This window comes from Accipiter gentilis, chromosome W (genome assembly GCF_929443795.1).
Source record: "Accipiter gentilis chromosome W, bAccGen1.1, whole genome shotgun sequence".
Lineage (NCBI taxonomy): Eukaryota > Metazoa > Chordata > Aves > Accipitriformes > Accipitridae > Astur > Astur gentilis.
This window is the reverse complement of record NC_064918.1, coordinates 21,195,094-21,474,531: the sequence shown is the minus strand read 5'-3', so window position 1 is coordinate 21,474,531 and position 279,438 is coordinate 21,195,094.

Below are 279,438 nucleotides of genomic sequence, written 5' to 3'. Positions count from 1 at the left end.
AACAGTGACAGCCGAGGGAAGAGAGAGAGTGGAGGAGTGAGAGGGAATGGGGGAAGGAGCGAGAAAATAGGGAACATTGGGACCGAAAGGAAGAGGGGAGAGAGACACAAGCGAGGGGAAAGAGACACGCCAGGGAACAGATGGGAAAGAGGGAGATGTGGGAAAGCCAGAGAAACCGTGACGGCCGAGGGAATAGAGAGAGTGGAGGAGTGAGAGGGAATGGGGGAAGGCGAGAGAAAATGGGGAAAATAGGGACCGAAAGGAAGAGGGGAGAGAGACACAAGCGAGGGGAAAGAGACACGCGAGGGAACAGATGGAAAAGAGGGATTTGTGGGAAAGCCGGAGAACAGTGACAGCCGAGGGAAGAGAGAGAGTGGAGGAGTGAGAGGGAATGGGGGAAGGAGCGAGAAAATAGGGAACATTGGGACCGAAAGGAAGAGGGGAGAGAGACACAAGCGAGGGGAAAGAGACACGCCAGGGAACAGATGGGAAAGAGGGAGATGTGGGAAAGCCAGAGAAACCGTGACGGCCGAGGGAATAGAGAGAGTGGAGGAGTGAGAGGGAATGGGGGAAGGCGAGAGAAAATGGGGAATATAGGGACCGAAAGGAAGAGGGGAGAGAGACACAGGCGAGGGGAAAGAGTAAGGCGAGGGAACAGATGGGAAAAGAGGGATTTGTGGGAAAGCCGGAGAACAGTGACAGCCGAGGGAAGAGAGAGAGTGGAGGAGTGAGAGGGAATGGGGGAAGGCGAGAGAAAATGGGGAAAATAGGGACCGAAAGGAAGAGGGGAGAGAGACACAGGCGAGGGGAAAGAGTAAGGCGAGGGAACAGATGGAAAAGAGGGATTTGTGGGAAAGCCGGAGAACAGTGACAGCCGAGGGAAGAGAGAGAGTGGAGGAGTGAGAGGGAATGGGGGAAGGAGCGAGAAAATAGGGAACATTGGGACCGAAAGGAAGAGGGGAGAGAGACACAAGCGAGGGGAAAGAGACACGCGAGGGAAAAGATGGAAAAGAGGGAAATGTGGGAAAGCCAGAGAAACCGTGACGGCAAGGGAAGAGAGAGAGTGGAGGAGTGAGAGGCAATGGGGGAAGGCGAGAGAAAATGGGGAAAATAGGGACCGAAAGGAAGAGGGGAGAGAGACACAGGCGAGGGGAAAGAGTAAGGCGAGGGAACAGATGGAAAAGAGGGAAATGTGGGAAAGCCGGAGAACAGTGACAGCCGAGGGAAGAGAGAGAGTGGAGGAGTGAGAGGGAATGGGGGAAGGAGCGAGAAAATAGGGAACATTGGGACCGAAAGGAAGAGGGGAGAGAGACACAAGCGAGGGGAAAGAGACACGCGAGGGAACAGATGGGAAAGAGGGAAATGTGGGAAAGCCAGAGAAACCGTGACGGCCGAGGGAATAGAGAGAGTGGAGGAGTGAGAGGGAATGGGGGAAGGCGAGAGAAAATGGGGAAAATAGGGACCGAAAGGAAGAGGGGAGAGAAACACAAGCGAGGGGAAAGAGACACGAGAGGGAACAGATGGAAAAGAGGGATTTGTGGGAAAGCCGGAGAACAGTGACAGCCGAGGGAAGAGAGAGAGTGGAGGAGTGAGAGGGAATGGGGGAAGGAGCGAGAAAATAGGGAACATTGGGACCGAAAGGAAGAGGGGAGAGAGACACAAGCGAGGGGAAAGAGACACGCGAGGGAACAGATGTGAAAGAGGGAGATGTGGGAAAGCCAGAGGAAACCGTGACGGCCGAGGGAATAGAGAGAGTGGAGGAGTGAGAGGGAATGGGGGAAGGCGAGAGAAAATGGGGAAAATAGGGACCGAAAGGAAGAGGGGATAGAGACACAGGCGAGGGGAAAGAGTAAGGCGAGGGAACAGATGGAAAAGAGGGATTTGTGGGAAAGCCGGAGAACAGTGACAGCCGAGGGAAGAGAGAGAGTGGAGGAGTGAGAGGGAATGGGGGAAGGCGAGAGAAAATGGGGAAAATAGGGACCGAAAGTAAGAGGGGAGAGAGACACAGGCGAGGGGAAAGAGTAAGGCGAGGGAACAGATGGAAAAGAGGGATTTGTGGGAAAGCCGGAGAACAGTGACAGCCGAGGGAAGAGAGAGAGTGGAGGAGTGAGAGGGAATGGGGGAAGGAGCGAGAAAATAGGGAACATTGGGACCGAAAGGAAGAGGGGAGAGAGACACAAGCGAGGGGAAAGAGACACGCCAGGGAACAGATGGGAAAGAGGGAGATGTGGGAAAGCCAGAGAAACCGTGACGGCCGAGGGAATAGAGAGAGTGGAGGAGTGAGAGGGAATGGGGGAAGGCGAGAGAAAATGGGGAAAATAGGGACCGAAAGGAAGAGGGGAGAGAGACACAAGCGAGGGGAAAGAGACACGAGAGGGAACAGATGGAAAAGAGGGATTTGTGGGAAAGCCGGAGAACAGTGACAGCCGAGGGAAGAGAGAGAGTGGAGGAGTGAGAGGGAATGGGGGAAGGAGCGAGAAAATAGGGAACATTGGGACCGAAAGGAAGAGGGGAGAGAGACACAAGCGAGGGGAAAGAGACACGCCAGGGAACAGATGGGAAAGAGGGAGATGTGGGAAAGCCAGAGAAACCGTGACGGCCGAGGGAATAGAGAGAGTGGAGGAGTGAGAGGGAATGGGGGAAGGCGAGAGAAAATGGGGAATATAGGGACCGAAAGGAAGAGGGGAGAGAGACACAAGCGAGGGGAAAGAGTAAGGCGAGGGAACAGATGGGAAAAGAGGGATTTGTGGGAAAGCCGGAGAACAGTGACAGCCGAGGGAAGAGAGAGAGTGGAGGAGTGAGAGGGAATGGGGGAAGGCGAGAGAAAATGGGGAAAATAGGGACCGAAAGGAAGAGGGGAGAGAGACACAGGCGAGGGGAAAGAGTAAGGCGAGGGAACAGATGGAAAAGAGGGATTTGTGGGAAAGCCGGAGAACAGTGACAGCCGAGGGAAGAGAGAGAGTGGAGGAGTGAGAGGGAATGGGGGAAGGAGCGAGAAAATAGGGAACATTGGGACCGAAAGGAAGAGGGGAGAGAGACACAAGCGAGGGGAAAGAGACACGCGAGGGAAAAGATGGAAAAGAGGGAAATGTGGGAAAGCCAGAGAAACCGTGACGGCAAGGGAAGAGAGAGAGTGGAGGAGTGAGAGGCAATGGGGGAAGGCGAGAGAAAATGGGGAAAATAGGGACCGAAAGGAAGAGGGGAGAGAGACACAGGCGAGGGGAAAGAGTAAGGCGAGGGAACAGATGGAAAAGAGGGAAATGTGGGAAAGCCGGAGAACAGTGACAGCCGAGGGAAGAGAGAGAGTGGAGGAGTGAGAGGGAATGGGGGAAGGAGCGAGAAAATAGGGAACATTGGGACCGAAAGGAAGAGGGGAGAGAGACACAAGCGAGGGGAAAGAGACACGCGAGGGAACAGATGGGAAAGAGGGAAATGTGGGAAAGCCAGAGAAACCGTGACGGCCGAGGGAATAGAGAGAGTGGAGGAGTGAGAGGGAATGGGGGAAGGCGAGAGAAAATGGGGAAAATAGGGACCGAAAGGAAGAGGGGATAGAGACACAGGCGAGGGGAAAGAGTAAGGCGAGGGAACAGATGGAAAAGAGGGATTTGTGGGAAAGCCGGAGAACAGTGACAGCCGAGGGAAGAGAGAGAGTGGAGGAGTGAGAGGGAATGGGGGAAGGCGAGAGAAAATGGGGAAAATAGGGACCGAAAGGAAGAGGGGAGAGAGACACAGGCGAGGGGAAAGAGTAAGGCAAGGGAACAGATGGAAAAGAGGGATTTGTGGGAAAGCCGGAGAACAGTGACAGCCGAGGGAAGAGAGAGAGTGGAGGAGTGAGAGGGAATGGGGGAAGGAGCGAGAAAATAGGGAACATTGGGACCGAAAGGAAGAGGGGAGAGAGACACAAGCGAGGGGAAAGAGACACGCCAGGGAACAGATGGGAAAGAGGGAGATGTGGGAAAGCCAGAGAAACCGTGACGGCCGAGGGAATAGAGAGAGTGGAGGAGTGAGAGGGAATGGGGGAAGGCGAGAGAAAATGGGGAAAATAGGGACCGAAAGGAAGAGGGGAGAGAGACACAAGCGAGGGGAAAGAGACACGAGAGGGAACAGATGGAAAAGAGGGATTTGTGGGAAAGCCGGAGAACAGTGACAGCCGAGGGAAGAGAGAGAGTGGAGGAGTGAGAGGGAATGGGGGAAGGAGCGAGAAAATAGGGAACATTGGGACCGAAAGGAAGAGGGGAGAGAGACACAAGCGAGGGGAAAGAGACACGAGAGGGAACAGATGGAAAAGAGGGATTTGTGGGAAAGCCGGAGAACAGTGACAGCCGAGGGAAGAGAGACAGTGGAGGAGTGAGAGGGAATGGGGGAAGGAGCGAGAAAATAGGGAACATTGGGACCGAAAGGAACAGGGGAGAGAGACACAAGCGAGGGGAAAGAAACACGCGAGGGAACAGATGTGAAAGAGGGAGATGTGGGAAAGCCAGAGAAACCGTGACGGCCGAGGGAAAAGAGAGAGTGGAGGAGTGAGAGGGAATGGGGTAAGGCGAGAGAGAATGGGAAAATAGGGACCGAAAGGAAGAGGGGATAGAGACACAGGCGAGGGGAAAGAGTAAGGCGAGGGAACAGATGGAAAAGAGGGATTTGTGGGAAAGCCGGAGAACAGTGACAGCCGAGGGAAGAGAGAGAGTGGAGGAGTGAGAGGGAATGGGGGAAGGCGAGAGAAAATGGGGAAAATAGGGACCGAAAGGAAGAGGGGAGAGAGACAGAAGCGAGGGGAAAGAGACACGCGAGGGAACAGATGGAAAAGAGGGATTTGTGGGAAAGCCGGAGAACAGTGATAGCCGAGGGAAGAGAGAGAGTGGAGGAGTGAGAGGGAATGGGGGAAGGAGCGAGAAAATAGAGAACATTGGGACCGGAAGGAAGAGGGGAGAGAGACACAAGCAAGGGGAAAGAGACACGCGAGGGAAAAGATGGAAAAGAGGGAAATGTGGGAAAGCCAGAGAAACCGTGACGGCAAGGGAAGAGAGAGAGTGGAGGAGTGAGAGGGAATGGGGGAAGGAGCGAGAAAATAGGGAACATTGGGACCGAAAGGAAGAGGGGAGAGAGACACAAGCGAGGGGAAAGAGACACGCGAGGGAAACGATGGAAAAGAGGGAAATGTGGGAAAGCCAGAGAAACCGTGACGGCAAGGGAAGAGAGAGAGTGGAGGAGTGAGAGGGAATGGGGGAAGGAGCGGGAAAATAGGGAAAATAGGGACCGAAAGGAAGAGGGGAGAGAGACACAGGCAAGGGGAAAGAGACACGCGAGGGAAAAGATGGAAAAGAGGGGAATGTGGGAAATGTGGAGAAACCGTGACGGCCGAGGAAAGAGAGAGAGTGGAGGAGTGAGAGGGAATGGGGGAAGGCGAGAGAAAATGGGGAAAATAGGGACCGAAAGGAAGAGGGGAGAGAGACACAAGCGAGGGGAAAGAGACACGCGAGGGAACAGATGGAAAAGAGGGATTTGTGGGAAAGCCGGAGAAGAGTGACAGCCGAGGGAAGAGAGAGAGTGGAGGAGTGAGAGGGAATGGGGGAAGGCGAGAGAAAATGGGGAAAATAGGGACCGAAAGGAAGAGGGGAGAGAGATACAAGCGAGGGGAAAGAGACACGCGAGGGAACAGATGGAAAAGAGGGATTTGTGGGAAAGCCGGAGAACAGTGACAGCCGAGGGAAGAGAGAGAGTGGAGGAGTGAGAGGGAATGGGGGAAGGCGAGAGAAAATGGGGAAAATAGGGACCGAAAGGAAGAGGGGAGAGAGACACAGGCGAGGGGAAAGAGACACGCGAGGGAACAGATGGGAAAGAGGGAGATGTGGGAAAGCCAGAGAAACCGTGAAGGCCGAGGGAATAGAGAGAGTGGAGGAGTGAGAGGGAATGGGGGAAGGCGAGAGAAAATGGGGAAAATAGGGACCGAAAGGAAGAGGGGAGAGAGACACAGGCGAGGGGAAAGAGTAAGGCGAGGGAACAGATGGGAAAGAGGGAGATGTGGGAAAGTCAGAGAAACCGTGACGGCCGAGGGAATAGAGAGAGTGGAGGAGTGAGAGGGAATGGGGGAAGGAGCGAGAAAATAGGGAACATTGGGACCGAAAGGAAGAGGGGAGAGAGACACAAGCGAGGGGAAAGAGACACGCGAGGGAAAAGATGGAAAAGAGGGAAATGTGGGAAAGCCGGAGAACAGTGACAGCCGAGGGAAGAGAGAGAGTGGAGGAGTGAGAGGGAATGGGGGAAGGCGAGAGAAAATGGGGAAAATAGGGACCGAAAGGGAGAGGGGAGAGAGACACAGGCGAGGGGAAAGAGTAAGGCGAGGGAACAGATGGAAAAGAGGGATTTGTGGGAAAGCCGGAGAACAGTGACAGCCGAGGGAAGAGAGAGAGTGGAGGAGTGAGAGGGAATGGGGGAAGGAGCGAGAAAATAGGGAACATTGGGACCGAAAGGAAGAGGGGAGAGAGACACAAGCGAGGGGAAAGAGACACGCCAGGGAACAGATGGGAAAGAGGGAGATGTGGGAAAGTCAGAGAAACCGTGACGGCCGAGGGAATAGAGAGAGTGGAGGAGTGAGAGGGAATGGGGGAAGGCGAGAGAAAATGGGGAAAATAGGGACCGAAAGGAAGAGGGGAGAGAGACACAGGCGAGGGGAAAGAGACACGCGAGGGAACAGATGGAAAAGAGGGATTTGTGGGAAAGCCGGAGAAACCGTGACGGCAAGGGAAGAGAGAGAGTGGAGGAGTGAGAGGGAATGGGGGAAGGAGCGAGAAAATAGGGAACATTGGGACCGAAAGGAAGAGGGGAGAGAGACACAAGCGAGGGGAAACAGACACGCGAGGGAAACGATGGAAAAGAGGGAAATGTGGGAAAGCCAGAGAAACCGTGACGGCAAGGGAAGAGAGAGAGTGGAGGAGTGAGAGGGAATGGGGGAAGGAGCGGGAAAATAGGGAAAATAGGGACCGAAAGGAAGAGGGGAGAGAGACACAGGCAAGGGGAAAGAGACACGCGAGGGAAAAGATGGAAAAGTGGGGAATGTGGGAAATGTGGAGAAACCGTGACGGCCGAGGAAAGAGAGAGAGTGGAGGAGTGAGAGGGAATGGGGGAAGGCGAGAGAAAATGGGGAAAATAGGGACCGAAAGGAAGAGGGGAGAGAGACACAAGCGAGGGGAAAGAGACACGCGAGGGAACAGACGGAAAAGAGGGATTTGTGGGAAAGCCGGAGAAGAGTGACAGCCGAGGGAAGAGAGAGAGTGGAGGAGTGAGAGGGAATGGGGGAAGGCGAGAGAAAATGGGGAAAATAGGGACCGAAAGGAAGAGGGGAGAGAGATACAAGCGAGGGGAAAGAGACACGCGAGGGAACAGATGGAAAAGAGGGATTTGTGGGAAAGCCGGAGAACAGTGACAGCCGAGGGAAGAGAGAGAGTGGAGGAGTGAGAGGGAATGGGGGAAGGCGAGAGAAAATGGGGAAAATAGGGACCGAAAGGAAGAGGGGAGAGAGACACAAGCGAGGGGAAAGAGACACGCGAGGGAACAGACGGAAAAGAGGGATTTGTGGGAAAGCCGGAGAAGAGTGACAGCCGAGGGAAGAGAGAGAGTGGAGGAGTGAGAGGGAATGGGGGAAGGCGAGAGAAAATGGGGAAAATAGGGACCGAAAGGAAGAGGGGAGAGAGATACAAGCGAGGGGAAAGAGACACGCGAGGGAACAGATGGAAAAGAGGGATTTGTGGGAAAGCCGGAGAACAGTGACAGCCGAGGGAAGAGAGAGAGTGGAGGAGTGAGAGGGAATGGGGGAAGGCGAGAGAAAATGGGGAAAATAGGGACCGAAAGGAAGAGGGGAGAGAGACACAGGCGAGGGGAAAGAGTAAGGCGAGGGAACAGATGGAAAAGAGGGATTTGTGGGAAAGCCGGAGAACAGTGACAGCCGAGGGAAGAGAGAGAGTGGAGGAGTGAGAGGGAATGGGGGAAGGAGCGAGAAAATAGGGAACATTGGGACCGAAAGGAAGAGGGGAGAGAGACACAAGCGAGGGGAAAGAGACACGCCGGGGAACAGATGGGAAAGAGGGAGATGTGGGAAAGTCAGAGAAACCGTGACGGCCGAGGGAAGAGAGAGAGTGGAGGAGTGAGAGGGAATGGGGGAAGGCGAGAGAAAATGGGGAAAATAGGGACCGAAAGGAAGAGGGGAGAGAGACACAAGCGAGGGGAAAGAGACACGCGAGGGAACAGATGGAAAAGAGGGATTTGTGGGAAAGCCGGAGAAGAGTGACAGCCGAGGGAAGAGAGAGAGTGGAGGAGTGAGAGGGAATGGGGGAAGGCGAGAGAAAATGGGGAAAATAGGGACCGAAAGGAAGAGGGGAGAGAGATACAAGCGAGGGGAAAGAGACACGCGAGGGAACAGATGGAAAAGAGGGATTTGTGGGAAAGCCGGAGAACAGTGACAGCCGAGGGAAGAGAGAGAGTGGAGGAGTGACAGGGAATGGGGGAAGGCGAGAGAAAATGGGGAAAATAGGGACCGAAAGGAAGAGGGGAGAGAGACACAGGCGAGGGGAAAGAGTAAGGCGAGGGAACAGATGGAAAAGAGGGATTTGTGGGAAAGCCGGAGAACAGTGACAGCCGAGGGAAGAGAGAGAGTGGAGGAGTGAGAGGGAATGGGGGAAGGAGCGAGAAAATAGGGAACATTGGGACCGAAAGGAAGAGGGGAGAGAGACACAAGCGAGGGGAAAGAGACACGCCGGGGAACAGATGGGAAAGAGGGAGATGTGGGAAAGTCAGAGAAACCGTGACGGCCGAGGGAATAGAGAGAGTGGAGGAGTGAGAGGGAATGGGGGAAGGCGAGAGAAAATTGGGAAAATAGGGACCGAAAGGAAGAGGGCAGAGAGACACAAGCGAGGGGAAAGAGACACGCGAGGGAAAAGATGGGAAAGAGGGAGATGTGGGAAATGCGGAGAAACCGTGACGGCCGAGGGAAGAGAGAGAGTGGAGGAGTGAGAGGGAATGGGGGAAGGCGAGAGAAAATGGGGAAAATAGGGACCGAAAGGAAGAGGGGAGAGAGACACAGGCGAGGGGAAAGAGTAAGGCGAGGGAACAGATGGAAAAGAGGGATTTGTGGGAAAGCCGGAGAACAGTGACAGCCGAGGGAATAGAGAGAGTGGAGGAGTGAGAGGGAATGGGGGAAGGAGCGAGAAAATAGGGAACATTGGGACCGAAAGGAAGAGGGGAGAGAGACACAAGCGAGGGGAAAGAGACACGCCAGGGAACAGATGGGAAAGAGGGAGATGTGGGAAAGTCAGAGAAACCGTGACGGCCGAGGGAATAGAGAGAGTGGAGGAGTGAGAGGGAATGGGGGAAGGCGAGAGAAAATGGGGAAAATAGGGACTGAAAGGAAGAGGGCAGAGAGACACAAGCGAGGGGAAAGAGACACGCGAGGGAACAGATGGAAAAGAGGGATTTGTGGGAAAGCCGGAGAACAGTGACAGCCGAGGGAAGAGAGAGAGTGGAGGAGTGAGAGGGAATGGGGGAAGGAGCGAGAAAATAGGGAACATTGGGACCGAAAGGAAGAGGGGAGAGAGACACAAGCGAGGGGAAAGAGACACGCCAGGGAACAGCTGGGAAAGAGGGAGATGTGGGAAAGTCAGAGAAACCGTGACGGCCGAGGGAATAGAGAGAGTGGAGGAGTGAGAGGGAATGGGGGAAGGCGAGAGAAAATGGGGAAAATAGGGACCGAAAGGAAGAGGGCAGAGAGACACAAGCGAGGGGAAAGAGACACGCGAGGGAACAGATGGAAAAGAGGGATTTGTGGGAAAGCCGGAGAAACCGTGACGGCAAGGGAAGAGAGAGAGTGGAGGAGTGAGAGGGAATGGGGGAAGGAGCGAGAAAATAGGGAACATTGGGACCGAAAGGAAGAGGGGAGAGAGACACAAGCGAGGGGAAAGAGACACGCGAGGGAAACGATGGAAAAGAGGGAAATGTGGGAAAGCCAGAGAAACCGTGACGGCAAGGGAAGAGAGAGAGTGGAGGAGTGAGAGGGAATGGGGGAAGGAGCGGGAAAATAGGGAAAATAGGGACCGAAAGGAAGAGGGGAGAGAGACACAGGCAAGGGGAAAGAGACATGCGAGGGAAAAGATGGAAAAGAGGGGAATGTGGGAAATGTGGAGAAACCGTGACGGCCGAGGAAAGAGAGAGAGTGGAGGAGTGAGAGGGAATGGGGGAAGGCGAGAGAAAATGGGGAAAATAGGGACCGAAAGGAAGAGGGGAGAGAGACACAAGCGAGGGGAAAGAGACACGCGAGGGAACAGATGGAAAAGAGGGATTTGTGGGAAAGCCGGACAAGAGTGACAGCCGAGGGAAGAGAGAGAGTGGAGGAGTGAGAGGGAATGGGGGAAGGCGAGAGAAAATGGGGAAAATAGGGACCGAAAGGAAGAGGGGAGAGAGATACAAGCGAGGGGAAAGAGACACGCGAGGGAACAGATGGAAAAGAGGGATTTGTGGGAAAGCCGGAGAACAGTGACAGCCGAGGGAAGAGAGAGAGTGGAGGAGTGAGAGGGAATGGGGGAAGGCGAGAGAAAATGGGGAAAATAGGGACCGAAAGGAAGAGGGGAGAGAGACACAGGCGAGGGGAAAGAGTAAGGCGAGGGAACAGATGGAAAAGAGGGATTTGTGGGAAAGCCGGAGAAGAGTGACAGCCGAGGGAAGAGAGAGAGTGGAGGAGTGAGAGGGAATGGGGGAAGGCGAGAGAAAATGGGGAAAATAGGGACCGAAAGGAAGAGGGGAGAGAGATACAAGCGAGGGGAAAGAGACACGCGAGGGAACAGATGGAAAAGAGGGATTTGTGGGAAAGCCGGAGAACAGTGACAGCCGAGGGAAGAGAGAGAGTGGAGGAGTGACAGGGAATGGGGGAAGGCGAGAGAAAATGGGGAAAATAGGGACCGAAAGGAAGAGGGGAGAGAGACACAGGCGAGGGGAAAGAGTAAGGCGAGGGAACAGATGGAAAAGAGGGATTTGTGGGAAAGCCGGAGAACAGTGACAGCCGAGGGAAGAGAGAGAGTGGAGGAGTGAGAGGGAATGGGGGAAGGAGCGAGAAAATAGGGAACATTGGGACCGAAAGGAAGAGGGGAGAGAGACACAAGCGAGGGGAAAGAGACACGCCGGGGAACAGATGGGAAAGAGGGAGATGTGGGAAAGTCAGAGAAACCGTGACGGCCGAGGGAATAGAGAGAGTGGAGGAGTGAGAGGGAATGGGGGAAGGCGAGAGAAAATTGGGAAAATAGGGACCGAAAGGAAGAGGGGAGAGAGACACAAGCGAGGGGAAAGAGACACGCGAGGGAACAGATGGAAAAGAGGGATTTGTGGGAAAGCCGGAGAACAGTGACAGCCGAGGGAAGAGAGAGAGTGGAGGAGTGAGAGGGAATGGGGGAAGGAGCGAGAAAATAGGGAACATTGGGACCGAAAGGAAGAGGGGAGAGAGACACAAGCGAGGGGAAAGAGACACGCCAGGGAACAGCTGGGAAAGAGGGAGATGTGGGAAAGTCAGAGAAACCGTGACGGCCGAGGGAATAGAGAGAGTGGAGGAGTGAGAGGGAATGGGGGAAGGCGAGAGAAAATGGGGAAAATAGGGACCGAAAGGAAGAGGGCAGAGAGACACAAGCGAGGGGAAAGAGACACGCGAGGGAACAGATGGAAAAGAGGGATTTGTGGGAAAGCCGGAGAAACCGTGACGGCAAGGGAAGAGAGAGAGTGGAGGAGTGAGAGGGAATGGGGGAAGGAGCGAGAAAATAGGGAACATTGGGACCGAAAGGAAGAGGGGAGAGAGACACAAGCGAGGGGAAAGAGACACGCGAGGGAAACGATGGAAAAGAGGGAAATGTGGGAAAGCCAGAGAAACCGTGACGGCAAGGGAAGAGAGAGAGTGGAGGAGTGAGAGGGAATGGGGGAAGGAGCGGGAAAATAGGGAAAATAGGGACCGAAAGGAAGAGGGGAGAGAGACACAGGCGAGGGGAAAGAGACATGCGAGGGAAAAGATGGAAAAGAGGGGAATGTGGGAAATGTGGAGAAACCGTGACGGCCGAGGAAAGAGAGAGAGTGGAGGAGTGAGAGGGAATGGGGGAAGGCGAGAGAAAATGGGGAAAATAGGGACCGAAAGGAAGAGGGGAGAGAGACACAAGCGAGGGGAAAGAGACACGCGAGGGAACAGATGGAAAAGAGGGATTTGTGGGAAAGCCGGACAAGAGTGACAGCCGAGGGAAGAGAGAGAGTGGAGGAGTGAGAGGGAATGGGGGAAGGCGAGAGAAAATGGGGAAAATAGGGACCGAAAGGAAGAGGGGAGAGAGATACAAGCGAGGGGAAAGAGACACGCGAGGGAACAGATGGAAAAGAGGGATTTGTGGGAAAGCCGGAGAAGAGTGACAGCCGAGGGAAGAGAGAGAGTGGAGGAGTGAGAGGGAATGGGGGAAGGCGAGAGAAAATGGGGAAAATAGGGACCGAAAGGAAGAGGGGAGAGAGACACAAGCGAGGGGAAAGAGACACGCGAGGGAACAGATGGGAAAGAGGGAGATGTGGGAAAGCCAGAGAAACCGTGAAGGCCGAGGGAATAGAGAGAGTGGAGGAGTGAGAGGGAATGGGGGAAGGCGAGAGAAAATGGGGAAAATAGGGACCGAAAGGAAGAGGGGAGAGAGACACAGGCGAGGGGAAAGAGTAAGGCGAGGGAACAGATGGCAAAGAGGGATTTGTGGGAAAGCCGGAGAACAGTGACAGCCGAGGGAAGAGAGAGAGTGGAGGAGTGACAGGGAATGGGGGAAGGCGAGAGAAAATGGGGAAAATAGGGACCGAAAGGAAGAGGGGAGAGAGACACAAGCGAGGGGAAAGAGACACGCGAGGGAACAGATGGAAAAGAGGGATTTGTGGGAAAGCCGGAGAACAGTGACAGCCGAGGGAAGAGAGAGAGTGGAGGAGTGAGAGGGAATGGGGGAAGGCGAGAGAAAATGGGGAAAATAGGGACCGAAAGGAAGAGGGGAGAGAGACACAGGCGAGGGGAAAGAGTAAGGCGAGGGAACAGATGGAAAAGAGGTATTTGTGGGAAAGCCGGAGAACAGTGACAGCCGAGGGAAGAGAGAGAGTGGAGGAGTGAGAGGGAATGGGGGAAGGAGCGAGAAAATAGGGAACATTGGGACCGAAAGGAAGAGGGGAGAGAGACACAAGCGAGGGGAAAGAGACACGCCAGGGAACAGATGGGAAAGAGGGAGATGTGGGAAAGTCAGAGAAACCGTGACGGCCGAGGGAATAGAGAGAGTGGAGGAGTGAGAGGGAATGGGTGAAGGCGAGAGAAAATGGGGAAAATAGGGACCGAAAGGAAGAGGGGAGAGAGACACAAGCGAGGGGAAAGAGACACGCGAGGGAACAGATGGAAAAGAGGGATTTGTGGGAAAGCCGGAGAACAGTGACAGCCGAGGGAAGAGAGAGAGTGGAGGAGTGAGAGGGAATGGGGGAAGGAGCGAGAAAATAGGGAACATTGGGACCGAAAGGAAGAGGGGAGAGAGACACAAGCGAGGGGAAAGAGACACGCCAGGGAACAGATGGGAAAGAGGGAGATGTGGGAAAGTCAGAGAAACCGTGACGGCCGAGGGAATAGAGAGAGTGGAGGAGTGAGAGGGAATGGGGGAAGGCGAGAGAAAATGGGGAAAATAGGGACCGAAAGGAAGAGGGCAGAGAGACACAAGCGAGGGGAAAGAGACACGCGAGGGAACAGATGGAAAAGAGGGATTTGTGGGAAAGCCGGAGAAACCGTGACGGCAAGGGAAGAGAGAGAGTGGAGGAGTGAGAGGGAATGGGGGAAGGAGCGAGAAAATAGGGAACATTGGGACCGAAAGGAAGAGGGGAGAGAGACACAAGCGAGGGGAAAGAGACACGCGAGGGAAACGATGGAAAAGAGGGAAATGTGGGAAAGCCAGAGAAACCGTGACGGCAAGGGAAGAGAGAGAGTGGAGGAGTGAGAGGGAATGGGGGAAGGAGCGGGAAAATAGGGAAAATAGGGACCGAAAGGAAGAGGGGAGAGAGACACAGGCAAGGGGAAAGAGACACGCGAGGGAAAAGATGGAAAAGAGGGGAATGTGGGAAATGTGGAGAAACCGTGACGGCCGAGGAAAGAGAGAGAGTGGAGGAGTGAGAGGGAATGGGGGAAGGCGAGAGAAAATGGGGAAAATAGGGACCGAAAGGAAGAGGGGAGAGAGACACAAGCGAGGGGAAAGAGACACGCGAGGGAACAGATGGAAAAGAGGGATTTGTGGGAAAGCCGGAGAAACCGTGACAGCCGAGGGAAGAGAGAGAGTGGAGGAGTGAGAGGGAATGGGGGAAGGAGCGAGAAAATAGGGAACATTGGGACCGAAAGGAAGAGGGGAGAGAGACACAAGCGAGGGGAAAGAGACACGCCAGGGAACAGCTGGGAAAGAGGGAGATGTGGGAAAGTCAGAGAAACCGTGACGGCCGAGGGAATAGAGAGAGTGGAGGAGTGAGAGGGAATGGGGGAAGGCGAGAGAAAATGGGGAAAATAGGGACCGAAAGGAAGAGGGCAGAGAGACACAAGCGAGGGGAAAGAGACACGCGAGGGAACAGATGGAAAAGAGGGATTTGTGGGAAAGCCGGAGAAACCGTGACGGCAAGGGAAGAGAGAGAGTGGAGGAGTGAGAGGGAATGGGGGAAGGAGCGAGAAAATAGGGAACATTGGGACCGAAAGGAAGAGGGGAGAGAGACACAAGCGAGGGGAAAGAGACACGCGAGGGAAACGATGGAAAAGAGGGAAATGTGGGAAAGCCAGAGAAACCGTGACGGCAAGGGAAGAGAGAGAGTGGAGGAGTGAGAGGGAATGGGGGAAGGAGCGGGAAAATAGGGAAAATAGGGACCGAAAGGAAGAGGGGAGAGAGACACAGGCAAGGGGAAAGAGACATGCGAGGGAAAAGATGGAAAAGAGGGGAATGTGGGAAATGTGGAGAAACCGTGACGGCCGAGGAAAGAGAGAGAGTGGAGGAGTGAGAGGGAATGGGGGAAGGCGAGAGAAAATGGGGAAAATAGGGACCGAAAGGAAGAGGGGAGAGAGACACAAGCGAGGGGAAAGAGACACGCGAGGGAACAGATGGAAAAGAGGGATTTGTGGGAAAGCCGGACAAGAGTGACAGCCGAGGGAAGAGAGAGAGTGGAGGAGTGAGAGGGAATGGGGGAAGGCGAGAGAAAATGGGGAAAATAGGGACCGAAAGGAAGAGGGGAGAGAGATACAAGCGAGGGGAAAGAGACACGCGAGGGAACAGATGGAAAAGAGGGATTTGTGGGAAAGCCGGAGAAGAGTGACAGCCGAGGGAAGAGAGAGAGTGGAGGAGTGAGAGGGAATGGGGGAAGGCGAGAGAAAATGGGGAAAATAGGGACCGAAAGGAAGAGGGGAGAGAGACACAAGCGAGGGGAAAGAGACACGCGAGGGAACAGATGGGAAAGAGGGAGATGTGGGAAAGCCAGAGAAACCGTGAAGGCCGAGGGAATAGAGAGAGTGGAGGAGTGAGAGGGAATGGGGGAAGGCGAGAGAAAATGGGGAAAATAGGGACCGAAAGGAAGAGGGGAGAGAGACACAGGCGAGGGGAAAGAGTAAGGCGAGGGAACAGATGGCAAAGAGGGATTTGTGGGAAAGCCGGAGAACAGTGACAGCCGAGGGAAGAGAGAGAGTGGAGGAGTGACAGGGAATGGGGGAAGGCGAGAGAAAATGGGGAAAATAGGGACCGAAAGGAAGAGGGGAGAGAGACACAAGCGAGGGGAAAGAGACACGCGAGGGAACAGATGGAAAAGAGGGATTTGTGGGAAAGCCGGAGAACAGTGACAGCCGAGGGAAGAGAGAGAGTGGAGGAGTGAGAGGGAATGGGGGAAGGCGAGAGAAAATGGGGAAAATAGGGACCGAAAGGAAGAGGGGAGAGAGACACAGGCGAGGGGAAAGAGTAAGGCGAGGGAACAGATGGAAAAGAGGTATTTGTGGGAAAGCCGGAGAACAGTGACAGCCGAGGGAAGAGAGAGAGTGGAGGAGTGAGAGGGAATGGGGGAAGGAGCGAGAAAATAGGGAACATTGGGACCGAAAGGAAGAGGGGAGAGAGACACAAGCGAGGGGAAAGAGACACGCCAGGGAACAGATGGGAAAGAGGGAGATGTGGGAAAGTCAGAGAAACCGTGACGGCCGAGGGAATAGAGAGAGTGGAGGAGTGAGAGGGAATGGGTGAAGGCGAGAGAAAATGGGGAAAATAGGGACCGAAAGGAAGAGGGCAGAGAGACACAAGCGAGGGGAAAGAGACACGCGAGGGAACAGATGGAAAAGAGGGATTTGTGGGAAAGCCGGAGAACAGTGACAGCCGAGGGAAGAGAGAGAGTGGAGGAGTGAGAGGGAATGGGGGAAGGAGCGAGAAAATAGGGAACATTGGGACCGAAAGGAAGAGGGGAGAGAGACACAAGCGAGGGGAAAGAGACACGCCAGGGAACAGATGGGAAAGAGGGAGATGTGGGAAAGTCAGAGAAACCGTGACGGCCGAGGGAATAGAGAGAGTGGAGGAGTGAGAGGGAATGGGGGAAGGCGAGAGAAAATGGGGAAAATAGGGACCGAAAGGAAGAGGGCAGAGAGACACAAGCGAGGGGAAAGAGACACGCGAGGGAACAGATGGAAAAGAGGGATTTGTGGGAAAGCCGGAGAAACCGTGACGGCAAGGGAAGAGAGAGAGTGGAGGAGTGAGAGGGAATGGGGGAAGGAGCGAGAAAATAGGGAACATTGGGACCGAAAGGAAGAGGGGAGAGAGACACAAGCGAGGGGAAAGAGACACGCGAGGGAAACGATGGAAAAGAGGGAAATGTGGGAAAGCCAGAGAAACCGTGACGGCAAGGGAAGAGAGAGAGTGGAGGAGTGAGAGGGAATGGGGGAAGGAGCGGGAAAATAGGGAAAATAGGGACCGAAAGGAAGAGGGGAGAGAGACACAGGCAAGGGGAAAGAGACACGCGAGGGAAAAGATGGAAAAGAGGGGAATGTGGGAAATGTGGAGAAACCGTGACGGCCGAGGAAAGAGAGAGAGTGGAGGAGTGAGAGGGAATGGGGGAAGGCGAGAGAAAATGGGGAAAATAGGGACCGAAAGGAAGAGGGGAGAGAGACACAAGCGAGGGGAAAGAGACACGCGAGGGAACAGATGGAAAAGAGGGATTTGTGGGAAAGCCGGAGAAACCGTGACAGCCGAGGGAAGAGAGAGAGTGGAGGAGTGAGAGGGAATGGGGGAAGGCGAGAGAAAATGGGGAAAATAGGGACCGAAAGGAAGAGGGGAGAGAGACACAAGCGAGGGGAAAGAGACACGCGAGGGAACAGATGGAAAAGAGGGATTTGTGGGAAAGCCGGAGAACAGTGACAGCCGAGGGAAGAGAGAGAGTGGAGGAGTGAGAGGGAATGGGGGAAGGCGAGAGAAAATGGGGAAAATAGGGACCGAAAGGAAGAGGGGGGAGAGACACAGGCGAGGGGAAAGAGACACGCGAGGGAAACGATGGAAAAGAGGGAAATGTGGGAAAGCCAGAGAAACCGTGATGGCAAGGGAAGAGAGAGAGTGGAGGAGTGAGAGGGAATGGGGGAAGGAGCGAGAAAATGGGGAAAATAGGGACCGAAAGGAAGAGGGGAGAGAGACACAAGCGAGGGGAAAGAGACACGCCAGGGAACAGATGGGAAAGAGGGAGATGTGGGAAAGTCAGAGAAACCGTGACGGCCGAGGGAATAGAGAGAGTGGAGGAGTGAGAGGGAATGGGGGAAGGCGAGAGAAAATGGGGAAAACAGGGACCGAAAGGAAGAGGGCAGAGAGACACAAGCGAGGGGAAAGAGGCACGCGAGGGAACAGATGGAAAAGAGGGATTTGTGGGAAAGCCGGAGAACAGTGACAGCCGAGGAAAGAGAGAGAGAGGAGGAGTGAGAGGGAATGGGGGAAGGCGAGAGAAAATGGGGAAAATAGGGACCGAAAGGAAGAGGGGAGAGAGACACAGGCGAGGGGAAAGAGTACGGCGAGGGAACAGATGGAAAAGAGGGATTTGTGGGAAAGCCGGAGAACAGTGACAGCCGAGGGAAGAGAGAGAGTGGAGGAGTGAGAGGGAATGGGGGAAGGCGAGAGAAAATGGGGAAAATAGGGACCGAAAGGAAGAGGGGAGAGAGACACAAGCGAGGGGAAAGAGTAAGGCGAGGGAAGAGATGGAAAAGAGGGAAATGTGGGAAAGCCAGAGAAACCGTGACGGCAAGGGAAGAGAGAGAGTGGAGGAGTGAGAGGGAATGGGGGAAGGCGAGAGAAAATGGGGAAAATAGGGACCGAAAGGAAGAGGGGAGAGAGACACAGGCGAGGGGAAAGAGTAAGGCGAGGGAACAGATGGCAAAGAGGGATTTGTGGGAAAGCCGGAGAACAGTGACAGCCGAGGGAAGAGAGACAGTGGAGGAGTGACAGGGAATGGGGGAAGGCGAGAGAAAATGGGGAACATTGGGACCGAAAGGAAGAGGGGAGAGAGACACAAGCGAGGGGAAAGAGACACGCGAGGGAAAAGATGGAAAAGAGGGAAATGTGGGAAAGCCGGAGAACAGTGACAGCCGAGGGAAGAGAGAGAGTGGAGGAGTGACAGGGAATGGGGGAAGGCGAGAGAAAATGGGGAAAATAGGGACCGAAAGGAAGAGGGGAGAGAGACACAGGCGAGGGGAAAGAGTAAGGCGAGGGAACAGATGGAAAAGAGGGATTTGTGGGAAAGCCGGAGAACAGTGACAGCCGAGGGAAGAGAGAGAGTGGAGGAGTGAGAGGGAATGGGGGAAGGCGAGAGAAAATGGGGAAAATAGGGACCGAAAGGAAGAGGGGAGAGAGATACAAGCGAGGGGAAAGAGACACGCGAGGGAACAGATGGAAAAGAGGGATTTGTGGGAAAGCCGGAGAAACCGTGACGGCCGAGGGAATAGAGAGAGTGGAGGAGTGAGAGGGAATGGGGGAAGGCGAGAGAAAGTGGGGAAAATAGGGACCGAAAGGAAGAGGGGAGAGAGACACAGGCGAGGGGAAAGAGTAAGGCGAGGGAACAGATGGAAAAGAGAGATTTGTGGGAAAGCCGGAGAACAGTGACAGCCGAGGGAAGAGAGAGAGTGGAGGAGTGAGAGGGAATGGGGGAAGGAGCGAGAAAATAGGGAACATTGGGACCGAAAGGAAGAGGGGAGAGGGGAAAGAGACACGCCGGGGAACAGATGGGAAAGAGGGAGATGTGGGAAAGTCAGAGAAACCGTGACGGCCGAGGGAATAGAGAGAGTGGAGGAGTGAGAGGGACTGGGGGAAGGCGAGAGAAAATTGGGAAAATAGGGTCCGAAAGGAAGAGGGCAGAGAGACACAAGCGAGGGGAAAGAGACACGCGAGGGAACAGATGGAAAAGAGGGATTTGTGGGAAAGCCGGAGAAGAGTGACAGCCGAGGGAAGAGAGAGAGTGGAGGAGTGAGAGGGAATGGGGGAAGGCGAGAGAAAATGGGGAAAATAGGGACCGAAAGGAAGAGGGGAGAGAGATACAAGCGAGGGGAAAGAGACACGCGAGGGAACAGATGGAAAAGAGGGATTTGTGGGAAAGCCGGAGAACAGTGACAGCCGAGGGAAGAGAGAGAGTGGAGGAGTGACAGGGAATGGGGGAAGGCGAGAGAAAATGGGGAAAATAGGGACCGAAAGGAAGAGGGGAGAGAGACACAGGCGAGGGGAAAGAGTAAGGCGAGGGAACAGATGGAAAAGAGAGATTTGTGGGAAAGCCGGAGAACAGTGACAGCCGAGGGAAGAGAGACAGTGGAGGAGTGAGAGGGAATGGGGGAAGGAGCGAGAAAATAGGGAAAATTGGGACCGAAAGGAAGAGGGGAGAGAGACACAAGCGAGGGGAAAGAAACACGCGAGGGAACAGATGTGAAAGAGGGAGATGTGGGAAAGCCAGAGAAACCGTGACGGCCGAGGGAATAGAGAGAGTGGAGGAGTGAGAGGGAATGGGGGAAGGCGAGAGAAAATGGGGAAAATTGGGACCGAAAGGAAGAGGGGAGAGAGACACAGGCGAGGGGAAAGAGTAAGGCGAGGGAACAGATGGAAAAGAGGGATTTGTGGGAAAGCCGGAGAACAGTGACAGCCGAGGGAAGAGAGACAGTGGAGGAGTGAGAGGGAATGGGGGAAGGAGCGAGAAAATAGGGAACATTGGGACCGAAAGGAAGAGGGGAGAGAGACACAAGCGAGGGGAAAGAGACACGCGAGGGAAAAGATGGAAAAGAGGGAAATGTGGGAAAGCCAGAGAAACCGTGACGGCAAGGGAAGTGAGAGAGTGGAGGAGTGAGAGGGAATGGGGGAAGGCGAGAGAAAATGGGGAAAATAGGGACCGAAAGGAAGAGGGGAGAGAGACACAGGCGAGGGGAAAGAGTAAGGCGAGGGAACAGATGGAAAAGAGGGATTTGTGGGAAAGCCGGAGAACAGTGACAGCCGAGGGAAGAGAGAGAGTGGAGGAGTGACAGGGAATGGGGGAAGGCGAGAGAAAATGAGGAAAATAGGGACCGAAAGGAAGAGGGGAGAGAGACACAAGCGAGGGGAAAGAGACACGCGAGGGAACAGATGGGAAAGAGGGAGATGTGGGAAAGCCAGAGACACCGTGACGGCCGAGGGAAGAGAGAGAGTGGAGGAGTGAGAGGGAATGGGGGAAGGCGAGAGAAAATGGGGAAAATAGGGACCGAAAGGAAGAGGGGAGAGAGACACAAGCGAGGGGAAAGAGACACGCGAGGGAAACGATGGAAAAGAGGGAAATGTGGGAAAGCCAGAGAAACCGTGACGGCAAGGGAAGTGAGAGAGTGGAGGAGTGAGAGGGAATGGGGGAAGGCGAGAGAAAATGGGGAAAATAGGGACCGAAAGGAAGAGGGGAGAGAGACACAAGCGAGGGGAAAGAGACACGCGAGGGAACAGATGGAAAAGAGGGATTTGTGGGAAAGCCGGAGAAGAGTGACAGCCGAGGGAAGAGAGAGAGTGGAGGAGTGAGAGGGAATGGGGGAAGGCGAGAGAAAATGGGGAAAATAGGGACCGAAAGGAAGAGGGGAGAGAGATACAAGCGAGGGGAAAGAGACACGCGAGGGAACAGATGGAAAAGAGGGATTTGTGGGAAAGCCGGAGAACAGTGACAGCCGAGGGAAGAGAGAGAGTGGAGGAGTGACAGGGAATGGGGGAAGGCGAGAGAAAATGGGGAAAATAGGGACCGAAAGGAAGAGGGGAGAGAGACACAAGCGAGGGGAAAGAGACACGAGAGGGAACAGATGGAAAAGAGGGATTTGTGGGAAAGCCGGAGAACAGTGACAGCCGAGGGAAGAGAGAGAGTGGAGGAGTGAGAGGGAATGGGGGAAGGAGCGAGAAAATAGGGAACATTGGGACCGAAAGGAAGAGGGGAGAGGGGAAAGAGACACGCCGGGGAACAGATGGGAAAGAGGGAGATGTGGGAAAGTCAGAGAAACCGTGACGGCCGAGGGAATAGAGAGAGTGGAGGAGTGAGAGGGAATGGGGGAAGGCGAGAGAAAATTGGGAAAATAGGGACCGAAAGGAAGAGGGCAGAGAGACACAAGCGAGGGGAAAGAGACACGCGAGGGAACAGATGGAAAAGAGGGATTTGTGGGAAAGCCGGAGAAGAGTGACAGCCGAGGGAAGAGAGAGAGTGGAGGAGTGACAGGGAATGGGGGAAGGCGAGAGAAAATGGGGAAAATAGGGACCGAAAGGAAGAGGGGAGAGAGATACAAGCGAGGGGAAAGAGACACGCGAGGGAACAGATGGAAAAGAGGGATTTGTGGGAAAGCCGGAGAACAGTGACAGCCGAGGGAAGAGAGAGAGTGGAGGAGTGACAGGGAATGGGGGAAGGCGAGAGAAAATGGGGAAAATAGGGACCGAAAGGAAGAGGGGAGAGAGACACAAGCGAGGGGAAAGAGACACGAGAGGGAACAGATGGAAAAGAGGGATTTGTGGGAAAGCCGGAGAACAGTGACAGCCGAGGGAAGAGAGAGAGTGGAGGAGTGAGAGGGAATGGGGGAAGGAGCGAGAAAATAGGGAACATTGGGACCGAAAGGAAGAGGGGAGAGGGGAAAGAGACACGCCGGGGAACAGATGGGAAAGAGGGAGATGTGGGAAAGTCAGAGAAACCGTGACGGCCGAGGGAAGAGAGAGAGTGGAGGAGTGAGAGGGAATGGGGGAAGGCGAGAGAAAATGGGGAAAATAGGGACCGAAAGGAAGAGGGCAGAGAGACACAAGCGAGGGGAAAGAGACACGCGAGGGAACAGATGGAAAAGAGGGATTTGTGGGAAAGCCGGAGAACAGTGACAGCCGAGGGAAGAGAGAGAGTGGAGGAGTGAGAGGGAATGGGGGAAGGCGAGAGAAAATGGGGAAAATAGGGACCGAAAGGAAGAGGGGAGAGAGATACAAGCGAGGGGAAAGAGACACGCGAGGGAACAGATGGAAAAGAGGGATTTGTGGGAAAGCCGGAGAACAGTGACAGCCGAGGGAAGAGAGAGAGTGGAGGAGTGACAGGGAATGGGGGAAGGCGAGAGAAAATGGGGAAAATAGGGACCGAAAGGAAGAGGGGAGAGAGACACAGGCGAGGGGAAAGAGTAAGGCGAGGGAACAGATGGAAAAGAGGGATTTGTGGGAAAGCCGGAGAACAGTGACAGCCGAGGGAAGAGAGACAGTGGAGGAGTGAGAGGGAATGGGGGAAGGAGCGAGAAAATAGGGAACATTGGGACCGAAAGGAAGAGGGGAGAGAGACACAAGCGAGGGGAAAGAAACACGCGAGGGAACAGATGTGAAAGAGGGACATGTGGGAAAGCCAGAGAAACCGTGACGGCCGAGGGAATAGAGAGAGTGGAGGAGTGAGAGGGAATGGGGGAAGGCGAGAGAAAATGGGGAAAATTGGGACCGAAAGGAAGAGGGGATAGAGACACAGGCGAGGGGAAAGAGTAAGGCGAGGGAACAGATGGAAAAGAGGGATTTGTGGGAAAGCCGGAGAACAGTGACAGCCGAGGGAAGAGAGAGAGTGGAGGAGTGAGAGGGAATGGGGGAAGGAGCGAGAAAATAGGGAACATTGGGACCGAAAGGAAGAGGGGAGAGAGACACAAGCAAGGGGAAAGAGACACGCGAGGGAAAAGATGGAAAAGAGGGAAATGTGGGAAAGCCAGAGAAACCGTGACGGCAAGGGAAGTGAGAGAGTGGAGGAGTGAGAGGGAATGGGGGAAGGCGAGAGAAAATGGGGAAAATAGGGACCGAAAGGAAGAGGGGAGAGAGACACAGGCGAGGGGAAAGAGTAAGGCGAGGGAACAGATGGAAAAGAGGGATTTGTGGGAAAGCCGGAGAACAGTGACAGCCGAGGGAAGAGAGAGAGTGGAGGAGTGAGAGGGAATGGGGGAAGGCGAGAGAAAATGGGGAAAATAGGGACCGAAAGGAAGAGGGGAGAGAGACACAGGCGAGGGGAAAGAGTAAGGCGAGGGAACAGATGGAAAAGAGGGATTTGTGGGAAAGCCGGAGAACAGTGACAGCCGAGGGAAGAGAGAGAGTGGAGGAGTGAGAGGGAATGGGGGAAGGAGCGAGAAAATAGGGAACATTGGGACCGAAAGGAAGAGGGGAGAGAGACACAAGCGAGGGGAAAGAGACACGCCAGGGAACAGATGGGAAAGAGGGAGATGTGGGAAAGCCAGAGAAACCGTGACGGCCGAGGGAATAGAGAGAGTGGAGGAGTGAGAGGGAATGGGGGAAGGCGAGAGAAAATGGGGAAAATAGGGACCGAAAGGAAGAGGGGAGAGAGACACAAGCGAGGGGAAAGAGACACGAGAGGGAACAGATGGAAAAGAGGGATTTGTGGGAAAGCCGGAGAACAGTGACAGCCGAGGGAAGAGAGAGAGTGGAGGAGTGAGAGGGAATGGGGGAAGGAGCGAGAAAATAGGGAACATTGGGACCGAAAGGAAGAGGGGAGAGAGACACAAGCGAGGGGAGAGAGACACGCCAGGGAACAGATGGGAAAGAGGGAGATGTGGGAAAGCCAGAGAAACCGTGACGGCCGAGGGAATAGAGAGAGTGGAGGAGTGAGAGGGAATGGGGGAAGGCGAGAGAAAATGGGGAATATAGGGACCGAAAGGAAGAGGGGAGAGAGACACAAGCGAGGGGAAAGAGACACGCGAGGGAAAAGATGGAAAAGAGGGAAATGTGGGAAAGCCGGAGAACAGTGACAGCCGAGGGAAGAGAGAGAGTGGAGGAGTGAGAGGGAATGGGGGAAGGCGAGAGAAAATGGGGAAAATAGGGACCGAAAGGGAGAGGGGAGAGAGACACAGGCGAGGGGAAAGAGTAAGGCGAGGGAACAGATGGAAAAGAGGGATTTGTGGGAAAGCCGGAGAACAGTGACAGCCGAGGGAAGAGAGAGAGTGGAGGAGTGAGAGGGAATGGGGGAAGGAGCGAGAAAATAGGGAACATTGGGACCGAAAGGAAGAGGGGAGAGAGACACAAGCGAGGGGAAAGAGACACGCCAGGGAACAGATGGGAAAGAGGGAGATGTGGGAAAGTCAGAGAAACCGTGACGGCCGAGGGAATAGAGAGAGTGGAGGAGTGAGAGGGAATGGGGGAAGGCGAGAGAAAATGGGGAAAATAGGGACCGAAAGGAAGAGGGCAGAGAGACACAAGCGAGGGGAAAGAGACACGCGAGGGAACAGATGGAAAAGAGGGATTTGTGGGAAAGCCGGAGAAACCGTGACGGCAAGGGAAGAGAGAGAGTGGAGGAGTGAGAGGGAATGGGGGAAGGAGCGAGAAAATAGGGAACATTGGGACCGAAAGGAAGAGGGGAGAGAGACACAAGCGAGGGGAAACAGACACGCGAGGGAAACGATGGAAAAGAGGGAAATGTGGGAAAGCCAGAGAAACCGTGACGGCAAGGGAAGAGAGAGAGTGGAGGAGTGAGAGGGAATGGGGGAAGGAGCGGGAAAATAGGGAAAATAGGGACCGAAAGGAAGAGGGGAGAGAGACACAGGCAAGGGGAAAGAGACACGCGAGGGAAAAGATGGAAAAGAGGGGAATGTGGGAAATGTGGAGAAACCGTGACGGCCGAGGAAAGAGAGAGAGTGGAGGAGTGAGAGGGAATGGGGGAAGGCGAGAGAAAATGGGGAAAATAGGGACCGAAAGGAAGAGGGGAGAGAGACACAAGCGAGGGGAAAGAGACACGCGAGGGAACAGACGGAAAAGAGGGATTTGTGGGAAAGCCGGAGAAGAGTGACAGCCGAGGGAAGAGAGAGAGTGGAGGAGTGAGAGGGAATGGGGGAAGGCGAGAGAAAATGGGGAAAATAGGGACCGAAAGGAAGAGGGGAGAGAGATACAAGCGAGGGGAAAGAGACACGCGAGGGAACAGATGGAAAAGAGGGATTTGTGGGAAAGCCGGAGAACAGTGACAGCCGAGGGAAGAGAGAGAGTGGAGGAGTGAGAGGGAATGGGGGAAGGCGAGAGAAAATGGGGAAAATAGGGACCGAAAGGAAGAGGGGAGAGAGACACAGGCGAGGGGAAAGAGTAAGGCGAGGGAACAGATGGAAAAGAGGGATTTGTGGGAAAGCCGGAGAACAGTGACAGCCGAGGGAAGAGAGAGAGTGGAGGAGTGAGAGGGAATGGGGGAAGGAGCGAGAAAATAGGGAACATTGGGACCGAAAGGAAGAGGGGAGAGAGACACAAGCGAGGGGAAAGAGACACGCCGGGGAACAGATGGGAAAGAGGGAGATGTGGGAAAGTCAGAGAAACCGTGACGGCCGAGGGAAGAGAGAGAGTGGAGGAGTGAGAGGGAATGGGGGAAGGCGAGAGAAAATGGGGAAAATAGGGACCGAAAGGAAGAGGGGAGAGAGACACAAGCGAGGGGAAAGAGACACGCGAGGGAACAGATGGAAAAGAGGGATTTGTGGGAAAGCCGGAGAAGAGTGACAGCCGAGGGAAGAGAGAGAGTGGAGGAGTGAGAGGGAATGGGGGAAGGCGAGAGAAAATGGGGAAAATAGGGACCGAAAGGAAGAGGGGAGAGAGATACAAGCGAGGGGAAAGAGACACGCGAGGGAACAGATGGAAAAGAGGGATTTGTGGGAAAGCCGGAGAACAGTGACAGCCGAGGGAAGAGAGAGAGTGGAGGAGTGACAGGGAATGGGGGAAGGCGAGAGAAAATGGGGAAAATAGGGACCGAAAGGAAGAGGGGAGAGAGACACAGGCGAGGGGAAAGAGTAAGGCGAGGGAACAGATGGAAAAGAGGGATTTGTGGGAAAGCCGGAGAACAGTGACAGCCGAGGGAAGAGAGAGAGTGGAGGAGTGAGAGGGAATGGGGGAAGGAGCGAGAAAATAGGGAACATTGGGACCGAAAGGAAGAGGGGAGAGAGACACAAGCGAGGGGAAAGAGACACGCCGGGGAACAGATGGGAAAGAGGGAGATGTGGGAAAGTCAGAGAAACCGTGACGGCCGAGGGAATAGAGAGAGTGGAGGAGTGACAGGGAATGGGGGAAGGCGAGAGAAAATTGGGAAAATAGGGACCGAAAGGAAGAGGGGAGAGAGACACAAGCGAGGGGAAAGAGACACGCGAGGGAAAAGATGGGAAAGAGGGAGATGTGGGAAATGCGGAGAAACCGTGACGGCCGAGGGAAGAGAGAGAGTGGAGGAGTGAGAGGGAATGGGGGAAGGCGAGAGAAAATGGGGAAAATAGGGACCGAAAGGAAGAGGGGAGAGAGACACAGGCGAGGGGAAAGAGTAAGGCGAGGGAACAGATGGAAAAGAGGGATTTGTGGGAAAGCCGGAGAACAGTGACAGCCGAGGGAAGAGAGAGAGTGGAGGAGTGAGAGGGAATGGGGGAAGGAGCGAGAAAATAGGGAACATTGGGACCGAAAGGAAGAGGGGAGAGAGACACAAGCGAGGGGAAAGAGACACGCGAGGGAACAGATGGGAAAGAGGGAGATGTGGGAAAGTCAGAGAAACCGTGACGGCCGAGGGAATAGAGAGAGTGGAGGAGTGAGAGGGAATGGGGGAAGGCGAGAGAAAATGGGGAAAATAGGGACTGAAAGGAAGAGGGCAGAGAGACACAAGCGAGGGGAAAGAGACACGCGAGGGAACAGATGGAAAAGAGGGATTTGTGGGAAAGCCGGAGAACAGTGACAGCCGAGGGAAGAGAGAGAGTGGAGGAGTGAGAGGGAATGGGGGAAGGAGCGAGAAAATAGGGAACATTGGGACCGAAAGGAAGAGGGGAGAGAGACACAAGCGAGGGGAAAGAGACACGCCAGGGAACAGCTGGGAAAGAGGGAGATGTGGGAAAGTCAGAGAAACCGTGACGGCCGAGGGAATAGAGAGAGTGGAGGAGTGAGAGGGAATGGGGGAAGGCGAGAGAAAATGGGGAAAATAGGGACCGAAAGGAAGAGGGCAGAGAGACACAAGCGAGGGGAAAGAGACACGCGAGGGAACAGATGGAAAAGAGGGATTTGTGGGAAAGCCGGAGAAACCGTGACGGCAAGGGAAGAGAGAGAGTGGAGGAGTGAGAGGGAATGGGGGAAGGAGCGAGAAAATAGGGAACATTGGGACCGAAAGGAAGAGGGGAGAGAGACACAAGCGAGGGGAAAGAGACACGCGAGGGAAACGATGGAAAAGAGGGAAATGTGGGAAAGCCAGAGAAACCGTGACGGCAAGGGAAGAGAGAGAGTGGAGGAGTGAGAGGGAATGGGGGAAGGAGCGGGAAAATAGGGAAAATAGGGACCGAAAGGAAGAGGGGAGAGAGACACAGGCAAGGGGAAAGAGACATGCGAGGGAAAAGATGGAAAAGAGGGGAATGTGGGAAATGTGGAGAAACCGTGACGGCCGAGGAAAGAGAGAGAGTGGAGGAGTGAGAGGGAATGGGGGAAGGCGAGAGAAAATGGGGAAAATAGGGACCGAAAGGAAGAGGGGAGAGAGACACAAGCGAGGGGAAAGAGACACGCGAGGGAACAGATGGAAAAGAGGGATTTGTGGGAAAGCCGGACAAGAGTGACAGCCGAGGGAAGAGAGAGAGTGGAGGAGTGAGAGGGAATGGGGGAAGGCGAGAGAAAATGGGGAAAATAGGGACCGAAAGGAAGAGGGGAGAGAGACACAAGCGAGGGGAAAGAGACACGCGAGGGAACAGATGGAAAAGAGGGATTTGTGGGAAAGCCGGAGAACAGTGACAGCCGAGGGAAGAGAGAGAGTGGAGGAGTGAGAGGGAATGGGGGAAGGCGAGAGAAAATGGGGAAAATAGGGACCGAAAGGAAGAGGGGAGAGAGACACAGGCGAGGGGAAAGAGTAAGGCGAGGGAACAGATGGAAAAGAGGGATTTGTGGGAAAGCCGGAGAAGAGTGACAGCCGAGGGAAGAGAGAGAGTGGAGGAGTGAGAGGGAATGGGGGAAGGCGAGAGAAAATGGGGAAAATAGGGACCGAAAGGAAGAGGGGAGAGAGATACAAGCGAGGGGAAAGAGACACGCGAGGGAACAGATGGAAAAGAGGGATTTGTGGGAAAGCCGGAGAACAGTGACAGCCGAGGGAAGAGAGAGAGTGGAGGAGTGACAGGGAATGGGGGAAGGCGAGAGAAAATGGGGAAAATAGGGACCGAAAGGAAGAGGGGAGAGAGACACAGGCGAGGGGAAAGAGTAAGGCGAGGGAACAGATGGAAAAGAGGGATTTGTGGGAAAGCCGGAGAACAGTGACAGCCGAGGGAAGAGAGAGAGTGGAGGAGTGAGAGGGAATGGGGGAAGGAGCGAGAAAATAGGGAACATTGGGACCGAAAGGAAGAGGGGAGAGAGACACAAGCGAGGGGAAAGAGACACGCCGGGGAACAGATGGGAAAGAGGGAGATGTGGGAAAGTCAGAGAAACCGTGACGGCCGAGGGAATAGAGAGAGTGGAGGAGTGAGAGGGAATGGGGGAAGGCGAGAGAAAATTGGGAAAATAGGGACCGAAAGGAAGAGGGCAGAGAGACACAAGCGAGGGGAAAGAGACACGCGAGGGAAAAGATGGGAAAGAGGGAGATGTGGGAAATGCGGAGAAACCGTGACGGCCGAGGGAAGAGAGAGAGTGGAGGAGTGAGAGGGAATGGGGGAAGGCGAGAGAAAATGGGGAAAATAGGGACCGAAAGGAAGAGGGGAGAGAGACACAGGCGAGGGGAAAGAGTAAGGCGAGGGAACAGATGGAAAAGAGGTATTTGTGGGAAAGCCGGAGAACAGTGACAGCCGAGGGAAGAGAGAGAGTGGAGGAGTGAGAGGGAATGGGGGAAGGAGCGAGAAAATAGGGAACATTGGGACCGAAAGGAAGAGGGGAGAGAGACACAAGCGAGGGGAAAGAGACACGCCAGGGAACAGATGGGAAAGAGGGAGATGTGGGAAAGTCAGAGAAACCGTGACGGCCGAGGGAATAGAGAGAGTGGAGGAGTGAGAGGGAATGGGTGAAGGCGAGAGAAAATGGGGAAAATAGGGACCGAAAGGAAGAGGGCAGAGAGACACAAGCGAGGGGAAAGAGACACGCGAGGGAACAGATGGAAAAGAGGGATTTGTGGGAAAGCCGGAGAACAGTGACAGCCGAGGGAAGAGAGAGAGTGGAGGAGTGAGAGGGAATGGGGGAAGGAGCGAGAAAATAGGGAACATTGGGACCGAAAGGAAGAGGGGAGAGAGACACAAGCGAGGGGAAAGAGACACGCCAGGGAACAGCTGGGAAAGAGGGAGATGTGGGAAAGTCAGAGAAACCGTGACGGCCGAGGGAATAGAGAGAGTGGAGGAGTGAGAGGGAATGGGGGAAGGCGAGAGAAAATGGGGAAAATAGGGACCGAAAGGAAGAGGGCAGAGAGACACAAGCGAGGGGAAAGAGACACGCGAGGGAACAGATGGAAAAGAGGGATTTGTGGGAAAGCCGGAGAAACCGTGACGGCTAGGGAAGAGAGAGAGTGGAGGAGTGAGAGGGAATGGGGGAAGGAGCGAGAAAATAGGGAACATTGGGACCGAAAGGAAGAGGGGAGAGAGACACAAGCGAGGGGAAAGAGACACGCGAGGGAAACGATGGAAAAGAGGGAAATGTGGGAAAGCCAGAGAAACCGTGACGGCAAGGGAAGAGAGAGAGTGGAGGAGTGAGAGGGAATGGGGGAAGGAGCGGGAAAATAGGGAAAATAGGGACCGAAAGGAAGAGGGGAGAGAGACACAGGCAAGGGGAAAGAGACACGCGAGGGAAAAGATGGAAAAGAGGGGAATGTGGGAAATGTGGAGAAACCGTGACGGCCGAGGAAAGAGAGAGAGTGGAGGAGTGAGAGGGAATGGGGGAAGGCGAGAGAAAATGGGGAAAATAGGGACCGAAAGGAAGAGGGGAGAGAGACACAAGCGAGGGGAAAGAGACACGCGAGGGAACAGATGGAAAAGAGGGATTTGTGGGAAAGCCGGAGAAACCGTGACAGCCGAGGGAAGAGAGAGAGTGGAGGAGTGAGAGGGAATGGGGGAAGGCGAGAGAAAATGGGGAAAATAGGGACCGAAAGGAAGAGGGGAGAGAGATACAAGCGAGGGGAAAGAGACACGCGAGGGAACAGATGGAAAAGAGGGATTTGTGGGAAAGCCGGAGAACAGTGACAGCCGAGGGAAGAGAGAGAGTGGAGGAGTGAGAGGGAATGGGGGAAGGCGAGAGAAAATGGGGAAAATAGGGACCGAAAGGAAGAGGGGGGAGAGACACAGGCGAGGGGAAAGAGACACGCGAGGGAAACGATGGAAAAGAGGGAAATGTGGGAAAGCCAGATAAACCGTGATGGCAAGGGAAGAGAGAGAGTGGAGGAGTGAGAGGGAATGGGGGAAGGAGCGAGAAAATGGGGAAAATAGGGACCGAAAGGAAGAGGGGAGAGAGACACAAGCGAGGGGAAAGAGACACGCCAGGGAACAGATGGGAAAGAGGGAGATGTGGGAAAGTCAGAGAAACCGTGACGGCCGAGGGAATAGAGAGAGTGGAGGAGTGAGAGGGAATGGGGGAAGGCGAGAGAAAATGGGGAAAACAGGGACCGAAAGGAAGAGGGGAGAGAGACACAAGCGAGGGGAAAGAGGCACGCGAGGGAACAGATGGAAAAGAGGGATTTGTGGGAAAGCCGGAGAACAGTGACAGCCGAGGAAAGAGAGAGAGAGGAGGAGTGAGAGGGAATGGGGGAAGGCGAGAGAAAATGGGGAAAATAGGGACCGAAAGGAAGAGGGGAGAGAGACACAGGCGAGGGGAAAGAGTACGGCGAGGGAACAGATGGAAAAGAGGGATTTGTGGGAAAGCCGGAGAACAGTGACAGCCGAGGGAAGAGAGAGAGTGGAGGAGTGAGAGGGAATGGGGGAAGGCGAGAGAAAATGGGGAAAATAGGGACCGAAAGGAAGAGGGGAGAGAGACACAAGCGAGGGGAAAGAGTAAGGCGAGGGAAGAGATGGAAAAGAGGGAAATGTGGGAAAGCCAGAGAAACCGTGACGGCAAGGGAAGAGAGAGAGTGGAGGAGTGAGAGGGAATGGGGGAAGGCGAGAGAAAATGGGGAAAATAGGGACCGAAAGGAAGAGGGGAGAGAGACACAGGCGAGGGGAAAGAGTAAGGCGAGGGAACAGATGGCAAAGAGGGATTTGTGGGAAAGCCGGAGAACAGTGACAGCCGAGGGAAGAGAGACAGTGGAGGAGTGACAGGGAATGGGGGAAGGCGAGAGAAAATGGGGAACATTGGGACCGAAAGGAAGAGGGGAGAGAGACACAAGCGAGGGGAAAGAGACACGCGAGGGAAAAGATGGAAAAGAGGGAAATGTGGGAAAGCCGGAGAACAGTGACAGCCGAGGGAAGAGAGAGAGTGGAGGAGTGACAGGGAATGGGGGAAGGCGAGAGAAAATGGGGAAAATAGGGACCGAAAGGAAGAGGGGAGAGAGACACAGGCGAGGGGAAAGAGTAAGGCGAGGGAACAGATGGAAAAGAGGGATTTGTGGGAAAGCCGGAGAACAGTGACAGCCGAGGGAAGAGAGAGAGTGGAGGAGTGAGAGGGAATGGGGGAAGGCGAGAGAAAATGGGGAAAATAGGGACCGAAAGGAAGAGGGGAGAGAGATACAAGCGAGGGGAAAGAGACACGCGAGGGAACAGATGGAAAAGAGGGATTTGTGGGAAAGCCGGAGAAACCGTGACGGCCGAGGGAATAGAGAGAGTGGAGGAGTGAGAGGGAATGGGGGAAGGCGAGAGAAAGTGGGGAAAATAGGGACCGAAAGGAAGAGGGGAGAGAGACACAGGCGAGGGGAAAGAGTAAGGCGAGGGAACAGATGGAAAAGAGAGATTTGTGGGAAAGCCGGAGAACAGTGACAGCCGAGGGAAGAGAGACAGTGGAGGAGTGAGAGGGAATGGGGGAAGGAGCGAGAAAATAGGGAACATTGGGACCGAAAGGAAGAGGGGAGAGGGGAAAGAGACACGCCGGGGAACAGATGGGAAAGAGGGAGATGTGGGAAAGTCAGAGAAACCGTGACGGCCGAGGGAATAGAGAGAGTGGAGGAGTGAGAGGGAATGGGGGAAGGCGAGAGAAAATTGGGAAAATAGGGACCGAAAGGAAGAGGGCAGAGAGACACAAGCGAGGGGAAAGAGACACGCGAGGGAACAGATGGAAAAGAGGGATTTGTGGGAAAGCCGGAGAAGAGTGACAGCCGAGGGAAGAGAGAGAGTGGAGGAGTGAGAGGGAATGGGGGAAGGCGAGAGAAAATGGGGAAAATAGGGACCGAAAGGAAGAGGGGAGAGAGATACAAGCGAGGGGAAAGAGACACGCGAGGGAACAGATGGAAAAGAGGGATTTGTGGGAAAGCCGGAGAACAGTGACAGCCGAGGGAAGAGAGAGAGTGGAGGAGTGACAGGGAATGGGGGAAGGCGAGAGAAAATGGGGAAAATAGGGACCGAAAGGAAGAGGGGAGAGAGACACAGGCGAGGGGAAAGAGTAAGGCGAGGGAACAGATGGAAAAGAGAGATTTGTGGGAAAGCCGGAGAACAGTGACAGCCGAGGGAAGAGAGACAGTGGAGGAGTGAGAGGGAATGGGGGAAGGAGCGAGAAAATAGGGAACATTGGGACCGAAAGGAAGAGGGGAGAGAGACACAAGCGAGGGGAAAGAAACACGCGAGGGAACAGATGTGAAAGAGGGAGATGTGGGAAAGCCAGAGAAACCGTGACGGCCGAGGGAATAGAGAGAGTGGAGGAGTGAGAGGGAATGGGGGAAGGCGAGAGAAAATGGGGAAAATTGGGACCGAAAGGAAGAGGGGATAGAGACACAGGCGAGGGGAAAGAGTAAGGCGAGGGAACAGATGGAAAAGAGGGATTTGTGGGAAAGCCGGAGAACAGTGACAGCCGAGGGAAGAGAGAGAGTGGAGGAGTGAGAGGGAATGGGGGAAGGAGCGAGAAAATAGGGAACATTGGGACCGAAAGGAAGAGGGGAGAGAGACACAAGCAAGGGGAAAGAGACACGCGAGGGAAAAGATGGAAAAGAGGGAAATGTGGGAAAGCCAGAGAAACCGTGACGGCAAGGGAAGTGAGAGAGTGGAGGAGTGAGAGGGAATGGGGGAAGGCGAGAGAAAATGGGGAAAATAGGGACCGAAAGGAAGAGGGGAGAGAGACACAGGCGAGGGGAAAGAGTAAGGCGAGGGAACAGATGGAAAAGAGGGATTTGTGGGAAAGCCGGAGAACAGTGACAGCCGAGGGAAGAGAGAGAGTGGAGGAGTGACAGGGAATGGGGGAAGGCGAGAGAAAATGAGGAAAATAGGGACCGAAAGGAAGAGGGGAGAGAGACACAAGCGAGGGGAAAGAGACACGCGAGGGAACAGATGGGAAAGAGGGAGATGTGGGAAAGCCAGAGACACCGTGACGGCCGAGGGAAGAGAGAGAGTGGAGGAGTGAGAGGGAATGGGGGAAGGCGAGAGAAAATGGGGAAAATAGGGACCGAAAGGAAGAGGGGAGAGAGACACAAGCGAGGGGAAAGAGACACGCGAGGGAAACGATGGAAAAGAGGGAAATGTGGGAAAGCCAGAGAAACCGTGACGGCAAGGGAAGAGAGAGAGTGGAGGAGTGAGAGGGAATGGGGGAAGGCGAGAGAAAATGGGGAAAATAGGGACCGAAAGGAAGAGGGGAGAGAGACACAAGCGAGGGGAAAGAGACACGCGAGGGAACAGATGGAAAAGAGGGATTTGTGGGAAAGCCGGAGAAGAGTGACAGCCGAGGGAAGAGAGAGAGTGGAGGAGTGAGAGGGAATGGGGGAAGGCGAGAGAAAATGGGGAAAATAGGGACCGAAAGGAAGAGGGGAGAGAGATACAAGCGAGGGGAAAGAGACACGCGAGGGAACAGATGGAAAAGAGGGATTTGTGGGAAAGCCGGAGAACAGTGACAGCCGAGGGAAGAGAGAGAGTGGAGGAGTGACAGGGAATGGGGGAAGGCGAGAGAAAATGGGGAAAATAGGGACCGAAAGGAAGAGGGGAGAGAGACACAAGCGAGGGGAAAGAGACACGAGAGGGAACAGATGGAAAAGAGGGATTTGTGGGAAAGCCGGAGAACAGTGACAGCCGAGGGAAGAGAGAGAGTGGAGGAGTGAGAGGGAATGGGGGAAGGAGCGAGAAAATAGGGAACATTGGGACCGAAAGGAAGAGGGGAGAGGGGAAAGAGACACGCCGGGGAACAGATGGGAAAGAGGGAGATGTGGGAAAGTCAGAGAAACCGTGACGGCCGAGGGAATAGAGAGAGTGGAGGAGTGAGAGGGAATGGGGGAAGGCGAGAGAAAATTGGGAAAATAGGGACCGAAAGGAAGAGGGCAGAGAGACACAAGCGAGGGGAAAGAGACACGCGAGGGAACAGATGGAAAAGAGGGATTTGTGGGAAAGCCGGAGAAGAGTGACAGCCGAGGGAAGAGAGAGAGTGGAGGAGTGACAGGGAATGGGGGAAGGCGAGAGAAAATGGGGAAAATAGGGACCGAAAGGAAGAGGGGAGAGAGATACAAGCGAGGGGAAAGAGACACGCGAGGGAACAGATGGAAAAGAGGGATTTGTGGGAAAGCCGGAGAACAGTGACAGCCGAGGGAAGAGAGAGAGTGGAGGAGTGACAGGGAATGGGGGAAGGCGAGAGAAAATGGGGAAAATAGGGACCGAAAGGAAGAGGGGAGAGAGACACAAGCGAGGGGAAAGAGACACGAGAGGGAACAGATGGAAAAGAGGGATTTGTGGGAAAGCCGGAGAACAGTGACAGCCGAGGGAAGAGAGAGAGTGGAGGAGTGAGAGGGAATGGGGGAAGGAGCGAGAAAATAGGGAACATTGGGACCGAAAGGAAGAGGGGAGAGGGGAAAGAGACACGCGAGGGAACAGATGGGAAAGAGGGAGATGTGGGAAAGTCAGAGAAACCGTGACGGCCGAGGGAATAGAGAGAGTGGAGGAGTGAGAGGGAATGGGGGAAGGCGAGAGAAAATTGGGAAAATAGGGACCGAAAGGAAGAGGGCAGAGAGACACAAGCGAGGGGAAAGAGACACGCGAGGGAACAGATGGAAAAGAGGGATTTGTGGGAAAGCCGGAGAAGAGTGACAGCCGAGGGAAGAGAGAGAGTGGAGGAGTGAGAGGGAATGGGGGAAGGCGAGAGAAAATGGGGAAAATAGGGACCGAAAGGAAGAGGGGAGAGAGATACAAGCGAGGGGAAAGAGACACGCGAGGGAACAGATGGAAAAGAGGGATTTGTGGGAAAGCCGGAGAACAGTGACAGCCGAGGGAAGAGAGAGAGTGGAGGAGTGACAGGGAATGGGGGAAGGCGAGAGAAAATGGGGAAAATAGGGACCGAAAGGAAGAGGGGAGAGAGACACAGGCGAGGGGAAAGAGTAAGGCGAGGGAACAGATGGAAAAGAGGGATTTGTGGGAAAGCCGGAGAACAGTGACAGCCGAGGGAAGAGAGACAGTGGAGGAGTGAGAGGGAATGGGGGAAGGAGCGAGAAAATAGGGAACATTGGGACCGAAAGGAAGAGGGGAGAGAGACACAAGCGAGGGGAAAGAAACACGCGAGGGAACAGATGTGAAAGAGGGACATGTGGGAAAGCCAGAGAAACCGTGACGGCCGAGGGAATAGAGAGAGTGGAGGAGTGAGAGGGAATGGGGGAAGGCGAGAGAAAATGGGGAAAATTGGGACCGAAAGGAAGAGGGGATAGAGACACAGGCGAGGGGAAAGAGTAAGGCGAGGGAACAGATGGAAAAGAGGGATTGGTGGGAAAGCCGGAGAACAGTGACAGCCGAGGGAAGAGAGAGAGTGGAGGAGTGAGAGGGAATGGGGGAAGGAGCGAGAAAATAGGGAACATTGGGACCGAAAGGAAGAGGGGAGAGAGACACAAGCAAGGGGAAAGAGACACGCGAGGGAAAAGATGGAAAAGAGGGAAATGTGGGAAAGCCAGAGAAACCGTGACGGCAAGGGAAGTGAGAGAGTGGAGGAGTGAGAGGGAATGGGGGAAGGCGAGAGAAAATGGGGAAAATAGGGACCGAAAGGAAGAGGGGAGAGAGACACAGGCGAGGGGAAAGAGTAAGGCGAGGGAACAGATGGAAAAGAGGGATTTGTGGGAAAGCCGGAGAACAGTGACAGCCGAGGGAAGAGAGAGAGTGGAGGAGTGAGAGGGAATGGGGGAAGGCGAGAGAAAATGGGGAAAATAGGGACCGAAAGTAAGAGGGGAGAGAGACACAGGCGAGGGGAAAGAGTAAGGCGAGGGAACAGATGGAAAAGAGGGATTTGTGGGAAAGCCGGAGAACAGTGACAGCCGAGGGAAGAGAGAGAGTGGAGGAGTGAGAGGGAATGGGGGAAGGAGCGAGAAAATAGGGAACATTGGGACCGAAAGGAAGAGGGGAGAGAGACACAAGCGAGGGGAAAGAGACACGCCAGGGAACAGATGGGAAAGAGGGAGATGTGGGAAAGCCAGAGAAACCGTGACGGCCGAGGGAATAGAGAGAGTGGAGGAGTGAGAGGGAATGGGGGAAGGCGAGAGAAAATGGGGAAAATAGGGACCGAAAGGAAGAGGGGAGAGAGACACAAGCGAGGGGAAAGAGACACGAGAGGGAACAGATGGAAAAGAGGGATTTGTGGGAAAGCCGGAGAACAGTGACAGCCGAGGGAAGAGAGAGAGTGGAGGAGTGAGAGGGAATGGGGGAAGGAGCGAGAAAATAGGGAACATTGGGACCGAAAGGAAGAGGGGAGAGAGACACAAGCGAGGGGAGAGAGACACGCCAGGGAACAGATGGGAAAGAGGGAGATGTGGGAAAGCCAGAGAAACCGTGACGGCCGAGGGAATAGAGAGAGTGGAGGAGTGAGAGGGAATGGGGGAAGGCGAGAGAAAATGGGGAATATAGGGACCGAAAGGAAGAGGGGAGAGAGACACAAGCGAGGGGAAAGAGACACGCGAGGGAAAAGATGGAAAAGAGGGAAATGTGGGAAAGCCGGAGAACAGTGACAGCCGAGGGAAGAGAGAGAGTGGAGGAGTGAGAGGGAATGGGGGAAGGCGAGAGAAAATGGGGAAAATAGGGACCGAAAGGGAGAGGGGAGAGAGACACAGGCGAGGGGAAAGAGTAAGGCGAGGGAACAGATGGAAAAGAGGGATTTGTGGGAAAGCCGGAGAACAGTGACAGCCGAGGGAAGAGAGAGAGTGGAGGAGTGAGAGGGAATGGGGGAAGGAGCGAGAAAATAGGGAACATTGGGACCGAAAGGAAGAGGGGAGAGAGACACAAGCGAGGGGAAAGAGACACGCCAGGGAACAGATGGGAAAGAGGGAGATGTGGGAAAGTCAGAGAAACCGTGACGGCCGAGGGAATAGAGAGAGTGGAGGAGTGAGAGGGAATGGGGGAAGGCGAGAGAAAATGGGGAAAATAGGGACCGAAAGGAAGAGGGGAGAGAGACACAAGCGAGGGGAAAGAGACACGCGAGGGAACAGATGGAAAAGAGGGATTTGTGGGAAAGCCGGAGAAACCGTGACGGCAAGGGAAGAGAGAGAGTGGAGGAGTGAGAGGGAATGGGGGAAGGAGCGAGAAAATAGGGAACATTGGGACCGAAAGGAAGAGGGGAGAGAGACACAAGCGAGGGGAAACAGACACGCGAGGGAAACGATGGAAAAGAGGGAAATGTGGGAAAGCCAGAGAAACCGTGACGGCAAGGGAAGAGAGAGAGTGGAGGAGTGAGAGGGAATGGGGGAAGGAGCGAGAAAATAGGGAAAATAGGGACCGAAAGGAAGAGGGGAGAGAGACACAGGCAAGGGGAAAGAGACACGCGAGGGAAAAGATGGAAAAGAGGGGAATGTGGGAAATGTGGAGAAACCGTGACGGCCGAGGAAAGAGAGAGAGTGGAGGAGTGAGAGGGAATGGGGGAAGGCGAGAGAAAATGGGGAAAATAGGGACCGAAAGGAAGAGGGGAGAGAGACACAAGCGAGGGGAAAGAGACACGCGAGGGAACAGACGGAAAAGAGGGATTTGTGGGAAAGCCGGAGAAGAGTGACAGCCGAGGGAAGAGAGAGAGTGGAGGAGTGAGAGGGAATGGGGGAAGGCGAGAGAAAATGGGGAAAATAGGGACCGAAAGGAAGAGGGGAGAGAGATACAAGCGAGGGGAAAGAGACACGCGAGGGAACAGATGGAAAAGAGGGATTTGTGGGAAAGCCGGAGAACAGTGACAGCCGAGGGAAGAGAGAGAGTGGAGGAGTGAGAGGGAATGGGGGAAGGCGAGAGAAAATGGGGAAAATAGGGACCGAAAGGAAGAGGGGAGAGAGACACAGGCGAGGGGAAAGAGTAAGGCGAGGGAACAGATGGAAAAGAGGGATTTGTGGGAAAGCCGGAGAACAGTGACAGCCGAGGGAAGAGAGAGAGTGGAGGAGTGAGAGGGAATGGGGGAAGGAGCGAGAAAATAGGGAACATTGGGACCGAAAGGAAGAGGGGAGAGAGACACAAGCGAGGGGAAAGAGACACGCCGGGGAACAGATGGGAGAAGAGAGAGAGTGGAGGAGTGAGAGGGAATGGGGGAAGGCGAGAGAAAATGGGGAAAATAGGGACCGAAAGGAAGAGGGGAGAGAGACACAAGCGAGGGGAAAGAGACACGCGAGGGAACAGATGGAAAAGAGGGATTTGTGGGAAAGCCGGAGAAGAGTGACAGCCGAGGGAAGAGAGAGAGTGGAGGAGTGAGAGGGAATGGGGGAAGGCGAGAGAAAATGGGGAAAATAGGGACCGAAAGGAAGAGGGGAGAGAGATACAAGCGAGGGGAAAGAGACACGCGAGGGAACAGATGGAAAAGAGGGATTTGTGGGAAAGCCGGAGAACAGTGACAGCCGAGGGAAGAGAGAGAGTGGAGGAGTGACAGGGAATGGGGGAAGGCGAGAGAAAATGGGGAAAATAGGGACCGAAAGGAAGAGGGGAGAGAGACACAGGCGAGGGGAAAGAGTAAGGCGAGGGAACAGATGGAAAAGAGGGATTTGTGGGAAAGCCGGAGAACAGTGACAGCCGAGGGAAGAGAGAGAGTGGAGGAGTGAGAGGGAATGGGGGAAGGAGCGAGAAAATAGGGAACATTGGGACCGAAAGGAAGAGGGGAGAGAGACACAAGCGAGGGGAAAGAGACACGCCGGGGAACAGATGGGAAAGAGGGAGATGTGGGAAAGTCAGAGAAACCGTGACGGCCGAGGGAATAGAGAGAGTGGAGGAGTGACAGGGAATGGGGGAAGGCGAGAGAAAATTGGGAAAATAGGGACCGAAAGGAAGAGGGGAGAGAGACACAAGCGAGGGGAAAGAGACACGCGAGGGAAAAGATGGGAAAGAGGGAGATGTGGGAAATGCGGAGAAACCGTGACGGCCGAGGGAAGAGAGAGAGTGGAGGAGTGAGAGGGAATGGGGGAAGGCGAGAGAAAATGGGGAAAATAGGGACCGAAAGGAAGAGGGGAGAGAGACACAGGCGAGGGGAAAGAGTAAGGCGAGGGAACAGATGGAAAAGAGGGATTTGTGGGAAAGCCGGAGAACAGTGACAGCCGAGGGAAGAGAGAGAGTGGAGGAGTGAGAGGGAATGGGGGAAGGAGCGAGAAAATAGGGAACATTGGGACCGAAAGGAAGAGGGGAGAGAGACACAAGCGAGGGGAAAGAGACACGCCAGGGAACAGATGGGAAAGAGGGAGATGTGGGAAAGTCAGAGAAACCGTGACGGCCGAGGGAATAGAGAGAGTGGAGGAGTGAGAGGGAATGGGGGAAGGCGAGAGAAAATGGGGAAAATAGGGACTGAAAGGAAGAGGGCAGAGAGACACAAGCGAGGGGAAAGAGACACGCGAGGGAACAGATGGAAAAGAGGGATTTGTGGGAAAGCCGGAGAACAGTGACAGCCGAGGGAAGAGAGAGAGTGGAGGAGTGAGAGGGAATGGGGGAAGGAGCGAGAAAATAGGGAACATTGGGACCGAAAGGAAGAGGGGAGAGAGACACAAGCGAGGGGAAAGAGACACGCCAGGGAACAGCTGGGAAAGAGGGAGATGTGGGAAAGTCAGAGAAACCGTGACGGCCGAGGGAATAGAGAGAGTGGAGGAGTGAGAGGGAATGGGGGAAGGCGAGAGAAAATGGGGAAAATAGGGACCGAAAGGAAGAGGGCAGAGAGACACAAGCGAGGGGAAAGAGACACGCGAGGGAACAGATGGAAAAGAGGGATTTGTGGGAAAGCCGGAGAAACCGTGACGGCAAGGGAAGAGAGAGAGTGGAGGAGTGAGAGGGAATGGGGGAAGGAGCGAGAAAATAGGGAACATTGGGACCGAAAGGAAGAGGGGAGAGAGACACAAGCGAGGGGAAAGAGACACGCGAGGGAAACGATGGAAAAGAGGGAAATGTGGGAAAGCCAGAGAAACCGTGACGGCAAGGGAAGAGAGAGAGTGGAGGAGTGAGAGGGAATGGGGGAAGGAGCGGGAAAATAGGGAAAATAGGGACCGAAAGGAAGAGGGGAGAGAGACACAAGCGAGGGGAAAGAGACATGCGAGGGAAAAGATGGAAAAGAGGGGAATGTGGGAAATGTGGAGAAACCGTGACGGCCGAGGAAAGAGAGAGAGTGGAGGAGTGAGAGGGAATGGGGGAAGGCGAGAGAAAATGGGGAAAATAGGGACCGAAAGGAAGAGGGGAGAGAGACACAAGCGAGGGGAAAGAGACACGCGAGGGAACAGATGGAAAAGAGGGATTTGTGGGAAAGCCGGACAAGAGTGACAGCCGAGGGAAGAGAGAGAGTGGAGGAGTGAGAGGGAATGGGGGAAGGCGAGAGAAAATGGGGAAAATAGGGACCGAAAGGAAGAGGGGAGAGAGATACAAGCGAGGGGAAAGAGACACGCGAGGGAACAGATGGAAAAGAGGGATTTGTGGGAAAGCCGGAGAACAGTGACAGCCGAGGGAAGAGAGAGAGTGGAGGAGTGAGAGGGAATGGGGGAAGGCGAGAGAAAATGGGGAAAATAGGGACCGAAAGGAAGAGGGGAGAGAGACACAGGCGAGGGGAAAGAGTAAGGCGAGGGAACAGATGGAAAAGAGGGATTTGTGGGAAAGCCGGAGAAGAGTGACAGCCGAGGGAAGAGAGAGAGTGGAGGAGTGAGAGGGAATGGGGGAAGGCGAGAGAAAATGGGGAAAATAGGGACCGAAAGGAAGAGGGGAGAGAGATACAAGCGAGGGGAAAGAGACACGCGAGGGAACAGATGGAAAAGAGGGATTTGTGGGAAAGCCGGAGAACAGTGACAGCCGAGGGAAGAGAGAGAGTGGAGGAGTGACAGGGAATGGGGGAAGGCGCGAGAAAATAGGGAACATAGGGACCGAAAGGAAGAGGGGAGAGAGACACAGGCGAGGGGAAAGAGTAAGGCGAGGGAACAGATGGAAAAGAGGGATTTGTGGGAAAGCCGGAGAACAGTGACAGCCGAGGGAAGAGAGAGAGTGGAGGAGTGAGAGGGAATGGGGGAAGGAGCGAGAAAATAGGGAACATTGGGACCGAAAGGAAGAGGGGAGAGAGACACAAGCGAGGGGAAAGAGACACGCCGGGGAACAGATGGGAAAGAGGGAGATGTGGGAAAGTCAGAGAAACCGTGACGGCCGAGGGAATAGAGAGAGTGGAGGAGTGAGAGGGAATGGGGGAAGGCGAGAGAAAATTGGGAAAATAGGGACCGAAAGGAAGAGGGCAGAGAGACACAAGCGAGGGGAAAGAGACACGCGAGGGAAAAGATGGGAAAGAGGGAGATGTGGGAAATGCGGAGAAACCGTGACGGCCGAGGGAAGAGAGAGAGTGGAGGAGTGAGAGGGAATGGGGGAAGGCGAGAGAAAATGGGGAAAATAGGGACCGAAAGGAAGAGGGGAGAGAGACACAGGCGAGGGGAAAGAGTAAGGCGAGGGAACAGATGGAAAAGAGGGATTTGTGGGAAAGCCGGAGAACAGTGACAGCCGAGGGAAGAGAGAGAGTGGAGGAGTGAGAGGGAATGGGGGAAGGAGCGAGAAAATAGGGAACATTGGGACCGAAAGGAAGAGGGGAGAGAGACACAAGCGAGGGGAAAGAGACACGCCAGGGAACAGATGGGAAAGAGGGAGATGTGGGAAAGTCAGAGAAACCGTGCCGGCCGAGGGAATAGAGAGAGTGGAGGAGTGAGAGGGAATGGGGGAAGGCGAGAGAAAATGGGGAAAATAGGGACTGAAAGGAAGAGGGCAGAGAGACACAAGCGAGGGGAAAGAGACACGCGAGGGAACAGATGGAAAAGAGGGATTTGTGGGAAAGCCGGAGAACAGTGACAGCCGAGGGAAGAGAGAGAGTGGAGGAGTGAGAGGGAATGGGGGAAGGAGCGAGAAAATAGGGAACATTGGGACCGAAAGGAAGAGGGGAGAGAGACACAAGCGAGGGGAAAGAGACACGCCAGGGAACAGCTGGGAAAGAGGGAGATGTGGGAAAGTCAGAGAAACCGTGACGGCCGAGGGAATAGAGAGAGTGGAGGAGTGAGAGGGAATGGGGGAAGGCGAGAGAAAATGGGGAAAATAGGGACCGAAAGGAAGAGGGCAGAGAGACACAAGCGAGGGGAAAGAGACACGCGAGGGAAAAGATGGAAAAGAGGGATTTGTGGGAAAGCCGGAGAAACCGTGACGGCAAGGGAAGAGAGAGAGTGGAGGAGTGAGAGGGAATGGGGGAAGGAGCGAGAAAATAGGGAACATTGGGACCGAAAGGAAGAGGGGAGAGAGACACAAGCGAGGGGAAAGAGACACGCGAGGGAAAAGATGGAAAAGAGGGAAATGTGGGAAAGCCAGAGAAACCGTGACGGCAAGGGAAGAGAGAGAGTGGAGGAGTGAGAGGGAATGGGGGAAGGAGCGGGAAAATAGGGAAAATAGGGACCGAAAGGAAGAGGGGAGAGAGACACAGGCAAGGGGAAAGAGACATGCGAGGGAAAAGATGGAAAAGAGGGGAATGTGGGAAATGTGGAGAAACCGTGACGGCCGAGGAAAGAGAGAGAGTGGAGGAGTGAGAGGGAATGGGGGAAGGCGAGAGAAAATGGGGAAAATAGGGACCGAAAGGAAGAGGGGAGAGAGACACAAGCGAGGGGAAAGAGACACGCGAGGGAACAGATGGAAAAGAGGGATTTGTGGGAAAGCCGGACAAGAGTGACAGCCGAGGGAAGAGAGAGAGTGGAGGAGTGAGAGGGAATGGGGGAAGGCGAGAGAAAATGGGGAAAATAGGGACCGAAAGGAAGAGGGGAGAGAGATACAAGCGAGGGGAAAGAGACACGCGAGGGAACAGATGGAAAAGAGGGATTTGTGGGAAAGCCGGAGAAGAGTGACAGCCGAGGGAAGAGAGAGAGTGGAGGAGTGAGAGGGAATGGGGGAAGGCGAGAGAAAATGGGGAAAATAGGGACCGAAAGGAAGAGGGGAGAGAGACACAAGCGAGGGGAAAGAGACACGCGAGGGAACAGATGGGAAAGAGGGAGATGTGGGAAAGCCAGAGAAACCGTGAAGGCCGAGGGAATAGAGAGAGTGGAGGAGTGAGAGGGAATGGGGGAAGGCGAGAGAAAATGGGGAAAATAGGGACCGAAAGGAAGAGGGGAGAGAGACACAGGCGAGGGGAAAGAGTAAGGCGAGGGAACAGATGGCAAAGAGGGATTTGTGGGAAAGCCGGAGAACAGTGACAGCCGAGGGAAGAGAGAGAGTGGAGGAGTGACAGGGAATGGGGGAAGGCGAGAGAAAATGGGGAAAATAGGGACCGAAAGGAAGAGGGGAGAGAGACACAAGCGAGGGGAAAGAGACACGCGAGGGAACAGATGGAAAAGAGGGATTTGTGGGAAAGCCGGAGAACAGTGACAGCCGAGGGAAGAGAGAGAGTGGAGGAGTGAGAGGGAATGGGGGAAGGCGAGAGAAAATGGGGAAAATAGGGACCGAAAGGAAGAGGGGAGAGAGACACAGGCGAGGGGAAAGAGTAAGGCGAGGGAACAGATGGAAAAGAGGGATTTGTGGGAAAGCCGGAGAACAGTGACAGCCGAGGGAAGAGAGAGAGTGGAGGAGTGAGAGGGAATGGGGGAAGGAGCGAGAAAATAGGGAACATTGGGACCGAAAGGAAGAGGGGAGAGAGACACAAGCGAGGGGAAAGAGACACGCCAGGGAACAGATGGGAAAGAGGGAGATGTGGGAAAGTCAGAGAAACCGTGACGGCCGAGGGAATAGAGAGAGTGGAGGAGTGAGAGGGAATGGGTGAAGGCGAGAGAAAATGGGGAAAATAGGGACCGAAAGGAAGAGGGCAGAGAGACACAAGCGAGGGGAAAGAGACACGCGAGGGAACAGATGGAAAAGAGGGATTTGTGGGAAAGCCGGAGAACAGTGACAGCCGAGGGAAGAGAGAGAGTGGAGGAGTGAGAGGGAATGGGGGAAGGAGCGAGAAAATAGGGAACATTGGGACCGAAAGGAAGAGGGGAGAGAGACACAAGCGAGGGGAAAGAGACACGCCAGGGAACAGATGGGAAAGAGGGAGATGTGGGAAAGTCAGAGAAACCGTGACGGCCGAGGGAATAGAGAGAGTGGAGGAGTGAGAGGGAATGGGGGAAGGCGAGAGAAAATGGGGAAAATAGGGACCGAAAGGAAGAGGGCAGAGAGACACAAGCGAGGGGAAAGAGACACGCGAGGGAACAGATGGAAAAGAGGGATTTGTGGGAAAGCCGGAGAAACCGTGACGGCAAGGGAAGAGAGAGAGTGGAGGAGTGAGAGGGAATGGGGGAAGGAGCGAGAAAATAGGGAACATTGGGACCGAAAGGAAGAGGGGAGAGAGACACAAGCGAGGGGAAAGAGACACGCGAGGGAAACGATGGAAAAGAGGGAAATGTGGGAAAGCCAGAGAAACCGTGACGGCAAGGGAAGAGAGAGAGTGGAGGAGTGAGAGGGAATGGGGGAAGGAGCGGGAAAATAGGGAAAATAGGGACCGAAAGGAAGAGGGGAGAGAGACACAGGCAAGGGGAAAGAGACACGCGAGGGAAAAGATGGAAAAGAGGGGAATGTGGGAAATGTGGAGAAACCGTGACGGCCGAGGAAAGAGAGAGAGTGGAGGAGTGAGAGGGAATGGGGGAAGGCGAGAGAAAATGGGGAAAATAGGGACCGAAAGGAAGAGGGGAGAGAGACACAAGCGAGGGGAAAGAGACACGCGAGGGAACAGATGGAAAAGAGGGATTTGTGGGAAAGCCGGAGAAACCGTGACAGCCGAGGGAAGAGAGAGAGTGGAGGAGTGAGAGGGAATGGGGGAAGGCGAGAGAAAATGGGGAAAATAGGGACCGAAAGGAAGAGGGGAGAGAGATACAAGCGAGGGGAAAGAGACACGCGAGGGAACAGATGGAAAAGAGGGATTTGTGGGAAAGCCGGAGAACAGTGACAGCCGAGGGAAGAGAGAGAGTGGAGGAGTGAGAGGGAATGGGGGAAGGCGAGAGAAAATGGGGAAAATAGGGACCGAAAGGAAGAGGGGGGAGAGACACAGGCGAGGGGAAAGAGACACGCGAGGGAAACGATGGAAAAGAGGGAAATGTGGGAAAGCCAGAGAAACCGTGATGGCAAGGGAAGAGAGAGAGTGGAGGAGTGAGAGGGAATGGGGGAAGGAGCGAGAAAATGGGGAAAATAGGGACCGAAAGGAAGAGGGGAGAGAGACACAAGCGAGGGGAAAGAGACACGCCAGGGAACAGATGGGAAAGAGGGAGATGTGGGAAAGTCAGAGAAACCGTGACGGCCGAGGGAATAGAGAGAGTGGAGGAGTGAGAGGGAATGGGGGAAGGCGAGAGAAAATGGGGAAAACAGGGACCGAAAGGAAGAGGGCAGAGAGACACAAGCGAGGGGAAAGAGGCACGCGAGGGAACAGATGGAAAAGAGGGATTTGTGGGAAAGCCGGAGAACAGTGACAGCCGAGGGAAGAGAGAGAGAGGAGGAGTGAGAGGGAATGGGGGAAGGCGAGAGAAAATGGGGAAAATAGGGACCGAAAGGAAGAGGGGAGAGAGACACAGGCGAGGGGAAAGAGTACGGCGAGGGAACAGATGGAAAAGAGGGATTTGTGGGAAAGCCGGAGAACAGTGACAGCCGAGGGAAGAGAGAGAGTGGAGGAGTGAGAGGGAATGGGGGAAGGCGAGAGAAAATGGGGAAAATAGGGACCGAAAGGAAGAGGGGAGAGAGACACAAGCGAGGGGAAAGAGTAAGGCGAGGGAAGAGATGGAAAAGAGGGAAATGTGGGAAAGCCAGAGAAACCGTGACGGCAAGGGAAGAGAGAGAGTGGAGGAGTGAGAGGGAATGGGGGAAGGCGAGAGAAAATGGGGAAAATAGGGACCGAAAGGAAGAGGGGAGAGAGACACAGGCGAGGGGAAAGAGTAAGGCGAGGGAACAGATGGCAAAGAGGGATTTGTGGGAAAGCCGGAGAACAGTGACAGCCGAGGGAAGAGAGACAGTGGAGGAGTGACAGGGAATGGGGGAAGGCGAGAGAAAATGGGGAACATTGGGACCGAAAGGAAGAGGGGAGAGAGACACAAGCGAGGGGAAAGAGACACGCGAGGGAAAAGATGGAAAAGAGGGAAATGTGGGAAAGCCGGAGAACAGTGACAGCCGAGGGAAGAGAGAGAGTGGAGGAGTGACAGGGAATGGGGGAAGGCGAGAGAAAATGGGGAAAATAGGGACCGAAAGGAAGAGGGGAGAGAGACACAGGCGAGGGGAAAGAGTAAGGCGAGGGAACAGATGGAAAAGAGGGATTTGTGGGAAAGCCGGAGAACAGTGACAGCCGAGGGAAGAGACAGAGTGGAGGAGTGAGAGGGAATGGGGGAAGGCGAGAGAAAATGGGGAAAATAGGGACCGAAAGGAAGAGGGGAGAGAGATACAAGCGAGGGGAAAGAGACACGCGAGGGAACAGATGGAAAAGAGGGATTTGTGGGAAAGCCGGAGAAACCGTGACGGCCGAGGGAATAGAGAGAGTGGAGGAGTGAGAGGGAATGGGGGAAGGCGAGAGAAAGTGGGGAAAATAGGGACCGAAAGGAAGAGGGGAGAGAGACACAGGCGAGGGGAAAGAGTAAGGCGAGGGAACAGATGGAAAAGAGAGATTTGTGGGAAAGCCGGAGAACAGTGACAGCCGAGGGAAGAGAGACAGTGGAGGAGTGAGAGGGAATGGGGGAAGGAGCGAGAAAATAGGGAACATTGGGACCGAAAGGAAGAGGGGAGAGGGGAAAGAGACACGCCGGGGAACAGATGGGAAAGAGGGAGATGTGGGAAAGTCAGAGAAACCGTGACGGCCGAGGGAATAGAGAGAGTGGAGGAGTGAGAGGGAATGGGGGAAGGCGAGAGAAAATTGGGAAAATAGGGACCGAAAGGAAGAGGGCAGAGAGACACAAGCGAGGGGAAAGAGACACGCGAGGGAACAGATGGAAAAGAGGGATTTGTGGGAAAGCCAGAGAAGAGTGACAGCCGAGGGAAGAGAGAGAGTGGAGGAGTGAGAGGGAATGGGGGAAGGCGAGAGAAAATGGGGAAAATAGGGACCGAAAGGAAGAGGGGAGAGAGATACAAGCGAGGGGAAAGAGACACGCGAGGGAACAGATGGAAAAGAGGGATTTGTGGGAAAGCCGGAGAACAGTGACAGCCGAGGGAAGAGAGAGAGTGGAGGAGTGACAGGGAATGGGGGAAGGCGAGAGAAAATGGGGAAAATAGGGACCGAAAGGAAGAGGGGAGAGAGACACAGGCGAGGGGAAAGAGTAAGGCGAGGGAACAGATGGAAAAGAGAGATTTGTGGGAAAGCCGGAGAACAGTGACAGCCGAGGGAAGAGAGAGAGTGGAGGAGTGAGAGGGAATGGGGGAAGGAGCGAGAAAATAGGGAACATTGGGACCGAAAGGAAGAGGGGAGAGAGACACAAGCGAGGGGAAAGAAACACGCGAGGGAACAGATGTGAAAGAGGGAGATGTGGGAAAGCCATAGAAACCGTGACGGCCGAGGGAATAGAGAGAGTGGAGGAGTGAGAGGGAATGGGGGAAGGCGAGAGAAAATGGGGAAAATTGGGACCGAAAGGAAGAGGGGATAGAGACACAGGCGAGGGGAAAGAGTAAGGCGAGGGAACAGATGGAAAAGAGGGATTTGTGGGAAAGCCGGAGAACAGTGACAGCCGAGGGAAGAGAGAGAGTGGAGGAGTGAGAGGGAATGGGGGAAGGAGCGAGAAAATAGGGAACATTGGGACCGAAAGGAAGAGGGGAGAGAGACACAAGCAAGGGGAAAGAGACACGCGAGGGAAAAGATGGAAAAGAGGGAAATGTGGGAAAGCCAGAGAAACCGTGACGGCAAGGGAAGTGAGAGAGTGGAGGAGTGAGAGGGAATGGGGGAAGGCGAGAGAAAATGGGGAAAATAGGGACCGAAAGGAAGAGGGGAGAGAGACACAGGCGAGGGGAAAGAGTAAGGCGAGGGAACAGATGGAAAAGAGGGATTTGTGGGAAAGCCGGAGAACAGTGACAGCCGAGGGAAGAGAGAGAGTGGAGGAGTGACAGGGAATGGGGGAAGGCGAGAGAAAATGGGGAAAATAGGGACCGAAAGGAAGAGGGGAGAGAGACACAAGCGAGGGGAAAGAGACACGCGAGGGAACAGATGGGAAAGAGGGAGATGTGGGAAAGCCAGAGAAACCGTGACGGCCGAGGGAAGAGAGAGAGTGGAGGAGTGAGAGGGAATGGGGGAAGGCGAGAGAAAATGGGGAAAATAGGGACCGAAAGGAAGAGGGGAGAGAGACACAAGCGAGGGGAAAGAGACACGCGAGGGAAACGATGGAAAAGAGGGAAATGTGGGAAAGCCAGAGAAACCGTGACGGCAAGGGAAGAGAGAGAGTGGAGGAGTGAGAGGGAATGGGGGAAGGCGAGAGAAAATGGGGAAAATAGGGACCGAAAGGAAGAGGGGAGAGAGACACAAGCGAGGGGAAAGAGACACGCGAGGGAACAGATGGAAAAGAGGGATTTGTGGGAAAGCCGGAGAAGAGTGACAGCCGAGGGAAGAGAGAGAGTGGAGGAGTGAGAGGGAATGGGGGAAGGCGAGAGAAAATGGGGAAAATAGGGACCGAAAGGAAGAGGGGAGAGAGATACAAGCGAGGGGAAAGAGACACGCGAGGGAACAGATGGAAAAGAGGGATTTGTGGGAAAGCCGGAGAACAGTGACAGCCGAGGGAAGAGAGAGAGTGGAGGAGTGACAGGGAATGGGGGAAGGCGAGAGAAAATGGGGAAAATAGGGACCGAAAGGAAGAGGGGAGAGAGACACAAGCGAGGGGAAAGAGACACGAGAGGGAACAGATGGAAAAGAGGGATTTGTGGGAAAGCCGGAGAACAGTGACAGCCGAGGGAAGAGAGAGAGTGGAGGAGTGAGAGGGAATGGGGGAAGGAGCGAGAAAATAGGGAACATTGGGACCGAAAGGAAGAGGGGAGAGGGGAAAGAGACACGCCGGGGAACAGATGGGAAAGAGGGAGATGTGGGAAAGTCAGAGAAACCGTGACGGCCGAGGGAATAGAGAGAGTGGAGGAGTGAGAGGGAATGGGGGAAGGCGAGAGAAAATTGGGAAAATAGGGACCGAAAGGAAGAGGGCAGAGAGACACAAGCGAGGGGAAAGAGACACGCGAGGGAACAGATGGAAAAGAGGGATTTGTGGGAAAGCCGGAGAAGAGTGACAGCCGAGGGAAGAGAGAGAGTGGAGGAGTGACAGGGAATGGGGGAAGGCGAGAGAAAATGGGGAAAATAGGGACCGAAAGGAAGAGGGGAGAGAGATACAAGCGAGGGGAAAGAGACACGCGAGGGAACAGATGGAAAAGAGGGATTTGTGGGAAAGCCGGAGAACAGTGACAGCCGAGGGAAGAGAGAGAGTGGAGGAGTGACAGGGAATGGGGGAAGGCGAGAGAAAATGGGGAAAATAGGGACCGAAAGGAAGAGGGGAGAGAGACACAAGCGAGGGGAAAGAGACACGCGAGGGAACAGATGGAAAAGAGGGATTTGTGGGAAAGCCGGAGAACAGTGACAGCCGAGGGAAGAGAGAGAGTGGAGGAGTGAGAGGGAATGGGGGAAGGAGCGAGAAAATAGGGAACATTGGGACCGAAAGGAAGAGGGGAGAGGGGAAAGAGACACGCCGGGGAACAGATGGGAAAGAGGGAGATGTGGGAAAGTCAGAGAAACCGTGACGGCCGAGGGAATAGAGAGAGTGGAGGAGTGAGAGGGAATGGGGGAAGGCGAGAGAAAATTGGGAAAATAGGGACCGAAAGGAAGAGGGCAGAGAGACACAAGCGAGGGGAAAGAGACACGCGAGGGAACAGATGGAAAAGAGGGATTTGTGGGAAAGCCGGAGAAGAGTGACAGCCGAGGGAAGAGAGAGAGTGGAGGAGTGAGAGGGAATGGGGGAAGGCGAGAGAAAATGGGGAAAATAGGGACCGAAAGGAAGAGGGGAGAGAGATACAAGCGAGGGGAAAGAGACACGCGAGGGAACAGTTGGAAAAGAGGGATTTGTGGGAAAGCCGGAGAACAGTGACAGCCGAGGGAAGAGAGAGAGTGGAGGAGTGACAGGGAATGGGGGAAGGCGAGAGAAAATGGGGAAAATAGGGACCGAAAGGAAGAGGGGAGAGAGACACAGGCGAGGGGAAAGAGTAAGGCGAGGGAACAGATGGAAAAGAGGGATTTGTGGGAAAGCCGGAGAACAGTGACAGCCGAGGGAAGAGAGACAGTGGAGGAGTGAGAGGGAATGGGGGAAGGAGCGAGAAAATAGGGAACATTGGGACCGAAAGGAAGAGGGGAGAGAGACACAAGCGAGGGGAAAGAAACACGCGAGGGAACAGATGTGAAAGAGGGACATGTGGGAAAGCCAGAGAAACCGTGACGGCCGAGGGAATAGAGAGAGTGGAGGAGTGAGAGGGAATGGGGGAAGGCGAGAGAAAATGGGGAAAATTGGGACCGAAAGGAAGAGGGGATAGAGACACAGGCGAGGGGAAAGAGTAAGGCGAGGGAACAGATGGAAAAGAGGGATTTGTGGGAAAGCCGGAGAACAGTGACAGCCGAGGGAAGAGAGAGAGTGGAGGAGTGAGAGGGAATGGGGGAAGGAGCGAGAAAATAGGGAACATTGGGACCGAAAGGAAGAGGGGAGAGAGACACAAGCAAGGGGAAAGAGACACGCGAGGGAAAAGATGGAAAAGAGGGAAATGTGGGAAAGCCAGAGAAACCGTGACGGCAAGGGAAGAGAGAGAGTGGAGGAGTGAGAGGGAATGGGGGAAGGCGAGAGAAAATGGGGAAAATAGGGACCGAAAGGAAGAGGGGAGAGAGACACAGGCGAGGGGAAAGAGTAAGGCGAGGGAACAGATGGAAAAGAGGGATTTGTGGGAAAGCCGGAGAACAGTGACAGCCGAGGGAAGAGAGAGAGTGGAGGAGTGAGAGGGAATGGGGGAAGGCGAGAGAAAATGGGGAAAATAGGGACCGAAAGTAAGAGGGGAGAGAGACACAGGCGAGGGGAAAGAGTAAGGCGAGGGAACAGATGGAAAAGAGGGATTTGTGGGAAAGCCGGAGAACAGTGACAGCCGAGGGAAGAGAGAGAGTGGAGGAGTGAGAGGGAATGGGGGAAGGAGCGAGAAAATAGGGAACATTGGGACCGAAAGGAAGAGGGGAGAGAGACACAAGCGAGGGGAGAGAGACACGCCAGGGAACAGATGGGAAAGAGGGAGATGTGGGAAAGCCAGAGAAACCGTGACGGCCGAGGGAATAGAGAGAGTGGAGGAGTGAGAGGGAATGGGGGAAGGCGAGAGAAAATGGGGAAAATAGGGACCGAAAGGAAGAGGGGAGAGAGACACAAGCGAGGGGAAAGAGACACGAGAGGGAACAGATGGAAAAGAGGGATTTGTGGGAAAGCCGGAGAACAGTGACAGCCGAGGGAAGAGAGAGAGTGGAGGAGTGAGAGGGAATGGGGGAAGGAGCGAGAAAATAGGGAACATTGGGACCGAAAGGAAGAGGGGAGAGAGACACAAGCGAGGGGAGAGAGACACGCCAGGGAACAGATGGGAAAGAGGGAGATGTGGGAAAGCCAGAGAAACCGTGACGGCCGAGGGAATAGAGAGAGTGGAGGAGTGAGAGGGAATGGGGGAAGGCGAGAGAAAATGGGGAATATAGGGACCGAAAGGAAGAGGGGAGAGAGACACAAGCGAGGGGAAAGAGTAAGGCGAGGGAACAGATGGGAAAAGAGGGATTTGTGGGAAAGCCGGAGAACAGTGACAGCCGAGGGAAGAGAGAGAGTGGAGGAGTGAGAGGGAATGGGGGAAGGCGAGAGAAAATGGGGAAAATAGGGACCGAAAGGAAGAGGGGAGAGAGACACAGGCGAGGGGAAAGAGTAAGGCGAGGGAACAGATGGAAAAGAGGGATTTGTGGGAAAGCCGGAGAACAGTGACAGCCGAGGGAAGAGAGAGAGTGGAGGAGTGAGAGGGAATGGGGGAAGGAGCGAGAAAATAGGGAACATTGGGACCGAAAGGAAGAGGGGAGAGAGACACAAGCGAGGGGAAAGAGACACGCGAGGGAAAAGATGGAAAAGAGGGAAATGTGGGAAAGCCAGAGAAACCGTGACGGCAAGGGAAGAGAGAGAGTGGAGGAGTGAGAGGCAATGGGGGAAGGCGAGAGAAAATGGGGAAAATAGGGACCGAAAGGAAGAGGGGAGAGAGACACAGGCGAGGGGAAAGAGTAAGGCGAGGGAACAGATGGAAAAGAGGGAAATGTGGGAAAGCCGGAGAACAGTGACAGCCGAGGGAAGAGAGAGAGTGGAGGAGTGACAGGGAATGGGGGAAGGAGCGAGAAAATAGGGAACATTGGGACCGAAAGGAAGAGGGGAGAGAGACACAAGCGAGGGGAAAGAGACACGCGAGGGAACAGATGGGAAAGAGGGAAATGTGGGAAAGCCAGAGAAACCGTGACGGCCGAGGGAATAGAGAGAGTGGAGGAGTGAGAGGGAATGGGGGAAGGCGAGAGAAAATGGGGAAAATAGGGACCGAAAGGAAGAGGGGAGAGAAACACAAGCGAGGGGAAAGAGACACGAGAGGGAACAGATGGAAAAGAGGGATTTGTGGGAAAGCCGGAGAACAGTGACAGCCGAGGGAAGAGAGACAGTGGAGGAGTGAGAGGGAATGGGGGAAGGAGCGAGAAAATAGGGAACATTGGGACCGAAAGGAAGAGGGGAGAGAGACACAAGCGAGGGGAAAGAAACACGCGAGGGAACAGATGTGAAAGAGGGAGATGTGGGAAAGCCAGAGAAACCGTGACGGCCGAGGGAAGAGAGAGAGTGGAGGAGTGAGAGGGAATGGGGGAAGGCGAGAGAAAATGGGGAAAATAGGGACCGAAAGGAAGAGGGGATAGAGACACAGGCGAGGGGAAAGAGTAAGGCGAGGGAACAGATGGAAAAGAGGGATTTGTGGGAAAGCCGGAGAACAGTGACAGCCGAGGGAAGAGAGAGAGTGGAGGAGTGAGAGGGAATGGGGGAAGGCGAGAGAAAATGGGGAAAATAGGGACCGAAAGGAAGAGGGGAGAGAGACACAGGCGAGGGGAAAGAGTAAGGCGAGGGAACAGATGGAAAAGAGGGATTTGTGGGAAAGCCGGAGAACAGTGACAGCCGAGGGAAGAGAGAGAGTGGAGGAGTGAGAGGGAATGGGGGAAGGAGCGAGAAAATGGGGAAAATAGGGACCGAAAGGAAGAGGGGAGAGAGACACAGGCGAGGGGAAAGAGTAAGGCGAGGGAACAGATGGAAAAGAGGGAAATGTGGGAAAGCCGGAGAACAGTGACAGCCGAGGGAAGAGAGAGAGTGGAGGAGTGAGAGGGAATGGGGGAAGGAGCGACAAAATAGGGAACATTGGGACCGAAAGGAAGAGGGGAGAGAGACACAAGCGAGGGGAAAGAGACACGCGAGGGAACAGATGGGAAAGAGGGAAATGTGGGAAAGCCAGAGAAACCGTGACGGCCGAGGGAATAGAGAGAGTGGAGGAGTGAGAGGGAATGGGGGAAGGCGAGAGAAAATGGGGAAAATAGGGACCGAAAGGAAGAGGGGAGAGAAACACAAGCGAGGGGAAAGAGACACGAGAGGGAACAGATGGAAAAGAGGGATTTGTGGGAAAGCCGGAGAACAGTGACAGCCGAGGGAAGAGAGAGAGTGGAGGAGTGAGAGGGAATGGGGGAAGGAGCGAGAAAATAGGGAACATTGGGACCGAAAGGAAGAGGGGAGAGAGACACAAGCGAGGGGAAAGAGTAAGGCGAGGGAACAGATGTGAAAGAGGGAGATGTGGGAAAGCCAGAGAAACCGTGACGGCCGAGGGAATAGAGAGAGTGGAGGAGTGAGAGGGAATGGGGTAAGGCGAGAGAAAATGGGAAAATAGGGACCGAAAGGAAGAGGGGATAGAGACACAGGCGAGGGGAAAGAGTAAGGCGAGGGAACAGATGGAAAAGAGGGATTTGTGGGAAAGCCGGAGAACAGTGACAGCCGAGGGAAGAGAGAGAGTGGAGGAGTGAGAGGGAATGGGGGAAGGCGAGAGAAAATGGGGAAAATAGGGACCGAAAGGAAGAGGGGAGAGAGACACAAGCGAGGGGAAAGAGACACGAGAGGGAACAGATGGAAAAGAGGGATTTGTGGGAAAGCCGGAGAACAGTGACAGCCGAGGGAAGAGAGAGAGTGGAGGAGTGAGAGGGAATGGGGGAAGGAGCGAGAAAATAGGGAACATTGGGACCGAAAGGAAGAGGGGAGAGAGACACAAGCGAGGGGAAAGAGACACGCGAGGGAACAGATGTGAAAGAGGGAGATGTGGGAAAGCCAGAGGAAACCGTGACGGCCGAGGGAATAGAGAGAGTGGAGGAGTGAGAGGGAATGGGGGAAGGCGAGAGAAAATGGGGAAAATAGGGACCGAAAGGAAGAGGGGATAGAGACACAGGCGAGGGGAAAGAGTAAGGCGAGGGAACAGATGGAAAAGAGGGATTTGTGGGAAAGCCGGAGAACAGTGACAGCCGAGGGAAGAGAGAGAGTGGAGGAGTGAGAGGGAATGGGGGAAGGCGAGAGAAAATGGGGAAAATAGGGACCGAAAGGAAGAGGGGAGAGAGACACAAGCGAGGGGAAAGAGACACGAGAGGGAACAGATGGAAAAGAGGGATTTGTGGGAAAGCCGGAGAACAGTGACAGCCGAGGGAAGAGAGAGAGTGGAGGAGTGAGAGGGAATGGGGGAAGGAGCGAGAAAATAGGGAACATTGGGACCGAAAGGAAGAGGGGAGAGAGACACAAGCGAGGGGAAAGAGACACGCGAGGGAACAGATGTGAAAGAGGGAGATGTGGGAAAGCCAGAGGAAACCGTGACGGCCGAGGGAATAGAGAGAGTGGAGGAGTGAGAGGGAATGGGGGAAGGCGAGAGAAAATGGGGAAAATAGGGACCGAAAGGAAGAGGGGATAGAGACACAGGCGAGGGGAAAGAGTAAGGCGAGGGAACAGATGGAAAAGAGGGATTTGTGGGAAAGCCGGAGAACAGTGACAGCCGAGGGAAGAGAGAGAGTGGAGGAGTGAGAGGGAATGGGGGAAGGCGAGAGAAAATGGGGAAAATAGGGACCGAAAGTAAGAGGGGAGAGAGACACAGGCGAGGGGAAAGAGTAAGGCGAGGGAACAGATGGAAAAGAGGGATTTGTGGGAAAGCCGGAGAACAGTGACAGCCGAGGGAAGAGAGAGAGTGGAGGAGTGAGAGGGAATGGGGGAAGGCGAGAGAAAATGGGGAAAATAGGGACCGAAAGGAAGAGGGGAGAGAGACACAGGCGAGGGGAAAGAGTAAGGCGAGGGAACAGATGGAAAAGAGGGATTTGTGGGAAAGCCGGAGAACAGTGACAGCCGAGGGAAGAGAGAGAGTGGAGGAGTGAGAGGGAATGGGGGAAGGCGAGAGAAAATGGGGAAAATAGGGACCGAAAGGAAGAGGGGAGAGAGATACAAGCGAGGGGAAAGAGACACGCGAGGGAACAGATGGAAAAGAGGGATTTGTGGGAAAGCCGGAGAAACCGTGACGGCCGAGGGAATAGAGAGAGTGGAGGAGTGAGAGGGAATGGGGGAAGGCGAGAGAAAGTGGGGAAAATAGGGACCGAAAGGAAGAGGGGAGAGAGACACAGGCGAGGGGAAAGAGTAAGGCGAGGGAACAGATGGAAAAGAGAGATTTGTGGGAAAGCCGGAGAACAGTGACAGCCGAGGGAAGAGAGACAGTGGAGGAGTGAGAGGGAATGGGGGAAGGAGCGAGAAAATAGGGAACATTGGGACCGAAAGGAAGAGGGGAGAGGGGAAAGAGACACGCCGGGGAACAGATGGGAAAGAGGGAGATGTGGGAAAGTCAGAGAAACCGTGACGGCCGAGGGAATAGAGAGAGTGGAGGAGTGAGAGGGAATGGGGGAAGGCGAGAGAAAATTGGGAAAATAGGGACCGAAAGGAAGAGGGCAGAGAGACACAAGCGAGGGGAAAGAGACACGCGAGGGAACAGATGGAAAAGAGGGATTTGTGGGAAAGCCGGAGAAGAGTGACAGCCGAGGGAAGAGAGAGAGTGGAGGAGTGAGAGGGAATGGGGGAAGGCGAGAGAAAATGGGGAAAATAGGGACCGAAAGGAAGAGGGGAGAGAGATACAAGCGAGGGGAAAGAGACACGCGAGGGAACAGATGGAAAAGAGGGATTTGTGGGAAAGCCGGAGAACAGTGACAGCCGAGGGAAGAGAGAGAGTGGAGGAGTGACAGGGAATGGGGGAAGGCGAGAGAAAATGGGGAAAATAGGGACCGAAAGGAAGAGGGGAGAGAGACACGCGAGGGAACAGATGGAAAAGAGAGATTTGTGGGAAAGCCGGAGAACAGTGACAGCCGAGGGAAGAGAGACAGTGGAGGAGTGAGAGGGAATGGGGGAAGGAGCGAGAAAATAGGGAACATTGGGACCGAAAGGAAGAGGGGAGAGAGACACAAGCGAGGGGAAAGAAACACGCGAGGGAACAGATGTGAAAGAGGGAGATGTGGGAAAGCCAGAGAAACCGTGACGGCCGAGGGAATAGAGAGAGTGGAGGAGTGAGAGGGAATGGGGGAAGGCGAGAGAAAATGGGGAAAATTGGGACCGAAAGGAAGAGGGGATAGAGACACAGGCGAGGGGAAAGAGTAAGGCGAGGGAACAGATGGAAAAGAGGGATTTGTGGGAAAGCCGGAGAACAGTGACAGCCGAGGGAAGAGAGAGAGTGGAGGAGTGAGAGGGAATGGGGGAAGGAGCGAGAAAATAGGGAACATTGGGACCGAAAGGAAGAGGGGAGAGAGACACAAGCAAGGGGAAAGAGACACGCGAGGGAAAAGATGGAAAAGAGGGAATTGTGGGAAAGCCAGAGAAACCGTGACGGCAAGGGAAGTGAGAGAGTGGAGGAGTGAGAGGGAATGGGGGAAGGCGAGAGAAAATGGGGAAAATAGGGACCGAAAGGAAGAGGGGAGAGAGACACAGGCGAGGGGAAAGAGTAAGGCGAGGGAACAGATGGAAAAGAGGGATTTGTGGGAAAGCCGGAGAACAGTGACAGCCGAGGGAAGAGAGAGAGTGGAGGAGTGACAGGGAATGGGGGAAGGCGAGAGAAAATGAGGAAAATAGGGACCGAAAGGAAGAGGGGAGAGAGACACAAGCGAGGGGAAAGAGACACGCGAGGGAACAGATGGGAAAGAGGGAGATGTGGGAAAGCCAGAGACACCGTGACGGCCGAGGGAAGAGAGAGAGTGGAGGAGTGAGAGGGAATGGGGGAAGGCGAGAGAAAATGGGGAAAATAGGGACCGAAAGGAAGAGGGGAGAGAGACACAAGCGAGGGGAAAGAGACACGCGAGGGAAACGATGGAAAAGAGGGAAATGTGGGAAAGCCAGAGAAACCGTGACGGCAAGGGAAGAGAGAGAGTGGAGGAGTGAGAGGGAATGGGGGAAGGCGAGAGAAAATGGGGAAAATAGGGACCGAAAGGAAGAGGGGAGAGAGACACAAGCGAGGGGAAAGAGACACGCGAGGGAACAGATGGAAAAGAGGGATTTGTGGGAAAGCCGGAGAAGAGTGACAGCCGAGGGAAGAGAGAGAGTGGAGGAGTGAGAGGGAATGGGGGAAGGCGAGAGAAAATGGGGAAAATAGGGACCGAAAGGAAGAGGGGAGAGAGATACAAGCGAGGGGAAAGAGACACGCGAGGGAACAGTTGGAAAAGAGGGATTTGTGGGAAAGCCGGAGAACAGTGACAGCCGAGGGAAGAGAGAGAGTGGAGGAGTGACAGGGAATGGGGGAAGGCGAGAGAAAATGGGGAAAATAGGGACCGAAAGGAAGAGGGGAGAGAGACACAAGCGAGGGGAAAGAGACACGAGAGGGAACAGATGGAAAAGAGGGATTTGTGGGAAAGCCGGAGAACAGTGACAGCCGAGGGAAGAGAGAGAGTGGAGGAGTGAGAGGGAATGGGGGAAGGAGCGAGAAAATAGGGAACATTGGGACCGAAAGGAAGAGGGGAGAGGGGAAAGAGACACGCCGGGGAACAGATGGGAAAGAGGGAGATGTGGGAAAGTCAGAGAAACCGTGACGGCCGAGGGAATAGAGAGAGTGGAGGAGTGAGAGGGAATGGGGGAAGGCGAGAGAAAATTGGGAAAATAGGGACCGAAAGGAAGAGGGCAGAGAGACACAAGCGAGGGGAAAGAGACACGCGAGGGAACAGATGGAAAAGAGGGATTTGTGGGAAAGCCGGAGAAGAGTGACAGCCGAGGGAAGAGAGAGAGTGGAGGAGTGACAGGGAATGGGGGAAGGCGAGAGAAAATGGGGAAAATAGGGACCGAAAGGAAGAGGGGAGAGAGACACAAGCGAGGGGAAAGAGACACGCGAGGGAACAGATGGAAAAGAGGGATTTGTGGGAAAGCCGGAGAACAGTGACAGCCGAGGGAAGAGAGAGAGTGGAGGAGTGACAGGGAATGGGGGAAGGCGAGAGAAAATGGGGAAAATAGGGACCGAAAGGAAGAGGGGAGAGAGACACAAGCGAGGGGAAAGAGACACGAGAGGGAACAGATGGAAAAGAGGGATTTGTGGGAAAGCCGGAGAACAGTGACAGCCGAGGGAAGAGAGAGAGTGGAGGAGTGAGAGGGAATGGGGGAAGGAGCGAGAAAATAGGGAACATTGGGACCGAAAGGAAGAGGGGAGAGGGGAAAGAGACACGCCGGGGAACAGATGGGAAAGAGGGAGATGTGGGAAAGTCAGAGAAACCGTGACGGCCGAGGGAATAGAGAGAGTGGAGGAGTGAGAGGGAATGGGGGAAGGCGAGAGAAAATTGGGAAAATAGGGACCGAAAGGAAGAGGGCAGAGAGACACAAGCGAGGGGAAAGAGACACGCGAGGGAACAGATGGAAAAGAGGGATTTGTGGGAAAGCCGGAGAAGAGTGACAGCCGAGGGAAGAGAGAGAGTGGAGGAGTGAGAGGGAATGGGGGAAGGCGAGAGAAAATGGGGAAAATAGGGACCGAAAGGAAGAGGGGAGAGAGATACAAGCGAGGGGAAAGAGACACGCGAGGGAACAGATGGAAAAGAGGGATTTGTGGGAAAGCCGGAGAACAGTGACAGCCGAGGGAAGAGAGAGAGTGGAGGAGTGACAGGGAATGGGGGAAGGCGAGAGAAAATGGGGAAAATAGGGACCGAAAGGAAGAGGGGAGAGAGACACAGGCGAGGGGAAAGAGTAAGGCGAGGGAACAGATGGAAAAGAGGGATTTGTGGGAAAGCCGGAGAACAGTGACAGCCGAGGGAAGAGAGACAGTGGAGGAGTGAGAGGGAATGGGGGAAGGAGCGAGAAAATAGGGAACATTGGGACCGAAAGGAAGAGGGGAGAGAGACACAAGCGAGGGGAAAGAAACACGCGAGGGAACAGATGTGAAAGAGGGACATGTGGGAAAGCCAGAGAAACCGTGACGGCCGAGGGAATAGAGAGAGTGGAGGAGTGAGAGGGAATGGGGGAAGGCGAGAGAAAATGGGGAAAATTGGGACCGAAAGGAAGAGGGGATAGAGACACAGGCGAGGGGAAAGAGTAAGGCGAGGGAACAGATGGAAAAGAGGGATTTGTGGGAAAGCCGGAGAACAGTGACAGCCGAGGGAAGAGAGAGAGTGGAGGAGTGAGAGGGAATGGGGTAAGGAGCGAGAAAATAGGGAACATTGGGACCGAAAGGAAGAGGGGAGAGAGACACAAGCAAGGGGAAAGAGACACGCGAGGGAAAAGATGGAAAAGAGGGAAATGTGGGAAAGCCAGAGAAACCGTGACGGCAAGGGAAGTGAGAGAGTGGAGGAGTGAGAGGGAATGGGGGAAGGCGAGAGAAAATGGGGAAAATAGGGACCGAAAGGAAGAGGGGAGAGAGACACAGGCGAGGGGAAAGAGTAAGGCGAGGGAACAGATGGAAAAGAGGGATTTGTGGGAAAGCCGGAGAACAGTGACAGCCGAGGGAAGAGAGAGAGTGGAGGAGTGAGAGGGAATGGGGGAAGGCGAGAGAAAATGGGGAAAATAGGGACCGAAAGTAAGAGGGGAGAGAGACACAGGCGAGGGGAAAGAGTAAGGCGAGGGAACAGATGGAAAAGAGGGATTTGTGGGAAAGCCGGAGAACAGTGACAGCCGAGGGAAGAGAGAGAGTGGAGGAGTGAGAGGGAATGGGGGAAGGAGCGAGAAAATAGGGAACATTGGGACCGAAAGGAAGAGGGGAGAGAGACACAAGCGAGGGGAAAGAGACACGCCAGGGAAAAGATGGGAAAGAGGGAGATGTGGGAAAGCCAGAGAAACCGTGACGGCCGAGGGAATAGAGAGAGTGGAGGAGTGAGAGGGAATGGGGGAAGGCGAGAGAAAATGGGGAAAATAGGGACCGAAAGGAAGAGGGGAGAGAGACACAAGCGAGGGGAAAGAGACACGAGAGGGAACAGATGGAAAAGAGGGATTTGTGGGAAAGCCGGAGAACAGTGACAGCCGAGGGAAGAGAGAGAGTGGAGGAGTGAGAGGGAATGGGGGAAGGAGCGAGAAAATAGGGAACATTGGGACCGAAAGGAAGAGGGGAGAGAGACACAAGCGAGGGGAGAGAGACACGCCAGGGAACAGATGGGAAAGAGGGAGATGTGGGAAAGCCAGAGAAACCGTGACGGCCGAGGGAATAGAGAGAGTGGAGGAGTGAGAGGGAATGGGGGAAGGCGAGAGAAAATGGGGAATATAGGGACCGAAAGGAAGAGGGGAGAGAGACACAAGCGAGGGGAAAGAGTAAGGCGAGGGAACAGATGGGAAAAGAGGGATTTGTGGGAAAGCCGGAGAACAGTGACAGCCGAGGGAAGAGAGAGAGTGGAGGAGTGAGAGGGAATGGGGGAAGGCGAGAGAAAATGGGGAAAATAGGGACCGAAAGGAAGAGGGGAGAGAGACACAGGCGAGGGGAAAGAGTAAGGCGAGGGAACAGATGGAAAAGAGGGATTTGTGGGAAAGCCGGAGAACAGTGACAGCCGAGGGAAGAGAGAGAGTGGAGGAGTGAGAGGGAATGGGGGAAGGAGCGAGAAAATAGGGAACATTGGGACCGAAAGGAAGAGGGGAGAGAGACACAAGCGAGGGGAAAGAGACACGCGAGGGAAAAGATGGAAAAGAGGGAAATGTGGGAAAGCCAGAGAAACCGTGACGGCAAGGGAAGAGAGAGAGTGGAGGAGTGAGAGGCAATGGGGGAAGGCGAGAGAAAATGGGGAAAATAGGGACCGAAAGGAAGAGGGGAGAGAGACACAGGCGAGGGGAAAGAGTAAGGCGAGGGAACAGATGGAAAAGAGGGAAATGTGGGAAAGCCGGAGAACAGTGACAGCCGAGGGAAGAGAGAGAGTGGAGGAGTGACAGGGAATGGGGGAAGGAGCGAGAAAATAGGGAACATTGGGACCGAAAGGAAGAGGGGAGAGAGACACAAGCGAGGGGAAAGAGACACGCGAGGGAACAGATGGGAAAGAGGGAAATGTGGGAAAGCCAGAGAAACCGTGACGGCCGAGGGAATAGAGAGAGTGGAGGAGTGAGAGGGAATGGGGGAAGGCGAGAGAAAATGGGGAAAATAGGGACCGAAAGGAAGAGGGGAGAGAAACACAAGCGAGGGGAAAGAGACACGAGAGGGAACAGATGGAAAAGAGGGATTTGTGGGAAAGCCGGAGAACAGTGACAGCCGAGGGAAGAGAGACAGTGGAGGAGTGAGAGGGAATGGGGGAAGGAGCGAGAAAATAGGGAACATTGGGACCGAAAGGAAGAGGGGAGAGAGACACAAGCGAGGGGAAAGAAACACGCGAGGGAACAGATGTGAAAGAGGGAGATGTGGGAAAGCCAGAGAAACCGTGACGGCCGAGGGAAGAGAGAGAGTGGAGGAGTGAGAGGGAATGGGGGAAGGCGAGAGAAAATGGGGAAAATAGGGACCGAAAGGAAGAGGGGATAGAGACACAGGCGAGGGGAAAGAGTAAGGCGAGGGAACAGATGGAAAAGAGGGATTTGTGGGAAAGCCGGAGAACAGTGACAGCCGAGGGAAGAGAGAGAGTGGAGGAGTGAGAGGGAATGGGGGAAGGCGAGAGAAAATGGGGAAAATAGGGACCGAAAGGAAGAGGGGAGAGAGACACAGGCGAGGGGAAAGAGTAAGGCGAGGGAACAGATGGAAAAGAGGGATTTGTGGGAAAGCCGGAGAACAGTGACAGCCGAGGGAAGAGAGAGAGTGGAGGAGTGAGAGGGAATGGGGGAAGGAGCGAGAAAATGGGGAAAATAGGGACCGAAAGGAAGAGGGGAGAGAGACACAGGCGAGGGGAAAGAGTAAGGCGAGGGAACAGATGGAAAAGAGGGAAATGTGGGAAAGCCGGAGAACAGTGACAGCCGAGGGAAGAGAGAGAGTGGAGGAGTGAGAGGGAATGGGGGAAGGAGCGAGAAAATAGGGAACATTGGGACCGAAAGGAAGAGGGGAGAGAGACACAAGCGAGGGGAAAGAGACACGCGAGGGAACAGATGGGAAAGAGGGAAATGTGGGAAAGCCAGAGAAACCGTGACGGCCGAGGGAATAGAGAGAGTGGAGGAGTGAGAGGGAATGGGGGAAGGCGAGAGAAAATGGGGAAAATAGGGACCGAAAGGAAGAGGGGAGAGAAACACAAGCGAGGGGAAAGAGACACGAGAGGGAACAGATGGAAAAGAGGGATTTGTGGGAAAGCCGGAGAACAGTGACAGCCGAGGGAAGAGAGAGAGTGGAGGAGTGAGAGGGAATGGGGGAAGGAGCGAGAAAATAGGGAACATTGGGACCGAAAGGAAGAGGGGAGAGAGACACAAGCGAGGGGAAAGAGTAAGGCGAGGGAACAGATGTGAAAGAGGGAGATGTGGGAAAGCCAGAGAAACCGTGACGGCCGAGGGAATAGAGAGAGTGGAGGAGTGAGAGGGAATGGGGTAAGGCGAGAGAGAATGGGAAAATAGGGACCGAAAGGAAGAGGGGATAGAGACACAGGCGAGGGGAAAGAGTAAGGCGAGGGAACAGATGGAAAAGAGGGATTTGTGGGAAAGCCGGAGAACAGTGACAGCCGAGGGAAGAGAGAGAGTGGAGGAGTGAGAGGGAATGGGGGAAGGCGAGAGAAAATGGGGAAAATAGGGACCGAAAGGAAGAGGGGAGAGAGACACAAGCGAGGGGAAAGAGACACGAGAGGGAACAGATGGAAAAGAGGGATTTGTGGGAAAGCCGGAGAACAGTGACAGCCGAGGGAAGAGAGAGAGTGGAGGAGTGAGAGGGAATGGGGGAAGGAGCGAGAAAATAGGGAACATTGGGACCGAAAGGAAGAGGGGAGAGAGACACAAGCGAGGGGAAAGAGACACGCGAGGGAACAGATGTGAAAGAGGGAGATGTGGGAAAGCCAGAGGAAACCGTGACGGCCGAGGGAATAGAGAGAGTGGAGGAGTGAGAGGGAATGGGGGAAGGCGAGAGAAAATGGGGAAAATAGGGACCGAAAGGAAGAGGGGATAGAGACACAGGCGAGGGGAAAGAGTAAGGCGAGGGAACAGATGGAAAAGAGGGATTTGTGGGAAAGCCGGAGAACAGTGACAGCCGAGGGAAGAGAGAGAGTGGAGGAGTGAGAGGGAATGGGGGAAGGCGAGAGAAAATGGGGAAAATAGGGACCGAAAGGAAGAGGGGAGAGAGACACAAGCGAGGGGAAAGAGACACGAGAGGGAACAGATGGAAAAGAGGGATTTGTGGGAAAGCCGGAGAACAGTGACAGCCGAGGGAAGAGAGAGAGTGGAGGAGTGAGAGGGAATGGGGGAAGGAGCGAGAAAATAGGGAACATTGGGACCGAAAGGAAGAGGGGAGAGAGACACAAGCGAGGGGAAAGAGACACGCGAGGGAACAGATGTGAAAGAGGGAGATGTGGGAAAGCCAGAGGAAACCGTGACGGCCGAGGGAATAGAGAGAGTGGAGGAGTGAGAGGGAATGGGGGAAGGCGAGAGAAAATGGGGAAAATAGGGACCGAAAGGAAGAGGGGATAGAGACACAGGCGAGGGGAAAGAGTAAGGCGAGGGAACAGATGGAAAAGAGGGATTTGTGGGAAAGCCGGAGAACAGTGACAGCCGAGGGAAGAGAGAGAGTGGAGGAGTGAGAGGGAATGGGGGAAGGCGAGAGAAAATGGGGAAAATAGGCACCGAAAGTAAGAGGGGAGAGAGACACAGGCGAGGGGAAAGAGTAAGGCGAGGGAACAGATGGAAAAGAGGGATTTGTGGGAAAGCCGGAGAACAGTGACAGCCGAGGGAAGAGAGAGAGTGGAGGAGTGAGAGGGAATGGGGGAAGGAGCGAGAAAATAGGGAACATTGGGACCGAAAGGAAGAGGGGAGAGAGACACAAGCGAGGGGAAAGAGACACGCCAGGGAACAGATGGGAAAGAGGGAGATGTGGGAAAGCCAGAGAAACCGTGACGGCCGAGGGAATAGAGAGAGTGGAGGAGTGAGAGGGAATGGGGGAAGGCGAGAGAAAATGGGGAAAATAGGGACCGAAAGGAAGAGGGGAGAGAGACACAAGCGAGGGGAAAGAGACACGAGAGGGAACAGATGGAAAAGAGGGATTTGTGGGAAAGCCGGAGAACAGTGACAGCCGAGGGAAGAGAGAGAGTGGAGGAGTGAGAGGGAATGGGGGAAGGAGCGAGAAAATAGGGAACATTGGGACCGAAAGGAAGAGGGGAGAGAGACACAAGCGAGGGGAAAGAGACACGCCAGGGAACAGATGGGAAAGAGGGAGATGTGGGAAAGCCAGAGAAACCGTGACGGCCGAGGGAATAGAGAGAGTGGAGGAGTGAGAGGGAATGGGGGAAGGCGAGAGAAAATGGGGAATATAGGGACCGAAAGGAAGAGGGGAGAGAGACACAAGCGAGGGGAAAGAGTAAGGCGAGGGAACAGATGGGAAAAGAGGGATTTGTGGGAAAGCCGGAGAACAGTGACAGCCGAGGGAAGAGAGAGAGTGGAGGAGTGAGAGGGAATGGGGGAAGGCGAGAGAAAATGGGGAAAATAGGGACCGAAAGGAAGAGGGGAGAGAGACACAGGCGAGGGGAAAGAGTAAGGCGAGGGAACAGATGGAAAAGAGGGATTTGTGGGAAAGCCGGAGAACAGTGACAGCCGAGGGAAGAGAGAGAGTGGAGGAGTGAGAGGGAATGGGGGAAGGAGCGAGAAAATAGGGAACATTGGGACCGAAAGGAAGAGGGGAGAGAGACACAAGCGAGGGGAAAGAGACACGCGAGGGAAAAGATGGAAAAGAGGGAAATGTGGGAAAGCCAGAGAAACCGTGACGGCAAGGGAAGAGAGAGAGTGGAGGAGTGAGAGGCAATGGGGGAAGGCGAGAGAAAATGGGGAAAATAGGGACCGAAAGGAAGAGGGGAGAGAGACACAGGCGAGGGGAAAGAGTAAGGCGAGGGAACAGATGGAAAAGAGGGAAATGTGGGAAAGCCGGAGAACAGTGACAGCCGAGGGAAGAGAGAGAGTGGAGGAGTGAGAGGGAATGGGGGAAGGAGCGAGAAAATAGGGAACATTGGGACCGAAAGGAAGAGGGGAGAGAGACACAAGCGAGGGGAAAGAGACACGCGAGGGAACAGATGGGAAAGAGGGAAATGTGGGAAAGCCAGAGAAACCGTGACGGCCGAGGGAATAGAGAGAGTGGAGGAGTGAGAGGGAATGGGGGAAGGCGAGAGAAAATGGGGAAAATAGGGACCGAAAGGAAGAGGGGATAGAGACACAGGCGAGGGGAAAGAGTAAGGCGAGGGAACAGATGGAAAAGAGGGATTTGTGGGAAAGCCGGAGAACAGTGACAGCCGAGGGAAGAGAGAGAGTGGAGGAGTGAGAGGGAATGGGGGAAGGCGAGAGAAAATGGGGAAAATAGGGACCGAAAGGAAGAGGGGAGAGAGACACAGGCGAGGGGAAAGAGTAAGGCGAGGGAACAGATGGAAAAGAGGGATTTGTGGGAAAGCCGGAGAACAGTGACAGCCGAGGGAAGAGAGAGAGTGGAGGAGTGAGAGGGAATGGGGGAAGGAGCGAGAAAATGGGGAAAATAGGGACCGAAAGGAAGAGGGGAGAGAGACACAGGCGAGGGGAAAGAGTAAGGCGAGGGAACAGATGGAAAAGAGGGAAATGTGGGAAAGCCGGAGAACAGTGACAGCCGAGGGAAGAGAGAGAGTGGAGGAGTGAGAGGGAATGGGGGAAGGAGCGAGAAAATAGGGAACATTGGGACCGAAAGGAAGAGGGGAGAGAGACACAAGCGAGGGGAAAGAGACACGCGAGGGAACAGATGGGAAAGAGGGAAATGTGGGAAAGCCAGAGAAACCGTGACGGCCGAGGGAATAGAGAGAGTGGAGGAGTGAGAGGGAATGGGGGAAGGCGAGAGAAAATGGGGAAAATAGGGACCGAAAGGAAGAGGGGAGAGAAACACAAGCGAGGGGAAAGAGACACGAGAGGGAACAGATGGAAAAGAGGGATTTGTGGGAAAGCCGGAGAACAGTGACAGCCGAGGGAAGAGAGAGAGTGGAGGAGTGAGAGGGAATGGGGGAAGGAGCGAGAAAATAGGGAACATTGGGACCGAAAGGAAGAGGGGAGAGAGACACAAGCGAGGGGAAAGAGTAAGGCGAGGGAACAGATGGAAAAGAGGGAGATGTGGGAAAGCCAGAGAAACCGTGACGGCCGAGGGAATAGAGAGAGTGGAGGAGTGAGAGGGAATGGGGTAAGGCGAGAGAGAATGGGAAAATAGGGACCGAAAGGAAGAGGGGATAGAGACACAGGCGAGGGGAAAGAGTAAGGCGAGGGAACAGATGGAAAAGAGGGATTTGTGGGAAAGCCGGAGAACAGTGACAGCCGAGGGAAGAGAGAGAGTGGAGGAGTGAGAGGGAATGGGGGAAGGCGAGAGAAAATGGGGAAAATAGGGACCGAAAGGAAGAGGGGAGAGAGACACAGGCGAGGGGAAAGAGTAAGGCGAGGGAACAGATGGAAAAGAGGGATTTGTGGGAAAGCCGGAGAACAGTGACAGCCGAGGGAAGAGAGAGAGTGGAGGAGTGAGAGGGAATGGGGGAAGGCGAGAGAAAATGGGGAAAATAGGGACCGAAAGGAAGAGGGGATAGAGACACAGGCGAGGGGAAAGAGTAAGGCGAGGGAACAGATGGAAAAGAGGGATTTGTGGGAAAGCCGGAGAACACTGACAGCCGAGGGAAGAGAGAGAGTGGAGGAGTGAGAGGGAATGGGGGAAGGCGAGAGAAAATGGGGAAAATAGGGACCGAAAGGAAGAGGGGAGAGAGACACAGGCGAGGGGAAAGAGTAAGGCAAGGGAACAGATGGAAAAGAGGGATTTGTGGGAAAGCCGGAGAACAGTGACAGCCGAGGGAAGAGAGAGAGTGGAGGAGTGAGAGGGAATGGGGGAAGGAGCGAGAAAATAGGGAACATTGGGACCGAAAGGAAGAGGGGAGAGAGACACAAGCGAGGGGAAAGAGACACGCCAGGGAACAGATGGGAAAGAGGGAGATGTGGGAAAGCCAGAGAAACCGTGACGGCCGAGGGAATAGAGAGAGTGGAGGAGTGAGAGGGAATGGGGGAAGGCGAGAGAAAATGGGGAAAATAGGGACCGAAAGGAAGAGGGGAGAGAGACACAAGCGAGGGGAAAGAGACACGAGAGGGAACAGATGGAAAAGAGGGATTTGTGGGAAAGCCGGAGAACAGTGACAGCCGAGGGAAGAGAGAGAGTGGAGGAGTGAGAGGGAATGGGGGAAGGAGCGAGAAAATAGGGAACATTGGGACCGAAAGGAAGAGGGGAGAGAGACACAAGCGAGGGGAAAGAGACACGAGAGGGAACAGATGGAAAAGAGGGATTTGTGGGAAAGCCGGAGAACAGTGACAGCCGAGGGAAGAGAGACAGTGGAGGAGTGAGAGGGAATGGGGGAAGGAGCGAGAAAATAGGGAACATTGGGACCGAAAGGAAGAGGGGAGAGAGACACAAGCGAGGGGAAAGAAACACGCGAGGGAACAGATGTGAAAGAGGGAGATGTGGGAAAGCCAGAGAAACCGTGACGGCCGAGGGAAAAGAGAGAGTGGAGGAGTGAGAGGGAATGGGGTAAGGCGAGAGAGAATGGGAAAATAGGGACCGAAAGGAAGAGGGGATAGAGACACAGGCGAGGGGAAAGAGTAAGGCGAGGGAACAGATGGAAAAGAGGGATTTGTGGGAAAGCCGGAGAACAGTGACAGCCGAGGGAAGAGAGAGAGTGGAGGAGTGAGAGGGAATGGGGGAAGGCGAGAGAAAATAGGGAACATTGGGACCGAAAGGAAGAGGGGAGAGAGACACAAGCGAGGGGAAAGAGTAAGGCGAGGGAACAGATGGAAAAGAGGGATTTGTGGGAAAGCCGGAGAACAGTGACAGACGAGGGAAGAGAGAGAGTGGAGGAGTGAGAGGGAATGGGGGAAGGCGAGAGAAAATGGGGAAAATAGGGACCGAAAGGAAGAGGGGAGAGAGACACAAGCGAGGGGAAAGAGACACGAGAGGGAACAGATGGAAAAGAGGGATTTGTGGGAAAGCCGGAGAACAGTGATAGCCGAGGGAAGAGAGAGAGTGGAGGAGTGAGAGGGAATGGGGGAAGGAGCGAGAAAATAGAGAACATTGGGACCGAAAGGAAGAGGGGAGAGAGACACAAGCAAGGGGAAAGAGACACGCGAGGGAAAAGATGGAAAAGAGGGAAATGTGGGAAAGCCAGAGAAACCGTGACGGCAAGGGAAGAGAGAGAGTGGAGGAGTGAGAGGCAATGGGGGAAGGCGAGAGAAAATGGGGAAAATAGGGACCGAAAGGAAGAGGGGAGAGAGACACAGGCGAGGGGAAAGAGTAAGGCGAGGGAACAGATGGAAAAGAGGGATTTGTGGGAAAGCCGGAGAACAGTGACAGCCGAGGGAAGAGAGAGAGTGGAGGAGTGAGAGGGAATGGGGGAAGGCGAGAGAAAATGGGGAAAATAGGGACCGAAAGGAAGAGGGGAGAGAGACAGAAGCGAGGGGAAAGAGACACGAGAGGGAACAGATGGAAAAGAGGGATTTGTGGGAAAGCCGGAGAACAGTGATAGCCGAGGGAAGAGAGAGAGTGGAGGAGTGAGAGGGAATGGGGGAAGGAGCGAGAAAATAGAGAACATTGGGACCGAAAGGAAGAGGGGAGAGAGACACAAGCAAGGGGAAAGAGACACGCGAGGGAAAAGATGGAAAAGAGGGAAATGTGGGAAAGCCAGAGAAACCGTGACGGCAAGGGAAGAGAGAGAGTGGAGGAGTGAGAGGGAATGGGGGAAGGAGCGAGAAAATAGGGAACATTGGGACCGAAAGGAAGAGGGGAGAGAGACACAAGCGAGGGGAAAGAGACACGCGAGGGAAACGATGGAAAAGAGGGAAATGTGGGAAAGCCAGAGAAACCGTGACGGCAAGGGAAGAGAGAGAGTGGAGGAGTGAGAGGGAATGGGGGAAGGAGCGAGAAAATAGGGAAAATAGGGACCGAAAGGAAGAGGGGAGAGAGACACAGGCGAGGGGAAAGAGACACGCGAGGGAAAAGATGGAAAAGAGGGGAATGTGGGAAATGTGGAGAAACCGTGACGGCCGAGGAAAGAGAGAGAGTGGAGGAGTGAGAGGGAATGGGGGAAGGCGAGAGAAAATGGGGAAAATAGGGACCGAAAGGAAGAGGGGAGAGAGACACAAGCGAGGGGAAAGAGACACGCGAGGGAACAGATGGAAAAGAGGGATTTGTGGGAAAGCCGGAGAAGAGTGACAGCCGAGGGAAGAGAGAGAGTGGAGGAGTGAGAGGGAATGGGGGAAGGCGAGAGAAAATGGGGAAAATAGGGACCGAAAGGAAGAGGGGAGAGAGATACAAGCGAGGGGAAAGAGACACGCGAGGGAACAGATGGAAAAGAGGGATTTGTGGGAAAGCCGGAGAACAGTGACAGCCGAGGGAAGAGAGAGAGTGGAGGAGTGAGAGGGAATGGGGGAAGGCGAGAGAAAATGGGGAAAATAGGGACCGAAAGGAAGAGGGGAGAGAGACACAGGCGAGGGGAAAGAGACACGCGAGGGAACAGATGGGAAAGAGGGAGATGTGGGAAAGCCAGAGAAACCGTGAAGGCCGAGGGAATAGAGAGAGTGGAGGAGTGAGAGGGAATGGGGGAAGGCGAGAGAAAATGGGGAAAATAGGGACCGAAAGGAAGAGGGGAGAGAGACACAGGCGAGGGGAAAGAGTAAGGCGAGGGAACAGATGGGAAAGAGGGAGATGTGGGAAAGTCAGAGAAACCGTGACGGCCGAGGGAATAGAGAGAGTGGAGGAGTGAGAGGGAATGGGGGAAGGAGCGAGAAAATAGGGAACATTGGGACCGAAAGGAAGAGGGGAGAGAGACACAAGCGAGGGGAAAGAGACACGCGAGGGAAAAGATGGAAAAGAGGGAAATGTGGGAAAGCCGGAGAACAGTGACAGCCGAGGGAAGAGAGAGAGTGGAGGAGTGAGAGGGAATGGGGGAAGGCGAGAGAAAATGGGGAAAATAGGGACCGAAAGGGAGAGGGGAGAGAGACACAGGCGAGGGGAAAGAGTAAGGCGAGGGAACAGATGGAAAAGAGGGATTTGTGGGAAAGCCGGAGAACAGTGACAGCCGAGGGAAGAGAGAGAGTGGAGGAGTGAGAGGGAATGGGGGAAGGAGCGAGAAAATAGGGAACATTGGGACCGAAAGGAAGAGGGGAGAGAGACACAAGCGAGGGGAAAGAGACACGCCAGGGAACAGATGGGAAAGAGGGAGATGTGGGAAAGTCAGAGAAACCGTGACGGCCGAGGGAATAGAGAGAGTGGAGGAGTGAGAGGGAATGGGGGAAGGCGAGAGAAAATGGGGAAAATAGGGACCGAAAGGAAGAGGGCAGAGAGACACAAGCGAGGGGAAAGAGACACGCGAGGGAACAGATGGAAAAGAGGGATTTGTGGGAAAGCCGGAGAAACCGTGACGGCAAGGGAAGAGAGAGAGTGGAGGAGTGAGAGGGAATGGGGGAAGGAGCGAGAAAATAGGGAACATTGGGACCGAAAGGAAGAGGGGAGAGAGACACAAGCGAGGGGAAACAGACACGCGAGGGAAACGATGGAAAAGAGGGAAATGTGGGAAAGCCAGAGAAACCGTGACGGCAAGGGAAGAGAGAGAGTGGAGGAGTGAGAGGGAATGGGGGAAGGAGCGGGAAAATAGGGAAAATAGGGACCGAAAGGAAGAGGGGAGAGAGACACAGGCGAGGGGAAAGAGACACGCGAGGGAAAAGATGGAAAAGAGGGGAATGTGGGAAATGTGGAGAAACCGTGACGGCCGAGGAAAGAGAGAGAGTGGAGGAGTGAGAGGGAATGGGGGAAGGCGAGAGAAAATGGGGAAAATAGGGACCGAAAGGAAGAGGGGAGAGAGACACAAGCGAGGGGAAAGAGACACGCGAGGGAACAGACGGAAAAGAGGGATTTGTGGGAAAGCCGGAGAAGAGTGACAGCCGAGGGAAGAGAGAGAGTGGAGGAGTGAGAGGGAATGGGGGAAGGCGAGAGAAAATGGGGAAAATAGGGACCGAAAGGAAGAGGGGAGAGAGATACAAGCGAGGGGAAAGAGACACGCGAGGGAACAGATGGAAAAGAGGGATTTGTGGGAAAGCCGGAGAACAGTGACAGCCGAGGGAAGAGAGAGAGTGGAGGAGTGAGAGGGAATGGGGGAAGGCGAGAGAAAATGGGGAAAATAGGGACCGAAAGGAAGAGGGGAGAGAGACACAGGCGAGGGGAAAGAGTAAGGCGAGGGAACAGATGGAAAAGAGGGATTTGTGGGAAAGCCGGAGAACAGTGACAGCCGAGGGAAGAGAGAGAGTGGAGGAGTGAGAGGGAATGGGGGAAGGAGCGAGAAAATACGGAACATTGGGACCGAAAGGAAGAGGGGAGAGAGACACAAGCGAGGGGAAAGAGACACGCCGGGGAACAGATGGGAAAGAGGGAGATGTGGGAAAGTCAGAGAAACCGTGACGGCCGAGGGAAGAGAGAGAGTGGAGGAGTGAGAGGGAATGGGGGAAGGCGAGAGAAAATGGGGAAAATAGGGACCGAAAGGAAGAGGGGAGAGAGACACAAGCGAGGGGAAAGAGACACGCGAGGGAACAGATGGAAAAGAGGGATTTGTGGGAAAGCCGGAGAAGAGTGACAGCCGAGGGAAGAGAGAGAGTGGAGGAGTGAGAGGGAATGGGGGAAGGCGAGAGAAAATGGGGAAAATAGGGACCGAAAGGAAGAGGGGAGAGAGATACAAGCGAGGGGAAAGAGACACGCGAGGGAACAGATGGAAAAGAGGGATTTGTGGGAAAGCCGGAGAACAGTGACAGCCGAGGGAAGAGAGAGAGTGGAGGAGTGACAGGGAATGGGGGAAGGCGAGAGAAAATGGGGAAAATAGGGACCGAAAGGAAGAGGGGAGAGAGACACAGGCGAGGGGAAAGAGACACGCGAGGGAAAAGATGGGAAAGAGGGAGATGTGGGAAAGTCAGAGAAACCGTGACGGCCGAGGGAATAGAGAGAGTGGAGGAGTGAGAGGGAATGGGGGAAGGCGAGAGAAAATTGGGAAAATAGGGACCGAAAGGAAGAGGGCAGAGAGACACAAGCGAGGGGAAAGAGACACGCGAGGGAACAGATGGAAAAGAGGGATTTGTGGGAAAGCCGGAGAACAGTGACAGCCGAGGGAAGAGAGAGAGTGGAGGAGTGAGAGGGAATGGGGGAAGGAGCGAGAAAATAGGGAACATTGGGACCGAAAGGAAGAGGGAGAGAGACACAAGCGAGGGGAAAGAGACACGCCAGGGAACAGCTGGGAAAGAGGGAGATGTGGGAAAGTCAGAGAAACCGTGACGGCCGAGGGAATAGAGAGAGTGGAGGAGTGAGAGGGAATGGGGGAAGGCGAGAGAAAATGGGGAAAATAGGGACCGAAAGGAAGAGGGCAGAGAGACACAAGCGAGGGGAAAGAGACACGCGAGGGAACAGATGGAAAAGAGGGATTTGTGGGAAAGCCGGAGAAACCGTGACGGCAAGGGAAGAGAGAGAGTGGAGGAGTGAGAGGGAATGGGGGAAGGAGCGAGAAAATAGGGAACATTGGGACCGAAAGGAAGAGGGGAGAGAGACACAAGCGAGGGGAAAGAGACACGCGAGGGAAACGATGGAAAAGAGGGAAATGTGGGAAAGCCAGAGAAACCGTGACGGCAAGGGAAGAGAGAGAGTGGAGGAGTGAGAGGGAATGGGGGAAGGAGCGGGAAAATAGGGAAAATAGGGACCGAAAGGAAGAGGGGAGAGAGACACAGGCAAGGGGAAAGAGACATGCGAGGGAAAAGATGGAAAAGAGGGGAATGTGGGAAATGTGGAGAAACCGTGACGGCCGAGGAAAGAGAGAGAGTGGAGGAGTGAGAGGGAATGGGGGAAGGCGAGAGAAAATGGGGAAAATAGGGACCGAAAGGAAGAGGGGAGAGAGACACAAGCGAGGGGAAAGAGACACGCGAGGGAACAGATGGAAAAGAGGGATTTGTGGGAAAGCCGGACAAGAGTGACAGCCGAGGGAAGAGAGAGAGTGGAGGAGTGAGAGGGAATGGGGGAAGGCGAGAGAAAATGGGGAAAATAGGGACCGAAAGGAAGAGGGGAGAGAGATACAAGCGAGGGGAAAGAGACACGCGAGGGAACAGATGGAAAAGAGGGATTTGTGGGAAAGCCGGAGAACAGTGACAGCCGAGGGAAGAGAGAGAGTGGAGGAGTGAGAGGGAATGGGGGAAGGCGAGAGAAAATGGGGAAAATAGGGACCGAAAGGAAGAGGGGAGAGAGACACAGGCGAGGGGAAAGAGTAAGGCGAGGGAACAGATGGAAAAGAGGGATTTGTGGGAAAGCCGGAGAAGAGTGACAGCCGAGGGAAGAGAGAGAGTGGAGGAGTGAGAGGGAATGGGGGAAGGCGAGAGAAAATGGGGAAAATAGGGACCGAAAGGAAGAGGGGAGAGAGATACAAGCGAGGGGAAAGAGACACGCGAGGGAACAGATGGAAAAGAGGGATTTGTGGGAAAGCCGGAGAACAGTGACAGCCGAGGGAAGAGAGAGAGTGGAGGAGTGACAGGGAATGGGGGAAGGCGAGAGAAAATGGGGAAAATAGGGACCGAAAGGAAGAGGGGAGAGAGACACAGGCGAGGGGAAAGAGTAAGGCGAGGGAACAGATGGAAAAGAGGGATTTGTGGGAAAGCCGGAGAACAGTGACAGCCGAGGGAAGAGAGAGAGTGGAGGAGTGAGAGGGAATGGGGGAAGGAGCGAGAAAATAGGGAACATTGGGACCGAAAGGAAGAGGGGAGAGAGACACAAGCGAGGGGAAAGAGACACGCCGGGGAACAGATGGGAAAGAGGGAGATGTGGGAAAGTCAGAGAAACCGTGACGGCCGAGGGAATAGAGAGAGTGGAGGAGTGAGAGGGAATGGGGGAAGGCGAGAGAAAATTGGGAAAATAGGGACCGAAAGGAAGAGGGCAGAGAGACACAAGCGAGGGGAAAGAGACACGCGAGGGAAAAGATGGGAAAGAGGGAGATGTGGGAAATGCGGAGAAACCGTGACGGCCGAGGGAAGAGAGAGAGTGGAGGAGTGAGAGGGAATGGGGGAAGGCGAGAGAAAATGGGGAAAATAGGGACCGAAAGGAAGAGGGGAGAGAGACACAGGCGAGGGGAAAGAGTAAGGCGAGGGAACAGATGGAAAAGAGGGATTTGTGGGAAAGCCGGAGAACAGTGACAGCCGAGGGAAGAGAGAGAGTGGAGGAGTGAGAGGGAATGGGGGAAGGAGCGAGAAAATAGGGAACATTGGGACCGAAAGGAAGAGGGGAGAGAGACACAAGCGAGGGGAAAGAGACACGCCAGGGAACAGATGGGAAAGAGGGAGATGTGGGAAAGTCAGAGAAACCGTGACGGCCGAGGGAATAGAGAGAGTGGAGGAGTGAGAGGGAATGGGGGAAGGCGAGAGAAAATGGGGAAAATAGGGACTGAAAGGAAGAGGGCAGAGAGACACAAGCGAGGGGAAAGAGACACGCGAGGGAACAGATGGAAAAGAGGGATTTGTGGGAAAGCCGGAGAACAGTGACAGCCGAGGGAAGAGAGAGAGTGGAGGAGTGAGAGGGAATGGGGGAAGGAGCGAGAAAATAGGGAACATTGGGACCGAAAGGAAGAGGGGAGAGAGACACAAGCGAGGGGAAAGAGACACGCCAGGGAACAGCTGGGAAAGAGGGAGATGTGGGAAAGTCAGATAAACCGTGACGGCCGAGGGAATAGAGAGAGTGGAGGAGTGAGAGGGAATGGGGGAAGGCGAGAGAAAATGGGGAAAATAGGGACCGAAAGGAAGAGGGCAGAGAGACACAAGCGAGGGGAAAGAGACACGCGAGGGAACAGATGGAAAAGAGGGATTTGTGGGAAAGCCGGAGAAACCGTGACGGCAAGGGAAGAGAGAGAGTGGAGGAGTGAGAGGGAATGGGGGAAGGAGCGAGAAAATAGGGAACATTGGGACCGAAAGGAAGAGGGGAGAGAGACACAAGCGAGGGGAAAGAGACACGCGAGGGAAACGATGGAAAAGAGGGAAATGTGGGAAAGCCAGAGAAACCGTGACGGCAAGGGAAGAGAGAGAGTGGAGGAGTGAGAGGGAATGGGGGAAGGAGCGGGAAAATAGGGAAAATAGGGACCGAAAGGAAGAGGGGAGAGAGACACAGGCAAGGGGAAAGAGACATGCGAGGGAAAAGATGGAAAAGAGGGGAATGTGGGAAATGTGGAGAAACCGTGACGGCCGAGGAAAGAGAGAGAGTGGAGGAGTGAGAGGGAATGGGGGAAGGCGAGAGAAAATGGGGAAAATAGGGACCGAAAGGAAGAGGGGAGAGAGACACAAGCGAGGGGAAAGAGACACGCGAGGGAACAGATGGAAAAGAGGGATTTGTGGGAAAGCCGGACAAGAGTGACAGCCGAGGGAAGAGAGAGAGTGGAGGAGTGAGAGGGAATGGGGGAAGGCGAGAGAAAATGGGGAAAATAGGGACCGAAAGGAAGAGGGGAGAGAGATACAAGCGAGGGGAAAGAGACACGCGAGGGAACAGATGGAAAAGAGGGATTTGTGGGAAAGCCGGAGAAGAGTGACAGCCGAGGGAAGAGAGAGAGTGGAGGAGTGAGAGGGAATGGGGGAAGGCGAGAGAAAATGGGGAAAATAGGGACCGAAAGGAAGAGGGGAGAGAGACACAAGCGAGGGGAAAGAGACACGCGAGGGAACAGATGGGAAAGAGGGAGATGTGGGAAAGCCAGAGAAACCGTGAAGGCCGAGGGAATAGAGAGAGTGGAGGAGTGAGAGGGAATGGGGGAAGGCGAGAGAAAATGGGGAAAATAGGGACCGAAAGGAAGAGGGGAGAGAGACACAGGCGAGGGGAAAGAGTAAGGCGAGGGAACAGATGGCAAAGAGGGATTTGTGGGAAAGCCGGAGAACAGTGACAGCCGAGGGAAGAGAGAGAGTGGAGGAGTGACAGGGAATGGGGGAAGGCGAGAGAAAATGGGGAAAATAGGGACCGAAAGGAAGAGGGGAGAGAGACACAAGCGAGGGGAAAGAGACACGCGAGGGAACAGATGGAAAAGAGGGATTTGTGGGAAAGCCGGAGAACAGTGACAGCCGAGGGAAGAGAGAGAGTGGAGGAGTGAGAGGGAATGGGGGAAGGCGAGAGAAAATGGGGAAAATAGGGACCGAAAGGAAGAGGGGAGAGAGACACAGGCGAGGGGAAAGAGTAAGGCGAGGGAACAGATGGAAAAGAGGGATTTGTGGGAAAGCCGGAGAACAGTGACAGCCGAGGGAAGAGAGAGAGTGGAGGAGTGAGAGGGAATGGGGGAAGGAGCGAGAAAATAGGGAACATTGGGACCGAAAGGAAGAGGGGAGAGAGACACAAGCGAGGGGAAAGAGACACGCCAGGGAACAGATGGGAAAGAGGGAGATGTGGGAAAGTCAGAGAAACCGTGACGGCCGAGGGAAGAGAGAGAGTGGAGGAGTGAGAGGGAATGGGTGAAGGCGAGAGAAAATGGGGAAAATAGGGACCGAAAGGAAGAGGGCAGAGAGACACAAGCGAGGGGAAAGAGACACGCGAGGGAACAGATGGAAAAGAGGGATTTGTGGGAAAGCCGGAGAACAGTGACAGCCGAGGGAAGAGAGAGAGTGGAGGAGTGAGAGGGAATGGGGGAAGGAGCGAGAAAATAGGGAACATTGGGACCGAAAGGAAGAGGGGAGAGAGACACAAGCGAGGGGAAAGAGACACGCCAGGGAACAGATGGGAAAGAGGGAGATGTGGGAAAGTCAGAGAAACCGTGACGGCCGAGGGAATAGAGAGAGTGGAGGAGTGAGAGGGAATGGGGGAAGGCGAGAGAAAATGGGGAAAATAGGGACCGAAAGGAAGAGGGCAGAGAGACACAAGCGAGGGGAAAGAGACACGCGAGGGAACAGATGGAAAAGAGGGATTTGTGGGAAAGCCGGAGAAACCGTGACGGCGAGGGAAGAGAGAGAGTGGAGGAGTGAGAGGGAATGGGGGAAGGAGCGAGAAAATAGGGAACATTGGGACCGAAAGGAAGAGGGGAGAGAGACACAAGCGAGGGGAAAGAGACACGCGAGGGAAAAGATGGAAAAGAGGGAAATGTGGGAAAGCCAGAGAAACCGTGACGGCAAGGGAAGAGAGAGAGTGGAGGAGTGAGAGGGAATGGGGGAAGGAGCGGGAAAATAGGGAAAATAGGGACCGAAAGGAAGAGGGGAGAGAGACACAGGCAAGGGGAAAGAGACACGCGAGGGAAAAGATGGAAAAGAGGGGAATGTGGGAAATGTGGAGAAACCGTGACGGCCGAGGAAAGAGAGAGAGTGGAGGAGTGAGAGGGAATGGGGGAAGGCGAGAGAAAATGGGGAAAATAGGGACCGAAAGGAAGAGGGGAGAGAGACACAAGCGAGGGGAAAGAGACACGCGAGGGAACAGATGGAAAAGAGGGATTTGTGGGAAAGCCGGAGAAACCGTGACAGCCGAGGGAAGAGAGAGAGTGGAGGAGTGAGAGGGAATGGGGGAAGGCGAGAGAAAATGGGGAAAATAGGGACCGAAAGGAAGAGGGGAGAGAGATACAAGCGAGGGGAAAGAGACACGCGAGGGAACAGATGGAAAAGAGGGATTTGTGGGAAAGCCGGAGAACAGTGACAGCCGAGGGAAGAGAGAGAGTGGAGGAGTGAGAGGGAATGGGGGAAGGCGAGAGAAAATGGGGAAAATAGGGACCGAAAGGAAGAGGGGGGAGAGACACAGGCGAGGGGAAAGAGACACGCGAGGGAAACGATGGAAAAGAGGGAAATGTGGGAAAGCCAGAGAAACCGTGATGGCAAGGGAAGAGAGAGAGTGGAGGAGTGAGAGGGAATGGGGGAAGGAGCGAGAAAATGGGGAAAATAGGGACCGAAAGGAAGAGGGGAGAGAGACACAAGCGAGGGGAAAGAGACACGCCAGGGAACAGATGGGAAAGAGGGAGATGTGGGAAAGTCAGAGAAACCGTGACGGCCGAGGGAATAGAGAGAGTGGAGGAGTGAGAGGGAATGGGGGAAGGCGAGAGAAAATGGGGAAAATAGGGACCGAAAGGAAGAGGGCAGAGAGACACAAGCGAGGGGAAAGAGGCACGCGAGGGAACAGATGGAAAAGAGGTATTTGTGGTAAAGCCGGAGAACAGTGACAGCCGAGGGAAGAGAGAGAGAGGAGGAGTGAGAGGGAATGGGGGAAGGCGAGAGAAAATGGGGAAAATAGGGACCGAAAGGAAGAGGGGAGAGAGACACAGGCGAGGGGAAAGAGTACGGCGAGGGAACAGATGGAAAAGAGGGATTTGTGGGAAAGCCGGAGAACAGTGACAGCCGAGGGAAGAGAGAGAGTGGAGGAGTGAGAGGGAATGGGGGAAGGCGAGAGAAAATGGGGAAAATAGGGACCGAAAGGAAGAGGGGAGAGAGACACAAGCGAGGGGAAAGAGTAAGGCGAGGGAAGAGATGGAAAAGAGGGAAATGTGGGAAAGCCAGAGAAACCGTGACGGCAAGGGAAGAGAGAGAGTGGAGGAGTGAGAGGGAATGGGGGAAGGCGAGAGAAAATGGGGAAAATAGGGACCGAAAGGAAGAGGGGAGAGAGACACAGGCGAGGGGAAAGAGTAAGGCGAGGGAACAGATGGCAAAGAGGGATTTGTGGGAAAGCCGGAGAACAGTGACAGCCGAGGGAAGAGAGACAGTGGAGGAGTGACAGGGAATGGGGGAAGGCGAGAGAAAATGGGGAACATTGGGACCGAAAGGAAGAGGGGAGAGAGACACAAGCGAGGGGAAAGAGACACGCGAGGGAAAAGATGGAAAAGAGGGAAATGTGGGAAAGCCGGAGAACAGTGACAGCCGAGGGAAGAGAGAGAGTGGAGGAGTGACAGGGAATGGGGGAAGGCGAGAGAAAATGGGGAAAATAGGGACCGAAAGGAAGAGGGGAGAGAGACACAGGCGAGGGGAAAGAGTAAGGCGAGGGAACAGATGGAAAAGAGGGATTTGTGGGAAAGCCGGAGAACAGTGACAGCCGAGGGAAGAGAGAGAGTGGAGGAGTGAGAGGGAATGGGGGAAGGCGAGAGAAAATGGGGAAAATAGGGACCGAAAGGAAGAGGGGAGAGAGATACAAGCGAGGGGAAAGAGACACGCGAGGGAACAGATGGAAAAGAGGGATTTGTGGGAAAGCCGGAGAAACCGTGACGGCCGAGGGAATAGAGAGAGTGGAGGAGTGAGAGGGAATGGGGGAAGGCGAGAGAAAGTGGGGAAAATAGGGACCGAAAGGAAGAGGGGAGAGAGACACAGGCGAGGGGAAAGAGTAAGGCGAGGGAACAGATGGAAAAGAGAGATTTGTGGGAAAGCCGGAGAACAGTGACAGCCGAGGGAAGAGAGACAGTGGAGGAGTGAGAGGGAATGGGGGAAGGAGCGAGAAAATAGGGAACATTGGGACCGAAAGGAAGAGGGGAGAGGGGAAAGAGACACGCCGGGGAACAGATGGGAAAGAGGGAGATGTGGGAAAGTCAGAGAAACCGTGACGGCCGAGGGAATAGAGAGAGTGGAGGAGTGAGAGGGAATGGGGGAAGGCGAGAGAAAATTGGGAAAATAGGGACCGAAAGGAAGAGGGCAGAGAGACACAAGCGAGGGGAAAGAGACACGCGAGGGAACAGATGGAAAAGAGGGATTTGTGGGAAAGCCGGAGAAGAGTGACAGCCGAGGGAAGAGAGAGAGTGGAGGAGTGAGAGGGAATGGGGGAAGGCGAGAGAAAATGGGGAAAATAGGGACCGAAAGGAAGAGGGGAGAGAGATACAAGCGAGGGGAAAGAGACACGCGAGGGAACAGATGGAAAAGAGGGATTTGTGGGAAAGCCGGAGAACAGTGACAGCCGAGGGAAGAGAGAGAGTGGAGGAGTGACAGGGAATGGGGGAAGGCGAGAGAAAATGGGGAAAATAGGGACCGAAAGGAAGAGGGGAGAGAGACACAGGCGAGGGGAAAGAGTAAGGCGAGGGAACAGATGGAAAAGAGGGATTTGTGGGAAAGCCGGAGAACAGTGACAGCCGAGGGAAGAGAGACAGTGGAGGAGTGAGAGGGAATGGGGGAAGGAGCGAGAAAATAGGGAACATTGGGACCGAAAGGAAGAGGGGAGAGAGACACAAGCGAGGGGAAAGAAACACGCGAGGGAACAGATGTGAAAGAGGGACATGTGGGAAAGCCAGAGAAACCGTGACTGCCGAGGGAATAGAGAGAGTGGAGGAGTGAGAGGGAATGGGGGAAGGCGAGAGAAAATGGGGAAAATTGGGACCGAAAGGAAGAGGGGATAGAGACACAGGCGAGGGGAAAGAGTAAGGCGAGGGAACAGATGGAAAAGAGGGATTTGTGGGAAAGCCGGAGAACAGTGACAGCCGAGGGAAGAGAGAGAGTGGAGGAGTGAGAGGGAATGGGGGAAGGAGCGAGAAAATAGGGAACATTGGGACCGAAAGGAAGAGGGGAGAGAGACACAAGCAAGGGGAAAGAGACACGCGAGGGAAAAGATGGAAAAGAGGGAAATGTGGGAAAGCCAGAGAAACCGTGACGGCAAGGGAAGTGAGAGAGTGGAGGAGTGAGAGGGAATGGGGGAAGGCGAGAGAAAATGGGGAAAATAGGGACCGAAAGGAAGAGGGGAGAGAGACACAGGCGAGGGGAAAGAGTAAGGCGAGGGAACAGATGGAAAAGAGGGATTTGTGGGAAAGCCGGAGAACAGTGACAGCCGAGGGAAGAGAGAGAGTGGAGGAGTGAGAGGGAATGGGGGAAGGCGAGAGAAAATGGGGAAAATAGGGACCGAAAGGAAGAGGGGAGAGAGACACAAGCGAGGGGAAAGAGTAAGGCGAGGGAACAGATGGGAAAAGAGGGATTTGTGGGAAAGCCGGAGAACAGTGACAGCCGAGGGAAGAGAGAGAGTGGAGGAGTGAGAGGGAATGGGGGAAGGAGCGAGAAAATAGGGAACATTGGGACCGAAAGGAAGAGGGGAGAGAGACACAAGCAAGGGGAAAGAGACACGCGAGGGAAAAGATGGAAAAGAGGGAAATGTGGGAAAGCCAGAGAAACCGTGACGGCAAGGGAAGTGAGAGAGTGGAGGAGTGAGAGGGAATGGGGGAAGGCGAGAGAAAATGGGGAAAATAGGGACCGAAAGGAAGAGGGGAGAGAGACACAGGCGAGGGGAAAGAGTAAGGCGAGGGAACAGATGGAAAAGAGGGATTTGTGGGAAAGCCGGAGAACAGTGACAGCCGAGGGAAGAGAGAGAGTGGAGGAGTGACAGGGAATGGGGGAAGGCGAGAGAAAATGAGGAAAATAGGGACCGAAAGGAAGAGGGGAGAGAGACACAAGCGAGGGGAAAGAGACACGCGAGGGAACAGATGGGAAAGAGGGAGATGTGGGAAAGCCAGAGACACCGTGACGGCCGAGGGAAGAGAGAGAGTGGAGGAGTGAGAGGGAATGGGGGAAGGCGAGAGAAAATGGGGAAAATAGGGACCGAAAGGAAGAGGGGAGAGAGACACAAGCGAGGGGAAAGAGACACGCGAGGGAAACGATGGAAAAGAGGGAAATGTGGGAAAGCCAGAGAAACCGTGACGGCAAGGGAAGAGAGAGAGTGGAGGAGTGAGAGGGAATGGGGGAAGGCGAGAGAAAATGGGGAAAATAGGGACCGAAAGGAAGAGGGGAGAGAGACACAAGCGAGGGGAAAGAGACACGCGAGGGAACAGATGGAAAAGAGGGATTTGTGGGAAAGCCGGAGAAGAGTGACAGCCGAGGGAAGAGAGAGAGTGGAGGAGTGAGAGGGAATGGGGGAAGGCGAGAGAAAATGGGGAAAATAGGGACCGAAAGGAAGAGGGGAGAGAGATACAAGCGAGGGGAAAGAGACACGCGAGGGAACAGATGGAAAAGAGGGATTTGTGGGAAAGCCGGAGAACAGTGACAGCCGAGGGAAGAGAGAGAGTGGAGGAGTGACAGGGAATGGGGGAAGGCGAGAGAAAATGGGGAAAATAGGGACCGAAAGGAAGAGGGGAGAGAGACACAAGCGAGGGGAAAGAGACACGAGAGGGAACAGATGGAAAAGAGGGATTTGTGGGAAAGCCGGAGAACAGTGACAGCCGAGGGAAGAGAGAGAGTGGAGGAGTGAGAGGGAATGGGGGAAGGAGCGAGAAAATAGGGAACATTGGGACCGAAAGGAAGAGGGGAGAGAGACACAAGCGAGGGGAAAGAAACACGCGAGGGAACAGATGTGAAAGAGGGACATGTGGGAAAGCCAGAGAAACCGTGACGGCCGAGGGAATAGAGAGAGTGGAGGAGTGAGAGGGAATGGGGGAAGGCGAGAGAAAATGGGGAAAATTGGGACCGAAAGGAAGAGGGGATAGAGACACAGGCGAGGGGAAAGAGTAAGGCGAGGGAACAGATGGAAAAGAGGGATTTGTGGGAAAGCCGGAGAACAGTGACAGCCGAGGGAAGAGAGAGAGTGGAGGAGTGAGAGGGAATGGGGGAAGGAGCGAGAAAATAGGGAACATTGGGACCGAAAGGAAGAGGGGAGAGAGACACAAGCAAGGGGAAAGAGACACGCGAGGGAAAAGATGGAAAAGAGGGAAATGTGGGAAAGCCAGAGAAACCGTGACGGCAAGGGAAGTGAGAGAGTGGAGGAGTGAGAGGGAATGGGGGAAGGCGAGAGAAAATGGGGAAAATAGGGACCGAAAGGAAGAGGGGAGAGAGACACAGGCGAGGGGAAAGAGTAAGGCGAGGGAACAGATGGAAAAGAGGGATTTGTGGGAAAGCCGGAGAACAGTGACAGCCGAGGGAAGAGAGAGAGTGGAGGAGTGAGAGGGAATGGGGGAAGGCGAGAGAAAATGGGGAAAATAGGGACCGAAAGGAAGAGGGGAGAGAGACACAAGCGAGGGGAAAGAGTAAGGCGAGGGAACAGATGGGAAAAGAGGGATTTGTGGGAAAGCCGGAGAACAGTGACAGCCGAGGGAAGAGAGAGAGTGGAGGAGTGAGAGGGAATGGGGGAAGGAGCGAGAAAATAGGGAACATTGGGACCGAAAGGAAGAGGGGAGAGAGACACAAGCGAGGGGAAAGAGACACGCCAGGGAACAGATGGGAAAGAGGGAGATGTGGGAAAGTCAGAGAAACCGTGACGGCCGAGGGAATAGAGAGCGTGGAGGAGTGAGAGGGAATGGGGGAAGGCGAGAGAAAGTGGGGAAAATAGGGACCGAAAGGAAGAGGGGAGAGAGACACAGGCGAGGGGAAAGAGTAAGGCGAGGGAACAGATGGAAAAGAGGGATTTGTGGGAAAGCCGGAGAACAGTGACAGCCGAGGGAAGAGAGAGAGTGGAGGAGTGAGAGGGAATGGGGGAAGGCGAGAGAAAATGGGGAAAATAGGGACCGAAAGGAAGAGGGGAGAGAGACACAAGCGAGGGGAAAGAGACACGCGAGGGAACAGATGGGAAAGAGGGAGATGTGGGAAAGCCAGAGACACCGTGACGGCCGAGGGAAGAGAGAGAGTGGAGGAGTGAGAGGGAATGGGGGAAGGCGAGAGAAAATGGGGAAAATAGGGACCGAAAGGAAGAGGGGAGAGAGACACAAGCGAGGGGAAAGAGTAAGGCGAGGGAACAGATGGGAAAAGAGGGATTTGTGGGAAAGCCGGAGAACAGTGACAGCCGAGGGAAGAGAGAGAGTGGAGGAGTGAGAGGGAATGGGGGAAGGAGCGAGAAAATAGGGAACATTGGGACCGAAAGGAAGAGGGGAGAGAGACACAAGCGAGGGGAAAGAGACACGCGAGGGAAAAGATGGAGAAGAGGGAAATGTGGGAAAGCCAGAGAAACCGTGACGGCAAGGGAAGAGAGAGAGTGGAGGAGTGAGAGGGAATGGGGGAAGGCGAGAGAAAATGGGGAAAATAGGGACCGAAAGGAAGAGGGGAGAGAGACACAGGCGAGGGGAAAGAGTAAGGCGAGGGAACAGATGGAAAAGAGGGATTTGTGGGAAAGCCGGAGAACAGTGACAGCCGAGGGAAGAGAGAGAGTGGAGGAGTGAGAGGGAATGGGGGAAGGAGCGAGAAAATAGGGAACATTGGGACCGAAAGGAAGAGGGGAGAGAGACACAAGCGAGGGGAAAGAGACACGCCAGGGAACAGATGGGAAAGAGGGAGATGTGGGAAAGTCAGAGAAACCGTGACGGCCGAGGGAATAGAGAGAGTGGAGGAGTGAGAGGGAATGGGGGAAGGCGAGAGAAAGTGGGGAAAATAGGGACCGAAAGGAAGAGGGGAGAGAGACACAAGCGAGGGGAAAGAGACACGCGAGGGAAAAGATGGAAAAGAGGGATTTGTGGGAAAGCCGGAGAAACCGTGACGGCAAGGGAAGAGAGAGAGAGGAGGAGTGAGAGGGAATGGGGGAAGGCGAGAGAAAATGGGGAAAATAGGGACCGAAAGGAAGAGGGGAGAGAGACACAGGCGAGGGGAAAGAGTAAGGCGAGGGAACAGATGGAAAAGAGGGATTTGTGGGAAAGCCGGAGAACAGTGACAGCCGAGGGAAGAGAGAGAGTGGAGGAGTGAGAGGGAATGGGGGAAGGCGAGAGAAAATGGGGAAAATAGGGACCGAAAGGAAGAGGGGGGAGAGACACAAGCGAGGGGAAAGAGACACGCGAGGGAACAGATGGAAAAGAGGGATTTGTGGGAAAGCCGGAGGAGAGTGACAGCCGAGGGAAGAGAGAGAGTGGAGGAGTGAGAGGGAATGGGGGAAGGCGAGAGAAAATGGGGAAAATAGGGACCGAAAGGAAGAGGGGAGAGAGACACAAGCGAGGGGAAAGAGTAAGGCGAGGGAAGAGATGGAAAAGAGGGAAATGTGGGAAAGCCAGAGAAACCGTGAAGGCAAGGGAAGAGAGAGAGTGGAGGAGTGAGAGGGAATGGGGGAAGGCGAGAGAAAATGGGGAAAATAGGGACCGAAAGGAAGAGGGGAGAGAGACACAAGCGAGGGGAAAGAGACACGCGAGGGAACAGATGGAAAAGAGGGATTTGTGGGAAAGCCGGAGAAGAGTGACAGCCGAGGGAAGAGAGAGAGTGGAGGAGTGAGAGGGAATGGGGGAAGGCGAGAGAAAATGGGGAAAATAGGGACCGAAAGGAAGAGGGGAGAGGGGAAAGAGACACGCCGGGGAACAGATGGGAAAGAGGGAGATGTGGGAAAGTCAGAGAAACCGTGACGGCCGAGGGAATAGAGAGAGTGGAGGAGTGAGAGGGAATGGGGGAAGGCGAGAGAAAATTGGGAAAATAGGGACCGAAAGGAAGAGGGCAGAGAGACACAAGCGAGGGGAAAGAGACACGCGAGGGAACAGATGGAAAAGAGGGATTTGTGGGAAAGCCGGAGAAGAGTGACAGCCGAGGGAAGAGAGAGAGTGGAGGAGTGAGAGGGAATGGGGGAAGGCGAGAGAAAATGGGGAAAATAGGGACCGAAAGGAAGAGGGGAGAGAGATACAAGCGAGGGGAAAGAGACACGCGAGGGAACAGATGGAAAAGAGGGATTTGTGGGAAAGCCGGAGAACAGTGACAGCCGAGGGAAGAGAGAGAGTGGAGGAGTGACAGGGAATGGGGGAAGGCGAGAGAAAATGGGGAAAATAGGGACCGAAAGGAAGAGGGGAGAGAGACACAGGCGAGGGGAAAGAGTAAGGCGAGGGAACAGATGGAAAAGAGGGATTTGTGGGAAAGCCGGAGAACAGTGACAGCCGAGGGAAGAGAGACAGTGGAGGAGTGAGAGGGAATGGGGGAAGGAGAGAGAAAATTGGGAACATTGGGACCGAAAGGAAGAGGGGAGAGAGACACAAGCGAGGGGAAAGAAACACGCGAGGGAACAGATGTGAAAGAGGGACATGTGGGAAAGCCAGAGAAACCGTGACGGCCGAGGGAATAGAGAGAGTGGAGGAGTGAGAGGGAATGGGGGAAGGCGAGAGAAAATGGGGAAAATTGGGACCGAAAGGAAGAGGGGAGAGAGACACAGGCGAGGGGAAAGAGTAAGGCGAGGGAACAGATGGAAAAGAGGGATTTGTGGGAAAGCCGGAGAACAGTGACAGCCGAGGGAAGAGAGAGAGTGGAGGAGTGAGAGGGAATGGGGGAAGGAGCGAGAAAATAGGGAACATTGGGACCGAAAGGAAGAGGGGAGAGAGACACAAGCAAGGGGAAAGAGACACGCGAGGGAAAAGATGGAAAAGAGGGAAATGTGGGAAAGCCAGAGAAACCGTGACGGCAAGGGAAGTGAGAGAGTGGAGGAGTGAGAGGGAATGGGGGAAGGCGAGAGAAAATGGGGAAAATAGGGACCGAAAGGAAGAGGGGAGAGAGACACAGGCGAGGGGAAAGAGTAAGGCGAGGGAACAGATGGAAAAGAGGGATTTGTGGGAAAGCCGGAGAACAGTGACAGCCGAGGGAAGAGAGAGAGTGGAGGAGTGAGAGGGAATGGGGGAAGGCGAGAGAAAATGGGGAAAATAGGGACCGAAAGGAAGAGGGGAGAGAGACACAAGCGAGGGGAAAGAGACACGCGAGGGAACAGATGGGAAAGAGGGAGATGTGGGAAAGCCAGAGACACCGTGACGGCCGAGGGAAGAGAGAGAGTGGAGGAGTGAGAGGGAATGGGGGAAGGCGAGAGAAAATGGGGAAAATAGGGACCGAAAGGAAGAGGGGAGAGAGACACAAGCGAGGGGAAAGAGTAAGGCGAGGGAACAGATGGGAAAAGAGGGATTTGTGGGAAAGCCGGAGAACAGTGACAGCCGAGGGAAGAGAGAGAGTGGAGGAGTGAGAGGGAATGGGGGAAGGAGCGAGAAAATAGGGAACATTGGGACCGAAAGGAAGAGGGGAGAGAGACACAAGCGAGGGGAAAGAGACACGCGAGGGAAAAGATGGAGAAGAGGGAAATGTGGGAAAGCCAGAGAAACCGTGACGGCAAGGGAAGAGAGAGAGTGGAGGAGTGAGAGGGAATGGGGGAAGGCGAGAGAAAATGGGGAAAATAGGGACCGAAAGGAAGAGGGGAGAGAGACACAGGCGAGGGGAAAGAGTAAGGCGAGGGAACAGATGGAAAAGAGGGATTTGTGGGAAAGCCGGAGAACAGTGACAGCCGAGGGAAGAGAGAGAGTGGAGGAGTGAGAGGGAATGGGGGAAGGAGCGAGAAAATAGGGAACATTGGGACCGAAAGGAAGAGGGGAGAGAGACACAAGCGAGGGGAAAGAGACACGCCAGGGAACAGATGGGAAAGAGGGAGATGTGGGAAAGTCAGAGAAACCGTGACGGCCGAGGGAATAGAGAGAGTGGAGGAGTGAGAGGGAATGGGGGAAGGCGAGAGAAAGTGGGGAAAATAGGGACCGAAAGGAAGAGGGGAGAGAGACACAAGCGAGGGGAAAGAGACACGCGAGGGAAAAGATGGAAAAGAGGGATTTGTGGGAAAGCCGGAGAAACCGTGACGGCAAGGGAAGAGAGAGAGAGGAGGAGTGAGAGGGAATGGGGGAAGGCGAGAGAAAATGGGGGAAATAGGGACCGAAAGGAAGAGGGGAGAGAGACACAGGCGAGGGGAAAGAGTAAGGCGAGGGAACAGATGGAAAAGAGGGATTTGTGGGAAAGCCGGAGAACAGTGACAGCCGAGGGAAGAGAGAGAGTGGAGGAGTGAGAGGGAATGGGGGAAGGCGAGAGAAAATGGGGAAAATAGGGACCGAAAGGAAGAGGGGGGAGAGACACAAGCGAGGGGAAAGAGACACGCGAGGGAACAGATGGAAAAGAGGGATTTGTGGGAAAGCCGGAGGAGAGTGACAGCCGAGGGAAGAGAGAGAGTGGAGGAGTGAGAGGGAATGGGGGAAGGCGAGAGAAAATGGGGAAAATAGGGACCGAAAGGAAGAGGGGAGAGAGACACAAGCGAGGGGAAAGAGTAAGGCGAGGGAAGAGATGGAAAAGAGGGAAATGTGGGAAAGCCAGAGAAACCGTGAAGGCAAGGGAAGAGAGAGAGTGGAGGAGTGAGAGGGAATGAGGGAAGGAGCGAGAAAATAGGGAACATTGGGACCGAAAGGAAGAGGGGAGAGAGACACAAGCGAGGGGAAAGAGACACGCGAGGGAAAAGATGGAAAAGAGGGAAATGTGGGAAAGCCGGAGAACAGTGACAGCCGAGGGAAGAGAGAGAGTGGAGGAGTGAGAGGGAATGGGGGAAGGCGAGAGAAAATGGGGAAAATAGGGACCGAAAGGAAGAGGGGAGAGAGACACAGGCGAGGGGAAAGAGTAAGGCGAGGGAACAGATGGAAAAGAGGGATTTGTGGGAAAGCCGGAGAAGAGTGACAGCCGAGGGAAGAGAGAGAGTGGAGGAGTGAGAGGGAATGGGGGAAGGCGAGAGAAAATGGGGAAAATAGGGACCGAAAGGAAGAGGGGAGAGAGATACAAGCGAGGGGAAAGAGACACGCGAGGGAACAGATGGAAAAGAGGGATTTGTGGGAAAGCCGGAGAACAGTGACAGCCGAGGGAAGAGAGAGAGTGGAGGAGTGACAGGGAATGGGGGAAGGCGAGAGAAAATGGGGAAAATAGGGACCGAAAGGAAGAGGGGAGAGAGACACAGGCGAGGGGAAAGAGTAAGGCGAGGGAACAGATGGAAAAGAGGGATTTGTGGGAAAGCCGGAGAACAGTGACAGCCGAGGGAAGAGAGACAGTGGAGGAGTGAGAGGGAATGGGGGAAGGAGCGAGAAAATAGGGAACATTGGGACCGAAAGGAAGAGGGGAGAGAGACACAAGCGAGGGGAAAGAAACACGCGAGGGAACAGATGTGAAAGAGGGACATGTGGGAAAGCCAGAGAAACCGTGACGGCCGAGGGAATAGAGAGAGTGGAGGAGTGAGAGGGAATGGGGGAAGGCGAGAGAAAATGGGGAAAATTGGGACCGAAAGGAAGAGGGGATAGAGACACAGGCGAGGGGAAAGAGTAAGGCGAGGGAACAGATGGAAAAGAGGGATTTGTGGGAAAGCCGGAGAACAGTGACAGCCGAGGGAAGAGAGAGAGTGGAGGAGTGAGAGGGAATGGGGGAAGGAGCGAGAAAATAGGGAACATTGGGACCGAAAGGAAGAGGGGAGAGAGACACAAGCAAGGGGAAAGAGACACGCGAGGGAAAAGATGGAAAAGAGGGAATTGTGGGAAAGCCAGAGAAACCGTGACGGCAAGGGAAGTGAGAGAGTGGAGGAGTGAGAGGGAATGGGGGAAGGCGAGAGAAAATGGGGAAAATAGGGACCGAAAGGAAGAGGGGAGAGAGACACAGGCGAGGGGAAAGAGTAAGGCGAGGGAACAGATGGAAAAGAGGGATTTGTGGGAAAGCCGGAGAACAGTGACAGCCGAGGGAAGAGAGAGAGTGGAGGAGTGAGAGGGAATGGGGGAAGGCGAGAGAAAATGGGGAAAATAGGGACCGAAAGGAAGAGGGGAGAGAGACACAAGCGAGGGGAAAGAGACACGCGAGGGAACAGATGGGAAAGAGGGAGATGTGGGAAAGCCAGAGACACCGTGACGGCCGAGGGAAGAGAGAGAGTGGAGGAGTGAGAGGGAATGGGGGAAGGCGAGAGAAAATGGGGAAAATAGGGACCGAAAGGAAGAGGGGAGAGAGACACAAGCGAGGGGAAAGAGTAAGGCGAGGGAACAGATGGGAAAAGAGGGATTTGTGGGAAAGCCGGAGAACAGTGACAGCCGAGGGAAGAGAGAGAGTGGAGGAGTGAGAGGGAATGGGGGAAGGAGCGAGAAAATAGGGAACATTGGGACCGAAAGGAAGAGGGGAGAGAGACACAAGCGAGGGGAAAGAGACACGCGAGGGAAAAGATGGAGAAGAGGGAAATGTGGGAAAGCCAGAGAAACCGTGACGGCAAGGGAAGAGAGAGAGTGGAGGAGTGAGAGGGAATGGGGGAAGGCGAGAGAAAATGGGGAAAATAGGGACCGAAAGGAAGAGGGGAGAGAGACACAGGCGAGGGGAAAGAGTAAGGCGAGGGAACAGATGGAAAAGAGGGATTTGTGGGAAAGCCGGAGAACAGTGACAGCCGAGGGAAGAGAGAGAGTGGAGGAGTGAGAGGGAATGGGGGAAGGAGCGAGAAAATAGGGAACATTGGGACCGAAAGGAAGAGGGGAGAGAGACACAAGCGAGGGGAAAGAGACACGCCAGGGAACAGATGGGAAAGAGGGAGATGTGGGAAAGTCAGAGAAACCGTGACGGCCGAGGGAATAGAGAGAGTGGAGGAGTGAGAGGGAATGGGGGAAGGCGAGAGAAAGTGGGGAAAATAGGGACCGAAAGGAAGAGGGGAGAGAGACACAAGCGAGGGGAAAGAGACACGCGAGGGAAAAGATGGAAAAGAGGGATTTGTGGGAAAGCCGGAGAAACCGTGACGGCAAGGGAAGAGAGAGAGAGGAGGAGTGAGAGGGAATGGGGGAAGGCGAGAGAAAATGGGGGAAATAGGGACCGAAAGGAAGAGGGGAGAGAGACACAGGCGAGGGGAAAGAGTAAGGCGAGGGAACAGATGGAAAAGAGGGATTTGTGGGAAAGCCGGAGAACAGTGACAGCCGAGGGAAGAGAGAGAGTGGAGGAGTGAGAGGGAATGGGGGAAGGCGAGAGAAAATGGGGAAAATAGGGACCGAAAGGAAGAGGGGGGAGAGACACAAGCGAGGGGAAAGAGACACGCGAGGGAACAGATGGAAAAGAGGGATTTGTGGGAAAGCCGGAGGAGAGTGACAGCCGAGGGAAGAGAGAGAGTGGAGGAGTGAGAGGGAATGGGGGAAGGCGAGAGAAAATGGGGAAAATAGGGACCGAAAGGAAGAGGGGAGAGAGACACAAGCGAGGGGAAAGAGTAAGGCGAGGGAAGAGATGGAAAAGAGGGAAATGTGGGAAAGCCAGAGAAACCGTGAAGGCAAGGGAAGAGAGAGAGTGGAGGAGTGAGAGGGAATGAGGGAAGGAGCGAGAAAATAGGGAACATTGGGACCGAAAGGAAGAGGGGAGAGAGACACAAGCGAGGGGAAAGAGACACGCGAGGGAAAAGATGGAAAAGAGGGAAATGTGGGAAAGCCGGAGAACAGTGACAGCCGAGGGAAGAGAGAGAGTGGAGGAGTGAGAGGGAATGGGGGAAGGCGAGAGAAAATGGGGAAAATAGGGACCGAAAGGAAGAGGGGAGAGAGACACAGGCGAGGGGAAAGAGTAAGGCGAGGGAACAGATGGAAAAGAGGGATTTGTGGGAAAGCCGGAGAACAGTGACAGCCGAGGGAAGAGAGAGAGTGGAGGAGTGAGAGGGAATGGGGGAAGGAGCGAGAAAATAGGGAACATTGGGACCGAAAGGAAGAGGGGAGAGAGACACAAGCGAGGGGAAAGAGACACGCCAGGGAACAGATGGGAAAGAGGGAGATGTGGGAAAGTCAGAGAAACCGTGACGGCCGAGGGAATAGAGAGAGTGGAGGAGTGAGAGGGAATGGGGGAAGGCGAGAGAAAATGGGGAAAACAGGGACCGAAAGGAAGAGGGCAGAGAGACACAAGCGAGGGGAAAGAGGCACGCGAGGGAACAGATGGAAAAGAGGGATTTGTGGGAAAGCCGGAGAACAGTGACAGCCGAGGAAAGAGAGAGAGAGGAGGAGTGAGAGGGAATGGGGGAAGGCGAGAGAAAATGGGGAAAATAGGGACCGAAAGGAAGAGGGGAGAGAGACACAGGCGAGGGGAAAGAGTACGGCGAGGGAACAGATGGAAAAGAGGGATTTGTGGGAAAGCCGGAGAACAGTGACAGCCGAGGGAAGAGAGAGAGTGGAGGAGTGAGAGGGAATGGGGGAAGGCGAGAGAAAATGGGGAAAATAGGGACCGAAAGGAAGAGGGGAGAGAGACACAAGCGAGGGGAAAGAGTAAGGCGAGGGAACAGATGGAAAAGAGGGAAATGTGGGAAAGCCAGAGAAACCGTGACGGCAAGGGAAGAGAGAGAGTGGAGGAGTGAGAGGGAATGGGGGAAGGCGAGAGAAAATGGGGAAAATAGGGACCGAAAGGAAGAGGGGAGAGAGACACAGGCGAGGGGAAAGAGTAAGGCGAGGGAACAGATGGCAAAGAGGGATTTGTGGGAAAGCCGGAGAACAGTGACAGCCGAGGGAAGAGAGACAGTGGAGGAGTGACAGGGAATGGGGGAAGGCGAGAGAAAATGGGGAAAATAGGGACCGAAAGGAAGAGGGGAGAGAGACACAAGCGAGGGGAAAGAGACACGCGAGGGAACAGATGGGAAAGAGGGAGATGTGGGAAAGCCAGTGAAACCGTGAAGGCCGAGGGAATAGAGAGAGTGGAGGAGTGAGAGGGAATGGGGGAAGGCGAGAGAAAATGGGGAAAATAGGGACCGAAAGGAAGAGGGGAGAGAGACACAGGCGAGGGGAAAGAGTAAGGCGAGGGAACAGATGGAAAAGAGGGATTTGTGGGAAAGCCGGAGAACAGTGACAGCCGAGGGAAGAGAGAGAGTGGAGGAGTGAGAGGGAATGGGGGAAGGAGCGAGAAAATAGGGAACATTGGGACCGAAAGGAAGAGGGGAGAGAGACACAAGCGAGGGGAAAGAGACACGCGAGGGAAAAGATGGAAAAGAGGGAAATGTGGGAAAGCCGGAGAACAGTGACAGCCGAGGGAAGAGAGAGAGTGGAGGAGTGAGAGGGAATGGGGGAAGGCGAGAGAAAATGGGGAAAATAGGGACCGAAAGGAAGAGGGGAGAGAGACACAGGCGAGGGGAAAGAGTAAGGCGAGGGAACAGATGGAAAAGAGGCATTTGTGGGAAAGCCGGAGAACAGTGACAGCCGAGGGAAGAGAGAGAGTGGAGGAGTGAGAGGGAATGGGGGAAGGAGCGAGAAAATAGGGAACATTGGGACCGAAAGGAAGAGGGGAGAGAGACACAAGCGAGGGGAAAGAGACACGCCAGGGAACAGATGGGAAAGAGGGAGATGTGGGAAAGTCAGAGAAACCGTGACGGCCGAGGGAATAGAGAGAGTGGAGGAGTGAGAGGGAATGGGGGAAGGCGAGAGAAAGTGGGGAAAATAGGGACCGAAAGGAAGAGGGGAGAGAGACACAAGCGAGGGGAAAGAGACACGCGAGGGAAAAGATGGAAAAGAGGGATTTGTGGGAAAGCCGGAGAAACCGTGACGGCAAGGGAAGAGAGAGAGTGGAGGAGTGAGAGGGAATGGGGGAAGGCGAGAGAAAATGGGGAAAATAGGGACCGAAAGGAAGAGGGCAGAGAGACACAAGCGAGGGGAAAGAGACACGCGAGGGAACAGATGGAAAAGAGGGATTTGTGGGAAAGCCGGAGAACAGTGACAGCCGAGGGAAGAGAGAGAGTGGAGGAGTGAGAGGGAATGGGGGAAGGCGAGAGAAAATGGGGAAAATAGGGACCGAAAGGAAGAGGGGAGAGAGACACAGGCGAGGGGAAAGAGTAAGGCGAGGTAACAGATGGAAAAGAGGGATTTGTGGGAAAGCCGGAGAACAGTGACAGCCGAGGGAAGAGAGAGAGTGGAGGAGTGAGAGGGAATGGGGGAAGGCGAGAGAAAATGGGGAAAATAGGGACCGAAAGGAAGAGGGGGGAGAGACACAAGCGAGGGGAAAGAGACACGCGAGGGAAACGATGGAAAAGAGGGAAATGTGGGAAAGCCAGAGAAACCGTGATGGCAAGGGAAGAGAGAGAGTGGAGGAGTGAGAGGGAATGGGGGAAGGCGAGAGAAAATGGGGAAAATAGGGACCGAAAGGAAGAGGGGAGAGAGACACAAGCGAGGGGAAAGAGTAAGGCGAGGCAACAGATGGAAAAGAGAGAAATGTGGGAAAGCCAGAGAAACCGTGACGGCAAGTGAAGAGAGAGAGTGGAGGAGTGAGAGGGAATGGGGGAAGGCGAGAGAAAATGGGGAAAATAGGGACCGAAAGGAAGAGGGGAGAGAGACACAGGCGAGGGGAAAGAGTAAGGCGAGGGAACAGATGGCAAAGAGGGATTTGTGGGAAAGCCGGAGAACAGTGACAGCCGAGGGAAGAGAGAGAGTGGAGGAGTGAGAGGGAATGGGGGAAGGCGAGAGAAAATGGGGAAAATAGGGACCGAAAGGAAGAGGGGAGAGAGACACAAGCGAGGGGAAAGAGACACGCCAGGGAACAGATGGGAAAGAGGGAGATGTGGGAAAGCCAGAGAAACCGTGAAGGCCGAGGGAATAGAGAGAGTGGAGGAGTGAGAGGGAATGGGGGAAGGCGAGAGAAAATGGGGAAAATAGGGACCGAAAGGAAGAGGGGAGAGAGACACAGGCGAGGGGAAAGAGTAAGGCGAGGGAACAGATGGAAAAGAGGGATTTGTGGGAAAGCCGGAGAACAGTGACAGCCGAGGGAAGAGAGAGAGTGGAGGAGTGAGAGGGAATGGGGGAAGGAGCGAGAAAATAGGGAACATTGGGACCGAAAGGAAGAGGGGAGAGAGACACAAGCGAGGGGAAAGAGACACGCGAGGGAAAAGATGGAAAAGAGGGAAATGTGGGAAAGCCGGAGAACAGTGACAGCCGAGGGAAGAGAGAGAGTGGAGGAGTGAGAGGGAATGGGGGAAGGCGAGAGAAAATGGGGAAAATAGGGACCGAAAGGAAGAGGGGAGAGAGACACAGACGAGGGGAAAGAGTAAGGCGAGGGAACAGATGGAAAAGAGGGATTTGTGGGAAAGCCGGAGAACAGTGACAGCCGAGGGAAGAGAGAGAGTGGAGGAGTGAGAGGGAATGGGGGAAGGAGCGAGAAAATAGGGAACATTGGGACCGAAAGGAAGAGGGGAGAGAGACACAAGCGAGGGGAAAGAGACACGCCAGGGAACAGATGGGAAAGAGGGAGATGTGGGAAAGTCAGAGAAACCGTGACGGCCGAGGGAATAGAGAGAGTGGAGGAGTGAGAGGGAATGGGGGAAGGCGAGAGAAAGTGGGGAAAATAGGGACCGAAAGGAAGAGGGGAGAGAGACACAAGCGAGGGGAAAGAGACACGCGAGGGAAAAGATGGAAAAGAGGGATTTGTGGGAAAGCCGGAGAAACCGTGACGGCAAGGGAAGAGAGAGAGAGGAGGAGTGAGAGGGAATGGGGGAAGGCGAGAGAAAATGGGGAAAATAGGGACCGAAAGGAAGAGGGGAGAGAGACACAGGCGAGGGGAAAGAGTAAGGCGAGGGAACAGATGGAAAAGAGGGATTTGTGGGAAAGCCGGAGAACAGTGACAGCCGAGGGAAGAGAGAGAGTGGAGGAGTGAGAGGGAATGGGGGAAGGCGAGAGAAAATGGGGAAAATAGGGACCGAAAGGAAGAGGGGGGAGAGACACAAGCGAGGGGAAAGAGACACGCGAGGGAACAGATGGAAAAGAGGGATTTGTGGGAAAGCCGGAGAAACCGTGACGGCAAGGGAAGAGAGAGAGTGGAGGAGTGAGAGGGAATGGGGGAAGGCGAGAGAAAATGGGGAAAATAGGGACCGAAAGGAAGAGGGGAGAGAGACACAAGCGAGGGGAAAGAGACACGCGAGGGAACAGATGGAAAAGAGGGACTTGTGGGAAAGCCGGAGGAGAGTGACAGCCGAGGGAAGAGAGAGAGTGGAGGAGTGAGAGGGAATGGGGGAAGGCGAGAGAAAATGGGGAAAATAGGGACCGAAAGGAAGAGGGGAGAGAGACACAAGCGAGGGGAAAGAGTAAGGCGAGGGAAGAGATGGAAAAGAGGGAAATGTGGGAAAGCCAGAGAAACCGTGACGGCAAGGGAAGAGAGAGAGTGGAGGAGTGAGAGGGAATGGGGGAAGGAGCGAGAAAATAGGGAACATTGGGACCGAAAGGAAGAGGGGAGAGAGACACAAGCGAGGGGAAAGAGACACGCGAGGGAAAAGATGGAAAAGAGGGAAATGTGGGAAAGCCGGAGAACAGTGATAGCCGAGGGAAGAGAGAGAGTGGAGGAGTGAGAGGGAATGGGGGAAGGCGAGAGAAAATGGGGAAAATAGGGACCGAAAGGAAGAGGGGAGAGAGACACAGGCGAGGGGAAAGAGACACGCCAGGGAACAGATGGGAAAGAGGGAGATGTGGGAAAGTCAGAGAAACCGTGACGGCCGAGGGAATAGAGAGAGTGGAGGAGTGAGAGGGAATGGGGGAAGGCGAGAGAAAATGGGGAAAACAGGGACCGAAAGGAAGAGGGCAGAGAGACACAAGCGAGGGGAAAGAGGCACGCGAGGGAACAGATGGAAAAGAGGGATTTGTGGGAAAGCCGGAGAACAGTGACAGCCGAGGGAAGAGAGAGAGTGGAGGAGTGAGAGGGAATGGGGGAAGGCGAGAGAAAATGGGGAAAATAGGGACCGAAAGGAAGAGGGGAGAGAGACACAGGCGAGGGGAAAGAGTACGGCGAGGGAACAGATGGAAAAGAGGGATTTGTGGGAAAGCCGGAGAACAGTGACAGCCGAGGGAAGAGAGAGAGTGGAGGAGTGAGAGGGAATGGGGGAAGGCGAGAGAAAATGGGGAAAATAGGGACCGAAAGGAAGAGGGGAGAGAGACACAAGCGAGGGGAAAGAGTAAGGCGAGGGAACAGATGGAAAAGAGGGAAATGTGGGAAAGCCAGAGAAACCGTGACGGCAAGGGAAGAGAGAGAGTGGAGGAGTGAGAGGGAATGGGGGAAGGCGAGAGAAAATGGGGAAAATAGGGACCGAAAGGAAGAGGGGAGAGAGACACAGGCGAGGGGAAAGAGTAAGGCGAGGGAACAGATGGCAAAGAGGGATTTGTGGGAAAGCCGGAGAACAGTGACAGCCGAGGGAAGAGAGACAGTGGAGGAGTGACAGGGAATGGGGGAAGGCGAGAGAAAATGGGGAAAATAGGGACCGAAAGGAAGAGGGGAGAGAGACACAAGCGAGGGGAAAGAGACACGCGAGGGAACAGATGGGAAAGAGGGAGATGTGGGAAAGCCAGTGAAACCGTGAAGGCCGAGGGAATAGAGAGAGTGGAGGAGTGAGAGGGAATGGGGGAAGGCGAGAGAAAATGGGGAAAATAGGGACCGAAAGGAAGAGGGGAGAGAGACACAGGCGAGGGGAAAGAGTAAGGCGAGGGAACAGATGGAAAAGAGGGATTTGTGGGAAAGCCGGAGAACAGTGACAGCCGAGGGAAGAGAGAGAGTGGAGGAGTGAGAGGGAATGGGGGAAGGAGCGAGAAAATAGGGAACATTGGGACCGAAAGGAAGAGGGGAGAGAGACACAAGCGAGGGGAAAGAGACACGCGAGGGAAAAGATGGAAAAGAGGGAAATGTGGGAAAGCCGGAGAACAGTGACAGCCGAGGGAAGAGAGAGAGTGGAGGAGTGAGAGGGAATGGGGGAAGGCGAGAGAAAATGGGGAAAATAGGGACCGAAAGGAAGAGGGGAGAGAGACACAGGCGAGGGGAAAGAGTAAGGCGAGGGAACAGATGGAAAAGAGGCATTTGTGGGAAAGCCGGAGAACAGTGACAGCCGAGGGAAGAGAGAGAGTGGAGGAGTGAGAGGGAATGGGGGAAGGAGCGAGAAAATAGGGAACATTGGGACCGAAAGGAAGAGGGGAGAGAGACACAAGCGAGGGGAAAGAGACACGCCAGGGAACAGATGGGAAAGAGGGAGATGTGGGAAAGTCAGAGAAACCGTGACGGCCGAGGGAATAGAGAGAGTGGAGGAGTGAGAGGGAATGGGGGAAGGCGAGAGAAAGTGGGGAAAATAGGGACCGAAAGGAAGAGGGGAGAGAGACACAAGCGAGGGGAAAGAGACACGCGAGGGAAAAGATGGAAAAGAGGGATTTGTGGGAAAGCCGGAGAAACCGTGACGGCAAGGGAAGAGAGAGAGTGGAGGAGTGAGAGGGAATGGGGGAAGGCGAGAGAAAATGGGGAAAATAGGGACCGAAAGGAAGAGGGCAGAGAGACACAAGCGAGGGGAAAGAGACACGCGAGGGAACAGATGGAAAAGAGGGATTTGTGGGAAAGCCGGAGAACAGTGACAGCCGAGGGAAGAGAGAGAGTGGAGGAGTGAGAGGGAATGGGGGAAGGCGAGAGAAAATGGGGAAAATAGGGACCGAAAGGAAGAGGGGAGAGAGACACAGGCGAGGGGAAAGAGTAAGGCGAGGTAACAGATGGAAAAGAGGGATTTGTGGGAAAGCCGGAGAACAGTGACAGCCGAGGGAAGAGAGAGAGTGGAGGAGTGAGAGGGAATGGGGGAAGGCGAGAGAAAATGGGGAAAATAGGGACCGAAAGGAAGAGGGGGGAGAGACACAAGCGAGGGGAAAGAGACACGCGAGGGAAACGATGGAAAAGAGGGAAATGTGGGAAAGCCAGAGAAACCGTGATGGCAAGGGAAGAGAGAGTGGAGGAGTGAGAGGGAATGGGGGAAGGCGAGAGAAAATGGGGAAAATAGGGACCGAAAGGAAGAGGGGAGAGAGACACAAGCGAGGGGAAAGAGTAAGGCGAGGGAACAGATGGAAAAGAGAGAAATGTGGGAAAGCCAGAGAAACCGTGACGGCAAGTGAAGAGAGAGAGTGGAGGAGTGAGAGGGAATGGGGGAAGGCGAGAGAAAATGGGGAAAATAGGGACCGAAAGGAAGAGGGGAGAGAGACACAGGCGAGGGGAAAGAGTAAGGCGAGGGAACAGATGGCAAAGAGGGATTTGTGGGAAAGCCGGAGAACAGTGACAGCCGAGGGAAGAGAGAGAGTGGAGGAGTGAGAGGGAATGGGGGAAGGCGAGAGAAAATGGGGAAAATAGGGACCGAAAGGAAGAGGGGAGAGAGACACAAGCGAGGGGAAAGAGACACGCCAGGGAACAGATGGGAAAGAGGGAGATGTGGGAAAGCCAGAGAAACCGTGAAGGCCGAGGGAATAGAGAGAGTGGAGGTGTGAGAGGGAATGGGGGAAGGCGAGAGAAAATGGGGAAAATAGGGACCGAAAGGAAGAGGGGAGAGAGACACAGGCGAGGGGAAAGAGTAAGGCGAGGGAACAGATGGAAAAGAGGGATTTGTGGGAAAGCCGGAGAACAGTGACAGCCGAGGGAAGAGAGAGAGTGGAGGAGTGAGAGGGAATGGGGGAAGGAGCGAGAAAATAGGGAACATTGGGACCGAAAGGAAGAGGGGAGAGAGACACAAGCGAGGGGAAAGAGACACGCGAGGGAAAAGATGGAAAAGAGGGAAATGTGGGAAAGCCGGAGAACAGTGACAGCCGAGGGAAGAGAGAGAGTGGAGGAGTGAGAGGGAATGGGGGAAGGCGAGAGAAAATGGGGAAAATAGGGACCGAAAGGAAGAGGGGAGAGAGACACAGACGAGGGGAAAGAGTAAGGCGAGGGAACAGATGGAAAAGAGGGATTTGTGGGAAAGCCGGAGAACAGTGACAGCCGAGGGAAGAGAGAGAGTGGAGGAGTGAGAGGGAATGGGGGAAGGAGCGAGAAAATAGGGAACATTGGGACCGAAAGGAAGAGGGGAGAGAGACACAAGCGAGGGGAAAGAGACACGCCAGGGAACAGATGGGAAAGAGGGAGATGTGGGAAAGTCAGAGAAACCGTGACGGCCGAGGGAATAGAGAGAGTGGAGGAGTGAGAGGGAATGGGGGAAGGCGAGAGAAAGTGGGGAAAATAGGGACCGAAAGGAAGAGGGGAGAGAGACACAAGCGAGGGGAAAGAGACACGCGAGGGAAAAGATGGAAAAGAGGGATTTGTGGGAAAGCCGGAGAAACCGTGACGGCAAGGGAAGAGAGAGAGAGGAGGAGTGAGAGGGAATGGGGGAAGGCGAGAGAAAATGGGGAAAATAGGGACCGAAAGGAAGAGGGGAGAGAGACACAGGCGAGGGGAAAGAGTAAGGCGAGGGAACAGATGGAAAAGAGGGATTTGTGGGAAAGCCGGAGAACAGTGACAGCCGAGGGAAGAGAGAGAGTGGAGGAGTGAGAGGGAATGGGGGAAGGCGAGAGAAAATGGGGAAAATAGGGACCGAAAGGAAGAGGGGGGAGAGACACAAGCGAGGGGAAAGAGACACGCGAGGGAACAGATGGAAAAGAGGGATTTGTGGGAAAGCCGGAGAAACCGTGACGGCAAGGGAAGAGAGAGAGTGGAGGAGTGAGAGGGAATGGGGGAAGGCGAGAGAAAATGGGGAAAATAGGGACCGAAAGGAAGAGGGGAGAGAGACACAAGCGAGGGGAAAGAGACACGCGAGGGAACAGATGGAAAAGAGGGACTTGTGGGAAAGCCGGAGGAGAGTGACAGCCGAGGGAAGAGAGAGAGTGGAGGAGTGAGAGGGAATGGGGGAAGGCGAGAGAAAATGGGGAAAATAGGGACCGAAAGGAAGAGGGGAGAGAGACACAAGCGAGGGGAAAGAGTAAGGCGAGGGAAGAGATGGAAAAGAGGGAAATGTGGGAAAGCCAGAGAAACCGTGACGGCAAGGGAAGAGAGAGAGTGGAGGAGTGAGAGGGAATGGGGGAAGGAGCGAGAAAATAGGGAACATTGGGACCGAAAGGAAGAGGGGAGAGAGACACAAGCGAGGGGAAAGAGACACGCGAGGGAAAAGATGGAAAAGAGGGAAATGTGGGAAAGCCGGAGAACAGTGATAGCCGAGGGAAGAGAGAGAGTGGAGGAGTGAGAGGGAATGGGGGAAGGCGAGAGAAAATGGGGAAAATAGGGACCGAAAGGAAGAGGGGAGAGAGACACAGGCGAGGGGAAAGAGACACGCCAGGGAACAGATGGGAAAGAGGGAGATGTGGGAAAGTCAGAGAAACCGTGACGGCCGAGGGAATAGAGAGAGTGGAGGAGTGAGAGGGAATGGGGGAAGGCGAGAGAAAATGGGGAAAACAGGGACCGAAAGGAAGAGGGCAGAGAGACACAAGCGAGGGGAAAGAGGCACGCGAGGGAACAGATGGAAAAGAGGGATTTGTGGGAAAGCCGGAGAACAGTGACAGCCGAGGAAAGAGAGAGAGAGGAGGAGTGAGAGGGAATGGGGGAAGGCGAGAGAAAATGGGGAAAATAGGGACCGAAAGGAAGAGGGGAGAGAGACACAGGCGAGGGGAAAGAGTAAGGCGAGGGAACAGATGGAAAAGAGGGATTTGTGGGAAAGCCGGAGAACAGTGACAGCCGAGGGAAGAGAGAGAGTGGAGGAGTGAGAGGGAATGGGGGAAGGCGAGAGAAAATGGGGAAAATAGGGACCGAAAGGAAGAGGGGAGAGAGACACAAGCGAGGGGAAAGAGACACGCGAGGGAACAGATGGAAAAGAGGGATTTGTGGGAAAGCCGGAGAAACCGTGACGGCAAGGGAAGAGAGAGAGTGGAGGAGTGAGAGGGAATGGGGGAAGGCGAGAGAAAATGGGGAAAATAGGGACCGAAAGGAAGAGGGGAGAGAGACACAAGCGAGGGGAAAGAGACACGCGAGGGAACAGATGGAAAAGAGGGATTTGTGGGAAAGCCGGAGGAGAGTGACAGCCGAGGGAAGAGAGAGAGTGGAGGAGTGAGAGGGAATGGGGGAAGGCGAGAGAAAATGGGGAAAATAGGGACCGAAAGGAAGAGGGGGGAGAGACACAGGCGAGGGGAAAGAGACACGCGAGGGAAACGATGGAAAAGAGGGAAATGTGGGAAAGCCAGAGAAACCGTGATGGCAAGGGAAGAGAGAGAGTGGAGGAGTGAGAGGGAATGGGGGAAGGCGAGAGAAAATGGGGAAAATAGGGACCGAAAGGAAGAGGGGAGAGAGACACAAGCGAGGGGAAAGAGTAAGGCGAGGGAACAGATGGAAAAGAGGGAAATGTGGGAAAGCCAGAGAAACCGTGACGGCAAGGGAAGAGAGAGAGTGGAGGAGTGAGAGGGAATGGGGGAAGGCGAGAGAAAATGGGGAAAATAGGGACCGAAAGGAAGAGGGGAGAGAGACACAGGCGAGGGGAAAGAGTAAGGCGAGGGAACAGATGGCAAAGAGGGATTTGTGGGAAAGCCGGAGAACAGTGACAGCCGAGGGAAGAGAGAGAGTGGAGGAGTGAGAGGGAATGGGGGAAGGCGAGAGAAAATGGGGAAAATAGGGACCGAAAGGAAGAGGGGAGAGAGACACAAGCGAGGGGAAAGAGACACGCGAGGGAACAGATGGGAAAGAGGGAGATGTGGGAAAGCCAGAGAAACCGTGAAGGCCGAGGGAATAGAGAGAGTGGAGGAGTGAGAGGGAATGGGGGAAGGCGAGAGAAAATGGGGAAAATAGGGACCGAAAGGAAGAGGGGAGAGAGACACAGGCGAGGGGAAAGAGTAAGGCGAGGGAACAGATGAAAAAGAGGGATTTGTGGGAAAGCCGGAGAACAGTGACAGCCGAGGGAAGAGAGAGAGTGGAGGAGTGAGAGGGAATGGGGGAAGGAGCGAGAAAATAGGGAACATTGGGACCGAAAGGAAGAGGGGAGAGAGACACAAGCGAGGGGAAAGAGACACGCGAGGGAAAAGATGGAAAAGAGGGAAATGTGGGAAAGCCGGAGAACAGTGACAGCCGAGGGAAGAGAGAGAGTGGAGGAGTGAGAGGGAATGGGGGAAGGCGAGAGAAAATGGGGAAAATAGGGACCGAAAGGAAGAGGGGAGAGAGACACAGGCGAGGGGAAAGAGTAAGGCGAGGGAACAGATGGAAAAGAGGGATTTGTGGGAAAGCCGGAGAACAGTGACAGCCGAGGGAAGAGAGAGAGTGGAGGAGTGAGAGGGAATGGGGGAAGGAGCGAGAAAATAGGGAACATTGGGACCGAAAGGAAGAGGGGAGAGAGACACAAGCGAGGGGAAAGAGACACGCCAGGGAACAGATGGGAAAGAGGGAGATGTGGGAAAGTCAGAGAAACCGTGACGGCCGAGGGAATAGAGAGAGTGGAGGAGTGAGAGGGAATGGGGGAAGGCGAGAGAAAATGGGGAAAATAGGGACCGAAAGGAAGAGGGGAGAGAGACACAAGCGAGGGGAAAGAGACACGCGAGGGAACAGATGGAAAAGAGGGATTTGTGGGAAAGCCGGAGGAGAGTGACAGCCGAGGGAAGAGAGAGAGTGGAGGAGTGAGAGGGAATGGGGGAAGGCGAGAGAAAATGGGGAAAATAGGGACCGAAAGGAAGAGGGGGGAGAGACACAGGCGAGGGGAAAGAGACACGCGAGGGAAACGATGGAAAAGAGGGAAATGTGGGAAAGCCAGAGAAACCGTGATGGCAAGGGAAGAGAGAGAGTGGAGGAGTGAGAGGGAATGGGGGAAGGCGAGAGAAAATGGGGAAAATAGGGACCGAAAGGAAGAGGGGAGAGAGACACAAGCGAGGGGAAAGAGTAAGGCGAGGGAACAGATGGAAAAGAGGGAAATGTGGGAAAGCCAGAGAAACCGTGACGGCAAGGGAAGAGAGAGAGTGGAGGAGTGAGAGGGAATGGGGGAAGGCGAGAGAAAATGGGGAAAATAGGGACCGAAAGGAAGAGGGGAGAGAGACACAGGCGAGGGGAAAGAGTAAGGCGAGGGAACAGATGGCAAAGAGGGATTTGTGGGAAAGCCGGAGAACAGTGACAGCCGAGGGAAGAGAGAGAGTGGAGGAGTGAGAGGGAATGGGGGAAGGCGAGAGAAAATGGGGAAAATAGGGACCGAAAGGAAGAGGGGAGAGAGACACAAGCGAGGGGAAAGAGACACGCGAGGGAACAGATGGGAAAGAGGGAGATGTGGGAAAGCCAGAGAAACCGTGAAGGCCGAGGGAATAGAGAGAGTGGAGGAGTGAGAGGGAATGGGGGAAGGCGAGAGAAAATGGGGAAAATAGGGACCGAAAGGAAGAGGGGAGAGAGACACAGGCGAGGGGAAAGAGTAAGGCGAGGGAACAGATGGAAAAGAGGGATTTGTGGGAAAGCCGGAGAACAGTGACAGCCGAGGGAAGAGAGAGAGTGGAGGAGTGAGAGGGAATGGGGGAAGGAGCGAGAAAATAGGGAACATTGGGACCGAAAGGAAGAGGGGAGAGAGACACAAGCGAGGGGAAAGAGACACGCGAGGGAAAAGATGGAAAACAGGGAAATGTGGGAAAGCCGGAGAACAGTGACAGCCGAGGGAAGAGAGAGAGTGGAGGAGTGAGAGGGAATGGGGGAAGGCGAGAGAAAATGGGGAAAATAGGGACCGAAAGGAAGAGGGCAGAGAGACACAAGCGAGGGGAAAGAGACACGCGAGGGAACAGATGGAAAAGAGGGATTTGTGGGAAAGCCGGAGAACAGTGACAGCCGAGGGAAGAGAGAGAGTGGAGGAGTGAGAGGGAATGGGGGAAGGAGCGAGAAAATAGGGAACATTGGGACCGAAAGGAAGAGGGGAGAGAGACACAAGCGAGGGGGAAAAGAGACACGCGAGGGAACAGATGGAAAAGAGGGATTTGTGGGAAAGCCGGAGAACAGTGACAGCCGAGGGAAGAGAGAGAGTGGAGGAGTGAGAGGGAATGGGGGAAGGCGAGAGAAAATGGGGAAAATAGGGACCGAAAGGAAGAGGGGAGAGAGACACAGGCGAGGGGAAAGAGTAAGGCGAGGGAACAGATGGAAAAGAGGGATTTGTGGGACAGCCGGAGAACAGTGACAGCCGAGGGAAGAGAGAGAGTGGAGGAGTGAGAGGGAATGGGGGAAGGCGAGAGAAAATGGGGAAAATAGGGACCGAAAGGAAGAGGGCAGAGAGACACAGGCGAGGGGAAAGAGTAAGGCGAGGGAACAGATGGAAAAGAGGGATTTGTGGGAAAGCCGGAGAAACCGTGACGGCCGAGGGAATAGAGAGAGTGGAGGAGTGAGAGGGAATGGGGGAAGGAGCGAGAAAATAGGGAACATTGGGACCGAAAGGAAGAGGGGAGAGAGACACAAGCGAGGGGAAAGAGACACGCCAGGGAACAGATGGGAAAGAGGGAGATGTGGGAAAGCCAGAGAAACCGTGACGGCCGAGAGAATAGAGAGAGTGGAGGAGTGAGAGGGAATGGGGGAAGGCGAGAGAAAATGGGGAAAATAGGGACCGAAAGGAAGAGGGGAGAGAGACACAAGCGAGGGGAAAGAGACACGCGAGGGAAACGATGGAAAAGAGGGAAATGTGGGAAAGCCAGAGAAACCGTGACGGCAAGGGAAGAGAGAGAGTGGAGGAGTGAGAGGGAATGGGGGAAGGCGAGAGAAAATGGGGAAAATAGGGACCGAAAGGAAGAGGGGAGAGAGACACAAGCGAGGGGAAAGAGACACGCGAGGGAACAGATGGAAAAGAGGGATTTGTGGGAAAGCCGGAGAAGAGTGACAGCCGAGGGAAGAGAGAGAGTGGAGGAGTGAGAGGGAATGGGGGAAGGCGAGAGAAAATGGGGAAAATAGGGACCGAAAGGAAGAGGGGAGAGAGATACAAGCGAGGGGAAAGAGACACGCGAGGGAACAGATGGAAAAGAGGGATTTGTGGGAAAGCCGGAGAACAGTGACAGCCGAGGGAAGAGAGAGAGTGGAGGAGTGACAGGGAATGGGGGAAGGCGAGAGAAAATAGGGACCGAAAGGAAGAGGGGAGAGAGACACAGGCGAGGGGAAAGAGTAAGGCGAGGGAACAGATGGAAAAGAGGGATTTGTGGGAAAGCCGGAGAACAGTGACAGCCGAGGGAAGAGAGAGAGTGGAGGAGTGAGAGGGAATGGGGGAAGGAGCGAGAAAATAGGGAACATTGGGACCGAAAGGAAGAGGGGAGAGGGGAAAGAGACACGCCGGGGAACAGATGGGAAAGAGGGAGATGTGGGAAAGCCAGAGAAACCGTGACGGCCGAGGGAATAGAGAGAGTGGAGGAGTGAGAGGGAATGGGGGAAGGCGAGAGAAAATTGGGAAAATAGGGACCGAAAGGAAGAGGGCAGAGAGACACAAGCGAGGGGAAAGAGACACGCGAGGGAACAGATGGAAAAGAGGGATTTGTGGGAAAGCCGGAGAAGAGTGACAGCCGAGGGAAGAGAGAGAGTGGAGGAGTGAGAGGGAATGGGGGAAGGCGAGAGAAAATGGGGAAAATAGGGACCGAAAGGAAGAGGGGAGAGAGATACAAGCGAGGGGAAAGAGACACGCGAGGGAACAGATGGAAAAGAGGGATTTGTGGGAAAGCCGGAGAACAGTGACAGCCGAGGGAAGAGAGACAGTGGAGGAGTGAGAGGGAATGGGGGAAGGAGCGAGAAAATAGGGAACTTTGGGACCGAAAGGAAGAGGGGAGAGAGACACAAGCGAGGGGAAAGAAACACGCGAGGGAACAGATGTGAAAGAGGGACATGTGGGAAAGCCAGAGAAACCGTGACGGCCGAGGGAATAGAGAGAGTGGAGGAGTGAGAGGGAATGGGGGAAGGCGAGAGAAAATGGGGAAAATTGGGACCGAAAGGAAGAGGGGATAGAGACACAGGCGAGGGGAAAGAGTAAGGCGAGGGAACAGATGGAAAAGAGGGATTTGTGGGAAAGCCGGAGAACAGTGACAGCCGAGGGAAGAGAGAGAGTGGAGGAGTGAGAGGGAATGGGGGAAGGAGCGAGAAAATAGGGAACATTGGGACCGAAAGGAAGAGGGGAGAGAGACACAAGCAAGGGGAAAGAGACACGCGAGGGAAAAGATGGAAAAGAGGGAAATGTGGGAAAGCCAGAGAAACCGTGACGGCAAGGGAAGAGAGAGAGTGGAGGAGTGAGAGGGAATGGGGGAAGGCGAGAGAAAATGGGGAAAATAGGGACCGAAAGGAAGAGGGGAGAGAGACACAGGCGAGGGGAAAGAGTAAGGCGAGGGAACAGATGGAAAAGAGGGATTTGTGGGAAAGCCGGAGAAGAGTGACAGCCGAGGGAAGAGAGAGAGTGGAGGAGTGAGAGGGAATGGGGGAAGGCGAGAGAAAATGGGGAAAATAGGGACCGAAAGGAAGAGGGGAGAGAGACACAAGCGAGGGGAAAGAGACACGCGAGGGAAACGATGGAAAAGAGGGAAATGTGGGAAAGCCAGAGAAACCGTGACGGCAAGGGAAGAGAGAGAGTGGAGGAGTGAGAGGGAATGGGGGAAGGCGAGAGAAAATGGGGAAAATAGGGACCGAAAGGAAGAGGGGAGAGAGACACAAGCGAGGGGAAAGAGACACGCGAGGGAACAGATGGAAAAGAGGGATTTGTGGGAAAGCCGGAGAAGAGTGACAGCCGAGGGAAGAGAGAGAGTGGAGGAGTGAGAGGGAATGGGGGAAGGCGAGAGAAAATGGGGAAAATAGGGACCGAAAGGAAGAGGGGAGAGAGATACAAGCGAGGGGAAAGAGACACGCGAGGGAACAGATGGAAAAGAGGGATTTGTGGGAAAGCCGGAGAACAGTGACAGCCGAGGGAAGAGAGAGAGTGGAGGAGTGACAGGGAATGGGGGAAGGCGAGAGAAAATGGGGAAAATAGGGACCGAAAGGAAGAGGGGAGAGAGACACAGGCGAGGGGAAAGAGTAAGGCGAGGGAACAGATGGAAAAGAGGGATTTGTGGGAAAGCCGGAGAACAGTGACAGCCGAGGGAAGAGAGAGAGTGGAGGAGTGAGAGGGAATGGGGGAAGGAGCGAGAAAATAGGGAACATTGGGACCGAAAGGAAGAGGGGAGAGGGGAAAGAGACACGCCGGGGAACAGATGGGAAAGAGGGAGATGTGGGAAAGTCAGAGAAACCGTGACGGCCGAGGGAATAGAGAGAGTGGAGGAGTGAGAGGGAATGGGGGAAGGCGAGAGAAAATTGGGAAAATAGGGACCGAAAGGAAGAGGGCAGAGAGACACAAGCGAGGGGAAAGAGACACGCGAGGGAACAGATGGAAAAGAGGGATTTGTGGGAAAGCCGGAGAAGAGTGACAGCCGAGGGAAGAGAGAGAGTGGAGGAGTGAGAGGGAATGGGGGAAGGCGAGAGAAAATGGGGAAAATAGGGACCGAAAGGAAGAGGGGAGAGAGATACAAGCGAGGGGAAAGAGACACGCGAGGGAACAGATGGAAAAGAGGGATTTGTGGGAAAGCCGGAGAAGAGTGACAGCCGAGGGAAGAGAGACAGTGGAGGAGTGAGAGGGAATGGGGGAAGGAGCGAGAAAATAGGGAACATTGGGACCGAAAGGAAGAGGGGAGAGAGACACAAGCGAGGGGAAAGAAACACGCGAGGGAACAGATGTGAAAGAGGGACATGTGGGAAAGCCAGAGAAACCGTGACGGCCGAGGGAATAGAGAGAGTGGAGGAGTGAGAGGGAATGGGGGAAGGCGAGAGAAAATGGGGAAAATTGGGACCGAAAGGAAGAGGGGATAGAGACACAGGCGAGGGGAAAGAGTAAGGCGAGGGAACAGATGGAAAAGAGGGATTTGTGGGAAAGCCGGAGAACAGTGACAGCCGAGGGAAGAGAGAGAGTGGAGGAGTGAGAGGGAATGGGGGAAGGAGCGAGAAAATAGGGAACATTGGGACCGAAAGGAAGAGGGGAGAGAGACACAAGCAAGGGGAAAGAGACACGCGAGGGAAAAGATGGAAAAGAGGGAAATGTGGGAAAGCCAGAGAAACCGTGACGGCAAGGGAAGTGAGAGAGTGGAGGAGTGAGAGGGAATGGGGGAAGGCGAGAGAAAATGGGGAAAATAGGGACCGAAAGGAAGAGGGGAGAGAGACACAGGCGAGGGGAAAGAGTAAGGCGAGGGAACAGATGGAAAAGAGGGATTTGTGGGAAAGCCGGAGAAGAGTGACAGCCGAGGGAAGAGAGAGAGTGGAGGAGTGAGAGGGAATGGGGGAAGGCGAGAGAAAATGGGGAAAATAGGGACCGAAAGGAAGAGGGGAGAGAGACACAAGCGAGGGGAAAGAGACACGCGAGGGAAACGATGGAAAAGAGGGAAATGTGGGAAAGCCAGAGAAACCGTGACGGCAAGGGAAGAGAGAGAGTGGAGGAGTGAGAGGGAATGGGGGAAGGCGAGAGAAAATGGGGAAAATAGGGACCGAAAGGAAGAGGGGAGAGAGACACAAGCGAGGGGAAAGAGACACGCGAGGGAACAGATGGAAAAGAGGGATTTGTGGGAAAGCCGGAGAAGAGTGACAGCCGAGGGAAGAGAGAGAGTGGAGGAGTGAGAGGGAATGGGGGAAGGCGAGAGAAAATGGGGAAAATAGGGACCGAAAGGAAGAGGGGAGAGAGACACAAGCGAGGGGAAAGAGACACGCGAGGGAACAGATGGAAAAGAGGGATTTGTGGGAAAGCCGGAGAACAGTGACAGCCGAGGGAAGAGAGAGAGTGGAGGAGTGACAGGGAATGGGGGAAGGCGAGAGAAAATGGGGAAAATAGGGACCGAAAGGAAGAGGGGAGAGAGACACAGGCGAGGGGAAAGAGTAAGGCGAGGGAACAGATGGAAAAGAGGGATTTGTGGGAAAGCCGGAGAACAGTGACAGCCGAGGGAAGAGAGAGAGTGGAGGAGTGAGAGGGAATGGGGGAAGGAGCGAGAAAATAGGGAACATTGGGACCGAAAGGAAGAGGGGAGAGGGGAAAGAGACACGCCGGGGAACAGATGGGAAAGAGGGAGATGTGGGAAAGTCAGAGAAACCGTGACGGCCGAGGGAATAGAGAGAGTGGAGGAGTGAGAGGGAATGGGGGAAGGAGAGAGAAAATTGGGAAAATAGGGACCGAAAGGAAGAGGGCAGAGAGACACAAGCGAGGGGAAAGAGACACGCGAGGGAACAGATGGAAAAGAGGGATTTGTGGGAAAGCCGGAGAAGAGTGACAGCCGAGGGAAGAGAGAGAGTGGAGGAGTGAGAGGGAATGGGGGAAGGCGAGAGAAAATGGGGAAAATAGGGACCGAAAGGAAGAGGGGAGAGAGATACAAGCGAGGGGAAAGAGACACGCGAGGGAACAGATGGAAAAGAGGGATTTGTGGGAAAGCCGGAGAACAGTGACAGCCGAGGGAAGAGAGAGAGTGGAGGAGTGACAGGGAATGGGGGAAGGCGAGAGAAAATGGGGAAAATAGGGACCGAAAGGAAGAGGGGAGAGAGACACAGGCGAGGGGAAAGAGTAAGGCGAGGGAACAGATGGAAAAGAGGGATTTGTGGGAAAGCCGGAGAACAGTGACAGCCGAGGGAAGAGAGACAGTGGAGGAGTGAGAGGGAATGGGGGAAGGAGCGAGAAAATAGGGAACATTGGGACCGAAAGGAAGAGGGGAGAGAGACACAAGCGAGGGGAAAGAAACACGCGAGGGAACAGATGTGAAAGAGGGACATGTGGGAAAGCCAGAGAAACCGTGACGGCCGAGGGAATAGAGAGAGTGGAGGAGTGAGAGGGAATGGGGGAAGGCGAGAGAAACTGGGGAAAATTGGGACCGAAAGGAAGAGGGGATAGAGACACAGGCGAGGGGAAAGAGTAAGGCGAGGGAACAGATGGAAAAGAGGGATTTGTGGGAAAGCCGGAGAACAGTGACAGCCGAGGGAAGAGAGAGAGTGGAGGAGTGAGAGGGAATGGGGGAAGGAGCGAGAAAATAGGGAACATTGGGACCGAAAGGAAGAGGGGAGAGAGACACAAGCAAGGGGAAAGAGACACGCGAGGGAAAAGATGGAAAAGAGGGAAATGTGGGAAAGCCAGAGAAACCGTGACGGCAAGGGAAGTGAGAGAGTGGAGGAGTGAGAGGGAATGGGGGAAGGCGAGAGAAAATGGGGAAAATAGGGACCGAAAGGAAGAGGGGAGAGAGACACAGGCGAGGGGAAAGAGTAAGGCGAGGGAACAGATGGAAAAGAGGGATTTGTGGGAAAGCCGGAGAACAGTGACAGCCGAGGGAAGAGAGAGAGTGGAGGAGTGACAGGGAATGGGGGAAGGCGAGAGAAAATGAGGAAAATAGGGACCGAAAGGAAGAGGGGAGAGAGACACAAGCGAGGGGAAAGAGACACGCGAGGGAACAGATGGGAAAGAGGGAGATGTGGGAAAGCCAGAGACACCGTGACGGCCGAGGGAAGAGAGAGAGTGGAGGAGTGAGAGGGAATGGGGGAAGGCGAGAGAAAATGGGGAAAATAGGGACCGAAAGGAAGAGGGGAGAGAGACACAAGCGAGGGGAAAGAGTAAGGCGAGGGAACAGATGGGAAAAGAGGGATTTGTGGGAAAGCCGGAGAACAGTGACAGCCGAGGGAAGAGAGAGAGTGGAGGAGTGAGAGGGAATGGGGGAAGGAGCGAGAAAATAGGGAACATTGGGACCGAAAGGAAGAGGGGAGAGAGACACAAGCGAGGGGAAAGAGACACGCGAGGGAACAGATGGAAAAGAGGGAAATGTGGGAAAGCCAGAGAAACCGTGACGGCAAGGGAAGAGAGAGAGTGGAGGAGTGAGAGGGAATGGGGGAAGGCGAGAGAAAATGGGGAAAATAGGGACCGAAAGGAAGAGGGGAGAGAGACACAAGCGAGGGGAAAGAGACACGCGAGGGAACAGATGGAAAAGAGGGATTTGTGGGAAAGCCGGAGAACAGTGACAGCCGAGGGAAGAGAGAGAGTGGAGGAGTGAGAGGGAATGGGGGAAGGCGAGAGAAAATGGGGAAAATAGGGACCGAAACGAAGAGGGGAGATAGACACAGGCGAGGGGAAAGAGTAAGGCGAGGGAACAGATGGCAAAGAGGGATTTGTGGGAAAGCCGGAGAACAGTGACAGCCGAGGGAAGAGAGAGAGTGGAGGAGTGAGAGGGAATGGGGGAAGGCGAGAGAAAATGGGGAAAATAGGGACCGAAAGGAAGAGGGGAGAGAGACACAAGCGAGGGGAAAGAGACACGCGAGGGAACAGATGGGAAAGAGGGAGATGTGGGAAAGCCAGAGAAACCGTGAAGGCCGAGGGAATAGAGAGAGTGGAGGAGTGAGAGGGAATGGGGGAAGGCGAGAGAAAATGGGGAAAATAGGGACCGAAAGGAAGAGGGGAGAGAGACACAGGCGAGGGGAAAGAGTAAGGCGAGGGAACAGATGGAAAAGAGGGATTTGTGGGAAAGCCGGAGAACAGTGACAGCCGAGGGAAGAGAGAGAGTGGAGGAGTGAGAGGGAATGGGGGAAGGAGCGAGAAAATAGGGAACATTGGGACCGAAAGGAAGAGGGGAGAGAGACACAAGCGAGGGGAAAGAGACACGCGAGGGAAAAGATGGAAAAGAGGGAAATGTGGGAAAGCCGGAGAACAGTGACAGCCGAGGGAAGAGAGAGAGTGGAGGAGTGAGAGGGAATGGGGGAAGGCGAGAGAAAATGGGGAAAATAGGGACCGAAAGGAAGAGGGGAGAGAGACACAGGCGAGGGGAAAGAGTAAGGCGAGGGAACAGATGGAAAAGAGGGATTTGTGGGAAAGCCGGAGAACAGTGACAGCCGAGGGAAGAGAGAGAGTGGAGGAGTGAGAGGGAATGGGGGAAGGAGCGAGAAAATAGGGAACATTGGGACCGAAAGGAAGAGGGGAGAGAGACACAAGCGAGGGGGAAAAGAGACACGCGAGGGAACAGATGGAAAAGAGGGATTTGTGGGAAAGCCGGAGAACAGTGACAGCCGAGGGAAGAGAGAGAGTGGAGGAGTGAGAGGGAATGGGGGAAGGCGAGAGAAAATGGGGAAAATAGGGACCGAAAGGAAGAGGGGAGAGAGACACAGGCGAGGGGAAAGAGTAAGGCGAGGGAACAGATGGAAAAGAGGGATTTGTGGGACAGCCGGAGAACAGTGACAGCCGAGGGAAGAGAGAGAGTGGAGGAGTGACAGGGAATGGGGGAAGGCGAGAGAAAATGGGGAAAATAGGGACCGAAAGGAAGAGGGCAGAGAGACACAGGCGAGGGGAAAGAGTAAGGCGAGGGAACAGATGGAAAAGAGGGATTTGTGGGAAAGCCGGAGAAACCGTGACGGCCGAGGGAATAGAGAGAGTGGAGGAGTGAGAGGGAATGGGGGAAGGAGCGAGAAAATAGGGAACATTGGGACCGAAAGGAAGAGGGGAGAGAGACACAAGCGAGGGGAAAGAGACACGCCAGGGAACAGATGGGAAAGAGGGAGATGTGGGAAAGCCAGAGAAACCGTGACGGCCGAGAGAATAGAGAGAGTGGAGGAGTGAGAGGGAATGGGGGAAGGCGAGAGAAAATGGGGAAAATAGGGACCGAAAGGAAGAGGGGAGAGAGACACAAGCGAGGGGAAAGAGACACGCGAGGGAAACGATGGAAAAGAGGGAAATGTGGGAAAGCCAGAGAAACCGTGACGGCAAGGGAAGAGAGAGAGTGGAGGAGTGAGAGGGAATGGGGGAAGGCGAGAGAAAATGGGGAAAATAGGGACCGAAAGGAAGAGGGGAGAGAGACACAAGCGAGGGGAAAGAGACACGCGAGGGAACAGATGGAAAAGAGGGATTTGTGGGAAAGCCGGAGAAGAGTGACAGCCGAGGGAAGAGAGAGAGTGGAGGAGTGAGAGGGAATGGGGGAAGGCGAGAGAAAATGGGGAAAATAGGGACCGAAAGGAAGAGGGGAGAGAGATACAAGCGAGGGGAAAGAGACACGCGAGGGAACAGATGGAAAAGAGGGATTTGTGGGAAAGCCGGAGAACAGTGACAGCCGAGGGAAGAGAGAGAGTGGAGGAGTGACAGGGAATGGGGGAAGGCGAGAGAAAATGGGGAAAATAGGGACCGAAAGGAAGAGGGGAGAGAGACACAGGCGAGGGGAAAGAGTAAGGCGAGGGAACAGATGGAAAAGAGGGATTTGTGGGAAAGCCGGAGAACAGTGACAGCCGAGGGAAGAGAGAGAGTGGAGGAGTGAGAGGGAATGGGGGAAGGAGCGAGAAAATAGGGAACATTGGGACCGAAAGGAAGAGGGGAGAGGGGAAAGAGACACGCCGGGGAACAGATGGGAAAGAGGGAGATGTGGGAAAGTCAGAGAAACCGTGACGGCCGAGGGAATAGAGAGAGTGGAGGAGTGAGAGGGAATGGGGGAAGGCGAGAGAAAATTGGGAAAATAGGGACCGAAAGGAAGAGGGCAGAGAGACACAAGCGAGGGGAAAGAGACACGCGAGGGAACAGATGGAAAAGAGGGATTTGTGGGAAAGCCGGAGAAGAGTGACAGCCGAGGGAAGAGAGAGAGTGGAGGAGTGAGAGGGAATGGGGGAAGGCGAGAGAAAATGGGGAAAATAGGGACCGAAAGGAAGAGGGGAGAGAGATACAAGCGAGGGGAAAGAGACACGCGAGGGAACAGATGGAAAAGAGGGATTTGTGGGAAAGCCGGAGAACAGTGACAGCCGAGGGAAGAGAGAGAGTGGAGGAGTGACAGGGAATGGGGGAAGGCGAGAGAAAATGGGGGAAATAGGGACCGAAAGGAAGAGGGGAGAGAGACACAGGCGAGGGGAAAGAGTAAGGCGAGGGAACAGATGGAAAAGAGGGATTTGTGGGAAAGCCGGAGAACAGTGACAGCCGAGGGAAGAGAGACAGTGGAGGAGTGAGAGGGAATGGGGGAAGGAGCGAGAAAATAGGGAACATTGGGACCGAAAGGAAGAGGGGAGAGAGACACAAGCGAGGGGAAAGAAACACGCGAGGGAACAGATGTGAAAGAGGGACATGTGGGAAAGCCAGAGAAACCGTGACGGCCGAGGGAATAGAGAGAGTGGAGGAGTGAGAGGGAATGGGGGAAGGCGAGAGAAAATGGGGAAAATTGGGACCGAAAGGAAGAGGGGATAGAGACACAGGCGAGGGGAAAGAGTAAGGCGAGGGAACAGATGGAAAAGAGGGATTTGTGGGAAAGCCGGAGAACAGTGACAGCCGAGGGAAGAGAGAGAGTGGAGGAGTGAGAGGGAATGGGGGAAGGAGCGAGAAAATAGGGAACATTGGGACCGAAAGGAAGAGGGGAGAGAGACACAAGCGAGGGGAAAGAGACACGCGAGGGAAAAGATGGAAAAGAGGGAAATGTGGGAAAGCCAGAGAAACCGTGACGGCAAGGGAAGTGAGAGAGTGGAGGAGTGAGAGGGAATGGGGGAAGGCGAGAGAAAATGGGGAAAATAGGGACCGAAAGGAAGAGGGGAGAGAGACACAGGCGAGGGGAAAGAGTAAGGCGAGGGAACAGATGGAAAAGAGGGATTTGTGGGAAAGCCGGAGAACAGTGACAGCCGAGGGAAGAGAGAGAGTGGAGGAGTGACAGGGAATGGGGGAAGGCGAGAGAAAATGAGGAAAATAGGGACCGAAAGGAAGAGGGGAGAGAGACACAAGCGAGGGGAAAGAGACACGCGAGGGAACAGATGGGAAAGAGGGAGATGTGGGAAAGCCAGAGACACCGTGACGGCAAGGGAAGAGAGAGAGTGGAGGAGTGAGAGGGAATGGGGGAAGGCGAGAGAAAATGGGGAAAATAGGGACCGAAAGGAAGAGGGGAGAGAGACACAAGCGAGGGGAAAGAGACACGCGAGGGAACAGATGGAAAAGAGGGATTTGTGGGAAAGCCGGAGAAGAGTGACAGCCGAGGGAAGAGAGAGAGTGGAGGAGTGAGAGGGAATGGGGGAAGGCGAGAGAAAATGGGGAAAATAGGGACCGAAAGGAAGAGGGGAGAGAGATACAAGCGAGGGGAAAGAGACACGCGAGGGAACAGATGGAAAAGAGGGATTTGTGGGAAAGCCGGAGAACAGTGACAGCCGAGGGAAGAGAGAGAGTGGAGGAGTGACAGGGAATGGGGGAAGGAGCGAGAAAATAGGGAACATTGGGACCGAAAGGAAGAGGGGAGAGGGGAAAGAGACACGCCGGGGAACAGATGGGAAAGAGGGAGATGTGGGAAAGTCAGAGAAACCGTGACGGCCGAGGGAATAGAGAGAGTGGAGGAGTGAGAGGGAATGGGGGAAGGCGAGAGAAAATTGGGAAAATAGGGACCGAAAGGAAGAGGGCAGAGAGACACAAGCGAGGGGAAAGAGACACGCGAGGGAACAGATGGAAAAGAGGGATTTGTGGGAAAGCCGGAGAAGAGTGACAGCCGAGGGAAGAGAGAGAGTGGAGGAGTGAGAGGGAATGGGGGAAGGCGAGAGAAAATGGGGAAAATAGGGACCGAAAGGAAGAGGGGAGAGAGATACAAGCGAGGGGAAAGAGACACGCGAGGGAACAGATGGAAAAGAGGGATTTGTGGGAAAGCCGGAGAACAGTGACAGCCGAGGGAAGAGAGAGAGTGGAGGAGTGACAGGGAATGGGGGAAGGCGAGAGAAAATGGGGAAAATAGGGACCGAAAGGAAGAGGGGAGAGAGACACAGGCGAGGGGAAAGAGTAAGGCGAGGGAACAGATGGAAAAGAGAGATTTGTGGGAAAGCCGGAGAACAGTGACAGCCGAGGGAAGAGAGACAGTGGAGGAGTGAGAGGGAATGGGGGAAGGAGCGAGAAAATAGGGAACATTGGGACCGAAAGGAAGAGGGGAGAGAGACACAAGCGAGGGGAAAGAAACACGCGAGGGAACAGATGTGAAAGAGGGACATGTGGGAAAGCCAGAGAAACCGTGACGGCCGAGGGAATAGAGAGAGTGGAGGAGTGAGAGGGAATGGGGGAAGGCGAGAGAAAATGGGGAAAATTGGGACCGAAAGGAAGAGGGGATAGAGACACAGGCGAGGGGAAAGAGTAAGGCGAGGGAACAGATGGAAAAGAGGGATTTGTGGGAAAGCCGGAGAACAGTGACAGCCGAGGGAAGAGAGAGAGTGGAGGAGTGAGAGGGAATGGGGGAAGGAGCGAGAAAATAGGGAACATTGGGACCGAAAGGAAGAGGGGAGAGAGACACAAGCAAGGGGAAAGAGACACGCGAGGGAAAAGATGGAAAAGAGGGAAATGTGGGAAAGCCAGAGAAACCGTGACGGCAAGGGAAGTGAGAGAGTGGAGGAGTGAGAGGGAATGGGGGAAGGCGAGAGAAAATGGGGAAAATAGGGACCGAAAGGAAGAGGGGAGAGAGACACAGGCGAGGGGAAAGAGTAAGGCGAGGGAACAGATGGAAAAGAGGGATTTGTGGGAAAGCCGGAGAACAGTGACAGCCGAGGGAAGAGAGAGAGTGGAGGAGTGACAGGGAATGGGGGAAGGCGAGAGAAAATGGGGAAAATAGGGACCGAAAGGAAGAGGGGAGAGAGACACAAGCGAGGGGAAAGAGACACGAGAGGGAACAGATGGAAAAGAGGGATTTGTGGGAAAGCCGGAGAACAGTGACAGCCGAGGGAAGAGAGAGAGTGGAGGAGTGAGAGGGAATGGGGGAAGGAGCGAGAAAATAGGGAACATTGGGACCGAAAGGAAGAGGGGAGAGAGACACAAGCGAGGGGAAAGAGACACGAGAGGGAACAGATGGAAAAGAGGGATTTGTGGGAAAGCCGGAGAACAGTGACAGCCGAGGGAAGAGAGACAGTGGAGGAGTGAGAGGGAATGGGGGAAGGAGCGAGAAAATAGGGAACATTGGGACCGAAAGGAAGAGGGGAGAGAGACACAAGCGAGGGGAAAGAAACACGCGAGGGAACAGATGTGAAAGAGGGAGATGTGGGAAAGCCAGAGAAACCGTGACGGCCGAGGGAATAGAGAGAGTGGAGGAGTGAGAGGGAATGGGGGAAGGCGAGAGAAAATGGGGAAAATAGGGACCGAAAGGAAGAGGGGATAGAGACACAGGCGAGGGGAAAGAGTAAGGCGAGGGAACAGATGGAAAAGAGGGATTTGTGGGAAAGCCGGAGAACAGTGACAGCCGAGGGAAGAGAGAGAGTGGAGGAGTGAGAGGGAATGGGGGAAGGCGAGAGAAAATGGGGAAAATAGGGACCGAAAGGAAGAGGGGAGAGAGACACAAGCGAGGGGAAAGAGACACGCGAGGGAAAAGATGTGAAAGAGGGAGATGTGGGAAAGCCAGAGAAACCGTGACGGCCGAGGGAATAGAGAGAGTGGAGGAGTGAGAGGGAATGGGGGAAGGCGAGAGAAAATGGGGAAAATAGGGACCGAAAGGAAGAGGGGAGAGAGACACAGGCGAGGGGAAAGAGTAAGGCGAGGGAACAGATGGAAAAGAGGGATTTGTGGGAAAGCCGGAGAACAGTGACAGCCGAGGGAAGAGAGAGAGTGGAGGAGTGAGAGGGAATGGGGGAAGGCGAGAGAAAATGGGGAAAATAGGGACCGAAAGGAAGAGGGGAGAGAGACACAAGCGAGGGGAAAGAGACACGCGAGGGAAAAGATGTGAAAGAGGGAGATGTGGGAAAGCCAGAGAAACCGTGACGGCCGAGGGAATAGAGAGAGTGGAGGAGTGAGAGGGAATGGGGGAAGGAGCGAGAAAATAGGGAACATTGGGACCGAAAGGAAGAGGGGAGAGAGACACAAGCGAGGGGAAAGAAACACGCGAGGGAACAGATGTGAAAGAGGGAGATGTGGGAAAGCCAGAGAAACCGTGACGGCCGAGGGAATAGAGAGAGTGGAGGAGTGAGAGGGAATGGGGGAAGGCGAGAGAAAATGGGGAAAATAGGGACCGAAAGGAAGAGGGGATAGAGACACAGGCGAGGGGAAAGAGTAAGGCGAGGGAACAGATGGAAAAGAGGGATTTGTGGGAAAGCCGGAGAACAGTGACAGCCGAGGGAAGAGAGAGAGTGGAGGAGTGAGAGGGAATGGGGGAAGGCGAGAGAAAATGGGGAAAATAGGGACCGAAAGGAAGAGGGGAGAGAGACACAAGCGAGGGGAAAGAGACACGCGAGGGAAAAGATGGGAAAGAGGGAGATGTGGGAAAGCCAGAGAAACCGTGACGGCCGAGGGAATAGAGAGAGTGGAGGAGTGAGAGGGAATGGGGGAAGGCGAGAGAAAATGGGGAAAATAGGGACCGAAAGGAAGAGGGGAGAGAGACACAGGCGAGGGGAAAGAGTAAGGCGAGGGAACAGATGGAAAAGAGGGATTTGTGGGAAAGCCGGAGAACAGTGACAGCCGAGGGAAGAGAGAGAGTGGAGGAGTGAGAGGGAATGGGGGAAGGCGAGAGAAAATGGGGAAAATAGGGACCGAAAGGAAGAGGGGAGAGAGACACAAGCGAGGGGAAAGAGACACGCGAGGGAAAAGATGTGAAAGAGGGAGATGTGGGAAAGCCAGAGAAACCGTGACGGCCGAGGGAATAGAGAGAGTGGAGGAGTGAGAGGGAATGGGGGAAGGCGAGAGAAAATGGGGAAAATAGGGACCGAAAGGAAGAGGGGAGAGAGACACAGGCGAGGGGAAAGAGTAAGGCGAGGGAACAGATGGAAAAGAGGGATTTGTGGGAAAGCCGGAGAACAGTGACAGCCGAGGGAAGAGAGAGAGTGGAGGAGTGAGAGGGAATGGGGGAAGGCGAGAGAAAATGGGGAAAATAGGGACCGAAAGGAAGAGGGGAGAGAGACACAAGCGAGGGGAAAGAGACACGCGAGGGAAAAGATGTGAAAGAGGGAGATGTGGGAAAGCCAGAGAAACCGTGACGGCCGAGGGAATAGAGAGAGTGGAGGAGTGAGAGGGAATGGGGGAAGGCGAGAGAAAATGGGGAAAATAGGGACCGAAAGGAAGAGGGGAGAGAGACACAGGCGAGGGGAAAGAGTAAGGCGAGGGAACAGATGGAAAAGAGGGATTTGTGGGAAAGCCGGAGAACAGTGACAGCCGAGGGAAGAGAGAGAGTGGAGGAGTGAGAGGGAATGGGGGAAGGCGAGAGAAAATGGGGAAAATAGGGACCGAAAGGAAGAGGGGAGAGAGACACAAGCGAGGGGAAAGAGACACGCGAGGGAAATAATGGGAAAGAGGGAGATGTGGGAAAGCCAGAGAAACCGTGACGGCCGAGGGAATAGAGAGAGTGGAGGAGTGAGAGGGAATGGGGGAAGGCGAGAGAAAATGGGGAAAATAGGGACCGAAAGGAAGAGGGGAGAGAGACACAGGCGAGGGGAAAGAGTAAGGCGAGGGAACAGATGGAAAAGAGGGATTTGTGGGAAAGCCGGAGAACAGTGACAGCCGAGGGAAGAGAGAGAGTGGAGGAGTGAGAGGGAATGGGGGAAGGCGAGAGAAAATGGGGAAAATAGGGACCGAAAGGAAGAGGGGAGAGAGACACAAGCGAGGGGAAAGAGACACGCGAGGGAAAAGATGGAAAAGAGGGAAATGTGGGAAAGCCAGGGAAACCGTGACGGCAAGGGAAGAGAGAGAGTGGAGGAGTGAGAGGGAATGGGGGAAGGCGAGAGAAAATGGGGAAAATAGGGACCGAAAGGAAGAGGGGAGAGAGACACAAGCGAGGGGAAAGAGACACGAGAGGGAACAGATGGAAAAGAGGGATTTGTGGGAAAGCCGGAGAACAGTGACAGCCGAGGGAAGAGAGAGAGTGGAGGAGTGAGAGGGAATGGGGGAAGGAGCGAGAAAATAGGGAACATTGGGACCGAAAGGAAGAGGGGAGAGAGACACAAGCGAGGGGAAAGAGACACGAGAGGGAACAGATGGAAAAGAGGGATTTGTGGGAAAGCCGGAGAACAGTGACAGCCGAGGGAAGAGAGACAGTGGAGGAGTGAGAGGGATTGGGGAAAGGAGCGAGAAAATAGGGAACATTGGGACCGAAAGGAAGAGGGGAGAGAGACACAAGCGAGGGGAAAGAAACACGCGAGGGAACAGATGTGAAAGAGGGAGATGTGGGAAAGCCAGAGAAACCGTGACGGCCGAGGGAATAGAGAGAGTGGAGGAGTGAGAGGGAATGGGGGAAGGCGAGAGAAAATGGGGAAAATAGGGACCGAAAGGAAGAGGGGATAGAGACACAGGCGAGGGGAAAGAGTAAGGCGAGGGAACAGATGGAAAAGAGGGATTTGTGGGAAAGCCGGAGAACAGTGACAGCCGAGGGAAGAGAGAGAGTGGAGGAGTGAGAGGGAATGGGGGAAGGAGCGAGAAAATAGGGAACATTGGGACCGAAAGGAAGAGGGGAGAGAGACACAAGCGAGGGGAAAGAGACACGAGAGGGAACAGATGGAAAAGAGGGATTTGTGGGAAAGCCGGAGAACAGTGACAGCCGAGGGAAGAGAGACAGTGGAGGAGTGAGAGGGAATGGGGGAAGGAGCGAGAAAATAGGGAACATTGGGACCGAAAGGAAGAGGGGAGAGAGACACAAGCGAGGGGAAAGAAACACGCGAGGGAACAGATGTGAAAGAGGGAGATGTGGGAAAGCCAGAGAAACCGTGACGGCCGAGGGAATAGAGAGAGTGGAGGAGTGAGAGGGAATGGGGTAAGGCGAGAGAGAATGGGAAAATAGGGACCGAAAGGAAGAGGGGATAGAGACACAGGCGAGGGGAAAGAGTAAGGCGAGGGAACAGATGGAAAAGAGGGATTTGTGGGAAAGCCGGAGAACAGTGACAGCCGAGGGAAGAGAGAGAGTGGAGGAGTGAGAGGGAATGGGGGAAGGCGAGAGAAAATGGGGAAAATAGGGACCGAAAGGAAGAGGGGAGAGAGACACAGGCGAGGGGAAAGAGTAAGGCGAGGGAACAGATGGAAAAGAGGGATTTGTGGGAAAGCCGGAGAACAGTGACAGCCGAGGGAAGAGAGAGAGTGGAGGAGTGACAGGGAATGGGGGAAGGAGCGAGAAAATAGGGAACATTGGGACCGAAAGGAAGAGGGGAGAGAGACACAAGCGAGGGGAAAGAGTAAGGCGAGGGAACAGATGGAAAAGAGGGATTTGTGGGAAAGCCGGAGAACAGTGACAGCCGAGGGAAGAGAGAGAGTGGAGGAGTGAGAGGGAATGGGGGAAGGCGAGAGAAAATGGGGAAAATAGGGACCGAAAGGAAGAGGGGAGAGAGACACAAGCGAGGGGAAAGAGACACGAGAGGGAACAGATGGAAAAGAGGGATTTGTGGGAAAGCCGGAGAACAGTGACAGCCGAGGGAAGAGAGAGAGTGGAGGAGTGAGAGGGAATGGGGGAAGGAGCGAGAAAATAGGGAACATTGGGACCGAAAGGAAGAGGGGAGAGAGACACAAGCGAGGGGAAAGAGACACGCGAGGGAACAGATGTGAAAGAGGGAGATGTGGGAAAGCCAGAGGAAACCGTGACGGCCGAGGGAATAGAGAGAGTGGAGGAGTGAGAGGGAATGGGGGAAGGCGAGAGAAAATGGGGAAAATAGGGACCGAAAGGAAGAGGGGATAGAGACACAGGCGAGGGGAAAGAGTAAGGCGAGGGAACAGATGGAAAAGAGGGATTTGTGGGAAAGCCGGAGAACAGTGACAGCCGAGGGAAGAGAGAGAGTGGAGGAGTGAGAGGGAATGGGGGAAGGCGAGAGAAAATGGGGAAAATAGGGACCGAAAGTAAGAGGGGAGAGAGACACAGGCGAGGGGAAAGAGTAAGGCGAGGGAACAGATGGAAAAGAGGGATTTGTGGGAAAGCCGGAGAACAGTGACAGCCGAGGGAAGAGAGAGAGTGGAGGAGTGAGAGGGAATGGGGGAAGGAGCGAGAAAATAGGGAACATTGGGACCGAAAGGAAGAGGGGAGAGAGACACAAGCGAGGGGAAAGAGACACGCCAGGGAACAGATGGGAAAGAGGGAGATGTGGGAAAGCCAGAGAAACCGTGACGGCCGAGGGAATAGAGAGAGTGGAGGAGTGAGAGGGAATGGGGGAAGGCGAGAGAAAATGGGGAAAATAGGGACCGAAAGGAAGAGGGGAGAGAGACACAAGCGAGGGGAAAGAGACACGAGAGGGAACAGATGGAAAAGAGGGATTTGTGGGAAAGCCGGAGAACAGTGACAGCCGAGGGAAGAGAGAGAGTGGAGGAGTGAGAGGGAATGGGGGAAGGAGCGAGAAAATAGGGAACATTGGGACCGAAAGGAAGAGGGGAGAGAGACACAAGCGAGGGGAAAGAGACACGAGAGGGAACAGATGGAAAAGAGGGATTTGTGGGAAAGCCGGAGAACAGTGACAGCCGAGGGAAGAGAGACAGTGGAGGAGTGAGAGGGAATGGGGGAAGGAGCGAGAAAATAGGGAACATTGGGACCGAAAGGAAGAGGGGAGAGAGACACAAGCGAGGGGAAAGAAACACGCGAGGGAACAGATGTGAAAGAGGGAGATGTGGGAAAGCCAGAGAAACCGTGACGGCCGAGGGAAAAGAGAGAGTGGAGGAGTGAGAGGGAATGGGGTAAGGCGAGAGAGAATGGGAAAATAGGGACCGAAAGGAAGAGGGGATAGAGACACAGGCGAGGGGAAAGAGTAAGGCGAGGGAACAGATGGAAAAGAGGGATTTGTGGGAAAGCCGGAGAACAGTGACAGCCGAGGGAAGAGAGAGAGTGGAGGAGTGAGAGGGAATGGGGGAAGGCGAGAGAAAATAGGGAACATTGGGACCGAAAGGAAGAGGGGAGAGAGACACAAGCGAGGGGAAAGAGTAAGGCGAGGGAACAGATGGAAAAGAGGGATTTGTGGGAAAGCCGGAGAACAGTGACAGCCGAGGGAAGAGAGAGAGTGGAGGAGTGAGAGGGAATGGGGGAAGGCGAGAGAAAATGGGGAAAATAGGGACCGAAAGGAAGAGGGGAGAGAGACACAAGCGAGGGGAAAGAGACACGAGAGGGAACAGATGGAAAAGAGGGATTTGTGGGAAAGCCGGAGAACAGTGATAGCCGAGGGAAGAGAGAGAGTGGAGGAGTGAGAGGGAATGGGGGAAGGAGCGAGAAAATAGAGAACATTGGGACCGAAAGGAAGAGGGGAGAGAGACACAAGCAAGGGGAAAGAGACACGCGAGGGAAAAGATGGAAAAGAGGGAAATGTGGGAAAGCCAGAGAAACCGTGACGGCAAGGGAAGAGAGAGAGTGGAGGAGTGAGAGGCAATGGGGGAAGGCGAGAGAAAATGGGGAAAATAGGGACCGAAAGGAAGAGGGGAGAGAGACACAGGCGAGGGGAAAGAGTAAGGCGAGGGAACAGATGGAAAAGAGGGATTTGTGGGAAAGCCGGAGAACAGTGACAGCCGAGGGAAGAGAGAGAGTGGAGGAGTGAGAGGGAATGGGGGAAGGCGAGAGAAAATGGGGAAAATAGGGACCGAAAGGAAGAGGGGAGAGAGACAGAGGCGAGGGGAAAGAGACACGCGAGGGAACAGATGGAAAAGAGGGATTTGTGGGAAAGCCGGAGAACAGTGATAGCCGAGGGAAGAGAGAGAGTGGAGGAGTGAGAGGGAATGGGGGAAGGAGCGAGAAAATAGAGAACATTGGGACCGGAAGGAAGAGGGGAGAGAGACACAAGCAAGGGGAAAGAGACACGCGAGGGAAAAGATGGAAAAGAGGGAAATGTGGGAAAGCCAGAGAAACCGTGACGGCAAGGGAAGAGAGAGAGTGGAGGAGTGAGAGGGAATGGGGGAAGGAGCGAGAAAATAGGGAACATTGGGACCGAAAGGAAGAGGGGAGAGAGACACAAGCGAGGGGAAAGAGACACGCGAGGGAAACGATGGAAAAGAGGGAAATGTGGGAAAGCCAGAGAAACCGTGACGGCAAGGGAAGAGAGAGAGTGGAGGAGTGAGAGGGAATGGGGGAAGGAGCGGGAAAATAGGGAAAATAGGGACCGAAAGGAAGAGGGGAGAGAGACACAGGCAAGGGGAAAGAGACACGCGAGGGAAAAGATGGAAAAGAGGGGAATGTGGGAAATGTGGAGAAACCGTGACGGCCGAGGAAAGAGAGAGAGTGGAGGAGTGAGAGGGAATGGGGGAAGGCGAGAGAAAATGGGGAAAATAGGGACCGAAAGGAAGAGGGGAGAGAGACACAAGCGAGGGGAAAGAGACACGCGAGGGAACAGATGGAAAAGAGGGATTTGTGGGAAAGCCGGAGAAGAGTGACAGCCGAGGGAAGAGAGAGAGTGGAGGAGTGAGAGGGAATGGGGGAAGGCGAGAGAAAATGGGGAAAATAGGGACCGAAAGGAAGAGGGGAGAGAGATACAAGCGAGGGGAAAGAGACACGCGAGGGAACAGATGGAAAAGAGGGATTTGTGGGAAAGCCGGAGAACAGTGACAGCCGAGGGAAGAGAGAGAGTGGAGGAGTGAGAGGGAATGGGGGAAGGCGAGAGAAAATGGGGAAAATAGGGACCGAAAGGAAGAGGGGAGAGAGACACAGGCGAGGGGAAAGAGACACGCGAGGGAACAGATGGGAAAGAGGGAGATGTGGGAAAGCCAGAGAAACCGTGAAGGCCGAGGGAATAGAGAGAGTGGAGGAGTGAGAGGGAATGGGGGAAGGCGAGAGAAAATGGGGAAAATAGGGACCGAAAGGAAGAGGGGAGAGAGACACAGGCGAGGGGAAAGAGTAAGGCGAGGGAACAGATGGGAAAGAGGGAGATGTGGGAAAGTCAGAGAAACCGTGACGGCCGAGGGAATAGAGAGAGTGGAGGAGTGAGAGGGAATGGGGGAAGGAGAGAGAAAATAGGGAACATTGGGACCGAAAGGAAGAGGGGAGAGAGACACAAGCGAGGGGAAAGAGACACGCGAGGGAAAAGATGGAAAAGAGGGAAATGTGGGAAAGCCGGAGAACAGTGACAGCCGAGGGAAGAGAGAGAGTGGAGGAGTGAGAGGGAATGGGGGAAGGCGAGAGAAAATGGGGAAAATAGGGACCGAAAGGGAGAGGGGAGAGAGACACAGGCGAGGGGAAAGAGTAAGGCGAGGGAACAGATGGAAAAGAGGGATTTGTGGGAAAGCCGGAGAACAGTGACAGCCGAGGGAAGAGAGAGAGTGGAGGAGTGAGAGGGAATGGGGGAAGGAGCGAGAAAATAGGGAACATTGGGACCGAAAGGAAGAGGGGAGAGAGACACAAGCGAGGGGAAAGAGACACGCCAGGGAACAGATGGGAAAGAGGGAGATGTGGGAAAGTCAGAGAAACCGTGACGGCCGAGGGAATAGAGAGAGTGGAGGAGTGAGAGGGAATGGGGGAAGGCGAGAGAAAATGGGGAAAATAGGGACCGAAAGGAAGAGGGCAGAGAGACACAAGCGAGGGGAAAGAGACACGCGAGGGAAACGATGGAAAAGAGGGAAATGTGGGAAAGCCAGAGAAACCGTGACGGCAAGGGAAGAGAGAGAGTGGAGGAGTGAGAGGGAATGGGGGAAGGAGCGGGAAAATAGGGAAAATAGGGACCGAAAGGAAGAGGGGAGAGAGACACAGGCAAGGGGAAAGAGACACGCGAGGGAAAAGATGGAAAAGAGGGGAATGTGGGAAATGTGGAGAAACCGTGACGGCCGAGGAAAGAGAGAGAGTGGAGGAGTGAGAGGGAATGGGGGAAGGCGAGAGAAAATGGGGAAAATAGGGACCGAAAGGAAGAGGGGAGAGAGACACAAGCGAGGGGAAAGAGACACGCGAGGGAACAGATGGAAAAGAGGGATTTGTGGGAAAGCCGGAGAAGAGTGACAGCCGAGGGAAGAGAGAGAGTGGAGGAGTGAGAGGGAATGGGGGAAGGCGAGAGAAAATGGGGAAAATAGGGACCGAAAGGAAGAGGGGAGAGAGATACAAGCGAGGGGAAAGAGACACGCGAGGGAACAGATGGAAAAGAGGGATTTGTGGGAAAGCCGGAGAACAGTGACAGCCGAGGGAAGAGAGAGAGTGGAGGAGTGAGAGGGAATGGGGGAAGGCGAGAGAAAATGGGGAAAATAGGGACCGAAAGGAAGAGGGGAGAGAGACACAGGCGAGGGGAAAGAGACACGCGAGGGAACAGATGGGAAAGAGGGAGATGTGGGAAAGCCAGAGAAACCGTGAAGGCCGAGGGAATAGAGAGAGTGGAGGAGTGAGAGGGAATGGGGGAAGGCGAGAGAAAATGGGGAAAATAGGGACCGAAAGGAAGAGGGGAGAGAGACACAGGCGAGGGGAAAGAGTAAGGCGAGGGAACAGATGGGAAAGAGGGAGATGTGGGAAAGTCAGAGAAACCGTGACGGCCGAGGGAATAGAGAGAGTGGAGGAGTGAGAGGGAATGGGGGAAGGAGCGAGAAAATAGGGAACATTGGGACCGAAAGGAAGAGGGGAGAGAGACACAAGCGAGGGGAAAGAGACACGCGAGGGAAAAGATGGAAAAGAGGGAAATGTGGGAAATGTGGAGAAACCGTGACGGCCGAGGAAAGAGAGAGAGTGGAGGAGTGAGAGGGAATGGGGGAAGGCGAGAGAAAATGGGGGAAATAGGGACCGAAAGGAAGAGGGGAGAGAGACACAAGCGAGGGGAAAGAGACACGCGAGGGAACAGACGGAAAAGAGGGATTTGTGGGAAAGCCGGAGAAGAGTGACAGCCGAGGGAAGAGAGAGAGTGGAGGAGTGAGAGGGAATGGGGGAAGGCGAGAGAAAATGGGGAAAATAGGGACCGAAAGGAAGAGGGGAGAGAGATACAAGCGAGGGGAAAGAGTAAGGCGAGGGAACAGATGGAAAAGAGGGATTTGTGGGAAAGCCGGAGAACAGTGACAGCCGAGGGAAGAGAGAGAGTGGAGGAGTGAGAGGGAATGGGGGAAGGAGCGAGAAAATAGGGAACATTGGGACCGAAAGGAAGAGGGGAGAGAGACACAAGCGAGGGGAAAGAGACACGCCGGGGAACAGATGGGAAAGAGGGAGATGTGGGAAAGTCAGAGAAACCGTGACGGCCGAGGGAATAGAGAGAGTGGAGGAGTGAGAGGGAATGGGGGAAGGCGAGAGAAAATGGGGAAAATAGGGACCGAAAGGAAGAGGGCAGAGAGACACAAGCGAGGGGAAAGAGACACGCGAGGGAACAGATGGAAAAGAGGGATTTGTGGGAAAGCCGGAGAACAGTGACAGCCGAGGGAAGAGAGAGAGTGGAGGAGTGAGAGGGAATGGGGGAAGGCGAGAGAAAATGGGGAAAATAGGGACCGAAAGGAAGAGGGGAGAGAGACACAGGCGAGGGGAAAGAGTAAGGCGAGGGAACAGATGGAAAAGAGGGATTTGTGGGAAAGCCGGAGAAGAGTGACAGCCGAGGGAAGAGAGAGAGTGGAGGAGTGAGAGGGAATGGGGGAAGGCGAGAGAAAATGGGGAAAATAGGGACCGAAAGGAAGAGGGGAGAGAGATACAAGCGAGGGGAAAGAGACACGCGAGGGAACAGATGGAAAAGAGGGATTTGTGGGAAAGCCGGAGAACAGTGACAGCCGAGGGAAGAGAGAGAGTGGAGGAGTGACAGGGAATGGGGGAAGGCGAGAGAAAATGGGGAAAATAGGGACCGAAAGGAAGAGGGGAGAGAGACACAGGCGAGGGGAAAGAGTAAGGCGAGGGAACAGATGGAAAAGAGGGATTTGTGGGAAAGCCGGAGAACAGTGACAGCCGAGGGAAGAGAGAGAGTGGAGGAGTGAGAGGGAATGGGGGAAGGAGCGAGAAAATAGGGAACATTGGGACCGAAAGGAAGAGGGGAGAGAGACACAAGCGAGGGGAAAGAGACACGCCAGGGAACAGATGGGAAAGAGGGAGATGTGGGAAAGTCAGAGAAACAGTGACGGCCGAGGGAATAGAGAGAGTGGAGGAGTGAGAGGGAATGGGGGAAGGCGAGAGAAAATGGGGAAAATAGGGACTGAAAGGAAGAGGGCAGAGAGACACAAGCGAGGGGAAAGAGACACGCGAGGGAACAGATGGAAAAGAGGGATTTGTGGGAAAGCCGGAGAACAGTGACAGCCGAGGGAAGAGAGAGAGTGGAGGAGTGAGAGGGAATGGGGGAAGGAGCGAGAAAATAGGGAACATTGGGACCGAAAGGAAGAGGGGAGAGAGACACAAGCGAGGGGAAAGAGACACGCCAGGGAACAGATGGGAAAGAGGGAGATGTGGGAAAGTCAGAGAAACCGTGACGGCCGAGGGAATAGAGAGAGTGGAGGAGTGAGAGGGAATGGGGGAAGGCGAGAGAAAATGGGGAAAATAGGGACCGAAAGGAAGAGGGCAGAGAGACACAAGCGAGGGGAAAGAGACACGCGAGGGAAACGATGGAAAAGAGGGAAATGTGGGAAAGCCAGAGAAACCGTGACGGCAAGGGAAGAGAGAGAGTGGAGGAGTGAGAGGGAATGGGGGAAGGAGCGGGAAAATAGGGAAAATAGGGACCGAAAGGAAGAGGGGAGAGAGACACAAGCGAGGGGAAAGAGACACGCGAGGGAAAAGATGGAAAAGAGGGGAATGTGGGAAATGTGGAGAAACCGTGACGGCCGAGGAAAGAGAGAGAGTGGAGGAGTGAGAGGGAATGGGGGAAGGCGAGAGAAAATGGGGAAAATAGGGACCGAAAGGAAGAGGGGAGAGAGACACAAGCGAGGGGAAAGAGACACGCGAGGGAACAGATGGAAAAGAGGGATTTGTGGGAAAGCCGGACAAGAGTGACAGCCGAGGGAAGAGAGAGAGTGGAGGAGTGAGAGGGAATGGGGGAAGGCGAGAGAAAATGGGGAAAATAGGGACCGAAAGGAAGAGGGGAGAGAGATACAAGCGAGGGGAAAGAGACACGCGAGGGAACAGATGGAAAAGAGGGATTTGTGGGAAAGCCGGAGAACAGTGACAGCCGAGGGAAGAGAGAGAGTGGAGGAGTGAGAGGGAATGGGGGAAGGCGAGAGAAAATGGGGAAAATAGGGACCGAAAGGAAGAGGGGAGAGAGACACAAGCGAGGGGAAAGAGACACGCGAGGGAACAGATGGGAAAGAGGGAGATGTGGGAAAGCCAGAGAAACCGTGAAGGCCGAGGGAATAGAGAGAGTGGAGGAGTGAGAGGGAATGGGGGAAGGCGAGAGAAAATGGGGAAAATAGGGACCGAAAGGAAGAGGGGAGAGAGACACAGGCGAGGGGAAAGAGTAAGGCGAGGGAACAGATGGCAAAGAGGGATTTGTGGGAAAGCCGGAGAACAGTGACAGCCGAGGGAAGAGAGAGAGTGGAGGAGTGAGAGGGAATGGGGGAAGGCGAGAGAAAATGGGGAAAATAGGGACCGAAAGGAAGAGGGGAGAGAGACACAAGCGAGGGGAAAGAGACACGCGAGGGAACAGATGGAAAAGAGGGATTTGTGGGAAAGCCGGAGAACAGTGACAGCCGAGGGAAGAGAGAGAGTGGAGGAGTGAGAGGGAATGGGGGAAGGAGCGAGAAAATAGGGAACATTGGGACCGAAAGGAAGAGGGGAGAGAGACACAAGCGAGGGGAAAGAGACACGCGAGGGAACAGATGGGAAAGAGGGAGATGTGGGAAAGTCAGAGAAACCGTGACGGCCGAGGGAATAGAGAGAGTGGAGGAGTGAGAGGGAATGGGGGAAGGCGAGAGAAAATGGGGAAAATAGGGACCGAAAGGAAGAGGGCAGAGAGACACAAGCGAGGGGAAAGAGACACGCGAGGGAACAGATGGAAAAGAGGGATTTGTGGGAAAGCCGGAGAACAGTGACAGCCGAGGGAAGAGAGAGAGTGGAGGAGTGAGAGGGAATGGGGGAAGGAGCGAGAAAATAGGGAACATTGGGACCGAAAGGAAGAGGGGAGAGAGACACAAGCGAGGGGAAAGAGACACGCCAGGGAACAGATGGGAAAGAGGGAGATGTGGGAAAGTCAGAGAAACCGTGACGGCCGAGGGAATAGAGAGAGTGGAGGAGTGAGAGGGAATGGGGGAAGGCGAGAGAAAATGGGGAAAATAGGGACCGAAAGGAAGAGGGCAGAGAGACACAAGCGAGGGGAAAGAGACACGCGAGGGAACAGATGGAAAAGAGGGATTTGTGGGAAAGCCGGAGAAACCGTGACGGCAAGGGAAGAGAGAGAGTGGAGGAGTGAGAGGGAATGGGGGAAGGAGCGAGAAAATAGGGAACATTGGGACCGAAAGGAAGAGGGGAGAGAGACACAAGCGAGGGGAAAGAGACACGCGAGGGAAACGATGGAAAAGAGGGAAATGTGGGAAAGCCAGAGAAACCGTGACGGCAAGGGAAGAGAGAGAGTGGAGGAGTGAGAGGGAATGGGGGAAGGAGCGGGAAAATAGGGAAAATAGGGACCGAAAGGAAGAGGGGAGAGAGACACAGGCAAGGGGAAAGAGACACGCGAGGGAAAAGATGGAAAAGAGGGGAATGTGGGAAATGTGGAGAAACCGTGACGGCCGAGGAAAGAGAGAGAGTGGAGGAGTGAGAGGGAATGGGGGAAGGCGAGAGAAAATGGGGAAAATAGGGACCGAAAGGAAGAGGGGAGAGAGACACAAGCGAGGGGAAAGAGACACGCGAGGGAACAGATGGAAAAGAGGGATTTGTGGGAAAGCCGGACAAGAGTGACAGCCGAGGGAAGAGAGAGAGTGGAGGAGTGAGAGGGAATGGGGGAAGGCGAGAGAAAATGGGGAAAATAGGGACCGAAAGGAAGAGGGGAGAGAGATACAAGCGAGGGGAAAGAGACACGCGAGGGAACAGATGGAAAAGAGGGATTTGTGGGAAAGCCGGAGAACAGTGACAGCCGAGGGAAGAGAGAGAGTGGAGGAGTGAGAGGGAATGGGGGAAGGCGAGAGAAAATGGGGAAAATAGGGACCGAAAGGAAGAGGGGAGAGAGACACAGGCGAGGGGAAAGAGTAAGGCGAGGGAACAGATGGAAAAGAGGGATTTGTGGGAAAGCCGGAGAACAGTGACAGCCGAGGGAAGAGAGAGAGTGGAGGAGTGAGAGGGAATGGGGGAAGGAGCGAGAAAATAGGGAACATTGGGACCGAAAGGAAGAGGGGAGAGAGACACAAGCGAGGGGAAAGAGACACGCCGGGGAACAGATGGCAAAGAGGGAGATGTGGGAAAGTCAGAGAAACCGTGACGGCCGAGGGAATAGAGAGAGTGGAGGAGTGAGAGGGAATGGGGGAAGGCGAGAGAAAATGGGGAAAATAGGGACCGAAAGGAAGAGGGGAGAGAGACACAGGCGAGGGGAAAGAGTAAGGCGAGGGAACAGATGGAAAAGAGGGATTTGTGGGAAAGCCGGAGAACAGTGACAGCCGAGGGAAGAGAGAGAGTGGAGGAGTGACAGGGAATGGGGGAAGGCGAGAGAAAATGGGGAAAATAGGGACCGAAAGGAAGAGGGGAGAGAGACACAAGCGAGGGGAAAGAGACACGCGAGGGAACAGATGGGAAAGAGGGAGATGTGGGAAAGCCAGAGAAACCGTGAAGGCCGAGGGAATAGAGAGAGTGGAGGAGTGAGAGGGAATGGGGGAAGGCGAGAGAAAATGGGGAAAATAGGGACCGAAAGGAAGAGGGGAGAGAGACACAGGCGAGGGGAAAGAGTAAGGCGAGGGAACAGATGGCAAAGAGGGATTTGTGGGAAAGCCGGAGAACAGTGACAGCCGAGGGAAGAGAGAGAGTGGAGGAGTGACAGGGAATGGGGGAAGGCGAGAGAAAATGGGGAAAATAGGGACCGAAAGGAAGAGGGGAGAGAGACACAAGCGAGGGGAAAGAGACACGCGAGGGAACAGATGGAAAAGAGGGATTTGTGGGAAAGCCGGAGAACAGTGACAGCCGAGGGAAGAGAGAGAGTGGAGGAGTGAGAGGGAATGGGGGAAGGCGAGAGAAAATGGGGAAAATAGGGACCGAAAGGAAGAGGGGAGAGAGACACAGGCGAGGGGAAAGAGTAAGGCGAGGGAACAGATGGAAAAGAGGGATTTGTGGGAAAGCCGGAGAACAGTGACAGCCGAGGGAAGAGAGAGAGTGGAGGAGTGACAGGGAATGGGGGAAGGAGCGAGAAAATAGGGAACATTGGGACCGAAAGGAAGAGGGGAGAGAGACACAAGCGAGGGGAAAGAGACACGCCAGGGAACAGATGGGAAAGAGGGAGATGTGGGAAAGCCAGAGAAACCGTGACGGCCGAGGGAATAGAGAGAGTGGAGGAGTGAGAGGGAATGGGGGAAGGCGAGAGAAAATGGGGAAAATAGGGACCGAAAGGAAGAGGGGAGAGAGACACAAGCGAGGGGATAGAGACACGCGAGGGAAACGATGGAAAAGAGGGAAATGTGGGAAAGCCAGAGAAACCGTGACGGCAAGGGAAGAGAGAGAGTGGAGGAGTGAGAGGGAATGGGGGAAGGCGAGAGGAAATGGGGAAAATAGGGACCGAAAGGAAGAGGGGAGAGAGACACAGGCGAGGGGAAAGAGTAAGGCGAGGGAACAGATGGAAAAGAGGGATTTGTGGGAAAGCCGGAGAACAGTGACAGCCGAGGGAAGAGAGAGAGTGGAGGAGTGAGAGGGAATGGGGGAAGGCGAGAGAAAATGGGGAAAATAGGGACCGAAAGGAAGAGGGGGGAGAGACACAAGCGAGGGGAAAGAGACACGCGAGGGAAACGATGGAAAAGAGGGAAATGTGGGAAAGCCAGAGAAACCGTGACGGCAAGGGAATAGAGAGAGTGGAGGAGTGAGAGGGAATGGGGGAAGGCGAGAGAAAATGGGGAAAATAGGGACCGAAAGGAAGAGGGGGGAGAGACACAAGCGAGGGGAAAGAGACACGCGAGGGAAACGATGGAAAAGAGGGAAATGTGGGAAAGCCAGAGAAACCGTGACGGCAAGGGAATAGAGAGAGTGGAGGAGTGAGAGGGAATGGGGGAAGGCGAGAGAAAATGGGGAAAATAGGGACCGAAAGGAAGAGGGGAGAGAGACACAAGCGAGGGGAAAGAGACACGCGAGGGAAACGATGGAAAAGAGGGAAATGTGGGAAAGCCAGAGAAACCGTGACGGCAAGGGAAGAGAGAGAGTGGAGGAGTGAGAGGGAATGGGGGAAGGCGAGAGAAAATGGGGAAAATAGGGACCGAAAGGAAGAGGGGAGAGAGACACAAGCGAGGGGAAAGAGACACGCGAGGGAAACGATGGAAAAGAGGGAAATGTGGGAAAGCCAGAGAAACCGTGACGGCAAGGGAAGAGAGAGAGTGGAGGAGTGAGAGGGAATGGGGGAAGGCGAGAGAAAATGGGGAAAATAGGGACCGAAAGGAAGAGGGGAGAGAGACACAGGCGAGGGGAAAGAGTAAGGCGAGGGAACAGATGGAAAAGAGGGATTTGTGGGAAAGCCGGAGAACAGTGACAGCCGAGGGAAGAGAGAGAGTGGAGGAGTGAGAGGGAATGGGGGAAGGCGAGAGAAAATGGGGAAAATAGGGACCGAAAGGAAGAGGGGGGAGAGACACAAGCGAGGGGAAAGAGACACGCGAGGGAAACGATGGAAAAGAGGGAAATGTGGGAAAGCCAGAGAAACCGTGACGGCAAGGGAAGAGAGAGAGTGGAGGAGTGAGAGGGAATGGGGGAAGGCGAGAGAAAATGGGGAAAATAGGGACCGAAAGGAAGAGGGGAGAGAGACACAGGCGAGGGGAAAGAGTAAGGCGAGGGAACAGATGGAAAAGAGGGATTTGTGGGAAAGCCGGAGAACAGTGACAGCCGAGGGAAGAGAGAGAGTGGAGGAGTGACAGGGAATGGGGGAAGGAGCGAGAAAATAGGGAACATTGGGACCGAAAGGAAGAGGGGAGAGAGACACAAGCGAGGGGAAAGAGACACGCCAGGGAACAGATGGGAAAGAGGGAGATGTGGGAAAGCCAGAGAAACCGTGACGGCCGAGGGAATAGAGAGAGTGGAGGAGTGAGAGGGAATGGGGGAAGGCGAGAGAAAATGGGGAAAATAGGGACCGAAAGGAAGAGGGCAGAGAGACACAAGCGAGGGGAAAGAGACACGCGAGGGAACAGATGGAAAAGAGGGATTTGTGGGAAAGCCGGAGAAACCGTGACGGCAAGGGAAGAGAGAGAGTGGAGGAGTGAGAGGGAATGGGGGAAGGAGCGAGAAAATAGGGAACATTGGGACCGAAAGGAAGAGGGGAGAGAGACACAAGCGAGGGGAAAGAGACACGCGAGGGAAACGATGGAAAAGAGGGAAATGTGGGAAAGCCAGAGAAACCGTGACGGCAAGGGAAGAGAGAGAGTGGAGGAGTGAGAGGGAATGGGGGAAGGAGCGGGAAAATAGGGAAAATAGGGACCGAAAGGAAGAGGGGAGAGAGACACAGGCAAGGGGAAAGAGACACGCGAGGGAAAAGATGGAAAAGAGGGGAATGTGGGAAATGTGGAGAAACCGTGACGGCCGAGGAAAGAGAGAGAGTGGAGGAGTGAGAGGGAATGGGGGAAGGCGAGAGAAAATGGGGAAAATAGGGACCGAAAGGAAGAGGGGAGAGAGACACAAGCGAGGGGAAAGAGACACGCGAGGGAACAGATGGAAAAGAGGGATTTGTGGGAAAGCCGGACAAGAGTGACAGCCGAGGGAAGAGAGAGAGTGGAGGAGTGAGAGGGAATGGGGGAAGGCGAGAGAAAATGGGGAAAATAGGGACCGAAAGGAAGAGGGGAGAGAGACACAAGCGAGGGGAAAGAGACACGCGAGGGAACAGATGGAAAAGAGGGATTTGTGGGAAAGCCGGAGAACAGTGACAGCCGAGGGAAGAGAGAGAGTGGAGGAGTGAGAGGGAATGGGGGAAGGCGAGAGAAAATGGGGAAAATAGGGACCGAAAGGAAGAGGGGAGAGAGACACAGGCGAGGGGAAAGAGTAAGGCGAGGGAACAGATGGAAAAGAGGGATTTGTGGGAAAGCCGGAGAACAGTGACAGCCGAGGGAAGAGAGAGAGTGGAGGAGTGAGAGGGAATGGGGGAAGGAGCGAGAAAATAGGGAACATTGGGACCGAAAGGAAGAGGGGAGAGAGACACAAGCGAGGGGAAAGAGACACGCCGGGGAACAGATGGGAAAGAGGGAGATGTGGGAAAGTCAGAGAAACCGTGACGGCCGAGGGAATAGAGAGAGTGGAGGAGTGAGAGGGAATGGGGGAAGGCGAGAGAAAATGGGGAAAATAGGGACCGAAAGGAAGAGGGGAGAGAGACACAGGCGAGGGGAAAGAGTAAGGCGAGGGAACAGATGGAAAAGAGGGATTTGTGGGAAAGCCGGAGAACAGTGACAGCCGAGGGAAGAGAGAGAGTGGAGGAGTGACAGGGAATGGGGGAAGGCGAGAGAAAATGGGGAAAATAGGGACCGAAAGGAAGAGGGGAGAGAGACACAAGCGAGGGGAAAGAGACACGCGAGGGAACAGATGGGAAAGAGGGAGATGTGGGAAAGCCAGAGAAACCGTGAAGGCCGAGGGAATAGAGAGAGTGGAGGAGTGAGAGGGAATGGGGGAAGGCGAGAGAAAATGGGGAAAATAGGGACCGAAAGGAAGAGGGGAGAGAGACACAGGCGAGGGGAAAGAGTAAGGCGAGGGAACAGATGGCAAAGAGGGATTTGTGGGAAAGCCGGAGAACAGTGACAGCCGAGGGAAGAGAGAGAGTGGAGGAGTGACAGGGAATGGGGGAAGGCGAGAGAAAATGGGGAAAATAGGGACCGAAAGGAAGAGGGGAGAGAGACACAAGCGAGGGGAAAGAGACACGCGAGGGAACAGATGGAAAAGAGGGATTTGTGGGAAAGCCGGAGAACAGTGACAGCCGAGGGAAGAGAGAGAGTGGAGGAGTGAGAGGGAATGGGGGAAGGCGAGAGAAAATGGGGAAAATAGGGACCGAAAGGAAGAGGGGAGAGAGACACAGGCGAGGGGAAAGAGTAAGGCGAGGGAACAGATGGAAAAGAGGGATTTGTGGGAAAGCCGGAGAACAGTGACAGCCGAGGGAAGAGAGAGAGTGGAGGAGTGACAGGGAATGGGGGAAGGAGCGAGAAAATAGGGAACATTGGGACCGAAAGGAAGAGGGGAGAGAGACACAAGCGAGGGGAAAGAGACACGCCAGGGAACAGATGGGAAAGAGGGAGATGTGGGAAAGCCAGAGAAACCGTGACGGCCGAGGGAATAGAGAGAGTGGAGGAGTGAGAGGGAATGGGGGAAGGCGAGAGAAAATGGGGAAAATAGGGACCGAAAGGAAGAGGGGAGAGAGACACAAGCGAGGGGAAAGAGACACGCGAGGGAAACGATGGAAAAGAGGGAAATGTGGGAAAGCCAGAGAAACCGTGACGGCAAGGGAAGAGAGAGAGTGGAGGAGTGAGAGGGAATGGGGGAAGGCGAGAGAAAATGGGGAAAATAGGGACCGAAAGGAAGAGGGGAGAGAGACACAAGCGAGGGGAAAGAGACACGCGAGGGAACAGATGGGAAAGAGGGAGATGTGGGAAAGCCAGAGAAACCGTGAAGGCCGAGGGAATAGAGAGAGTGGAGGAGTGAGAGGGAATGGGGGAAGGCGAGAGAAAATGGGGAAAATAGGGACCGAAAGGAAGAGGGGAGAGAGACACAGGCGAGGGGAAAGAGTAAGGCGAGGGAACAGATGGCAAAGAGGGATTTGTGGGAAAGCCGGAGAACAGTGACAGCCGAGGGAAGAGAGAGAGTGGAGGAGTGACAGGGAATGGGGGAAGGCGAGAGAAAATGGGGAAAATAGGGACCGAAAGGAAGAGGGGAGAGAGACACAAGCGAGGGGAAAGAGACACGCGAGGGAACAGATGGAAAAGAGGGATTTGTGGGAAAGCCGGAGAACAGTGACAGCCGAGGGAAGAGAGAGAGTGGAGGAGTGAGAGGGAATGGGGGAAGGCGAGAGAAAATGGGGAAAATAGGGACCGAAAGGAAGAGGGGAGAGAGACACAGGCGAGGGGAAAGAGTAAGGCGAGGGAACAGATGGCAAAGAGGGATTTGTGGGAAAGCCGGAGAACAGTGACAGCCGAGGGAAGAGAGAGAGTGGAGGAGTGACAGGGAATGGGGGAAGGAGCGAGAAAATAGGGAACATTGGGACCGAAAGGAAGAGGGGAGAGAGACACAAGCGAGGGGAAAGAGACACGCGAGGGAAACGATGGAAAAGAGGGAAATGTGGGAAAGCCAGAGAAACCGTGACGGCAAGGGAAGAGAGAGAGTGGAGGAGTGAGAGGGAATGGGGGAAGGCGAGAGAAAATGGGGAAAATAGGGACCGAAAGGAAGAGGGGAGAGAGACACAGGCGAGGGGAAAGAGTAAGGCGAGGGAACAGATGGAAAAGAGGGATTTGTGGGAAAGCCGGAGAACAGTGACAGCCGAGGGAAGAGAGAGAGTGGAGGAGTGAGAGGGAATGGGGGAAGGCGAGAGAAAATGGGGAAAATAGGGACCGAAAGGAAGAGGGGGGAGAGACACAAGCGAGGGGAAAGAGACACGCGAGGGAAACGATGGAAAAGAGGGAAATGTGGGAAAGCCAGAGAAACCGTGACGGCAAGGGAATAGAGAGAGTGGAGGAGTGAGAGGGAATGGGGGAAGGCGAGAGAAAATGGGGAAAATAGGGACCGAAAGGAAGAGGGGGGAGAGACACAAGCGAGGGGAAAGAGACACGCGAGGGAAACGATGGAAAAGAGGGAAATGTGGGAAAGCCAGAGAAACCGTGACGGCAAGGGAATAGAGAGAGTGGAGGAGTGAGAGGGAATGGGGGAAGGCGAGAGAAAATGGGGAAAATAGGGACCGAAAGGAAGAGGGGAGAGAGACACAAGCGAGGGGAAAGAGACACGCGAGGGAAACGATGGAAAAGAGGGAAATGTGGGAAAGCCAGAGAAACCGTGACGGCAAGGGAAGAGAGAGAGTGGAGGAGTGAGAGGGAATGGGGGAAGGCGAGAGAAAATGGGGAAAATAGGGACCGAAAGGAAGAGGGGAGAGAGACACAAGCGAGGGGAAAGAGACACGCGAGGGAAACGATGGAAAAGAGGGAAATGTGGGAAAGCCAGAGAAACCGTGACGGCAAGGGAAGAGAGAGAGTGGAGGAGTGAGAGGGAATGGGGGAAGGCGAGAGAAAATGGGGAAAATAGGGACCGAAAGGAAGAGGGGAGAGAGACACAGGCGAGGGGAAAGAGTAAGGCGAGGGAACAGATGGAAAAGAGGGATTTGTGGGAAAGCCGGAGAACAGTGACAGCCGAGGGAAGAGAGAGAGTGGAGGAGTGAGAGGGAATGGGGGAAGGCGAGAGAAAATGGGGAAAATAGGGACCGAAAGGAAGAGGGGGGAGAGACACAAGCGAGGGGAAAGAGACACGCGAGGGAAACGATGGAAAAGAGGGAAATGTGGGAAAGCCAGAGAAACCGTGACGGCAAGGGAAGAGAGAGAGTGGAGGAGTGAGAGGGAATGGGGGAAGGCGAGAGAAAATGGGGAAAATAGGGACCGAAAGGAAGAGGGGAGAGAGACACAGGCGAGGGGAAAGAGTAAGGCGAGGGAACAGATGGAAAAGAGGGATTTGTGGGAAAGCCGGAGAACAGTGACAGCCGAGGGAAGAGAGAGAGTGGAGGAGTGACAGGGAATGGGGGAAGGAGCGAGAAAATAGGGAACATTGGGACCGAAAGGAAGAGGGGAGAGAGACACAAGCGAGGGGAAAGAGACACGCCAGGGAACAGATGGGAAAGAGGGAGATGTGGGAAAGCCAGAGAAACCGTGACGGCCGAGGGAATAGAGAGAGTGGAGGAGTGAGAGGGAATGGGGGAAGGCGAGAGAAAATGGGGAAAATAGGGACCGAAAGGAAGAGGGGAGAGAGACACAAGCGAGGGGAAAGAGACACGCGAGGGAAACGATGGAAAAGAGGGAAATGTGGGAAAGCCAGAGAAACCGTGACGGCAAGGGAAGAGAGAGAGTGGAGGAGTGAGAGGGAATGGGGGAAGGCGAGAGAAAATGGGGAAAATAGGGACCGAAAGGAAGAGGGGAGAGAGACACAGGCGAGGGGAAAGAGTAAGGCGAGGGAACAGATGGAAAAGAGGGATTTGTGGGAAAGCCGGAGAACAGTGACAGCCGAGGGAAGAGAGAGAGTGGAGGAGTGACAGGGAATGGGGGAAGGAGCGAGAAAATAGGGAACATTGGGACCGAAAGGAAGAGGGGAGAGAGACACAAGCGAGGGGAAAGAGACACGCCAGGGAACAGATGGGAAAGAGGGAGATGTGGGAAAGCCAGAGAAACCGTGACGGCCGAGGGAATAGAGAGAGTGGAGGAGTGAGAGGGAATGGGGGAAGGCGAGAGAAAATGGGGAAAATAGGGACCGAAAGGAAGAGGGGAGAGAGACACAAGCGAGGGGAAAGAGACACGCGAGGGAAACGATGGAAAAGAGGGAAATGTGGGAAAGCCAGAGAAACCGTGACGGCAAGGGAAGAGAGAGAGTGGAGGAGTGAGAGGGAATGGGGGAAGGCGAGAGAAAATGGGGAAAATAGGGACCGAAAGGAAGAGGGGAGAGAGACACAGGCGAGGGGAAAGAGTAAGGCGAGGGAACAGATGGAAAAGAGGGATTTGTGGGAAAGCCGGAGAACAGTGACTGCCGAGGGAAGAGAGAGAGTGGAGGAGTGAGAGGGAATGGGGGAAAATAGGGACCGAAAGGAAGAGGGGGGAGAGACACAAGCGAGGGGAAAGAGACACGCGAGGGAAACGATGGAAAAGAGGGAAATGTGGGAAAGCCAGAGAAACCGTGACGGCAAGGGAATAGAGAGAGTGGAGGAGTGAGAGGGAATGGGGGAAGGCGAGAGAAAATGGGGAAAATAGGGACCGAAAGGAAGAGGGGGGAGAGACACAAGCGAGGGGAAAGAGACACGCGAGGGAAACGATGGAAAAGAGGGAAATGTGGGAAAGCCAGAGAAACCGTGACGGCAAGGGAATAGAGAGAGTGGAGGAGTGAGAGGGAATGGGGGAAGGCGAGAGAAAATGGGGAAAATAGGGACCGAAAGGAAGAGGGGAGAGAGACACAAGCGAGGGGAAAGAGACACGCGAGGGAAACGATGGAAAAGAGGGAAATGTGGGAAAGCCAGAGAAACCGTGACGGCAAGGGAAGAGAGAGAGTGGAGGAGTGAGAGGGAATGGGGGAAGGCGAGAGAAAATGGGGAAAATAGGGACCGAAAGGAAGAGGGGAGAGAGACACAGGCGAGGGGAAAGAGTAAGGCGAGGGAACAGATGGAAAAGAGGGATTTGTGGGAAAGCCGGAGAACAGTGACAGCCGAGGGAAGAGAGAGAGTGGAGGAGTGAGAGGGAATGGGGGAAGGCGAGAGAAAATGGGGAAAATAGGGACCGAAAGGAAGAGGGGGGAGAGACACAAGCGAGGGGAAAGAGACACGCGAGGGAAACGATGGAAAAGAGGGAAATGTGGGAAAGCCAGAGAAACCGTGACGGCAAGGGAATAGAGAGAGTGGAGGAGTGAGAGGGAATGGGGGAAGGCGAGAGAAAATGGGGAAAATAGGGACCGAAAGGAAGAGGGGAGAGAGACACAGGCGAGGGGAAAGAGTAAGGCGAGGGAACAGATGGAAAAGAGGGATTTGTGGGAAAGCCGGAGAACAGTGACAGCCGAGGGAAGAGAGAGAGTGGAGGAGTGAGAGGGAATGGGGGAAGGAGCGAGAAAATAGGGAACATTGGGACCGAAAGGAAGAGGGGAGAGAGACACAAGCGAGGGGAAAGAGACACGCCAGGGAACAGATGGGAAAGAGGGAGATGTGGGAAAGTCAGAGAAACCGTGACGGCCGAGGGAATAGAGAGAGTGGAGGAGTGAGAGGGAATGGGGGAAGGAGCGAGAAAATAGGGAACATTGGGACCGAAAGGAAGAGGGCAGAGAGACACAAGCGAGGGGAAAGAGACACGCGAGGGAACAGATGGAAAAGAGGGATTTGTGGGAAAGCCGGAGAAACCGTGACGGCAAGGGAAGAGAGAGAGTGGAGGAGTGAGAGGGAATGGGGGAAGGCGAGAGAAAATGGGGAAAATAGGGACCGAAAGGAAGAGGGGAGAGAGACACAAGCGAGGGGAAAGAGACACGCGAGGGAACAGATGGAAAAGAGGGATTTGTGGGAAAGCCGGAGGAGAGTGACAGCCGAGGGAAGAGAGAGAGTGGAGGAGTGAGAGGGAATGGGGGAAGGCGAGAGAAAATGGGGAAAATAGGGACCGAAAGGAAGAGGGGAGAGAGACACAAGCGAGGGGAAAGAGTAAGGCGAGGGAAGAGATGGAAAAGAGGGAAATGTGGGAAAGCCAGAGAAACCGTGACGGCAAGGGAAGAGAGAGAGAGTGGAGGAGTGAGAGGGAATGGGGGAAGGAGCGAGAAAATAGTGAACATTGGGACCGAAAGGAAGAGGGGAGAGAGACACAAGCGAGGGGAAAGAGACACGCGAGGGAAAAGATGGAAAAGAGGGAAATGTGGGAAAGCCGGAGAACAGTGACAGCCGAGGGAAGAGAGAGAGTGGAGGAGTGAGAGGGAATGGGGGAAGGCGAGAGAAAATGGGGAAAATAGGGACCGAAAGGAAGAGGTGAGAGAGACAGAGGCGAGGGGAAAGAGTAAGTTGAGGGAACAGATGGAAAAGAGGGATTTGTGGGAAAGCAGGAGAACAGTGACAGCCGAGGGAAGAGAGAGAGTGGAGGAGTGAGAGGGAAGGGGGGAAGGAGCGAGAAAATAGGGAAAATGGGGACCGAAAGGAAGAGGGGAGAGAGACACAGGCGAGGGGAAAGAGACACGCGAGGGAAATTATGGGAAAGAGGGAGATGTGGGAAATGCGGAGAAACCGTGACGGCCGAGGGAAGAGAGAGAGTGGAGGAGTGAGAGGGAATGGGGGAAGGCGAGAGAAAGTGGGGGAAATAGAGACCGAAGGAAGAGAGGAGAGAGACACAGGCGAGGGGAAAGAGTAAGGCGAGGGAACAGATGGAAAAGAGGGATTTGTGGGAAAGCCGGAGAACAGTGACAGCCGAGGGAAGAGAGAGAGTGGAGGAGTGAGAGGGAATGGGGGAAGGAGCGAGAAAATAGGGAAAATTGGGACCGAAAGGAAGAGGGGAGAGAGACACAGGCGAGGGGAAAGAGACACGCGAGGGAAATAATGGGAAAGAGGGAGATGTGGCAAATGCAGAGAAACCGTGACGGCAAGGGAAGAGAGAGAGTGGAGGAGTGAGAGGGAATGGGGGAAGGCGAGAGAAAGTGGGGGAAATAGAGACCGAAGGAAAAGAGGAGAGAGACACAGGCGAGGGGAAAGAGTAAGGCGAGGGAACAGATGGAAAAGAGGGATTTGTGGGAAAGCCGGAGAACAGTGACAGCCGAGGGAAGAGAGAGAGTGGAGGAGTGAGAGGGAATGGGGGAAGGAGCGAGAAAATAGGGAAAATTGGGACCGAAAGGAAGAGGGGAGAGAGACACAAGCGAGGGGAAAGAGACACGCGAGGGAACAGATGGGAAAGAGGGAGATGTGGGAAAGCCAGAGAAACCGTGAAGGCCGAGGGAATAGAGAGAGTGGAGGAGTGAGAGGGAATGGGGGAAGGCGAGAGAAAATGGGGAAAATAGGGACCGAAAGGAAGAGGGGAGAGAGACACAGGCGAGGGGAAAGAGTAAGGCGAGGGAACAGATGGCAAAGAGGGATTTGTGGGAAAGCCGGAGAACAGTGACAGCCGAGGGAAGAGAGAGAGTGGAGGAGTGACAGGGAATGGGGGAAGGCGAGAGAAAATGGGGAAAATAGGGACCGAAAGGAAGAGGGGAGAGAGACACAAGCGAGGGGAAAGAGACACGCGAGGGAACAGATGGAAAAGAGGGATTTGTGGGAAAGCCGGAGAACAGTGACAGCCGAGGGAAGAGAGAGAGTGGAGGAGTGAGAGGGAATGGGGGAAGGCGAGAGAAAATGGGGAAAATAGGGACCGAAAGGAAGAGGGGAGAGAGACACAGGCGAGGGGAAAGAGTAAGGCGAGGGAACAGATGGAAAAGAGGGATTTGTGGGAAAGCCGGAGAACAGTGACAGCCGAGGGAAGAGAGAGAGTGGAGGAGTGACAGGGAATGGGGGAAGGAGCGAGAAAATAGGGAACATTGGGACCGAAAGGAAGAGGGGAGAGAGACACAAGCGAGGGGAAAGAGACACGCCAGGGAACAGATGGGAAAGAGGGAGATGTGGGAAAGCCAGAGAAACCGTGACGGCCGAGGGAATAGAGAGAGTGGAGGAGTGAGAGGGAATGGGGGAAGGCGAGAGAAAATGGGGAAAATAGGGACCGAAAGGAAGAGGGGGGAGAGACACAAGCGAGGGGAAAGAGACACGCGAGGGAAACGATGGAAAAGAGGGAAATGTGGGAAAGCCAGAGAAACCGTGACGGCAAGGGAATAGAGAGAGTGGAGGAGTGAGAGGGAATGGGGGAAGGCGAGAGAAAATGGGGAAAATAGGGACCGAAAGGAAGAGGGGAGAGAGACACAAGCGAGGGGAAAGAGACACGCGAGGGAAACGATGGAAAAGAGGGAAATGTGGGAAAGCCAGAGAAACCGTGACGGCAAGGGAAGAGAGAGAGTGGAGGAGTGAGAGGGAATGGGGGAAGGCGAGAGAAAATGGGGAAAATAGGGACCGAAAGGAAGAGGGGAGAGAGACACAGGCGAGGGGAAAGAGTAAGGCGAGGGAACAGATGGAAAAGAGGGATTTGTGGGAAAGCCGGAGAACAGTGACAGCCGAGGGAAGAGAGAGAGTGGAGGAGTGAGAGGGAATGGGGGAAGGCGAGAGAAAATGGGGAAAATAGGGACCGAAAGGAAGAGGGGGGAGAGACACAAGCGAGGGGAAAGAGACACGCGAGGGAAACGATGGAAAAGAGGGAAATGTGGGAAAGCCAGAGAAACCGTGACGGCAAGGGAATAGAGAGAGTGGAGGAGTGAGAGGGAATGGGGGAAGGCGAGAGAAAATGGGGAAAATAGGGACCGAAAGGAAGAGGGGAGAGAGACACAGGCGAGGGGAAAGAGACACGCGAGGGAACAGATGGAAAAGAGGGATTTGTGGGAAAGCCGGAGAACAGTGACAGCCGAGGGAAGAGAGAGAGTGGAGGAGTGAGAGGGAATGCGGGAAGGAGCGAGAAAATAGGGAACATTGGGACCGAAAGGAAGAGGGGAGAGAGACACAAGCGAGGGGAAAGAGACACGCCAGGGAACAGATGGGAAAGAGGGAGATGTGGGAAAGTCAGAGAAACCGTGACGGCCGAGGGAATAGAGAGAGTGGAGGAGTGAGAGAGAATGGGGGAAGGCGAGAGAAAATGGGTAAAATAGGGACCGAAAGGAAGAGGGCAGAGAGACACAAGCGAGGGGAAAGAGACACGCGAGGGAACAGATGGAAAAGAGGGATTTGTGGGAAAGCCGGAGAAACCGTGACGGCAAGGGAAGAGAGAGAGTGGAGGAGTGAGAGGGAATGGGGGAAGGCGAGAGAAAATGGGGAAAATAGGGACCGAAAGGAAGAGGGGAGAGAGACACAAGCGAGGGGAAAGAGACACGCGAGGGAACAGATGGAAAAGAGGGATTTGTGGGAAAGCCGGAGGAGAGTGACAGCCGAGGGAAGAGAGAGAGTGGAGGAGTGAGAGGGAATGGGGGAAGGCGAGAGAAAATGGGGAAAATAGGGACCGAAAGGAAGAGGGGAGAGAGACACAAGCGAGGGGAAAGAGTAAGGCGAGGGAAGAGATGGAAAAGAGGGAAATGTGGGAAAGCCAGAGAAACCGTGACGGCAAGGGAAGAGAGAGAGAGTGGAGGAGTGAGAGGGAATGGGGGAAGGCGAGAGAAAATAGTGAACATTGGGACCGAAAGGAAGAGGGGAGAGAGACACAAGCGAGGGGAAAGAGACACGCGAGGGAAAAGATGGAAAAGAGGGAAATGTGGGAAAGCCGGAGAACAGTGACAGCCGAGGGAAGAGAGAGAGTGGAGGAGTGAGAGGGAATGGGGGAAGGCGAGAGAAAATGGGGAAAATAGGGACCGAAAGGAAGAGGTGAGAGAGACACAGGCGAGGGGAAAGAGTAAGTTGAGGGAACAGATGGAAAAGAGGGATTTGTGGGAAAGCAGGAGAACAGTGACAGCCGAGGGAAGAGAGAGAGTGGAGGAGTGAGAGGGAATGGGGGAAGGCGAGAGAAAATGGGGAAAATTGGGAACGAAAGGAAGAGGGGAGAGAGACCCAGGCGAGGGGAAAGAGACATGCGAGGGAACAGATGGAAAAGAGGGATTTGTGGGAAAGCCGGAGAACAGTGACAGTCAAGGGAAGAGAGAGAGTGGAGGAGTGAGAGGGAATGGGGGAAGGAGCGAGAAAATAGGGAAAATAGGGACCGAAAGGAAGAGGGGAGAGAGACACAGGCGAGGGGAAAGAGACACGCGAGGGAAATAATGGGGAAGAGGGAGATGTGGGAAATGCGGAGAAACCGTGACGGCAAGGGAAGAGAGAGAGTGGAGGAGTGAGAGGGAATGGGGGAAGGCACGAGAAAATAGGGAAAATAGGGACCGAAAGGAAGAGGGGAGAGAGACACAGGCGAGGGGAAAGAGACACGCAAGGGAAAAGATGGAAAAGAGGGAATTGTGGGAAAGCCAGAGAAACCGTGACGGCAAGGGAAGAGAGAGAGTGGAGGAGTGAGAGGGAATGGGGGAAGGCGAGAGAAAATGGGGAAAATAGGGACCGAAAGGAAGAGGGGAGAGAGACACAGGCGAGGGGAAAGAGTAAGGCGAGGGAACAGATGGAAAAGAGGGATTTGTGGGAAAGCCGGAGAACAGTGACAGCCGAGGGAAGAGAGAGAGTGGAGGAGTGAGAGGGAATGGGGGAAGGCGAGAGAAAATGGGGAAAATAGGGACCGAAAGGAAGAGGGGGGAGAGACACAAGCGAGGGGAAAGAGACACGCGAGGGAAACGATGGAAAAGAGGGAAATGTGGGAAAGCCAGAGAAACCGTGACGGCAAGGGAAGAGAGAGAGTGGAGGAGTGAGAGGGAATGGGGGAAGGCGAGAGAAAATGGGGAAAATAGGGACCGAAAGGAAGAGGGGAGAGAGACACAGGCGAGGGGAAAGAGTAAGGCGAGGGAACAGATGGAAAAGAGGGATTTGTGGGAAAGCCGGAGAACAGTGACAGCCGAGGGAAGAGAGAGAGTGGAGGAGTGAGAGGGAATGGGGGAAGGCGAGAGAAAATGGGGAAAATAGGGACCGAAAGGAAGAGGGGGGAGAGACACAAGCGAGGGGAAAGAGACACGCGAGGGAAACGATGGAAAAGAGGGAAATGTGGGAAAGCCAGAGAAACCGTGACGGCAAGGGAATAGAGAGAGTGGAGGAGTGAGAGGGAATGGGGGAAGGCGAGAGAAAATGGGGAAAATAGGGACCGAAAGGAAGAGGGGAGAGAGACACAGGCGAGGGGAAAGAGTAAGGCGAGGGAACAGATGGAAAAGAGGGATTTGTGGGAAAGCCGGAGAACAGTGACAGCCGAGGGAAGAGAGAGAGTGGAGGAGTGAGAGGGAATGCGGGAAGGAGCGAGAAAATAGGGAACATTGGGACCGAAAGGAAGAGGGGAGAGAGACACAAGCGAGGGGAAAGAGACACGCGAGGGAACAGATGGGAAAGAGGGAGATGTGGGAAAGTCAGAGAAACCGTGACGGCCGAGGGAATAGAGAGAGTGGAGGAGTGAGAGAGAATGGGGGAAGGCGAGAGAAAATGGGTAAAATAGGGACCGAAAGGAAGAGGGCAGAGAGACACAAGCGAGGGGAAAGAGACACGCGAGGGAACAGATGGAAAAGAGGGATTTGTGGGAAAGCCGGAGAAACCGTGACGGCAAGGGAAGAGAGAGAGTGGAGGAGTGAGAGGGAATGGGGGAAGGCGAGAGAAAATGGGGAAAATAGGGACCGAAAGGAAGAGGGGAGAGAGACACAAGCGAGGGGAAAGAGACACGCGAGGGAACAGATGGAAAAGAGGGATTTGTGGGAAAGCCGGAGGAGAGTGACAGCCGAGGGAAGAGAGAGAGTGGAGGAGTGAGAGGGAATGGGGGAAGGCGAGAGAAAATGGGGAAAATAGGGACCGAAAGGAAGAGGGGAGAGAGACACAAGCGAGGGGAAAGAGTAAGGCGAGGGAAGAGATGGAAAAGAGGGAAATGTGGGAAAGCCAGAGAAACCGTGACGGCAAGGGAAGAGAGAGAGAGTGGAGGAGTGAGAGGGAATGGGGGAAGGAGCGAGAAAATAGTGAACATTGGGACCGAAAGGAAGAGGGGAGAGAGACACAAGCGAGGGGAAAGAGACACGCGAGGGAAAAGATGGAAAAGAGGGAAATGTGGGAAAGCCGGAGAACAGTGACAGCCGAGGGAAGAGAGAGAGTGGAGGAGTGAGAGGGAATGGGGGAAGGCGAGAGAAAATGGGGAAAATAGGGACCGAAAGGAAGAGGGGAGAGAGACACAGGCGAGGGGAAAGAGTAAGTTGAGGGAACAGATGGAAAAGAGGGATTTGTGGGAAAGCAGGAGAACAGTGACAGCCGAGGGAAGAGAGAGAGTGGAGGAGTGAGAGGGAATGGGGGAAGGCGAGAGAAAATGGGGAAAATTGGGAACGAAAGGAAGAGGGGAGAGAGACCCAGGCGAGGGGAAAGAGACATGCGAGGGAACAGATGGAAAAGAGGGATTTGTGGGAAAGCCGGAGAACAGTGACAGTCAAGGGAAGAGAGAGAGTGGAGGAGTGAGAGGGAATGGGGGAAGGAGCGAGAAAATAGGGAAAATAGGGACCGAAAGGAAGAGGGGAGAGAGACACAGGCGAGGGGAAAGAGACACGCGAGGGAAATAATGGGGAAGAGGGAGATGTGGGAAATGCGGAGAAACCGTGACGGCAAGGGAAGAGAGAGAGTGGAGGAGTGAGAGGGAATGGGGGAAGGCACGAGAAAATAGGGAAAATAGGGACCGAAAGGAAGAGGGGAGAGAGACACAGGCGAGGGGAAAGAGACACGCAAGGGAAAAGATGGAAAAGAGGGAATTGTGGGAAAGCCAGAGAAACCGTGGCGGCAAGGGAAGAGAGAGAGTGGAGGAGTGAGAGGGAATGGGGGAAGGCGCGAGAAAATAGGGAAAATAGGGACCGAAAGGAAGAGGGGAGAGAGACACAGGCGAGGGGAAAGAGACACGCAAGGGAAAAGATGGAAAAGAGGGAATTGTGGGAAAGCTAGAGAAACCGTGACGGCAAGGGAAGAGAGAGAGTGGAGGAGTGAGTGGCAATGGGGGAAGGCGAGAGAAAATGGGGAAAATAGGGACCGAAAGGAAGAGAGGAGGAGACACAGGCGAGGGGAAAGAGACACGCGAGGGAACAGATGGAAAAGAGGAATTTGTGGGAATGCCGGAGACCAGTGACAGCCGAGGGAAGAGAGAGAGTGGAGGAGAGAGAGGCAATGGGGGAAGGAGCGAGAAAACAGGGACCGAAAGGAAGAGGGGAGAGAGACACAAGCGAGGGGAAAGAGACACGCGAGGGAAAAGATGGAAAAGAGGGAAATGTGGGAAATGCGGAGAAACCGTGACGGCCGACGGAAGACAGAGAGTGGAGGAGTGAGAGGGAATGGGGGAAGGTGAGAGAAAATGGGGAAAATTGGGACCGAAAGGAAGAGGGGAGAGAGACACAAGCGAGGGGAAAGAGACACGCGAGGGAAACGATGGAAAAGAGGGATTTGTGGGAAAGCCGGAGAACAGTGACAGCCGAGGGAAGAGAGAGAGTGGAGGAGTGAGAGGGAATGGGGGAAGGAGCGAGAAAATAGGGAACATTGGCACCGAAAGGAAGAGGGGAGAGAGACACAAGCGAGGGGAAAGAGACACGCGAAGGAAAAGATGGAAAAGAGGGATTTGTGGGAAAGCCGGAGAACAGTGACAGCCGAGGGAAGAGAGAGAGTGGAGGAGTGACAGGGAATGGGGGAAGGCGAGAGAAAATGGGGAAAATAGGGACCGAAAGGAAGAGGGGAGAGAGACACAAGCGAGGGGAGAGAGACACAAGCGAGGGGAAAGAGACACGCGAGGGAACAGATGGAAAAGAGGGATTTGTGGGAAAGCCAGAGAAACCGTGATGGCAAGGGAAGAGAGAGAGTGGAGGAGTGAGAGGGAATGGGGGAAGGAGCGATAAAATGGGGAAAATAGGGACCGAAAGGAAGAGGGGAGAGAGACACAGGCGAGGGGAAAGAGACACGCGAGGGAAAAGATGGAAAAGAGGGAAATGTGGGAAATGCGGAGAAACCGTGACGGCCGAGGGAAGAGAGAGAGTGGAGGAGTGAGAGGGAATGGGGGAAGGAGCGATAAAATGGGGAAAATAGGGACCGAAAGGAAGAGGGGAGAGAGACACAGGCGAGGGGAAAGAGACACGCGAGGGAAAAGATGGAAAAGAGGGAAATGTGGGAAATGCGGAGAAACCGTGACGGCCGAGGGAAGAGAGAGAGTGGAGGAGTGAGAGGGAATGGGGGAAGGCGAGAGAAAGTGGGGGAAATAGAGACCGAGAGGAGAGATTCACAGGCGAGGGGAAAGAGTAACGCGAGGGAAAAGATGGAAAAGAGGGATTTGTGGGAAAACCGATGAAAAGTGACAGCCGAGTGAAGATAGAGAGTGGAGGAGTGACAGGGAATGGGGGAAGGCGAGAGAAAATGGGGAAAATAGGGACCGAAAGGAAGAGGGGAGAGAGACACAAGCGAGGGGAGAGAAACACGCGACAGAACAGATGGAAAAGAGAGATTTGTTGGAAAGCCGGAGAACAGTGACAGCCAAGGGAAGAGAGAGAGTAGAGGAGTGAGAGGGAATGGGGGAAGGAGCAATAAAATGGGGAAAATAGGGACCGAAAGGAAGAGGGGAGAGAGACACAAGCGAGGGGAAAGAGACACGCGAGGGAAACGATGGAAAAGAGGGAAATGTGGGAAAGCCAGAGAAACCGTGACGGCAAGGGAAGAGAGAGAGTGGAGGAGTGAGAGGGAATGGGGGAAGGCGAGAGAAAATGGGGAAAATAGGGACCGAAAGGAAGAGGGGAGAGAGACACAAGCAAGGGGAAAGAGACACGCGAGGGAACAGATGGAAAAGAGGGATTTGTGGGAAAGCCGGAGGAGAGTGACAGCCGAGGGAAGAGAGAGAGTGGAGGAGTGAGAGGGAATGGGGGAAGGCGAGAGAAAATGGGGAAAATAGGGACCGAAAGGAAGAGGGGAGAGAGATACAAGCGAGGGGAAAGAGACACGCGAGGGAACAGATGGAAAAGAGGGATTTGTGGGAAAGCCGGAGAACAGTGACAGCCGAGGGAAGAGAGAGAGTGGAGGAGTGACAGGGAATGGGGGAAGGCGAGAGAAAATGGGGAAAATAGGGACCGAAAGGAAGAGGGGAGAGAGACACAGGCGAGGGGAAAGAGTAAGGCGAGGGAACAGATGGAAAAGAGGGATTTGTGGGAAAGGCGGAGAAAAGTGACAGCCGAGTGAAGATAGAGAGTGGAGGAGTGAGAGGGAATGGGGTAAGGCGAGAGAAAATGGGGAAAATAGGGACCGAAAGGAAGAGGGGAGAGAGACACAAGCGAGGGGAGAGAAACACGCGACAGAACAGATGGAAAAGAGAGATTTGTTGGAAAGCCGGAGAACAGTGACAGCCGAGGGAAGAGAGAGAGTGGAGGAGTGAGAGGGAATGGGGGAAGGAGCGAGAAAATGGGGAAAATAGGGACCGAAAGGAAGAGGGGAGAGAGACACAAGCGAGGGGAAAGAGACACGCGAGGGAACAGATGGAAAAGAGGGATTTGTGGGAAAGCCGGAGAACAGTGACAGCCGAGGGAAGAGAGAGAGTGGAGGAGTGAGAGGGAATGGGGGAAGGCGAGAGAAAATGGGGAAAATAGGGACCGAAAGGAAGAGGGGAGAGAGACACAGGCGAGGGGAAAGAGTAAGGCGAGGGAACAGATGGAAAAGAGGGATTTGTGGGAAAGCCGGAGAACAGTGACAGCCGAGGGAAGAGAGAGAGTGGAGGAGTGACAGGGAATGGGGGAAGGAGCGAGAAAATAGGGAACATTGGGACCGAAAGGAAGAGGGGAGAGAGACACAAGCGAGGGGAAAGAGACACGCCAGGGAACAGATGGGAAAGAGGGAGATGTGGGAAAGCCAGAGAAACCGTGACGGCCGAGGGAATAGAGAGAGTGGAGGAGTGAGAGGGAATGGGGGAAGGCGAGAGAAAATGGGGAAAATAGGGACCGAAAGGAAGAGGGGAGAGAGACACAAGCGAGGGGAAAGAGACACGCGAGGGAAACGATGGAAAAGAGGGAAATGTGGGAAAGCCAGAGAAACCGTGACGGCAAGGGAAGAGAGAGAGTGGAGGAGTGAGAGGGAATGGGGGAAGGCGAGAGAAAATGGGGAAAATAGGGACCGAAAGGAAGAGGGGAGAGAGACACAGGCGAGGGGAAAGAGTAAGGCGAGGGAACAGATGGAAAAGAGGGATTTGTGGGAAAGCCGGAGAACAGTGACAGCCGAGGGAAGAGAGAGAGTGGAGGAGTGAGAGGGAATGGGGGAAGGCGAGAGAAAATGGGGAAAATAGGGACCGAAAGGAAGAGGGGAGAGAGACACAAGCGAGGGGAAAGAGACACGCGAGGGAAAAGATGGAAAAGAGGGAAATGTGGGAAAGCCAGGGAAACCGTGACGGCAAGGGAAGAGAGAGAGTGGAGGAGTGAGAGGGAATGGGGGAAGGCGAGAGAAAATGGGGAAAATAGGGACCGAAAGGAAGAGGGGAGAGAGACACAAGCGAGGGGAAAGAGACACGAGAGGGAACAGATGGAAAAGAGGGATTTGTGGGAAAGCCGGAGAACAGTGACAGCCGAGGGAAGAGAGAGAGTGGAGGAGTGAGAGGGAATGGGGGAAGGAGCGAGAAAATAGGGAACATTGGGACCGAAAGGAAGAGGGGAGAGAGACACAAGCGAGGGGAAAGAAACACGCGAGGGAACAGATGTGAAAGAGGGAGATGTGGGAAAGCCAGAGAAACCGTGACGGCCGAGGGAATAGAGAGAGTGGAGGAGTGAGAGGGAATGGGGGAAGGCGAGAGAAAATGGGGAAAATAGGGACCGAAAGGAAGAGGGGATAGAGACACAGGCGAGGGGAAAGAGTAAGGCGAGGGAACAGATGGAAAAGAGGGATTTGTGGGAAAGCCGGAGAACAGTGACAGCCGAGGGAAGAGAGAGAGTGGAGGAGTGAGAGGGAATGGGGGAAGGAGCGAGAAAATAGGGAACATTGGGACCGAAAGGAAGAGGGGAGAGAGACACAAGCGAGGGGAAAGAAACACGCGAGGGAACAGATGTGAAAGAGGGAGATGTGGGAAAGCCAGAGAAACCGTGACGGCCGAGGGAATAGAGAGAGTGGAGGACTGAGAGGGAATGGGGGAAGGCGAGAGAAAATGGGGAAAATAGGGACCGAAAGGAAGAGGGGAGAGAGACACAAGCGAGGGGAAAGAGACACGAGAGGGAACAGATGGAAAAGAGGGATTTGTGGGAAAGCCGGAGAACAGTGACAGCCGAGGGAAGAGAGAGAGTGGAGGAGTGAGAGGGAATGGGGGAAGGAGCGAGAAAATAGGGAACATTGGGACCGAAAGGAAGAGGGGAGAGAGACACAAGCGAGGGGAAAGAGACACGAGAGGGAACAGATGGAAAAGAGGGATTTGTGGGAAAGCCGGAGAACAGTGACAGCCGAGGGAAGAGAGACAGTGGAGGAGTGAGAGGGAATGGGGGAAGGAGCGAGAAAATAGGGAACATTGGGACCGAAAGGAAGAGGGGAGAGAGACACAAGCGAGGGGAAAGAAACACGCGAGGGAACAGATGTGAAAGAGGGAGATGTGGGAAAGCCAGAGAAACCGTGACGGCCGAGGGAATAGAGAGAGTGGAGGAGTGAGAGGGAATGGGGTAAGGCGAGAGAGAATGGGAAAATAGGGACCGAAAGGAAGAGGGGATAGAGACACAGGCGAGGGGAAAGAGTAAGGCGAGGGAACAGATGGAAAAGAGGGATTTGTGGGAAAGCCGGAGAACAGTGACAGCCGAGGGAAGAGAGAGAGTGGAGGAGTGAGAGGGAATGGGGGAAGGCGAGAGAAAATGGGGAAAATAGGGACCGAAAGGAAGAGGGGAGAGAGACACAGGCGAGGGGAAAGAGTAAGGCGAGGGAACAGATGGAAAAGAGGGATTTGTGGGAAAGCCGGAGAACAGTGACAGCCGAGGGAAGAGAGAGAGTGGAGGAGTGACAGGGAATGGGGGAAGGAGCGAGAAAATAGGGAACATTGGGACCGAAAGGAAGAGGGGAGAGAGACACAAGCGAGGGGAAAGAGTAAGGCGAGGGAACAGATGGAAAAGAGGGATTTGTGGGAAAGCCGGAGAACAGTGACAGCCGAGGGAAGAGAGAGAGTGGAGGAGTGAGAGGGAATGGGGGAAGGCGAGAGAAAATGGGGAAAATAGGGACCGAAAGGAAGAGGGGAGAGAGACACAAGCGAGGGGAAAGAGACACGAGAGGGAACAGATGGAAAAGAGGGATTTGTGGGAAAGCCGGAGAACAGTGACAGCCGAGGGAAGAGAGAGAGTGGAGGAGTGAGAGGGAATGGGGGAAGGAGCGAGAAAATAGGGAACATTGGGACCGAAAGGAAGAGGGGAGAGAGACACAAGCGAGGGGAAAGAGACACGCCAGGGAACAGATGGGAAAGAGGGAGATGTGGGAAAGCCAGAGGAAACCGTGACGGCCGAGGGAATAGAGAGAGTGGAGGAGTGAGAGGGAATGGGGGAAGGCGAGAGAAAATGGGGAAAATAGGGACCGAAAGGAAGAGGGGATAGAGACACAGGCGAGGGGAAAGAGTAAGGCGAGGGAACAGATGGAAAAGAGGGATTTGTGGGAAAGCCGGAGAACAGTGACAGCCGAGGGAAGAGAGAGAGTGGAGGAGTGAGAGGGAATGGGGGAAGGCGAGAGAAAATGGGGAAAATAGGGACCGAAAGTAAGAGGGGAGAGAGACACAGGCGAGGGGAAAGAGTAAGGCGAGGGAACAGATGGAAAAGAGGGATTTGTGGGAAAGCCGGAGAACAGTGACAGCCGAGGGAAGAGAGAGAGTGGAGGAGTGAGAGGGAATGGGGGAAGGAGCGAGAAAATAGGGAACATTGGGACCGAAAGGAAGAGGGGAGAGAGACACAAGCGAGGGGAAAGAGACACGCCAGGGAACAGATGGGAAAGAGGGAGATGTGGGAAAGCCAGAGAAACCGTGACGGCCGAGGGAATAGAGAGAGTGGAGGAGTGAGAGGGAATGGGGGAAGGCGAGAGAAAATGGGGAAAATAGGGACCGAAAGGAAGAGGGGAGAGAGACACAAGCGAGGGGAAAGAGACACGAGAGGGAACAGATGGAAAAGAGGGATTTGTGGGAAAGCCGGAGAACAGTGACAGCCGAGGGAAGAGAGAGAGTGGAGGAGTGAGAGGGAATGGGGGAAGGAGCGAGAAAATAGGGAACATTGGGACCGAAAGGAAGAGGGGAGAGAGACACAAGCGAGGGGAAAGAGACACGCCAGGGAACAGATGGGAAAGAGGGAGATGTGGGAAAGCCAGAGAAACCGTGACGGCCGAGGGAATAGAGAGAGTGGAGGAGTGAGAGGGAATGGGGGAAGGCGAGAGAAAATGGGGAATATAGGGACCGAAAGGAAGAGGGGAGAGAGACACAAGCGAGGGGAAAGAGTAAGGCGAGGGAACAGATGGGAAAAGAGGGATTTGTGGGAAAGCCGGAGAACAGTGACAGCCGAGGGAAGAGAGAGAGTGGAGGAGTGAGAGGGAATGGGGGAAGGCGAGAGAAAATGGGGAAAATAGGGACCGAAAGGAAGAGGGGAGAGAGACACAGGCGAGGGGAAAGAGTAAGGCGAGGGAACAGATGGAAAAGAGGGAAATGTGGGAAAGCCGGAGAACAGTGACAGCCGAGGGAAGAGAGAGAGTGGAGGAGTGACAGGGAATGGGGGAAGGAGCGAGAAAATAGGGAACATTGGGACCGAAAGGAAGAGGGGAGAGAGACACAAGCGAGGGGAAAGAGACACGCGAGGGAACAGATGGGAAAGAGGGAAATGTGGGAAAGCCAGAGAAACCGTGACGGCCGAGGGAATAGAGAGAGTGGAGGAGTGAGAGGGAATGGGGGAAGGCGAGAGAAAATGGGGAAAATAGGGACCGAAAGGAAGAGGGGAGAGAAACACAAGCGAGGGGAAAGAGACACGAGAGGGAACAGATGGAAAAGAGGGATTTGTGGGAAAGCCGGAGAACAGTGACAGCCGAGGGAAGAGAGACAGTGGAGGAGTGAGAGGGAATGGGGGAAGGAGCGAGAAAATAGGGAACATTGGGACCGAAAGGAAGAGGGGAGAGAGACACAAGCGAGGGGAAAGAAACACGCGAGGGAACAGATGTGAAAGAGGGAGATGTGGGAAAGCCAGAGAAACCGTGACGGCCGAGGGAAGAGAGAGAGTGGAGGAGTGAGAGGGAATGGGGGAAGGCGAGAGAAAATGGGGAAAATAGGGACCGAAAGGAAGAGGGGATAGAGACACAGGCGAGGGGAAAGAGTAAGGCGAGGGAACAGATGGAAAAGAGGGATTTGTGGGAAAGCCGGAGAACAGTGACAGCCGAGGGAAGAGAGAGAGTGGAGGAGTGAGAGGGAATGGGGGAAGGCGAGAGAAAATGGGGAAAATAGGGACCGAAAGGAAGAGGGGAGAGAGACACAGGCGAGGGGAAAGAGTAAGGCGAGGGAACAGATGGAAAAGAGGGATTTGTGGGAAAGCCGGAGAACAGTGACAGCCGAGGGAAGAGAGAGAGTGGAGGAGTGAGAGGGAATGGGGGAAGGAGCGAGAAAATGGGGAAAATAGGGACCGAAAGGAAGAGGGGAGAGAGACACAGGCGAGGGGAAAGAGTAAGGCGAGGGAACAGATGGAAAAGAGGGAAATGTGGGAAAGCCGGAGAACAGTGACAGCCGAGGGAAGAGAGAGAGTGGAGGAGTGAGAGGGAATGGGGGAAGGAGCGAGAAAATAGGGAACATTGGGACCGAAAGGAAGAGGGGAGAGAGACACAAGCGAGGGGAAAGAGACACGCGAGGGAACAGATGGGAAAGAGGGAAATGTGGGAAAGCCAGAGAAACCGTGACGGCCGAGGGAATAGAGAGAGTGGAGGAGTGAGAGGGAATGGGGGAAGGCGAGAGAAAATGGGGAAAATAGGGACCGAAAGGAAGAGGGGAGAGAAACACAAGCGAGGGGAAAGAGACACGAGAGGGAACAGATGGAAAAGAGGGATTTGTGGGAAAGCCGGAGAACAGTGACAGCCGAGGGAAGAGAGAGAGTGGAGGAGTGAGAGGGAATGGGGGAAGGAGCGAGAAAATAGGGAACATTGGGACCGAAAGGAAGAGGGGAGAGAGACACAAGCGAGGGGAAAGAGTAAGGCGAGGGAACAGATGTGAAAGAGGGAGATGTGGGAAAGCCAGAGAAACCGTGACGGCCGAGGGAATAGAGAGAGTGGAGGAGTGAGAGGGAATGGGGGAAGGCGAGAGAGAATGGGAAAATAGGGACCGAAAGGAAGAGGGGATAGAGACACAGGCGAGGGGAAAGAGTAAGGCGAGGGAACAGATGGAAAAGAGGGATTTGTGGGAAAGCCGGAGAACAGTGACAGCCGAGGGAAGAGAGAGAGTGGAGGAGTGAGAGGGAATGGGGGAAGGCGAGAGAAAATGGGGAAAATAGGGACCGAAAGGAAGAGGGGAGAGAGACACAAGCGAGGGGAAAGAGACACGAGAGGGAACAGATGGAAAAGAGGGATTTGTGGGAAAGCCGGAGAACAGTGACAGCCGAGGGAAGAGAGAGAGTGGAGGAGTGAGAGGGAATGGGGGAAGGAGCGAGAAAATAGGGAACATTGGGACCGAAAGGAAGAGGGGAGAGAGACACAAGCGAGGGGAAAGAGACACGCGAGGGAACAGATGTGAAAGAGGGAGATGTGGGAAAGCCAGAGAAACCGTGACGGCCGAGGGAATAGAGAGAGTGGAGGAGTGAGAGGGAATGGGGTAAGGCGAGAGAGAATGGGAAAATAGGGACCGAAAGGAAGAGGGGATAGAGACACAGGCGAGGGGAAAGAGTAAGGCGAGGGAACAGATGGAAAAGAGGGATTTGTGGGAAAGCCGGAGAACAGTGACAGCCGAGGGAAGAGAGAGAGTGGAGGAGTGAGAGGGAATGGGGGAAGGCGAGAGAAAATGGGGAAAATAGGGACCGAAAGGAAGAGGGGAGAGAGACACAGGCGAGGGGAAAGAGTAAGGCGAGGGAACAGATGGAAAAGAGGGATTTGTGGGAAAGCCGGAGAACAGTGACAGCCGAGGGAAGAGAGAGAGTGGAGGAGTGACAGGGAATGGGGGAAGGAGCGAGAAAATAGGGAACATTGGGACCGAAAGGAAGAGGGGAGAGAGACACAAGCGAGGGGAAAGAGTAAGGCGAGGGAACAGATGGAAAAGAGGGATTTGTGGGAAAGCCGGAGAACAGTGACAGCCGAGGGAAGAGAGAGAGTGGAGGAGTGAGAGGGAATGGGGGAAGGCGAGAGAAAATGGGGAAAATAGGGACCGAAAGGAAGAGGGGAGAGAGACACAAGCGAGGGGAAAGAGACACGAGAGGGAACAGATGGAAAAGAGGGATTTGTGGGAAAGCCGGAGAACAGTGACAGCCGAGGGAAGAGAGAGAGTGGAGGAGTGAGAGGGAATGGGGGAAGGAGCGAGAAAATAGGGAACATTGGGACCGAAAGGAAGAGGGGAGAGAGACACAAGCGAGGGGAAAGAGTAAGGCGAGGGAACAGATGGGAAAAGAGGGATTTGTGGGAAAGCCAGAGGAAACCGTGACGGCCGAGGGAATAGAGAGAGTGGAGGAGTGAGAGGGAATGGGGGAAGGCGAGAGAAAATGGGGAAAATAGGGACCGAAAGGAAGAGGGGATAGAGACACAGGCGAGGGGAAAGAGTAAGGCGAGGGAACAGATGGAAAAGAGGGATTTGTGGGAAAGCCGGAGAACAGTGACAGCCGAGGGAAGAGAGAGAGTGGAGGAGTGAGAGGGAATGGGGGAAGGCGAGAGAAAATGGGGAAAATAGGGACCGAAAGTAAGAGGGGAGAGAGACACAGGCGAGGGGAAAGAGTAAGGCGAGGGAACAGATGGAAAAGAGGGATTTGTGGGAAAGCCGGAGAACAGTGACAGCCGAGGGAAGAGAGAGAGTGGAGGAGTGAGAGGGAATGGGGGAAGGAGCGAGAAAATAGGGAACATTGGGACCGAAAGGAAGAGGGGAGAGAGACACAAGCGAGGGGAAAGAGACACGCCAGGGAACAGATGGGAAAGAGGGAGATGTGGGAAAGCCAGAGAAACCGTGACGGCCGAGGGAATAGAGAGAGTGGAGGAGTGAGAGGGAATGGGGGAAGGCGAGAGAAAATGGGGAAAATAGGGACCGAAAGGAAGAGGGGAGAGAGACACAAGCGAGGGGAAAGAGACACGAGAGGGAACAGATGGAAAAGAGGGATTTGTGGGAAAGCCGGAGAACAGTGACAGCCGAGGGAAGAGAGAGAGTGGAGGAGTGAGAGGGAATGGGGGAAGGAGCGAGAAAATAGGGAACATTGGGACCGAAAGGAAGAGGGGAGAGAGACACAAGCGAGGGGAGAGAGACACGCCAGGGAACAGATGGGAAAGAGGGAGATGTGGGAAAGCCAGAGAAACCGTGACGGCCGAGGGAATAGAGAGAGTGGAGGAGTGAGAGGGAATGGGGGAAGGCGAGAGAAAATGGGGAATATAGGGACCGAAAGGAAGAGGGGAGAGAGACACAAGCGAGGGGAAAGAGTAAGGCGAGGGAACAGATGGGAAAAGAGGGATTTGTGGGAAAGCCGGAGAACAGTGACAGCCGAGGGAAGAGAGAGAGTGGAGGAGTGAGAGGGAATGGGGGAAGGCGAGAGAAAATGGGGAAAATAGGGACCGAAAGGAAGAGGGGAGAGAGACACAGGCGAGGGGAAAGAGTAAGGCGAGGGAACAGATGGAAAAGAGGGATTTGTGGGAAAGCCGGAGAACAGTGACAGCCGAGGGAAGAGAGAGAGTGGAGGAGTGAGAGGGAATGGGGGAAGGAGCGAGAAAATAGGGAACATTGGGACCGAAAGGAAGAGGGGAGAGAGACACAAGCGAGGGGAAAGAGACACGCGAGGGAAAAGATGGAAAAGAGGGAAATGTGGGAAAGCCAGAGAAACCGTGACGGCAAGGGAAGAGAGAGAGTGGAGGAGTGAGAGGCAATGGGGGAAGGCGAGAGAAAATGGGGAAAATAGGGACCGAAAGGAAGAGGGGAGAGAGACACAGGCGAGGGGAAAGAGTAAGGCGAGGGAACAGATGGAAAAGAGGGAAATGTGGGAAAGCCGGAGAACAGTGACAGCCGAGGGAAGAGAGAGAGTGGAGGAGTGACAGGGAATGGGGGAAGGAGCGAGAAAATAGGGAACATTGGGACCGAAAGGAAGAGGGGAGAGAGACACAAGCGAGGGGAAAGAGACACGCGAGGGAACAGATGGGAAAGAGGGAAATGTGGGAAAGCCAGAGAAACCGTGACGGCCGAGGGAATAGAGAGAGTGGAGGAGTGAGAGGGAATGGGGGAAGGCGAGAGAAAATGGGGAAAATAGGGACCGAAAGGAAGAGGGGAGAGAAACACAAGCGAGGGGAAAGAGACACGAGAGGGAACAGATGGAAAAGAGGGATTTGTGGGAAAGCCGGAGAACAGTGACAGCCGAGGGAAGAGAGAGAGTGGAGGAGTGAGAGGGAATGGGGGAAGGAGCGAGAAAATAGGGAACATTGGGACCGAAAGGAAGAGGGGAGAGAGACACAAGCGAGGGGAAAGAAACACGCGAGGGAACAGATGTGAAAGAGGGAGATGTGGGAAAGCCAGAGAAACCGTGACGGCCGAGGGAAGAGAGAGAGTGGAGGAGTGAGAGGGAATGGGGGAAGGCGAGAGAAAATGGGGAAAATAGGGACCGAAAGGAAGAGGGGATAGAGACACAGGCGAGGGGAAAGAGTAAGGCGAGGGAACAGATGGAAAAGAGGGATTTGTGGGAAAGCCGGAGAACAGTGACAGCCGAGGGAAGAGAGAGAGTGGAGGAGTGAGAGGGAATGGGGGAAGGCGAGAGAAAATGGGGAAAATAGGGACCGAAAGGAAGAGGGGAGAGAGACACAGGCGAGGGGAAAGAGTAAGGCGAGGGAACAGATGGAAAAGAGGGATTTGTGGGAAAGCCGGAGAACAGTGACAGCCGAGGGAAGAGAGAGAGTGGAGGAGTGAGAGGGAATGGGGGAAGGAGCGAGAAAATGGGGAAAATAGGGACCGAAAGGAAGAGGGGAGAGAGACACAGGCGAGGGGAAAGAGTAAGGCGAGGGAACAGATGGAAAAGAGGGAAATGTGGGAAAGCCGGAGAACAGTGACAGCCGAGGGAAGAGAGAGAGTGGAGGAGTGAGAGGGAATGGGGGAAGGAGCGAGAAAATAGGGAACATTGGGACCGAAAGGAAGAGGGGAGAGAGACACAAGCGAGGGGAAAGAGACACGCGAGGGAACAGATGGGAAAGAGGGAAATGTGGGAAAGCCAGAGAAACCGTGACGGCCGAGGGAATAGAGAGAGTGGAGGAGTGAGAGGGAATGGGGGAAGGCGAGAGAAAATGGGGAAAATAGGGACCGAAAGGAAGAGGGGAGAGAAACACAAGCGAGGGGAAAGAGACACGAGAGGGAACAGATGGAAAAGAGGGATTTGTGGGAAAGCCGGAGAACAGTGACAGCCGAGGGAAGAGAGAGAGTGGAGGAGTGAGAGGGAATGGGGGAAGGAGCGAGAAAATAGGGAACATTGGGACCGAAAGGAAGAGGGGAGAGAGACACAAGCGAGGGGAAAGAGTAAGGCGAGGGAACAGATGTGAAAGAGGGAGATGTGGGAAAGCCAGAGAAACCGTGACGGCCGAGGGAATAGAGAGAGTGGAGGAGTGAGAGGGAATGGGGTAAGGCGAGAGAGAATGGGAAAATAGGGACCGAAAGGAAGAGGGGATAGAGACACAGGCGAGGGGAAAGAGTAAGGCGAGGGAACAGATGGAAAAGAGGGATTTGTGGGAAAGCCGGAGAACAGTGACAGCCGAGGGAAGAGAGAGAGTGGAGGAGTGAGAGGGAATGGGGGAAGGCGAGAGAAAATGGGGAAAATAGGGACCGAAAGGAAGAGGGGAGAGAGACACAAGCGAGGGGAAAGAGACACGAGAGGGAACAGATGGAAAAGAGGGATTTGTGGGAAAGCCGGAGAACAGTGACAGCCGAGGGAAGAGAGAGAGTGGAGGAGTGAGAGGGAATGGGGGAAGGAGCGAGAAAATAGGGAACATTGGGACCGAAAGGAAGAGGGGAGAGAGACACAAGCGAGGGGAAAGAGACACGCGAGGGAACAGATGTGAAAGAGGGAGATGTGGGAAAGCCAGAGGAAACCGTGACGGCCGAGGGAATAGAGAGAGTGGAGGAGTGAGAGGGAATGGGGGAAGGCGAGAGAAAATGGGGAAAATAGGGACCGAAAGGAAGAGTGGATAGAGACACAGGCGAGGGGAAAGAGTAAGGCGAGGGAACAGATGGAAAAGAGGGATTTGTGGGAAAGCCGGAGAACAGTGACAGCCGAGGGAAGAGAGAGAGTGGAGGAGTGAGAGGGAATGGGGGAAGGCGAGAGAAAATGGGGAAAATAGGGACCGAAAGTAAGAGGGGAGAGAGACACAGGCGAGGGGAAAGAGTAAGGCGAGGGAACAGATGGAAAAGAGGGATTTGTGGGAAAGCCGGAGAACAGTGACAGCCGAGGGAAGAGAGAGAGTGGAGGAGTGAGAGGGAATGGGGGAAGGAGCGAGAAAATAGGGAACATTGGGACCGAAAGGAAGAGGGGAGAGAGACACAAGCGAGGGGAAAGAGACACGCCAGGGAACAGATGGGAAAGAGGGAGATGTGGGAAAGCCAGAGAAACCGTGACGGCCGAGGGAATAGAGAGAGTGGAGGAGTGAGAGGGAATGGGGGAAGGCGAGAGAAAATGGGGAAAATAGGGACCGAAAGGAAGAGGGGAGAGAGACACAAGCGAGGGGAAAGAGACACGAGAGGGAACAGATGGAAAAGAGGGATTTGTGGGAAAGCCGGAGAACAGTGACAGCCGAGGGAAGAGAGAGAGTGGAGGAGTGAGAGGGAATGGGGGAAGGAGCGAGAAAATAGGGAACATTGGGACCGAAAGGAAGAGGGGAGAGAGACACAAGCGAGGGGAAAGAGACACGCCAGGGAACAGATGGGAAAGAGGGAGATGTGGGAAAGCCAGAGAAACCGTGACGGCCGAGGGAATAGAGAGAGTGGAGGAGTGAGAGGGAATGGGGGAAGGCGAGAGAAAATGGGGAATATAGGGACCGAAAGGAAGAGGGGAGAGAGACACAAGCGAGGGGAAAGAGTAAGGCGAGGGAACAGATGGGAAAAGAGGGATTTGTGGGAAAGCCGGATAACAGTGACAGCCGAGGGAAGAGAGAGAGTGGAGGAGTGAGAGGGAATGGGGGAAGGCGAGAGAAAATGGGGAAAATAGGGACCGAAAGGAAGAGGGGAGAGAGACACAGGCGAGGGGAAAGAGTAAGGCGAGGGAACAGATGGAAAAGAGGGATTTGTGGGAAAGCCGGAGAACAGTGACAGCCGAGGGAAGAGAGAGAGTGGAGGAGTGAGAGGGAATGGGGGAAGGAGCGAGAAAATAGGGAACATTGGGACCGAAAGGAAGAGGGGAGAGAGACACAAGCGAGGGGAAAGAGACACGCGAGGGAAAAGATGGAAAAGAGGGAAATGTGGGAAAGCCAGAGAAACCGTGACGGCAAGGGAAGAGAGAGAGTGGAGGAGTGAGAGGCAATGGGGGAAGGCGAGAGAAAATGGGGAAAATAGGGACCGAAAGGAAGAGGGGAGAGAGACACAGGCGAGGGGAAAGAGTAAGGCGAGGGAACAGATGGAAAAGAGGGAAATGTGGGAAAGCCGGAGAACAGTGACAGCCGAGGGAAGAGAGAGAGTGGAGGAGTGAGAGGGAATGGGGGAAGGAGCGAGAAAATAGGGAACATTGGGACCGAAAGGAAGAGGGGAGAGAGACACAAGCGAGGGGAAAGAGACACGCGAGGGAAAAGATGGGAAAGAGGGAAATGTGGGAAAGCCAGAGAAACCGTGACGGCCGAGGGAATAGAGAGAGTGGAGGAGTGAGAGGGAATGGGGGAAGGCGAGAGAAAATGGGGAAAATAGGGACCGAAAGGAAGAGGGGAGAGAGACACAAGCGAGGGGAAAGAGACACGAGAGGGAACAGATGGAAAAGAGGGATTTGTGGGAAAGCCGGAGAACAGTGACAGCCGAGGGAAGAGAGACAGTGGAGGAGTGAGAGGGAATGGGGGAAGGAGCGAGAAAATAGGGAACATTGGGACCGAAAGGAAGAGGGGAGAGAGACACAAGCGAGGGGAAAGAAACACGCGAGGGAACAGATGTGAAAGAGGGAGATGTGGGAAAGCCAGAGAAACCGTGACGGCCGAGGGAAGAGAGAGAGTGGAGGAGTGAGAGGGAATGGGGGAAGGCGAGAGAAAATGGGGAAAATAGGGACCGAAAGGAAGAGGGGATAGAGACACAAGCGAGGGGAAAGAGTAAGGCGAGGGAACAGATGGAAAAGAGGGATTTGTGGGAAAGCCGGAGAACAGTGACAGCCGAGGGAAGAGAGAGAGTGGAGGAGTGAGAGGGAATGGGGGAAGGCGAGAGAAAATGGGGAAAATAGGGACCGAAAGGAAGAGGGGAGAGAGACACAGGCGAGGGGAAAGAGTAAGGCGAGGGAACAGATGGAAAAGAGGGATTTGTGGGAAAGCCGGAGAACAGTGACAGCCGAGGGAAGAGAGAGAGTGGAGGAGTGAGAGGGAATGGGGGAAGGAGCGAGAAAATGGGGAAAATAGGGACCGAAAGGAAGAGGGGAGAGAGACACAGGCGAGGGGAAAGAGTAAGGCGAGGGAACAGATGGAAAAGAGGGAAATGTGGGAAAGCCGGAGAACAGTGACAGCCGAGGGAAGAGAGAGAGTGGAGGAGTGAGAGGGAATGGGGGAAGGAGCGAGAAAATAGGGAACATTGGGACCGAAAGGAAGAGGGGAGAGAGACACAAGCGAGGGGAAAGAGACACGCGAGGGAACAGATGGGAAAGAGGGATTTGTGGGAAAGCCAGAGAAACCGTGACGGCCGAGGGAATAGAGAGAGTGGAGGAGTGAGAGGGAATGGGGGAAGGCGAGAGAAAATGGGGAAAATAGGGACCGAAAGGAAGAGGGGAGAGAAACACAAGCGAGGGGAAAGAGACACGAGAGGGAACAGATGGAAAAGAGGGATTTGTGGGAAAGCCGGAGAACAGTGACAGCCGAGGGAAGAGAGAGAGTGGAGGAGTGAGAGGGAATGGGGGAAGGAGCGAGAAAATAGGGAACATTGGGACCGAAAGGAAGAGGGGAGAGAGACACAAGCGAGGGGAAAGAGTAAGGCGAGGGAACAGATGTGAAAGAGGGAGATGTGGGAAAGCCAGAGAAACCGTGACGGCCGAGGGAATAGAGAGAGTGGAGGAGTGAGAGGGAATGGGGTAAGGCGAGACAGAATGGGAAAATAGGGACCGAAAGGAAGAGGGGATAGAGACACAGGCGAGGGGAAAGAGTAAGGCGAGGGAACAGATGGAAAAGAGGGATTTGTGGGAAAGCCGGAGAACAGTGACAGCCGAGGGAAGAGAGAGAGTGGAGGAGTGAGAGGGAATGGGGGAAGGCGAGAGAAAATGGGGAAAATAGGGACCGAAAGGAAGAGGGGAGAGAGACACAGGCGAGGGGAAAGAGTAAGGCGAGGGAACAGATGGAAAAGAGGGATTTGTGGGAAAGCCGGAGAACAGTGACAGCCGAGGGAAGAGAGAGAGTGGAGGAGTGAGAGGGAATGGGGGAAGGCGAGAGAAAATGGGGAAAATAGGGACCGAAAGGAAGAGGGGATAGAGACACAGGCGAGGGGAAAGAGTAAGGCGAGGGAACAGATGGAAAAGAGGGATTTGTGGGAAAGCCGGAGAACACTGACAGCCGAGGGAAGAGAGAGAGTGGAGGAGTGAGAGGGAATGGGGGAAGGCGAGAGAAAATGGGGAAAATAGGGACCGAAAGGAAGAGGGGAGAGAGACACAGGCGAGGGGAAAGAGTAAGGCAAGGGAACAGATGGAAAAGAGGGATTTGTGGGAAAGCCGGAGAACAGTGACAGCCGAGGGAAGAGAGAGAGTGGAGGAGTGAGAGGGAATGGGGGAAGGAGCGAGAAAATAGGGAACATTGGGACCGAAAGGAAGAGGGGAGAGAGACACAAGCGAGGGGAAAGAGACACGCCAGGGAACAGATGGGAAAGAGGGAGATGTGGGAAAGCCAGAGAAACCGTGACGGCCGAGGGAATAGAGAGAGTGGAGGAGTGAGAGGGAATGGGGGAAGGCGAGAGAAAATGGGGAAAATAGGGACCGAAAGGAAGAGGGGAGAGAGACACAAGCGAGGGGAAAGAGACACGAGAGGGAACAGATGGAAAAGAGGGATTTGTGGGAAAGCCGGAGAACAGTGACAGCCGAGGGAAGAGAGAGAGTGGAGGAGTGAGAGGGAATGGGGGAAGGAGCGAGAAAATAGGGAACATTGGGACCGAAAGGAAGAGGGGAGAGAGACACAAGCGAGGGGAAAGAGACACGAGAGGGAACAGATGGAAAAGAGGGATTTGTGGGAAAGCCGGAGAACAGTGACAGCCGAGGGAAGAGAGACAGTGGAGGAGTGAGAGGGAATGGGGGAAGGAGCGAGAAAATAGGGAACATTGGGACCGAAAGGAAGAGGGGAGAGAGACACAAGCGAGGGGAAAGAAACACGCGAGGGAACAGATGTGAAAGAGGGAGATGTGGGAAAGCCAGAGAAACCGTGACGGCCGAGGGAAAAGAGAGAGTGGAGGAGTGAGAGGGAATGGGGTAAGGCGAGAGAGAATGGGAAAATAGGGGCCGAAAGGAAGAGGGGATAGAGACACAGGCGAGGGGAAAGAGTAAGGCGAGGGAACAGATGGAAAAGAGGGATTTGTGGGAAAGCCGGAGAACAGTGACAGCCGAGGGAAGAGAGAGAGTGGAGGAGTGAGAGGGAATGGGGGAAGGCGAGAGAAAATAGGGAACATTGGGACCGAAAGGAAGAGGGGAGAGAGACACAAGCGAGGGGAAAGAGTAAGGCGAGGGAACAGATGGAAAAGAGGGATTTGTGGGAAAGCCGGAGAACAGTGACAGCCGAGGGAAGAGAGAGAGTGGAGGAGTGAGAGGGAATGGGGGAAGGCGAGAGAAAATGGGGAAAATAGGGACCGAAAGGAAGAGGGGAGAGAGACACAAGCGAGGGGAAAGAGACACGAGAGGGAACAGATGGAAAAGAGGGATTTGTGGGAAAGCCGGAGAACAGTGATAGCCGAGGGAATAGAGAGAGTGGAGGAGTGAGAGGGAATGGGGGAAGGAGCGAGAAAATAGAGAACATTGGGACCGAAAGGAAGAGGGGAGAGAGACACAAGCAAGGGGAAAGAGACACGCGAGGGAAAAGATGGAAAAGAGGGAAATGTGGGAAAGCCAGAGAAACCGTGACGGCAAGGGAAGAGAGAGAGTGGAGGAGTGAGAGGCAATGGGGGAAGGCGAGAGAAAATGGGGAAAATAGGGACCGAAAGGAAGAGGGGAGAGAGACACAGGCGAGGGGAAAGAGTAAGGCGAGGGAACAGATGGAAAAGAGGGATTTGTGGGAAAGCCGGAGAACAGTGACAGCCGAGGGAAGAGAGAGAGTGGAGGAGTGAGAGGGAATGGGGGAAGGCGAGAGAAAATGGGGAAAATAGGGACCGAAAGGAAGAGGGGAGAGAGACAGAAGCGAGGGGAAAGAGACACGAGAGGGAACAGATGGAAAAGAGGGATTTGTGGGAAAGCCGGAGAACAGTGATAGCCGAGGGAAGAGAGAGAGTGGAGGAGTGAGAGGGAATGGGGGAAGGAGCGAGAAAATAGAGAACATTGGGACCGAAAGGAAGAGGGGAGAGAGACACAAGCAAGGGGAAAGAGACACGCGAGGGAAAAGATGGAAAAGAGGGAAATGTGGGAAAGCCAGAGAAACCGTGACGGCAAGGGAAGAGAGAGAGTGGAGGAGTGAGAGGGAATGGGGGAAGGAGCGAGAAAATAGGGAACATTGGGACCGAAAGGAAGAGGGGAGAGAGACACAAGCGAGGGGAAAGAGACACGCGAGGGAAACGATGGAAAAGAGGGAAATGTGGGAAAGCCAGAGAAACCGTGACGGCAAGGGAAGAGAGAGAGTGGAGGAGTGAGAGGGAATGGGGGAAGGAGCGGGAAAATAGGGAAAATAGGGACCGAAAGGAAGAGGGGAGAGAGACACAGGCAAGGGGAAAGAGACACGCGAGGGAACAGATGGAAAAGAGGGGAATGTGGGAAATGTGGAGAAACCGTGACGGCCGAGGAAAGAGAGAGAGTGGAGGAGTGAGAGGGAATGGGGGAAGGCGAGAGAAAATGGGGAAAATAGGGACCGAAAGGAAGAGGGGAGAGAGACACAAGCGAGGGGAAAGAGACACGCGAGGGAACAGATGGAAAAGAGGGATTTGTGGGAAAGCCGGAGAAGAGTGACAGCCGAGGGAAGAGAGAGAGTGGAGGAGTGAGAGGGAATGGGGGAAGGCGAGAGAAAATGGGGAAAATAGGGACCGAAAGGAAGAGGGGAGAGAGATACAAGCGAGGGGAAAGAGACACGCGAGGGAACAGATGGAAAAGAGGGATTTGTGGGAAAGCCGGAGAACAGTGACAGCCGAGGGAAGAGAGAGAGTGGAGGAGTGAGAGGGAATGGGGGAAGGCGAGAGAAAATGGGGAAAATAGGGACCGAAAGGAAGAGGGGAGAGAGACACAGGCGAGGGGAAAGAGACACGCGAGGGAACAGATGGGAAAGAGGGAGATGTGGGAAAGCCAGAGAAACCGTGAAGGCCGAGGGAATAGAGAGAGTGGAGGAGTGAGAGGGAATGGGGGAAGGCGAGAGAAAATGGGGAAAATAGGGACCGAAAGGAAGAGGGGAGAGAGACACAGGCGAGGGGAAAGAGTAAGGCGAGGGAACAGATGGGAAAGAGGGAGATGTGGGAAAGTCAGAGAAACCGTGACGGCCGAGGGAATAGAGAGAGTGGAGGAGTGAGAGGGAATGGGGGAAGGAGCGAGAAAATAGGGAACATTGGGACCGAAAGGAAGAGGGGAGAGAGACACAAGCGAGGGGAAAGAGACACGCGAGGGAAAAGATGGAAAAGAGGGAAATGTGGGAAAGCCGGAGAACAGTGACAGCCGAGGGAAGAGAGAGAGTGGAGGAGTGAGAGGGAATGGGGGAAGGCGAGAGAAAATGGGGAAAATAGGGACCGAAAGGGAGAGGGGAGAGAGACACAAGCGAGGGGAAAGAGACACGCCAGGGAACAGATGGGAAAGAGGGAGATGTGGGAAAGCCAGAGAAACCGTGACGGCCGAGGGAATAGAGAGAGTGGAGGAGTGAGAGGGAATGGGGGAAGGCGAGAGAAAATGGGGAAAATAGGGACCGAAAGGAAGAGGGGAGAGAGACACAAGCGAGGGGAAAGAGACACGAGAGGGAACAGATGGAAAAGAGGGATTTGTGGGAAAGCCGGAGAACAGTGACAGCCGAGGGAAGAGAGAGAGTGGAGGAGTGAGAGGGAATGGGGGAAGGAGCGAGAAAATAGGGAACATTGGGACCGAAAGGAAGAGGGGAGAGAGACACAAGCGAGGGGAAAGAGACACGCCAGGGAACAGATGGGAAAGAGGGAGATGTGGGAAAGCCAGAGAAACCGTGACGGCCGAGGGAATAGAGAGAGTGGAGGAGTGAGAGGGAATGGGGGAAGGCGAGAGAAAATGGGGAATATAGGGACCGAAAGGAAGAGGGGAGAGAGACACAAGCGAGGGGAAAGAGTAAGGCGAGGGAACAGATGGGAAAAGAGGGATTTGTGGGAAAGCCGGATAACAGTGACAGCCGAGGGAAGAGAGAGAGTGGAGGAGTGAGAGGGAATGGGGGAAGGCGAGAGAAAATGGGGAAAATAGGGACCGAAAGGAAGAGGGGAGAGAGACACAGGCGAGGGGAAAGAGTAAGGCGAGGGAACAGATGGAAAAGAGGGATTTGTGGGAAAGCCGGAGAACAGTGACAGCCGAGGGAAGAGAGAGAGTGGAGGAGTGAGAGGGAATGGGGGAAGGAGCGAGAAAATAGGGAACATTGGGACCGAAAGGAAGAGGGGAGAGAGACACAAGCGAGGGGAAAGAGACACGCGAGGGAAAAGATGGAAAAGAGGGAAATGTGGGAAAGCCAGAGAAACCGTGACGGCAAGGGAAGAGAGAGAGTGGAGGAGTGAGAGGCAATGGGGGAAGGCGAGAGAAAATGGGGAAAATAGGGACCGAAAGGAAGAGGGGAGAGAGACACAGGCGAGGGGAAAGAGTAAGGCGAGGGAACAGATGGAAAAGAGGGAATTGTGGGAAAGCCGGAGAACAGTGACAGCCGAGGGAAGAGAGAGAGTGGAGGAGTGAGAGGGAATGGGGGAAGGAGCGAGAAAATAGGGAACATTGGGACCGAAAGGAAGAGGGGAGAGAGACACAAGCGAGGGGAAAGAGACACGCGAGGGAACAGATGGGAAAGAGGGAAATGTGGGAAAGCCAGAGAAACCGTGACGGCCGAGGGAATAGAGAGAGTGGAGGAGTGAGAGGGAATGGGGGAAGGCGAGAGAAAATGGGGAAAATAGGGACCGAAAGGAAGAGGGGAGAGAAACACAAGCGAGGGGAAAGAGACACGAGAGGGAACAGATGGAAAAGAGGGATTTGTGGGAAAGCCGGAGAACAGTGACAGCCGAGGGAAGAGAGACAGTGGAGGAGTGAGAGGGAATGGGGGAAGGAGCGAGAAAATAGGGAACATTGGGACCGAAAGGAAGAGGGGAGAGAGACACAAGCGAGGGGAAAGAAACACGCGAGGGAACAGATGTGAAAGAGGGAGATGTGGGAAAGCCAGAGAAACCGTGACGGCCGAGGGAAGAGAGAGAGTGGAGGAGTGAGAGGGAATGGGGGAAGGCGAGAGAAAATGGGGAAAATAGGGACCGAAAGGAAGAGGGGATAGAGACACAAGCGAGGGGAAAGAGTAAGGCGAGGGAACAGATGGAAAAGAGGGATTTGTGGGAAAGCCGGAGAACAGTGACAGCCGAGGGAAGAGAGAGAGTGGAGGAGTGAGAGGGAATGGGGGAAGGCGAGAGAAAATGGGGAAAATAGGGACCGAAAGGAAGAGGGGAGAGAGACACAGGCGAGGGGAAAGAGTAAGGCGAGGGAACAGATGGAAAAGAGGGATTTGTGGGAAAGCCGGAGAACAGTGACAGCCGAGGGAAGAGAGAGAGTGGAGGAGTGAGAGGGAATGGGGGAAGGAGCGAGAAAATGGGGAAAATAGGGACCGAAAGGAAGAGGGGAGAGAGACACAGGCGAGGGGAAAGAGTAAGGCGAGGGAACAGATGGAAAAGAGGGAAATGTGGGAAAGCCGGAGAACAGTGACAGCCGAGGGAAGAGAGAGAGTGGAGGAGTGAGAGGGAATGGGGGAAGGAGCGAGAAAATAGGGAACATTGGGACCGAAAGGAAGAGGGGAGAGAGACACAAGCGAGGGGAAAGAGACACGCGAGGGAACAGATGGGAAAGAGGGAAATGTGGGAAAGCCAGAGAAACCGTGACGGCCGAGGGAATAGAGAGAGTGGAGGAGTGAGAGGGAATGGGGGAAGGCGAGAGAAAATGGGGAAAATAGGGACCGAAAGGAAGAGGGGAGAGAAACACAAGCGAGGGGAAAGAGACACGAGAGGGAACAGATGGAAAAGAGGGATTTGTGGGAAAGCCGGAGAACAGTGACAGCCGAGGGAAGAGAGAGAGTGGAGGAGTGAGAGGGAATGGGGGAAGGAGCGAGAAAATAGGGAACATTGGGACCGAAAGGAAGAGGGGAGAGAGACACAAGCGAGGGGAAAGAGTAAGGCGAGGGAACAGATGTGAAAGAGGGAGATGTGGGAAAGCCAGAGAAACCGTGACGGCCGAGGGAATAGAGAGAGTGGAGGAGTGAGAGGGAATGGGGTAAGGCGAGAGAGAATGGGAAAATAGGGACCGAAAGGAAGAGGGGATAGAGACACAGGCGAGGGGAAAGAGTAAGGCGAGGGAACAGATGGAAAAGAGGGATTTGTGGGAAAGCCGGAGAACAGTGACAGCCGAGGGAAGAGAGAGAGTGGAGGAGTGAGAGGGAATGGGGGAAGGCGAGAGAAAATGGGGAAAATAGGGACCGAAAGGAAGAGGGGAGAGAGACACAGGCGAGGGGAAAGAGTAAGGCGAGGGAACAGATGGAAAAGAGGGATTTGTGGGAAAGCCGGAGAACAGTGACAGCCGAGGGAAGAGAGAGAGTGGAGGAGTGAGAGGGAATGGGGGAAGGCGAGAGAAAATGGGGAAAATAGGGACCGAAAGGAAGAGGGGATAGAGACACAGGCGAGGGGAAAGAGTAAGGCGAGGGAACAGATGGAAAAGAGGGATTTGTGGGAAAGCCGGAGAACACTGACAGCCGAGGGAAGAGAGAGAGTGGAGGAGTGAGAGGGAATGGGGGAAGGCGAGAGAAAATGGGGAAAATAGGGACCGAAAGGAAGAGGGGAGAGAGACACAGGCGAGGGGAAAGAGTAAGGCAAGGGAACAGATGGAAAAGAGGGATTTGTGGGAAAGCCGGAGAACAGTGACAGCCGAGGGAAGAGAGAGAGTGGAGGAGTGAGAGGGAATGGGGGAAGGAGCGAGAAAATAGGGAACATTGGGACCGAAAGGAAGAGGGGAGAGAGACACAAGCGAGGGGAAAGAGACACGCCAGGGAACAGATGGGAAAGAGGGAGATGTGGGAAAGCCAGAGAAACCGTGACGGCCGAGGGAATAGAGAGAGTGGAGGAGTGAGAGGGAATGGGGGAAGGCGAGAGAAAATGGGGAAAATAGGGACCGAAAGGAAGAGGGGAGAGAGACACAAGCGAGGGGAAAGAGACACGAGAGGGAACAGATGGAAAAGAGGGATTTGTGGGAAAGCCGGAGAACAGTGACAGCCGAGGGAAGAGAGAGAGTGGAGGAGTGAGAGGGAATGGGGGAAGGAGCGAGAAAATAGGGAACATTGGGACCGAAAGGAAGAGGGGAGAGAGACACAAGCGAGGGGAAAGAGACACGAGAGGGAACAGATGGAAAAGAGGGATTTGTGGGAAAGCCGGAGAACAGTGACAGCCGAGGGAAGAGAGACAGTGGAGGAGTGAGAGGGAATGGGGGAAGGAGCGAGAAAATAGGGAACATTGGGACCGAAAGGAAGAGGGGAGAGAGACACAAGCGAGGGGAAAGAAACACGCGAGGGAACAGATGTGAAAGAGGGAGATGTGGGAAAGCCAGAGAAACCGTGACGGCCGAGGGAAAAGAGAGAGTGGAGGAGTGAGAGGGAATGGGGTAAGGCGAGAGAGAATGGGAAAATAGGGGCCGAAAGGAAGAGGGGATAGAGACACAGGCGAGGGGAAAGAGTAAGGCGAGGGAACAGATGGAAAAGAGGGATTTGTGGGAAAGCCGGAGAACAGTGACAGCCGAGGGAAGAGAGAGAGTGGAGGAGTGAGAGGGAATGGGGGAAGGCGAGAGAAAATAGGGAACATTGGGACCGAAAGGAAGAGGGGAGAGAGACACAAGCGAGGGGAAAGAGTAAGGCGAGGGAACAGATGGAAAAGAGGGATTTGTGGGAAAGCCGGAGAACAGTGACAGCCGAGGGAAGAGAGAGAGTGGAGGAGTGAGAGGGAATGGGGGAAGGCGAGAGAAAATGGGGAAAATAGGGACCGAAAGGAAGAGGGGAGAGAGACACAAGCGAGGGGAAAGAGACACGAGAGGGAACAGATGGAAAAGAGGGATTTGTGGGAAAGCCGGAGAACAGTGATAGCCGAGGGAATAGAGAGAGTGGAGGAGTGAGAGGGAATGGGGGAAGGAGCGAGAAAATAGAGAACATTGGGACCGAAAGGAAGAGGGGAGAGAGACACAAGCAAGGGGAAAGAGACACGCGAGGGAAAAGATGGAAAAGAGGGAAATGTGGGAAAGCCAGAGAAACCGTGACGGCAAGGGAAGAGAGAGAGTGGAGGAGTGAGAGGCAATGGGGGAAGGCGAGAGAAAATGGGGAAAATAGGGACCGAAAGGAAGAGGGGAGAGAGACACAGGCGAGGGGAAAGAGTAAGGCGAGGGAACAGATGGAAAAGAGGGATTTGTGGGAAAGCCGGAGAACAGTGACAGCCGAGGGAAGAGAGAGAGTGGAGGAGTGAGAGGGAATGGGGGAAGGCGAGAGAAAATGGGGAAAATAGGGACCGAAAGGAAGAGGGGAGAGAGACAGAAGCGAGGGGAAAGAGACACGAGAGGGAACAGATGGAAAAGAGGGATTTGTGGGAAAGCCGGAGAACAGTGATAGCCGAGGGAAGAGAGAGAGTGGAGGAGTGAGAGGGAATGGGGGAAGGAGCGAGAAAATAGGGAACATTGGGACCGAAAGGAAGAGGGGAGAGAGACACAAGCAAGGGGAAAGAGACACGCGAGGGAAAAGATGGAAAAGAGGGAAATGTGGGAAAGCCAGAGAAACCGTGACGGCAAGGGAAGAGAGAGAGTGGAGGAGTGAGAGGGAATGGGGGAAGGAGCGAGAAAATAGGGAACATTGGGACCGAAAGGAAGAGGGGAGAGAGACACAAGCGAGGGGAAAGAGACACGCGAGGGAAACGATGGAAAAGAGGGAAATGTGGGAAAGCCAGAGAAACCGTGACGGCAAGGGAAGAGAGAGAGTGGAGGAGTGAGAGGGAATGGGGGAAGGAGCGGGAAAATAGGGAAAATAGGGACCGAAAGGAAGAGGGGAGAGAGACACAGGCAAGGGGAAAGAGACACGCGAGGGAAAAGATGGAAAAGAGGGGAATGTGGGAAATGTGGAGAAACCGTGACGGCCGAGGAAAGAGAGAGAGTGGAGGAGTGAGAGGGAATGGGGGAAGGCGAGAGAAAATGGGGAAAATAGGGACCGAAAGGAAGAGGGGAGAGAGACACAAGCGAGGGGAAAGAGACACGCGAGGGAACAGATGGAAAAGAGGGATTTGTGGGAAAGCCGGAGAAGAGTGACAGCCGAGGGAAGAGAGAGAGTGGAGGAGTGAGAGGGAATGGGGGAAGGCGAGAGAAAATGGGGAAAATAGGGACCGAAAGGAAGAGGGGAGAGAGATACAAGCGAGGGGAAAGAGACACGCGAGGGAACAGATGGAAAAGAGGGATTTGTGGGAAAGCCGGAGAACAGTGACAGCCGAGGGAAGAGAGAGAGTGGAGGAGTGAGAGGGAATGGGGGAAGGCGAGAGAAAATGGGGAAAATAGGGACCGAAAGGAAGAGGGGAGAGAGACACAGGCGAGGGGAAAGAGACACGCGAGGGAACAGATGGGAAAGAGGGAGATGTGGGAAAGCCAGAGAAACCGTGAAGGCCGAGGGAATAGAGAGAGTGGAGGAGTGAGAGGGAATGGGGGAAGGCGAGAGAAAATGGGGAAAATAGGGACCGAAAGGAAGAGGGGAGAGAGACACAGGCGAGGGGAAAGAGTAAGGCGAGGGAACAGATGGGAAAGAGGGAGATGTGGGAAAGTCAGAGAAACCGTGACGGCCGAGGGAATAGAGAGAGTGGAGGAGTGAGAGGGAATGGGGGAAGGAGCGAGAAAATAGGGAACATTGGGACCGAAAGGAAGAGGGGAGAGAGACACAAGCGAGGGGAAAGAGACACGCGAGGGAAAAGATGGAAAAGAGGGAAATGTGGGAAAGCCGGAGAACAGTGACAGCCGAGGGAAGAGAGAGAGTGGAGGAGTGAGAGGGAATGGGGGAAGGCGAGAGAAAATGGGGAAAATAGGGACCGAAAGGGAGAGGGGAGAGAGACACAGGCGAGGGGAAAGAGTAAGGCGAGGGAACAGATGGAAAAGAGGGATTTGTGGGAAAGCCGGAGAACAGTGACAGCCGAGGGAAGAGAGAGAGTGGAGGAGTGAGAGGGAATGGGGGAAGGAGCGAGAAAATAGGGAACATTGGGACCGAAAGGAAGAGGGGAGAGAGACACAAGCGAGGGGAAAGAGACACGCCAGGGAACAGATGGGAAAGAGGGAGATGTGGGAAAGTCAGAGAAACCGTGACGGCCGAGGGAATAGAGAGAGTGGAGGAGTGAGAGGGAATGGGGGAAGGCGAGAGAAAATGGGGAAAATAGGGACCGAAAGGAAGAGGGCAGAGAGACACAAGCGAGGGGAAAGAGACACGCGAGGGAACAGATGGAAAAGAGGGATTTGTGGGAAAGCCGGAGAAACCGTGACGGCAAGGGAAGAGAGAGAGTGGAGGAGTGAGAGGGAATGGGGGAAGGAGCGAGAAAATAGGGAACATTGGGACCGAAAGGAAGAGGGGAGAGAGACACAAGCGAGGGGAAAGAGACACGCGAGGGAAACGATGGAAAAGAGGGAAATGTGGGAAAGCCAGAGAAACCGTGACGGCAAGGGAAGAGAGAGAGTGGAGGAGTGAGAGGGAATGGGGGAAGGAGCGGGAAAATAGGGAAAATAGGGACCGAAAGGAAGAGGGGAGAGAGACACAGGCAAGGGGAAAGAGACACGCGAGGGAAAAGATGGAAAAGAGGGGAATGTGGGAAATGTGGAGAAACCGTGACGGCCGAGGAAAGAGAGAGAGTGGAGGAGTGAGAGGGAATGGGGGAAGGCGAGAGAAAATGGGGAAAATAGGGACCGAAAGGAAGAGGGGAGAGAGACACAAGCGAGGGGAAAGAGACACGCGAGGGAACAGACGGAAAAGAGGGATTTGTGGGAAAGCCGGAGAAGAGTGACAGCCGAGGGAAGAGAGAGAGTGGAGGAGTGAGAGGGAATGGGGGAAGGCGAGAGAAAATGGGGAAAATAGGGACCGAAAGGAAGAGGGGAGAGAGATACAAGCGAGGGGAAAGAGACACGCGAGGGAACAGATGGAAAAGAGGGATTTGTGGGAAAGCCGGAGAACAGTGACAGCCGAGGGAAGAGAGAGAGTGGAGGAGTGAGAGGGAATGGGGGAAGGCGAGAGAAAATGGGGAAAATAGGGACCGAAAGGAAGAGGGGAGAGAGACACAGGCGAGGGGAAAGAGTAAGGCGAGGGAACAGATGGAAAAGAGGGATTTGTGGGAAAGCCGGAGAACAGTGACAGCCGAGGGAAGAGAGAGAGTGGAGGAGTGAGAGGGAATGGGGGAAGGAGCGAGAAAATAGGGAACATTGGGACCGAAAGGAAGAGGGGAGAGAGACACAAGCGAGGGGAAAGAGACACGCCGGGGAACAGATGGGAAAGAGGGAGATGTGGGAAAGTCAGAGAAACCGTGACGGCCGAGGGAAGAGAGAGAGTGGAGGAGTGAGAGGGAATGGGGGAAGGCGAGAGAAAATGGGGAAAATAGGGACCGAAAGGAAGAGGGGAGAGAGACACAAGCGAGGGGAAAGAGACACGCGAGGGAACAGATGGAAAAGAGGGATTTGTGGGAAAGCCGGAGAACAGTGACAGCCGAGGGAAGAGAGAGAGTGGAGGAGTGAGAGGGAATGGGGGAAGGCGAGAGAAAATGGGGAAAATAGGGACCGAAAGGAAGAGGGGAGAGAGACACAGGCGAGGGGAAAGAGTAAGGCGAGGGAACAGATGGAAAAGAGGGATTTGTGGGAAAGCCGGAGAAGAGTGACAGCCGAGGGAAGAGAGAGAGTGGAGGAGTGAGAGGGAATGGGGGAAGGCGAGAGAAAATGGGGAAAATAGGGACCGAAAGGAAGAGGGGAGAGAGATACAAGCGAGGGGAAAGAGACACGCGAGGGAACAGATGGAAAAGAGGGATTTGTGGGAAAGCCGGAGAACAGTGACAGCCGAGGGAAGAGAGAGAGTGGAGGAGTGACAGGGAATGGGGGAAGGCGAGAGAAAATGGGGAAAATAGGGACCGAAAGGAAGAGGGGAGAGAGACACAGGCGAGGGGAAAGAGTAAGGCGAGGGAACAGATGGAAAAGAGGGATTTGTGGGAAAGCCGGAGAACAGTGACAGCCGAGGGAAGAGAGAGAGTGGAGGAGTGAGAGGGAATGGGGGAAGGAGCGAGAAAATAGGGAACATTGGGACCGAAAGGAAGAGGGGAGAGAGACACAAGCGAGGGGAAAGAGACACGCCAGGGAACAGATGGGAAAGAGGGAGATGTGGGAAAGTCAGAGAAACCGTGACGGCCGAGGGAATAGAGAGAGTGGAGGAGTGAGAGGGAATGGGGGAAGGCGAGAGAAAATGGGGAAAATAGGGACTGAAAGGAAGAGGGCAGAGAGACACAAGCGAGGGGAAAGAGACACGCGAGGGAACAGATGGAAAAGAGGGATTTGTGGGAAAGCCGGAGAACAGTGACAGCCGAGGGAAGAGAGAGAGTGGAGGAGTGAGAGGGAATGGGGGAAGGAGCGAGAAAATAGGGAACATTGGGACCGAAAGGAAGAGGGGAGAGAGACACAAGCGAGGGGAAAGAGACACGCCAGGGAACAGCTGGGAAAGAGGGAGATGTGGGAAAGTCAGAGAAACCGTGACGGCCGAGGGAATAGAGAGCGTGGAGGAGTGAGAGGGAATGGGGGAAGGCGAGAGAAAATGGGGAAAATAGGGACCGAAAGGAAGAGGGGAGAGAGACACAAGCGAGGGGAAAGAGACACGCGAGGGAACAGATGGAAAAGAGGGAGTTGTGGGAAAGCCGGAGAAACCGTGACGGCAAGGGAAGAGAGAGAGTGGAGGAGTGAGAGGGAATGGGGGAAGGAGCGAGAAAATAGGGAACATTGGGACCGAAAGGAAGAGGGGAGAGAGACACAAGCGAGGGGAAAGAGACACGCGAGGGAAACGATGGAAAAGAGGGAAATGTGGGAAAGCCAGAGAAACCGTGACGGCAAGGGAAGAGAGAGAGTGGAGGAGTGAGAGGGAATGGGGGAAGGAGCGGGAAAATAGGGAAAATAGGGACCGAAAGGAAGAGGGGAGAGAGACACAGGCAAGGGGAAAGAGACATGCGAGGGAACAGATGGAAAAGAGGGGAATGTGGGAAATGTGGAGAAACCGTGACGGCCGAGGAAAGAGAGAGAGTGGAGGAGTGAGAGGGAATGGGGGAAGGCGAGAGAAAATGGGGAAAATAGGGACCGAAAGGAAGAGGGGAGAGAGACACAAGCGAGGGGAAAGAGACACGCGAGGGAACAGATGGAAAAGAGGGATTTGTGGGAAAGCCGGACAAGAGTGACAGCCGAGGGAAGAGAGAGAGTGGAGGAGTGAGAGGGAATGGGGGAAGGCGAGAGAAAATGGGGAAAATAGGGACCGAAAGGAAGAGGGGAGAGAGATACAAGCGAGGGGAAAGAGACACGCGAGGGAACAGATGGAAAAGAGGGATTTGTGGGAAAGCCGGAGAACAGTGACAGCCGAGGGAAGAGAGAGAGTGGAGGAGTGAGAGGGAATGGGGGAAGGCGAGAGAAAATGGGGAAAATAGGGACCGAAAGGAAGAGGGGAGAGAGACACAGGCGAGGGGAAAGAGTAAGGCGAGGGAACAGATGGAAAAGAGGGATTTGTGGGAAAGCCGGAGAAGAGTGACAGCCGAGGGAAGAGAGAGAGTGGAGGAGTGAGAGGGAATGGGGGAAGGCGAGAGAAAATGGGGAAAATAGGGACCGAAAGGAAGAGGGGAGAGAGATACAAGCGAGGGGAAAGAGACACGCGAGGGAACAGATGGAAAAGAGGGATTTGTGGGAAAGCCGGAGAACAGTGACAGCCGAGGGAAGAGAGAGAGTGGAGGAGTGACAGGGAATGGGGGAAGGCGAGAGAAAATGGGGAAAATAGGGACCGAAAGGAAGAGGGGAGAGAGACACAGGCGAGGGGAAAGAGTAAGGCGAGGGAACAGATGGAAAAGAGGGATTTGTGGGAAAGCCGGAGAACAGTGACAGCCGAGGGAAGAGAGAGAGTGGAGGAGTGAGAGGGAATGGGGGAAGGAGCGAGAAAATAGGGAACATTGGGACCGAAAGGAAGAGGGGAGAGAGACACAAGCGAGGGGAAAGAGACACGCCGGGGAACAGATGGGAAAGAGGGAGATGTGGGAAAGTCAGAGAAACCGTGACGGCCGAGGGAATAGAGAGAGTGGAGGAGTGAGAGGGAATGGGGGAAGGCGAGAGAAAATTGGGAAAATAGGGACCGAAAGGAAGAGGGCAGAGAGACACAAGCGAGGGGAAAGAGACACGCGAGGGAAAAGATGGGAAAGAGGGAGATGTGGGAAATGCGGAGAAACCGTGACGGCCGAGGGAAGAGAGAGAGTGGAGGAGTGAGAGGGAATGGGGGAAGGCGAGAGAAAATGGGGAAAATAGGGACCGAAAGGAAGAGGGGAGAGAGACACAGGCGAGGGGAAAGAGTAAGGCGAGGGAACAGATGGAAAAGAGGGATTTGTGGGAAAGCCGGAGAACAGTGACAGCCGAGGGAAGAGAGAGAGTGGAGGAGTGAGAGGGAATGGGGGAAGGAGCGAGAAAATAGGGAACATTGGGACCGAAAGGAAGAGGGGAGAGAGACACAAGCGAGGGGAAAGAGACACGCCAGGGAACAGATGGGAAAGAGGGAGATGTGGGAAAGTCAGAGAAACCGTGACGGCCGAGGGAATAGAGAGAGTGGAGGAGTGAGAGGGAATGGGGGAAGGCGAGAGAAAATGGGGAAAATAGGGACTGAAAGGAAGAGGGGAGAGAGACACAGGCGAGGGGAAAGAGTAAGGCGAGGGAACAGATGGAAAAGAGGGATTTGTGGGAAAGCCGGAGAACAGTGACAGCCGAGGGAAGAGAGAGAGTGGAGGAGTGAGAGGGAATGGGGGAAGGAGCGAGAAAATAGGGAACATTGGGACCGAAAGGAAGAGGGGAGAGAGACACAAGCGAGGGGAAAGAGACACGCCAGGGAACAGCTGGGAAAGAGGGAGATGTGGGAAAGTCAGAGAAACCGTGACGGCCGAGGGAATAGAGAGAGTGGAGGAGTGAGAGGGAATGGGGGAAGGCGAGAGAAAATGGGGAAAATAGGGACCGAAAGGAAGAGGGCAGAGAGACACAAGCGAGGGGAAAGAGACACGCGAGGGAACAGATGGAAAAGAGGGATTTGTGGGAAAGCCGGAGAAACCGTGACGGCAAGGGAAGAGAGAGAGTGGAGGAGTGAGAGGGAATGGGGGAAGGAGCGAGAAAATAGGGAACATTGGGACCGAAAGGAAGAGGGGAGAGAGACACAAGCGAGGGGAAAGAGACACGCGAGGGAAACGATGGAAAAGAGGGAAATGTGGGAAAGCCAGAGAAACCGTGACGGCAAGGGAAGAGAGAGAGTGGAGGAGTGAGAGGGAATGGGGGAAGGAGCGGGAAAATAGGGAAAATAGGGACCGAAAGGAAGAGGGGAGAGAGACACAGGCAAGGGGAAAGAGACATGCGAGGGAAAAGATGGAAAAGAGGGGAATGTGGGAAATGTGGAGAAACCGTGACGGCCGAGGAAAGAGAGAGAGTGGAGGAGTGAGAGGGAATGGGGGAAGGCGAGAGAAAATGGGGAAAATAGGGACCGAAAGGAAGAGGGGAGAGAGACACAAGCGAGGGGAAAGAGACACGCGAGGGAACAGATGGAAAAGAGGGATTTGTGGGAAAGCCGGACAAGAGTGACAGCCGAGGGAAGAGAGAGAGTGGAGGAGTGAGAGGGAATGGGGGAAGGCGAGAGAAAATGGGGAAAATAGGGACCGAAAGGAAGAGGGGAGAGAGATACAAGCGAGGGGAAAGAGACACGCGAGGGAACAGATGGAAAAGAGGGATTTGTGGGAAAGCCGGAGAAGAGTGACAGCCGAGGGAAGAGAGAGAGTGGAGGAGTGAGAGGGAATGGGGGAAGGCGAGAGAAAATGGGGAAAATAGGGACCGAAAGGAAGAGGGGAGAGAGACACAAGCGAGGGGAAAGAGACACGCGAGGGAACAGATGGGAAAGAGGGAGATGTGGGAAAGCCAGAGAAACCGTGAAGGCCGAGGGAATAGAGAGAGTGGAGGAGTGAGAGGGAATGGGGGAAGGCGAGAGAAAATGGGGAAAATAGGGACCGAAAGGAAGAGGGGAGAGAGACACAGGCGAGGGGAAAGAGTAAGGCGAGGGAACAGATGGCAAAGAGGGATTTGTGGGAAAGCCGGAGAACAGTGACAGCCGAGGGAAGAGAGAGAGTGGAGGAGTGACAGGGAATGGGGGAAGGCGAGAGAAAATGGGGAAAATAGGGACCGAAAGGAAGAGGGGAGAGAGACACAAGCGAGGGGAAAGAGACACGCGAGGGAACAGATGGAAAAGAGGGATTTGTGGGAAAGCCGGAGAACAGTGACAGCCGAGGGAAGAGAGAGAGTGGAGGAGTGAGAGGGAATGGGGGAAGGCGAGAGAAAATGGGGAAAATAGGGACCGAAAGGAAGAGGGGGGAGAGACACAGGCGAGGGGAAAGAGTAAGGCGAGGGAACAGATGGAAAAGAGGGATTTGTGGGAAAGCCGGAGAACAGTGACAGCCGAGGGAAGAGAGAGAGTGGAGGAGTGAGAGGGAATGGGGGAAGGAGCGAGAAAATAGGGAACATTGGGACCGAAAGGAAGAGGGGAGAGAGACACAAGCGAGGGGAAAGAGACACGCCAGGGAACAGATGGGAAAGAGGGAGATGTGGGAAAGTCAGAGAAACCGTGACGGCCGAGGGAATAGAGAGAGTGGAGGAGTGAGAGGGAATGGGGGAAGGCGAGAGAAAATGGGGAAAATAGGGACCGAAAGGAAGAGGGCAGAGAGACACAAGCGAGGGGAAAGAGACACGCGAGGGAACAGATGGAAAAGAGGGATTTGTGGGAAAGCCGGAGAACAGTGACAGCCGAGGGAAGAGAGAGAGTGGAGGAGTGAGAGGGAATGGGGGAAGGAGCGAGAAAATAGGGAACATTGGGACCGAAAGGAAGAGGGGAGAGAGACACAAGCGAGGGGAAAGAGACACGCGAGGGAACAGATGGGAAAGAGGGAGATGTGGGAAAGTCAGAGAAACCGTGACGGCCGAGGGAATAGAGAGAGTGGAGGAGTGAGAGGGAATGGGGGAAGGCGAGAGAAAATGGGGAAAATAGGGACCGAAAGGAAGAGGGCAGAGAGACACAAGCGAGGGGAAAGAGACACGCGAGGGAACAGATGGAAAAGAGGGATTTGTGGGAAAGCCGGAGAAACCGTGACGGCAAGGGAAGAGAGAGAGTGGAGGAGTGAGAGGGAATGGGGGAAGGAGCGAGAAAATAGGGAACATTGGGACCGAAAGGAAGAGGGGAGAGAGACACAAGCGAGGGGAAAGAGACACGCGAGGGAAACGATGGAAAAGAGGGAAATGTGGGAAAGCCAGAGAAACCGTGACGGCAAGGGAAGAGAGAGAGTGGAGGAGTGAGAGGGAATGGGGGAAGGAGCGGGAAAATAGGGAAAATAGGGACCGAAAGGAAGAGGGGAGAGAGACACAGGCAAGGGGAAAGAGACACGCGAGGGAAAAGATGGAAAAGAGGGGAATGTGGGAAATGTGGAGAAACCGTGACGGCCGAGGAAAGAGAGAGAGTGGAGGAGTGAGAGGGAATGGGGGAAGGCGAGAGAAAATGGGGAAAATAGGGAGCGAAAGGAAGAGGGGAGAGAGACACAAGCGAGGGGAAAGAGACACGCGAGGGAACAGATGGAAAAGAGGGATTTGTGGGAAAGCCGGAGAAACCGTGACAGCCGAGGGAAGAGAGAGAGTGGAGGAGTGAGAGGGAATGGGGGAAGGCGAGAGAAAATGGGGAAAATAGGGACCGAAAGGAAGAGGGGAGAGAGATACAAGCGAGGGGAAAGAGACACGCGAGGGAACAGATGGAAAAGAGGGATTTGTGGGAAAGCCGGAGAACAGTGACAGCCGAGGGAAGAGAGAGAGTGGAGGAGTGAGAGGGAATGGGGGAAGGCGAGAGAAAATGGGGAAAATAGGGACCGAAAGGAAGAGGGGGGAGAGACACAGGCGAGGGGAAAGAGACACGCGAGGGAAACGATGGAAAAGAGGGAAATGTGGGAAAGCCAGAGAAACCGTGATGGCAAGGGAAGAGAGAGAGTGGAGGAGTGAGAGGGAATGGGGGAAGGAGCGAGAAAATAGGGAACATTGGGACCGAAAGGAAGAGGGGAGAGAGACACAAGCGAGGGGAAAGAGACACGCCAGGGAACAGATGGGAAAGAGGGAGATGTGGGAAAGTCAGAGAAACCGTGACGGCCGAGGGAATAGAGAGAGTGGAGGAGTGAGAGGGAATGGGGGAAGGCGAGAGAAAATGGGGAAAACAGGGACCGAAAGGAAGAGGGCAGAGAGACACAAGCGAGGGGAAAGAGGCACGCGAGGGAACAGATGGAAAAGAGGGATTTGTGGGAAAGCCGGAGAACAGTGACAGCCGAGGGAAGAGAGAGAGAGGAGGAGTGAGAGGGAATGGGGGAAGGCGAGAGAAAATGGGGAAAATAGGGACCGAAAGGAAGAGGGGAGAGAGACACAGGCGAGGGGAAAGAGTACGGCGAGGGAACAGATGGAAAAGAGGGATTTGTGGGAAAGCCGGAGAACAGTGACAGCCGAGGGAAGAGAGAGAGTGGAGGAGTGAGAGGGAATGGGGGAAGGCGAGAGAAAATGGGGAAAATAGGGACCGAAAGGAAGAGGGGAGAGAGACACAAGCGAGGGGAAAGAGTAAGGCGAGGGAAGAGATGGAAAAGAGGGAAATGTGGGAAAGCCAGAGAAACCGTGACGGCAAGGGAAGAGAGAGAGTGGAGGAGTGAGAGGGAATGGGGGAAGGCGAGAGAAAATGGGGAAAATAGGGACCGAAAGGAAGAGGGGAGAGAGACACAGGCGAGGGGAAAGAGTAAGGCGAGGGAACAGATGGCAAAGAGGGATTTGTGGGAAAGCCGGAGAACAGTGACAGCCGAGGGAAGAGAGAGAGTGGAGGAGTGACAGGGAATGGGGGAAGGCGAGAGAAAATGGGGAACATTGGGACCGAAAGGAAGAGGGGAGAGAGACACAAGCGAGGGGAAAGAGACACGCGAGGGAAAAGATGGAAAAGAGGGAAATGTGGGAAAGCCGGAGAACAGTGACAGCCGAGGGAAGAGAGAGAGTGGAGGAGTGACAGGGAATGGGGGAAGGCGAGAGAAAATGGGGAAAATAGGGACCGAAAGGAAGAGGGGAGAGAGACACAGGCGAGGGGAAAGAGTAAGGCGAGGGAACAGATGGAAAAGAGGGATTTGTGGGAAAGCCGGAGAACAGTGACAGCCGAGGGAAGAGAGAGAGTGGAGGAGTGAGAGGGAATGGGGGAAGGCGAGAGAAAATGGGGAAAATAGGGACCGAAAGGAAGAGGGGAGAGAGACACAGGCGAGGGGAAAGAGACACGCGAGGGAACAGATGGAAAAGAGGGATTTGTGGGAAAGCCGGAGAAACCGTGACGGCCGAGGGAATAGAGAGAGTGGAGGAGTGAGAGGGAATGGGGGAAGGCGAGAGAAAGTGGGGAAAATAGGGACCGAAAGGAAGAGGGGAGAGAGACACAGGCGAGGGGAAAGAGTAAGGCGAGGGAACAGATGGAAAAGAGAGATTTGTGGGAAAGCCGGAGAACAGTGACAGCCGAGGGAAGAGAGACAGTGGAGGAGTGAGAGGGAATGGGGGAAGGAGCGAGAAAATAGGGAACATTGGGACCGAAAGGAAGAGGGGAGAGGGGAAAGAGACACGCCGGGGAACAGATGGGAAAGAGGGAGATGTGGGAAAGTCAGAGAAACCGTGACGGCCGAGGGAATAGAGAGAGTGGAGGAGTGAGAGGGAATGGGGGAAGGCGAGAGAAAATTGGGAAAATAGGGACCGAAAGGAAGAGGGCAGAGAGACACAAGCGAGGGGAAAGAGACACGCGAGGGAACAGATGGAAAAGAGGGATTTGTGGGAAAGCCGGAGAAGAGTGACAGCCGAGGGAAGAGAGAGAGTGGAGGAGTGAGAGGGAATGGGGGAAGGCGAGAGAAAATGGGGAAAATAGGGACCGAAAGGAAGAGGGGAGAGAGATACAAGCGAGGGGAAAGAGACACGCGAGGGAACAGATGGAAAAGAGGGATTTGTGGGAAAGCCGGAGAACAGTGACAGCCGAGGGAAGAGAGAGAGTGGAGGAGTGAGAGGGAATGGGGGAAGGCGAGAGAAAATGGGGAAAATAGGGACCGAAAGGAAGAGGGGAGAGAGACACAGGCGAGGGGAAAGAGTAAGGCGAGGGAACAGATGGAAAAGAGAGATTTGTGGGAAAGCCGGAGAACAGTGACAGCCGAGGGAAGAGAGACAGTGGAGGAGTGAGAGGGAATGGGGGAAGGAGCGAGAAAATAGGGAACATTGGGACCGAAAGGAAGAGGGGAGAGAGACACAAGCGAGGGGAAAGAAACACGCGAGGGAACAGATGTGAAAGAGGGACATGTGGGAAAGCCAGAGAAACCGTGACGGCCGAGGGAATAGAGAGAGTGGAGGAGTGAGAGGGAATGGGGGAAGGCGAGAGAAAATGGGGAAAATTGGGACCGAAAGGAAGAGGGGAGAGAGACACAGGCGAGGGGAAAGAGTAAGGCGAGGGAACAGATGGAAAAGAGGGATTTGTGGGAAAGCCGGAGAACAGTGACAGCCGAGGGAAGAGAGAGAGTGGAGGAGTGAGAGGGAATGGGGGAAGGAGCGAGAAAATAGGGAACATTGGGACCGAAAGGAAGAGGGGAGAGAGACACAAGCAAGGGGAAAGAGACACGCGAGGGAAAAGATGGAAAAGAGGGAAATGTGGGAAAGCCAGAGAAACCGTGACGGCAAGGGAAGTGAGAGAGTGGAGGAGTGAGAGGGAATGGGGGAAGGCGAGAGAAAATGGGGAAAATAGGGACCGAAAGGAAGAGGGGAGAGAGACACAGGCGAGGGGAAAGAGTAAGGCGAGGGAACAGATGGAAAAGAGGGATTTGTGGGAAAGCCGGAGAACAGTGACAGCCGAGGGAAGAGAGAGAGTGGAGGAGTGACAGGGAATGGGGGAAGGCGAGAGAAAATGAGGAAAATAGGGACCGAAAGGAAGAGGGGAGAGAGACACAAGCGAGGGGAAAGAGACACGCGAGGGAACAGATGGGAAAGAGGGAGATGTGGGAAAGCCAGAGACACCGTGACGGCCGAGGGAAGAGAGAGAGTGGAGGAGTGAGAGGGAATGGGGGAAGGCGAGAGAAAATGGGGAAAATAGGGACCGAAAGGAAGAGGGGAGAGAGACACAAGCGAGGGGAAAGAGACACGCGAGGGAAACGATGGAAAAGAGGGAAATGTGGGAAAGCCAGAGAAACCGTGACGGCAAGGGAAGAGAGAGAGTGGAGGAGTGAGAGGGAATGGGGGAAGGCGAGAGAAAATGGGGAAAATAGGGACCGAAAGGAAGAGGGGAGAGAGACACAAGCGAGGGGAAAGAGACACGCGAGGGAACAGATGGAAAAGAGGGATTTGTGGGAAAGCCGGAGAAGAGTGACAGCCGAGGGAAGAGAGAGAGTGGAGGAGTGAGAGGGAATGGGGGAAGGCGAGAGAAAATGGGGAAAATAGGGACCGAAAGGAAGAGGGGAGAGAGATACAAGCGAGGGGAAAGAGACACGCGAGGGAACAGATGGAAAAGAGGGATTTGTGGGAAAGCCGGAGAACAGTGACAGCCGAGGGAAGAGAGTGGAGGAGTGACAGGGAATGGGGGAAGGCGAGAGAAAATGGGGAAAATAGGGACCGAAAGGAAGAGGGGAGAGAGACACAAGCGAGGGGAAAGAGACACGAGAGGGAACAGATGGAAAAGAGGGATTTGTGGGAAAGCCGGAGAACAGTGACAGCCGAGGGAAGAGAGAGAGTGGAGGAGTGAGAGGGAATGGGGGAAGGAGCGAGAAAATAGGGAACATTGGGACCGAAAGGAAGAGGGGAGAGGGGAAAGAGACACGCCGGGGAACAGATGGGAAAGAGGGAGATGTGGGAAAGTCAGAGAAACCGTGACGGCCGAGGGAATAGAGAGAGTGGAGGAGTGAGAGGGAATGGGGGAAGGCGAGAGAAAATTGGGAAAATAGGGACCGAAAGGAAGAGGGCAGAGAGACACAAGCGAGGGGAAAGAGACACGCGAGGGAACAGATGGAAAAGAGGGATTTGTGGGAAAGCCGGAGAAGAGTGACAGCCGAGGGAAGAGAGAGAGTGGAGGAGTGAGAGGGAATGGGGGAAGGCGAGAGAAAATGGGGAAAATAGGGACCGAAAGGAAGAGGGGAGAGAGATACAAGCGAGGGGAAAGAGACACGCGAGGGAACAGATGGAAAAGAGGGATTTGTGGGAAAGCCGGAGAACAGTGACAGCCGAGGGAAGAGAGAGAGTGGAGGAGTGACAGGGAATGGGGGAAGGCGAGAGAAAATGGGGAAAATAGGGACCGAAAGGAAGAGGGGAGAGAGACACAGGCGAGGGGAAAGAGTAAGGCGAGGGAACAGATGGAAAAGAGGGATTTGTGGGAAAGCCGGAGAACAGTGACAGCCGAGGGAAGAGAGACAGTGGAGGAGTGAGAGGGAATGGGGGAAGGAGCGAGAAAATAGGGAACATTGGGACCGAAAGGAAGAGGGGAGAGAGACACAAGCGAGGGGAAAGAAACACGCGAGGGAACAGATGTGAAAGAGGGACATGTGGGAAAGCCAGAGAAACCGTGACGGCCGAGGGAATAGAGAGAGTGGAGGAGTGAGAGGGAATGGGGGAAGGCGAGAGAAAATGGGGAAAATTGGGACCGAAAGGAAGAGGGGATAGAGACACAGGCGAGGGGAAAGAGTAAGGCGAGGGAACAGATGGAAAAGAGGGATTTGTGGGAAAGCCGGAGAACAGTGACAGCCGAGGGAAGAGAGAGAGTGGAGGAGTGAGAGGGAATGGGGGAAGGAGCGAGAAAATAGGGAACATTGGGACCGAAAGGAAGAGGGGAGAGAGACACAAGCAAGGGGAAAGAGACACGCGAGGGAAAAGATGGAAAAGAGGGAAATGTGGGAAAGCCAGAGAAACCGTGACGGCAAGGGAAGTGAGAGAGTGGAGGAGTGAGAGGGAATGGGGGAAGGCGAGAGAAAATGGGGAAAATAGGGACCGAAAGGAAGAGGGGAGAGAGACACAGGCGAGGGGAAAGAGTAAGGCGAGGGAACAGATGGAAAAGAGGGATTTGTGGGAAAGCCGGAGAACAGTGACAGCCGAGGGAAGAGAGAGAGTGGAGGAGTGAGAGGGAATGGGGGAAGGCGAGAGAAAATGGGGAAAATAGGGACCGAAAGGAAGAGGGGAGAGAGACACAAGCGAGGGGAAAGAGTAAGGCGAGGGAACAGATGGGAAAAGAGGGATTTGTGGGAAAGCCGGAGAACAGTGACAGCCGAGGGAAGAGAGAGAGTGGAGGAGTGAGAGGGAATGGGGGAAGGAGCGAGAAAATAGGGAACATTGGGACCGAAAGGAAGAGGGGAGAGAGACACAAGCGAGGGGAAAGAGACACGCGAGGGAAAAGATGGAGAAGAGGGAAATGTGGGAAAGCCAGAGAAACCGTGACGGCAAGGGAAGAGAGAGAGTGGAGGAGTGAGAGGGAATGGGGGAAGGCGAGAGAAAATGGGGAAAATAGGGACCGAAAGGAAGAGGGGAGAGAGACACAGGCGAGGGGAAAGAGTAAGGCGAGGGAACAGATGGAAAAGAGGGATTTGTGGGAAAGCCGGAGAACAGTGAGAGCCGAGGGAAGAGAGAGAGTGGAGGAGTGAGAGGGAATGGGGGAAGGAGCGAGAAAATAGGGAACATTGGGACCGAAAGGAAGAGGGGAGAGAGACACAAGCGAGGGGAAAGAGACACGCCAGGGAACAGATGGGAAAGAGGGAGATGTGGGAAAGTCAGAGAAACCGTGACGGCCGAGGGAATAGAGAGAGTGGAGGAGTGAGAGGGAATGGGGGAAGGCGAGAGAAAGTGGGGAAAATAGGGACCGAAAGGAAGAGGGGAGAGAGACACAGGCGAGGGGAAAGAGTAAGGCGAGGGAACAGATGGAAAAGAGGGATTTGTGGGAAAGCCGGAGAACAGTGACAGCCGAGGGAAGAGAGAGAGTGGAGGAGTGAGAGGGAATGGGGGAAGGCGAGAGAAAATGGGGAAAATAGGGACCGAAAGGAAGAGGGGAGAGAGACACAAGCGAGGGGAAAGAGACACGCGAGGGAACAGATGGGAAAGAGGGAGATGTGGGAAAGCCAGAGACACCGTGACGGCCGAGGGAAGAGAGAGAGTGGAGGAGTGAGAGGGAATGGGGGAAGGCGAGAGAAAATGGGGAAAATAGGGACCGAAAGGAAGAGGGGAGAGAGACACAAGCGAGGGGAAAGAGTAAGGCGAGGGAACAGATGGGAAAAGAGGGATTTGTGGGAAAGCCGGAGAACAGTGACAGCCGAGGGAAGAGAGAGAGTGGAGGAGTGAGAGGGAATGGGGGAAGGAGCGAGAAAATAGGGAACATTGGGACCGAAAGGAAGAGGGGAGAGAGACACAAGCGAGGGGAAAGAGACACGCGAGGGAAAAGATGGAGAAGAGGGAAATGTGGGAAAGCCAGAGAAACCGTGACGGCAAGGGAAGAGAGAGAGTGGAGGAGTGAGAGGGAATGGGGGAAGGCGAGAGAAAATGGGGAAAATAGGGACCGAAAGGAAGAGGGGAGAGAGACACAGGCGAGGGGAAAGAGTAAGGCGAGGGAACAGATGGAAAAGAGGGATTTGTGGGAAAGCCGGAGAACAGTGACAGCCGAGGGAAGAGAGAGAGTGGAGGAGTGAGAGGGAATGGGGGAAGGAGCGAGAAAATAGGGAACATTGGGACCGAAAGGAAGAGGGGAGAGAGACACAAGCGAGGGGAAAGAGACACGCGAGGGAACAGATGGGAAAGAGGGAGATGTGGGAAAGTCAGAGAAACCGTGACGGCCGAGGGAATAGAGAGAGTGGAGGAGTGAGAGGGAATGGGGGAAGGCGAGAGAAAGTGGGGAAAATAGGGACCGAAAGGAAGAGGGGAGAGAGACACAAGCGAGGGGAAAGAGACACGCGAGGGAAAAGATGGAAAAGAGGGATTTGTGGGAAAGCCGGAGAAACCGTGACGGCAAGGGAAGAGAGAGAGAGGAGGAGTGAGAGGGAATGGGGGAAGGCGAGAGAAAATGGGGAAAATAGGGACCGAAAGGAAGAGGGGAGAGAGACACAGGCGAGGGGAAAGAGTAAGGCGAGGGAACAGATGGAAAAGAGGGATTTGTGGGAAAGCCGGAGAACAGTGACAGCCGAGGGAAGAGAGAGAGTGGAGGAGTGAGAGGGAATGGGGGAAGGCGAGAGAAAATGGGGAAAATAGGGACCGAAAGGAAGAGGGGGGAGAGACACAAGCGAGGGGAAAGAGACACGCGAGGGAACAGATGGAAAAGAGGGATTTGTGGGAAAGCCGGAGGAGAGTGACAGCCGAGGGAAGAGAGAGAGTGGAGGAGTGAGAGGGAATGGGGGAAGGCGAGAGAAAATGGGGAAAATAGGGACCGAAAGGAAGAGGGGAGAGAGACACAAGCGAGGGGAAAGAGTAAGGCGAGGGAAGAGATGGAAAAGAGGGAAATGTGGGAAAGCCAGAGAAACCGTGAAGGCAAGGGAAGAGAGAGAGTGGAGGAGTGAGAGGGAATGAGGGAAGGAGCGAGAAAATAGGGAACATTGGGACCGAAAGGAAGAGGGGAGAGAGACACAAGCGAGGGGAAAGAGACACGCGAGGGAAAAGATGGAAAAGAGGGAAATGTGGGAAAGCCGGAGAACAGTGACAGCCGAGGGAAGAGAGAGAGTGGAGGAGTGAGAGGGAATGGGGGAAGGCGAGAGAAAATGGGGAAAATAGGGACCGAAAGGAAGAGGGGAGAGAGACACAGGCGAGGGGAAAGAGTAAGGCGAGGGAACAGATGGAAAAGAGGGATTTGTGGGAAAGCCGGAGAACAGTGACAGCCGAGGGAAGAGAGAGAGTGGAGGAGTGAGAGGGAATGGGGGAAGGAGCGAGAAAATAGGGAACATTGGGACCGAAAGGAAGAGGGGAGAGGGGAAAGAGACACGCCGGGGAACAGATGGGAAAGAGGGAGATGTGGGAAAGTCAGAGAAACCGTGACGGCCGAGGGAATAGAGAGAGTGGAGGAGTGAGAGGGAATGGGGGAAGGCGAGAGAAAATTGGGAAAATAGGGACCGAAAGGAAGAGGGCAGAGAGACACAAGCGAGGGGAAAGAGACACGCCAGGGAACAGATGGAAAAGAGGGATTTGTGGGAAAGCCGGAGAAGAGTGACAGCCGAGGGAAGAGAGAGAGTGGAGGAGTGAGAGGGAATGGGGGAAGGCGAGAGAAAATGGGGAAAATAGGGACCGAAAGGAAGAGGGGAGAGAGATACAAGCGAGGGGAAAGAGACACGCGAGGGAACAGATGGAAAAGAGGGATTTGTGGGAAAGCCGGAGAACAGTGACAGCCGAGGGAAGAGAGAGAGTGGAGGAGTGACAGGGAATGGGGGAAGGCGAGAGAAAATGGGGAAAATAGGGACCGAAAGGAAGAGGGGAGAGAGACACAGGCGAGGGGAAAGAGTAAGGCGAGGGAACAGATGGAAAAGAGGGATTTGTGGGAAAGCCGGAGAACAGTGACAGCCGAGGGAAGAGAGACAGTGGAGGAGTGAGAGGGAATGGGGGAAGGAGCGAGAAAATAGGGAACATTGGGACCGAAAGGAAGAGGGGAGAGAGACACAAGCGAGGGGAAAGAAACACGCGAGGGAACAGATGTGAAAGAGGGACATGTGGGAAAGCCAGAGAAACCGTGACGGCCGAGGGAATAGAGAGAGTGGAGGAGTGAGAGGGAATGGGGGAAGGCGAGAGAAAATGGGGAAAATTGGGACCGAAAGGAAGAGGGGATAGAGACACAGGCGAGGGGAAAGAGACACGCGAGGGAACAGATGGAAAAGAGGGATTTGTGGGAAAGCCGGAGAACAGTGACAGCCGAGGGAAGAGAGAGAGTGGAGGAGTGAGAGGGAATGGGGGAAGGCGCGAGAAAATAGGGAACATTGGGACCGAAAGGAAGAGGGGAGAGAGACACAAGCAAGGGGAAAGAGTAAGGCGAGGGAAGAGATGGAAAAGAGGGAAATGTGGGAAAGCCAGAGAAACCGTGAAGGCAAGGGAAGAGAGAGAGTGGAGGAGTGAGAGGGAATGAGGGAAGGAGCGAGAAAATAGGGAACATTGGGACCGAAAGGAAGAGGGGAGAGAGACACAAGCGAGGGGAAAGAGACACGCGAGGGAAAAGATGGAAAAGAGGGAAATGTGGGAAAGCCGGAGAACAGTGACAGCCGAGGGAAGAGAGAGAGTGGAGGAGTGAGAGGGAATGGGGGAAGGCGAGAGAAAATGGGGAAAATAGGGACCGAAAGGAAGAGGGGAGAGAGACACAGGCGAGGGGAAAGAGTAAGGCGAGGGAACAGATGGAAAAGAGGGATTTGTGGGAAAGCCGGAGAACAGTGACAGCCGAGGGAAGAGAGAGAGTGGAGGAGTGAGAGGGAATGGGGGAAGGCGCGAGAAAATAGGGAACATTGGGACCGAAAGGAAGAGGGGAGAGAGACACAAGCGAGGGGAAAGAGACACGCCAGGGAACAGATGGGAAAGAGGGAGATGTGGGAAAGTCAGAGAAACCGTGACGGCCGAGGGAATAGAGAGAGTGGAGGAGTGAGAGGGAATGGGGGAAGGCGAGAGAAAATGGGGAAAATAGGGACCGAAAGGAAGAGGGCAGAGAGACACAAGCGAGGGGAAAGAGACACGCGAGGGAACAGATGGAAAAGAGGGATTTGTGGGAAAGCCGGAGAACAGTGACAGCCGAGGGAAGAGAGAGAGTGGAGGAGTGACAGGGAATGGGGGAAGGCGAGAGAAAATGGGGAAAATAGGGACCGAAAGGAAGAGGGGAGAGAGACACAGGCGAGGGGAAAGAGTAAGGCGAGGGAACAGATGGAAAAGAGGGATTTGTGGGAAAGCCGGAGAACAGTGACAGCCGAGGGAAGAGAGAGAGTGGAGGAGTGAGAGGGAATGGGGGAAGGAGCGAGAAAATAGGGAACATTGGGACCGAAAGGAAGAGGGGAGAGGGGAAAGAGACACGCCGGGGAACAGATGGGAAAGAGGGAGATGTGGGAAAGTCAGAGAAACCGTGACGGCCGAGGGAATAGAGAGAGTGGAGGAGTGAGAGGGAATGGGGGAAGGCGAGAGAAAATTGGGAAAATAGGGACCGAAAGGAAGAGGGCAGAGAGACACAAGCGAGGGGAAAGAGACACGCGAGGGAACAGATGGAAAAGAGGGATTTGTGGGAAAGCCGGAGAAGAGTGACAGCCGAGGGAAGAGAGAGAGTGGAGGAGTGAGAGGGAATGGGGGAAGGCGAGAGAAAATGGGGAAAATAGGGACCGAAAGGAAGAGGGGAGAGAGACACAAGCGAGGGGAAAGAGACACGCGAGGGAACAGATGGAAAAGAGGGATTTGTGGGAAAGCCGGAGAACAGTGACAGCCGAGGGAAGAGAGAGAGTGGAGGAGTGACAGGGAATGGGGGAAGGCGAGAGAAAATGGGGAAAATAGGGACCGAAAGGAAGAGGGGAGAGAGACACAGGCGAGGGGAAAGAGTAAGGCGAGGGAACAGATGGAAAAGAGGGATTTGTGGGAAAGCCGGAGAACAGTGACAGCCGAGGGAAGAGAGACAGTGGAGGAGTGAGAGGGAATGGGGGAAGGAGCGAGAAAATAGGGAACATTGGGACCGAAAGGAAGAGGGGAGAGAGACACAAGCGAGGGGAAAGAAACACGCGAGGGAACAGATGTGAAAGAGGGACATGTGGGAAAGCCAGAGAAACCGTGACGGCCGAGGGAAGAGAGAGAGTGGAGGAGTGAGAGGGAATGGGGGAAGGCGAGAGAAAATGGGGAAAATTGGGACCGAAAGGAAGAGGGGATAGAGACACAGGCGAGGGGAAAGAGTAAGGCGAGGGAACAGATGGAAAAGAGGGATTTGTGGGAAAGCCGGAGAACAGTGACAGCCGAGGGAAGAGAGAGAGTGGAGGAGTGAGAGGGAATGGGGGAAGGAGCGAGAAAATAGGGAACATTGGGACCGAAAGGAAGAGGGGAGAGAGACACAAGCAAGGGGAAAGAGACACGCGAGGGAAAAGATGGAAAAGAGGGAAATGTGGGAAAGCCAGAGAAACCGTGACGGCAAGGGAAGTGAGAGAGTGGAGGAGTGAGAGGGAATGGGGGAAGGCGAGAGAAAATGGGGAAAATAGGGACCGAAAGGAAGAGGGGAGAGAGACACAGGCGAGGGGAAAGAGTAAGGCGAGGGAACAGATGGAAAAGAGGGATTTGTGGGAAAGCCGGAGAACAGTGACAGCCGAGGGAAGAGAGAGAGTGGAGGAGTGACAGGGAATGGGGGAAGGCGAGAGAAAATGAGGAAAATAGGGACCGAAAGGAAGAGGGGAGAGAGACACAAGCGAGGGGAAAGAGACACGCGAGGGAACAGATGGGAAAGAGGGAGATGTGGGAAAGCCAGAGACACCGTGACGGCCGAGGGAAGAGAGAGAGTGGAGGAGTGAGAGGGAATGGGGGAAGGCGAGAGAAAATGGGGAAAATAGGGACCGAAAGGAAGAGGGGAGAGAGACACAAGCGAGGGGAAAGAGTAAGGCGAGGGAACAGATGGGAAAAGAGGGATTTGTGGGAAAGCCGGAGAACAGTGACAGCCGAGGGAAGAGAGAGAGTGGAGGAGTGAGAGGGAATGGGGGAAGGAGCGAGAAAATAGGGAACATTGGGACCGAAAGGAAGAGGGGAGAGAGACACAAGCGAGGGGAAAGAGACACGCGAGGGAACAGATGGAAAAGAGGGAAATGTGGGAAAGCCAGAGAAACCGTGACGGCAAGGGAAGAGAGAGAGTGGAGGAGTGAGAGGGAATGGGGGAAGGCGAGAGAAAATGGGGAAAATAGGGACCGAAAGGAAGAGGGGAGAGAGACACAAGCGAGGGGAAAGAGACACGCGAGGGAACAGATGGAAAAGAGGGATTTGTGGGAAAGCCGGAGAACAGTGACAGCCGAGGGAAGAGAGAGAGTGGAGGAGTGAGAGGGAATGGGGGAAGGCGAGAGAAAATGGGGAAAATAGGGACCGAAACGAAGAGGGGAGAGAGACACAGGCGAGGGGAAAGAGTAAGGCGAGGGAACAGATGGCAAAGAGGGATTTGTGGGAAAGCCGGAGAACAGTGACAGCCGAGGGAAGAGAGAGAGTGGAGGAGTGAGAGGGAATGGGGGAAGGCGAGAGAAAATGGGGAAAATAGGGACCGAAAGGAAGAGGGGAGAGAGACACAAGCGAGGGGAAAGAGACACGCGAGGGAACAGATGGGAAAGAGGGAGATGTGGGAAAGCCAGAGAAACCGTGAAGGCCGAGGGAATAGAGAGAGTGGAGGAGTGAGAGGGAATGGGGGAAGGCGAGAGAAAATGGGGAAAATAGGGACCGAAAGGAAGAGGGGAGAGAGACACAGGCGAGGGGAAAGAGTAAGGCGAGGGAACAGATGGAAAAGAGGGATTTGTGGGAAAGCCGGAGAACAGTGACAGCCGAGGGAAGAGAGAGAGTGGAGGAGTGAGAGGGAATGGGGGAAGGAGCGAGAAAATAGGGAACATTGGGACCGAAAGGAAGAGGGGAGAGAGACACAAGCGAGGGGAAAGAGACACGCGAGGGAAAAGATGGAAAAGAGGGAAATGTGGGAAAGCCGGAGAACAGTGACAGCCGAGGGAAGAGAGAGAGTGGAGGAGTGAGAGGGAATGGGGGAAGGCGAGAGAAAATGGGGAAAATAGGGACCGAAAGGAAGAGGGGAGAGAGACACAGGCGAGGGGAAAGAGTAAGGCGAGGGAACAGATGGAAAAGAGGGATTTGTGGGAAAGCCGGAGAACAGTGACAGCCGAGGGAAGAGAGAGAGTGGAGGAGTGAGAGGGAATGGGGGAAGGAGCGAGAAAATAGGGAACATTGGGACCGAAAGGAAGAGGGGAGAGAGACACAAGCGAGGGGGAAAAGAGACACGCGAGGGAACAGATGGAAAAGAGGGATTTGTGGGAAAGCCGGAGAACAGTGACAGCCGAGGGAAGAGAGAGAGTGGAGGAGTGAGAGGGAATGGGGGAAGGCGAGAGAAAATGGGGAAAATAGGGACCGAAAGGAAGAGGGGAGAGAGACACAGGCGAGGGGAAAGAGTAAGGCGAGGGAACAGATGGAAAAGAGGGATTTGTGGGACAGCCGGAGAACAGTGACAGCCGAGGGAAGAGAGAGAGTGGAGGAGTGACAGGGAATGGGGGAAGGCGAGAGAAAATGGGGAAAATAGGGACCGAAAGGAAGAGGGGAGAGAGACACAGGCGAGGGGAAAGAGTAAGGCGAGGGAACAGATGGAAAAGAGGGATTTGTGGGAAAGCCGGAGAAACCGTGACGGCCGAGGGAATAGAGAGAGTGGAGGAGTGAGAGGGAATGGGGGAAGGAGCGAGAAAATAGGGAACATTGGGACCGAAAGGAAGAGGGGAGAGAGACACAAGCGAGGGGAAAGAGACACGCCAGGGAACAGATGGGAAAGAGGGAGATGTGGGAAAGCCAGAGAAACCGTGACGGCCGAGAGAATAGAGAGAGTGGAGGAGTGAGAGGGAATGGGGGAAGGCGAGAGAAAATGGGGAAAATAGGGACCGAAAGGAAGAGGGGAGAGAGACACAAGCGAGGGGAAAGAGACACGCGAGGGAAACGATGGAAAAGAGGGAAATGTGGGAAAGCCAGAGAAACCGTGACGGCAAGGGAAGAGAGAGAGTGGAGGAGTGAGAGGGAATGGGGGAAGGCGAGAGAAAATGGGGAAAATAGGGACCGAAAGGAAGAGGGGAGAGAGACACAAGCGAGGGGAAAGAGACACGCGAGGGAACAGATGGAAAAGAGGGATTTGTGGGAAAGCCGGAGAAGAGTGACAGCCGAGGGAAGAGAGAGAGTGGAGGAGTGAGAGGGAATGGGGGAAGGCGAGAGAAAATGGGGAAAATAGGGACCGAAAGGAAGAGGGGAGAGAGATACAAGCGAGGGGAAAGAGACACGCGAGGGAACAGATGGAAAAGAGGGATTTGTGGGAAAGCCGGAGAACAGTGACAGCCGAGGGAAGAGAGAGAGTGGAGGAGTGACAGGGAATGGGGGAAGGCGAGAGAAAATGGGGAAAATAGGGACCGAAAGGAAGAGGGGAGAGAGACACAGGCGAGGGGAAAGAGTAAGGCGAGGGAACAGATGGAAAAGAGGGATTTGTGGGAAAGCCGGAGAACAGTGACAGCCGAGGGAAGAGAGAGAGTGGAGGAGTGAGAGGGAATGGGGGAAGGAGCGAGAAAATAGGGAACATTGGGACCGAAAGGAAGAGGGGAGAGGGGAAAGAGACACGCGAGGGAACAGATGGGAAAGAGGGAGATGTGGGAAAGTCAGAGAAACCGTGACGGCCGAGGGAATAGAGAGAGTGGAGGAGTGAGAGGGAATGGGGGAAGGCGAGAGAAAATTGGGAAAATAGGGACCGAAAGGAAGAGGGCAGAGAGACACAAGCGAGGGGAAAGAGACACGCGAGGGAACAGATGGAAAAGAGGGATTTGTGGGAAAGCCGGAGAACAGTGACAGCCGAGGGAAGAGAGAGAGTGGAGGAGTGAGAGGGAATGGGGGAAGGCGAGAGAAAATGGGGAAAATAGGGACCGAAAGGAAGAGGGGAGAGAGATACAAGCGAGGGGAAAGAGACACGCGAGGGAACAGATGGAAAAGAGGGATTTGTGGGAAAGCCGGAGAACAGTGACAGCCGAGGGAAGAGAGAGAGTGGAGGAGTGACAGGGAATGGGGGAAGGCGAGAGAAAATGGGGAAAATAGGGACCGAAAGGAAGAGGGGAGAGAGACACAGGCGAGGGGAAAGAGTAAGGCGAGGGAACAGATGGAAAAGAGGGATTTGTGGGAAAGCCGGAGAACAGTGACAGCCGAGGGAAGAGAGACAGTGGAGGAGTGAGAGGGAATGGGGGAAGGAGCGAGAAAATAGGGAACATTGGGACCGAAAGGAAGAGGGGAGAGAGACACAAGCGAGGGGAAAGAAACACGCGAGGGAACAGATGTGAAAGAGGGACATGTGGGAAAGCCAGAGAAACCGTGACGGCCGAGGGAATAGAGAGAGTGGAGGAGTGAGAGGGAATGGGGGAAGGCGAGAGAAAATGGGGAAAATTGGGACCGAAAGGAAGAGGGGATAGAGACACAGGCGAGGGGAAAGAGTAAGGCGAGGGAACAGATGGAAAAGAGGGATTTGTGGGAAAGCCGGAGAACAGTGACAGCCGAGGGAAGAGAGAGAGTGGAGGAGTGAGAGGGAATGGGGGAAGGAGCGAGAAAATAGGGAACATTGGGACCGAAAGGAAGAGGGGAGAGAGACACAAGCAAGGGGAAAGAGACACGCGAGGGAAAAGATGGAAAAGAGGGAAATGTGGGAAAGCCAGAGAAACCGTGACGGCAAGGGAAGTGAGAGAGTGGAGGAGTGAGAGGGAATGGGGGAAGGCGAGAGAAAATGGGGAAAATAGGGACCGAAAGGAAGAGGGGAGAGAGACACAGGCGAGGGGAAAGAGTAAGGCGAGGGAACAGATGGAAAAGAGGGATTTGTGGGAAAGCCGGAGAACAGTGACAGCCGAGGGAAGAGAGAGAGTGGAGGAGTGACAGGGAATGGGGGAAGGCGAGAGAAAATGAGGAAAATAGGGACCGAAAGGAAGAGGGGAGAGAGACACAAGCGAGGGGAAAGAGACACGCGAGGGAACAGATGGGAAAGAGGGAGATGTGGGAAAGCCAGAGACACCGTGACGGCCGAGGGAAGAGAGAGAGTGGAGGAGTGAGAGGGAATGGGGGAAGGCGAGAGAAAATGGGGAAAATAGGGACCGAAAGGAAGAGGGGAGAGAGACACAAGCGAGGGGAAAGAGACACGCGAGGGAAACGATGGAAAAGAGGGAAATGTGGGAAAGCCAGAGAAACCGTGACGGCAAGGGAAGAGAGAGAGTGGAGGAGTGAGAGGGAATGGGGGAAGGCGAGAGAAAATGGGGAAAATAGGGACCGAAAGGAAGAGGGGAGAGAGACACAAGCGAGGGGAAAGAGACACGCGAGGGAACAGATGGAAAAGAGGGATTTGTGGGAAAGCCGGAGAAGAGTGACAGCCGAGGGAAGAGAGAGAGTGGAGGAGTGAGAGGGAATGGGGGAAGGCGAGAGAAAATGGGGAAAATAGGGACCGAAAGGAAGAGGGGAGAGAGATACAAGCGAGGGGAAAGAGACACGCGAGGGAACAGATGGAAAAGAGGGATTTGTGGGAAAGCCGGAGAACAGTGACAGCCGAGGGAAGAGAGAGAGTGGAGGAGTGACAGGGAATGGGGGAAGGCGAGAGAAAATGGGGAAAATAGGGACCGAAAGGAAGAGGGGAGAGAGACACAGGCGAGGGGAAAGAGTAAGGCGAGGGAACAGATGGAAAAGAGGGATTTGTGGGAAAGCCGGAGAACAGTGACAGCCGAGGGAAGAGAGAGAGTGGAGGAGTGAGAGGGAATGGGGGAAGGAGCGAGAAAATAGGGAACATTGGGACCGAAAGGAAGAGGGGAGAGGGGAAAGAGACACGCCGGGGAACAGATGGGAAAGAGGGAGATGTGGGAAAGTCAGAGAAACCGTGACGGCCGAGGGAATAGAGAGAGTGGAGGAGTGAGAGGGAATGGGGGAAGGCGAGAGAAAATTGGGAAAATAGGGACCGAAAGGAAGAGGGCAGAGAGACACAAGCGAGGGGAAAGAGACACGCGAGGGAACAGATGGAAAAGAGGGATTTGTGGGAAAGCCGGAGAAGAGTGACAGCCGAGGGAAGAGAGAGAGTGGAGGAGTGAGAGGGAATGGGGGAAGGCGAGAGAAAATGGGGAAAATAGGGACCGAAAGGAAGAGGGGAGAGAGATACAAGCGAGGGGAAAGAGACACGCGAGGGAACAGATGGAAAAGAGGGATTTGTGGGAAAGCCGGAGAACAGTGACAGCCGAGGGAAGAGAGAGAGTGGAGGAGTGACAGGGAATGGGGGAAGGCGAGAGAAAATGGGGAAAATAGGGACCGAAAGGAAGAGGGGAGAGAGACACAGGCGAGGGGAAAGAGTAAGGCGAGGGAACAGATGGAAAAGAGAGATTTGTGGGAAAGACGGAGAACAGTGACAGCCGAGGGAAGAGAGAGAGTGGAGGAGTGAGAGGGAATGGGGGAAGGAGCGAGAAAATAGGGAACATTGGGACCGAAAGGAAGAGGGGAGAGAGACACAAGCGAGGGGAAAGAAACACGCGAGGGAACAGATGTGAAAGAGGGACATGTGGGAAAGCCAGAGAAACCGTGACGGCCGAGGGAATAGAGAGAGTGGAGGAGTGAGAGGGAATGGGGGAAGGCGAGAGAAAATGGGGAAAATTGGGACCGAAAGGAAGAGGGGATAGAGACACAGGCGAGGGGAAAGAGTAAGGCGAGGGAACAGATGGAAAAGAGGGATTTGTGGGAAAGCCGGAGAACAGTGACAGCCGAGGGAAGAGAGAGAGTGGAGGAGTGACAGGGAATGGGGGAAGGCGAGAGAAAATGAGGAAAATAGGGACCGAAAGGAAGAGGGGAGAGAGACACAAGCGAGGGGAAAGAGACACGCGAGGGAACAGATGGGAAAGAGGGAGATGTGGGAAAGCCAGAGACACCGTGACGGCCGAGGGAAGAGAGAGAGTGGAGGAGTGAGAGGGAATGGGGGAAGGCGAGAGAAAATGGGGAAAATAGGGACCGAAAGGAAGAGGGGAGAGAGACACAAGCGAGGGGAAAGAGTAAGGCGAGGGAACAGATGGGAAAAGAGGGATTTGTGGGAAAGCCGGAGAACAGTGACAGCCGAGGGAAGAGAGAGAGTGGAGGAGTGAGAGGGAATGGGGGAAGGAGCGAGAAAATAGGGAACATTGGGACCGAAAGGAAGAGGGGAGAGAGACACAAGCGAGGGGAAAGAGACACGCGAGGGAAAAGATGGAACAGAGGGAAATATGGGAAAGCCAGAGAAACCGTGACGGCAAGGGAAGAGAGAGAGTGGAGGAGTGAGAGGGAATGGGGGAAGGCGAGAGAAAATGGGGAAAATAGGGACCGAAAGGAAGAGGGGAGAGAGAGACAGGCGAGGGGAAAGAGTAAGGCGAGGGAACAGATGGAAAAGAGGGAAATGTGGGAAAGCCGGAGAACAGTGACAGCCGAGGGAAGAGAGAGAGTGGAGGAGTGAGAGGGAATGGGGGAAGGAGCGAGAAAATAGGGAACATTGGGACCGAAAGGAAGAGGGGAGAGAGACACAAGCGAGGGGAAAGAGACACGCGAGGGAACAGATGGGAAAGAGGGAAATGTGGGAAAGCCAGAGAAACCGTGACGGCCGAGGGAATAGAGAGAGTGGAGGAGTGAGAGGGAATGGGGGAAGGCGAGAGAAAATGGGGAAAATAGGGACCGAAAGGAAGAGGGGAGAGAAACACAAGCGAGGGGAAAGAGACACGAGAGGGAACAGATGGAAAAGAGGGATTTGTGGGAAAGCCGGAGAACAGTGACAGCCGAGGGAAGAGAGACAGTGGAGGAGTGAGAGGGAATGGGGGAAGGCGAGAGAAAATGGGGAAAATAGGGACCGAAAGGAAGAGGGGAGAGAGACACAAGCGAGGGGAAAGAGACACGCGAGGGAACAGATGGAAAAGAGGGAAATGTGGGAAAGCCAGAGAAACCGTGACGGCAAGGGAAGAGAGAGAGTGGAGGAGTGAGAGGGAATGGGGGAAGGCGAGAGAAAATGGGGAAAATAGGGACCGAAAGGAAGAGGGGAGAGAGACACAAGCGAGGGGAAAGAGACACGCGAGGGAACAGATGGAAAAGAGGGATTTGTGGGAAAGCCGGAGAACAGTGACAGCCGAGGGAAGAGAGAGAGTGGAGGAGTGAGAGAGAATGGGGGAAGGCGAGAGAAAATGGGGAAAATAGGGACCGAAAGGAAGAGGGGAGAGAGACACAGGCGAGGGGAAAGAGTAAGGCGAGGGAACAGATGGAAAAGAGGGATTTGTGGGACAGCCGGAGAACAGTGACAGCCGAGGGAAGAGAGAGAGTGGAGGAGTGAGAGGGAATGGGGGAAGGAGCGAGAAAATAGGGAACATTGGGACCGAAAGGAAGAGGGGAGAGAGACACAAGCGAGGGGAAAGAAACACGCGAGGGAACAGATGTGAAAGAGGGACATGTGGGAAAGCCAGAGAAACCGTGACGGCCGAGGGAATAGAGAGAGTGGAGGAGTGAGAGGGAATGGGGGAAGGCGAGAGAAAATGGGGAAAATTGGGACCGAAAGGAAGAGGGGATAGAGACACAGGCGAGGGGAAAGAGTAAGGCGAGGGAACAGATGGAAAAGAGGGATTTGTGGGAAAGCCGGAGAACAGTGACAGCCGAGGGAAGAGAGAGAGTGGAGGAGTGAGAGGGAATGGGGGAAGGAGCGAGAAAATAGGGAACATTGGGACCGAAAGGAAGAGGGGAGAGAGACACAAGCAAGGGGAAAGAGACACGCGAGGGAAAAGATGGAAAAGAGGGAAATGTGGGAAAGCCAGAGAAACCGTGACGGCAAGGGAAGTGAGAGAGTGGAGGAGTGAGAGGGAATGGGGGAAGGCGAGAGAAAATGGGGAAAATAGGGACCGAAAGGAAGAGGGGAGAGAGACACAGGCGAGGGGAAAGAGTAAGGCGAGGGAACAGATGGAAAAGAGGGATTTGTGGGAAAGCCGGAGAACAGTGACAGCCGAGGGAAGAGAGAGAGTGGAGGAGTGACAGGGAATGGGGGAAGGCGAGAGAAAATGAGGAAAATAGGGACCGAAAGGAAGAGGGGAGAGAGACACAAGCGAGGGGAAAGAGACACGCGAGGGAACAGATGGGAAAGAGGGAGATGTGGGAAAGCCAGAGACACCGTGACGGCCGAGGGAAGAGAGAGAGTGGAGGAGTGAGAGGGAATGGGGGAAGGCGAGAGAAAATGGGGAAAATAGGGACCGAAAGGAAGAGGGGAGAGAGACACAAGCGAGGGGAAAGAGTAAGGCGAGGGAACAGATGGGAAAAGAGGGATTTGTGGGAAAGCCGGAGAACAGTGACAGCCGAGGGAAGAGAGAGAGTGGAGGAGTGAGAGGGAATGGGGGAAGGAGCGAGAAAATAGGGAACATTGGGACCGAAAGGAAGAGGGGAGAGAGACACAAGCGAGGGGAAAGAGACACGCGAGGGAACAGATGGAGAAGAGGGAAATGTGGGAAAGCCAGAGAAACCGTGACGGCAAGGGAAGAGAGAGAGTGGAGGAGTGAGAGGGAATGGGGGAAGGCGAGAGAAAATGGGGAAAATAGGGACCGAAAGGAAGAGGGGAGAGAGACACAGGCGAGGGGAAAGAGTAAGGCGAGGGAACAGATGGAAAAGAGGGATTTGTGGGAAAGCCGGAGAACAGTGACAGCCGAGGGAAGAGAGAGAGTGGAGGAGTGAGAGGGAATGGGGGAAGGAGCGAGAAAATAGGGAACATTGGGACCGAAAGGAAGAGGGGAGAGAGACACAAGCGAGGGGAAAGAGACACGCGAGGGAAAAGATGGAACAGAGGGAAATATGGGAAAGCCAGAGAAACCGTGACGGCAAGGGAAGAGAGAGAGTGGAGGAGTGAGAGGGAATGGGGGAAGGCGAGAGAAAATGGGGAAAATAGGGACCGAAAGGAAGAGGGGAGAGAGAGACAGGCGAGGGGAAAGAGTAAGGCGAGGGAACAGATGGAAAAGAGGGAAATGTGGGAAAGCCGGAGAACAGTGACAGCCGAGGGAAGAGAGAGAGTGGAGGAGTGAGAGGGAATGGGGGAAGGAGCGAGAAAATAGGGAACATTGGGACCGAAAGGAAGAGGGGAGAGAGACACAAGCGAGGGGAAAGAGACACGCGAGGGAACAGATGGAAAAGAGGGAAATGTGGGAAAGCCAGAGAAACCGTGACGGCCGAGGGAATAGAGAGAGTGGAGGAGTGAGAGGGAATGGGGGAAGGCGAGAGAAAATGGGGAAAATAGGGACCGAAAGGAAGAGGGGAGAGAAACACAAGCGAGGGGAAAGAGACACGAGAGGGAACAGATGGAAAAGAGGGATTTGTGGGAAAGCCGGAGAACAGTGACAGCCGAGGGAAGAGAGACAGTGGAGGAGTGAGAGGGAATGGGGGAAGGCGAGAGAAAATGGGGAAAATAGGGACCGAAAGGAAGAGGGGAGAGAGACACAAGCGAGGGGAAAGAGACACGCGAGGGAACAGATGGAAAAGAGGGAAATGTGGGAAAGCCAGAGAAACCGTGACGGCAAGGGAAGAGAGAGAGTGGAGGAGTGAGAGGGAATGGGGGAAGGCGAGAGAAAATGGGGAAAATAGGGACCGAAAGGAAGAGGGGAGAGAGACACAAGCGAGGGGAAAGAGACACGCGAGGGAACAGATGGAAAAGAGGGATTTGTGGGAAAGCCGGAGAACAGTGACAGCCGAGGGAAGAGAGAGAGTGGAGGAGTGAGAGAGAATGGGGGAAGGCGAGAGAAAATGGGGAAAATAGGGACCGAAAGGAAGAGGGGAGAGAGACACAGGCGAGGGGAAAGAGTAAGGCGAGGGAACAGATGGAAAAGAGGGATTTGTGGGACAGCCGGAGAACAGTGACAGCCGAGGGAAGAGAGAGAGTGGAGGAGTGAGAGGGAATGGGGGAAGGCGAGAGAAAATGGGGAAAATAGGGACCGAAAGGAAGAGGGGAGAGAGACACAAGCGAGGGGAAAGAGACACGCGAGGGAACAGATGGAAAAGAGGGATTTGTGGGAAAGCCGGAGAAGAGTGACAGCCGAGGGAAGAGAGAGAGTGGAGGAGTGAGAGGGAATGGGGGAAGGCGAGAGAAAATGGGGAAAATAGGGACCGAAAGGAAGAGGGGAGAGAGATACAAGCGAGGGGAAAGAGACACGCGAGGGAACAGATGGAAAAGAGGGATTTGTGGGAAAGCCGGAGAACAGTGACAGCCGAGGGAAGAGAGAGAGTGGAGGAGTGACAGGGAATGGGGGAAGGCGAGAGAAAATGGGGAAAATAGGGACCGAAAGGAAGAGGGGAGAGAGACACAGGCGAGGGGAAAGAGTAAGGCGAGGGAACAGATGGAAAAGAGGGATTTGTGGGAAAGCCGGAGAACAGTGACAGCCGAGGGAAGAGAGAGAGTGGAGGAGTGAGAGGGAATGGGGGAAGGAGCGAGAAAATAGGGAACATTGGGACCGAAAGGAAGAGGGGAGAGGGGAAAAGACACGCCGGGGAACAGATGGGAAAGAGGGAGATGTGGGAAAGTCAGAGAAAGCGTGACGGCCGAGGGAATAGAGAGAGTGGAGGAGTGAGAGGGAATGGGGGAAGGCGAGAGAAAATTGGGAAAATAGGGACCGAAAGGAAGAGGGCAGAGAGACACAAGCGAGGGGAAAGAGACACGCGAGGGAACAGATGGAAAAGAGGGATTTGTGGGAAAGCCGGAGAACAGTGACAGCCGAGGGAAGAGAGAGAGTGGAGGAGTGAGAGGGAATGGGGGAAGGCGAGAGAAAATGGGGAAAATAGGGACCGAAAGGAAGAGGGCAGAGAGACACAGGCGAGGGGAAAAAGAGAAACGCGAGGGAACAGATGGAAAAGAGGGATTTGTGGGAAAGCCGGAGAACAGTGACAGCCGAGGGAAGAGAGAGAGTGGAGGAGTGAGAGGGAATGGGGGAAGGCGAGAGAAAATGGGGAAAATAGGGACCGAAAGGAAGAGGGGAGAGAGACACAAGCGAGGGGAAAGAGACACGCGAGGGAACAGATGGAAAAGAGGGAAATGTGGGAAAGCCAGAGAAACCGTGACGGCAAGGGAAGAGAGAGAGTGGAGGAGTGGGAGGGAATGGGGGAAGGCGAGAGAAAATGGGGAAAATAGGGACCGAAAGGAAGAGGGGAGAGAGACACAAGCGAGGGGAAAGAGACACGCGAGGGAACAGATGGAAAAGAGGGATTTGTGGGAAAGCCGGAGAACAGTGACAGTCGAGGGAAGAGAGAGAGTGGAGGAGTGAGAGGGAATGGGGGAAGGCGAGAGAAAATGGGGAAAATAGGGACCGAAAGGAAGAGGGGAGAGAGACACAAGCGAGGGGAAAGAGTAAGGCGAGGGAACAGATGGAAAAGAGGGAAATGTGGGAAAGCCAGAGAAACCGTGACGGCAAGGGAAGAGAGAGAGTGGAGGAGTGAGAGGGAATGGGGGAAGGCGAGAGAAAATGGGGAAAATAGGGACCGAAAGGAAGAGGGGAGAGAGACACAGGCGAGGGGAAAGAGTAAGGCGAGGGAACAGATGGCAAAGAGGGATTTGTGGGAAAGCCGGAGAACAGTGACAGCCGAGGGAAGAGAGAGAGTGGAGGAGTGACAGGGAATGGGGGAAGGCGAGAGAAAATGGGGAAAATAGGGACCGAAAGGAAGAGGGGAGAGAGACACAAGCGAGGGGAAAGAGACACGCGAGGGAACAGATGGGAAAGAGGGAGATGTGGGAAAGCCAGAGAAACCGTGAAGGCCGAGGGAATAGAGAGAGTGGAGGAGTGAGAGGGAATGGGGGAAGGCGAGAGAAAATGGGGAAAATAGGGACCGAAAGGAAGAGGGGAGAGAGACACAGGCGAGGGGAAAGAGTAAGGCGAGGGAACAGATGGAAAAGAGGGATTTGTGGGAAAGCCGGAGAACAGTGACAGCCGAGGGAAGAGAGAGAGTGGAGGAGTGAGAGGGAATGGGGGAAGGAGCGAGAAAATAGGGAACATTGGGACCGAAAGGAAGAGGGGAGAGAGACACAAGCGAGGGGAAAGAGACACGCGAGGGAAAAGATGGAAAAGAGGGAAATGTGGGAAAGCCGGAGAACAGTGACAGCCGAGGGAAGAGAGAGAGTGGAGGAGTGAGAGGGAATGGGGGAAGGCGAGAGAAAATGGGGAAAATAGGGACCGAAAGGAAGAGGGGAGAGAGACACAGGCGAGGGGAAAGAGTAAGGCGAGGGAACAGATGGAAAAGAGGGATTTGTGGGAAAGCCGGAGAATAGTGACAGCCGAGGGAAGAGAGAGAGTGGAGGAGTGAGAGGGAATGGGGGAAGGAGCGAGAAAATAGGGAACATTGGGACCGAAAGGAAGAGGGGAGAGAGACACAAGCGAGGGGAAAGAGACACGCCAGGGAACAGATGGGAAAGAGGGAGATGTGGGAAAGTCAGATAAACCGTGACGGCCGAGGGAATAGAGAGAGTGGAGGAGTGAGAGGGAATGGGGGAAGGCGAGAGAAAGTGGGGAAAATAGGGACCGAAAGGAAGAGGGGAGAGAGACACAAGCGAGGGGAAAGAGACACGCGAGGGAAAAGATGGAAAAGAGGGATTTGTGGGAAAGCCGGAGAAACCGTGACGGCAAGGGAAGAGAGTGAGTGGAGGAGTGAGAGGGAATGGGGGAAGGCGAGAGAAAATGGGGAAAATAGGGACCGAAAGGAAGAGGGCAGAGAGACACAAGCGAGGGGAAAGAGACACGCGAGGGAACAGATGGAAAAGAGGGATTTGTGGGAAAGCCGGAGAACAGTGACAGCCGAGGGAAGAGAGAGAGTGGAGGAGTGAGAGGGAATGGGGGAAGGCGAGAGAAAATGGGGAAAATAGGGACCGAAAGGAAGAGGGGAGAGAGACACAGGCGAGGGGAAAGAGTAAGGCGAGGGAACAGATGGAAAAGAGGGATTTGTGGGAAAGCCGGAGAACAGTGACAGCCGAGGGAAGAGAGAGAGTGGAGGAGTGAGAGGGAATGGGGGAAGGCGAGAGAAAATGGGGAAAATAGGGACCGAAAGGAAGAGGGGGGAGAGACACAAGCGAGGGGAAAGAGACACGCGAGGGAAACGATGGAAAAGAGGGAAATGTGGGAAAGCCAGAGAAACCGTGATGGCAAGGGAAGAGAGAGAGTGGAGGAGTGAGAGGGAATGGGGGAAGGCGAGAGAAAATGGGGAAAATAGGGACCGAAAGGAAGAGGGGATAGAGACACAAGCGAGGGGAAAGAGTAAGGCGAGGGAACAGATGGAAAAGAGGGAAATGTGGGAAAGCCAGAGAAACCGTGACGGCAAGGGAAGAGAGAGAGTGGAGGAGTGAGAGGGAATGGGGGAAGGCGAGAGAAAATGGGGAAAATAGGGACCGAAAGGAAGAGGGGAGAGAGACACAGGCGAGGGGAAAGAGTAAGGCGAGGGAACAGATGGCAAAGAGGGATTTGTGGGAAAGCCGGAGAACAGTGACAGCCGAGGGAAGAGAGAGAGTGGAGGAGTGACAGGGAATGGGGGAAGGCGAGAGAAAATGGGGAAAATAGGGACCGAAAGGAAGAGGGGAGAGAGACACAAGCGAGGGGAAAGAGACACGCGAGGGAACAGATGGGAAAGAGGGAGATGTGGGAAAGCCAGAGAAACCGTGAAGGCCGAGGGAATAGAGAGAGTGGAGGAGTGAGAGGGAATGGGGGAAGGCGAGAGAGAATGGGGAAAATAGGGACCGAAAGGAAGAGGGGAGAGAGACACAAGCGAGGGGAAAGAGACACGCGAGGGAACAGATGGAAAAGAGGGATTTGTGGGAAAGCCGGAGAAGAGTGACAGCCGAGGGAAGAGAGAGAGTGGAGGAGTGAGAGGGAATGGGGGAAGGCGAGAGAAAATGGGGAAAATAGGGACCGAAAGGAAGAGGGGAGAGAGATACAAGCGAGGGGAAAGAGACACGCGAGGGAACAGATGGAAAAGAGGGATTTGTGGGAAAGCCGGAGAACAGTGACAGCCGAGGGAAGAGAGAGAGTGGAGGAGTGACAGGGAATGGGGGAAGGCGAGAGAAAATGGGGAAAATAGGGACCGAAAGGAAGAGGGGAGAGAGACACAGGCGAGGGGAAAGAGTAAGGCGAGGGAACAGATGGAAAAGAGGGATTTGTGGGAAAGCCGGAGAACAGTGACAGCCGAGGGAAGAGAGAGAGTGGAGGAGTGAGAGGGAATGGGGGAAGGAGCGAGAAAATAGGGAACATTGGGACCGAAAGGAAGAGGGGAGAGGGGAAAAGACACGCCGGGGAACAGATGGGAAAGAGGGAGATGTGGGAAAGTCAGAGAAAGCGTGACGGCCGAGGGAATAGAGAGAGTGGAGGAGTGAGAGGGAATGGGGGAAGGCGAGAGAAAATTGGGAAAATAGGGACCGAAAGGAAGAGGGCAGAGAGACACAAGCGAGGGGAAAGAGACACGCGAGGGAACAGATGGAAAAGAGGGATTTGTGGGAAAGCCGGAGAACAGTGACAGCCGAGGGAAGAGAGAGAGTGGAGGAGTGAGAGGGAATGGGGGAAGGCGAGAGAAAATGGGGAAAATAGGGACCGAAAGGAAGAGGGCAGAGAGACACAGGCGAGGGGAAAAAGAGAAACGCGAGGGAACAGATGGAAAAGAGGGATTTGTGGGAAAGCCGGAGAACAGTGACAGCCGAGGGAAGAGAGAGAGTGGAGGAGTGAGAGGGAATGGGGGAAGGCGAGAGAAAATGGGGAAAATAGGGACCGAAAGGAAGAGGGGAGAGAGACACAAGCGAGGGGAAAGAGACACGCGAGGGAACAGATGGAAAAGAGGGAAATGTGGGAAAGCCAGAGAAACCGTGACGGCAAGGGAAGAGAGAGAGTGGAGGAGTGAGAGGGAATGGGGGAAGGCGAGAGAAAATGGGGAAAATAGGGACCGAAAGGAAGAGGGGAGAGAGACACAAGCGACGGGAAAGAGACACGCGAGGGAACAGATGGAAAAGAGGGATTTGTGGGAAAGCCGGAGAACAGTGACAGTCGAGGGAAGAGAGAGAGTGGAGGAGTGAGAGGGAATGGGGGAAGGCGAGAGAAAATGGGGAAAATAGGGACCGAAAGGAAGAGGGGAGAGAGACACAAGCGAGGGGAAAGAGTAAGGCGAGGGAACAGATGGAAAAGAGGGAAATGTGGGAAAGCCAGAGAAACCGTGACGGCAAGGGAAGAGAGAGAGTGGAGGAGTGAGAGGGAATGGGGGAAGGCGAGAGAAAATGGGGAAAATAGGGACCGAAAGGAAGAGGGGAGAGAGACACAGGCGAGGGGAAAGAGTAAGGCGAGGGAACAGATGGCAAAGAGGGATTTGTGGGAAAGCCGGAGAACAGTGACAGCCGAGGGAAGAGAGAGAGTGGAGGAGTGACAGGGAATGGGGGAAGGCGAGAGAAAATGGGGAAAATAGGGACCGAAAGGAAGAGGGGAGAGAGACACAAGCGAGGGGAAAGAGACACGCGAGGGAACAGATGGGAAAGAGGGAGATGTGGGAAAGCCAGAGAAACCGTGAAGGCCGAGGGAATAGAGAGAGTGGAGGAGTGAGAGGGAATGGGGGAAGGCGAGAGAAAATGGGGAAAATAGGGACCGAAAGGAAGAGGGGAGAGAGACACAGGCGAGGGGAAAGAGTAAGGCGAGGGAACAGATGGAAAAGAGGGATTTGTGGGAAAGCCGGAGAACAGTGACAGCCGAGGGAAGAGAGAGAGTGGAGGAGTGAGAGGGAATGGGGGAAGGAGCGAGAAAATAGGGAACATTGGGACCGAAAGGAAGAGGGGAGAGAGACACAAGCGAGGGGAAAGAGACACGCGAGGGAAAAGATGGAAAAGAGGGAAATGTGGGAAAGCCGGAGAACAGTGACAGCCGAGGGAAGAGAGAGAGTGGAGGAGTGAGAGGGAATGGGGGAAGGCGAGAGAAAATGGGGAAAATAGGGACCGAAAGGAAGAGGGGAGAGAGACACAGGCGAGGGGAAAGAGTAAGGCGAGGGAACAGATGGAAAAGAGGGATTTGTGGGAAAGCCGGAGAACAGTGACAGCCGAGGGAAGAGAGAGAGTGGAGGAGTGAGAGGGAATGGGGGAAGGAGCGAGAAAATAGGGAACATTGGGACCGAAAGGAAGAGGGGAGAGAGACACAAGCGAGGGGAAAGAGACACGCCAGGGAACAGATGGGAAAGAGGGAGATGTGGGAAAGTCAGAGAAACCGTGACGGCCGAGGGAATAGAGAGAGTGGAGGAGTGAGAGGGAATGGGGGAAGGCGAGAGAAAGTGGGGAAAATAGGGACCGAAAGGAAGAGGGGAGAGAGACACAAGCGAGGGGAAAGAGACACGCGAGGGAAAAGATGGAAAAGAGGGATTTGTGGGAAAGCCGGAGAAACCGTGACGGCAAGGGAAGAGAGTGAGTGGAGGAGTGAGAGGGAATGGGGGAAGGCGAGAGAAAATGGGGAAAATAGGGACCGAAAGGAAGAGGGGAGAGAGACACAAGCGAGGGGAAAGAGACACGCGAGGGAACAGATGGAAAAGAGGGATTTGTGGGAAAGCCGGAGAACAGTGACAGCCGAGGGAAGAGAGAGAGTGGAGGAGTGAGAGGGAATGGGGGAAGGCGAGAGAAAATGGGGAAAATAGGGACCGAAAGGAAGAGGGGAGAGAGACACAAGCGAGGGGAAAGAGACACGCGAGGGAACAGATGGGAAAGAGGGAGATGTGGGAAAGCCAGAGAAACCGTGAAGGCCGAGGGAATAGAGAGAGTGGAGGAGTGAGAGGGAATGGGGGAAGGCGAGAGAAAATGGGGAAAATAGGGACCGAAAGGAAGAGGGGAGAGAGACACAGGCGAGGGGAAAGAGTAAGGCGAGGGAACAGATGGAAAAGAGGGATTTGTGGGAAAGCCGGAGAACAGTGACAGCCGAGGGAAGAGAGAGAGTGGAGGAGTGAGAGGGAATGGGGGAAGGAGCGAGAAAATAGGGAACATTGGGACCGAAAGGAAGAGGGGAGAGAGACACAAGCGAGGGGAAAGAGACACGCGAGGGAAAAGATGGAAAAGAGGGAAATGTGGGAAAGCCGGAGAACAGTGACAGCCGAGGGAAGAGAGAGAGTGGAGGAGTGAGAGGGAATGGGGGAAGGCGAGAGAAAATGGGGAAAATAGGGACCGAAAGGAAGAGGGGAGAGAGACACAGGCGAGGGGAAAGAGTAAGGCGAGGGAACAGATGGAAAAGAGGGATTTGTGGGAAAGCCGGAGAACAGTGACAGCCGAGGGAAGAGAGAGAGTGGAGGAGTGAGAGGGAATGGGGGAAGGAGCGAGAAAATAGGGAACATTGGGACCGAAAGGAAGAGGGGAGAGAGACACAAGCGAGGGGAAAGAGACACGCGAGGGAACAGATGGGAAAGAGGGAGATGTGGGAAAGTCAGAGAAACCGTGACGGCCGAGGGAATAGAGAGAGTGGAGGAGTGAGAGGGAATGGGGGAAGGCGAGAGAAAGTGGGGAAAATAGGGACCGAAAGGAAGAGGGGAGAGAGACACAAGCGAGGGGAAAGAGACACGCGAGGGAAAAGATGGAAAAGAGGGATTTGTGGGAAAGCCGGAGAAACCGTGACGGCAAGGGAAGAGAGTGAGTGGAGGAGTGAGAGGGAATGGGGGAAGGCGAGAGAAAATGGGGAAAATAGGGACCGAAAGGAAGAGGGCAGAGAGACACAAGCGAGGGGAAAGAGACACGCGAGGGAACAGATGGAAAAGAGGGATTTGTGGGAAAGCCGGAGAACAGTGACAGCCGAGGGAAGAGAGAGAGTGGAGGAGTGAGAGGGAATGGGGGAAGGCGAGAGAAAATGGGGAAAATAGGGACCGAAAGGAAGAGGGGAGAGAGACACAGGCGAGGGGAAAGAGTAAGGCGAGGGAACAGATGGAAAAGAGGGATTTGTGGGAAAGCCGGAGAACAGTGACAGCCGAGGGAAGAGAGAGAGTGGAGGAGTGAGAGGGAATGGGGGAAGGCGAGAGAAAATGGGGAAAATAGGGACCGAAAGGAAGAGGGGGGAGAGACACAAGCGAGGGGAAAGAGACACGCGAGGGAAACGATGGAAAAGAGGGAAATGTGGGAAAGCCAGAGAAACCGTGATGGCAAGGGAAGAGAGAGAGTGGAGGAGTGAGAGGGAATGGGGGAAGGCGAGAGAAAATGGGGAAAATAGGGACCGAAAGGAAGAGGGGATAGAGACACAAGCGAGGGGAAAGAGTAAGGCGAGGGAACAGATGGAAAAGAGGGAAATGTGGGAAAGCCAGAGAAACCGTGACGGCAAGGGAAGAGAGAGAGTGGAGGAGTGAGAGGGAATGGGGGAAGGCGAGAGAAAATGGGGAAAATAGGGACCGAAAGGAAGAGGGGAGAGAGACACAGGCGAGGGGAAAGAGTAAGGCGAGGGAACAGATGGCAAAGAGGGATTTGTGGGAAAGCCGGAGAACAGTGACAGCCGAGGGAAGAGAGAGAGTGGAGGAGTGACAGGGAATGGGGGAAGGCGAGAGAAAATGGGGAAAATAGGGACCGAAAGGAAGAGGGGAGAGAGACACAAGCGAGGGGAAAGAGACACGCGAGGGAACAGATGGGAAAGAGGGAGATGTGGGAAAGCCAGAGAAACCGTGAAGGCCGAGGGAATAGAGAGAGTGGAGGAGTGAGAGGGAATGGGGGAAGGCGAGAGAGAATGGGGAAAATAGGGACCGAAAGGAAGAGGGGAGAGAGACACAGGCGAGGGGAAAGAGTAAGGCGAGGGAACAGATGGAAAAGAGGGATTTGTGGGAAAGCCGGAGAACAGTGACAGCCGAGGGAAGAGAGAGAGTGGAGGAGTGAGAGGGAATGGGGGAAGGAGCGAGAAAATAGGGAACATTGGGACCGAAAGGAAGAGGGGAGAGAGACACAAGCGAGGGGAAAGAGACACGCGAGGGAAAAGATGGAAAAGAGGGAAATGTGGGAAAGCCGGAGAACAGTGACAGCCGAGGGAAGAGAGAGAGTGGAGGAGTGAGAGGGAATGGGGGAAGGCGAGAGAAAATGGGGAAAATAGGGACCGAAAGGAAGAGGGGAGAGAGACACAGGCGAGGGGAAAGAGTAAGGCGAGGGAACAGATGGAAAAGAGGGATTTGTGGGAAAGCCGGAGAACAGTGACAGCCGAGGGAAGAGAGAGAGTGGAGGAGTGAGAGGGAATGGGGGAAGGAGCGAGAAAATAGGGAACATTGGGACCGAAAGGAAGAGGGGAGAGAGACACAAGCGAGGGGAAAGAGACACGCCAGGGAACAGATGGGAAAGAGGGAGATGTGGGAAAGTCAGAGAAACCGTGACGGCCGAGGGAATAGAGAGAGTGGAGGAGTGAGAGGGAATGGGGGAAGGCGAGAGAAAGTGGGGAAAATAGGGACCGAAAGGAAGAGGGGAGAGAGACACAAGCGAGGGGAAAGAGACACGCGAGGGAAAAGATGGAAAAGAGGGATTTGTGGGAAAGCCGGAGAAACCATGACGGCAAGGGAAGAGAGAGAGTGGAGGAGTGAGAGGGAATGGGGGAAGGCGAGAGAAAATGGGGAAAATAGGGACCGAAAGGAAGAGGGGAGAGAGACACAAGCGAGGGGAAAGAGACACGCGAGGGAACAGATGGAAAAGACGGATTTGTGGGAAAGCCGGAGGAGAGTGACAGCCGAGGGAAGAGAGAGAGTGGAGGAGTGAGAGGGAATGGGGGAAGGCGAGAGAAAATGGGGAAAATAGGGACCGAAAGGAAGAGGGGAGAGAGACACAAGCGAGGGGAAAGAGTAAGGCGAGGGAAGAGATGGAAAAGAGGGAAATGTGGGAAAGCCAGAGAAACCGTGACGGCAAGGGAAGAGAGAGAGTGGAGGAGTGAGAGGGAATGGGGGAAGGAGCGAGAAAATAGGGAACATTGGGACCGAAAGGAAGAGGGGAGAGACACACAAGCGAGGGGAAAGAGACACGCGAGGGAAAAGATGGGAAAGAGGGAAATGTGGGAAAGCCGGAGAACAGTGACAGCCGAGGGAAGAGAGAGAGTGGAGGAGTGAGAGGGAATGGGGGAAGGCGAGAGAAAATGGGGAAAATAGGGACCGAAAGGAAGAGGGGAGAGAGACACAGGCGAGGGGAAAGAGTAAGGCGAGGGAACAGATGGAAAAGAGGGATTTGTGGGAAAGCCGGAGAACAGTGACAGCCGAGGGAAGAGAGAGAGTGGAGGAGTGAGAGGGAATGGGGGAAGGAGCGAGAAAATAGGGAACATTGGGACCGAAAGGAAGAGGGGAGAGAGACACAAGCGAGGGGAAAGAGACACGCCAGGGAACAGATGGGAAAGAGGGAGATGTGGGAAAGTCAGAGAAACCGTGACGGCCGAGGGAATAGAGAGAGTGGAGGAGTGAGAGGGAATGGGGGAAGGCGAGAGAAAATGGGGAAAACAGGGACCGAAAGGAAGAGGGCAGAGAGACACAAGCGAGGGGAAAGAGACACGCGAGGGAAACGATGGAAAAGAGGGAAATGTGGGAAAGCCAGAGAAACCGTGATGGCAAGGGAAGAGAGAGAGTGGAGGAGTGAGAGGGAATGGGGGAAGGCGAGAGAAAATGGGGAAAATAGGGACCGAAAGGAAGAGGGGAGAGAGACACAAGCGAGGGGAAAGAGTAAGGCGAGGGAACAGATGGAAAAGAGGGAAATGTGGGAAAGCCAGAGAAACCGTGACGGCAAGGGAAGAGAGAGAGTGGAGGAGTGAGAGGGAATGGGGGAAGGCGAGAGAAAATGGGGAAAATAGGGACCGAAAGGAAGAGGGGAGAGAGACACAGGCGAGGGGAAAGAGTAAGGCGAGGGAACAGATGGCAAAGAGGGATTTGTGGGAAAGCCGGAGAACAGTGACAGCCGAGGGAAGAGAGAGAGTGGAGGAGTGACAGGGAATGGGGGAAGGCGAGAGAAAATGGGGAAAATAGGGACCGAAAGGAAGAGGGGAGAGAGACACAAGCGAGGGGAAAGAGACACGCGAGGGAACAGATGGGAAAGAGGGAGATGTGGGAAAGCCAGAGAAACCGTGAAGGCCGAGGGAATAGAGAGAGTGGAGGAGTGAGAGGGAATGGGGGAAGGCGAGAGAAAATGGGGAAAATAGGGACCGAAAGGAAGAGGGGAGAGAGACACAAGCGAGGGGAAAGAGTAAGGCGAGGGAACAGATGGAAAAGAGGGATTTGTGGGAAAGCCGGAGAACAGTGACAGCCGAGGGAAGAGAGACAGTGGAGGAGTGAGAGGGAATGGGGGAAGGAGCGAGAAAATAGGGAACATTGGGACCGAAAGGAAGAGGGGAGAGAGACACAAGCGAGGGGAAAGAGACACGCGAGGGAAAAGATGGAAAAGAGGGAAATGTGGGAAAGCCGGAGAACAGTGACAGCCGAGGGAAGAGAGAGAGTGGATGAGTGAGAGGGAATGGGGGAAGGCGAGAGAAAATGGGGAAAATAGGGACCGAAAGGAAGAGGGGAGAGAGACACAGGCGAGGGGAAAGAGTAAGGCGAGGGAACAGATGGAAAAGAGGGATTTGTGGGAAAGCCGGAGAACAGTGACAGCCGAGGGAAGAGAGAGAGTGGAGGAGTGAGAGGGAATGGGGGAAGGAGCGAGAAAATAGGGAACATTGGGACCGAAAGGAAGAGGGGAGAGAGACACAAGCGAGGGGAAAGAGACACGCCAGGGAACAGATGGAAAAGAGGGATTTGTGGGAAAGCCGGAGAACAGTGACAGCCGAGGGAAGAGAGAGAGTGGAGGAGTGAGAGGGAATGGGGGAAGGAGCGAGAAAATAGGGAACATTGGGACCGAAAGGAAGAGGGGAGAGAGACACAAGCGAGGGGAAAGAGACACGCCAGGGAACAGATGGGAAAGAGGGAGATGTGGGAAAGCCAGAGAAACCGTGACGGCCGAGGGAATAGAGAGAGTGGAGGAGTGAGAGGGAATGGGGGAAGGCGAGAGAAAATGGGGAAAACAGGGACCGAAAGGAAGAGGGCAGAGAGACACAAGCGAGGGGAAAGAGACACGGGAGGGAAACGATGGAAAAGAGGGAAATGTGGGAAAGCCAGAGAAACCGTGATGGCAAGGGAAGAGAGAGAGTGGAGGAGTGAGAGGGAATGGGGGAAGGCGAGAGAAAATGGGGAAAATAGGGACCGAAAGGAAGAGGGGAGAGAGACACAAGCGAGGGGAAAGAGTAAGGCGAGGGAACAGATGGAAAAGAGGGAAATGTGGGAAAGCCAGAGAAACCGTGACGGCAAGGGAAGAGAGAGAGTGGAGGAGTGAGAGGGAATGGGGGAAGGCGAGAGAAAATGGGGAAAATAGGGACCGAAAGGAAGAGGGGAGAGAGACACAGGCGAGGGGAAAGAGTAAGGCGAGGGAACAGATGGCAAAGAGGGATTTGTGGGAAAGCCGGAGAACAGTGACAGCCGAGGGAAGAGAGAGAGTGGAGGAGTGACAGGGAATGGGGGAAGGCGAGAGAAAATGGGGAAAATAGGGACCGAAAGGAAGAGGGGAGAGAGACACAAGCGAGGGGAAAGAGACACGCGAGGGAACAGATGGGAAAGAGGGAGATGTGGGAAAGCCAGAGAAACCGTGAAGGCCGAGGGAATAGAGAGAGTGGAGGAGTGAGAGGGAATGGGGGAAGGCGAGAGAAAATGGGGAAAATAGGGACCGAAAGGAAGAGGGGAGAGAGACACAGGCGAGGGGAAAGAGTAAGGCGAGGGAACAGATGGAAAAGAGGGATTTGTGGGAAAGCCGGAGAACAGTGACAGCCGAGGGAAGAGAGAGAGTGGAGGAGTGAGAGGGAATGGGGGAAGGAGCGAGAAAATAGGGAACATTGGGACCGAAAGGAAGAGGGGAGAGAGACACAAGCGAGGGGAAAGAGACACGCGAGGGAAAAGATGGAAAAGAGGGAAATGTGGGAAAGCCGGAGAACAGTGACAGCCGAGGGAAGAGAGAGAGTGGATGAGTGAGAGGGAATGGGGGAAGGCGAGAGAAAATGGGGAAAATAGGGACCGAAAGGAAGAGGGGAGAGAGACACAGGCGAGGGGAAAGAGTAAGGCGAGGGAACAGATGGAAAAGAGGGATTTGTGGGAAAGCCGGAGAACAGTGACAGCCGAGGGAAGAGAGAGAGTGGAGGAGTGAGAGGGAATGGGGGAAGGAGCGAGAAAATAGGGAACATTGGGACCGAAAGGAAGAGGGGAGAGAGACACAAGCGAGGGGAAAGAGACACGCCAGGGAACAGATGGGAAAGAGGGAGATGTGGGAAAGTCAGAGAAACCGTGACGGCCGAGGGAATAGAGAGAGTGGAGGAGTGAGAGGGAATGGGGGAAGGCGAGAGAAAGTGGGGAAAATAGGGACCGAAAGGAAGAGGGGAGAGAGACACAAGCGAGGGGAAAGAGACACGCGAGGGAACAGATGGAAAAGAGGGATTTGTGGGAAAGCCGGAGGAGAGTGACAGCCGAGGGAAGAGAGAGAGTGGAGGAGTGAGAGGGAATGGGGGAAGGCGAGAGAAAATGGGGAAAATAGGGACCGAAAGGAAGAGGGGAGAGAGACACAAGCGAGGGGAAAGAGTAAGGCGAGGGAAGAGATGGAAAAGAGGGAAATGTGGGAAAGCCAGAGAAACCGTGACGGCAAGGGAAGAGAGAGAGTGGAGGAGTGAGAGGGAATGGGGGAAGGAGCGAGAAAATAGGGAACATTGGGACCGAAAGGAAGAGGGGAGAGAGACACAAGCGAGGGGAAAGAGACACGCGAGGGAAAAGATGGGAAAGAGGGAAATGTGGGAAAGCCGGAGAACAGTGACAGCCGAGGGAAGAGAGAGAGTGGAGGAGTGAGAGGGAATGGGGGAAGGCGAGAGAAAATGGGGAAAATAGGGACCGAAAGGAAGAGGGGAGAGAGACACAGGCGAGGGGAAAGAGTAAGGCGAGGGAACAGATGGAAAAGAGGGATTTGTGGGAAAGCCGGAGAACAGTGACAGCCGAGGGAAGAGAGAGAGTGGAGGAGTGAGAGGGAATGGGGGAAGGAGCGAGAAAATAGGGAACATTGGGACCGAAAGGAAGAGGGGAGAGAGACACAAGCGAGGGGAAAGAGACACGCCAGGGAACAGATGGGAAAGAGGGAGATGTGGGAAAGTCAGAGAAACCGTGACGGCCGAGGGAATAGAGAGAGTGGAGGAGTGAGAGGGAATGGGGGAAGGCGAGAGAAAATGGGGAAAACAGGGACCGAAAGGAAGAGGGCAGAGAGACACAAGCGAGGGGAAAGAGGCACGCGAGGGAACAGATGGAAAAGAGGGATTTGTGGGAAAGCCGGAGAACAGTGACAGCCGAGGAAAGAGAGAGAGAGGAGGAGTGAGAGGGAATGGGGGAAGGCGAGAGAAAATGGGGAAAATAGGGACCGAAAGGAAGAGGGGAGAGAGACACAGGCGAGGGGAAAGAGTAAGGCGAGGGAACAGATGGAAAAGAGGGATTTGTGGGAAAGCCGGAGAACAGTGACAGCCAAGGGAAGAGAGAGAGTGGAGGAGTGAGAGGGAATGGGGGAAGGCGAGAGAAAATGGGGAAAATAGGGACCGAAAGGAAGAGGGGAGAGAGACACAAGCGAGGGGAAAGAGTAAGGCGAGGGAACAGATGGAAAAGAGGGAAATGTGGGAAAGCCAGAGAAACCGTGACGGCAAGGGAAGAGAGAGAGTGGAGGAGTGAGAGGGAATGGGGGAAGGCGAGAGAAAATGGGGAAAATAGGGACCGAAAGGAAGAGGGGAGAGAGACACAGGCGAGGGGAAAGAGTAAGGCGAGGGAACAGATGGCAAAGAGGGATTTGTGGGAAAGCCGGAGAACAGTGACAGCCGAGGGAAGAGAGACAGTGGAGGAGTGACAGGGAATGGGGGAAGGCGAGAGAAAATGGGGAAAATAGGGACCGAAAGGAAGAGGGGAGAGAGACACAAGCGAGGGGAAAGAGACACGCGAGGGAACAGATGGGAAAGAGGGAGATGTGGGAAAGCCAGTGAAACCGTGAAGGCCGAGGGAATAGAGAGAGTGGAGGAGTGAGAGGGAATGGGGGAAGGCGAGAGAAAATAGGGAAAATAGGGACCGAAAGGAAGAGGGGAGAGAGACACAGGCGAGCGGAAAGAGTAAGGCGAGGGAACAGATGGGAAAAGAGGGATTTGTGGGAAAGCCGGAGAACAGTGACAGCCGAGGGAAGAGAGAGAGTGGAGGAGTGAGAGGGAATGGGGGAAGGAGCGAGAAAATAGGGAACATTGGGACCGAAAGGAAGAGGGGAGAGAGACACAAGCGAGGGGAAAGAGACACGCGAGGGAAAAGATGGAAAAGAGGGAAATGTGGGAAAGCCAGAGAAACCGTGACGGCAAGGGAAGAGAGAGAGTGGAGGAGTGAGAGGGAATGGGGGAAGGCGAGAGAAAATGGGGAAAATAGGGACCGAAAGGAAGAGGGGAGAGAGACACAGGCGAGGGGAAAGAGTAAGGCGAGGGAACAGATGGAAAAGAGGGAAATGTGGGAAAGCCGGAGAACAGTGACAGCCGAGGGAAGAGAGAGAGTGGAGGAGTGAGAGGGAATGGGGGAAGGAGCGAGAAAATAGGGAACATTGGGACCGAAAGGAAGAGGGGAGAGAGACACAAGCGAGGGGAAAGAGACACGCGAGGGAACAGATGGGAAAGAGGGAAATGTGGGAAAGCCAGAGAAACCGTGACGGCCGAGGGAATAGAGAGAGTGGAGGAGTGAGAGGGAATGGGGGAAGGCGACAGAAAATGGGGAAAATAGGGACCGAAAGGAAGAGGGGAGAGAGACACAAGCGAGGGGAAAGAGACACGAGAGGGAACAGATGGAAAAGAGGGATTTGTGGGAAAGCCGGAGAACAGTGACAGCCGAGGGAAGAGAGACAGTGGAGGAGTGAGAGGGAATGGGGGAAGGAGCGAGAAAATAGGGAACATTGGGAGCGAAAGGAAGAGGGGAGAGAGACACAAGCGAGGGGAAAGAAACATGCGAGGGAACAGATGTGAAAGAGGGAGATGTGGGAAAGCCGGAGAACAGTGACAGCCGAGGGAAGAGAGAGAGTGGAGGAGTGAGAGGGAATGGGGGAAGGAGCGAGAAAATAGGGAACATTGGGACCGAAAGGAAGAGGGGAGAGAGACACAAGCGAGGGAAAAGAGACACGAGAGGGAACAGATGGAAAAGAGGGATTTGTGTGAAAGCCGGAGAACAGTGACAGCCGAGGGAAGAGAGAGAGTGGGGAGTGACAGGGAATGGGGGAAGGCGAGAAAAAATGGGGAAAATAGGGACCGAAAGGAAGAGGGGAGAGAGACACAAGCGAGGGGAAAGAGACACGCGAGGGAACAGATGGGAAAGAGGGAGATGTGGGAAAGCCAGAGACACCGTGACGGCCGAGGGAACAGAGAGAGTGGAGGAGTGAGAGGGAATGGGGGAAGGCGAGAGAAAATGGGGAAAATAGGGACCGAAAGGAAGAGGGGAGAGAGACACAAGCGAGGGGAAAGAGACACGCGAGGGAACAGATGTGAAAGAGGGAGATGTGGGAAAGCCAGAGAAACCGTGACGGCCGAGGGAAGAGAGAGAGTGGAGGAGTGAGAGGGAATGGGGGAAGGCGAGAGAAAATAGGGAAAATAGGGACCGAAAGGAAGAGGGGAGAGAGACACAGGCGAGCGGAAAGAGTAAGGCGAGGGAACAGATGGGAAAAGAGGGATTTGTGGGAAAGCCGGAGAACAGTGACAGCCGAGGGAAGAGAGAGAGTGGAGGAGTGAGAGGGAATGGGGGAAGGAGCGAGAAAATAGGGAACATTGGGACCGAAAGGAAGAGGGGAGAGAGACACAAGCGAGGGGAAAGAGACACGCGAGGGAAAAGATGGAAAAGAGGGAAATGTGGGAAAGCCAGAGAAACCGTGACGGCAAGGGAAGAGAGAGAGTGGAGGAGTGAGAGGGAATGGGGGAAGGCGAGAGAAAATGGGGAAAATAGGGACCGAAAGGAAGAGGGGAGAGAGACACAAGCGAGGGGAAAGTGACACGCGAGGGAACAGATGGGAAAGACGGAGATGTGGGAAAGCCAGAGACACCGTGACGGCCGAGGGAACAGAGAGAGTGGAGGAGTGAGAGGGAATGGGGGAAGGCGAGAGAAAATGGGGAAAATAGGGACCGAAAGGAAGAGGGGAGAGAGACACAAGCGAGGGGAAAGAGACACGCGAGGGAACAGATGGGAAAGAGGGAGATGTGGGAAAGCCAGTGAAACCGTGAAGGCCGAGGGAATAGAGAGAGTGGAGGAGTGAGAGGGAATGGGGGAAGGCGAGAGAAAATAGGGAAAATAGGGACCGAAAGGAAGAGGGGAGAGAGACACAGGCGAGCGGAAAGAGTAAGGCGAGGGAACAGATGGGAAAAGAGGGATTTGTGGGAAAGCCGGAGAACAGTGACAGCCGAGGGAAGAGAGAGAGTGGAGGAGTGAGAGGGAATGGGGGAAGGAGCGAGAAAATAGGGAACATTGGGACCGAAAGGAAGAGGGGAGAGAGACACAAGCGAGGGGAAAGAGACACGCGAGGGAAAAGATGGAAAAGAGGGAAATGTGGGAAAGCCAGAGAAACCGTGACGGCAAGGGAAGAGAGAGAGTGGAGGAGTGAGAGGGAATGGGGGAAGGAGCGAGAAAATAGGGAACATTGGGACCGAAAGGAAGAGGGGAGAGAGACACAAGCGAGGGGAAAGAGACACGCGAGGGAACAGATGGGAAAGAGGGAAATGTGGGAAAGCCAGAGAAACCGTGACGGCCGAGGGAATAGAGAGAGTGGAGGAGTGAGAGGGAATGGGGGAAGGCGACAGAAAATGGGGAAAATAGGGACCGAAAGGAAGAGGGGAGAGAGACACAAGCGAGGGGAAAGAGACACGAGAGGGAACAGATGGAAAAGAGGGATTTGTGGGAAAGCCGGAGAACAGTGACAGCCGAGGGAAGAGAGACAGTGGAGGAGTGAGAGGGAATGGGGGAAGGAGCGAGAAAATAGGGAACATTGGGAGCGAAAGGAAGAGGGGAGAGAGACACAAGCGAGGGGAAAGAAACACGCGAGGGAACAGATGTGAAAGAGGGAGATGTGGGAAAGCCAGAGAAACCGTGACGGCCGAGGGAATAGAGAGAGTGGAGGAGTGAGAGGGAATGGGGGAAGGCGAGAGAAAATGGGGAAAATAGGGACCGAAAGGAAGAGGGGAGAGAGACACAGGCGAGGGGAAAGAGTAAGGCGAGGGAACAGATGGAAAAGAGGGATTTGTGGGAAAGCCGGAGAACAGTGACAGCCGAGGGAAGAGAGAGAGTGGAGGAGTGAGAGGGAATGGGGGAAGGAGCGAGAAAATAGGGAACATTGGGACCGAAAGGAAGAGGGGAGAGAGACACAAGCGAGGGAAAAGAGACACGAGAGGGAACAGATGGAAAAGAGGGATTTGTGGGAAAGCCGGAGAACAGTGACAGCCGAGGGAAGAGAGAGAGTGGGGAGTGACAGGGAATGGGGGAAGGCGAGAAAAAATGGGGAAAATAGGGACCGAAAGGAAGAGGGGAGAGAGACACAAGCGAGGGGAAAGAGACACGCGAGGGAACAGATGGGAAAGAGGGAGATGTGGGAAAGCCAGAGACACCGTGACGGCCGAGGGAAGAGAGAGAGTGGAGGAGTGAGAGGGAATGGGGGAAGGCGAGAGAAAATGGGGAAAATAGGGACCGAAAGGAAGAGGGGAGAGAGACACAAGCGAGGGGAAAGAGACACGCGAGGGAACAGATGTGAAAGAGGGAGATGTGGGAAAGCCAGAGAAACCGTGACGGCCGAGGGAAGAGAGAGAGTGGAGGAGTGAGAGGGAATGGGGGAAGGCGAGAGAAAATAGGGAAAATAGGGACCGAAAGGAAGAGGGGAGAGAGACACAGGCGAGCGGAAAGAGTAAGGCGAGGGAACAGATGGGAAAAGAGGGATTTGTGGGAAAGCCGGAGAACAGTGACAGCCGAGGGAAGAGAGAGAGTGGAGGAGTGAGAGGGAATGGGGGAAGGAGCGAGAAAATAGGGAACATTGGGACCGAAAGGAAGAGGGGAGAGAGACACAAGCGAGGGGAAAGAGACACGCGAGGGAAAAGATGGAAAAGAGGGAAATGTGGGAAAGCCAGAGAAACCGTGACGGCAAGGGAAGAGAGAGAGTGGAGGAGTGAGAGGGAATGGGGGAAGGCGAGAGAAAATGGGGAAAATAGGGACCGAAAGGAAGAGGGGAGAGAGACACAAGCGAGGGGAAAGTGACACGCGAGGGAACAGATGGGAAAGACGGAGATGTGGGAAAGCCAGAGACACCGTGACGGCCGAGGGAACAGAGAGAGTGGAGGAGTGAGAGGGAATGGGGGAAGGCGAGAGAAAATGGGGAAAATAGGGACCGAAAGGAAGAGGGGAGAGAGACACAAGCGAGGGGAAAGAGACACGCGAGGGAACAGATGTGAAAGAGGGAGATGTGGGAAAGCCAGAGAAACCGTGACGGCCGAGGGAAGAGAGAGAGTGGAGGAGTGAGAGGGAATGGGGGAAGGCGAGAGAAAATAGGGAAAATAGGGACCGAAAGGAAGAGGGGAGAGAGACACAGGCGAGCGGAAAGAGTAAGGCGAGGGAACAGATGGGAAAAGAGGGATTTGTGGGAAAGCCGGAGAACAGTGACAGCCGAGGGAAGAGAGAGAGTGGAGGAGTGAGAGGGAATGGGGGAAGGAGCGAGAAAATAGGGAACATTGGGACCGAAAGGAAGAGGGGAGAGAGACACAAGCGAGGGGAAAGAGACACGCGAGGGAAAAGATGGAAAAGAGGGAAATGTGGGAAAGCCAGAGAAACCGTGACGGCAAGGGAAGAGAGAGAGTGGAGGAGTGAGAGGGAATGGGGGAAGGCGAGAGAAAATGGGGAAAATAGGGACCGAAAGGAAGAGGGGAGAGAGACACAGGCGAGGGGAAAGAGTAAGGCGAGGGAACAGATGGAAAAGAGGGAAATGTGGGAAAGCCGGAGAACAGTGACAGCCGAGGGAAGAGAGAGAGTGGAGGAGTGAGAGGGAATGGGGGAAGGAGCGAGAAAATAGGGAACATTGGGACCGAAAGGAAGAGGGGAGAGAGACACAAGCGAGGGGAAAGAGACACGCGAGGGAACAGATGGGAAAGAGGGAAATGTGGGAAAGCCAGAGAAACCGTGACGGCCGAGGGAATAGAGAGAGTGGAGGAGTGAGAGGGAATGGGGGAAGGCGACAGAAAATGGGGAAAATAGGGACCGAAAGGAAGAGGGGAGAGAGACACAAGCGAGGGGAAAGAGACACGAGAGGGAACAGATGGAAAAGAGGGATTTGTGGGAAAGCCGGAGAACAGTGACAGCCGAGGGAAGAGAGACAGTGGAGGAGTGAGAGGGAATGGGGGAAGGAGCGAGAAAATAGGGAACATTGGGAGCGAAAGGAAGAGGGGAGAGAGACACAAGCGAGGGGAAAGAAACACGCGAGGGAACAGATGTGAAAGAGGGAGATGTGGGAAAGCCAGAGAAACCGTGACGGCCGAGGGAATAGAGAGAGTGGAGGAGTGAGAGGGAATGGGGGAAGGCGAGAGAAAATGGGGAAAATAGGGACCGAAAGGAAGAGGGGAGAGAGACACAGGCGAGGGGAAAGAGTAAGGCGAGGGAACAGATGGAAAAGAGGGATTTGTGGGAAAGCCGGAGAACAGTGACAGCCGAGGGAAGAGAGAGAGTGGAGGAGTGAGAGGGAATGGGGGAAGGAGCGAGAAAATAGGGAACATTGGGACCGAAAGGAAGAGGGGAGAGAGACACAAGCGAGGGAAAAGAGACACGAGAGGGAACAGATGGAAAAGAGGGATTTGTGGGAAAGCCGGAGAACAGTGACAGCCGAGGGAAGAGAGAGAGTGGGGAGTGACAGGGAATGGGGGAAGGCGAGAAAAAATGGGGAAAATAGGGACCGAAAGGAAGAGGGGAGAGAGACACAAGCGAGGGGAAAGAGACACGCGAGGGAACAGATGGGAAAGAGGGAGATGTGGGAAAGCCAGAGACACCGTGACGGCCGAGGGAAGAGAGAGAGTGGAGGAGTGAGAGGGAATGGGGGAAGGCGAGAGAAAATGGGGAAAATAGGGACCGAAAGGAAGAGGGGAGAGAGACACAAGCGAGGGGAAAGAGACACGCGAGGGAACAGATGTGAAAGAGGGAGATGTGGGAAAGCCAGAGAAACCGTGACGGCCGAGGGAAGAGAGAGAGTGGAGGAGTGAGAGGGAATGGGGGAAGGCGAGAGAAAATAGGGAAAATAGGGACCGAAAGGAAGAGGGGAGAGAGACACAGGCGAGCGGAAAGAGTAAGGCGAGGGAACAGATGGGAAAAGAGGGATTTGTGGGAAAGCCGGAGAACAGTGACAGCCGAGGGAAGAGAGAGAGTGGAGGAGTGAGAGGGAATGGGGGAAGGAGCGAGAAAATAGGGAACATTGGGACCGAAAGGAAGAGGGGAGAGAGACACAAGCGAGGGGAAAGAGACACGCGAGGGAAAAGATGGAAAAGAGGGAAATGTGGGAAAGCCAGAGAAACCGTGACGGCAAGGGAAGAGAGAGAGTGGAGGAGTGAGAGGGAATGGGGGAAGGCGAGAGAAAATGGGGAAAATAGGGACCGAAAGGAAGAGGGGAGAGAGACACAGGCGAGGGGAAAGAGTAAGGCGAGGGAACAGATGGAAAAGAGGGAAATGTGGGAAAGCCGGAGAACAGTGACAGCCGAGGGAAGAGAGAGAGTGGAGGAGTGAGAGGGAATGGGGGAAGGAGCGAGAAAATAGGGAACATTGGGACCGAAAGGAAGAGGGGAGAGAGACACAAGCGAGGGGAAAGAGACACGCGAGGGACCAGATGGGAAAGAGGGAAATGTGGGAAAGCCAGAGAAACCGTGACGGCCGAGGGAAGAGAGACAGTGGAGGAGTGAGAGGGAATGGGGGAAGGCGAGAGAAAATGGGGAAAATAGGGACCGAAAGGAAGAGGGGAGAGAGACACAAGCGAGGGGAAAGAGACACGAGAGGGAACAGATGGAAAAGAGGGATTTGTGGGAAAGCCGGAGAACAGTGACAGCCGAGGGAAGAGAGACAGTGGAGGAGTGAGAGGGAATGGGGGAAGGAGCGAGAAAATAGGGAACATTGGGACCGAAAGGAAGAGGGGAGAGAGACACAAGCGAGGGGAAAGAGACACGCGAGGGAACAGATGGGAAAGAGGGAAATGTGGGAAAGCCAGAGAAACCGTGACGGCCGAGGGAATAGAGAGAGTGGAGGAGTGAGAGGGAATGGGGGAAGGCGAGAGAAAATGGGGAAAATAGGGACCGAAAGGAAGAGGGGAGAGAAACACAAGCGAGGGGAAAGAGACACGAGAGGGAACAGATGGAAAAGAGGGATTTGTGGGAAAGCCGGAGAACAGTGACAGCCGAGGGAAGAGAGAGAGTGGAGGAGTGAGAGGGAATGGGGGAAGGAGCGAGAAAATAGGGAACATTGGGACCGAAAGGAAGAGGGGAGAGAGACACAAGCGAGGGGAAAGAGACACGCGAGGGAAAAGATGGAAAAGAGGGAAATGTGGGAAAGCCAGAGAAACCGTGACGGCAAGGGAAGAGAGAGAGTGGAGGAGTGAGAGGGAATGGGGGAAGGCGAGAGAAAATGGGGAAAATAGGGACCGAAAGGAAGAGGGGAGAGAGACACAGGCGAGGGGAAAGAGTAAGGCGAGGGAACAGATGGGAAAAGAGGGATTTGTGGGAAAGCCGGACAACAGTGACAGCCGAGGGAAGAGAGAGAGTGGAGGAGTGAGAGGGAATGGGGGAAGGAGCGAGAAAATAGGGAACATTGGGACCGAAAGGAAGAGGGGAGAGAGACACAAGCGAGGGGAAAGAGACACGAGAGGGAACAGATGGAAAAGAGGGATTTGTGGGAAAGCCGGAGAACAGTGACAGCCGAGGGAAGAGAGAGAGTGGGGAGTGACAGGGAATGGGGGAAGGCGAGAAAAAATGGGGAAAATAGGGACCGAAAGGAAGAGGGGAGAGAGACACAAGCGAGGGGAAAGAGACACGCGAGGGAACAGATGGGAAAGAGGGAGATGTGGGAAAGCCAGAGACACCGTGACGGCCGAGGGAACAGAGAGAGTGGAGGAGTGAGAGGGAATGGGGGAAGGCGAGAGAAAATGGGGAAAATAGGGACCGAAAGGAAGAGGGGAGAGAGACACAAGCGAGGGGAAAGAGACACGCGAGGGAACAGATGTGAAAGAGGGAGATGTGGGAAAGCCAGAGAAACCGTGACGGCCGAGGGAAGAGAGAGAGTGGAGGAGTGAGAGGGAATGGGGGAAGGCGAGAGAAAATAGGGAAAATAGGGACCGAAAGGAAGAGGGGAGAGAGACACAGGCGAGCGGAAAGAGTAAGGCGAGGGAACAGATGGGAAAAGAGGGATTTGTGGGAAAGCCGGAGAACAGTGACAGCCGAGGGAAGAGAGAGAGTGGAGGAGTGAGAGGGAATGGGGGAAGGAGCGAGAAAATAGGGAACATTGGGACCGAAAGGAAGAGGGGAGAGAGACACAAGCGAGGGGAAAGAGACACGCGAGGGAAAAGATGGAAAAGAGGGAAATGTGGGAAAGCCAGAGAAACCGTGACGGCAAGGGAAGAGAGAGAGTGGAGGAGTGAGAGGGAATGGGGGAAGGCGAGAGAAAATGGGGAAAATAGGGACCGAAAGGAAGAGGGGAGAGAGACACAAGCGAGGGGAAAGAGACACGCGAGGGAACAGATGGGAAAGAGGGAGATGTGGGAAAGCCAGAGACACCGTGACGGCCGAGGGAACAGAGAGAGTGGAGGAGTGAGAGGGAATGGGGGAAGGCGAGAGAAAATGGGGAAAATAGGGACCGAAAGGAAGAGGGGAGAGAGACACAAGCGAGGGGAAAGAGACACGCGAGGGAACAGATGTGAAAGAGGGAGATGTGGGAAAGCCAGAGAAACCGTGACGGCCGAGGGAAGAGAGAGAGTGGAGGAGTGAGAGGGAATGGGGGAAGGCGAGAGAAAATAGGGAAAATAGGGACCGAAAGGAAGAGGGGAGAGAGACACAGGCGAGCGGAAAGAGTAAGGCGAGGGAACAGATGGGAAAAGAGGGATTTGTGGGAAAGCCGGAGAACAGTGACAGCCGAGGGAAGAGAGAGAGTGGAGGAGTGAGAGGGAATGGGGGAAGGAGCGAGAAAATAGGGAACATTGGGACCGAAAGGAAGAGGGGAGAGAGACACAAGCGAGGGGAAAGAGACACGCGAGGGAAAAGATGGAAAAGAGGGAAATGTGGGAAAGCCAGAGAAACCGTGACGGCAAGGGAAGAGAGAGAGTGGAGGAGTGAGAGGGAATGGGGGAAGGCGAGAGAAAATGGGGAAAATAGGGACCGAAAGGCAGAGGGGAGAGAGACACAGGCGAGGGGAAAGAGTAAGGCGAGGGAACAGATGGGAAAGAGGGAAATGTGGGAAAGCCGGAGAACAGTGACAGCCGAGGGAAGAGAGAGAGTGGAGGAGTGAGAGGGAATGGGGGAAGGAGCGAGAAAATAGGGAACATTGGGACCGAAAGGAAGAGGGGAGAGAGACACAAGCGAGGGGAAAGAGACACGCGAGGGAACAGATGGGAAAGAGGGAGATGTGGGAAAGCCAGAGAAACCGTGACGGCCGAGGGAATAGAGAGAGTGGAGGAGTGAGAGGGAATGGGGGAAGGCGAGAGAAAATGGGGAAAATAGGGGCCGAAAGGAAGAGGGGAGAGAGACACAAGCGAGGGGAAAGAGACACGCGAGGGAACAGATGTGAAAGAGGGAGATGTGGGAAAGCCAGAGAAACCGTGACGGCCGAGGGAAGAGAGAGAGTGGAGGAGTGAGAGGGAATGGGGGAAGGCGAGAGAAAATAGGGAAAATAGGGACCGAAAGGAAGAGGGGAGAGAGACACAGGCGAGCGGAAAGAGTAAGGCGAGGGAACAGATGGGAAAAGAGGGATTTGTGGGAAAGCCGGAGAACAGTGACAGCCGAGGGAAGAGAGAGAGTGGAGGAGTGAGAGGGAATGGGGGAAGGAGCGAGAAAATAGGGAACATTGGGACCGAAAGGAAGAGGGGAGAGAGACACAAGCGAGGGGAAAGAGACACGCGAGGGAAAAGATGGAAAAGAGGGAAATGTGGGAAAGCCAGAGAAACCGTGACGGCAAGGGAAGAGAGAGAGTGGAGGAGTGAGAGGGAATGGGGGAAGGCGAGAGAAAATGGGGAAAATAGGGACCGAAAGGAAGAGGGGAGAGAGACACAGGCGAGGGGAAAGAGTAAGGCGAGGGAACAGATGGAAAAGAGGGAAATGTGGGAAAGCCGGAGAACAGTGACAGCCGAGGGAAGAGAGAGAGTGGAGGAGTGAGAGGGAATGGGGGAAGGAGCGAGAAAATAGGGAACATTGGGACCGAAAGGAAGAGGGGAGAGAGACACAAGCGAGGGGAAAGAGACACGCGAGGGAACAGATGGGAAAGAGGGAAATGTGGGAAAGCCAGAGAAACCGTGACGGCCGAGGGACTAGAGAGAGTGGCGGAGTGAGAGGGAATGGGGGAAGGCGAGAGAAAATGGGGAAAATAGGGACCGAAAGGAAGAGGGGAGAGAGACACAAGCGAGGGGAAAGAGACACGAGAGGGAACAGATGGAAAAGAGGGATTTGTGGGAAAGCCGGAGAACAGTGACAGCCGAGGGAAGAGAGACAGTGGAGGAGTGAGAGGGAATGGGGGAAGGAGCGAGAAAATAGGGAACATTGGGACCGAAAGGAAGAGGGGAGAGAGACACAAGCGAGGGGAAAGAGACACGCGAGGGAACAGATGGGAAAGAGGGAAATGTGGGAAAGCCAGAGAAACCGTGACGGCCGAGGGAATAGAGAGAGTGGAGGAGTGAGAGGGAATGGGGGAAGGCGAGAGAAAATGGGGAAAATAGGGACCGAAAGGAAGAGGGGAGAGAAACACAAGCGAGGGGAAAGAGACACGAGAGGGAACAGATGGAAAAGAGGGATTTGTGGGAAAGCCGGAGAACAGTGACAGCCGAGGGAAGAGAGAGAGTGGAGGAGTGAGAGGGAATGGGGGAAGGAGCGAGAAAATAGGGAACATTGGGACCGAAAGGAAGAGGGGAGAGAGACACAAGCGAGGGGAAAGAGACACGCGAGGGAAAAGATGGAAAAGAGGGAAATGTGGGAAAGCCAGAGAAACCGTGACGGCAAGGGAAGAGAGAGAGTGGAGGAGTGAGAGGGAATGGGGGAAGGCGAGAGAAAATGGGGAAAATAGGGACCGAAAGGAAGAGGGGAGAGAGACACAGGCGAGGGGAAAGAGTAAGGCGAGGGAACAGATGGGAAAAGAGGGATTTGTGGGAAAGCCGGACAACAGTGACAGCCGAGGGAAGAGAGAGAGTGGAGGAGTGAGAGGGAATGGGGGAAGGAGCGAGAAAATAGGGAACATTGGGACCGAAAGGAAGAGGGGAGAGAGACACAAGCGAGGGAAAAGAGACACGAGAGGGAACAGATGGAAAAGAGGGATTTGTGGGAAAGCCGGAGAACAGTGACAGCCGAGGGAAGAGAGAGAGTGGGGAGTGACAGGGAATGGGGGAAGGCGAGAGAAAATGGGGAAAATAGGGACCGAAAGGAAGAGGGGAGAGAGACACAAGCGAGGGGAAAGAGACACGCGAGGGAACAGATGGGAAAGAGGGAGATGTGGGAAAGCCAGAGACACCGTGACGGCCGAGGGAACAGAGAGAGTGGAGGAGTGAGAGGGAATGGGGGAAGGCGAGAGAAAATGGGGAAAATAGGGACCGAAAGGAAGAGGGGAGAGAGACACAAGCGAGGGGAAAGAGACACGCGAGGGAACAGATGTGAAAGAGGGAGATGTGGGAAAGCCAGAGAAACCGTGACGGCCGAGGGAAGAGAGAGAGTGGAGGAGTGAGAGGGAATGGGGGAAGGCGAGAGAAAATAGGGAAAATAGGGACCGAAAGGAAGAGGGGAGAGAGACACAGGCGAGCGGAAAGAGTAAGGCGAGGGAACAGATGGGAAAAGAGGGATTTGTGGGAAAGCCGGAGAACAGTGACAGCCGAGGGAAGAGAGAGAGTGGAGGAGTGAGAGGGAATGGGGGAAGGAGCGAGAAAATAGGGAACATTGGGACCGAAAGGAAGAGGGGAGAGAGACACAAGCGAGGGGAAAGAGACACGCGAGGGAAAAGATGGAAAAGAGGGAAATGTGGGAAAGCCAGAGAAACCGTGACGGCAAGGGAAGAGAGAGAGTGGAGGAGTGAGAGGGAATGGGGGAAGGCGAGAGAAAATGGGGAAAATAGGGACCGAAAGGAAGAGGGGAGAGAGACACAAGCGAGGGGAAAGAGACACGCGAGGGAACAGATGGGAAAGAGGGAGATGTGGGAAAGCCAGAGACACCGTGACGGCCGAGGGAACAGAGAGAGTGGAGGAGTGAGAGGGAATGGGGGAAGGCGAGAGAAAATGGGGAAAATAGGGACCGAAAGGAAGAGGGGAGAGAGACACAAGCGAGGGGAAAGAGACACGCGAGGGAACAGATGTGAAAGAGGGAGATGTGGGAAAGCCAGAGAAACCGTGACGGCCGAGGGAAGAGAGAGAGTGGAGGAGTGAGAGGGAATGGGGGAAGGCGAGAGAAAATAGGGAAAATAGGGACCGAAAGGAAGAGGGGAGAGAGACACAGGCGAGCGGAAAGAGTAAGGCGAGGGAACAGATGGGAAAAGAGGGATTTGTGGGAAAGCCGGAGAACAGTGACAGCCGAGGGAAGAGAGAGAGTGGAGGAGTGAGAGGGAATGGGGGAAGGAGCGAGAAAATAGGGAACATTGGGACCGAAAGGAAGAGGGGAGAGAGACACAAGCGAGGGGAAAGAGACACGCGAGGGAAAAGATGGAAAAGAGGGAAATGTGGGAAAGCCAGAGAAACCGTGACGGCAAGGGAAGAGAGAGAGTGGAGGAGTGAGAGGGAATGGGGGAAGGCGAGAGAAAATGGGGAAAATAGGGACCGAAAGGAAGAGGGGAGAGAGACACAGGCGAGGGGAAAGAGTAAGGCGAGGGAACAGATGGAAAAGAGGGAAATGTGGGAAAGCCGGAGAACAGTGACAGCCGAGGGAAGAGAGAGAGTGGAGGAGTGAGAGGGAATGGGGGAAGGAGCGAGAAAATAGGGAACATTGGGACCGAAAGGAAGAGGGGAGAGAGACACAAGCGAGGGGAAAGAGACACGCGAGGGAACAGATGGGAAAGAGGGAGATGTGGGAAAGCCAGAGAAACCGTGACGGCCGAGGGAATAGAGAGAGTGGAGGAGTGAGAGGGAATGGGGGAAGGCGAGAGAAAATGGGGAAAATAGGGGCCGAAAGGAAGAGGGGAGAGAGACACAAGCGAGGGGAAAGAGACACGCGAGGGAACAGATGTGAAAGAGGGAGATGTGGGAAAGCCAGAGAAACCGTGACGGCCGAGGGAAGAGAGAGAGTGGAGGAGTGAGAGGGAATGGGGGAAGGCGCGAGAAAATAGGGAAAATAGGGACCGAAAGGAAGAGGGGAGAGAGACACAGGCGAGCGGAAAGAGTAAGGCGAGGGAACAGATGGGAAAAGAGGGATTTGTGGGAAAGCCGGAGAACAGTGACAGCCGAGGGAAGAGAGAGAGTGGAGGAGTGAGAGGGAATGGGGGAAGGAGCGAGAAAATAGGGAACATTGGGACCGAAAGGAAGAGGGGAGAGAGACACAAGCGAGGGGAAAGAGACACGCGAGGGAAAAGATGGAAAAGAGGGAAATGTGGGAAAGCCAGAGAAACCGTGACGGCAAGGGAAGAGAGAGAGTGGAGGAGTGAGAGGGAATGGGGGAAGGCGAGAGAAAATGGGGAAAATAGGGACCGAAAGGAAGAGGGGAGAGAGACACAGGCGAGGGGAAAGAGTAAGGCGAGGGAACAGATGGACAAGAGGGAAATGTGGGAAAGCCGGAGAACAGTGACAGCCGAGGGAAGAGAGAGAGTGGAGGAGTGAGAGGGAATGGGGGAAGGAGCGAGAAAATAGGGAACATTGGGACCGAAAGGAAGAGGGGAGAGAGACACAAGCGAGGGGAAAGAGACACGCGAGGGAACAGATGGGAAAGAGGGAAATGTGGGAAAGCCAGAGAAACCGTGACGGCCGAGGGAATAGAGAGAGTGGAGGAGTGAGAGGGAATGGGGGAAGGCGAGAGAAAATGGGGAAAATAGGGACCGAAAGGAAGAGGGGAGAGAGACACAAGCGAGGGGAAAGAGACACGAGAGGGAACAGATGGAAAAGAGGGATTTGTGGGAAAGCCGGAGAACAGTGACAGCCGAGGGAAGAGAGACAGTGGAGGAGTGAGAGGGAATGGGGGAAGGAGCGAGAAAATAGGGAACATTGGGACCGAAAGGAAGAGGGGAGAGAGACACAAGCGAGGGGAAAGAGACACGCGAGGGAACAGATGGGAAAGAGGGAAATGTGGGAAAGCCAGAGAAACCGTGACGGCCGAGGGAAGAGAGAGAGTGGAGGAGTGAGAGGGAATGGGGGAAGGCGAGAGAAAATAGGGAAAATAGGGACCGAAAGGAAGAGGGGAGAGAGACACAGGCGAGCGGAAAGAGTAAGGCGAGGGAACAGATGGGAAAAGAGGGATTTGTGGGAAAGCCGGAGAACAGTGACAGCCGAGGGAAGAGAGAGAGTGGAGGAGTGAGAGGGAATGGGGGAAGGAGCGAGAAAATAGGGAACATTGGGACCGAAAGGAAGAGGGGAGAGAGACACAAGCGAGGGGAAAGAGACACGCGAGGGAAAAGATGGAAAAGAGGGAAATGTGGGAAAGCCAGAGAAACCGTGACGGCAAGGGAAGAGAGAGAGTGGAGGAGTGAGAGGGAATGGGGGAAGGCGAGAGAAAATGGGGAAAATAGGGACCGAAAGGAAGAGGGGAGAGAGACACAGGCGAGGGGAAAGAGTAAGGCGAGGGAACAGATGGAAAAGAGGGAAATGTGGGAAAGCCGGAGAACAGTGACAGCCGAGGGAAGAGAGAGAGTGGAGGAGTGAGAGGGAATGGGGGAAGGAGCGAGAAAATAGGGAACATTGGGACCGAAAGGAAGAGGGGAGAGAGACACAAGCGAGGGGAAAGAGACACGCGAGGGAACAGATGGGAAAGAGGGAGATGTGGGAAAGCCAGAGAAACCGTGACGGCCGAGGGAATAGAGAGAGTGGAGGAGTGAGAGGGAATGGGGGAAGGCGAGAGAAAATGGGGAAAATAGGGGCCGAAAGGAAGAGGGGAGAGAGACACAAGCGAGGGGAAAGAGACACGCGAGGGAACAGATGTGAAAGAGGGAGATGTGGGAAAGCCAGAGAAACCGTGACGGCCGAGGGAAGAGAGAGAGTGGAGGAGTGAGAGGGAATGGGGGAAGGCGAGAGAAAATAGGGAAAATAGGGACCGAAAGGAAGAGGGGAGAGAGACACAGGCGAGCGGAAAGAGTAAGGCGAGGGAACAGATGGGAAAAGAGGGATTTGTGGGAAAGCCGTAGAACAGTGACAGCCGAGGGAAGAGAGAGAGTGGAGGAGTGAGAGGGAATGGGGGAAGGAGCGAGAAAATAGGGAACATTGGGACCGAAAGGAAGAGGGGAGAGAGACACAAGCGAGGGGAAAGAGACACGCGAGGGAACAGATGGGAAAGAGGGAAATGTGGGAAAGCCAGAGAAACCGTGACGGCCGAGGGAATAGAGAGAGTGGAGGAGTGAGAGGGAATGGGGGAAGGCGAGAGAAAATGGGGAAAATAGGGGCCGAAAGGAAGAGGGGAGAGAGACACAAGCGAGGGGAAAGAGACACGCGAGGGAACAGATGGGAAAGAGGGAAATGTGGGAAAGCCAGAGAAACCGTGACGGCCGAGGGAATAGAGAGAGTGGAGGAGTGAGAGGGAATGGGGGAAGGCGAGAGAAAATGGGGAAAATAGGGACCGAAAGGAAGAGGGGAGAGAGACACAAGCGAGGGGAAAGAGACACGAGAGGGAACAGATGGAAAAGAGGGATTTGTGGGAAAGCCGGAGAACAGTGACAGCCGAGGGAAGAGAGACAGTGGAGGAGTGAGAGGGAATGGGGGAAGGAGCGAGAAAATAGGGAACATTGGGACCGAAAGGAAGAGGGGAGAGAGACACAAGCGAGGGGAAAGAGACACGCGAGGGAACAGATGGGAAAGAGGGAAATGTGGGAAAGCCAGAGAAACCGTGACGGCCGAGGGAATAGAGAGAGTGGAGGAGTGAGAGGGAATGGGGGAAGGCGAGAGAAAATGGGGAAAATAGGGACCGAAAGGAAGAGGGGAGAGAGACACAAGCGAGGGGAAAGAGACACGAGAGGGAACAGATGGAAAAGAGGGATTTGTGGGAAAGCCGGAGAACAGTGACAGCCGAGGGAAGAGAGACAGTGGAGGAGTGAGAGGGAATGGGGGAAGGAGCGAGAAAATAGGGAACATTGGGACCGAAAGGAAGAGGGGAGAGAGACACAAGCGAGGGGAAAGAGACACGCGAGGGAACAGATGGGAAAGAGGGAAATGTGGGAAAGCCAGAGAAACCGTGACGGCCGAGGGAAGAGAGAGAGTGGAGGAGTGAGAGGGAATGGGGGAAGGCGAGAGAAAATGGGGAAAATAGGGACCGAAAGGAAGAGGGGAGAGAAACACAAGCGAGGGGAAAGAGACACGAGAGGGAACAGATGGAAAAGAGGGATTTGTGGGAAAGCCGGAGAACAGTGACAGCCGAGGGAAGAGAGAGAGTGGAGGAGTGAGAGGGAATGGGGGAAGGAGCGAGAAAATAGGGAACATTGGGACCGAAAGGAAGAGGGGAGAGAGACACAAGCGAGGGGAAAGAGACACGCGAGGGAAAAGATGGAAAAGAGGGAAATGTGGGAAAGCCAGAGAAACCGTGACGGCAAGGGAAGAGAGAGAGTGGAGGAGTGAGAGGGAATGGGGGAAGGCGAGAGAAAATGGGGAAAATAGGGACCGAAAGGAAGAGGGGAGAGAGACACAGGCGAGGGGAAAGAGTAAGGCGAGGGAACAGATGGGAAAAGAGGGATTTGTGGGAAAGCCGGACAACAGTGACAGCCGAGGGAAGAGAGAGAGTGGAGGAGTGAGAGGGAATGGGGGAAGGAGCGAGAAAATAGGGAACATTGGGACCGAAAGGAAGAGGGGAGAGAGACACAAGCGAGGGAAAAGAGACACGAGAGGGAACAGATGGAAAAGAGGGATTTGTGGGAAAGCCGGAGAACAGTGACAGCCGAGGGAAGAGAGAGAGTGGGGAGTGACAGGGAATGGGGGAAGGCGCGAGAAAATGGGGAAAATAGGGACCGAAAGGAAGAGGGGAGAGAGACACAAGCGAGGGGAAAGAGACACGCGAGGGAACAGATGGGAAAGAGGGAGATGTGGGAAAGCCAGAGACACCGTGACGGCCGAGGGAACAGAGAGAGTGGAGGAGTGAGAGGGAATGGGGGAAGGCGAGAGAAAATGGGGAAAATAGGGACCGAAAGGAAGAGGGGAGAGAGACACAAGCGAGGGGAAAGAGACACGCGAGGGAACAGATGTGAAAGAGGGAGATGTGGGAAAGCCAGAGAAACCGTGACGGCCGAGGGAAGAGAGAGAGTGGAGGAGTGAGAGGGAATGGGGGAAGGCGAGAGAAAATAGGGAAAATAGGGACCGAAAGGAAGAGGGGAGAGAGACACAGGCGAGCGGAAAGAGTAAGGCGAGGGAACAGATGGGAAAAGAGGGATTTGTGGGAAAGCCGGAGAACAGTGACAGCCGAGGGAAGAGAGAGAGTGGAGGAGTGAGAGGGAATGGGGGAAGGAGCGAGAAAATAGGGAACATTGGGACCGAAAGGAAGAGGGGAGAGAGACACAAGCGAGGGGAAAGAGACACGCGAGGGAAAAGATGGAAAAGAGGGAAATGTGGGAAAGCCAGAGAAACCGTGACGGCAAGGGAAGAGAGAGAGTGGAGGAGTGAGAGGGAATGGGGGAAGGCGAGAGAAAATGGGGAAAATAGGGACCGAAAGGAAGAGGGGAGAGAGACACAAGCGAGGGGAAAGAGACACGCGAGGGAACAGATGGGAAAGAGGGAGATGTGGGAAAGCCAGAGACACCGTGACGGCCGAGGGAACAGAGAGAGTGGAGGAGTGAGAGGGAATGGGGGAAGGCGAGAGAAAATGGGGAAAATAGGGACCGAAAGGAAGAGGGGAGAGAGACACAAGCGAGGGGAAAGAGACACGCGAGGGAACAGATGTGAAAGAGGGAGATGTGGGAAAGCCAGAGAAACCGTGACGGCCGAGGGAAGAGAGAGAGTGGAGGAGTGAGAGGGAATGGGGGAAGGCGAGAGAAAATAGGGAAAATAGGGACCGAAAGGAAGAGGGGAGAGAGACACAGGCGAGCGGAAAGAGTAAGGCGAGGGAACAGATGGGAAAAGAGGGATTTGTGGGAAAGCCGGAGAACAGTGACAGCCGAGGGAAGAGAGAGAGTGGAGGAGTGAGAGGGAATGGGGGAAGGAGCGAGAAAATAGGGAACATTGGGACCGAAAGGAAGAGGGGAGAGAGACACAAGCGAGGGGAAAGAGACACGCGAGGGAAAAGATGGAAAAGAGGGAAATGTGGGAAAGCCAGAGAAACCGTGACGGCAAGGGAAGAGAGAGAGTGGAGGAGTGAGAGGGAATGGGGGAAGGCGAGAGAAAATGGGGAAAATAGGGACCGAAAGGAAGAGGGGAGAGAGACACAGGCGAGGGGAAAGAGTAAGGCGAGGGAACAGATGGAAAAGAGGGAGATGTGGGAAAGCCGGAGAACAGTGACAGCCGAGGGAAGAGAGAGAGTGGAGGAGTGAGAGGGAATGGGGGAAGGAGCGAGAAAATAGGGAACATTGGGACCGAAAGGAAGAGGGGAGAGAGACACAAGCGAGGGGAAAGAGACACGCGAGGGAACAGATGGGAAAGAGGGAAATGTGGGAAAGCCAGAGAAACCGTGACGGCCGAGGGAATAGAGAGAGTGGAGGAGTGAGAGGGAATGGGGGAAGGCGAGAGAAAATGGGGAAAATAGGGACCGAAAGGAAGAGGGGAGAGAGACACAAGCGAGGGGAAAGAGACACGAGAGGGAACAGATGGAAAAGAGGGATTTGTGGGAAAGCCGGAGAACAGTGACAGCCGAGGGAAGAGAGACAGTGGAGGAGTGAGAGGGAATGGGGGAAGGAGCGAGAAAATAGGGAACATTGGGAGCGAAAGGAAGAGGGGAGAGAGACACAAGCGAGGGGAAAGAGACACGCGAGGGAACAGATGGGAAAGAGGGAGATGTGGGAAAGCCAGAGAAACCGTGACGGCCGAAGGGAATAGAGAGAGTGGAGGAGTGAGAGGGAATGGGGGAAGGCGAGAGAAAATGGGGAAAATAGGGACCGAAAGGAAGAGGGGAGAGAAACACAAGCGAGGGGAAAGAGACACGAGAGGGAACAGATGGAAAAGAGGGATTTGTGGGAAAGCCGGAGAACAGTGACAGCCGAGGGAAGAGAGAGAGTGGAGGAGTGAGAGGGAATGGGGGAAGGAGCGAGAAAATAGGGAACATTGGGACCGAAAGGAAGAGGGGAGAGAGACACAAGCGAGGGGAAAGAGACACGCGAGGGAAAAGATGGAAAAGAGGGAAATGTGGGAAAGCCAGAGAAACCGTGACGGCAAGGGAAGAGAGAGAGTGGAGGAGTGAGAGGGAATGGGGGAAGGCGAGAGAAAATGGGGAAAATAGGGACCGAAAGGAAGAGGGGAGAGAGACACAGGCGAGGGGAAAGAGTAAGGCGAGGGAACAGATGGAAAAGAGGGAAATGTGGGAAAGCCGGAGAACAGTGACAGCCGAGGGAAGAGAGAGAGTGGAGGAGTGAGAGGGAATGGGGGAAGGAGCGAGAAAATAGGGAACATTGGGACCGAAAGGAAGAGGGGAGAGAGACACAAGCGAGGGGAAAGAGACACGCGAGGGAACAGATGTGAAAGAGGGAGATGTGGGAAAGCCAGAGAAACCGTGACGGCCGAGGGAAGAGAGAGAGTGGAGGAGTGAGAGGGAATGGGGGAAGGCGAGAGAAAATAGGGAAAATAGGGACCGAAAGGAAGAGGGGAGAGAGACACAGGCGAGCGGAAAGAGTAAGGCGAGGGAACAGATGGGAAAAGAGGGATTTGTGGGAAAGCCGGAGAACAGTGACAGCCGAGGGAAGAGAGAGAGTGGAGGAGTGAGAGGGAATGGGGGAAGGAGCGAGAAAATAGGGAACATTGGGACCGAAAGGAAGAGGGGAGAGAGACACAAGCGAGGGGAAAGAGACACGCGAGGGAAAAGATGGAAAAGAGGGAAATGTGGGAAAGCCAGAGAAACCGTGACGGCAAGGGAAGAGAGAGAGTGGAGGAGTGAGAGGGAATGGGGGAAGGCGAGAGAAAATGGGGAAAATAGGGACCGAAAGGAAGAGGGGAGAGAGACACAGGCGAGGGGAAAGAGTAAGGCGAGGGAACAGATGGAAAAGAGGGAAATGTGGGAAAGCCGGAGAACAGTGACAGCCGAGGGAAGAGAGAGAGTGGAGGAGTGAGAGGGAATGGGGGAAGGAGCGAGAAAATAGGGAACATTGGGACCGAAAGGAAGAGGGGAGAGAGACACAAGCGAGGGGAAAGAGACACGCGAGGGAACAGATGGGAAAGAGGGAAATGAGGGAAAGCCAGAGAAACCGTGACGGCCGAGGGAATAGAGAGAGTGGAGGAGTGAGAGGGAATGGGGGAAGGCGAGAGAAAATGGGGAAAATAGGGACCGAAAGGAAGAGGGGAGAGAGACACAAGCGAGGGGAAAGAGACACGCGAGGGAACAGATGGAAAAGAGGGATTTGTGGGAAAGCCGGAGAACAGTGACAGCCGAGGGAAGAGAGAGAGTGGAGGAGTGAGAGGGAATGGGGGAAGGAGCGAGAAAATAGGGAACATTGGGAGCGAAAGGAAGAGGGGAGAGAGACACAAGCGAGGGGAAAGAGACACGCGAGGGAACAGATGGGAAAGAGGGAGATGTGGGAAAGCCAGAGAAACCGTGACGGCCGAAGGGAATAGAGAGAGTGGAGGAGTGAGAGGGAATGGGGGAAGGCGAGAGAAAATGGGGAAAATAGGGACCGAAAGGAAGAGGGGAGAGAAACACAAGCGAGGGGAAAGAGACACGAGAGGGAACAGATGGAAAAGAGGGATTTGTGGGAAAGCCGGAGAACAGTGACAGCCGAGGGAAGAGAGAGAGTGGAGGAGTGAGAGGGAATGGGGGAAGGAGCGAGAAAATAGGGAACATTGGGACCGAAAGGAAGAGGGGAGAGAGACACAAGCGAGGGGAAAGAGACACGCGAGGGAAAAGATGGAAAAGAGGGAAATGTGGGAAAGCCAGAGAAACCGTGACGGCAAGGGAAGAGAGAGAGTGGAGGAGTGAGAGGGAATGGGGGAAGGCGAGAGAAAATGGGGAAAATAGGGACCGAAAGGAAGAGGGGAGAGAGACACAGGCGAGGGGAAAGAGTAAGGCGAGGGAACAGATGGAAAAGAGGGAAATGTGGGAAAGCCGGAGAACAGTGACAGCCGAGGGAAGAGAGAGAGTGGAGGAGTGAGAGGGAATGGGGGAAGGAGCGAGAAAATAGGGAACATTGGGACCGAAAGGAAGAGGGGAGAGAGACACAAGCGAGGGGAAAGAGACACGCGAGGGAACAGATGTGAAAGAGGGAGATGTGGGAAAGCCAGAGAAACCGTGACGGCCGAGGGAAGAGAGAGAGTGGAGGAGTGAGAGGGAATGGGGGAAGGCGAGAGAAAATAGGGAAAATAGGGACCGAAAGGAAGAGGGGAGAGAGACACAGGCGAGCGGAAAGAGTAAGGCGAGGGAACAGATGGAAAAGAGGGAAATGTGGGAAAGCCGGAGAACAGTGACAGCCGAGGGAAGAGAGAGAGTGGAGGAGTGAGAGGGAATGGGGGAAGGAGCGAGAAAATAGGGAACATTGGGACCGAAAGGAAGAGGGGAGAGAGACACAAGCGAGGGGAAAGAGACACGCGAGGGAACAGATGGGAAAGAGGGAAATGTGGGAAAGCCAGAGAAACCGTGACGGCCGAGGGAATAGAGAGAGTGGAGGAGTGAGAGGGAATGGGGGAAGGCGAGAGAAAATGGGGAAAATAGGGACCGAAAGGAAGAGGGGAGAGAGACACAAGCGAGGGGAAAGAGACACGAGAGGGAACAGATGGAAAAGAGGGATTTGTGGGAAAGCCGGAGAACAGTGACAGCCGAGGGAAGAGAGACAGTGGAGGAGTGAGAGGGAATGGGGGAAGGAGCGAGAAAATAGGGAACATTGGGACCGAAAGGAAGAGGGGAGAGAGACACAAGCGAGGGGAAAGAGACACGCGAGGGAACAGATGGAAAAGAGGGAAATGTGGGAAAGCCAGAGAAACCGTGACGGCCGAGGGAATAGAGAGAGTGGAGGAGTGAGAGGGAATGGGGGAAGGCGAGAGAAAATGGGGAAAATAGGGACCGAAAGGAAGAGGGGAGAGAAACACAAGCGAGGGGAAAGAGACACGAGAGGGAACAGATGGAAAAGAGGGATTTGTGGGAAAGCCGGAGAACAGTGACAGCCGAGGGAAGAGAGAGAGTGGAGGAGTGAGAGGGAATGGGGGAAGGAGCGAGAAAATAGGGAACATTGGGACCGAAAGGAAGAGGGGAGAGAGACACAAGCGAGGGGAAAGAGACACGCGAGGGAAAAGATGGAAAAGAGGGAAATGTGGGAAAGCCAGAGAAACCGTGACGGCAAGGGAAGAGAGAGAGTGGAGGAGTGAGAGGGAATGGGGGAAGGCGAGAGAAAATGGGGAAAATAGGGACCGAAAGGAAGAGGGGAGAGAGACACAGGCGAGGGGAAAGAGTAAGGCGAGGGAACAGATGGGAAAAGAGGGATTTGTGGGAAAGCCGGACAACAGTGACAGCCGAGGGAAGAGAGAGAGTGGAGGAGTGAGAGGGAATGGGGGAAGGAGCGAGAAAATAGGGAACATTGGGACCGAAAGGAAGAGGGGAGAGAGACACAAGCGAGGGAAAAGAGACACGAGAGGGAACAGATGGAAAAGAGGGATTTGTGGGAAAGCCGGAGAACAGTGACAGCCGAGGGAAGAGAGAGAGTGGGGAGTGACAGGGAATGGGGGAAGGCGAGAAAAAATGGGGAAAATAGGGACCGAAAGGAAGAGGGGAGAGAGACACAAGCGAGGGGAAAGAGACACGCGAGGGAACAGATGGGAAAGAGGGAGATGTGGGAAAGCCAGAGACACCGTGACGGCCGAGGGAACAGAGAGAGTGGAGGAGTGAGAGGGAATGGGGGAAGGCGAGAGAAAATGGGGAAAATAGGGACCGAAAGGAAGAGGGGAGAGAGACACAAGCGAGGGGAAAGAGACACGCGAGGGAACAGATGTGAAAGAGGGAGATGTGGGAAAGCCAGAGAAACCGTGACGGCCGAGGGAAGAGAGAGAGTGGAGGAGTGAGAGGGAATGGGGGAAGGCGAGAGAAAATAGGGAAAATAGGGACCGAAAGGAAGAGGGGAGAGAGACACAGGCGAGCGGAAAGAGTAAGGCGAGGGAACAGATGGGAAAAGAGGGATTTGTGGGAAAGCCGGAGAACAGTGACAGCCGAGGGAAGAGAGAGAGTGGAGGAGTGAGAGGGAATGGGGGAAGGAGCGAGAAAATAGGGAACATTGGGACCGAAAGGAAGAGGGGAGAGAGACACAAGCGAGGGGAAAGAGACACGCGAGGGAAAAGATGGAAAAGAGGGAAATGTGGGAAAGCCAGAGAAACCGTGACGGCAAGGGAAGAGAGAGAGTGGAGGAGTGAGAGGGAATGGGGGAAGGCGAGAGAAAATGGGGAAAATAGGGACCGAAAGGAAGAGGGGAGAGAGACACAAGCGAGGGGAAAGAGACACGCGAGGGAACAGATGGGAAAGAGGGAGATGTGGGAAAGCCAGAGACACCGTGACGGCCGAGGGAACAGAGAGAGTGGAGGAGTGAGAGGGAATGGGGGAAGGCGAGAGAAAATGGGGAAAATAGGGACCGAAAGGAAGAGGGGAGAGAGACACAAGCGAGGGGAAAGAGACACGCGAGGGAACAGATGTGAAAGAGGGAGATGTGGGAAAGCCAGAGAAACCGTGACGGCCGAGGGAAGAGAGAGAGTGGAGGAGTGAGAGGGAATGGGGGAAGGCGAGAGAAAATAGGGAAAATAGGGACCGAAAGGAAGAGGGGAGAGAGACACAGGCGAGCGGAAAGAGTAAGGCGAGGGAACAGATGGGAAAAGAGGGAAATGTGGGAAAGCCGGAGAACAGTGACAGCCGAGGGAAGAGAGAGAGTGGAGGAGTGAGAGGGAATGGGGGAAGGAGCGAGAAAATAGGGAACATTGGGACCGAAAGGAAGAGGGGAGAGAGACACAAGCGAGGGGAAAGAGACACGCGAGGGAACAGATGGGCAAGAGGGAAATGTGGGAAAGCCAGAGAAACCGTGACGGCCGAGGGAATAGAGAGAGTGGAGGAGTGAGAGGGAATGGGGGAAGGCGAGAGAAAATGGGGAAAATAGGGACCGAAAGGAAGAGGGGAGAGAGACACAAGCGAGGGGAAAGAGACACGAGAGGGAACAGATGGAAAAGAGGGATTTGTGGGAAAGCCGGAGAACAGTGACAGCCGAGGGAAGAGAGACAGTGGAGGAGTGAGAGGGAATGGGGGAAGGAGCGAGAAAATAGGGAACATTGGGAGCGAAAGGAAGAGGGGAGAGAGACACAAGCGAGGGGAAAGAGACACGCGAGGGAACAGATGGGAAAGAGGGAGATGTGGGAAAGCCAGAGAAACCGTGACGGCCGAAGGGAATAGAGAGAGTGGAGGAGTGAGAGGGAATGGGGGAAGGCGAGAGAAAATGGGGAAAATAGGGACCGAAAGGAAGAGGGGAGAGAAACACAAGCGAGGGGAAAGAGACACGAGAGGGAACAGATGGAAAAGAGGGATTTGTGGGAAAGCCGGAGAACAGTGACAGCCGAGGGAAGAGAGAGAGTGGAGGAGTGAGAGGGAATGGGGGAAGGAGCGAGAAAATAGGGAACATTGGGACCGAAAGGAAGAGGGGAGAGAGACACAAGCGAGGGGAAAGAGACACGCGAGGGAAAAGATGGAAAAGAGGGAAATGTGGGAAAGCCAGAGAAACCGTGACGGCAAGGGAAGAGAGAGAGTGGAGGAGTGAGAGGGAATGGGGGAAGGCGAGAGAAAATGGGGAAAATAGGGACCGAAAGGAAGAGGGGAGAGAGACACAGGCGAGGGGAAAGAGTAAGGCGAGGGAACAGATGGGAAAAGAGGGATTTGTGGGAAAGCCGGACAACAGTGACAGCCGAGGGAAGAGAGACAGTGGAGGAGTGAGAGGGAATGGGGGAAGGCGAGAGAAAATGGGGAAAATAGGGACCGAAAGGAAGAGGGGAGAGAGACACAAGCGAGGGGAAAGAGACACGCGAGGGAACAGATGTGAAAGAGGGAGATGTGGGAAAGCCAGAGAAACCGTGACGGCCGAGGGAAGAGAGAGAGTGGAGGAGTGAGAGGGAATGGGGGAAGGCGAGAGAAAATAGGGAAAATAGGGACCGAAAGGAAGAGGGGAGAGAGACACAGGCGAGCGGAAAGAGTAAGGCGAGGGAACAGATGGGAAAAGAGGGATTTGTGGGAAAGCCGGAGAACAGTGACAGCCGAGGGAAGAGAGAGAGTGGAGGAGTGAGAGGGAATGGGGGAAGGAGCGAGAAAATAGGGAACATTGGGACCGAAAGGAAGAGGGGAGAGAGACACAAGCGAGGGGAAAGAGACACGCGAGGGAAAAGATGGAAAAGAGGGAAATGTGGGAAAGCCAGAGAAACCGTGACGGCAAGGGAAGAGAGAGAGTGGAGGAGTGAGAGGGAATGGGGGAAGGCGAGAGAAAATGGGGAAAATAGGGACCGAAAGGAAGAGGGGAGAGAGACACAGGCGAGGGGAAAGAGTAAGGCGAGGGAACAGATGGAAAAGAGGGAAATGTGGGAAAGCCGGAGAACAGTGACAGCCGAGGGAAGAGAGAGAGTGGAGGAGTGAGAGGGAATGGGGGAAGGAGCGAGAAAATAGGGAACATTGGGACCGAAAGGAAGAGGGGAGAGAGACACAAGCGAGGGGAAAGAGACACGCGAGGGAACAGATGGGAAAGAGGGAAATGTGGGAAAGCCAGAGAAACCGTGACGGCCGAGGGAATAGAGAGAGTGGAGGAGTGAGAGGGAATGGGGGAAGGCGAGAGAAAATGGGGAAAATAGGGACCGAAAGGAAGAGGGGAGAGAGACACAAGCGAGGGGAAAGAGACACGAGAGGGAACAGATGGAAAAGAGGGATTTGTGGGAAAGCCGGAGAACAGTGACAGCCGAGGGAAGAGAGACAGTGGAGGAGTGAGAGGGAATGGGGGAAGGAGCGAGAAAATAGGGAACATTGGGACCGAAAGGAAGAGGGGAGAGAGACACAAGCGAGGGGAAAGAGACACGCGAGGGAAAAGATGGAAAAGAGGGAAATGTGGGAAAGCCAGAGAAACCGTGACGGCAAGGGAAGAGAGAGAGTGGAGGAGTGAGAGGGAATGGGGGAAGGCGAGAGAAAATGGGGAAAATAGGGACCGAAAGGAAGAGGGGAGAGAGACACAGGCGAGGGGAAAGAGTAAGGCGAGGGAACAGATGGAAAAGAGGGAAATGTGGGAAAGCCGGAGAACAGTGACAGCCGAGGGAAGAGAGAGAGTGGAGGAGTGAGAGGGAATGGGGGAAGGAGCGAGAAAATAGGGAACATTGGGACCGAAAGGAAGAGGGGAGAGAGACACAAGCGAGGGGAAAGACACACGCGAGGGAACAGATGGGAAAGAGGGAAATGTGGGAAAGCCAGAGAAACCGTGACGGCCGAGGGAATAGAGAGAGTGGAGGAGTGAGAGGGAATGGGGGAAGGCGAGAGAAAATGGGGAAAATAGGGACCGAAAGGAAGAGGGGAGAGAGACACAAGCGAGGGGAAAGAGACACGAGAGGGAACAGATGGAAAAGAGGGATTTGTGGGAAAGCCGGAGAACAGTGACAGCCGAGGGAAGAGAGACAGTGGAGGAGTGAGAGGGAATGGGGGAAGGAGCGAGAAAATAGGGAACATTGGGAGCGAAAGGAAGAGGGGAGAGAGACACAAGCGAGGGGAAAGAAACACGCGAGGGAACAGATGTGAAAGAGGGAGATGTGGGAAAGCCAGAGAAACCGTGACGGCCGAGGGAATAGAGAGAGTGGAGGAGTGAGAGGGAATGGGGGAAGGCGAGAGAAAATGGGGAAAATAGGGACCGAAAGGAAGAGGGGAGAGAGACACAGGCGAGGGGAAAGAGTAAGGCGAGGGAACAGATGGAAAAGAGGGATTTGTGGGAAAGCCGGAGAACAGTGACAGCCGAGGGAAGAGAGACAGTGGAGGAGTGAGAGGGAATGGGGGAAGGAGCGAGAAAATAGGGAACATTGGGACCGAAAGGAAGAGGGGAGAGAGACACAAGCGAGGGGAAAGAGACACGAGAGGGAACAGATGGAAAAGAGGGATTTGTGGGAAAGCCGGAGAACAGTGACAGCCGAGGGAAGAGAGAGAGTGGGGAGTGACAGGGAATGGGGGAAGGCGAGAAAAAATGGGGAAAATAGGGACCGAAAGGAAGAGGGGAGAGAGACACAAGCGAGGGGAAAGAGACACGCGAGGGAACAGATGGGAAAGAGGGAGATGTGGGAAAGCCAGAGAAACCGTGACGGCCGAGGGAATAGAGAGAGTGGAGGAGTGAGAGGGAATGGGGGAAGGCGAGAGAAAATGGGGAAAATAGGGACCGAAAGGAAGAGGGGAGAGAGACACAAGCGAGGGGAAAGAGACACGCGAGGGAACAGATGTGAAAGAGGGAGATGTGGGAAAGCCAGAGAAACCGTGACGGCCGAGGGAAGAGAGAGAGTGGAGGAGTGAGAGGGAATGGGGGAAGGCGAGAGAAAATAGGGAAAATAGGGACCGAAAGGAAGAGGGGAGAGAGACACAGGCGAGCGGAAAGAGTAAGGCGAGGGAACAGATGGGAAAAGAGGGATTTGTGGGAAAGCCGGAGAACAGTGACAGCCGAGGGAAGAGAGAGAGTGGAGGAGTGAGAGGGAATGGGGGAAGGAGCGAGAAAATAGGGAACATTGGGACCGAAAGGAAGAGGGGAGAGAGACACAAGCGAGGGGAAAGAGACACGCGAGGGAAAAGATGGAAAAGAGGGAAATGTGGGAAAGCCAGAGAAACCGTGACGGCAAGGGAAGAGAGAGAGTGGAGGAGTGAGAGGGAATGGGGGAAGGCGAGAGAAAATGGGGAAAATAGGGACCGAAAGGAAGAGGGGAGAGAGACACAGGCGAGGGGAAAGAGTAAGGCGAGGGAACAGATGGAAAAGAGGGAAATGTGGGAAAGCCGGAGAACAGTGACAGCCGAGGGAAGAGAGAGAGTGGAGGAGTGAGAGGGAATGGGGGAAGGAGCGAGAAAATAGGGAACATTGGGACCGAAAGGAAGAGGGGAGAGAGACACAAGCGAGGGGAAAGAGACACGCGAGGGAACAGATGGGAAAGAGGGAAATGTGGGAAAGCCAGAGAAACCGTGACGGCCGAGGGAAGAGAGAGAGTGGAGGAGTGAGAGGGAATGGGGGAAGGAGCGAGAAAATAGGGAACATTGGGACCGAAAGGAAGAGGGGAGAGAGACACAAGCGAGGGGAAAGAGACACGCGAGGGAAAAGATGGAAAAGAGGGAAATGTGGGAAAGCCAGAGAAACCGTGACGGCAAGGGAAGAGAGAGAGTGGAGGAGTGAGAGGGAATGGGGGAAGGCGAGAGAAAATGGGGAAAATAGGGACCGAAAGGAAGAGGGGAGAGAGACACAGGCGAGGGGAAAGAGTAAGGCGAGGGAACAGATGGAAAAGAGGGAAATGTGGGAAAGCCGGAGAACAGTGACAGCCGAGGGAAGAGAGAGAGTGGAGGAGTGAGAGGGAATGGGGGAAGGAGCGAGAAAATAGGGAACATTGGGACCGAAAGGAAGAGGGGAGAGAGACACAAGCGAGGGGAAAGAGACACGCGAGGGAACAGATGGGAAAGAGGGAAATGTGGGAAAGCCAGAGAAACCGTGACGGCCGAGGGAATAGAGAGAGTGGAGGAGTGAGAGGGAATGGGGGAAGGCGAGAGAAAATGGGGAAAATAGGGACCGAAAGGAAGAGGGGAGAGAGACACAAGCGAGGGGAAAGAGACACGAGAGGGAACAGATGGAAAAGAGGGATTTGTGGGAAAGCCGGAGAACAGTGACAGCCGAGGGAAGAGAGACAGTGGAGGAGTGAGAGGGAATGGGGGAAGGAGCGAGAAAATAGGGAACATTGGGAGCGAAAGGAAGAGGGGAGAGAGACACAAGCGAGGGGAAAGAGACACGCGAGGGAACAGATGGGAAAGAGGGAGATGTGGGAAAGCCAGAGAAACCGTGACGGCCGAAGGGAATAGAGAGAGTGGAGGAGTGAGAGGGAATGGGGGAAGGCGAGAGAAAATGGGGAAAATAGGGACCGAAAGGAAGAGGGGAGAGAAACACAAGCGAGGGGAAAGAGACACGAGAGGGAACAGATGGAAAAGAGGGATTTGTGGGAAAGCCGGAGAACAGTGACAGCCGAGGGAAGAGAGAGAGTGGAGGAGTGAGAGGGAATGGGGGAAGGAGCGAGAAAATAGGGAACATTGGGACCGAAAGGAAGAGGGGAGAGAGACACAAGCGAGGGGAAAGAGACACGCGAGGGAAAAGATGGAAAAGAGGGAAATGTGGGAAAGCCAGAGAAACCGTGACGGCAAGGGAAGAGAGAGAGTGGAGGAGTGAGAGGGAATGGGGGAAGGCGAGAGAAAATGGGGAAAATAGGGACCGAAAGGAAGAGGGGAGAGAGACACAGGCGAGGGGAAAGAGTAAGGCGAGGGAACAGATGGGAAAAGAGGGATTTGTGGGAAAGCCGGACAACAGTGACAGCCGAGGGAAGAGAGAGAGTGGAGGAGTGAGAGGGAATGGGGGAAGGCGAGAGAAAATGGGGAAAATAGGGACCGAAAGGAAGAGGGGAGAGAGACACAAGCGAGGGGAAAGAGACATGCGAGGGAACAGATGTGAAAGAGGGAGATGTGGGAAAGCCAGAGAAACCGTGACGGCCGAGGGAAGAGAGAGAGTGGAGGAGTGAGAGGGAATGGGGGAAGGCGAGAGAAAATAGGGAAAATAGGGACCGAAAGGAAGAGGGGAGAGAGACACAGGCGAGCGGAAAGAGTAAGGCGAGGGAACAGATGGGAAAAGAGGGATTTGTGGGAAAGCCGGAGAACAGTGACAGCCGAGGGAAGAGAGAGAGTGGAGGAGTGAGAGGGAATGGGGGAAGGAGCGAGAAAATAGGGAACATTGGGACCGAAAGGAAGAGGGGAGAGAGACACAAGCGAGGGGAAAGAGACACGCGAGGGAAAAGATGGAAAAGAGGGAAATGTGGGAAAGCCAGAGAAACCGTGACGGCAAGGGAAGAGAGAGAGTGGAGGAGTGAGAGGGAATGGGGGAAGGCGAGAGAAAATGGGGAAAATAGGGACCGAAAGGAAGAGGGGAGAGAGACACAGGCGAGGGGAAAGAGTAAGGCGAGGGAACAGATGGAAAAGAGGGAAATGTGGGAAAGCCGGAGAACAGTGACAGCCGAGGGAAGAGAGAGAGTGGAGGAGTGAGAGGGAATGGGGGAAGGAGCGAGAAAATAGGGAACATTGGGACCGAAAGGAAGAGGGGAGAGAGACACAAGCGAGGGGAAAGAGACACGCGAGGGAACAGATGGGAAAGAGGGAAATGTGGGAAAGCCAGAGAAACCGTGACGGCCGAGGGAATAGAGAGAGTGGAGGAGTGAGAGGGAATGGGGGAAGGCGAGAGAAAATGGGGAAAATAGGGACCGAAAGGAAGAGGGGAGAGAGACACAAGCGAGGGGAAAGAGACACGAGAGGGAACAGATGGAAAAGAGGGATTTGTGGGAAAGCCGGAGAACAGTGACAGCCGAGGGAAGAGAGACAGTGGAGGAGTGAGAGGGAATGGGGGAAGGAGCGAGAAAATAGGGAACATTGGGACCGAAAGGAAGAGGGGAGAGAGACACAAGCGAGGGGAAAGAGACACGCGAGGGAAAAGATGGAAAAGAGGGAAATGTGGGAAAGCCAGAGAAACCGTGACGGCAAGGGAAGAGAGAGAGTGGAGGAGTGAGAGGGAATGGGGGAAGGCGAGAGAAAATGGGGAAAATAGGGACCGAAAGGAAGAGGGGAGAGAGACACAGGCGAGGGGAAAGAGTAAGGCGAGGGAACAGATGGAAAAGAGGGAAATGTGGGAAAGCCGGAGAACAGTGACAGCCGAGGGAAGAGAGAGAGTGGAGGAGTGAGAGGGAATGGGGGAAGGAGCGAGAAAATAGGGAACATTGGGACCGAAAGGAAGAGGGGAGAGAGACACAAGCGAGGGGAAAGAGACACGCGAGGGAACAGATGGGAAAGAGGGAAATGTGGGAAAGCCAGAGAAACCGTGACGGCCGAGGGAATAGAGAGAGTGGAGGAGTGAGAGGGAATGGGGGAAGGCGAGAGAAAATGGGGAAAATAGGGACCGAAAGGAAGAGGGGAGAGAGACACAAGCGAGGGGAAAGAGACACGAGAGGGAACAGATGGAAAAGAGGGATTTGTGGGAAAGCCGGAGAACAGTGACAGCCGAGGGAAGAGAGAGAGTGGAGGAGTGAGAGGGAATGGGGGAAGGAGCGAGAAAATAGGGAACATTGGGAGCGAAAGGAAGAGGGGAGAGAGACACAAGCGAGGGGAAAGAAACACGCGAGGGAACAGATGTGAAAGAGGGAGATGTGGGAAAGCCAGAGAAACCGTGACGGCCGAGGGAATAGAGAGAGTGGAGGAGTGAGAGGGAATGGGGGAAGGCGAGAGAAAATGGGGAAAATAGGGACCGAAAGGAAGAGGGGAGAGAGACACAGGCGAGGGGAAAGAGTAAGGCGAGGGAACAGATGGAAAAGAGGGATTTGTGGGAAAGCCGGAGAACAGTGACAGCCGAGGGAAGAGAGACAGTGGAGGAGTGAGAGGGAATGGGGGAAGGAGCGAGAAAATAGGGAACATTGGGACCGAAAGGAAGAGGGGAGAGAGACACAAGCGAGGGAAAAGAGACACGAGAGGGAACAGATGGAAAAGAGGGATTTGTGGGAAAGCCGGAGAACAGTGACAGCCGAGGGAAGAGAGAGAGTGGGGAGTGACAGGGAATGGGGGAAGGCGAGAAAAAATGGGGAAAATAGGGACCGAAAGGAAGAGGGGAGAGAGACACAAGCGAGGGGAAAGAGACACGCGAGGGAACAGATGGGAAAGAGGGAGATGTGGGAAAGCCAGAGACACCGTGACGGCCGAGGGAACAGAGAGAGTGGAGGAGTGAGAGGGAATGGGGGAAGGCGAGAGAAAATGGGGAAAATAGGGACCGAAAGGAAGAGGGGAGAGAGACACAAGCGAGGGGAAAGAGACACGCGAGGGAACAGATGTGAAAGAGGGAGATGTGGGAAAGCCAGAGAAACCGTGACGGCCGAGGGAAGAGAGAGAGTGGAGGAGTGAGAGGGAATGGGGGAAGGCGAGAGAAAATAGGGAAAATAGGGACCGAAAGGAAGAGGGGAGAGAGACACAGGCGAGCGGAAAGAGTAAGGCGAGGGAACAGATGGGAAAAGAGGGATTTGTGGGAAAGCCGGAGAACAGTGACAGCCGAGGGAAGAGAGAGAGTGGAGGAGTGAGAGGGAATGGGGGAAGGAGCGAGAAAATAGGGAACATTGGGACCGAAAGGAAGAGGGGAGAGAGACACAAGCGAGGGGAAAGAGACACGCGAGGGAAAAGATGGAAAAGAGGGAAATGTGGGAAAGCCAGAGAAACCGTGACGGCAAGGGAAGAGAGAGAGTGGAGGAGTGAGAGGGAATGGGGGAAGGCGAGAGAAAATGGGGAAAATAGGGACCGAAAGGAAGAGGGGAGAGAGACACAGGCGAGGGGAAAGAGTAAGGCGAGGGAACAGATGGAAAAGAGGGAAATGTGGGAAAGCCGGAGAACAGTGACAGCCGAGGGAAGAGAGACAGTGGAGGAGTGAGAGGGAATGGGGGAAGGAGCGAGAAAATAGGGAACATTGGGAGCGAAAGGAAGAGGGGAGAGAGACACAAGCGAGGGGAAAGAAACACGCGAGGGAACAGATGTGAAAGAGGGAGATGTGGGAAAGCCAGAGAAACCGTGACGGCCGAGGGAATAGAGAGAGTGGAGGAGTGAGAGGGAATGGGGGAAGGCGAGAGAAAATGGGGAAAATAGGGACCGAAAGGAAGAGGGGAGAGAGACACAGGCGAGGGGAAAGAGTAAGGCGAGGGAACAGATGGAAAAGAGGGATTTGTGGGAAAGCCGGAGAACAGTGACAGCCGAGGGAAGAGAGACAGTGGAGGAGTGAGAGGGAATGGGGGAAGGAGCGAGAAAATAGGGAACATTGGGACCGAAAGGAAGAGGGGAGAGAGACACAAGCGAGGGAAAAGAGACACGAGAGGGATCAGATGGAAAAGAGGGATTTGTGGGAAAGCCGGAGAACAGTGACAGCCGAGGGAAGAGAGAGAGTGGGGAGTGACAGGGAATGGGGGAAGGCGAGAAAAAATGGGGAAAATAGGGACCGAAAGGAAGAGGGGAGAGAGACACAGGCGAGGGGAAAGAGTAAGGCGAGGGAACAGATGGAAAAGAGGGAAATGTGGGAAAGCCGGAGAACAGTGACAGCCGAGGGAAGAGAGAGAGTGGAGGAGTGAGAGGGAATGGGGGAAGGAGCGAGAAAATAGGGAACATTGGGACCGAAAGGAAGAGGGGAGAGAGACACAAGCGAGGGGAAAGAGACACGCGAGGGAACAGATGGGCAAGAGGGAAATGTGGGAAAGCCAGAGAAACCGTGACGGCCGAGGGAATAGAGAGAGTGGAGGAGTGAGAGGGAATGGGGGAAGGCGAGAGAAAATGGGGAAAATAGGGACCGAAAGGAAGAGGGGAGAGAGACACAAGCGAGGGGAAAGAGACACGAGAGGGAACAGATGGAAAAGAGGGATTTGTGGGAAAGCCGGAGAACAGTGACAGCCGAGGGAAGAGAGACAGTGGAGGAGTGAGAGGGAATGGGGGAAGGAGCGAGAAAATAGGGAACATTGGGACCGAAAGGAAGAGGGGAGAGAGACACAAGCGAGGGGAAAGAGACACGCGAGGGAACAGATGGGAAAGAGGGAAATGTGGGAAAGCCAGAGAAACCGTGACGGCCGAGGGAATAGAGAGAGTGGAGGAGTGAGAGGGAATGGGGGAAGGCGAGAGAAAATGGGGAAAATAGGGACCGAAAGGAAGAGGGGAGAGAAACACAAGCGAGGGGAAAGAGACACGAGAGGGAACAGATGGAAAAGAGGGATTTGTGGGAAAGCCGGAGAACAGTGACAGCCGAGGGAAGAGAGAGAGTGGAGGAGTGAGAGGGAATGGGGGAAGGAGCGAGAAAATAGGGAACATTGGGACCGAAAGGAAGAGGGGAGAGAGACACAAGCGAGGGGAAAGAGACACGCGAGGGAACAGATGGGAAAGAGGGAAATGTGGGAAAGCCAGAGAAACCGTGACGGCCGAGGGAATAGAGAGAGTGGAGGAGTGAGAGGGAATGGGGGAAGGCGAGAGAAAATGGGGAAAATAGGGACCGAAAGGAAGAGGGGAGAGAGACACAAGCGAGGGGAAAGAGACACGCGAGGGAACAGATGGAAAAGAGGGATTTGTGGGAAAGCCGGAGAACAGTGACAGCCGAGGGAAGAGAGACAGTGGAGGAGTGAGAGGGAATGGGGGAAGGAGAGAGAAAATAGGGAAAATTGGGACCGAAAGGAAGAGGGGAGAGAGACACAAGCGAGGGGAAAGAGACACGCGAGGGAACAGATGGGAAAGAGGGAAATGTGGGAAAGCCAGAGAAACCGTGACGGCCGAGGGAATAGAGAGAGTGGAGGAGTGAGAGGGAATGGGGGAAGGCGAGAGAAAATGGGGAAAATAGGGACCGAAAGGAAGAGGGGAGAGAAACACAAGCGAGGGGAAAGAGACACGAGAGGGAACAGATGGAAAAGAGGGATTTGTGGGAAAGCCGGAGAACAGTGACAGCCGAGGGAAGAGAGAGAGTGGAGGAGTGAGAGGGAATGGGGGAAGGAGCGAGAAAATAGGGAACATTGGGACCGAAAGGAAGAGGGGAGAGAGACACAAGCGAGGGGAAAGAGACACGCGAGGGAAAAGATGGAAAAGAGGGAAATGTGGGAAAGCCAGAGAAACCGTGACGGCAAGGGAAGAGAGAGAGTGGAGGAGTGAGAGGGAATGGGGGAAGGCGAGAGAAAATGGGGAAAATAGGGACCGAAAGGAAGAGGGGAGAGAGACACAGGCGAGGGGAAAGAGTAAGGCGAGGGAACAGATGGGAAAAGAGGGATTTGTGGGAAAGCCGGACAACAGTGACAGCCGAGGGAAGAGAGAGAGTGGAGGAGTGAGAGGGAATGGGGGAAGGAGCGAGAAAATAGGGAACATTGGGACCGAAAGGAAGAGGGGAGAGAGACACAAGCGAGGGAAAAGAGACACGAGAGGGAACAGATGGAAAAGAGGGATTTGTGGGAAAGCCGGAGAACAGTGACAGCCGAGGGAAGAGAGAGAGTGGGGAGTGACAGGGAATGGGGGAAGGCGAGAAAAAATGGGGAAAATAGGGACCGAAAGGAAGAGGGGAGAGAGACACAAGCGAGGGGAAAGAGACACGCGAGGGAACAGATGGGAAAGAGGGAGATGTGGGAAAGCCAGAGACACCGTGACGGCCGAGGGAACAGAGAGAGTGGAGGAGTGAGAGGGAATGGGGGAAGGCGAGAGAAAATGGGGAAAATAGGGACCGAAAGGAAGAGGGGAGAGAGACACAAGCGAGGGGAAAGAGACACGCGAGGGAACAGATGTGAAAGAGGGAGATGTGGGAAAGCCAGAGAAACCGTGACGGCCGAGGGAAGAGAGAGAGTGGAGGAGTGAGAGGGAATGGGGGAAGGCGAGAGAAAATGGGGAAAATAGGGACCGAAAGGAAGAGGGGAGAGAGACACAGGCGAGCGGAAAGAGTAAGGCGAGGGAACAGATGGGAAAAGAGGGATTTGTGGGAAAGCCGGAGAACAGTGACAGCCGAGGGAAGAGAGAGAGTGGAGGAGTGAGAGGGAATGGGGGAAGGAGCGAGAAAATAGGGAACATTGGGACCGAAAGGAAGAGGGGAGAGAGACACAAGCGAGGGGAAAGAGACACGCGAGGGAAAAGATGGAAAAGAGGGAAATGTGGGAAAGCCAGAGAAACCGTGACGGCAAGGGAAGAGAGAGAGTGGAGGAGTGAGAGGGAATGGGGGAAGGCGAGAGAAAATGGGGAAAATAGGGACCGAAAGGAAGAGGGGAGAGAGACACAAGCGAGGGGAAAGAGACACGCGAGGGAACAGATGGGAAAGAGGGAGATGTGGGAAAGCCAGAGACACCGTGACGGCCGAGGGAACAGAGAGAGTGGAGGAGTGAGAGGGAATGGGGGAAGGCGAGAGAAAATGGGGAAAATAGGGACCGAAAGGAAGAGGGGAGAGAGACACAAGCGAGGGGAAAGAGACACGCGAGGGAACAGATGGGAAAGAGGGAGATGTGGGAAAGCCAGAGAAACCGTGACGGCCGAGGGAAGAGAGAGAGTGGAGGAGTGAGAGGGAATGGGGGAAGGCGAGAGAAAATAGGGAAAATAGGGACCGAAAGGAAGAGGGGAGAGAGACACAGGCGAGGGGAAAGAGTAAGGCGAGGGAACAGATGGGAAAAGAGGGATTTGTGGGAAAGCCGGAGAACAGTGACAGCCGAGGGAAGAGAGAGAGTGGAGGAGTGAGAGGGAATGGGGGAAGGAGCGAGAAAATAGGGAACATTGGGACCGAAAGGAAGAGGGGAGAGAGACACAAGCGAGGGGAAAGAGACACGCGAGGGAAAAGATGGAAAAGAGGGAAATGTGGGAAAGCCAGAGAAACCGTGACGGCAAGGGAAGAGAGAGAGTGGAGGAGTGAGAGGGAATGGGGGAAGGCGAGAGAAAATGGGGAAAATAGGGACCGAAAGGAAGAGGGGAGAGAGACACAGGCGAGGGGAAAGAGTAAGGCGAGGGAACAGATGGAAAAGAGGGAAATGTGGGAAAGCCGGAGAACAGTGACAGCCGAGGGAAGAGAGAGAGTGGAGGAGTGAGAGGGAATGGGGGAAGGAGCGAGAAAATAGGGAACATTGGGACCGAAAGGAAGAGGGGAGAGAGACACAAGCGAGGGAAAAGAGACACGAGAGGGAACAGATGGAAAAGAGGGATTTGTGGGAAAGCCGGAGAACAGTGACAGCCGAGGGAAGAGAGAGAGTGGGGAGTGACAGGGAATGGGGGAAGGCGAGAAAAAATGGGGAAAATAGGGACCGAAAGGAAGAGGGGAGAGAGACACAAGCGAGGGGAAAGAGACACGCGAGGGAACAGATGGGAAAGAGGGAGATGTGGGAAAGCCAGAGACACCGTGACGGCCGAGGGAACAGAGAGAGTGGAGGAGTGAGAGGGAATGGGGGAAGGCGAGAGAAAATGGGGAAAATAGGGACCGAAAGGAAGAGGGGAGAGAGACACAAGCGAGGGGAAAGAGACACGCGAGGGAACAGATGTGAAAGAGGGAGATGTGGGAAAGCCAGAGAAACCGTGACGGCCGAGGGAAGAGAGAGAGTGGAGGAGTGAGAGGGAATGGGGGAAGGCGAGAGAAAATAGGGAAAATAGGGACCGAAAGGAAGAGGGGAGAGAGACACAGGCGAGCGGAAAGAGTAAGGCGAGGGAACAGATGGGAAAAGAGGGATTTGTGGGAAAGCCGGAGAACAGTGACAGCCGAGGGAAGAGAGAGAGTGGAGGAGTGAGAGGGAATGGGGGAAGGAGCGAGAAAATAGGGAACATTGGGACCGAAAGGAAGAGGGGAGAGAGACACAAGCGAGGGGAAAGAGACACGCGAGGGAAAAGATGGAAAAGAGGGAAATGTGGGAAAGCCAGAGAAACCGTGACGGCAAGGGAAGAGAGAGAGTGGAGGAGTGAGAGGGAATGGGGGAAGGCGAGAGAAAATGGGGAAAATAGGGACCGAAAGGAAGAGGGGAGAGAGACACAAGCGAGGGGAAAGAGACACGCGAGGGAACAGATGGGAAAGAGGGAGATGTGGGAAAGCCAGAGACACCGTGACGGCCGAGGGAACAGAGAGAGTGGAGGAGTGAGAGGGAATGGGGGAAGGCGAGAGAAAATGGGGAAAATAGGGACCGAAAGGAAGAGGGGAGAGAGACACAAGCGAGGGGAAAGAGACACGCGAGGGAACAGATGTGAAAGAGGGAGATGTGGGAAAGCCAGAGAAACCGTGACGGCCGAGGGAAGAGAGAGAGTGGAGGAGTGAGAGGGAATGGGGGAAGGCGAGAGAAAATAGGGAAAATAGGGACCGAAAGGAAGAGGGGAGAGAGACACAGGCGAGCGGAAAGAGTAAGGCGAGGGAACAGATGGGAAAAGAGGGATTTGTGGGAAAGCCGGAGAACAGTGACAGCCGAGGGAAGAGAGAGAGTGGAGGAGTGAGAGGGAATGGGGGAAGGAGCGAGAAAATAGGGAACATTGGGACCGAAAGGAAGAGGGGAGAGAGACACAAGCGAGGGGAAAGAGACACGCGAGGGAAAAGATGGAAAAGAGGGAAATGTGGGAAAGCCAGAGAAACCGTGACGGCAAGGGAAGAGAGAGAGTGGAGGAGTGAGAGGGAATGGGGGAAGGCGAGAGAAAATGGGGAAAATAGGGACCGAAAGGAAGAGGGGAGAGAGACACAGGCGAGGGGAAAGAGTAAGGCGAGGGAACAGATGGAAAAGAGGGAAATGTGGGAAAGCCGGAGAACAGTGACAGCCGAGGGAAGAGAGAGAGTGGAGGAGTGAGAGGGAATGGGGGAAGGAGCGAGAAAATAGGGAACATTGGGACCGAAAGGAAGAGGGGAGAGAGACACAAGCGAGGGGAAAGAGACACGCGAGGGAACAGATGGGAAAGAGGGAAATGTGGGAAAGCCAGAGAAACCGTGACGGCCGAGGGAATAGAGAGAGTGGAGGAGTGAGAGGGAATGGGGGAAGGCGAGAGAAAATGGGGAAAATAGGGACCGAAAGGAAGAGGGGAGAGAGACACAAGCGAGGGGAAAGAGACACGAGAGGGAACAGATGGAAAAGAGGGATTTGTGGGAAAGCCGGAGAACAGTGACAGCCGAGGGAAGAGAGACAGTGGAGGAGTGAGAGGGAATGGGGGAAGGAGCGAGAAAATAGGGAACATTGGGAGCGAAAGGAAGAGGGGAGAGAGACACAAGCGAGGGGAAAGAGACACGCGAGGGAACAGATGGGAAAGAGGGAGATGTGGGAAAGGCAGAGAAACCGTGACGGCCGAAGGGAATAGAGAGAGTGGAGGAGTGAGAGGGAATGGGGGAAGGCGAGAGAAAATGGGGAAAATAGGGACCGAAAGGAAGAGGGGAGAGAAACACAAGCGAGGGGAAAGAGACACGAGAGGGAACAGATGGAAAAGAGGGATTTGTGGGAAAGCCGGAGAACAGTGACAGCCGAGGGAAGAGAGAGAGTGGAGGAGTGAGAGGGAATGGGGGAAGGAGCGAGAAAATAGGGAACATTGGGACCGAAAGGAAGAGGGGAGAGAGACACAAGCGAGGGGAAAGAGACACGCGAGGGAAAAGATGGAAAAGAGGGAAATGTGGGAAAGCCAGAGAAACCGTGACGGCAAGGGAAGAGAGAGAGTGGAGGAGTGAGAGGGAATGGGGGAAGGCGAGAGAAAATGGGGAAAATAGGGACCGAAAGGAAGAGGGGAGAGAGACACAGGCGAGGGGAAAGAGTAAGGCGAGGGAACAGATGGGAAAAGAGGGATTTGTGGGAAAGCCGGACAACAGTGACAGCCGAGGGAAGAGAGAGAGTGGAGGAGTGAGAGGGAATGGGGGAAGGAGCGAGAAAATAGGGAACATTGGGACCGAAAGGAAGAGGGGAGAGAGACACAAGCGAGGGGAAAAGAGACACGCGAGGGAAAAGATGGAAAAGAGGGAAATGTGGGAAAGCCAGAGAAACCGTGACGGCAAGGGAAGAGAGAGAGTGGAGGAGTGAGAGGGAATGGGGGAAGGCGAGAGAAAATGGGGAAAATAGGGACCGAAAGGAAGAGGGGAGAGAGACACAGGCGAGGGGAAAGAGTAAGGCGAGGGAACAGATGCTAAAAGAGGGATTTGTGGGAAAGCCGGAGAACAGTGACAGCCGAGGGAAGAGAGAGAGTGGAGGAGTGAGAGGGAATGGGGGAAGGCGAGAGAAAATAGGGAACATTGGGACCGAAAGGAAGAGGGGAGAGAGACACAAGCGAGGGGAAAGAGACACGCGAGTTAAAAGATGGAAAAGAGGGAAATGTGGGAAAGCCAGAGAAACCGTGACGGCAAGGGAAGAGAGAGAGTGGAGGAGTGAGAGGGAATGGGGGAAGGCGAGAGAAAATGGGGAAAATAGGGACCGAAAGGAAGAGGGGAGAGAGACACAAGCGAGGGAAAAGAGACACGAGAGGGAACAGATGGAAAAGAGGGATTTGTGGGAAAGCCGGAGAACAGTGACAGCCGAGGGAAGAGAGAGTGTGGGGAGTGACAGGGAATGGGGGAAGGCGAGAGAAAATAGGGAAAATAGGGACCGAAAGGAAGAGGGGAGAGAGACACAGGCGAGCGGAAAGAGTAAGGCGAGGGAACAGATGGGAAAAGAGGGATTTGTGGGAAAGCCGGAGAACAGTGACAGCCGAGGGAAGAGAGAGAGTGGAGGAGTGAGAGGGAATGGGGGAAGGAGCGAGAAAATAGGGAACATTGGGACCGAAAGGAAGAGGGGAGAGAGACACAAGCGAGGGGAAAGAGACACGCGAGGGAAAAGATGGAAAAGAGGGAAATGTGGGAAAGCCAGAGAAACCGTGACGGCAAGGGAAGAGAGAGAGTGGAGGAGTGAGAGGGAATGGGGGAAGGCGAGAGAAAATGGGGAAAATAGGGACCGAAAGGAAGAGGGGAGAGAGACACAGGCGAGGGGAAAGAGTAATGCGAGGGAACAGATGGAAAAGAGGGATTTGTGGGAAAGCCGGAGAACAGTGACAGCCGAGGGAAGAGAGAGAGTGGAGGAGTGAGAGGGAATGGGGGAAGGAGCGAGAAAATAGGGAACATTGGGACCGAAAGGAAGAGGGGAGAGAGACACAAGCGAGGGGAAAGAGACACGCGAGGGAAAAGATGGAAAAGAGGGAAATGTGGGAAAGCCAGAGAAACCGTGACGGCAAGGGAAGAGAGAGAGTGGAGGAGTGAGAGGGAATGGGGGAAGGCGAGAGAAAATGGGGAAAATAGGGACCGAAAGGAAGAGGGGAGAGAGACACAGGCGAGGGGAAAGAGTAAGGCGAGGGAACAGATGGAAAAGAGGGAAATGTGGGAAAGCCGGAGAACAGTGACAGCCGAGGGAAGAGAGAGAGTGGAGGAGTGAGAGGGAATGGGGGAAGGAGCGAGAAAATAGGGAACATTGGGACCGAAAGGAAGAGGGGAGAGAGACACAAGCGAGGGGAAAGAGACACGCGAGGGAACAGATGGGAAAGAGGGAAATGTGGGAAAGCCAGAGTAACCGTGACGGCCGAGGGAATAGAGAGAGTGGAGGAGTGAGAGGGAATGGGGGAAGGCGAGAGAAAATGGGGAAAATAGGGACCGAAAGGAAGAGGGGAGAGAGACACAAGCGAGGGGAAAGAGACACGCGAGGGAACAGATGGAAAAGAGGGATTTGTGGGAAAGCCGGAGAACAGTGACAGCCGAGGGAAGAGAGACAGTGGAGGAGTGAGAGGGAATGGGGGAAGGAGCGAGAAAATAGGGAACATTGGGAGCGAAAGGAAGAGGGGAGAGAGACACAGGCGAGGGGAAAGAGACACGCGAGGGAACAGATGGAAAAGAGGGATTTGTGGGAAAGCCGGAGAACAGTGACAGCCGAGGGAAGAGAGAGAGTGGAGGAGTGAGAGGGAATGGGGGAAGGAGCGAGAAAATAGGGAACATTGGGACCGAAAGGAAGAGGGGAGAGAGACACAAGCGAGGGGAAAGAGACACGCGAGGGAACAGATGTGAAAGAGGGAGATGTGGGAAAGCCAGAGAAACCGTGACGGCCGAGGGAATAGAGAGAGTGGAGGAGTCAGAGGGAATGGGGGAAGGCGAGAGAAAATAGGGAAAATAGGGACCGAAAGGAAGAGGGGAGAGAGACACAGGCGAGGGGAAAGAGTAAGGCGAGGGAACAGATGGAAAAGAGGGAAATGTGGGAAAGCCGGAGAACAGTGACAGCCGAGGGAAGAGAGAGAGTGGAGGAGTGAGAGGGAATGGGGGAAGGAGCGAGAAAATAGGGAACATTGGGACCGAAAGGAAGAGGGGAGAGAGACACAAGCGAGGGGAAAGAGACACGCGAGGGAACAGATGGGAAAGAGGGAAATGTGGGAAAGCCAGAGAAACCGTGACGGCCGAGGGAATAGAGAGAGTGGAGGAGTGAGAGGGAATGGGGGAAGGCGAGAGAAAATGGGGAAAATAGGGACCGAAAGGAAGAGGGGAGAGAGACACAAGCGAGGGGAAAGAGACACGAGAGGGAACAGATGGAAAAGAGGGATTTGTGGGAAAGCCGGAGAACAGTGACAGCCGAGGGAAGAGAGACAGTGGAGGAGTGAGAGGGAATGGGGGAAGGAGCGAGAAAATAGGGAACATTGGGAGCGAAAGGAAGAGGGGAGAGAGACACAAGCGAGGGGAAAGAGACACGCGAGGGAACAGATGTGAAAGAGGGAGATGTGGGAAAGCCAGAGAAACCGTGACGGCCGAGGGAAGAGAGAGAGTGGAGGAGTGAGAGGGAATGGGGGAAGGCGAGAGAAAATAGGGAAAATAGGGACCGAAAGGAAGAGGGGAGAGAGACACAGGCGAGCGGAAAGAGTAAGGCGAGGGAACAGATGGGAAAAGAGGGATTTGTGGGAAAGCCGGAGAACAGTGACAGCCGAGGGAAGAGAGAGAGTGGAGGAGTGAGAGGGAATGGGGGAAGGAGCGAGAAAATAGGGAACATTGGGACCGAAAGGAAGAGGGGAGAGAGACACAAGCGAGGGGAAAGAGACACGCGAGGGAAAAGATGGAAAAGAGGGAAATGTGGGAAAGCCAGAGAAACCGTGACGGCAAGGGAAGAGAGAGAGTGGAGGAGTGAGAGGGAATGGGGGAAGGCGAGAGAAAATGGGGAAAATAGGGACCGAAAGGAAGAGGGGAGAGAGACACAGGCGAGGGGAAAGAGTAAGGCGAGGGAACAGATGGGAAAAGAGGGATTTGTGGGAAAGCCGGACAACAGTGACAGCCGAGGGAAGAGAGAGAGTGGAGGAGTGAGAGGGAATGGGGGAAGGAGCGAGAAAATAGGGAACATTGGGACCGAAAGGAAGAGGGGAGAGAGACACAAGCGAGGGGAAAAGAGACACGCGAGGGAAAAGATGGAAAAGAGGGAAATGTGGGAAAGCCAGAGAAACCGTGACGGCAAGGGAAGAGAGAGAGTGGAGGAGTGAGAGGGAATGGGGGAAGGCGAGAGAAAATGGGGAAAATAGGGACCGAAAGGAAGAGGGGAGAGAGACACAGGCGAGGGGAAAGAGTAAGGCGAGGGAACAGATGCTAAAAGAGGGATTTGTGGGAAAGCCGGAGAACAGTGACAGCCGAGGGAAGAGAGAGAGTGGAGGAGTGAGAGGGAATGGGGGAAGGCGAGAGAAAATAGGGAACATTGGGACCGAAAGGAAGAGGGGAGAGAGACACAAGCGAGGGGAAAGAGACACGCGAGTGAAAAGATGGAAAAGAGGGAAATGTGGGAAAGCCAGAGAAACCGTGACGGCAAGGGAAGAGAGAGAGTGGAGGAGTGAGAGGGAATGGGGGAAGGCGAGAGAAAATGGGGAAAATAGGGACCGAAAGGAAGAGGGGAGAGAGACACAAGCGAGGGAAAAGAGACACGAGAGGGAACAGATGGAAAAGAGGGATTTGTGGGAAAGCCGGAGAACAGTGACAGCCGAGGGAAGAGAGAGAGTGGGGAGTGACAGGGAATGGGGGAAGGCGAGAGAAAATAGGGAAAATAGGGACCGAAAGGACGAGGGGAGAGAGACACAGGCGAGCGGAAAGAGTAAGGCGAGGGAACAGATGGGAAAAGAGGGATTTGTGGGAAAGCCGGAGAACAGTGACAGCCGAGGGAAGAGAGAGAGTGGAGGAGTGAGAGGGAATGGGGGAAGGAGCGAGAAAATAGGGAACATTGGGACCGAAAGGAAGAGGGGAGAGAGACACAAGCGAGGGGAAAGAGACACGCGAGGGAAAAGATGGAAAAGAGGGAAATGTGGGAAAGCCAGAGAAACCGTGACGGCAAGGGAAGAGAGAGAGTGGAGGAGTGAGAGGGAATGGGGGAAGGCGAGAGAAAATGGGGAAAATAGGGACCGAAAGGAAGAGGGGAGAGAGACACAGGCGAGGGGAAAGAGTAATGCGAGGGAACAGATGGAAAAGAGGGATTTGTGGGAAAGCCGGAGAACAGTGACAGCCGAGGGAAGAGAGAGAGTGGAGGAGTGAGAGGGAATGGGGGAAGGAGCGAGAAAATAGGGAACATTGGGACCGAAAGGAAGAGGGGAGAGAGACACAAGCGAGGGGAAAGAGACACGCGAGGGAAAAGATGGAAAAGAGGGAAATGTGGGAAAGCCAGAGAAACCGTGACGGCAAGGGAAGAGAGAGAGTGGAGGAGTGAGAGGGAATGGGGGAAGGCGAGAGAAAATGGGGAAAATAGGGACCGAAAGGAAGAGGGGAGAGAGACACAGGCGAGGGGAAAGAGTAAGGCGAGGGAACAGATGGAAAAGAGGGAAATGTGGGAAAGCCGGAGAACAGTGACAGCCGAGGGAAGAGAGAGAGTGGAGGAGTGAGAGGGAATGGGGGAAGGAGCGAGAAAATAGGGAACATTGGGACCGAAAGGAAGAGGGGAGAGAGACACAAGCGAGGGGAAAGAGACACGCGAGGGAACAGATGGAAAAGAGGGAAATGTGGGAAAGCCAGAGTAACCGTGACGGCCGAGGGAATAGAGAGAGTGGAGGAGTGAGAGGGAATGGGGGAAGGCGAGAGAAAATGGGGAAAATAGGGACCGAAAGGAAGAGGGGAGAGAGACACAAGCGAGGGGAAAGAGACACGAGAGGGAACAGATGGAAAAGAGGGATTTGTGGGAAAGCCGGAGAACAGTGACAGCCGAGGGAAGAGAGAGAGTGGAGGAGTGAGAGGGAATGGGGGAAGGAGCGAGAAAATAGGGAACATTGGGAGCGAAAGGAAGAGGGGAGAGAGACACAAGCGATGGGAAAGAGACACGCGAGGGAACAGATGGAAAAGAGGGATTTGTGGGAAAGCCGGAGAACAGTGACAGCCGAGGGAAGAGAGAGAGTGGAGGAGTGAGAGGGAATGGGGAAAGGAGCGAGAAAATAGGGAACATTGGGACCGAAAGGAAGAGGGGAGAGAGACACAAGCGAGGGGAAAGAGACACGCGAGGGAACAGATGTGAAAGAGGGAGATGTGGGAAAGCCAGAGAAACCGTGACGGCCGAGGGAATAGAGAGAGTGGAGGAGTCAGAGGGAATGGGGGAAGGCGAGAGAAAATAGGGAAAATAGGGACCGAAAGGAAGAGGGGAGAGGGACACAGGCGAGGGGAAAGAGTAAGGCGAGGGAACAGATGGGAAAAGAGGGATTTGTGGGAAAGCCGGAGAACAGTGACAGCCGAGGGAAGAGAGAGAGTGGAGGAGTGAGAGGGAATGGGGGAAGGCGCGAGAAAATAGGGAACATTGGGACCGAAAGGAAGAGGGGAGAGAGACACAAGCGAGGGGAAAGAGACACGCGAGGGAAAAGATGGAAAAGAGGGAAATGTGGGAAAGCCAGAGAAACCGTGACGGCAAGGGAAGAGAGAGAGTGGAGGAGTGAGAGGGAATGGGGGAAGGCGAGAGAAAATGGGGAAAATAGGGACCGAAAGGAAGAGGGGAGAGAGACACAGGCGAGGGGAAAGAGTAATGCGAGGGAACAGATGGAAAAGAGGGATTTGTGGGAAAGCCGGACAACAGTGACAGCCGAGGGAAGAGAGAGAGTGGAGGAGTGAGAGGGAATGGGGGAAGGCGAGAAAAAATGGGGAAAATAGGGACCGAAAGGAAGAGGGGAGAGAGACACAAGCGAGGGGAAAGAGACACGCGAGGGAACAGATGGAAAAGAGGGAGATGTGGGAAAGCCAGAGACACCGTGACGGCCGAGGGAACAGAGAGAGTGGAGGAGTGAGAGGGAATGGGGGAAGGCGAGAGAAAATGGGGAAAATAGGGACCGAAAGGAAGAGGGGAGAGAGACACAAGCGAGGGGAAAGAGACACGCGAGGGAACAGATGTGAAAGAGGGAGATGTGGGAAAGCCAGAGAAACCGTGACGGCCGAGGGAAGAGAGAGAGTGGAGGAGTGAGAGGGAATGGGGGAAGGCGAGAGAAAATAGGGAAAATAGGGACCGAAAGGAAGAGGGGAGAGAGACACAGGCGAGCGGAAAGAGTAAGGCGTGGGAACAGATGGGAAAAGAGGGATTTGTGGGAAAGCCGGAGAACAGTGACAGCCGAGGGAAGAGAGAGAGTGGAGGAGTGAGAGGGAATGGGGGAAGGAGCGAGAAAATAGGGAACATTGGGACCGAAAGGAAGAGGGGAGAGAGACACAAGCGAGGGGAAAGAGACACGCGAGGGAAAAGATGGAAAAGAGGGAAATGTGGGAAAGCCGGAGAACAGTGACAGCCGAGGGAAGAGAGAGAGTGGAGGAGTGAGAGGGAATGGGGGAAGGAGCGAGAAAATAGGGAACATTGGGACCGAAAGGAAGAGGGGAGAGAGACACAGGCGAGGGGAAAGAGTAAGGCGAGGGAACAGATGGAAAAGAGGGAAATGTGGGAAAGCCGGAGAACAGTGACAGCCGAGGGAAGAGAGAGAGTGGAGGAGTGAGAGGGAATGGGGGAAGGAGCGAGAAAATAGGGAACATTGGGACCGAAAGGAAGAGGGGAGAGAGACACAAGCGAGGGGAAAGAGACACGCGAGGGAACAGATGGGAAAGAGGGAAATGTGGGAAAGCCAGAGAAACCGTGACGGCCGAGGGAATAGAGAGAGTGGAGGAGTGAGAGGGAATGGGGGAAGGCGAGAGAAAATGGGGAAAATAGGGACCGAAAGGAAGAGGGGAGAGAGACACAAGCGAGGGGAAAGAGACACGAGAGGGAACAGATGGAAAAGAGGGATTTGTGGGAAAGCCGGAGAACAGTGACAGCCGAGGGAAGAGAGACAGTGGAGGAGTGAGAGGGAATGGGGGAAGGAGCGAGAAAATAGGGAACATTGGGACCGAAAGGAAGAGGGGAGAGAGACACAAGCGAGGGGAAAGAGACACGAGAGGGAACAGATGGAAAAGAGGGATTTGTGGGAAAGCCGGAGAACAGTGACAGCCGAGGGGAGAGAGAGAGTGGAGGAGTGAGAGGGAATGGGGAAAGGAGCGAGAAAATAGGGAACATTGGGACCGAAAGGAAGAGGGGAGAGAGACACAAGCGATGGGAAAGAGACACGCGAGGGAACAGATGGAAAAGAGGGATTTGTGGGAAAGCCGGAGAACAGTGACAGCCGAGGGAAGAGAGAGAGTGGAGGAGTGAGAGGGAATGGGGAAAGGAGCGAGAAAATAGGGAACATTGGGACCGAAAGGAAGAGGGGAGAGAGACACAAGCGAGGGGAAAGAGACACGCGAGGGAACAGATGTGAAAGAGGGAGATGTGGGAAAGCCAGAGAAACCGTGACGGCCGAGGGAATAGAGAGAGTGGAGGAGTCAGAGGGAATGGGGGAAGGCGAGAGAAAATAGGGAAAATAGGGACCGAAAGGAAGAGGGGAGAGGGACACAGGCGAGGGGAAAGAGTAAGGCGAGGGAACAGATGGGAAAAGAGGGATTTGTGGGAAAGCCGGAGAACAGTGACAGCCGAGGGAAGAGAGAGAGTGGAGGAGTGAGAGGGAATGGGGGAAGGCGCGAGAAAATAGGGAACATTGGGACCGAAAGGAAGAGGGGAGAGAGACACAAGCGAGGGGAAAGAGACACGCGAGGGAAAAGATGGAAAAGAGGGAAATGTGGGAAAGCCAGAGAAACCGTGACGGCAAGGGAAGAGAGAGAGTGGAGGAGTGAGAGGGAATGGGGGAAGGCGAGAGAAAATGGGGAAAATAGGGACCGAAAGGAAGAGGGGAGAGAGACACAGGCGAGGGGAAAGAGTAATGCGAGGGAACAGATGGAAAAGAGGGATTTGTGGGAAAGCCGGACAACAGTGACAGCCGAGGGAAGAGAGAGAGTGGAGGAGTGAGAGGGAATGGGGGAAGGAGCGAGAAAATAGGGAACATTGGGACAGAAAGGAAGAGGGGAGAGAGACACAAGCGAGGGGAAAGAGACACGCGAGGGAAAAGATGGAAAAGAGGGAAATGTGGGAAAGCCAGAGAAACCGTGACGGCAAGGGAAGAGAGAGAGTGGAGGAGTGAGAGGGAATGGGAGAAGGCGAGAGAAAATGGGGAAAATAGGGACCGAAAGGAAGAGGGGAGAGAGACACAAGCGAGGGAAAAGAGACACGAGAGGGAACAGATGGAAAAGAGGGATTTGTGGGAAAGCCGGAGAACAGTGACAGCCGAGGGAAGAGAGAGAGTGGGGAGTGACAGGGAATGGGGGAAGGCGAGAGAAAATGGGGAAAATAGGGACCGAAAGGAAGAGGGGAGAGAGACACAAGCGAGGGGAAAGAGACACGCGAGGGAACAGATGGAAAAGAGGGAGATGTGGGAAAGCCAGAGACACCGTGACGGCCGAGGGAACAGAGAGAGTGGAGGAGTGAGAGGGAATGGGGGAAGGCGAGAGAAAATGGGGAAAATAGGGACCGAAAGGAAGAGGGGAGAGAGACACAAGCGAGGGGAAAGAGACACGCGAGGGAACAGATGTGAAAGAGGGAGATGTGGGAAAGCCTGAGAAACCGTGACGGCCGAGGGAAGAGAGAGAGTGGAGGAGTGAGAGGGAATGGGGGAAGGCGAGAGAAAATAGGGAAAATAGGGACCGAAAGGAAGAGGGGAGAGAGACACAGGCGAGGGGAAAGAGTAAGGCGTGGGAACAGATGGGAAAAGAGGGATTTGTGGGAAAGCCGGAGAACAGTGACAGCCGAGGGAAGAGAGAGAGTGGAGGAGTGAGAGGGAATGGGGGAAGGAGCGAGAAAATAGGGAACATTGGGACCGAAAGGAAGAGGGGAGAGAGACACAAGCGAGGGGAAAGAGACACGCGAGGGAAAAGATGGAAAAGAGGGAAATGTGGGAAAGCCAGAGAAACCGTGACGGCAAGGGAAGAGAGAGAGTGGAGGAGTGAGAGGGAATGGGGGAAGGCGAGAGAAAGTGGGGGAAATAGAGACCGAAGGAAGAGAGGAGAGAGACACAGGCGAGGGGAAAGAGGCACGCGAGGGAACATATGGAAAAGAGGGATTTGTGGGAAAGCCGGAGAACAGTGACAGCCGAGGGAAGAGAGAGAGTGGAGGAGTGAGAGGGAAGGGGGGAAGGAGCGAGAAAATAGGGAAAATTGGGACCGAAAGGAAGAGGGGAGAGAGACACAGGCGAGGAGAAAGAGACACGCGAGGGAAATAATGGGAAAGAGGGAGATGTGGGAAATGCGGAGAAACCGTGACGGCCGAGGGAAGAGAGAGAGTGGAGGAGTGAGAGGGAATGGGGGAAGGCGAGAGAAAGTGGGGAAAATAGGGACCGAAGGAAGAGAGGAGAGAGACACAGGCGAGGGGAAAGAGTAAGGCGAGGGAACAGATGGAAAAGAGGGATTTGTGGGAAAGCCGGAGAACAGTGACAGCCGAGGGAAGAGAGAGAGTGGAGGAGTGAGAGGGAATGGGGGAAGGCGAGAGAAAGTGAGGGAAATAGAGACCGAAGGAAGAGAGGAGAGAGACACAGGCGAGGGGAAAGAGGCACGCGAGGGAACAAATGGAAAAGAGGGATTTGTGGGAAAGCCGGAGAACAGTGACAGCCGAGGGAAGAGAGAGAGTGGAGGAGTGAGAGGGAAGGGGGGAAGGAGCGAGAAAATAGGGAAAATTGGGACCGAAAGGAAGAGGGGAGAGAGACACAGGCGAGGAGAAAGAGACACGCGAGGGAAATAATGGGAAAGAGGGAGATGTGGGAAATGCGGAGAAACCGTGACGGCCGAGGGAAGAGAGAGAGTGGAGGAGTGAGAGGGAATGGGGGAAGGCGAGAGAAAGTGGGGGAAATAGAGACCGAAGGAAGAGAGGAGAGAGACACAGGCGAGGGGAAAGAGGCACGCGAGGGAACAGATGGAAAAGAGGGAGATGTGGGGAAGCCGGAGAACAGTGACAGCCGAGGGAAGAGAGAGAGTGGAGGAGTGAGAGGGAATGGGGGAAGGCGAGAGAAAATGGGGAAAATAGGGACCGAAAGGAAGAGGGGAGAGAGACACAGGCGAGGGGAAAGAGTAAGGCGAGGGAACAGATGGGAAAAGAGGGATTTGTGGGAAAGCCGGACAACAGTGACAGCCGAGGGAAGAGAGAGAGTGGAGGAGTGAGAGGGAATGGGGGAAGGAGCGAGAAAATAGGGAACATTGGGACCGAAAGGAAGAGGGGAGAGAGACACAAGCGAGGGAAAAGAGACACGAGAGGGAACAGATGGAAAAGAGGGATTTGTGGGAAAGCCGGAGAACAGTGACAGCCGAGGGAAGAGAGAGAGTGGGGAGTGACAGGGAATGGGGGAAGGCGAGAAAAAATGGGGAAAATAGGGACCGAAAGGAAGAGGGGAGAGAGACACAAGCGAGGGGAAAGAGACACGCGAGGGAACAGATGGGAAAGAGGGAGATGTGGGAAAGCCAGAGACACCGTGACGGCCGAGGGAACAGAGAGAGTGGAGGAGTGAGAGGGAATGGGGGAAGGCGAGAGAAAATGGGGAAAATAGGGACCGAAAGGAAGAGGGGAGAGAGACACAAGCGAGGGGAAAGAGACACGCGAGGGAACAGATGTGAAAGAGGGAGATGTGGGAAAGCCAGAGAAACCGTGACGGCCGAGGGAAGAGAGAGAGTGGAGGAGTGAGAGGGAATGGGGGAAGGCGAGAGAAAATAGGGAAAATAGGGACCGAAAGGAAGAGGGGAGAGAGACACAGGCGAGCGGAAAGAGTAAGGCGAGGGAACAGATGGGAAAAGAGGGATTTGTGGGAAAGCCGGAGAACAGTGACAGCCGAGGGAAGAGAGAGAGTGGAGGAGTGAGAGGGAATGGGGGAAGGAGCGAGAAAATAGGGAACATTGGGACCGAAAGGAAGAGGGGAGAGAGACACAAGCGAGGGGAAAGAGACACGCGAGGGAAAAGATGGAAAAGAGGGAAATGTGGGAAAGCCAGAGAAACCGTGACGGCAAGGGAAGAGAGAGAGTGGAGGAGTGAGAGGGAATGGGGGAAGGCGAGAGAAAATGGGGAAAATAGGGACCGAAAGGAAGAGGGGAGAGAGACACAAGCGAGGGGAAAGAGACACGCGAGGGAACAGATGGGAAAGAGGGAGATGTGGGAAAGCCAGAGACACCGTGACGGCCGAGGGAAGAGAGAGAGTGGAGGAGTGAGAGGGAATGGGGGAAGGCGAGAGAAAATGGGGAAAATAGGGACCGAAAGGAAGAGGGGAGAGAGACACAAGCGAGGGGAAAGAGACACGCGAGGGAACAGATGGGAAAGAGGGAGATGTGGGAAAGCCAGAGAAACCGTGACGGCCGAGGGAAGAGAGAGAGTGGAGGAGTGAGAGGGAATGGGGGAAGGCGAGAGAAAATAGGGAAAATAGGGACCGAAAGGAAGAGGGGAGAGAGACACAGGCGAGCGGAAAGAGTAAGGCGAGGGAACAGATGGGAAAAGAGGGATTTGTGGGAAAGCCGGAGAACAGTGACAGCCGAGGGAAGAGAGAGAGTGGAGGAGTGAGAGGGAATGGGGGAAGGAGCGAGAAAATAGGGAACATTGGGACCGAAAGGAAGAGGGGAGAGAGACACAAGCGAGGGGAAAGAGACACGCGAGGGAAAAGATGGAAAAGAGGGAAATGTGGGAAAGCCAGAGAAACCGTGACGGCAAGGGAAGAGAGAGAGTGGAGGAGTGAGAGGGAATGGGGGAAGGCGAGAGAAAATGGGGAAAATAGGGACCGAAAGGAAGAGGGGAGAGAGACACAGGCGAGGGGAAAGAGTAAGGCGAGGGAACAGATGGAAAAGAGGGAAATGTGGGAAAGCCGGAGAACAGTGACAGCCGAGGGAAGAGAGAGAGTGGAGGAGTGAGAGGGAATGGGGGAAGGAGCGAGAAAATAGGGAACATTGGGACCGAAAGGAAGAGGGGAGAGAGACACAAGCGAGGGAAAAGAGACACGAGAGGGAACAGATGGAAAAGAGGGATTTGTGGGAAAGCCGGAGAACAGTGACAGCCGAGGGAAGAGAGAGAGTGGGGAGTGACAGGGAATGGGGGAAGGCGAGAAAAAATGGGGAAAATAGGGACCGAAAGGAAGAGGGGAGAGAGACACAAGCGAGGGGAAAGAGACACGCGAGGGAACAGATGGGAAAGAGGGAGATGTGGGAAAGCCAGAGACACCGTGACGGCCGAGGGAACAGAGAGAGTGGAGGAGTGAGAGGGAATGGGGGAAGGCGAGAGAAAATGGGGAAAATAGGGACCGAAAGGAAGAGGGGAGAGAGACACAAGCGAGGGGAAAGAGACACGCGAGGGAACAGATGTGAAAGAGGGAGATGTGGGAAAGCCAGAGAAACCGTGACGGCCGAGGGAAGAGAGAGAGTGGAGGAGTGAGAGGGAATGGGGGAAGGCGAGAGAAAATAGGGAAAATAGGGACCGAAAGGAAGAGGGGAGAGAGACACAGGCGAGCGGAAAGAGTAAGGCGAGGGAACAGATGGGAAAAGAGGGATTTGTGGGAAAGCCGGAGAACAGTGACAGCCGAGGGAAGAGAGAGAGTGGAGGAGTGAGAGGGAATGGGGGAAGGAGCGAGAAAATAGGGAACATTGGGACCGAAAGGAAGAGGGGAGAGAGACACAAGCGAGGGGAAAGAGACACGCGAGGGAAAAGATGGAAAAGAGGGAAATGTGGGAAAGCCAGAGAAACCGTGACGGCAAGGGAAGAGAGAGAGTGGAGGAGTGAGAGGGAATGGGGGAAGGCGAGAGAAAATGGGGAAAATAGGGACCGAAAGGAAGAGGGGAGAGAGACACAAGCGAGGGGAAAGAGACACGCGAGGGAACAGATGGGAAAGAGGGAGATGTGGGAAAGCCAGAGACACCGTGACGGCCGAGGGAACAGAGAGAGTGGAGGAGTGAGAGGGAATGGGGGAAGGCGAGAGAAAATGGGGAAAATAGGGACCGAAAGGAAGAGGGGAGAGAGACACAAGCGAGGGGAAAGAGACACGCGAGGGAACAGATGTGAAAGAGGGAGATGTGGGAAAGCCAGAGAAACCGTGACGGCCGAGGGAAGAGAGAGAGTGGAGGAGTGAGAGGGAATGGGGGAAGGCGAGAGAAAATAGGGAAAATAGGGACCGAAAGGAAGAGGGGAGAGAGACACAGGCGAGCGGAAAGAGTAAGGCGAGGGAACAGATGGGAAAAGAGGGATTTGTGGGAAAGCCGGAGAACAGTGACAGCCGAGGGAAGAGAGAGAGTGGAGGAGTGAGAGGGAATGGGGGAAGGAGCGAGAAAATAGGGAACATTGGGACCGAAAGGAAGAGGGGAGAGAGACACAAGCGAGGGGAAAGAGACACGCGAGGGAAAAGATGGAAAAGAGGGAAATGTGGGAAAGCCAGAGAAACCGTGACGGCAAGGGAAGAGAGAGAGTGGAGGAGTGAGAGGGAATGGGGGAAGGCGAGAGAAAATGGGGAAAATAGGGACCGAAAGGAAGAGGGGAGAGAGACACAGGCGAGGGGAAAGAGTAAGGCGAGGGAACAGATGGAAAAGAGGGAAATGTGGGAAAGCCGGAGAACAGTGACAGCCGAGGGAAGAGAGAGAGTGGAGGAGTGAGAGGGAATGGGGGAAGGCGAGAGAAAATGGGGAAAATAGGGACCGAAAGGAAGAGGGGAGAGAGACACAAGCGAGGGGAAAGAGACACGAGAGGGAACAGATGGAAAAGAGGGATTTGTGGGAAAGCCGGAGAACAGTGACAGCCGAGGGAAGAGAGACAGTGGAGGAGTGAGAGGGAATGGGGGAAGGAGCGAGAAAATAGGGAACATTGGGAGCGAAAGGAAGAGGGGAGAGAGACACAAGCGAGGGGAAAGAGACACGCGAGGGAACAGATGGGAAAGAGGGAGATGTGGGAAAGGCAGAGAAACCGTGACGGCCGAAGGGAATAGAGAGAGTGGAGGAGTGAGAGGGAATGGGGGAAGGCGAGAGAAAATGGGGAAAATAGGGACCGAAAGGAAGAGGGGAGAGAAACACAAGCGAGGGGAAAGAGACACGAGAGGGAACAGATGGAAAAGAGGGATTTGTGGGAAAGCCGGAGAACAGTGACAGCCGAGGGAAGAGAGAGAGTGGAGGAGTGAGAGGGAATGGGGGAAGGAGCGAGAAAATAGGGAACATTGGGACCGAAAGGAAGAGGGGAGAGAGACACAAGCGAGGGGAAAGAGACACGCGAGGGAAAAGATGGAAAAGAGGGAAATGTGGGAAAGCCAGAGAAACCGTGACGGCAAGGGAAGAGAGAGAGTGGAGGAGTGAGAGGGAATGGGGGAAGGCGAGAGAAAATGGGGAAAATAGGGACCGAAAGGAAGAGGGGAGAGAGACACAGGCGAGGGGAAAGAGTAAGGCGAGGGAACAGATGGGAAAAGAGGGATTTGTGGGAAAGCCGGAGAACAGTGACAGCCGAGGGAAGAGAGAGAGTGGAGGAGTGAGAGGGAATGGGGGAAGGAGCGAGAAAATAGGGAACATTGGGACCGAAAGGAAGAGGGGAGAGAGACACAAGCGAGGGGAAAGAGACACGCGAGGGAACAGATGGGAAAGAGGGAAATGTGGGAAAGCCAGAGAAACCGTGACGGCCGAGGGAATAGAGAGAGTGGAGGAGTGAGAGGGAATGGGGGAAGGCGAGAGAAAATGGGGAAAATAGGGACCGAAAGGAAGAGGGGAGAGAGACACAAGCGAGGGGAAAGAGACACGCGAGGGAAAAGATGGAAAAGAGGGATTTGTGGGAAAGCCAGAGAAACCGTGACGGCAAGGGAAGAGAGAGAGTGGAGGAGTGAGAGGGAATGGGGGAAGGCGAGAGAAAATGGGGAAAATAGGGACCGAAAGGAAGAGGGGAGAGAGACACAGGCGAGGGGAAAGAGTAAGGCGAGGGAACAGATGGGAAAAGAGGGATTTGTGGGAAAGCCGGACAACAGTGAACAGCCGAGGGAAGAGAGAGAGTGGAGGAGTGAGAGGGAATGGGGGAAGGAGCGAGAAAATAGGGAACATTGGGACCGAAAGGAAGAGGGGAGAGAGACACAAGCGAGGGGAAAGAGACACGCGAGGGAAAAGATGGAAAAGAGGGAAATGTGGGAAAGCCAGAGAAACCGTGACGGCAAGGGAAGAGAGAGAGTGGAGGAGTGAGAGGGAATGGGGGAAGGCGAGAGAAAATGGGGAAAATAGGGACCGAAAGGAAGAGGGGAGAGAGACACAGGCGAGGGGAAAGAGTAAGGCGAGGGAACAGATGGGAAAAGAGGGATTTGTGGGAAAGCCGGAGAACAGTGACAGCCGAGGGAAGAGAGAGAGTGGAGGAGTGAGAGGGAATGGGGGAAGGAGCGAGAAAATAGGGAACATTGGGACCGAAAGGAAGAGGGGAGAGAGACACAAGCGAGGGGAAAGAGACACGCGAGGGAACAGATGGGAAAGAGGGAAATGTGGGAAAGCCAGAGAAACCGTGACGGCCGAGGGAATAGAGAGAGTGGAGGAGTGAGAGGGAATGGGGGAAGGCGAGAGAAAATGGGGAAAATAGGGACCGAAAGGAAGAGGGGAGAGAGACACAAGCGAGGGGAAAGAGACACGCGAGGGAAAAGATGGAAAAGAGGGATTTGTGGGAAAGCCAGAGAAACCGTGACGGCAAGGGAAGAGAGAGAGTGGAGGAGTGAGAGGGAATGGGGGAAGGCGAGAGAAAATGGGGAAAATAGGGACCGAAAGGAAGAGGGGAGAGAGACACAGGCGAGGGGAAAGAGTAAGGCGAGGGAACAGATGGGAAAAGAGGGATTTGTGGGAAAGCCGGACAACAGTGAACAGCCGAGGGAAGAGAGAGAGTGGAGGAGTGAGAGGGAATGGGGGAAGGAGCGAGAAAATAGGGAACATTGGGACCGAAAGGAAGAGGGGAGAGAGACACAAGCGAGGGGAAAAGAGACACGCGAGGGAAAAGATGGAAAAGAGGGAAATGTGGGAAAGCCAGAGAAACCGTGACGGCAAGGGAAGAGAGAGAGTGGAGGAGTGAGAGGGAATGGGGGAAGGCGAGAGAAAATGGGGAAAATAGGGACCGAAAGGAAGAGGGGAGAGAGACACAGGCGAGGGGAAAGAGTAAGGCGAGGGAACAGATGCTAAAAGAGGGATTTGTGGGAAAGCCGGAGAACAGTGACAGCCGAGGGAAGAGAGAGAGTGGAGGAGTGAGAGGGAATGGGGGAAGGCGAGAGAAAATAGGGAACATTGGGACCGAAAGGAAGAGGGGAGAGAGACACAAGCGAGGGGAAAGAGACACGCGAGTGAAAAGATGGAAAAGAGGGAAATGTGGGAAAGCCAGAGAAACCGTGACGGCAAGGGAAGAGAGAGAGTGGAGGAGTGAGAGGGAATGGGGGAAGGCGAGAGAAAATGGGGAAAATAGGGACCGAAAGGAAGAGGGGAGAGAGACACAAGCGAGGGAAAAGAGACACGAGAGGGAACAGATGGAAAAGAGGGATTTGTGGGAAAGCCGGAGAACAGTGACAGCCGAGGGACGAGAGAGAGTGGGGAGTGACAGGGAATGGGGGAAGGCGAGAGAAAATAGGGAAAATAGGGACCGAAAGGAAGAGGGGAGAGAGACACAGGCGAGCGGAAAGAGTAAGGCGAGGGAACAGATGGGAAAAGAGGGATTTGTGGGAAAGCCGGAGAACAGTGACAGCCGAGGGAAGAGAGAGAGTGGAGGAGTGAGAGGGAATGGGGGAAGGAGCGAGAAAATAGGGAACATTGGGACCGAAAGGAAGAGGGGAGAGAGACACAAGCGAGGGGAAAGAGACACAAGCGAGGGAAAAGATGGAAAAGAGGGAAATGTGGGAAAGCCAGAGAAACCGTGACGGCAAGGGAAGAGAGAGAGTGGAGGAGTGAGAGGGAATGGGGGAAGGCGAGAGAAAATGGGGAAAATAGGGACCGAAAGGAAGAGGGGAGAGAGACACAGGCGAGGGGAAAGAGTAAGGCGAGGGAACAGATGGAAAAGAGGGATTTGTGGGAAAGCCGGAGAACAGTGACAGCCGAGGGAAGAGAGAGA